At 46.6% G+C, this 288,358-nt stretch overlaps 3 protein-coding genes across 6 annotated transcripts in view; all 3 read left to right on the top strand.

Annotated features, from left to right (window-relative positions):
* The window catches only part of COL22A1 (collagen type XXII alpha 1 chain), a 276,007-nt gene extending 259,402 nt beyond the window's left edge, over positions 1 to 16,605 (top strand). The window contains exons 54-65 of the mRNA XM_083144895.1: positions 1,610 to 1,654; positions 3,319 to 3,372; positions 4,654 to 4,707; positions 6,799 to 6,852; positions 7,894 to 7,965; positions 8,889 to 8,924; positions 9,574 to 9,618; positions 10,653 to 10,832; positions 12,359 to 12,425; positions 13,018 to 13,200; positions 13,641 to 13,718; positions 14,716 to 16,605. Coding sequence (XP_083001021.1) covers positions 1,610 to 1,654; positions 3,319 to 3,372; positions 4,654 to 4,707; positions 6,799 to 6,852; positions 7,894 to 7,965; positions 8,889 to 8,924; positions 9,574 to 9,618; positions 10,653 to 10,832; positions 12,359 to 12,425; positions 13,018 to 13,200; positions 13,641 to 13,718; positions 14,716 to 14,903 — 1,056 coding nt within the window. The 3' untranslated portion in view covers positions 14,904 to 16,605. The remainder of the gene's footprint in view (positions 1 to 1,609; positions 1,655 to 3,318; positions 3,373 to 4,653; positions 4,708 to 6,798; positions 6,853 to 7,893; positions 7,966 to 8,888; positions 8,925 to 9,573; positions 9,619 to 10,652; positions 10,833 to 12,358; positions 12,426 to 13,017; positions 13,201 to 13,640; positions 13,719 to 14,715) is intronic.
* A 25,181-nt stretch (positions 16,606 to 41,786) lies between these two features.
* LOC146079779 (uncharacterized) lies at positions 41,787 to 42,685 on the top strand. Its single transcript, XM_083186424.1, has one exon. It carries the CDS (start codon positions 41,836 to 41,838, stop codon positions 42,610 to 42,612), a length of 777 nt encoding a protein of 258 aa, XP_083042550.1. The 5' UTR covers positions 41,787 to 41,835; the 3' UTR covers positions 42,613 to 42,685.
* A 60,114-nt stretch (positions 42,686 to 102,799) lies between these two features.
* On the top strand, positions 102,800 to 277,369 carry FAM135B (family with sequence similarity 135 member B). Of its 4 annotated transcripts, XM_083144890.1 has the most exons (23): positions 102,800 to 103,513; positions 162,803 to 162,839; positions 169,864 to 169,900; positions 176,782 to 176,818; positions 206,931 to 207,026; positions 207,667 to 207,746; positions 215,229 to 215,368; positions 216,145 to 216,215; positions 228,513 to 228,686; positions 230,490 to 230,616; positions 232,361 to 232,514; positions 233,185 to 233,234; positions 244,646 to 244,801; positions 247,776 to 247,849; positions 249,619 to 249,773; positions 250,725 to 252,498; positions 253,346 to 253,506; positions 256,215 to 256,306; positions 259,309 to 259,406; positions 261,004 to 261,155; positions 266,917 to 267,027; positions 268,621 to 268,734; positions 271,182 to 277,369. In XM_083144890.1, the coding sequence occupies exons 5-23, from the start codon at positions 206,950 to 206,952 to the stop codon at positions 271,385 to 271,387; spliced, it is 3,966 nt and encodes a 1,321-aa protein (XP_083001016.1). In that variant the 5' UTR covers positions 102,800 to 103,513; positions 162,803 to 162,839; positions 169,864 to 169,900; positions 176,782 to 176,818; positions 206,931 to 206,949; the 3' UTR covers positions 271,388 to 277,369. The 4 variants fall into 4 exon arrangements, with proteins under 4 accessions (XP_083001016.1, XP_083001018.1, XP_083001020.1 ...); XM_083144892.1 differs by lacking the exon at positions 169,864 to 169,900; XM_083144894.1 differs by lacking the exon at positions 176,782 to 176,818.
* The last annotated feature ends 10,989 nt before the right edge of the window (positions 277,370 to 288,358 follow it).

Raw genomic sequence — 288,358 nt, 5'->3', positions numbered from 1 at the left:
GCAAAAAGCGCTGTGGGCCTGTTTGAGTCCTGTTAGCAAGGCTGCAATGTTTGCATATTGAAAAAAACATGCTGTGCTGCAGGTGGGGCAGATGTAACATGTGCAGAAAGAGTTACATTTGGGTGGGGTGTGTTCAAACTGAAATCTAAATCTAAATTGCAGTGTAAAGGCCCCAATACAATACACTATGCGACTTCTCTAAGTCACATCCAGTCTTGTGACCTGCCGGAATCGTCCCCAAATCGGGTGAAATCAGCCCCAAATTGCTTTGTGTATGGGGCCTTATTTACCCAGCACAGAAACAAAATAACTCACCCAAATCTAACTCTCTCTCCACATGTTACATGGTTGGACAAAATCGAATCAAAATCGAACGGTTTTCAGTCGCATTGGATCCTGATGCACACTCCTGTGCAGTCTATATTGAATAGAAAACTAGACTGTGTATAGTTTTTATATAGTACAGATCTGTAGTATATAGTCAAAATTTAATGGGGACACTGTGCTGTGCGATTAATCTCGATCGAATCGGGATTGAATAGAAATGAAATCACACCGTTTGTTCAGGGCTTTACTCTCATGTCATTGATCAGCACTAATTAACACTGCATGCAAATGATGTATGACTTAATCGAATAACAAGTAACGGTGGGACATAGAGAATGGCTGCTTCTTAAGTAGGCAATTTATTTTTGTATTTTAATGAATTAAACACAGTGATGTGTAGATGAAAACAGCATTGGCTCTAAAAATGAAGAAATGAGTTATGAAATCCTCATTTAACGGGCAGAGCCACCGAAATTAGCAACACTGTGTGCACTAGGGATTATAAACCTACTACTCCCAGCCCTCTTAATGGAACTGGCTTCTATAAAAGATTTGATTGGTTGCTTCTTCAATAGAACTCCCATCTCATACCTCCCAACTTTCTCAATTGAAGAATAGGGACACTGCGCCCGAAAAGGGGAGGGGGGGGGGGCGGCATATGCAAACGTGGGTGCAGATTATGCAAATTAGGCCACACCCCCGTTTTAGGCCACTGCACACAGCGTCTATTCTGTCAGATTGGGGGGGACTCCCACCCACCCCCCCCCCCGCAGCGGGACGCGGGCGGGACGTGGGAACGTCCCCAAAAACCGGGACGTTCCCGCGTTTAGCGGGACAGTTGGGAGGTATGCCATCTTAGTAAATTTACCCTGTAGGGTCCATGGTATACAACTTCTAGATAGATCTCGTGATCTTCTTGGGTCTCATCAGCACAAGTTAGAGAATAAAATGTTTAGGGACTTTATAAGGGTGTGGGTCATGGGGTCAAAAGTAGGTCAACGGTGTCTAAGTCAAACCCAAAAGGTCAACACGCGCAAGGTCGACGTGGTGAAAATGTCAACACACAAAGGTGACCAATGACCAGCAAATCGGCCTCACAATTCTGCTTTCTGAGGTGTGTTTGCTGCATGAGGAAGCGGCGGCCATTTTGTGCAACTTTAGGCCAGCTGTGATTTAAATGGCCGCAAGCCACAATGGTTTTGCAGAATACATGTCTGTTATTGGGTTGATGTTGGCTTATGATTCACAGATTATTGCAGAGTTAATATATATTATCTTTCAGGGATTCAAGGGCCACAGAGGGGACGCCGGGCTACCTGGCACCAGAGTAAGTCATAATCATGTCTATTCATGCTCTTTATACATATTTAGATACAAATCCTTGGCCTCCTATTTAAATTGTTTCACTCTTCTCAGGTTTCCTACGTTATTGGAGTCTTTAATGTTGGTGGTTTCCATTCCTAAGATCCCAATTTCTCAGTCTAAATGCCCCCCTTACACTTTAGAAATTTTGGCCGATTTCACGTGTACCCGGGGGATCGGGACGAGAAATTGGGCAAAATGGGATGCCTTTGATGTCTCCTCTGGGTTAGAGGTCGGACCTGCATGCCTCTCCCAGGGGCGGGGTACAGGGGTCGCATGCGATACATCACACATCAAATGACCGCAGGCGCTCCTCCGCCCAGGTAGCTCAGTGGGATTGGCTGGCCATACACTGCTGCAATAGCGAGTGCGGATTTTTGATACTTTGTGCATGTTCAGCACCAGTTCTGTGTGCGGGTGAATAGGCCTAGTGACACAGGGCACAGGACAGCATCAGATTACGAAGCGGTGTCGACGATGGAAAATGGATGCGTATCGCCACCGTGTAGGGGGAGGGAAGAGGCCAGGATCTATGTCATTGAATGGAGATTTCCTGGCCTCTTAAGAGGATCTGTATCGGGTGGCTTGTTGGAAAATCCCCTCTGGGGTGTTTCAGTGATCCGATGCTGTGTCCAAGGATTCAGGTCAGACCATACTGAAAGCGGAAAACGTCTACTTGTCAAAGAAGCAGCAACTCCATCCACATGTGAATTAGGCCCTCAATGCCACTGGGCAACTGTTCTTGAATCAGAGGCACTGAGCGATATAATCATCCCCACCCCCTACCGGAAACCCCCGGGAGCAAATGGGAGTTTCACACTCACTCAGTCGTGCGCTCCAGAGGGGGGCAGGTGAGGGCAGACACAGGGCTGGAGCAGGGGATTCACACAGTGTTTTATAAGCGTCACCATCAAAATGATACGCATATATGCTGCACTATGTACCAATTCAGCTTTGGTTGCTGAACATCGAACATCGCTATTTGGCAACTTTTGCTGTTCTAGGCATGCGTGCAAGCTCATGTCCTCATCTGCGGTCACATTCTTAAAAATGTGACCGCAGTGTAAGTGAAGGCAGGGGGTTGCAATGGGGCATTGGGTGGGCACAGTCTGGACAGCGGATGTGTGTCCGGACTGTTTGCTTGGCTGTTCACTGTGGCTACATGACATCACACACAACCGCTGTGAGCCAAGACGTGGCGGCACATCACCTGTCTGTGCAGCTAGCCTGAGCGGGCAGCGGGTAACTCTAGTTATGCAAGTACATTGCAGTACTGTAAAGCATTTCTGTGACGTGATTGCACATATTTTGTAATCGCATTGTGGTTAGGAACCGGGCATGTTACAGAGGACACAGGTGCGTAAGTTGATCTCAGTCACCCGGAGACAAGTTGGCTTGGGTCAGCATTCACCCGCTGTAAACCACACAGGTCCCGCTTACCATGCAGGCGCCTCTTCAGGGCTCGGAGCCCGGAGCCTTTGGCAGTTACGCTTCACAGAGAGGATAGTTACAGTCTGCTGAATTAGGCCCACTGTGCTACATAGACTGCATTATTTATTTGTACGCTACCATGGTTAAGTAGGACACACTATTTGTTGGGTGGAGTCATTCATGGCCTTTTTTTCCTAGGGAGAGCCGGGTGTACCAGGACCTCCAGGACGGGAAGGCACAGCGGGAAAAGAGGTGAGTGCCGGTACAATCTGTTACAAACACACAATATGTACAGTATAATATTGTGATTGATAGCAAACAACTATTTGACCATCGTCACTGATTATCTAGCCACTAGAGGCCCCATCACCACTTCTGACGTGAGGGGGAGCTGTAGTAGGCTGCCCTCTTTCAATATGTCCAAGATGGTAAATTACATACAGATGAGCACCTCTCAGCCAGCGCTAGGGCTCGCCAGAATGTCCCCGCTGGCGATCGCCGGCAGAGAGGTGCTCCATTTTACAGACGGCGGGGGATGGGAACCCTGCCCGTCTCCGCTTCAGGGAGATGGGTAGGGTTTGGGGAGTGCCAGGAGGCGGTGGGAACCGGCGGACCGCGACGGGGACCGACGGTGAGATCTGTTGGAAGGGGATGCACGAGCGTCTTGTGTGCACGCGTCTGCTTCCGGAGGCTGGCGGTTGGCGACCCCCGCTGAATGGGAAGGGCCCTATCTGTATAATGACCAACAAAGCTGCCAGAGGGACGGGGGGGGGGGGGGGGGGGTGTTGGCTGGGTACAAGGAACACGTGCCTAGACACTTTCCCCTTCCCCTAAAATATCAAAAGGTTTGATGGCGGCTCTGATGATCAGATCTGGAAGCCATAGCCAGCAGAAACATACCCTGACAGTTGGGACACAAGAAGACAGGACAATCCTCACCAAAGGAATTGGGGACAGTTGGACATATATGTAAACTAACTAATTTATCAAACTAAGTCGAATCAGCCTTCACGACATGGGAACGAGCAGTCAGGTATTTGGATAATGCCAGCTAGTTCCTCTTTAGTCCATAGTTGGACACATAGATGCTGTGTAATTAAACATCCCATAATAACTACAGCGGTGAACGTGTTGTGCCTCCGCGGTGTAGATGGTGTATAACGGAAGCTTGCTTCGCTGTATACTGCAATCTCACTGTGAATATTGTGAGTTCATGCAGGAAAGAAATAAATGAACGGAGCGGACTAAATAAAATATCGATAAGTTCCGCGTGAGCTTTTGGTGTAATTAGCTGCTGGAATTATAGATAGATAAGTTAATAAATGAGCTGTGCATATCTCTACCAAGGGCCTGTTTTATGGCTGTGTTATGCTAATGGATGAGATGTGTGTAATTGTGCAGCCTCCAGTTCCCGTGCCTCGCTATAATTAACATGAAGAAATTCTCGTTGTCGCAGTCCCAAGCCGAACAGAAATATATTATTTATGCTGAAGCGTTTGTTTCCGTTGCTGATCTTTCTTTGCATTTTATTAGGGAGATCCCGGACCACCAGGTCATCAGGGGCCCAGAGGGATCAGAGGACCGTCTGTAAGTCTGCTGTCAAACAAAGTTGTGTTAAGATTTGTAATAACATCCGTGCCAGTGACCACAATTGTAATAACTGTAAAGAAAAAAAAAAACACATTTATTACAAATGAATTAGAATCTATATAATAAAACTAACCGCTGCAAAAAAAAAAAAAGTGGGTAAATAGGCTGCCGAGCGCTGCATGTTGGGCCTTGCCTGTCTGTCGTGCAAGTACACCGATAAGCTTTATTTTACACAAAAAGAAATATATCAGGCTTCCCGAATAGCTGGCCAACCCCAACACGGCTTCCTCCCTGCACTGGAGATGCCGTGCGCAACATCTCTTCGGTGATAACCGGCTGCTGAGCAGCGGTGATCTCCATCTGCCCCCAACTGCCTCCAACCCCTGGGACACTGCAGAAGAACAGCGAGGCAGCCTCCAATAAGTAGGAGTGTCTCACTGTAATGGGGGCAGATTGGAGGTATGTGTATGTATGTAGGTAGGTATGTATGCTCTGTTTGTATGTATCTATGCTCTGATTGTTTGTATGTATGTATGTATGCTCTGTTTGTATGTATGTATGCTCTGTTTGTTTGTATGTATGTAGGTATGTATGCTCTATTTGTATGTATCTATGCTCTGATTGTATGTATGTATGCTCTGTTTGTATGTGTGTATGCTCTGTTTGTATGTATCTATGCTCTGTTTGTTTGTATGTAGGTATGTATGCTCTGTTTGTATGTATCTATGCTCTGATTGTATGTATGCTCTGTTTGTATGTATGTATGTATGTTCTGTGTTTTTGTGTATATGATTACTATGTATGTACAGAATGTTGAGCATGTATTGTATGTATGTTGTGTCTGTTCTGAGTATGTATGTATGCATTGTGTGTATGTTTGTATGTATGCATTGTGTGTATGCATGCATTGTGTGTATGTATGTATGCTCAGTTTGTATGTATGCATGTATGTTCTATGTGTTTTTTGTGTTCATGATTACTATGTATGTACAGAATGTTGAGCATGTATTGTATGTATGTTGTGTATGTTCTGAGTACGTATGTATGCATTGTGTGTATGTATGTATGTATGCTCTGTTTGTATGTATTTATGTTCTTGGTGTTTTTTGTGTATATGATTACTATGTATGTACAGTATGTTGAGCATGTATTGTATGTATGTTGTGTCTGTTCTGAGTACGTATGTATGCATTGTGTGTATGCATGTATGTATGCATTGTGTGGGTATGTATGTATGCTCTGTTTGTATGTATGTATGTATGTATGTATGTTCTATGTGTTTTTTGTGTTCATGATTACTATGTATGTACAGAATGTTGAGCATGTATTGTATGTATGTTGTGTCTGTTCTGAGTATGTATGTATGTATCTATGCATTGTGCATGTATGTATCTATGTATGTATGTATGGGAAGAATGATCGGGGGGTGGTGATGCTCTGGGGTCAGGTTTGGGGATGGGGTATGGGGATAGATAATCAGCAAGACTTATATGAGTTTGTAATAAACTGGGCCATCCTAGGAATCCCAACCTCATCCTAACTCTACAATTGTGTCAGCTATCGACATTTACTATATATTAATATTTTGATCATGTCGGCTTTGTTGTGTCGGCATTCTGAATATTGACATGACGGCTGCATTCAGTTCAGGCAGAGTAAACTCCCATGTGTCTGGCTTTATGAGGCTGACATGAGAACTCCAGGTGAGTGTCAGTAATAATCTTGTAGTCCCTGTGAGGGGTGAACGAGGTGACTGGTGAATAATAAAGTGCAACCTGTGTCTTTGCAGCCGGTCTGGAAAATAGGATCTATTAAGTTAATTGCAAAAAACAATTATCTGTAAAGGAGGAATCTTGGCCCAGGTATAAGGCATGCACACGCCAAGCATTTGTCATTCCTACCCTCAGTATCGGCCAGGAAGTCCGGTGGGGACATGACCTTTCCGATGAGTCATCTGTGCTTGATGCAATTGATCCCAAAACAAAGTCTCATCTGTTATGACGCACTGCCCTCTCCACCCGTTGCAGAGGTACGCAGCTGTGACCCTTCCAGTCTGCTAACCGCTGTCTCTGCTGTTTATTTTATTAGGGTAAAAATGGAAACGTCGGCCCCCAGGGGAACACAGGGGCTCCCGGTGTGATGGTAAGTGCAACTTGTAGGCTGTACTTGGATGGTTTTTAAAAAGCAGATCAGTACAGTTGTATTGGAGAATTAGCAAAATATATAATATATAATATTTGATGTAGTGTCAGTATCTCAGCTTATGATCTCTTGTGGTACGTGTCCCCGGGTTCATGCAGGGTTGCTAAGAGGAGGTTTGGGTGGGTACTGATTACGTGGACCTGCCCAGGTTCACCTTGAGGGCATGGAAGCAGCCCACATGCAGGAATTGTAATACCAGTCTTCTAGGCACATGCCACTGCGAAGCACAGTTTTATAACTGGTGGGTGTGGCCACATCTGTGCTCGGCTAATTGGCCTGATGCACTACAGGATGCACTGGGATCGCCTGAAGGTGACCCCTTTCCCATCCTCACTTCGGTGATAGTTACATTAGCATATTCCGTCACTGAGGCTTCCTAGTGACAGTAGACAAAGCTGAAGCTGTAAATAGCTGGGGGCATATTAAGAGAGGATGGGTCAGTGAGGTCATCTCCTCTCCCTGCGATAAAGACTATGGCACTGTGCCACAGACTACTGCATACGCGTGGGTAGCTGCAAGGGATTGGAATTTTGGCTGCACACTACACAGGTCTTTCTCAATTGAAGTAACTTCATAAAGTTCAAAATCTCCTAGCTCTTATGCAGGATCAAATAGCTCAGTGAATAGGGTGTTTGACTGGGATCCAACAGGTTGAGTTTAAGTCCTGGCAGTAAATATAATAGTATAATTGTACATATAAAGCGAGATGGAAAAGAAAGCCTTAAACAAATGCAAAATATATGATAATAAATATTTAAAGATAAGGATATTAGACATCACAAAGGAAAAGACATCACATAAGTAAAAGGTAATATTAGACATTACAAAGGAAAAGACATCACCTAAGGAAAGATAATATTAGACATCACAAAGGAGTACCATACACCTATGGTAAGGCTGTAGATTTGATATCTGTCTATATGCTTTGTACACTGGATATACAATATATATCTTACTGTTTTCCCTTTTTCTGCAATTTAGGGTCCTAAAGGAAGCAAAGGCGAGGCGGGCACTGTAGGAATGCCCGGGTTTCAGGGACATAAAGGACCTCCGGTAAGTAAATGTAGTCCTGTGATTCCATACAATGCAGATTAGTAGTTTGGTTATATTATGTTCTCATGTGTTAATATTGATGTAATGTCCTTTTTCTCTGGCTGCAATGCTCTTCTATGCTCTTCATAGCTCCCAGCACAGGAGCGTACACAGCTTCTCACTGTCAGAAGCCAGCCAGCAGCAGTAACCAGCGCACGCCGTATTGATCGATACCTCTATGTAATCTCTAGCAGAGCATTTTGGATTAATACATGGTTGGACAGATAGTTATTTAGGTGACCGAAGCCTACAAAGCCTGATTGGTGCATTCTTATATGCTACCTTCGGTCGCACTATGGAAGTTTGCAGCAGCGTGCCGCTATGGCAGGTAAAGTTACTTCAACTGGAACTACTGTATAAAATACAATTTAATATATAACAGCAATGAGATGTAGGTTTAATTACTTTGTAGTGTTACAATAGGGAAACAAAAAGGTTGTTGTGTCAGTGCAAACCGGATGTGACAAGTGTCACCGAGCGCAACAGCTGCGACACAGAGCTGAGAATTGCGTGTAACCGGTTTCCCAAATAATAAATATTCAGATACAGGTCACTCCAGGACAGATATCACCCTGTTCACACTGACAGCCCGTGTGTGCGGCGCAACAAATTAACCAACTGATACAATTATATTGTGTCAGTGCGAATCTGCTGTAGATTTTGAATGTGCAAAAAAAGCGCTGGGCGTTCCCATGCAAATTGCCTGTGGCGCGGGTGGGAGGGCAGGGGGCAGGGGACACCACCGGCTGTCAGCTTCCCGCCCACTTCCTCCCGAGGGTGCCTGCATATCTAAGTGACCTGAGAGTCAACCTTGTGATTCAACCAGAACAGCCCTTTAAAGTTTCATAACCCCCATGTGGAATTAATATTTTTGTTTTTTTAAGGGACAACCTGGGGACAGCGGCTCACCTGGGAAAGAGGTAACAAATCATTTTTTTCTTTTTTCTTTCTCTTTTAGCACTTACAGTATTAATTACGTTCTATGCGTTCTAGCTCGCCAGTGTCATCGCCCATCTCGCTCTCAGAAAAAATAAACGAGATAGAAAATGATGCAGATATTTTATGTTTTTGTATATGTAATTAGTGATGAGAGAGCGAGATGTGAGGATTAACTCACAGAGAGATGGCAGTACAAATAGATTCCAAAGTGCGGGATTAGTCTCATGTTTAGATGGTCACATGACGCAGCGTCCCATAATATAAGGTGACTGTAATACAGGTGTAGTTCCGTTATAATAAGTGTTCCGCTTTGCTGTATGTCCTTATATTCCCCAACACATGAGCTGTATGGAATGGTCATAACACATAACCAACTGATCTGTAGTTAGTTAGTTACAATTATTTAGCGTGTACAGGGATCTGTGGGTATTGTAGATAGGGCTAGTTACAGTATGGAGTGATTGGGACATGGTTGGAACCCAATTCCTGCATTATGATCTTGCAGCGTTACTTTTGAACTTTCATTTACTAGTATTTTAGACCTGCCATCTGCCAAGGTGCTCGCTAGGTTTTAGACCATACTTCGCCCTACAAATATAATACATGTTTTCAATTCCGTTTTGTCTATAGGGTGCTTCGGGGAAGCCGGGTGATCAAGGACCTAAAGGCGATCGAGTACGTTATGTTTTCTCCACAATGTCCTGTAAAGCAGTTATTATAGTACTGTACTGTGTGTTCTTATATCGGTTATATACTGTAGGTGCATAAAGTGCTGTACACAAAGGTTCAGCCACATTCTACATCGACACGCTTTTGCAATTAACGAATAGGTAATTCCAGCGCTTAAAGTGTTCCTATAGAGGTGATGGGACTCATTTCACCTCCCCACATCACACACACACACATCAGGTGGAGCCCAGGCCAGTGTGTCAGGGTTTTTGGCACCCCCTGCAAACTAAATTGGTGCCCTACCTCCCATACTTATAAAGAGACAGTAGTCACACAAGGAAGGTGTGTGATTACACAATAATACCTCCAAATCAAATTACACAACACAGTAGCACAATCCTATTCACATTACGCTGCATGTAGTGCCCCTGTTTCATATTACACAACATACAGTATTAATGCCCCTTATTCACATTATATCACTCAGTAGTGCCCCTTATTCACATTATGTCACTCAGTAGTTCCCCTTATTTATGTTACCAAATAGTACTCCTTATACAAGTATGCCACACATTAGTGTCCTTTTTACACAATGCTCACAGTAGTAGTGCCCACAGCAGTAGTACTGCATATATGCATAATGCCCACAACAGTAGTGCCCCATATACTAAATGTCCCATAGTAATAAAGCCCCTTATACACATAATTCCCACAGTAGTGCCCCCTTATACACACAATGCCCACAGTAGTAGTGCCCCTTACACACATAATAATAATATCTGTCTCTGTCACTCCTTCTGCCTTCTCACCTCTCTCTGTCCAGCCCCCTCCACCCCTCACACACACACTTTAACCCCAGGGTAATTCCAGCAATACACAGCTAAATCTCCACCGTTTCCTGGGACGTGGGATCGTCCCCGTTTTCCCCACTTATGAAGGTCACCTATTTGCCTTATTTTATTACAGTCTATATTTTTCTCTGCTGTGATTGTGAAAATGAATGAAGGTTTTCCACTGACGCACTCAATGGTTATTGACAGGGTGATCCCGGTAACAAGGGAGACAAGGGCATGCAGGGGGAGAAAGGCCAACCCGGAAAACCTGGAACCCCAGGACACAAGGGCCACACCGGCTTAATGGGCCCCGCTGGACCTCCTGGAGAGCAGGGAGAATTAGGACATCCAGGATCACCCGGAGCTCCAGGACTGACCGGCCCAAGGGTAATAACATGTTTAAGTCCTCTCACATGACAGATTGTGTACATGTGTATATATATATTGCGTATATTTATAGATCATTGGCAGTACAGACGGTCACCTTTCCCCATGCGGGAAGCTGTGCTGGCAGGTTACAGTGACATTCGGTGACATCGTGCAGCAGGAAATGTCAAACAGTTTAATGGCAATGTAATAAAAGTCACAGTTTGGAGTGTAATTGACTTTAATGGGTATTTTACAGGCAGACAAATGGAAGCCACAATGATGGAACATCTTCCCTTTTCCTGTTAGATATATTTACGTACCATCCCCACGCTGTGCAGTCGGTGTCTAGTATTTGCCTTACCTGATATCTGGTTGTGGTGTTACACAATATACTGTATCACATAAGTATAGCGTGCGTACACACTGTGGAAGTTACTATACTGTATATCCATTTTCAGCTAAGCCATGTCACTTCTGGTCTCTCACTGTAACATATACTATGATGTCATTGCAATTAATGCCTAAACTCGTTAGTCCTCTCATCGGAATGGTACGTCATCGGGGACGAATCCGTGCAGCCAAATGCCTAATCCATGTGTGATTTCATTTTCTGATTTGACGATATTTGACACCACAAATTACAGTTACGAGCTAATTGGTTGGTTGTTTAACGCTCTCCATTGTATCACACTCCTAGGCTTAGTAAATCTTCCACCTAGCCCCCAAAGGGGCTGCAGTAGGGGTTTGTGAACATGGATAGCAGTCAGCAGTGACTGCAAATCACTATGGCAAGAGTGGAGAGAGATCTGTCCTAGATAATTAGCCCCACCCATCTTCATTCTTGGTGCCCACCTGACAGCTGGAGCCTGGTGACCAGTACCTCCAATGTCTCTGGGAGTTATGCCACTGGTCATTTTGGAAAGCATCAGTGACTATTAATAGTCTATTACTGGAACACTGATTATTTGCTATGTGCGCTGACCGTATTATAGCTAAACCCCCTACTTAGATTCCAGTACCTGCTCTAGCATGGTATGGTTGCAGTGGCATAAATATAGAGGGTTCAGGGGATGCAACTTCTGTGGGGCCTTGCGAATTGGGGGGCCCTAAGGCAATCCCTTGCACCCTCTTGATTTTTGTTTTTAAATATTGCTGTGTGGGCACTGCAGTGGCTGCAATGGGCAGCAGAGATGGGCCCAGATACAAGAGGGGGGATCCTGGGCCAGTGTAAGGCTTCTTGTCACCCTAGACATAACTTCAATCTACCATCTTAGATGTTCTACAACAACCACCTGCATTAAGAACAACAAGGATGCCTTCCTCATAGACAGACTTAGCCCCCCCCCCCCCCCCCCCCCTAATCCCGGCACCCTAGCCTGCCGCCTATTGGTGGAGCCGAGCCTGGAGCAGATCTGGTCAGCTAGGCTGTTAGGCGGCACCACCCCATCGGCCCTCCTGGCATCTCCCATCCTACGACTAACATGTACAACGTGAACTAATGACACCAGGATATAAATGTAAAGTCTTCTACTTCTTGTTTGCAGGGAGAAGCTCCATCCATTGAGACTCTGCGGAGACTAATTCAAGAAGAGCTGGGGAAGCAGCTTGATTGTAAGACAATACGTCTAAGGATATTTAGATGATTTGATAAATAATGTTAGTAACTTTTCAGCAGCCTCCTGGTCATACACCATTGTACTGTATGAATTGGTTTCGACAGATACTAGCCTGGGCCCTCGCACACCTAGTTCCCCAGTCACTATGACAGCAGCTGGCACGTAGCCCGGACTGTGGTTTATCTTGTTGACTCAATATCGAGGTGTTCGGCCAATGACTTACTATTTCACGTTGAAGGCCAGCCTATGAAGCTGTTTTTCGAGCCATGGGCAGGAGAATAAAAATGTCTGTATATCATTGGATGAATACATTGAGTGAGAGAGTGATTGACAGGAAGAGGCCACTTGGGGGGGGGGGGGGGATAATGGGCATGTTCGGGGTGGGTCTAGCTGTCTTCGTCTGTGAACTCGTAGGCATAAAATATGGCGCTGGTATCGCAACTCGCGTGGACATGGTGGCCCTGAGGGAGTCAATCTTCCTCGCAACTGTGAAAACCTTATGTCGACCTTTTTACTGTCGACTTAATGCTTGTGTCAACCTTCCAACCCTGTCAACCCTTTCATTTTGTCTTATCTCCCCCCCCCAGCCAAATTATCCTACCTCATATCTCAGATGCAGCCTGCACACATCAAGTCCGAACAGGGCCGGCCAGGTCCACCCGGTAACCCAGGGAAAGATGGAACTGACGGAAGACCAGGTCCGGCAGGGGAACCAGGACTGCCTGGACGGTCGGGACCGGAAGGACCTATAGGACCCATTGGGCCAAAAGGTCAGTATATTCACTTTGTATAAACTGCTATACTATATACTGTGCAGTTCCTGATTACAATGGGACTAAGGCGGTCATTCTGATTGACCGGCAAAGCTGCGTCATCTAAACGCCGCCCGCACACAATGGATGTTTTGCCTAAATGACCAAAACATCCGTTGAATGACCCCCTATATGTTCAGATAGATTTGCTGGGCATTGGTTACATTCACACACACTGCTTTATTCATTATAATTCTACAAATCCACATTTTAAACATATATACAGTATTAGTGTTCTATTATTTTGATAATATAATTTATTGAATAAAAGTATTTGTAGCTTATTGGGTATTTGTTGTGTTCTCGTCCCTTCTTGTCGCCAGACCTAAACACATACATTATACAGTAAGAGTATTTGGTAACTGTTTTGTTGCTCTGCAATGTGATGTATTTTACAGGCGAGAGGGGATCCAAAGGAGACCGAGGGGAACGTGGAGTTGGCATGAGAGGTGAAATTGGCCCGCCAGGAATTCCAGGTACTTAATAAAGCTCAGGGTCCTTTAGTCCTTGCGTACAGTATGTTATTCATGTTTATGTAATAAAAATACATTGGCGGATTCAGGGGAGAGGGATCTGGGAGATTTTTTTTTTTTACATGAGAGTGCACTCAGAGTGCATGTGTGCAAGCCTTGGAAGAGGGAGGTAGAGGGGTTTCTTTGTGAGTTGCTACTGTACATACTGTAGTCTATTACAGCCTATATACGCTTCTTTATCCCCCTCCATCTTGCTCTTTGCCCAGACCAGCTCTATCAGAACCCCCATATAGTGTGTTAGATTTATGTGCACTGTGAGCATTTAACAGTACACCGTGGCGGAACTATCATTGGTGCAGTGCCCCTGAGGACTAAGTGGCCCACTGCTTCCCCTGCCACCCTCTTTCTATCACCCAGAAATGCACTTGACGCTAGTTAACGGGGGGGGGGGGGGGGTTACGTTTCCCTAATGCATTACTGGCACACCTAGCGTGCGCTAGTGACAGCCCACTGAGTTACTCTCGGCCGGGCTGTCCCCTGCAATCCCCCCCCAGTGATTAACAGCTGGGTGATGTATTAACAGCTGCCCAGACGTTAAATCGCCCAGGCAGCTTTTGCCAGCTCAGGGCTAGCGTTTTCCTATCCCCACAATGCTGCTGGCTCCGGGCTGCGCTGGAGATCTTGCGATAAAAGCGAGATCTGGCACATGCCCATTAGAGCCGGCAAAGGGGGAATCATGAGTGCGCATGCGCAGGGATGCCGGGGCCACCAATAAGGAGAGCCGTTAACGCTGGGCATAACGGCTCTCCTTATCGGCTGGGGGAACTATAATACATTCGGCCGCTATGGGTCCCCGCTTCTTCACGTTATGCAGAAGAAGTGGGGCCCATTTTTCTTAAAACGTGATGGGCAGATTGATACAATATTTTAAGTGTACATTGAGTCTTTTATTAAAATTAATAATTTACCATTATAACCAGAAATATATGTTTGTGTCTAGGTGTTCCTGGAGAACCCGGCTATGCTAAAGATGGAGTGCCAGGCTCGGCTGGTTCTCCAGGAGAACCAGGTTTACCAGGACTTACTGGACCCCAAGGACCTCCTGGTGTTAATGGACAATGTGACCCTACACAATGTGCCTACTTTGCGAGTCTAGGTTCCAGGCCCGGTAGCGTCAAAGGAAATTAAAGAACATCTGAGACCCAGGAGGACTCATTGCTGAAACTTGAATTTATTGCTGGTTTTAAAACCTTCCAAAATGAAGGGTACCGACATGCGTTATCCACCCTGTGGAGTTTCCGGCTTGGGGCGGGAGCGATTCAGTTTCAATACATTTCTCATCTGTTTTCTTTTTAATAGATGAAATTGATGATTACTGCCGATCGGTCAAGGCTTTTTGTGTTCCTCATTTACGTGTGTGTCATCATTGTCTTTTTGTTTTTTAGTTTTGTTTTTTCTCTCTAAAGAAGGAATTGTAATTTGAAAGAGCAGAACATTGTACAGAGAAATACAGTATAAAAGCAGACTGTCCCATGGAGATCATATAATCTCTACATTAGCCATGGTCATATGCTCTACTGGCAGTAGACTAGTCTAGGACAACGTTTCTCAACCTTCTCCACAAGTACTCCTAACCATAGGTCCACGTTTGGCCAAGCAGACCTGGCCTTGGGTCAGAAGATATACAGAGCCTTTACTTCTTGTTACCACTTTTTTCCCCCTTCAGTTCTTGTCAATGGTTTGAAGTCATCTCTATGTAACCAACCTATTACTCAATTAATTTATTATATAGAAAGAGTGGTTCAAGGTCTTGGGAAGAGAGGCCCAGAAACATAAAGGCCCAACAGTTTTTCGGAGTGTAGTAGTGTAATTAAGAGCAAAAATTGGATTAATTTTCTGTAAAAATGCCTTGTTAAGAGGGATAAAAAACGGTGGTTTTGATTGGTTTACTTGCATCTGGGGATGTCGGTGGTATTTGACTAGGCTTAGGGACCCAAGTGGTTCTCCAACAGCTATAAAACCACTAGTTCCGTATTCCCTGTCAGCCTTGGGAGAGCCACAGTTTGCCTACCTGTAATATCAATATATTGTACTTTTATGTCCTTAATAGTCAAACTCCTCAAAAACTGTTCTAAAAGGAGTAGTCATTACAAGTATGGTCATAGCACAATTCATTATAGGTCATTATATCATCATACAATAATTATTTGTGTACCAGAAGAGTATTTCAAGGCAGTAACGTAGGAATGAGATACTGGACGCTGGTATACCTTTCATTTTGGCATGAATGACCCAATATCAGTTCTGTTACTGTAGATAAGGGGTGGCCAACCCTGTCCTCAAGATCTACCAACAGTTAATTTATATCCGGCAACCTGTGGATCTATAGGAGGAATGAATGCAGCTGATTTGAAAATCTGACAGTTAGTAATGACCACAGCTGTGCACCAGCTAGGTGATCTGGGAAATGTGACAGTTAGTAATGACTACAGCTGTGCACCAGCTAGGGAGTCTGGGAAATGTGACAGTTAGTAATGCCTACACCTGCGCACCAGCTAGGTGGTCTGGAAAAGGTGGACTTTTGGTAGATCTTGACGACCGGTTTGGCCTCCCCTGCTGTAGATAATACATTGCGGCAGTTTATAAAGAATGAGTTGTGGAGAAGATAATTTATTTGTGGATCTAATACTTTTTGTTGGATGGACGATTCTTCATCCGGAATTATGGTGCTCCTAGGATTTTGCACAGTAGAACCCACTCGTTTTACTAGCAACCCCCACACTCTCCTCAGCATATTGTATGGGGCTTATTGCTGTCCTGAACATCCTGTGACTGCCTTGATGTATCCATTGTGTATTGTATCGACATAAAATACATTTGTGTTAAAATTTGCATTTATATTGATTTTCTTTTCAATGCAATTAGCTTATGCCATGTTTGGTTGGAAATAATTAGCGATAGGACATGAATGAAGATGCAGTGGGAAACAAGGAGAAACCAGCTGTGGGTTCCATATCATTAATAAGTCACTGCAGGACTGTGGCCCAACCGTGCACCTCTCTAGTAGCATCCCTTGCAGATTCCATGGGAATATGTAGAGCAGAGGGACGTTACGCTCTGGATTTGGTTAAGTGATATCTTCAGATCTGTCTGGTTGGAACAAAAACTTGGTTATGGAGGAGAGCAAATGACAGTTGACCATTTGCTTGGAAATGCTGGAAAACTGACAAACTGTCACTCATCCATAACCATGTTTTTGTTCCAACCAGCCAGATCTGAAGATAAATCTTATCAGTGTATGGGCACCTTTAACCCGAGTCAGCTGGTTTGGTGGTGCTTGGATATTCCTTTTAAAAGCCATGACTGATCGGGCTTGGGGTTCTTTCAATCGTCCTTTCCCTGTTACCATAGAGGCACTTTTTAAACACTTGGGTCAGATAAAAGCTCTCTACACTTAATCGCTGTTGCTCGCTGGATGGTTTATTCATTACTGTACATTTATTTTTTTATTGCTTAAATTCATTCTTCTTTTTTAAAAACGTTTCCACTTTCGATGCCAACTTCTGAAAGGTTTTCTTGCATAAAACGATGTGTAGAGTCTTCTTTCAGCTCGGTGCCCGTCTCATGTAAAGCAGCCTTTTAGCTCTAGTAATATAATACTCTTTAAAAATAATTAACTCCGCTTTTACAAAACCATTATTTTCTTCTTCCAAAAATTGCACCAATCACTTTACTTCACGTATTTCACCAACCGCTTCCCAATTTAGTATCCTATCAGCAAGTAGGAAGCCACTGGTGAGATCAATCAAGCTTTGACTAAAGGTGCGTACACATGGTTAGATGTGGAATTTGATTGGCCTTCGTTTCGATTTCGATTAGATTTCTACTATATAGATTTGCCTGGCAATACTTTTTTTCGATTTCCACTAAACGTTAACAAGTATCGGAATCAAATCTGCATCAAATGCTGCTAAAACGATAAGATGTGCATTCAATTTCGTTTCGATTTCGATCCGATTTTGCTTCCAATCGAATAGAAAAATAGTGCATATCTCACCGTGTGTGCCCTCTATTAAAGTTCTTCAAGTTTGGTTGACTGGAAATCGGTCAAACAAATCAGATAGTTACATTGGGATAAATATGGGGACTCCCAAGATTGAGGACAATGCAGTTATCCCTTAAAGCACAGGTTGTCAAACTCGGTCCTCATGACCCCACACAGTGCATGTTTTGCAGGTCTCCTCACAGAATCACAAGTGAAATAATTAGCTCCACCTCTTACGGCGCCAAGGTTGGGATGTGAGCTGACCATCTTGGCCAGAAATGCCCTCTTCTGCCATTCGTACCCCAGTTCCGAAGAGTCCTCTGGTCAATCACCCTCTTCTCTGATCACTTGTATCAAAAAGATTTAATCATCTCTATTTTTTTAGAAATGAAATATAAAAAAAATGTCTTGCAAATGTGAATATTTCAGTTGTGGTGCTGGAATATGAGTTTAGATTTCCATATTTGTGTATAAATGCAATATAAAAAGAGTTCCCTAATAAATACCTACGATATATATCTGTTAAGTTATTTGGAATTGAAGTTGTTATGTAAATACAGTACAAAGTATTATTGAACTTCATTTTTATTTTGTATGAGTGAAGGCTGACGTGAATAAAGAGTTAATATTTGAACTTTCATTCCTCGTTTCAATATTCGCTACATTCATTATTTTGGGATTTTAAGGATTTGCTCATCGTTTGAGCACATCGTTCTGAATTCTGTCGTTTTCTGTAGGATTCTGCTGGACAACGCACCGAAACCATTGATATACAGTACATTGCAAAAAACACACACAAAAAGTCCTGCATTTGGTACGTGTTTGGGTTTTACTAGTGATGCCCCAAAATTAAACATTGTGGGGAGAGGTCTCCAGGCCTTGAGTTCAGTTTATTGATATGTACACATAACTCGCGACTGTCCCAATTACATTGCCTTTGGCGTGTAAGGTCCCAATGGAAAGGTAAGCAGAGGTGGGAGGTATGTGTACATATATCCAGTACAATAAATAACTGTTGTGTCAGCCAATGGCAGTCATGCTGCAGAAAGAACCATCTCCGTAACAGTGGGTCTGATTCAGTTCATATGTGATCCTTAGCAATGCAAATGGATGAGGGGGTGTTATTCATACTACCCGCTGCCTGTCTGCATACCAGCTGCCTTCATACGACCTCCTGCCTGCATACCACCTCCTGCCTGCACACCGCCACCTGACTGCACACCGCCTCCTGCCTGCACACCACCTCCCTGCCTGCACACCACCTCCCTGCCTGCACACCACCTCCCTGCCTGCACACCACCTCCTGCCTGCACACCACCTTCTAACTGCACACCACCTCCCTGCCTGCACACCACCTCCTGCCTGCACACCACCTCCTGCCTGCACACCGCCTCCTGCCTACACACCACCCCTGCCTGCATTTCACCTGACTGCGTGCCAGTTCCTGCCTGCCTTCCACCTTCTTGCTGACCCCTGCCTGCTTCCCACCCCCTGCCTGCACACCACTCCCTGCATTCTGACCACCTGTTTCCTACATATCACCCCCTTCCTTTATACCACCCTCTGCCTGCACACCCAGGGCCGGTGCCACCACTAGGCAGCTTTAGGCATTTGCCTAGGGTGCCGGCCACTGGAGGGTGGAAGTTAGGCGCAGGTCCCCCCCGCCTGGATGAAGGTGAGCGGCAACTCTCGCCCTCCCTCCCTGCCTGTCCTCTCACCACCACCGACTCCTCCCCCGTGAAGCAACTCGGCGGCCGTCGCATCACCCCCCCACCTACCCCTGCAGTGACTCATCGGGCCCATCACCCGGCACCAAGCCCCCCACCCCCTGAAATGACGTGGCGGCCGCATCACCTCTGTGCACACCACCCCCTGCCTGCATACCACCTACTTACTTACAGTATCTTATATAGCGCAGCATATTCCGTTGCACTTTACAAATGGAGACAACAGTGATTAAACAAACTGGGTAGATACAAACCCACATGGAGGACATCCTGCCTGCATACCACCCCCTTCCTTTATACCACCCCCTGCATGCACACCACACACTGCCTGCACACCACCTCCTGTCTGCATTTGTGATCACATTAATCTGTGATGCATTCATACAGTAGAGAAACATCATGGTCCTCTGCAACTGCAGCCCTAGTAAATTTGGCCTTTTTCAAGCTGCCTGTCACAGGGTGACTTACGAGGCCAAGCAAACTGCCACTCGAGGAAAATGGGGGAGACGCGACCCATTTCTGGAAACACTGGCTGTGCCCACCCCCGAATGTCTCTGCCTGTCAATCAGGCAGAGGTGATTGCGATTGCAGGACCCAGCCTTACATGCGCAGTTTGCAGTTCTTCTGCGATCCTTACTGAAAAAGGGAAGAGAGCGCTACCAGCTTGCAAGTCTCAGAGGAGACATTAAAGACACACAGTAACATTATGAAAAAATATAAATCTGTGATATCCTCCTGAATATCTGATATCGGTGAATAAAATCCCCAAGCCAGACAGATGGTTCCTAGTCGCTTATTCCTCGTTAGCGTGTCCAGATCATATACAGGAACACGTTATTGAACCGGCTGCAGATACAGTAAGATAACGGATACTGTGTGATGCCCAGAGCCAGGATGGAAGCACCTGTACAGACGTCATGTTCTTAGGATTGCAGGGATATTACTCACAGGCTTCTGCATAATAGCCCTGCAGTGATAAAGCTTCATTTCCTGGGAGAACGCTTGTCGCTGAATTACAGGTGTCCTTCTGGTTACACTATAACTCTCCAATGAGGCAGCTCGGAAATCCTGTTACCGCCATTCCCAAATTGTTAAATTTATATTCCCATGTCCGGCTCGTGTTGTGCCAGAGGACAGGAATCTGCTTACATTCATCGGAAACTAAATATACATGGAAATATGCATATAGTATACAGTATTTAATATTCTACACAACAATGATACAATGAAACAACAACGGTCTGATTCAGAAGTGCGCGCAATGTCGATTAATCATATTTTCCGCCACTGCGCATGTGCCACAGCCTCGCTGCGTCTGTACTGTGGTTGATGTGTGATATTCTCAGATATATTCACAACATGAGCGAAATGCAAACAGGATTTGGGGGAGGTAATGGGGGCGTGGCTATGGAAACGCAGGCGTGTTGGGACGTGATAAAATACAGTAGGGATGGCCATCTTTTGCCATCGATGATTTCCATCGATGGCAATAGTGCAACTGGTCATCGATAGTAGTAAACCATGCAATGGATGACCACCGATGATAGGTATCCATTTTCTTTGACTGATTGGCCTGTGGGCTAATCAAAACATGAGGAATGGGCTTCACGGGTGTCGGGGGCGGAAGAATAAAGGGGAAAAAAGGGGGGGGTGGGGACTATTAGTTTATGCTTGACATGGATGGAAGGAAAACATCTTGTTCTCCTCTGACTGATGATGACTAGAAGAGATTCAAGAGTACATACAGTGCGCGCTTCGCAATGAGGTACGAGGCTCTGCATATAGATAAATATTAGCATCTGTTTCTACAGCTCACATGCACAAAGCCGCCACATTAGCCCCAGGGCGTAAGAGTACTCATAGTACAAATCATGACAGTTGCCAACAGTGCGGAGGGACAGCGGGGATTGCAGTTCATCTGAGAATTAGAGCAGTTTTCTAAGCAGAGAACGTAAAGGCTGTGTCCGTGACATGTGGTTCTATAGTCAGAGGGAATGAGGATTTACAGTACTGTGACTTTAGCATATGGCCCTTTGTCAGACATCTCCCGGGAGTGCAGAACGTGTTCCTGAGTGCAGGGGTGCAAAACCAAGTGGTTATGGAATAATGAGGCAGATGTATTGAGCAGGCTTTCCTACCCTCCTGGAATGGGCGGGAGGCTCCCGAAAATCAGGTCCGCCTCCTGGCCCCCCGGGAAGGTGGGCAATTCTCCCGCTTGCTGGCCAGAGCCCCCATACCCCCCTCCCCCATACCTTCTGGTTCAGTTACTGCAAATCGCGGGTCCGTTCAGAGGGGCGGGGCTTAAAGGACGCAGTAGCGGCATTTTGCGTCATTCAAGCCCCACACGGTTTTCACAGGGTTTTATGGCATGGGGGGCGGGGCCAAGTGATGTCAGCTCTGTCCCTGCTCCCCCCTGACGTGTTGCATCTCAGGGCTTCTCCCGGAGAGGTGAAAATCAAAGTAGGCAGGTACAGTATGGTATTAAGCCACCTTTGCCCATGTCCACCCAAGTCCCCCTCCCCCCACCACCACCACTGTGCAATCACCATGCCAACAGTGCAGGTCAGCGAGGGTGCCCGCACAAATGTCCTGCACATGCACATAGCTACTTATGCGCATTCGCAGGCCAAAAACATTGGTCCCCTGTGCGAAAGTGCGAGGGACCGATCAAACCAGAATGAGGGACTTTATCTCTTGGAAAAGGGGAAACTAATTATTCTGCGGAAAACACAGCATCCAGGGACAGTCCAAGTGGTTATTGTTCTAACACAGCTTCCAGGGGAAGCCCAAGTGGTTATCACTAAAACACAGCTTCCAGGGGAAGACCAAGTGGTTATAGTTCTAACACAGCTTCCAGGAGCAGCCCAAGTGGCTATTACTAAAACACAGCTTCCAGGGGAAGACCAAGTGAATATCCCTAAAGTACAGCCTCCAAGGACAGCCCAAGTGGTTATCACTACTACACAGCTTCCAAGGACAGCACAAGTGATTATCACTACTACACAGCTTCCAAGGACAGCACAAGTGGTTATCACTAACCACAGCCTCTAGGGACAGTCCAAGTGGTTATCTCTACAACACAGCATCCAGGGACAGTCCAAGTGGTTATTGTTCTAACACAGCTTCCAGGGGAAGCCCAAGTGGTTATCACTAAAGTACAGCCTCCAAGGACAGCCCAAGTGGTTATCACTACTACACAGCTTCCAAGGACAGTCCAAGTGGTTATCACTACTACACAGCTTCCAAGGACAGCACAAGTGGTTATCACTACTACACAGCTTCCAAGGACAGTCCAAGTGGTTATCACTACTACACAGCTTCCAAGGACAGCCCAAGTGATGATCACTAACCACAGCCTCTAGGGACAATCTAAGTGGTTATTGTTCTAGCACAGCTTCCAGGGACAGCCCAAATGGTTATCACTGAGACTCAGCTTCCAGGGACAGCCCAAGTGGTTATCAATAAAGAACAGTCTGCTTCTGACTGCAGGCAGCATTAATAGAGTACCATGGCGCATGCACAAACACTTTCCCTATGACACAATGGAGAGAATAATGCAATCCACACACAGTATACAGGCAGACACACACACATACTCACTCACACACACACACACACACGGAACCAGTAACAGACACTGACAGTAGAGACAGAATCCTTACAGACTTTTTTATATTTAAGAGATTAATAGGTATTTCATGTAGGGAGTGAAATAATTCTTACAGCTTTTTATGGCCATCAGCAATAACTGTCAACATTATTAATTACCGTCATACTGATAGTCATACTGCTAGCTCCAATAAAATGCTCACTCCCCCCCCCCCCCCCCCCTCCATTGAGAATTGTAGGCCTAATTCAGATCCGATTGCAAATTTATTTATTTATTATTTATTTACAGTGTCTTATGTAGCGCAGCAGATTCCGTTACAGTGTCTTATATAGCGCAGCAGATTCCGTTACAGTGTCTTATATAGCGCAGCAGATTCCGTTACAGTTTCTTATATAGCGCAGCAGATTCCGTTACAGTGTCTTATATAGCGCAGCAGATTCCGTTACAGTGTCTTATATAGTACAGCAGATTCCGTTAGTGTCTTATATAGCGCAGCAGATTCCGTTACAGTGTCTTATATAGCGCAGCAGATTCCGTTACAGTTTCTTATATAGCGCAGCAGATTCCGTTACAGTGTCTTATATAGCGCAGCAGATTCCGTTATAGCGTCTTATATAGCGCAGCAGATTCCGTTACAGTGTCTTATACAGCGCAGCAGATTCCGTTACAGTGTCTTATATAGCGCAGCAGATTCCGTTACAGTGTCTTATATAGCGCAGCAGATTCCGTTACAGTGTCTTATATAGCGCAGCAGATTCCGTTACAGTGTCTTATATAGCGCAGCAGATTCCGTTACAGTGTCTTATATAGCGCAGCAGATTCCGTTACAGTGTATTATATAGCGCAGCAGATTCCGTTACAGTGTCTTATATAGCGCAGCAGATTCCGTTACAGTGTCTTATACAGCGCAGCAGATTCCGTTAGTGTCTTATATAGCGCAGCAGATTCCGTTACAGTGTCTTATATAGCGCAGCAGATTCCGTTACAGTGTCTTATATAGCGCAGCAGATTCCGTTACAGTGTCTTATATAGCGCAGCAGATTCCGTTACAGTGTCTTATATAGCGCAGCAGATTCCGTTACAGTGTCTTATATAGCGCAGCAGATTCCGTTACAGTGTCTTATATAGCGCAGCAGATTCCGTTACAGTGTCTTATATAGCGCAGCAGATTCCGTTACAGTGTCTTATATAGCGCAGCAGATTCCGTTACAGCGTCTTATATAGTGCAGCAGATTCCGTTAGTGTCTTATATAGCGCAGCAGATTCCGTTACAGTGTCTTATATACCGCAGCAGATTCCGTTACAGTGTCTTATATAGCGCAGCAGATTCCGTTATAGCGTCTTATATAGCGCAGCAGATTCCGTTACAGTGTCTTATATAGTGCAGCAGATTCCTTATAGCGTCTTATATAGCGCAGCAGATTCCGTTATAGCGTCTTATATAGCGCAGCAGATTCCGTTACAGTGTCTTATATAGCGCAGCAGATTCCGTTACAGTGTCTTATATAGCGCAGCAGATTCCGTTACAGTGTCTTATATAGTGCAGCAGATTCTGTTACAGTTTCTTATATAGCGCAGCAGATTCCTTTACAGTGTCTTATATAGCGCAGCAGATTCCGTTACAGCATCTTATATAGCGCAGCAGATTCCTTTACAGTGTCTTATATAGCGCAGCAGATTCCGTTACAGCGTCTTATATAGCGCAGCAGATTCCGTTACAGCGTCTTATATAGCGCAGCAGATTCCGTTACAGTGTATTATATAGTGCAGCAGATTCCTTTACAGTGTCTTATATAGCGCAGCAGATTCCGTTACAGCGTCTTATATAGCGCAGCAGATTCTGTTACAGTGTCTTATATAGCGCAGCAGATTCCGTTACAGTGTCTTATATAGCGCAGCAGATTCCGGTACAGTGTCTTATATAGCGCAGCAGATTCCGTTACAGCGTCTTATATAGCGCAGCAGATTCCGTTACAGCGTCTTATATAGCGCAGCAGATTCCGTTACAGTGTCTTATATAGCGCAGCAGATTCCGGTACAGTGTCTTATATAGCGCAGCAGATTCCGGTACAGTGTCTTATATAGCGCAGCAGATTCCGTTACAGTGTCTTATATAGCGCAGCAGATTCCGTTACAGTGTCTTATATAGCGCAGCAGATTCCGTTACAGTGTCTTATATAGCGCAGCAGATTCCGTTACAGTGTCTTATATAGCGCAGCAGATTCCGTTACAGTGTCTTATATAGGGCAGCAGATTCCGTTACATCGTCTTATATAGCGCAGCAGATTCCGTTACAGCGTCTTATATAACGCAGCAGATTCCGTCACAGTGTCTTATATAGCGCAGCAGATTCCGTTACAGTGTCTTATATAGCGCAGCAGATTCCGTTACAGCGTCTTATATAGCGCAGCAGATTCCGTTACAGCGTCTTATATAGCGCAGCAGATTCCGTTACAGTGTCTTATATAGCGCAGCAGATTCCGTTACAGTGTCTTATATAGCGCAGCAGATTCCGTTACAGTGTCTTATATAGCGCAGCAGATTCCGTTACAGCGTCTTATATAGCGCAGCAGATTCCGTTACAGCGTCTTATATAGCGCAGCAGATTCCGTTACAGCGTCTTATATAGCGCAGCAGATTCCGTTACAGTGTCTTATATAGCGCAGCAGATTCCGTTACAGTGTCTTATATAGCGCAGCAGATTCCGTTACAGCGTCTTATATAGCGCAGCAGATTCCGTTACAGCGTCTTATATAGCGCAGCAGATTCCGTTACAGCGTCTTATATAACGCAGCAGATTCCGTCACAGCGTCTTATATAGCGCAGCAGATTCCGTTACAGTGTCTTATATAGCGCAGCAGATTCCGTTACAGCGTCTTATATAGCGCAGCAGATTCCGTTACAGCGTCTTATATAGCGCAGCAGATTCCGTTACAGTGTCTTATATAGCGCAGCAGATTCCGTTACATCGTCTTATATAGCGCAGCAGATTCCGTTACAGCGTCTTATATAACGCAGCAGATTCCGTCACAGTGTCTTATATAGCGCAGCAGATTCCGTTACAATGTCTTATATAGCGCAGCAGATTCCGTTACAGTGTCTTATATAGCGCAGCAGATTCCGTTACAGTGTCTTATATAGCGCAGCAGATTCCGTCACAGTGTCTTATATAGCGCAGCAGATTCCGTTACAATGTCTTATATAGCGCAGCAGATTCCGTTACAGTGTCTTATATAGCGCAGCAGATTCCGTTACAGTGTCTTATATAGCGCAGCAGATTCCGTTACAGTGTCTTATATAGTGCAGCAGATTCCTTTACAGTGTTCCAGCGATGTGGGCTGAGCGGTCTGTCGCGGCCAGTGTTATCATAGAGAGAGAACTCTGGTGATGACTAGATTTGTACCGCATGCAGTATAAATCTAGTAAGGCGATGGCGAAGCGCGGGACCGAGGAAACCATATAATGATTTTTCATCTGTGTAGCCACATGCGAGGGGATCTGTTATCTTACACATCCCCCTCGTAGTGCGGGGATTCAGGGTGGGCGTGTGTTTTGCGGGATGCGGTTTACAGGGTTGAATAGGGCAGGGTTGAATAGGGCCCATAGTGCGTTGCATGCATAAGAAAAGACTCTTTGAAACTGTCAATTTTCAGCTTATCTACATGCCGGAAAAGAAGAAAGAAAATCCCTCTCATATACTGTGCCAGGCAGATTTTAAATTGATTTTAACAGTATTTATTTAGCAATGCCCTGCTCATGGGTGACTTGTAAACGCTGTGTGTAAAAGATCACTATTAATATGCAGCCCCGGCGCTGTTTAAGGCGGCTGTTGCCGTTAATTAAGTAGGATTAATAAAATATTAATATCCAGCCTGTGGCGCGGCATGCTTAATGGCGATGTTTGTGCCTTTGATCAAGTCGCCCATTTTTAATAATGAAAATTGTTGCCTCAGCGGGCGCATGTATTATTGAGGGAGAGACAACACAAAAGGGCTCGTCTGTGATTAAGGCTGAACCGGAGATGGAATATTGATCGTCTTAGAAGGGTTTTGGTCTAAGGAGCGGAAAGATTTGTTTCTTTGGTTGTACTTTTTGTTTTGGCAAATAAGGGAGTATTACATTAACTGCGGGCACTTTAAATGGATCAGCTGTAACATCAGTAATACGGATTGTTATAGAATTCCCAGGGTTCCCTGGAGCTGAAGCATATCACCCCTAGCACTACAGTACGGGAGATACAATTAGTATTGTGCACTAACATCTGCCACAGGGGAGATAATTAGACTAGGTTATGATTAAATTATATTGTAGCATCCTAGGTATTTCACCTGTAGGTGACTTTCAATTACACAGTTCTACAGAAGAATGTCATTTTCCATAGAAAAGACACTGTACGTGGAGGCATCTATGATAGCAGGTGGTGTGTTTCCCTCAAACCTATGAGTGCCAATATCTCTGTGTGAGATGTTCAAAATAACCGCTAAAAAAACAGCGTCGCTCACATTTGTTATATAAATTAAAAAATGTTGTGTAAAAAAAAAAAAAAAAAAAGATTATGGGTGACATTTAATAGGATGAGATTTTTAGTAATGTTTTGAAATCGCACAGGGGGGAAATGTAATAGGATGAGAGATTTAGAAAGTGAGAGATGTGGTAAGAAATCTCCAGGTTTTTTTTAAAGCGGCAATCATTTACACTGCAAAACCAGGTTGATTTTGCGGTTTAAATGATTGCCGCTTTAAAAAAAAAATAAAAAAAAAATGGAGATTTCTTACCAAATCTCTCACTTTCTGAATCTGTCATCCTATAAAATTTCACCCCGTATGGCATGTTTTCAAATCGCAATTTTTTTTGCTGAAATCAACAATTTAATGGAATGCGAATTTTGGCATGAAAAATGTGATGTGATGAAAACGTCAACATGGCCGCGGTAACCATGGCAACCGAGAAACGCTACACGGAAACCAATAGGAAGATAGAAGCCCTCCAGCATCATCGGCGATATGTTACTTCCGGCGGAAACAAGATGGCCGCGGACCGGAAGTTGTATAATAACATGCCGCCCGGGAACCAGCATAAATTAACTATACTCATAAGACTGAATGGGGCTGGTTATACTCTTTACATGCCCCCCTAAATTACACACACCTGAGGAAAGTTATTAATTAAGGAAAGGGTATTTGAACCCTGTAGCTCTGTCAGTCAGCAACACCTTGAAAAAGATCTGACCTGCAGATCGAAAGGCGTTGGTCCTGACTGACCTACTAAGAAGTAAGGGACCTCATCACTGGGACAGAGGACTGCCGACCATTATAGAAAACGGGTCCTCGTTTATTTTTTGGTCTTTTTCCACCTTCTAGCCGGACTCTGAAAACCCCAAAGATGAGTACCCCACTTCATTTGCACATGATGTTTTAACAAATTATATTAAAGTCCACTATTTTATCCTAGCTGAAGTCTGTGAACCGTTTATATTCACGATCGGGACAAAGCATACTGAGGATATTTTGATATGCCAGCATTACTCCAGCACCTGTGAGTAATAAGAAAGGGGAGTACCCCCGAACCCATAATACATTATATTCACATTATTGTTTAAAAGAGTGGAAGTTATAAGGAGACACTCCTAAGCTTACATTGATACTGGAACCAACTGGTCAGTATTACACAAAGTGCGTGTATCATCTTTCTTCTGCATGTACGGCTCCCAAAGAAAATTACTAAGAAATTCAAAAAAGAAACATGCTGAATAGGGGAGTATTACCCATTTGTTTTTAGCGCTCACCACTGAGAGTTACAGTTACACTCTTTCACACTTTCACCTAAGGGGCTTTGTGTTACCCTTCATACTGTCACTTTTACTGTGAGCCGCTTCATAGCGCAATCCTCATCTCTTTATCTGATTTTTAATCTTGGTGATTGTGAATCTTGTCGAAGGCGTTAGCTCAAGGTGTTTGCACATGTGCAGATCCCGAACATTGGGGAAGGGGACGAATTTGGACCTGAACGAACGGGTCTGAATGGGCCTCTAAGTGCTGCATCACACTCCAGCATCTAGTCTCGCATATCAGGCTATGTTCTAAGGCCCTTATTCTGGTTCACGCGCAAAGGCAAATTCCTTCTCAAATGGACAACACCATGTGCACTGCAGGTGGGGCAGATGTAACTTGTGCAGGGAGAATTAGATTTGGGTGAGTTATTTTGTTTCCGTGCAGGGTAAATACTGGCTGCTTTATTTTTACACTGCAATATAGATCTCACTTTGAAGTGAAACCCCACCCAGGGGCGGATTGGCCAGTATATCTACCGGGAACTTTCCCGGGAGGCCGACACTAGTGAGGCCGCTGCCGACGCCGCTGAAAGTTGCGCATGCACAGTTGCGCACACGCAGTTGCGCACACACTGACATCTACTACAGTGTGACAGGGGCTGAGGGGCTGCTCAGCCGCTAAGCGGCACGCAGCGTCCCTGGAGGTGGGTGTCTGCTGTCACAGCTAGTGACCCCACCTCCTCCCGCCCGCTGTATCTGAGACTCTGAGCCTCTCCTAATGCTGCTGCCGGGACTGCACCCACGTCATATTCTAGTGACAGCCCCGGCGCAAGAAACAGCGGAGAGGAAGGAAGAGATGGTGGTGTGATGCTGCCTGGCAGGCACATCCTCCATGTGATCTGCTAGTGCCTGCAGCTCTCCACACAGAAACCGCGGCCTCTTCCACGGGACCTGCCGCCTCTCCCTGCCTCTACATGACCTGCCACCTCAGCCTCCACCAATGGACACACACGCCACCTCAGTCTCTATGCTACCTGCTGTTGCCCCCCTGAGCAGGTACACTATTTGCCTTATATTGAAAGTGAAGAGGGAGGGGGAGGGGGGGGGGCAGGGGGCGTTTGCTGTACAGTGAGGGGGGGGGGGGGGGGGGAGACATACAATTTTCAACCCTCTCCTTTCCCCCACTCTTCCCTCTCTTTCTCTCCCTCTCTGATCCATCTTCACCCCTCCTCTTTTTCTCACTTTGCTCTCTCCTCTCTCTCTCTCTCTCTCTCTCTCTCTCTCTCTCTCTCTCTCCTCTCCTTGTCTCTCTCTTCTCCTTGTCTCTCTCTCTCTCCTCTCCTTGTCTCTCTCTCCTCTCCTTGTCTCTCTCTGCGCTCACCTTGCCTCTATGCGCTCTCCTTGTCGCTCTCTGTGCTCTCTCTTCACTCTCTCTCTGCGCTCTCCTCGTCTCTCTATCTCTGCGCTCTTCTCGTCTCTCTATCTCTGCGCTCTCCTCATCTCTCTCTCTCTGCACTCTCCTTGTCTCTCTCTCTGCGCTCTCCTTGTCTCTCTCTCTCTCTGCACTCTCCTTGTCTTTCTCTCTCTCTGCGCTCTCAGTGTCTCTCCTTCTCTCTCTTTCTGCACTCTCCTTGTCTCTCTCTCTGCGCTGTCCTTTTCTCTGTCTCTCTGCGCTCTCCTTGTCTCTCTCTGCGCTCTCCTTGTCTCTCTCTGTGCCTCCTTGTCTCTCTCTCTGTGCGCTCTCCTTGTCTCTCTCTGTGCTCTCCTTGTCTCTTTCTCTCTCTCTGCGCTCTCCTTCTCTCTCTCTGCGCTCTCCTTCTCTCTCTCTCTCTGCGGTCTCCTTGTCTCTCTCTCCCTCTCTGCGGTCTCCTTGTCTCTCTTTCTGTGCATTCTTTGCCTCTCTCTCTGCGCTCTCCTTGCCTCTCTCTCTCTGCGCTATCCTTGTCTCTCTCTCTCTCTGCGCTCTCCTCTCCTTGTCTCTCTCTCCTCTCCTTGTCTCTCTCTCTCCTCTCCTCGTCTCTCTCTGCGCTCACCTTGCCTCTCTGCGCTCTCCTTGTCTCTCTCTCTCTCTGCACTCTCCTTGTCTCTCTATCTCTTTCTCTGCGCTCTCCTTGTCTCTCTCTCTCTGCACTCTCCTTGTCTCTCTCTCTGCACTCTCCTTGTCTCTCTCTCTGGGCTCTCCTTGCCTCTCTCTCTCTGCGCTATCCTTGTCTCTCTCTCTCTCTGCGCTCTCCTCTCCTTGTCTCTCTCTCCTCTCCTTGTCTCTCCTCTCCTCGTCTCTCTCTGCGCTCACCTTGCCTCTCTGCGCTCTCCTTGTCTCTCTCTCTGCGCTCTCCTTGTCTCTCTATCTCTTTCTCTGCGCTCTCCTTGTCTCTCTCTCTCTGCACTCTCCTTGTCTCTCTCTCTGCGCTCTCCTTGTCTCTCTCTCTGCGCTCTCCTTGTCTCTCTATCTCTTTCTCTGCGCTCTCCTTGTCTCTCTATCTCTGCGCTCTCCTCGTCTCTCTATCTCTTTCTCTGCGCTCTCCTTGTCTCTCTCTCTCTGCACTCTCCTTGTCTCTCTCTGCGCTCTCCTTGTCTCTCTCTGCGCTCTCCTTGTCTCTCTCTCTGCGCTCTCCTTATCTTTCTCTCTCTCTCTGCGCTCTCCTTGTCTCTCTCTCTGCTCTCTCCTTGTCACTCTCTGCGCTCTCCTTGTCTCTCTCTGCGCTCTCCTTGTCTCTCTCTCTGCGCTCTCCTTGTCTTTCTCTCTGCGCTCTCGTTGCCTCTCTCTGCGCTCCCCTTGCCTCTCTCTCTGCGCTCTTCTTGTCTCTCTCTCTCTCTCTGTGCTCTCCTTGTCTCTCTCTTTCTGCGTTCTCCTTGTCTCTCTCTCTCTGCACTCTCCTTGTCTCTCTCTCTGCACTCTCCTTGTCTCTCTCTCTGGGCTCTCCTTGCCTCTCTCTCTCTGCGCTATCCTTGTCTCTCTCTCTCTCTGCGCTCTCCTCTCCTTGTCTCTCTCTCCTCTCCTTGTCTCTCCTCTCCTCGTCTCTCTCTGCGCTCACCTTGCCTCTCTGCGCTCTCCTTGTCTCTCTCTCTGCGCTCTCCTTGTCTCTCTATCTCTTTCTCTGCGCTCTCCTTGTCTCTCTCTCTCTGCACTCTCCTTGTCTCTCTCTCTGCGCTCTCCTTGTCTCTCTCTCTGCGCTCTCCTTGTCTCTCTATCTCTTTCTCTGCGCTCTCCTTGTCTCTCTATCTCTGCGCTCTCCTCGTCTCTCTATCTCTTTCTCTGCGCTCTCCTTGTCTCTCTCTCTCTGCACTCTCCTTGTCTCTCTCTGCGCTCTCCTTGTCTCTCTCTGCGCTCTCCTTGTCTCTCTCTCTGCGCTCTCCTTATCTTTCTCTCTCTCACTGCGCTCTCCTTGTCTCTCTCTCTGCTCTCTCCTTGTCACTCTCTGCGCTCTCCTTGTCTCTCTCTGCGCTCTCCTTGTCTCTCTCTCTGCGCTCTCCTTGTCTTTCTCTCTGCGCTCTCGTTGCCTCTCTCTGCGCTCCCCTTGCCTCTCTCTCTGCGCTCTTCTTGTCTCTCTCTCTCTCTCTGTGCTCTCCTTGTCTCTCTCTTTCTGCGTTCTCCTTGCCTCTCTCTCTCTGTGCTCTCCTTGCCTCTCTCTCTGCGCTCTCCTTGTCTCTCTCTCTGCGCTCTCCTTGTCTCTCTCTCTCTGCGCTCTCCTTGTCTCTCTATCTCTTTCTCTGCGCTCTCCTTGTCTCTCTATCTCTGCGCTCTCCTCGTCTCTCTATCTCTTTCTCTGCGCTCTCCTTGTCTCTCTCTCTCTGCACTCTCCTTGTCTCTCTCTGCGCTCTCCTTGTCTCTCTCTGCGCTCTCCTTGTCTCTCTCTCTGCGCTCTCCTTATCTTTCTCTCTCTCTCTGCGCTCTCCTTGTCTCTCTCTCTGCTCTCTCCTTGTCACTCTCTGCGCTCTCCTTGTCTCTCTCTGCGCTCTCCTTGTCTCTCTCTCTGCGCTCTCCTTGTCTTTCTCTCTGCGCTCTCGTTGCCTCTCTCTGCGCTCCCCTTGCCTCTCTCTCTGCGCTCTTCTTGTCTCTCTCTCTCTCTCTGTGCTCTCCTTGTCTCTCTCTTTCTGCGTTCTCCTTGTCTCTCTCTCTCTGCACTCTCCTTGTCTCTCTCTCTGCACTCTCCTTGTCTCTCTCTCTGGGCTCTCCTTGCCTCTCTCTCTCTGCGCTATCCTTGTCTCTCTCTCTCTCTGCGCTCTCCTCTCCTTGTCTCTCTCTCCTCTCCTTGTCTCTCCTCTCCTCGTCTCTCTCTGCGCTCACCTTGCCTCTCTGCGCTCTCCTTGTCTCTCTCTCTGCGCTCTCCTTGTCTCTCTATCTCTTTCTCTGCGCTCTCCTTGTCTCTCTCTCTCTGCACTCTCCTTGTCTCTCTCTCTGCGCTCTCCTTGTCTCTCTCTCTGCGCTCTCCTTGTCTCTCTATCTCTTTCTCTGCGCTCTCCTTGTCTCTCTATCTCTGCGCTCTCCTCGTCTCTCTATCTCTTTCTCTGCGCTCTCCTTGTCTCTCTCTCTCTGCACTCTCCTTGTCTCTCTCTGCGCTCTCCTTGTCTCTCTCTGCGCTCTCCTTGTCTCTCTCTCTGCGCTCTCCTTATCTTTCTCTCTCTCTCTGCGCTCTCCTTGTCTCTCTCTCTGCTCTCTCCTTGTCACTCTCTGCGCTCTCCTTGTCTCTCTCTGCGCTCTCCTTGTCTCTCTCTCTGCGCTCTCCTTGTCTTTCTCTCTGCGCTCTCGTTGCCTCTCTCTGCGCTCCCCTTGCCTCTCTCTCTGCGCTCTTCTTGTCTCTCTCTCTCTCTCTCTGTGCTCTCCTTGTCTCTCTCTTTCTGCGTTCTCCTTGCCTCTCTCTCTCTGTGCTCTCCTTGCCTCTCTCTCTGCGCTCTCCTTGTCTCTCTCTCTGCGCTCTCCTTGTCTCTCTCTCTCTGCGCTCTCCTTGTCTCTCTCTCTCTGCGCTCTCCTTGTCTCTCTCTCTGCGGTCTCCTTGTCTCTCTCTCTGTGCATTCTTTGCCTCTCTCTCTGCGCTCTCCTTGCCTCTCTCTCTCTCTCTGCACTATCCTTATCTCTTTCTCTCTCTGCGCTCTCCTTGCCTCTCTCTCTCTCTGTGCTCTCCTTGTCTCTCTCTCTCTGTGCTCTCATTGTCTCTCTCTCTCTGCGCTCTCCTTGTCTCTCTCTCTCTGTGCTCTCCTTGTCTCTCTCTCTCTGCGGTCTCCTTGTCTCTCTCTCTGCGGTCTCCTTTTCTCTCTCTCTCTCTGCGGTCTCCTTGTCTCTCTCTCTGCGGTCTCCTTGTCTCTCTCTCTCTGCAGTCTCCTTGTCTCTCTCTCTCTCTCTTTCTCTCTGCGGTCTCCTTGTCTCTCTCTCTGTGCTCTCCTTGCCTCTCTCTCTGCGCTCCCCTTGCCTCTCTCTCTCTCTGTGCTCTCCATGTCTCGCTCTCTCTCTGCGCTCTCCTTCTCTCTCTCTCTCTACGCTCTCCTTGCCTCTCTCTCTCTCTGTGCTCTCCTTGTCTCTCTCTCTCTGCGCTCTCCTTGTCTCTCTCTCTCTCTGTGCATTCTTTGCCTCTCTCTCTGCACTCTCCTTGCCTCTCTCTCTCTCTGCACTATCCTTATCTCTTTCTCTCTCTGCGCTCTCCTTGCCTCTCTCTCTCTCTGTGCTCTCCTTGTCTCTCTCTCTGTGCTCTCATTGTCTCTCTCTCTCTCTCTGCGCTCTCCTTGTCTCTCTCTCTGTGCTCTCCTTGTCTCTCTCTCTGTGCTCTCCTTGTCTCTCTCTCTCTGCGGTCTCCTTGTCTCTCTCTCTCTCTGCGGTCTCCTTTTCTCTCTCTCTCTCTGCAGTCTCCTTGTCTCTCTCTCTGCGGTCTCCTTGTCTCTCTCTCTCTGCAGTCTCCTTGTCTCTCTCTCTCTGCGGTCTCCTTGTCTCTCTCTCTCTGCGCTCTCCTTGCCTCTCTCTCTGCACTCCCCTTGCCTCTCTCTCTCTCTGTGCTCTCCTTGTCTCTCTCTCTCTCTGCGCTCTCCTTCTCTCTCTCTCTCTGCGGTCTCCTTGTCTCTCTCTCTTTGTGCTCTCCTTGCCTCTCTCTCTGCGCGCTCTCCTTGCCTCTCTCTCTGCACTCTCCCTGTCTCTCTCTCTTCGCTCTCCTTGTCTCTCTCTCTGCGGTCTTCTTCTCTCTCTCTCTCTCTGCGGTCTCCTTGTCTCTCTCTCTCTCTTTGCGGTCTCCTTGTCTCTCTCTCTGTGCATTCTTTGCCTCTCTCTCTGCGCTCTCCTTGTCTCTCTCTCGCTGCGCTCTCCCTGTCTTTCTCTCTCCATCTTTCGCTCTGCTCTTCATCTCTCTATCCTTTTTCTCTCTCCCTTTCTCTCTTCCTTCCCATTTCTCTCAGCTCTTGTTACCCCCCATGTTTTTTTCTGCCTGTTTCTCCCATTTGAGACCAGCTACCCTCTGCCTCTCACACTGCCTCTTCCTTTCACCTATTGTCCACCCTCTGCCTAGCCACATCACCCTCTACCCCACCCATCCACCCACTCTCGGACACCCTTTGCCTCTCCCTATTACCCATGTTTTCTTTTTGTCATGTCCCTCTTCCTGTTACCCTCTCTTTGTCCTCCACAGCTTGTCAGTCACCCCATGCTTGTCATTCTCTGTCTCTACATCACCCACTGCCTCTTCCTATCATTCTGTATTCCTCAGTCATCCACAAGCCTGTGAGGCCACGCCCTTTGTCATGAACCCACACAACCTTTCTGAGAGTGTGTGCACACCTGGCACCACTATCCACCCCTTCCCCTAACTTGGTGCCCCCCCACCCCCCTGTCATTTTTTTTATGGATCTGCCCCTATCTGTTACTACTGTATGTGAGCTGCCTCCTCCTGCCTGCTGTTCTCTGGGACTCGGTCACTCGGAGAACAGCGGGTGGGTGGAGGCGGGGCCGCATATAGCAGCGTAATTTGCAATACAGTGTGTGAATTTGTAATGGACGCTACAGTGTGTGGCATAATGTATAATGGACATTACGGTGTGTAGCATAATATGTCAAAGGCATTATGGTGTGCTGCATAATATGGAATGGGCACTACGGTGTGTGGTATAATGTTTAATTTGCATTACGGTGTGTAACAATGTGTAATGGGCATAATATGTGTGCAGCATAATATGTCATGGGCAATATGGTGTGCAGTATAATATGGAATGGGCACTACGGTGTGCGGTATAATGTGTAATGGGCATTACAGTGTGTGAATGTGTAATGGCCACTACAGTGTGTAATGAGCTTTACATTTGAAGTAAACAAAGCAAAAAGCCACAATGTGGGTTTTTTGTGTGTGTTTGTGGGGTCTAAACCATATTTTTGAACCTGGGCCTACAACTCGCTTGTTCCGCCTCTGCAGGGGGCAGTGCAGTGGGCAGCGCCTCTGCGCGCAGCGTGGGTGGCCGCTGATCGTCGACGGCCGGGGACTCATTTTTATTTTATATAAGATACATGGCCTTGAGAGGAGATGGGACAGTAGCCGCTCGGAGAGAGGCCGTATCCAGTAGCAGGCAGGGCACTGTTCGCCGGGGAGTGCACTGATAGGAGGCGGTGCAGCGGACACTGGAGTGACAGACTCACTCTGAGTCTGTGATTGTATGTGTGTCGGGATGTCACCGCGCACATTACAAGAGGTACAAACTGTGCTGGTGCAGGGTGGGAGGAGGAGAACGGGAGAAGCCTGTGTTGTGCAACAGTTGGAGTCCTCAGTCGTGGCTCCTGCTGTCCTGCTTCGAGACCGCTCACAGCAGCAGAAGACTACTCTCAGCAGTCCAGTGGCTGTGGCATCAACTAACTGTAAGTAACAGCACTGCCAGCAGCCCAGCATCACTGAATAGGCAAAATTATTGTCTCTCTGCCAGGGCTGCATGTATGTTTTAAAAAAAAGTCTGCAGTGAGTTGCTTTGTGGGCTAGCATTAAAATCATAGGTAACCCTAACAACGGTTCTTGTACGGCACTAGCCATAGTGCCGTAGTGTAGTCGTTAGTTTGGGGGCCCGGCACCAGCAAGCCTGGCAGACCATCGTTGCATGGGTATACTATGTAATGGGTGTGTGACGTGTAATAGGCGTTATGTGTGGATTTTCGGCGCACACCTCCGGCGCGCACTATCCATGTTGTGCCTATTTTGTGAAAATTTGTAAAGCCCTGACATGATGTGTAATGGGCATTACAGTGTGTGGCATTAGCTTTGCCTGTCAACAATGTATCTAAGTATAGTGATGTAATAACCCCGCCTACTGAAATGTTGGCTCCACCCTTTATTGATTTGTTGCCGCCCACATGAGGCCACTTTCAGAAATTTTCCAGGGCCACTTTTTGTCCCCAATCCGCCCCTGACCCCACCCAAATCTAATTCTCTCTGCACAATCTGTTACATCTGCCCCACCTGCAGTGCACATGGTTTTGTCCATTTGAGAAAGAATTTGCCTTTGCGAGTGAACCAGAATAAGGGCCTAAGGCTCAGATCTCTACTGTAGTTGTTCTTGCATCATGTACTTGAGGTCTTGAATTATATTGCTTGTTCTAACATTACCCAATATTTGCTTGTGCTTCTTTCCACCTCCTTCACACTCCATTCCTATCACACAACCAAGTCTGTGCCATGTACAAATATGGAACACGGCCAAACCTCCACAAAATGCAGTTTTGGCTGCATTTTAACTTCACTACATATAACCCTGGGCCATTTACCTGTTACACCAATACCATATTGATAAATTGCTGTGATAATAAATCATCCTTATAGCCGCAGTAAGGTGTGTATTGATAAATAGCCCCCAATCAGTGCAAGGCTGGGGGGTTAAATATCCTGCTCACAGACTCAGAAACTGCCTTAAACAACTTGATCCACCTTCTGAATGGTCTAGAACAGTGGTAGCTAGGGTTACCACCTTTTTGTTGAGAGATTCCCGGACATTGGCCCGCCCCTTGACACACCCACTGACCCATCCCAGCCCCACCCCCAGACCCGCCCCCAGACCCGCCTTATGTTGATTTTTTTTTAAACCTTTGCTTCCATTTCATTCTTGATTTTGCATACCATAATTCCAGTTACATGTTATATCACATACATTAATGGCCATTACAAGTTATGCCACACATCGTGATGCTAATTCCGTGTTATGCCATATACCGCAATGGCCATTACACATTATGCCAGGACTCAACAGAATTTTTGCACAGGATGGACAACATGGACAGTGCGCGCCGAAGGCGCGCGTCAAATTTTTGACATAATCCCGACACACCGCAAACCCATTATATAGTATACCACATGCCATAATGGCCATTACAAGTTATGCCACACATCGTGATGCCAATCACGATGTATTATTCCATGTACTGCAATGACCATTACACATTATGCCAGGACTCAACCAAATTTTTGCACAGGATGGAAAACATGGACAGTGCGCGCCAAAGGCGCGCAGCAAAATTTTTGTCATAATGCTGACACACCGCACACCCATTATATAGTATACCACATGCCATAATGGCCATTACATTTTATGCCACACACCGTAATGCCCATTGCACGTTTTAATGAACTTTGTAATTCCGATTACTCATAAGCCCACACATGATGCCCATGACATACTATATAACACACCGTAATGCCCATTACATACTATATAACACACCGTAATGCCCATTACATACTATATAACACTGCAATGCCCATTACATACTATATAACACACCGTAATGCCCATGATATACTATATAACACCGCAATGCCCATTACATACTATATAACACTGCAATGCCCATTACATACTATATAACACTACGCAATGCCCTTGACATACTATATAGCACCGCAATGCCCATGACATACTATATAACACCGCAATGCCCATTACATACTATATAACACTGCAATGCCCATTACATACTATATAACACTACGCAATGCCCTTGACATACTATATAGCACCGCAATGCCCATGTCATACTATATAGCACCGCAATGCCCATGTCATACTATATAACACTAAGCAATGCCCATGTCATACTATATAACACTAAGCAATGCCCATGACATACTGTATAACACACCATACACATTTGACACATATGCTCAATGCCAGGGGCTTCATGCCGATGCCAAGGTGGACTGAATTTGCTCGTTGCCGAGGGGGATAGATCTGTGCCTCTGTGCTCGTTGCCGAGGGGGATAGATCTGTGCCTCTGCTCGTTGCTGAGGGGGATAGATCTGTGCCAGTATGCTCGTTGCCGAGGGGGATTGATCTGTGCCAGTGTGCTCGTTGCCGAGGGGGATTGATCTGTGCCTCTGTGCTCGTTGCCGAGGGGGATTGATCTGTGCCTCTGTGCTCGTTGCCGAGGGGGATTGATCTGTGCCAGTGTGCTCGTTGCCGAGGGGGATTGATCTGTGCCAGTGTGCTCGTTGCCGAGGGGGATTGATCTGTGCCAGTGTGCTCGTTGCCGAGGGGGATTGATCTGTGCCTCTGTGCTCGTTGCCGAGGGGGATTGATCTGTGCCAGTGTGCTCGTTGCCGAGGGGGATTGATCTGTGCCAGTGTGCTCGTTGCCGAGGGGGATTGATCTGTGCCAGTGTGCTCGTTGCCAAGGGGGATAGAAACCCCCTCCCCCGCCTGCGGGAGGCAGACAGGCTTGTCAGTGTGCCTGTGCCTGCCTGTCCCCTCACGTCTCCCCCGCTGTATTCGCGGGAGAGACGTGCTGCTGTGCTGTATGATTTTAACATTTCTAACTCCCGCTGCTGGACCGCTAGCCAATGGCCGTTCGCGGTCCAGCAGCCAATCAACTGGTGGCTGCTGGACCGCGAGCGGCCATTGGCTAGCGGTCCAGCAGCATATGCAGCACCGCAGCAGCACGTCTCTCCCGCATACACAGCGGGGGAGAGTCGAGACGTGAGGGGACGGGAGCAGGGCAGCGGGGGAGCGGGGAGACGAGGGGGCGGCGGCGGGCGGGTTATTCCCGGACTATGTATAGTCCGGGAAAGCCACCCGCCCGGACTCCGGACGCCGGTCTTAATTACCGGACTGTCCGGAGTAATCCCGGACGGGTGGTAACCCTAGTGGTAGCCAACCCTAGCCCTCGAGAGCTACCAACAGTTCACATTTTCCAGATAACCTAGCTGCTGCACAGCTGCACTCATTAATTACTGACACATTTTAAAAGAGCCACAGATGGAACTAATTAGCTCACTTGTGATTCTGTGAGGAGACCTGCAAAACATGCACTGTTGGTAGCTCTCGAGGACTAGGGTTTGCTACCCCAGGTCTAGAAGATGCTCATCACTGTACAAGCTTGTTTCCTGGCTCCTGCTTTGTATCCTGACTGTAGCTACATCATTTCCAGTCATCCAGTATTTCCAGTTCCATTGCTGCATTCCCATCTCCGGTCCAGTCATCTCGTGATTCCTCCGGTCCTAACTTCTCCCATGCTCACACTCCACCGAGTGTCAGTCGTACTACTTACCAGATTACATTCCACTCTGACACCAGTCAGAATAATATTCTGCTCATCATCTCTGAACTTCTCTTTTCTACAGTACTTCCATAGGAAAGACGCAGTGTCCGGTGACCCATGTGGAGGGCCGTGACCTGCTTGCTGGACGCCTCAAAGTCCAAACTTCCTTGCGGGGGTCCCTGGTGAAGACCACCAGCGAGTTTAGACTCTGCGGGGGAAATTTACTAAAGGAAATTTGTAAAAAAATAGGTGTATTTGTATCCAGAAATACACTAATTTTTGACATTTACTATCCCAAAAATACGGCAATTCGTATTCGTATTGATGTGCTATCAATACGAATACGAATTGCCGTATTTTCAGGATAGTAAATGTCAAAGTGTATTTCTGGATACAAATACACCTATTTTTTACAAATTTCCTTTAGTAAATTTCCCCCTTCGCCTCTGTTTCGGGTGTTCGCCAACTACCGGATATCTGCTGTAGTATGGTTCCAGTTCATGGTTAGTCAATGGTGTTATAGTATTCTACAGTTTTCCAGCTCCAGGTTACTCTCCCGATACAGTATTTCTGCATTCCTGAACCACTCCATTTCAGTACAGCCAGCCTGGTGAATTTACCTGTTCAAGTCTCCTCTCTTTTCAGTCCACACCAATGGCTATTCTAAGTTATCCCATTGTTCCCAGTTTCTGTTTAGCCAAGTAGGTGTATTTAAGTTCCTGTGTTTCTGTGCCATTCATACTGTCCAGTCCTGCCACTCCGTCCCATCAGCTCCAGTTACCTTGTTCATCCAGCACCTGCCACCAGACCACCAAGTCCAGATTTCCTAATACCCATGTACAGATGGGTGTACATACAACCTTCCCCCAATTTAGCTATATGGCCAAATTCGCTATGCAATTCAATCTGCAATACAGCCACGACTTGTGATTTTACTTAAGATATGCTACTTTATACAAATTCTTTTGCGGACCAAAGAGTTGGGAATCCATCCAATCGCTACTCATGGTGCAGTAACTTAACGTGCATGAGGATACATCTGTAGTTGTTCCGTCAAATATACTGTATACTTTGCTCCGGGAACTACCAGTATCAGTACTGTGTGTAAATACTGCTACATGTTTACAATGACTTTTATGATTAATCGTTCAGCTGATTGTCAATGAGATTTTTGTCTTACACAACAGTGAGATCTTTGAGTAAACAGACCTAACTTACCTCTTGTTTATTTTTCTGTGTGGCTTTGTATATCTGTAAATCAGCTTTCCTTAGAACTGGGATGGGCAGCGAAATTAGTACTTGATCTCTTAGCAACGATCACCCATAAAAAGACGAACGTTCCAAATAGGTCACCGAGCCATTGTCAACAAAGCACTTCATGATTTAAAGGGGTGTTTTTCTTTTTACTAGTGTTTTGGACTTGGTCGTTGGCCTGTCACTCTCAACCAGTTTAGGAAAGAAGCAGATTACGGCCATAAGACGCAGCAATGGCTGCCACACTACCGGCTCTGATCTTCAGCTTCAAGCCAGGTTGGAAGACCCTTTATGAAAACAGCTTGAGTGGGAAAGCTCAAAGGAAAGTGAAGGTAGAGGGGAGAGGACTCTTACAGCCTCCCTTGGAGGTTTTCACATCGGACGGGCTGCAGATACTCAAGATGAGCCCAGAGAGGGAGAGTTGTCTTTCATATCACATGAACATTGTCCCAAAAGAGATCGGACACTTGAATCATTTGACAGTCCTCTACATGGACACCAATGGCCTGGAAGAAATCCCACCGGAGATTGGGACCTTGAGTCGCCTCCGACGACTTACCCTCAGTAATAATTTCCTGAGCTTCTTGCCTGCCAAACTCGCTGACCTCCAGAACCTACAGAGCTTACACCTTGCGAATAACCGCTTCACGTTCTTTCCGGACGTCATCTGCCAGCTGGTCAATCTGACTTTTGTAGACATCATCGACAATCAAGTCGAGGCCATCCCACCCAGCATTAAGCGTTTGCAAAATTTGCAGACGTTCTTATTGGCCCTGAATTGCATTGAGCAGCTGCCAGAGGAGTTCTGTTCCTTGACCAAGTTGTCTTGCCTGTGGCTGGGGAACAACAAGTTGAGAGAGCTTCCGGTGAATTTTGGAAACCTGTCTATGCTGGACTGGGAATACAACCACTGCTCTTACAATTTGGAGGGCAATCCTCTCTGTCGCCCTCCGATAGATGTTTGCAGAAGGGGACCAGAGGAAATCAAAGAATATTTTGCATCATATTAATGATACGGTGAATAAAGGGGTCCACCGTCCAATGCCCTGCACAGAGAAAACTCCCAAGAAAATACAAATGTGTTCTGAATGGTTCCACCGTGTTATACGTTTACCTGGGAAATAATACAACTTTGACTTTATGGCCTTGTATTAACGGACATGGGATCAAGAATTTGATGCAATTTAGCAAAGACGAATAGATGTTCTCTGTTAAGTCCCAAACACTAATGTAAGTGAACGGATCTATACACGAGGACATGTAACAGGGTGCGTGATGCTGTCCCATCTCTCACATTCTTTTAAAATGACAATTATTTCCAAGGCATGACAATCACGACCACTTCGTTTTATCATAACAATTACTTTTATTTCACGAGTCATGCCATCATTTTCCTATCGCATCCTAGTAAATTATAGACAGAATCTGATTAAGAAGCTTTATTAATGCGGCTTTCACATTGTAAAGTTCGCTGCCATCATCCGGGGGGGGGGGGGGGGGGCGGCACATTAGGGGGGCATGAGGCAGCATTACAGTAACGTTGCTGTCTCTTCCATAGAAGTGTACTGGACCTTGGTTGATCGACCTGGGTTACCCGTTCACAAGTATAAACCTACTCCATCTATCTACTTATCTATCTATCTATCTATCTATCTAATCAGAGGCAGAACTCTGGGAGGCAATGGAGTCATCTGCCGCCGGGCTCCTGCTCTCAAGGGGGCACCTCACCACCACTTCCAGTTTAAATCCATTAATTGAAAGCCATCAAAATTGCTTCTGTGGCTGAGTTCTGAAATATATATGTGTTCTCCCTCTCTTTCTGTATATACATACAGTATATAATATATATTTCATAACAGACTATATATATTTTGAATAACTGTGTGTGTGTGTGTGTGTGTGTGTGGGGGGGGGGGCACCAATATTCATCTTGCCTCTGGGCAACTGGGACAAACTTACGCCACTGTTGGACATGTGTGAGAATATATATCTGTGCTGGTTGGATACAGTGCTCCAGGGTTATACTGCCTCCTCCTGATTTATGACCCAACCATTCTTATACATAAGGTATTTCTCAGCACTGTACATGGAAATATATTGATCACAATGTACGTGACCCACTTAATGACTCCAGTGCTGCTGCAGTGCTACTGTACTGGAGGCTGCGGCTGCTGCAATGAAGGTGTACTCTAATTACTGTATGTATATTAGTAGCAAATGATGACAACCAAACTTGGGACTCGATAATATAGTGATACTACAGATAATATGGGGCGAGACTTTGCTGCATGTTTTATAAACCTTTGTTATACTTTACTGCTGCTGTAGTAACTTTGTAATGTGAATTAATAGGATTAAAATTTACTAGTTAAAAGTCCGTCAAAATGACGGCTTCTGCAATGTACTTTCACTTTGAGCTGTGACAGTTTTTTGTTTCACTTTGAGATGTGGGCTAGTGGTCACTGGGGGTAATTCACCTCATAGAGGTGAGGAGTAGTTAGCGAGAGAGAGAGAGAGAGAGAGAGAGATGTCTTGTTGTGATGTGATGTTGAAGAGCTGCTTGTGATAATACTTCCCCATATATAAGGGGGTGAAAATATTTTAAATACAGTGTAAAAAAAAAAAAAAAAAACAGGGTGATTTTACTTTTCTACAGACCAAAATGTTCCCCCTGTTCCATCAGCAGATTACACGTTATATTTTGCTGGTGATTTTATGCATTGTCAGATATGTTAAACATTCCAATGGAAACTGTTAAAGTTTGAAATGTGTTATTTTGTGGATTTGAGCCGCACCAAAACCCGGTGCAGACTACCAAGAAGATCCGGATTCGGAATTCAGTGTGAAATACAAATGTCGTGGTTTGCATTGCAAGAATTACATGGTTTTAGCTGCTTTTACCATGACTATTGTGTTTTTTTTTATCAGTTCTTTTTAACCGTACCAAAAACTGAACCCGTACCAAGGGTATGGATCATAGAATAGATAGACATTAGATAGGTCTACAAGCATTAGGTCGACACAACTGAAGGTTGACATGGGTTAGACCGACAGGGTCATTAGGTCCACACAAGCATTAGGTCGACATGGAGAAGGTCGACAGTCAAATGTCGACATGGTGTTTTTTACTGTTGTTTACTCAAATGCCGACACAATTGACATGGACACTAAAAAGTGTACTGCGTCCCCTCACTTGGCTCGCTACACTCGGCACATTATTTTATTCTCCCACCACACATAGTGCATGGTAGGGCATGAAATACCACGTGTCGGCACACGTTGGCTCCAAAAAGGTGAAACACCTCATGTCGACTTTTTGACTGTCGACTTTCCCCTTGTTGACCTAATGCTTGTGTTGACCTAATGTCCCTGTCGAGCTAATTCATGTTGACTTGCAGTGGTCGACCTAGTGACCGTATCCCGTACCAAAACACTTTTTTTTTTTAAATACACAAAATGATGAATTCGGGCCAGAAATGAAACACGACAGTCTGCGCCAGTGGTAGATTCAACCTCTACCCCCAGCAAAATCTGCCACCTGCAAGGACTGCCTTTCTGCCATTGGAAGCTGTATTTGCTAATTACAGCCAGAAAAACAGTCCCATGGGGCATGTGTTTTCTCCTTCTGGGACTGCCAGTCTTGGCTGCCATTGTAAAGACAGCACTTTCCATGTAAAGCCACTCCCCTGCTATACCACCAACCCTATCTGGCTTCCACAGGCTGCTGCTGATGCAGTCCATAGTAGCTAATGTAGGCTGTTTCCTAGCAGTGTCAGGGATAAGCCCCAGCGTAAAGACCTATGCAGTACATGCTGCTGGTGGCCTTAAACCCCACTTACCGATTATGTCAATCATCAGGAAGGCCAAGACGCAGCATGCAGACGCCCGGCCAGAGAGGTAAGCAGTCTCCACTGGTTTTCCAACATCTTTTTATGTTGAACATTTGCGCCCTTGGCGTGGAGAAACTTATAAGATAATGGTCGTAATGGGGGTAGAGGACGAAACATTGATGCAGAAATACAGTATGTGATTTTCTGTAATTGACACAATGTCCACAATTAGATTTTGCTGTATACATAAAACTATATATAGCGATGGGACAGGAGCGAGATGACGCGATTATAGCTCCATGCCCCATACAATCCGTTTGACTGTCTTCCCCCCACCCTTGGAGCCTCCCGGGGACCCCTGTTAAGAAATCCTCCAGCACAATGCTAATCAATAACCCATTCAGCTGTTGCAGAGAAACCACTGACATTTACACTGCTCTGAGTCTTGTATTAGTCTGCAAATCTGTATACACGGCTTGTCCTAAAAATCACACAATGCATGCTGGTACTTGCAGTTCTACTTTTCCCGATGGCGTTCCCCTGCTACCTCCCCCGGCCCTCCCTCCCTGCAACGAACGGCTCAGCGAGTGTGTTACTCGCCGAAACCGTTCGCTGCCGAGAGTTTGCACATGCGCAGAAATGCACAAAACCCGGCCATCGGGCTGGGGCCAAATTTGTATCGCAACGGTCGATCTTGAATTGGGCCCTTTATCTCTCTCCAAGATGTGATACAGTATGCCTCAATCTCTTATAACATGGCACTGGTCATCACTGGCTCCCATTATTATGTCATGTGGTTTAGCTTCATGATGCCAGGTAAGCAGGTGCGCGGGCACCCCCGTGTGCCAGTTTCGTTGCCCAGGACTGTATTGTTCTGCATTACCCGTACAGTTTATCTCTTACAAACAGGATGACAATCATCTGAGACGCGGGACCGCTGTGATATTTTTGCGTCCGATATATTGCTCATCGCTCTGCTGTGGGGTATTGTGATTAAATGTCAGGGACGCTTTGGGGAATTCTCAGATCTCTGCCACCAAGAAAACAATTGTCTAATGTGTGAGGTCCGCACATGGAAGCCACACGGAGAGCTCATTCATCCTCATGCTCAGGCTGGGCCACACGTATCCCAATGTACCGTATGCCAAACTGTCCGGCGCTATTAATTCATTACATTTTATGTGACGGTAATGAAAGAGAAGCTTGCTTTAATTTTGCTGTTATTACAGTACGTGGTATTGAAAAATTAAAAGTACAACCAATCTGAATGCATTAGTAATATACTAGTTCAAAGTCAAAATATCGGCTTCTGCAATGTACTTTCATTTTGAGCTGTGACCGTTTTTACATTCACTTTGAGCTGTGACAGTTTTTAGCCCATAAACTCTCTACTCCACCCCCAGTCCATATCTGCTCCTACCTCCAATCTCTGTCTTCACAGCTCCCTCTCTCCATATCCACTAAGTTTGAAACAGACTTCTGAGTGACCTGGAAAACATGACCTGTGTGGGGTCCTGAGGACCAAGTTTGAGAACCACTGTTCTGCACAAACAAACATGCTCTTTTAGTCACTTTTTTTGAATGGGGTTCCTGGCCCCATCTCCAGCAGACTCCTGCTTTATCCTCCAGACCTGCATTGCTACCAAGGCCTATTACAATACAATACACAATACCATACAGTAGAGGATTAGCAGAGGATTACGTCTGACATATCGGGCTCACTTAATCTTATTAAAGGGCTAGATGAGGGTGTCTCTCTCTGTATACTTGGAATTGTGGCTCCCTGTGGATGGGGTGGGGCTAAGTGAGGACAAACATATTCATCTAGTCCCAACCCCTCTGCACGAAAACCATGAATCTCGATGGCGCTGGGCCTAGTGATGTGACAGCCCATCCCTGTCGTGGGTTGGGATTATTTGGTCTACGGCATGATGGTCGACAGTCATTAGTTCGACACCATAAGGTCGACATGGGAAACTGTTGACATGGGTCTAGGTCGACATTGGAAAATGTCGACATGGAAAAAGGTCAAAAGGTCGTTAGTTCGACAGGTCATTAGTTCGACAATGTCTAGGTCGACACTAAAAAGGTTGACATGGGGTTTTCACTGTTTTTTTACCTGACTGTCAACACAGTCAACATGGACACAGTTTAAAGTGCACCGCATCCCCTCGCATCGCTCGCTGCACTCACGATGCATCGGGCACACTATTTTATTCTCCCACCACGCCCTAGTGGATGGTAGGGCATGAAATACCGCCTGCCGGCACATGTCGGCTCAAAAAACAGTGAAAAACTCCATGTCAAAAACAGTGAAAAACTCCATGTCAACCTTTTGACTGTCGACCTAGACACTGTTGAACTAATGACCTGTCGAACTAACGACCTGTCGACCTATAACCATGTCGACCTTTTCCTAAGTCGACCTATACCCATGTCAACCTTTTCCCATGTCAACCTAATGGTGTCAACCTAATGATTGTCTACCATCATGCAGTAGACCAAATGACCGCACCCCCCTGTCGTGTCCAACTGCTACTCCTCTCCTAGTTTCTCCCAGTCGAAGACCTAAAAATAGGTAAGAATGCCTTAGAATGTGCAAGGGAACCCAAAACTTGCTCCCAGTGCTTGTTCTGTGATGTCATGATGATGTCATCTGCCCTGTGGGAGTGGGGAGTAGGCACAGGTGGAATATGCACACCTAAATTCAGTAATAATAATAATCATAGTCCCTATATTCCCAGTATACCAGCTACACAACAGCGTTACCTGGGGGCAATGAGAGGGTATTGTGTATTTATATATACAACACGCTCTTCATCTTCTGACAGCAGCGAGTTCTCAGTACAATGTTCTGAATAGAAAGCAAAGGGATTACAGCAATCTGTACCCAGCAGATATTCCAAGCACTTGCCTGGCACTTCGCCATGTGGTCAATAAACAATGCAGCCATTGTAATACATAAGCTTAGTGAAATGATTTGGTGTATTATCGTTTCCATACACACAAAGCCGGAGCGCAGTCATGAATGGATTTATTTTTGGAAACTTTTATGCACTTATTTAAATCAAGAATCTGGGAGTTTTTTTATTCTAGAGAGTTTCCTACTGTATAATATGATTTAGGGGTTTAGAAAATACTCTGTATGGAGGATTTATATAGCGTAGCCGTAAAAAAGGGCTTGAGTAACACGTAAATCAGAAACCATTACGTTAGCTTCCAGTGCAACCCACACAGATTCAATCTGAGATGCCCTAAATTGCCTATACAGGGTTCTCCCCCCCCCCCCCAATAAGTATACAGGGGAAGTCCTAGGAGGGCATCCATGCCCCTTCCTCTATGGGTCAGCAACTTGTTGGAGCAGGATCTTGGATGAACTTGGGCACTTGGTCTGTTTCTAGAACAACACCAAGATTATCCCTCCTGCCAATCAAAGTGGGTGGTCCTGACACACCCATCACCTCTCGTTTAAAATGGTACCCTAGTCTTTGAATGCCACCTTTAAAGGTTGGCAGAGTCTCTGTAAGTGCTAGCCATACCCAAAGTAGTGTCTATATCGTTATCTGGGTAATAGTGATGCACTATTTGCGATTGAGTCTTGATGTTCTACTTCCAGTCATGGAAGATATTCAGTCCAGGTGTCAATCCCCTTCCGGTTGATACAAAAAGTTCCTCATCAACAAGTCTGGCAGGAACCACAATCCCGCACCAGTTCTGTGTCCAACTCTTTCTTTTTTTCCCCTTGCAACATCATATAAGGTACCACCACAATACCAACAATGGATTACAGGTACATTTGACCATTCAGACGCTGCAAGCTCCAACATCTGAAAGGAGCCTGACATTCCTTAAAGTTGTCACTGACTCCGTTCTTGCCCTGTCTTGGTGTCTACATTCCTTGTTATTCAAGAGTATACTTGTCTGTCTGCCAAAGACTTGAAGGCCAACAGGCAATGATGAATGTTTTCAAGGGATGGTGACTGCTAAACCTCAAGACCATAATCAGTCTCCGATGCCTGATGTAGAGTCTGTCCCCTGGTAGAGACTCTGACCGGCATTTTGTACAGCCCGCTTGTCTGCCGGTTCCCCATTTGGCTCTGTTGGTAGAGGCCCACCTTGAGAATTTGCTAGGGACCTCCAAGCATCTATTTATCCCACTGGCTTGGGGTCTAAGCATAGTTACTTATATGAGTTAATGTTTACAGGCGTCGATACAGTGAACAGCTGAGGACAGGTGAACTGTTTGGCCTCCATGATTGCACCGTTCTACATGGATCCCATGACCGAAGCTTAACGCACCGTTCAGTGGGTGCCGGCTGATCCAGAATTTCAACCGGTGACCTCTTAAGTGTGGAATAAGCACCCACAAGCTGTAGATTCCACAGTAGTCTCAGCAAAATAATTCTATCTGGCAAATCACTGGTGTTTTATTTTTTTCTTTCTTCTTTTCCATCTCATGTTCTATTGATCTCATTCCCTTGCATCTTTTCTTTGGCTCTCTCATGAGAGCTTATTTCTTACGTCGTCATGACAAATTTTAACCTTTTCCTCGCCCCTCTCTTTGTTTCAAAAGCATTATTCTCAGTGCTCCAGTCCTAAGGAAACATGAACAGAAGTACAGTAGGAGTTTGTGCAAAGTTGAAGCACAATCCAAGAATCTCTGGCTGAGGGTAATAAGTGGGTCCGGAAAAGGGCTTACTCCTCATTCTCCTTTAAGAAGTGTAGGATACCGGTTTAATTGAGTTATCAGATTTTGATTGAGAGGTGTGTTTACCAATTAAGGCAAAGGTTATAGTGCGTCTGATTATTTGTAATCAGTTTTTTTATGGGCAATTCCCACTCTTTATCTTCCGATAACCCCCCCTTTCCTCCCTATCTGTTTGACCATTGTTTCTTTCGTGTGCATGGCAGCGGTAGAATGGCTGCATGTTCTTTTTTGATTGGTTAAATTAGTTTAGTGGGCGTCTTCCGGTATGGTTTTTGTCCAATCTCCCTACTGGAAATTTGGTACTTGTGTAGTTTCACGGCGCCACCGCGCGCACAGTGAAACTTTGAAACTTGTCAGTCTGCCAGACTCTGTGTTTACTGTGCGCGTGCCGCTCTAGCTGTTCTCAGCACAGCCCGTGGCTGCTTTCCTTATGTAAGCTACGTTATCAGCATAGCGCTGGGCAGCCGCAGCGCACGCTGCCCAGCGCTGACAGGTCACTGTGGTCCTTGTAGTTCCACAGTAAAATAGGCAGTCCTGCGCACCGCTGACAACCCGGCAATTTAGATGCTAAAGCGTCTAAATCCAGACTCCCTGCAAACCGCTAAGATGGGGGCATCTAAATCTAGACGGTAAAGCGTCTAAATTTAGTAGGGTCTAGGGGTACACTATTAAACCTGTTCACAATGACACTAGTCGACGTAACGGCTGTCGACCTTGTTAATTCCACTATCCACGCCAACCCGAAGCGTGGCGAGCGCAGCAAGCACGCGAGGGGCAGCGGTACGCGTCCTACGACCTTTTCATACCCCCACTATCCACGTCGGCGTGGAGTTGATTCCATAAAGTGTGGCGAGCGCAGCGAGCCACCGAGCCCGAAGCGTGGCGAGCGGACGCGGATACCTTCACAGGTATCCACGTCCCCTCTCGGGCTTCACAGGTATCTGCGTCCCCTCACGCTTTAGCGTCTAAATTGCCGGGTTGTCAGCGGTGCGCAGGACTGCCTATTTCACTGTGGAACTACAAGTACCACAGTGACCTGTCAGCGCTGGGCAGCGTGCGCTGCTGCGCTGATAACGTAGCTTACATAAGGAAAGCCGCCACGCGCTGCGCTGAGAACAGCTAGAGTGGCATACGCACAGTAAACACAGAGTTTCAAAGTTTCACTGTGTGCGTGGTGGCGCCGTGAAACTACACAAGTACCGGAAATTTAATACCAGCCCAACCGATGGTGTTGGATAACTACGGAGAGTTGAACACCAATGTTTGTACAGTATTGTTGTGTATGTTAACCGTTCTTGGTCTGTCACAAATTAATTGATTTGGTTTTCAAATAAATCTGACTTTGAATTTGAAACTCCATTTCCTATGTCTGTGTCTTTTTTTCTAGTTACACACGGTTGTGTTAAAGGGGGTATGTCCAATGCTAGGGGTGTGGTATAGCACGTAGACAGTTGAAAGGTCAACACCAAAAGGTCACCAGTCAAAAGGTCATGTCAACTTTTTCATGTGTTGACATTTAGCATGCGAGGAGATGTGTACGCTACCACATTCCCTTGCTTACAGCCACACAGCCAAAAAATCATTTGATGGTCACTCACCAGGGTCTCTGGAGGTTTTATGGGGTTTGGCCATGCGCATGGAATCTGCTGAATGGAGTGCTGGGTCTGGTGAGGACCAGGGCTGGTGCTCAGAGCCGGATTCATCAGGGGGGGGGGGGGGGGCACAGGGGGTAAGTTCCCCGGGCTCTCTTCTTTCAGAGGCCCTCATTCTTTAAATAAGTGCAGATCATGACTCTACATCCCTTTCCACAGGCGCTCTCTAACTCTGCCCTCAGCATCCCTGGTGGTGAGGGGTGGGTATCCACTTCTGTATTAGCTGAGGGTGGCAGGAACCCTTAATCAGGTTCTGGCCACCGTCTTGGAGAAGACTGATGCTAGAGGTAGTGCGAAATGTTTATTGTAATGAATGAGCTGCCTCTTTCGACCATAAATTTATACAAAAATGATTCTCAAAGACCATTTTAAAATATATTAGGTCTATATAACACTATTATATAAACTGCTCAATTCATTTGTGCCCAAAATGTATATAAAGATTCCGTGTCAATGACTCTCCCCGCTGGTACGATATGCCTTTATGACCGCTACTTCCGGGTACAATGATATGCGTTCCACGGCCAGCCAACTACTCAATGACCACCACTTCCGTGTACAGTGATACGCATATGCGTTCCACGGCCAGCCAACTACCCAATGACCACCACTTCGTGTACAGTGATACGCGTATGCGTTCCACGGCCAGCCAACTACCTAATGACCACTACTTCCGTGTACAGTGATACGCATATGCGTGTCACGGAGCATTATGGTCTGCTAATCCAACGCGGCTAGTCATTGACATACTAATTCCGGAAGCGGAATTACGTATTGATGTGGGACGCGCACAGTATGCGTTCCACCAACCGGATACTGGGACACGGCATGCGTTCCAGCCGCCTTTTACTATGAGATTTGAACTTGCTTATACTCTCCTGTCTTCTAAGGTATTTAATTTGTATTAATATCTCTAATTTAGGTCTGCCTCCTATCCATTAGCTAAATACAGTTTAATTTTACCCCCTTTTTAATAAACGTTCTAGGATCAATTGGATAATTGTTTTAATTATGTAAATGTACACTTCCTGTATGTGGGTTTATTAAACCCAACCCTCTTACCAAGTGCCATACCTTTGATAAAGTCGTAAGGCTACGACGAAACATGTTAGGCAGCACTTGCTATCTCTGACTTGGACCCCGAAGGACCTCTGACTACTGCTGTTCTCCACTCCTTGCCTGCCCTTGGACCCCCATATTGCCCCCAAACTCTGGATTGCCTACCCCCATATTTTGGGACTTTCACCAACTCCACTGTGGACTCCTATTTCCGCACACATCGTGAGGACCTTTCCTGAACCCAGGAATCCGATCATCCTCCAGCGTGATATAAACCACTGTGGATTACAATTTTCGCAATATTGTGAGGACCCCACATCAATTTGGGAATAAGATCATCGTCCAGCGACACCATTTGCATTCCAGGACGGCACATTGCTTCTACCATCGCCATAGGGCACATATCCATTGGATCAAGGAGTCCACCATCCATTTGGGATAACACCAGCAGTATTCCAGAGACATAAGTATAAACCTTCTTTGTCCTAACCTTATACATACACCTATATATTGTCATTGTTGTCTTTTATATTTATAATCATTTCAATCCTTCGTTTTTAATACTTTAATAAATATATTGTAATATCCAATTGATCCGTTTCATAGCGCTCCATCTTTTCTTTCTGTACATCACCTCCATTATAGAGGGTTGACACCCCTCGAGTCGGAGCAGCTCGGCACAACACCCCACAAGGCGCCTGTTCCTACTCTGAGTACCCCATCTCGAGTACACCACTTTTTTCTGATGCTAGAGGTCCTACTGGCAACGAGCATGTATCGCCTGTCAACAAGCAATAAACCCCAGGCAATAAGCCCCCTGGCAATGAGGAGGATACCCCTGACATAAAACTACTGGCAATGAGATTGTAACCTGTGGCAATGAGCATGAAACCCCCAGCAATGAGATTGTAACCTGTGGCAATGAGCATGAAACCCCTGGCAATGAACATGTAACCCCTGGCAATGAGCATGAAACCCCTGGCAACGAGATAGTAACCCCTGGTAATGACCATGAATCCACTGGCAATGAGCATGTAGCCCCTGGCAACAAGCATGTGACCTCTATCAATGAGCAAGAACCCCTGGCAACAAGAAGGTACATTTTTTTAATTAATGTATGGGGGGGGGGGGAAAAGTCAAGAAGTCATAGTCATGTTGACCTTTTGTTTGTGTTGTCCTTTTGACCATGTCATGATGTTAAGCTCTTGACTTTTGCCCTATACATTGTCTACAAGCCACCCGGATACCTGTCACTGCATCACGAGCACAGATTTCCTTATAACTTTTGTTGCTAATAATTTAATATTTTCGTTATCGTTACAATTTAGCCCGAAAAAAAAAAGGTGGTCAACCCTAAATTAGAGATGCTGGTTTTGATTCTAATTCGTCGTCGGGTTTTGGTTTTTGATTTGTATTTTTTTTCCCAAAAACGTATTAAAAAAAAAAAAAGCTGAAATCACAGAATTTGGGCCGTTCCACAGAATATTGTTTTCACCAATTTACCCCTCCCCTAGTGCCTAACTGTAACCCCCCATTCAGTGCCTAGCCCTAACCCACCCCCTAATCCTAACACTGAACCACAGAATAGTACAGTAGCACAACTTCCCCTCCCTGTGCACCTATGGAAGTATTTACTCTTCAGTGTAGATCTGTCTCCTTTATTCATGGCCCAAGTACTGTAGTCTGCTTATTCCACTTTTAATTACACTCATAGCTTTGAGCGTTGTTCCCGCGTGCACAGTCCCTGACTGTAAATCACCAAGTGTATTGCTGGCGATAACATCCAGCACCGGCCTGTAAATGTTTATGGTATGTATAAACTAGGGCCCCTGAATCAATGGAAGTCAAAGCAAATGAAAGTAGAGATATTAGTATATGCCGGTAAGTTCTATTTATTAAGAAGAGTTAAATGTGAGCACATGAAAATGTCTGAGCACAGATAGGCACCCAGCATGGGTACTGGAAGGATATGTTATCACAAAGCCTAACGCCAGGCCTCATTATACCTGCAATCTGTGTCAGGGATGGGAAACATATTTTGCAGCAAATGAAGTAATACAACTCTCCTAAAACATCACTGCAACGTAGAAGGCGAATGTACAAATCAGTGTCAGTGGTTTAGTGTGCGCCACATGTACCCAATAGTGCCAGTCATTCGTGTCTAGTACAGAACACAGAGTCGGGGGCAGCTGCAGACTGAGCACAGACTTTATGAGCTGTGTCTATGGATGCTCCCTAGTCACCCTCTTACACCCACTGCCTCCCCCTTCCATCCTCATCACCCACTACAATCCCCTGTCAAAGGATGCCTCACACGCCATCCACCTGTCACCCTGTCTTTCCCATCCCATACTGCCATCCTTGTCACCCACTGAATCTCGCAAGTCCCCCTCTGCCTCTCATTGTTATCCTCTCCATCTTCATGTAGCCACCGCCTCAACCACTCTCCGCCTGCCACCTCCTGCATCTACCTTCCACAACTGTCAAGCTCTGCCAGTCTAAAAACCCACTGTTTTCCCATGTCCATTTCTGTTCCCCATCATCCTATGCCTCCATCTGGATCTCCCTAGTCACCCACTGCCTCTGCTTAGTCACCCTCTGCTTTTCGTATGTCATCCTTTGCTTACCTCTGCCATCACCCCCATCACTTGCTACCACCACTCCCATCCTCTGCCACTCCCATCACTTACTGCCTCTATTAACCATCTGCCACCCCCTTTCTCTCTGCTTCCCCAGTCACCCTTTGCCTCTACTCTGTCACCCCTGCCTCCCACTGTGAATGCCTGCTTCACAATGTCACATTCTGCCTCCCACTGTCACCATCTGCCTCTCCCAAGTCACCCTCTACCTCTCTCTACATTTCTCTACAGGCCACTGCCTCAGCCTCTCTCAAACTGCCCCCCCCCTCAGCCTCTCCCTGCCACCCACTGGTTCTACCTGTCATTCACCGATTGTCCAGTCTCCCACTGCATCCTCCCGCTATCCTCTGCCTCCTCCTATCATCCACTGCCTCCCTACCATCCCCAAAGCTGTCACAACAGGGCAGAACCTCCAAAAAAGGCACTTGTCTCTGCAATTGTGTAAGAAATGATACGATTACATCACTTCACTACTAGTTTGTGCCTCCACAATGCTGCCGCGCTGACCACACATGTGTGGCGGCCATTCTGCGGTAACTCGCTGGGGTCCTGTAATCAAAATAGTTTGAAAACCCTTGGTCTAATTGATTTGTCAGGAATATGAAACAGTCTCATAACTTTCTGCGTACTTCCCTCTACTGAATGTCTCTGTGCACAGAGGTGTAACTAGATGTCAGTAGGCCCCATAGCAAAAGTTTGTAAGCCCCCCCCCCCCCCCCATTCAACAACTGATGGTGATAAATGGATGTAAAACATATTGCTTAGGCAGTTAAGATGGGCCACCCTCAGCTCTGGGCCCCATAGCAGCTGCACCCCTTGCACCTATGGTAGCTACACATTTGTCACATCAACAGTCGCTCTGTTTGAATCAGCCCCTTATATTTCCATTTCTTATCTGCTTCAGATCCAAATTTTCTCCTTTTTCCAATTATTAATTATTAATAAGTGAACCCTAATAGATGTCAGGTCACCAGCGCAGATCATGTCTGCCTTGCAGTGAGATATCGATTGATGGGGAAGGCGTAATTGCTCTCCAGCTGAGCTATTGGATGAATTGCTTCTGCTTCTAGTTAAGAAACATCGTTACGCTTTCCTTGTTTTATTCCTTGGTCAATATCTAATTAACCATCTCAGAATACAAATATGCCGGCTTCTGGTTTTTATTGTAATGCCCCGGAGCTCTATTTACTAAAGGAAGACATTGCCAATAAGGGGAATAGACTTCTACGTAAATTCCATTGCTATGGCGACTCGCTAATCACTGTCATTGTTGACCCTCTGAATGTATTCCCTAGCTGGTGCACAGGTGTAGTCATTACTTACTGTCACATTGTCAAACTGTTACGATCCAGGGAGTACCTTATGGAACTGAATGCTGCCCAGGGTGGACTGTGTCGCTATCCTCTGACCTAGCTCTATTGGCCCTCACTGACAGGTGGTCGTGGACTGCGGGATGCTAGGCTTTGCCTGTAGCCACCACGTTTGAAAGGGCGAGTTATGCCTGCCCTAGCTCCGGTGCAGCCAGGTGTTAGGATGGGAAAAGCCCACAACGACCGCCAGGGATAGGTCCAAGAGGACAATCTGACTAAACTAATACCCCAGTAATACAGGGACCTAACAGAAGCACAATCCCTTACTGTAACACAAGTACGGGAGAGGGTAAATACACAGGTATAAAGAAATTACGGTTTAAAAAATACAGCAACTTTGTCGCGACCAAAAACCAGACGCCCTCGTCGCAAAAGATAATGGAAATACTGTGACCACGTCACAACCCAAAAACCAAGCGACCGCGTTGCAAATGGTCTGTAAATACTGCGACCGCGTCGCAACCAAAACTAAGCGACCTCGTCGCAAAAGATAGAGTTGTGCTAAGCACAACTTAAGGGGTAATTCCCCACACAAACCAAAAGGAGGATTAATGCCCAACCTCCACTAGGGCCACAGACATGCAAGTGAGATCACCTATCTACAGCTTTAGGCTACTCACGACACCAGACAGGAGAAGGCAGGTGGTAGTCCTAAGGGGTTCAGATGAGAAGCAAGTCCATGTAGAAAGGAAGCCGCATGCACGTCACTCCAGCAATCCTACTGAGGCACATGATAACTATCACCGGCGTGTGACATCCTGTCCAGCCCCCTTAAGAGGAGGATCTGGACCAATGACAGGGCAGCCAGCCGACCAGCCCCTGATAATAATGAGCCGGCACCTGGCTGGACGTGAAAATGACAGCGTCCTGGCTGCTGAGTAACAGCCAGGACTAATAGCCGCACTGCCTAGTGTCCCCTGTTGCTAGGCCGCTGGCCGGCAGTTCTGTCAAGCACCAGAAGGAGAATGCCGGAGAGGTTGCCTAGCAATCCCCAGCATCCGGCGCATACTTCACCCTACAGACACCGCCGGAGACCGCCTGCTGCTGTCCTCCCGATGGGAAGCCCGCACAGGTACTGGACGCCGGGGATCCCGTGTGGTCACCGGACTTGCACCAGTCCGTGCACCCACAGGTCCCCGAGTCCTAACACAAACATGTTGCATTCATTCCTACTATAGATCCACAAGTTGCATGACACACATGAACTGTTTGTAGATCTCAAGCACAGGTTTGGCCGCCCCTGCTTCAACCCATAACCTGAAGATATTATGGCCTGTGTGTGAGAATGATGATATTCTGCCTTTGGGCTAAATTCAATGGCCGAATGTCAAGCACTGGAGGGATTACATGTGCTACGGTCACAATGTACACAAGCCAAAGTGCTGCTGCGAGTCTGTTCACAATAAGGACTGACAGGAAGTGACCATTTTGAAAGGGGGCGTGTATCTGCCATGAGCTGCCAGCTCATATGTATCTGTACGTTCAAAAACATGGCGTCTGTGTCACTACTGCTATACTGCCGGAATGAGTTAGCGATGGCGCCGGTGGGCGTTCATGGGCGGCAGCTCATTGCTAACATCGTAGTATCTCCATAGCGTAGAGGACAGTCACAATTGCATTTGAAAACAAACATGAATTAGGCCCTTTGTACGCAGAGACTGTGCTAAAGTATGAAAAAAAGAAGAAGGAGGCTTCTGTATTAGAAAGATTCCACTTTCAGGTTTTTGTGATCAGCTGCTGTGCCGAAAGGAGCAGCAGCGGATCATTTGTCAGAACATCGGTCATCTGAGTAAGATTGCTCACTGTGTGCCTTATTCTAGTTCACTCTTTCTGACAAAATCCTTCTTAGATGGACAAAACCATGTGCACTGCAGGGGGGCAGATGTAAAATGTGCAGAGAGAGTTAGATTTGGGTGAGTTATTTTGTTTCTGTGCAGGGTAAATACTGACTGCTTTATTTTTACACTGCAATATAGATCTCACTTTGAATTAAAACCCCCACCCAAATCTAATTCTCTCTGCCCAAGTAACATCTGCCCCGCCTGCAGTGCACATGGTTTTGTCCATCTAAGAAGGATTTTGTAAGAAAGAGTGAACTAGAATAAGGCCCTGTGTTAGGAGACAGAGACCTAGGTCTCTGTACTAGTACATATCAGTGCTGACAACCCCCCTTTTTGTAAAACACGCCCCATCACCGCCCTACATATCTGCAGACTGTCAATCACCTGCCATCTACTGCGTCACTGCATATGTTGACGTAGATTCCGATCTGCACAAGCGCAGTTCAACAAATATCGGAGATGTACAGTACAATACCTAAACCATAAGGCTTGTGTAGCTCTCTTATACACTGTACAATATACACCAAATATCAATTGTGGTTAAAAACAAATGTTTCCCCGTTGTTCAGTCCTGCTGTAATCTTTAATTTGCTGACAGTACAGGCGTTAGTAAACTGGAAAATGTATTAATTCATCAAATCTGAGGCAAAAAGACTATTGTGCATTTATCAGAACATCTGAAACAACCATTCCCCCTCACATGACTGCAGTAAGCAGAGACTTGGCTAGGGTTGGGAAGAATCGCTTGTACTGTATTTCTGTAGCAAATGTCTCCAGTGGAATACATATGAATGGGGATATGGCAGTTTTGTCCATTGGAGAGTGATTGTGCCTTTCCGAGTGAATCAGAATAAACCCCATAATGTCCACAGTTGTGCTGCTTATACACATCTGTCCATGTCCCTCAGCAGCTCCATGCCCTGTGTCCCCCCAGCAGCTTCCCCACCTCTGAGTCGTTCCAGCGCCCTCTCACCCTGTCTTCTGCAAGCACAGAGCCAGCTTCTCTTAGTGGCGGTAATGGCATGACATCCCATATGCTGTGCCAGAAGAAGAAGCCGCTTGGAATTACTGTTCTGGGTTGTGTTAGGGGTGGAACTCAGTTCCCCCTACCATTAGAGGGTGGTGGAACTCAGGTACCCCTACCATAAGAGGTGGTGGAACTCAGTTCCACCCCCTTCCCCCTCACTTTAACCCCTGCTCAGAACGCTCAGCAGGGCCGCTTCATGTTCAGGCCCCATTACAGTGGGATAGGATTTTTTTCTTATCTAGATTAACCCCTCCCTTACCTGCACTTGTGATGGGCTAATAAATTGATTTAAGAAACTACCACCCTGTGTATCACATGTAGAATGAATGGTACTTGTTTCCTAGCACGGCGACCATCGCATCGCATACCATAAGGCATACGATGGTATGCGATGCGATACGATGTTACGCGATGGCAGCCGATGTTATACAATTTTAAATTGTATACCATCGCATTGTATGCTATATACAATGGTATACGGTTTAAAATTGTATAAGCACCCTAATGGGTGTTTTCGATGTTAAATGGGCCCCGTATAAGAAAATTAATTGTATAAGTACCGTAATGGGTGCTTACAATGTTAAAAGCACCCCCACTATCAACGCCAACCTGAAGCGTGGTGAGCGCAGCGATCCCGCGAGGGGCGGCTGTATGCGACCTCTGACCTTTTCATGCCCCCACTATCCATGTCGGCGTGGAGTTGATTTTATATAGTGTGGCAAGCGGACGCGGAATACATGTAAAGTAATACGTGTCCCCTCGCGGGGCTCGCTACGCTCGCCACACTATATAAAATCAGCTCCACACCGACGTGGATATTGGGGGTATTAAAAGGTCGAAGGACGTGTACCGCTGCGCTCGCCACGCTTCGTGTTGTTAGTGGGGGTGGCGTGGGGGCGCATTTAACATTGTAAGCACCCATTAGGGTGCTTATACAATTAAAAATCGTATAGGGGGCGTGGCTTCATCGGGCATGGAGTAGCAGCACCTGACTGAGCTCTCCGTCCCCACTATCCTAAATCCATATCCTGACTGCACCTAGATGCACCCCTGACTCACCAAAAACCCTGCGTGAATACCCACTGACCCGAGGGAGAGAAGTGCCGTGGGTGACCTGTCACGCTCCGTGTAGATACGCCGTGTGCCGCTGGGGAGCTCGCCTGCAAAGCCGCCGGCGCCATATTGGTTACCCTGAGTGGAGAAGCGCTGACCGCGCACGGAGGACAGGACACGGCTGCTGTAGTCCCCCGGAGCCCAGCGGGAGCGAGGAGGCCGAGACCGGATCCCCCCTAAAGCTCCGGTGAAGCACCTGACTCGCCCCAGCCTTCCCCGGGGCGCGAGGAGTCCCGTGACGCGGGTCGCGGGCGCCATCTTGGCTTCTACCCGCCCGGAGCTGCTGCAGCGGTCGGAGGTGAGTGGGCATAGCAGGGACGGGCGTGCAGGCTGGCGGTGAGCTGGCAGTGAGCTAGAGACACCACCGGAGCTCCCGCAGCCGGCCGCTCAGGTCCCCCCCCCGCCGCCTGGACAGAGAACGCCGCGCAGGGAGACCTGCACACTGCGGGCATCCCTCTCCCACCCTGCCTAACCAGCGGCACCGAGGGATTCCTCTCCCGCTGCCCCAAGAGACTCATCAATTGCTGGAGCCACCACATAGAAGCAGCCCTGAGACAGGCGCAGAATCGGTAAGTCCACACTCTACCCACTATCACCCCAGGAGAAACTCTCCTAACTGCCCTGCCTGAACTGCAGTGTTGGCTTTTTGTCCAAGCCCTACTAGAGGATACAGGGCGGGCTGTGCAGACCCTTAGGTCACCAAAGAGGGCTCATCCTGAGACTGATAAAGTAGTTGATGCCATAGTACACACAGTTCCAGACCCCGAGCTGCCAGAGCTTGCGTACCCCCACAGGCTGCCAGAGGAGACACTACACTCTGTAAGCCCTGCGGATTGTAGGAGGCACAGCCCGATATACCAGTGCTGCCCCCTTACCCCAAAGTGACACACCTGCAGTCAAACCTCAGACTCAAATGCCTCCTCGTCACAGGAGGCCCCCCCTGTTGATACACATACTGATGATGCCCTACAGAGGGTCCTTGAGGCGGTTGTGGCGTGTGAGACCAGGCTAACGGAGAGGATTGGGCATGAACAATCTGACCTATCCATTATACACCAGGATCTGCAGAAAGTCAGGGAAAGGGTTGGTGAAGTGGAAACGCGAACCTCCACCCTTGAAGACAAATTTGACCCTCTCAGCAACAAAGTACAGAACATGGCTACCCAGTTGTCGGCAGTCCAGGATAAAATTCTCGACATGGAAGGGCGTTTGAGACGCTGCAACATACGCATCGTGGGGCTGCCTGAAAAAGAGGAGGGGCAAAACCCTGAAAAATTCCTTGAAAAACTACTGCTGGATACATATGGAGCCAAGTCCTTCTCCCCGTTCCTTGCTGTTGAACGAGCCCACCGCGTGCCCACCAGACCCCTGCCATCTGGCGCTTCACCACGCACGTTCATTGCCAAACTCCTCAACTACAGGGATAGAGACACCATCCTTCGGCTGAATCGCACCCAGGGCCCACTGTTATGGAACGGCACTAGACTCTCCGTGTTTCCTGATTTCGCCGTGGAAGTCCAAAAGCACCGGGCAGAATTCCTCCCGGTGAAAAGAAGACTACGCGAACTAAACATCACATATGCTATGCTGTTTCCCTCCCGCCTTAAAGTCATCGTAGATGGGGACACTAAATTCTTCTCGACTCCTAGGGAGGCGGCTCGCTGGCTGGACACTGCTAGGCCTGCACGTAGACCAATGGCCGCGGAACCGTAATGTATAATGTGATATATGCTGACAAATAATTGCATATGTATGCCTTTATCCCTTTCCCCTTTCTCTTATGCACTCTCATGCTCCTAACTTCCCCATACAGGATGCAAGTACTATCTATATTAACGCATGCAAGACATGCCTGTGCACTGTTGCCTAGGTATATACGTGTCTTCTGCCTATGCAGCACACTTAACTCGCCTGATTTAATCCGGGTGCAATATAAGATGGGCTGGGTCACACGCCTGGGGACACGCGTGTAAAATTATATATGACATTGGGTGTGGGGAGCGTGCGGGTATGACCTTGGGACGATGATTGTGCCTGCGGGGTGGACACATACCGTCATGCTGCTGACTCGACATGGATTCCCCCTGCTCGGCCCTCCTGTATGAGAGGAGCTGGCCCGGGTGGATCACCAGTGTGTGACCCTAGAACATACTCACAACACCCGGGGCGCTAAAAATATAATAAAAAATAAAAATAATAAAACCCACACTTAATACCCGACTGGCACACTGGATATAATAAGGGTCTACCCTAATAACCATACTACACAACAGACCCTTGATGGGTGCAAGACAAGGGACGGATGGCTTGGTTTGGTGCACATACACAGGAGCCATTCAATCTTTTGCCTCACATAGTCATTAACCACTAGGGTTAATTTCTCTTTCAGGTTTCTTTGTTCTTTATTTTTTTTTTTCTTCTCTCTTTGTGTGTTTTTTCCGGTTATAGGGAAGAGGTGTACTTAGTTAAGAAAGTATACAGGGAGGGGGGTATGGGTTTTTCTAAATGTTTAGTTTTAGTTTTATGGCTTACTACAGCCAAATGTTTTGTTTCTGTTGAAAATGATGTACATGTATGCTACCTGCTCTATCGATACTGTTATACTGCCTCGCTTGCACTCTTGTGGTCCTATGCACATGCCCCACCACACAATAGATGACGACCTCAAACAACATCAAACTCATCACCTGGAACGTTAGGGGCCTCAATGATAGGATTAAACGAGCACTAGTGTTACGACAGCTCAAAACATATGATCCCAATGTAATATGTCTACAGAAGACACACCTGGAAGGGGCTAAGGTCCTGGCCCTCAAAAAACCATGGGTGGGGTGGGCCTACCACTCCACTTACACCTCTGCATCAAGGGGAGTGTCCATACTTATACGCAGGTCCGTCCCGATTCAGGTAGAACAGGTGCAGATTGACCCATTGGGTAGATACGTTTTCCTGAAATGTAGAATATACTCCTTCTCGATACTGCTGATGGCGGTATATATCCCACCCCCCTACTCACATGACGTGCTAAAGAAGGCCGCGGAGTTGATGGCAGTCTACCCCGACACACCCACTATTATTCAGGGAGATTTTAATAATGTCATGGACTACACACTAGATAGACGCACGACCACTGGGGACACCCATAGACGGGGTAACGGACAATTCCGGGCGATGGTGGAGGGCATGGGCGCGTGTGATGCTTGGCGTCATAAACACCCGGATACACGGCAGTTCTCATGCTTTTCAGCGACCCACACCGCCTTCTCCAGGTTAGACATGGCCCTGCTTACACCGGACCTGCTACCCAGAATCAGACTAATACACTACGAGACCAGGGGCATTTCGGACCACTCCCCCTTGTCGCTCACGCTGGACGTGGGAGGCTTGAGGGGACAGATTCACTGGAAGCTCAATCCTTTCTGGCGCACCAGACTGGGTGAAGGGCGGGACCTAGAAAATTCCTGGCAGGAGTTCTTTGAGACTAACAGGGGATCGGCACCGCCTTCTGTAGTGTGGGATGCATTTAAATCCTTTTTAAGGGGCACCATTATACAATCCATTTCCACCCTTAAAAAATGATACAAACAACAGGAAAAGACTCTAGAGGCCTCCTGCCGTTCACTCGAGCTTGCCTATTTGGAGGATGGTCTTGAAGCGTCCAGAGAGGCTTGGCTTGGGGCCCAAAAAGAGTGGACTACTTGCCTTAAAGATAAGACCTGCACTAGACTCCTCTTTAATAAAAATAACCAATACCTCACGGGGGACAGGCCTGGCAGCTTCATGGCAAGGTTGGCCAGGGCTGATAGCCTCACCAACACTATATCCGAACTGATAGACAATAGCGGAACTAAATATGATAACACGCCAGACATAGCACAACAATTCCAGATATACTATGATCAACTCTACGGCACCAAATTACATCACACGGATAGAGAAATTGAGGAATACTTAACCCACATACCCATGCCCACATTGTCAACTGAGGCGAGAAACACCCTTGATTCTCCCCTTAGGGTGGATGAAATAGAGGCAGCAATCAGGTCATTCCCGAGTAATAAAGCCCCGGGTTTAGATGGCATTCCCCTGGAGCTATATAAAAAATACATTACCTTTTATGCGCCCAGATTGCTCGAAACCTTTAACGTGATATTTGAGTCTGGCTCTCTTCCATGCTCCATGTCGGAAGCACTCATTATTGTGTTACTGAAGCCTGATAAAGACCCGCGCAGAGTAGAATCATATAGACCCATATCCCTCCTCACCACAGATATCAAAATACTGGCGAAAGTCCTGGCCATGAGACTCAACTCGGTCATTACCCAGCTTGTGCATAGCGACCAAACTGGGTTCATGCCGGGCAAATCCACCCTTATAAACCTTCGCAGATTATTCACCCTTCTGCAACTTCCCCGCGGGGACGCCCCGACATCCATTGTGGTATCCTTAGATGCTGCAAAAGAGTTTGACTCGGTGGAGTGGGCGTTCCTGTGGGGAACTATGTCCAAATTTGGCATCGGTCTGGGGTTCATCAGATGGGTACTGCTACTATACTCCTCACCAAGCGCCAGGGTTTCGGCCAACGGGTATATATCCCCCTCATTCCCGTTATTTAGAGGCACCAGACAGGGCTGCCCCCTTTCTCCCGCCCTGTTCGCCCTGGCGGTGGAGCCCATAGTTCTGGACATCGTCGACACATTCGGTAAATACTCTGGTTTACTGATAAACTGGGACAAATCGTGCATCATGCCCCATAGTGGCACATGCCCGCTGGATACGCCCATCCCCCTTCCACTTAAATGAGTAGATAAATTCAAATATTTGGGGATTTGGATATCCAATAAACCCGCCGACTACATAGCACATAACATCCAGCCCCAGATAGAATATCTACAGTCCAGGGTAGCAGTGTGGGGGAAACTGCCCCTAACGGTGACAGGCAGAATTGGTCTCATCAAAATGGTCGCGCAGCCTAAAGTCCTATATGCCCTACAGCACTCCCCAATCTACATTCCTCAATATGTCTTCAAGAAAATAGATGGAATTCTGTCCTCCATTATATGGTCCTCAAAGAGGGTTAGGATTAGCCTTAACACACTAACCCGCACAAAAGACATGGGGGGCATGGCGAACTTCCGCTTTTACTACCTGGCGGCGCAGCTTTCCCACATACACTCCTGGGTGGGGGAGGGGGTGGGGGGCCCTGCCTGCGCAGATGGTCTCCACCCTGGCTCCGGGACTTAAACCCCTGCAATTGCTTCTCTCGGGCAATGCTGCACTTGTCAAATTGCCACTGGCTAAACAGGCCATTCAGGTTTGGAAAAGAGCAAATGATATCATGTGAGCTACAGGGTGGGACCCGGACACTCCACTAGATGGCACATTAGGACTTAAAGAGTTGAACGGGAAACAACTTAGGAAAGTTTGGGGACGATACGAAATAAACTCCATAGGACAACTGTACACTGACGGTGTATTTAACTCCTTCCAACAACTACAAGCCGCCAACGCAATACCCAACACATACTTCTTCCGGTACTTACAGCTACGACACGCATGCGGTGCCCAATTCCCCCAGGGCCAACCCAACATACAAGTATCCCCTATTAAGTCCCTACTGCAATCCTTGAGAGACTCAAGGTTAATATAAAATATATACTCCTCAATACTCACCTTACATCACAACAATGCACTTCCCGGTCCTAGGGCTCACTGGGAGGAGGACCTGGGCCCACTGGCCTCTGAGACATGGGAGCTGGCCTTGGCTAGCCCACGCGTAGCAACCTCCTGTGCACGTTACCAACAAATCCAACTGTATATTCTACACAGGGTCTACCTCACCCCGACCCGTCTACTCAGGATGGGGGGGGAGGGCTGATTCCAGAATGTCCTAAGTGTGCCCACCCGGAGGCCAATTATTGGCATTTAATCTGGACATGTCCTGTGATACAGACCTTTTGGCAGAAGGTAATTCACACTATAACAGCCACTGGAATACCTCTGGACACACTCACACCTGTGACATGCCTACTGGCCGCTGTTGGTGAGGACACACTTGATAGAGACGCCATGGGCTACATAAACATCCTGTGTACCCTGGCCAAAGTGTGCATAGCCCGGGCGTGGCTGGCACCTAGTGGGCCGATATACGAGGCGTGGGTGACACTCACCAATGAAACTGTGTGTCATGAGCGATTTGTATACATGTCTAGACACTCAGAACCCAAATATCTGAGAATATGGGATAGGTGGTTATCCTCCCCACATTATGTCAGATCATAGCTGGATCATGGCCTACTAAATTTCCTACTAGCCGGGCAGTGGATGGGAGCTAATAGACACAACAGCATAGAGAGATGAAACCGAGCAATTAAATACACTTGGTGCGCAGACACAGATATCACCCAAAGAAGCGCCCGCATGTTTCTTAAATTGTGATGGGGCAAAGAGAAACTTATACGAAAGACTTTAAAATCTGACCACAAGCTAGATGCAACACTTTTTTATTTTGAAGGTAGCTACAGCCATATCTTGTTAAAATTACATGTTGTTTATTGAATAAAATTTATATAGCAATTGATATAACAGTTGTAACAGATAAAGTTTTAGCAGGAATGTTGACTGCTTATCAGAGGTGAGACTGCAGAGACTTGGCACTGTTCATGCATATACTCGCTCTATTCCCCTGTCCTCTTTGTTGCCTCTGTCAATGATTTGTTGTTTTCTTTTTTGTCTTTTGCTTTGATATGTATGTAAAAGAAAACAAAATGTCAATAAAAAGTATTGAATAAAAAAAAAAAAAAAAATCGTATAGGGGCTTATCAGGGGTGCATCTATCGGACCGCAGCTCCCGCATCCGCGGGGGGGGGCGCTGTGCATGTGGGGGCGCCGGGGGCTGCGGTGCTATAGTTAAAACCCCCCTCAATCCCCCGCAGACTTACCTATCGCGCTGGTCCCGGAGGCTCCGTTCTTCTGCTGAGGACCACCACAAAATGGCCGCCCCCATATAGCACACAGTTCTCTGAAACTGTCTGCTGTATGGGGTCGGCCATTTTCTGGTGGTCCTCAGCAGAAGAACGGAGCCGCCGGGACCAGCGCGATAGGTAAGGCTGTGGCGGATTGAGGGGGGGTTTGCATGGGCGGCGGGGTAGGGGTGCTCGGCGGGGCGGCGGGGTAGGGGTGCTCAGCGGGGCGGCGACGGGGGGGGGCGCCCCCCTAACGGCGGGGGAGCGCCCAAAACATAGCTACGCCACTGAGGCTTATACAATTTAAAATCGCATCGCATGCGGGCATACGGCATGCGATGCGATGCCATACAACTTAATATCATGGGCGCCGTGCTAGGAAACAAGTACCGAATGAATAAAGAAAACTCTGTTGATGACAAAAGAGTAAAGAAGAAAAGTAAAAAAAAATAGTAATAGGGGGAGAAAGGGGAGGAGAAAAATAGAAACAAAGCAATAAACGGGAGAGGAGGAAGAGAAAAACAGGAGGTGAGAGAGAAAGAGAGAGACAGAGACAGAGAGACAAGGACAGAATCTTATTTGCATATGTACTGTATGACCTGAGACACCTCTATGGACAGTGGCAGGAGGGGAGTTTGACTGGGTCGGTACACCTGTCAAACCGTAATGCTGGTGTCCTAAGGCGAGCTCATGGAGAACGCCACGCTTTGGGGTGTCTCAGATCTGCGAGCACCCTGTGCCGGATGCGGGCGTGTGGCTGTCATCCGCTGACGTCAGCTGCCCCCCCCCCCCACACACACACACACACACCCGCATCACTGTCCCATTTAAATGGGAAAGGCCATGAAACACTGGACATTCCCATGGGCTGTTCCCCCCGCCACCGCCCCACACTGCCAGGTGCGATTGGGACGGGGAACATGTAGTTTGCCGTGCCCTCTCGCACCCAGCACCTGCGCAGAAATGCGAATGCGCAGGGGAACGATTAAATTAGAATAACCCCCTTTAGTAACAGGAAAGGGCACAATTAGAATGTAGCCCAGGGTACATTGTAAGAATTTGCACAACCTATAGTGCGACAGATTGGGATGGAAGTTTTGGAAGGCTGCAGTCACGGCCGTACAAGGAGCGTCTATCAGCCCTGGCAGTACAAGGAGAAGCGTCTTTGCCTTTGCTGCAGCTGATACCGTGATGTCATCATTTTCTCCCACTGCTTTATAGAACTTGCAAATTGTTCTGCAGCGGGTGATTAATGGGCGGTCATTTGTGCCTGATGTTCCCTCTGGCTCGCCATCAGCCAACACTTTGTAATTAAATTGAAGAGATTTCCAGAAACTGCAGAAGAATTTACAGTGTTCTCCTCGCGCAGTCCCATTCCATAGTACACTATCAGCACAGACTGTGCGCTCTAATGTAGGACATAACTTAAATCAGTGCTGATGTGCTTAGCATTGTCTACAGTATATTAAAGACATTGCTCATGTTGGTCTAAATCTAACCCCTGCTTGGCATTGATCATGCCACTAATGCACTCAGTTATGGGTATAATAAGGGCATTGCTTATTTATGTGTTTCATATAGATGTGAGATCTTCAAGGCCAATAAATTGCAGAATTTATCAAAGCTTTAACCAGCTTGTGCCATGCTGTCACTTTGTCACCGAGAGCTGCTTGTAGCAGACACAAACAAGTCAGCTTTATATTTCAGAAGAGTTTTCAGCTCGGCTACTTGTGGTAGAGATTAAAGGGAACCAGGAAAAGATAATATATACAGCAAGGACAAGAAAAAGGCGGCACTCCAAGGATTTTCAATTCAAGTATGTGTATTCAAAATGACACCAACGTTTCGGAGCGTGATGTGCTCCTTTGTCAAGGCAGGTAAAACAGTGAATTCATTCACTGTTTTACCTGCCTTGACAAAGGAGCACATCACGCTCCGAAACGTTGGTGTCATTTTGAATACACATACTTGAATTGAAAATCCTTGGAGTGCCGCCTTTTTCTTGTCCTTGCTGTACACCTGTTTGGAAGGCACAGAGGTCTCCATTACCGGAGGGGAGAGTGCCGGACCGTCTACGCTTATATATATATATACTGTATGGGTCATTTGTAAATAACATCCTCGTACATAGCTGTCAGCTGCTTCTAATGACTGTGGGCAGTCGCAAGGATACAATGTTTGGATATGGAGAAGTTCCTCTTCCCCAGTATTAATTATTAACATATTCTAAATTCTTATTATTTTTATTTAAATTAAATTAAAGGTTCTTCTCTATATTTATCCCGGGAGATTCATATGGAGGAGGGTGGTACTCTCGGGGCTGGTGCAAGGCACTAGAGCGCCCCAGGCAGGGAGGGCGCCCTGGCTCTCACCCGCTCCACCGGGGTGGGTGGGGTGATGCAGCCGCCGCCTCATCGCTCCAGGGGGGTGGTGGTGGTGGTAATGCAGCGGCCCGGCTCTCACCCGCTGCGTCGCTCCACGTGGGCGGGGAATTCACTCCATGGGGGGATGGTGACTTGTGCCGGGTGATGCTGCGCGGCCATTGCTGCACAGCGGGGATGGGGGGGGGGGGAGTTACTGCTCACCTCCATGGGTTTGGGTTGATGCTGCCGCAGCTGCGTAGTTCCACGGGGGGGGGGTTTGCCTCTCACCTCCATCCAGGGGACGACGACTCCTGCTCCTGACTTCTGCCCTCCAGTGGCAAATGCCTGTGCTGTAGTGCCAGTTACATATCATGTCCCCAATAGTGCCAGTTACATATCATGTCCCCAATAGTGCCAGTTATGGCCCTCCTACCTCTATGTTGGTTTGTTTATACCCAGTTTGCTTTATCACTGTTGTTTCCAATTGTTAAGCGCAATGGAATATGCTGCGCTATATAAGAAACTAAATAAATAAATGAATCATCAAAAAAAAAAAAAAAATAAGGATCAAATAGGGTCTGAGGTAACATATTTAAAAAGGTGCAGACTAGATGGGCCAAGTGGTTCTTTTCTGCCATCAAATTCTATTTTTCGATGTTTCTATGTCATCAGTAGTGCCAGTTACATATCATGTCCCCAGTAGTGCCAGTTACATATCATGTCCCCAGTAGTGCCAGTTACATATCATGTCCCCAGTAGTGCCAGTTACATACCCTGTCCCCAGTAGTGCCAGTTGCATATCATGTCCCCAGTAGTGCCAGTTACATATCATGCCCCCAATCGTGCCAGTTACATATCATGTCCCCAGTAGTGCCAGTTACATATCATGTCCCCAGTAGTGCCAGTTACATATCATGTCCCCAGTAGTGCCAGTTTCATATGATGCCCCCAGTAGTGCCAGTTACATATCATGCCCCCAGTAGTGCCAGTTACATATCATGCCCCAGTAGTGCCAGTTACATATCATGCCCCCAGTAGTGACAGTTACATTTAGTATCATGTCCCCAGTAGTGCCAGTTACAGATCATGTCCACAGTTGTGCCAGTTACATATCATGCCCCAGTAGTGCCAGTTACATATCATGCCCCCATTAGTGACAGTTACATATCATGCCCTAGTAGTGCCAGTTACATATCATGCCCCAGTAGTGCCAGTTACATATCATGCCCCCAGTAGTGACAGTTACATATCATGCCCTAGTAGTGACAGTTACATATCATGTCCCCAGTAGTGCCAGTTACATATCATGCCCCCAGTAGTGACAGTTACATATCATGCCCTAGTAGTGACAGTTACATATCATGTCCCCAGTAGTGCTGTTACATATCATGTCCTCAGTAGTGCTGTTACATATCATGTCCCCAGTAGTGCCAGTTACAGATCATGTCCACAGTTGTGCCAGTTACATATCATGCCCCAGTGGTGCCAGTTACATATCATGCCCCCAGTAGTGACAGTTACATATCATGCCCCAGTAGTGACAGTTACATATCATGCCCCCAGTAGTGAGTTACATACAGTATCATGTCCCCAGTAGTGCCAGTTACAGATCATGTCCACAGTTGTGCCAGTTACATATCATGTCCCCAGTAGCGCCAGTTACAGATCATGTCCACAGTTGTGCCAGTTACATATCATGCACCAGTAGTGCCAGTTACAGATGTCTCCAGTAGTGACAGTTACATATCATGCCCCCAGTAGTGACAGTTACATACAGTATCATGTCCCCAATAGTGCCAGTTACAGATCATGTCCACAGTTGTGCCAGTTACATATCATGTCCCCAGTAGTGCCAGCTACAGATCATGTCCACAGTTGTGCCAGTTACATATCATGTCCCCAGTAGTGACAGTTACATATCATGCCCCCAGTAGTGACAGTTACATACAGTATCATGTCCCCAGTAGTGCCAGTTACAGATCATGTCCCCAGTAGCGCCAGTTACAGATCATGCACCAGTAGTGCCAGTTACAGATGTCTCCAGTAGTGCCAGTTACATATCATGCCCCCAGTAGTGAGTTACATATCATGCACCCAGTAGTGACAGTTACATATGTCTCCAGTAGTGCCAGTTACATATCATACCCCCAGTAGTGACAGTTACATATCATGCCATGCCCCAGTAGAGACAGTTACATATCATGCACCCAGTAGTGACAGTTACAGATGCCCCCAGTAGTGACAGTTACATATCATACCCCCAGTAGTGACAGTTACATATCATGCCATGCCCCAGTAGTGGCAGTTACATATCATGTCCCCAGTAATGACAGTTAGATACAGTTTCATGTCCCCAGTAGTGACAGTTACAGATCATGTCCACAGTTGTGACAGTTACATATCATGTCCCCAGTAGTGCCAGTTACATATCATGCCCCCAGTACTGCTTTTAGCAACAAAAACTATGGTTTTCAGAATAATTTGGGTAACAGATATCCGGATAATAGATACTCAACCTGTATAAATTGTTGCTCATATGGTGGTGGTTATTACCCTTATGGAGGTGGTTCGTACACATACTGAACCATAAGTCATTTTATGGCAAGCTTTTCAGATGTAGCAGTACATGTCCTCGCCTATAGGTGTCACTGTCACAATCTCCCTGATATGCTTTATTAAAAGAAGGCAAGTATGCTCTAAAACTGTTTTTTTAACCAAAGCCCCCCGCGCGCTCAGTAAGACGGGAGCTGCTGTTATGTTTTATGCTCAGGAGATCATAACATTCATACAGCGGAGCAGGAACAATTTATTATCAGACACCAGAAGACACAATCGCCGCATTCCGATAAATAATCCAAAGACTCTGTTCTCATGGAAAACAAATCTATGCAGAATTGATCATTTCATTCAGTAGGTGTCCTGCTTAATACAGTGCACAAATCAATGGGGGCTTTACACAGCGTGAATAGTTATATACAGATGGGGCAGGTCCCATCTTTGCAGGGGATGGCGATGGCGACACCAGCCGCCATCCCCCGCAAGCGCCATCTCTATAGCGAGAATGGGACGCGCGCACGTCCCCTTCCGACGGTGCTTCCAGCGCATAACCCGGGTGACCGCCAGCTTGTCGGCGGTCACCCGGGGTCCCCGCAACCCCCCCCCCCCCTTACCCTGTCCTTCTCCCTGAAGCGGAGACAGACAGGGTTCCCGTCGCCCTGCCGACGGAGATTGAGACGCGCGTGCACGTGAGACGCACGCGCGTCTCAGTCAGATGGTGAGGCAGGCTGCTGGCCGATCCCCAGCGGTAACGTTCTGGCGATTCGCCAGCAAAGAAGAGGCCTGGCCCATCTGTATAACAGAGAGTGTATATGCGAGGTGCCGGCCTAATTCTACGAAACTGGGCGGGGCTCATCTATTGGCACATCCCACCCAGCCCTGGCAGCCAGCTCGCTACCTTTCACTAACGCACAGTGGTGTAAGTTTGTTCCAGTTGCCCAGAGGCAAGATAAATATTGGTGCACCTCCTTCCCCCCCCCCCCCCACACCACATAAATATATGTATGCATGTGTGTATGTAAGGTGTCTGCTTCTACTGGAACAGGTCATGGGTTCTAATATCGGGTGCGACACTTGGCAAAAATGATGTTTAGAATAAATAGAGTGTGACGTCTATGCTCCTGCTAGGAGGGGGAGTCAGCCACAGATGCAATATCGCTGCCTTTCAATTAACTGATTCGCAGGGGAGGAGAGGTGCCCCCTTGGCAGCAGGGGCCCAGTGGCAAATCCTCCCGGATGGAGGTGAAACAAATACATTGCTTAGCATCATACCCAGGATTCAAACCTTTCACCTGTCTCACTGGAGTCAGACATCTTACTGATAGAGCTATTTGCTCCTGCACTGTAAGCCTGCAGATAATTAATAGAGATGTGCGCCGGGCACTTTTTCGGGTTTTGGATCTGGATCTCCCTTTGTGTTTTGGATCTGGATTGCTTTTGGCAAAACCGGGTTTTGGTTCTGGATTTTTTTTTTTTAATGCTAAAAATGGCTAAAATAACAGAATTTGGGCCTGTTTTTGAGTATTATTGACCTCAACTACATTAGTTTCCACTCATTTCTTATAATTTCTAGTCAATTCTAGTCACACTGGACACTGCCCCTGGACACAGGCCGTCACACTGGACACTGGATAAAGCCTGTCACCCTGGACACAGTCCCTGGACAATGGACACAGCCCCTGGACACTGGCCACAGCCCCTGGGCAATGGACACAGCCCCTGTACACTGGACACAGCCCCTGTACAATGGACACAGACCCTGACACACTGGACACAGCCCCTTGTATTATGGACACTGCAGCCCCTGTACACTGCAGCATAGTGTACAGTCAGCAGCAATGCAGCCCCTGCGTGTGATCACTGCAGCACCTAGTTTACAACAAAATACAAAATCAGTCACTAAATAAATCACAGCACAGGGCCCAGGGCACGGAGCACAGATCCCAACCACCCTCTTCCCTCTCCTATAATGGAGTGAAGATGGCGGGGGGCACGTGCGTCTTATATAGAATCCAGATCCCGCGAGAATCTGACAGTGCGATGATGACGTTTTGCCTCATTTTCGGTCCGGAATTCAGGCGGGAACTCCCGAGCCGACTCGGCTCCTGACCCGGATCACCATATTCTGATCTGTCGGATCCCGGAGATCCAGACCCGCTCATCTCTAATAATTAATTGTTATTTCAAAACCTTTACCATTAGGCAGAGCTAATAGTGGTGTAGTGTCCTATGCTGGAGCTAACAGCTCAATATGTGAGGCATCTGCTTCTAGTGGAACGGGTCATGGATTCTAATTCAGGGTGTGACACTTAAAAATTATGTTTAAAATAAAGAGGCAGCCACAGAAGCGATATTGAAGTCTTTCAAATAAATAATTCAAACTCAGGGGAGGAGAGGTGCCCCATTACGAGCAGGAGTCCGGCAGCAGATTACTCCATTGCCTTCTAGAGTTACAGCCCTCTGCCTATAGTAGCTCAGCAATCACCACAGGATATGAGAGATTGGTTCCCTGGGCGAGCGTTAGCAGCCCTGAAAATTGGCATTTTATACACTGGATACTGTATGGAATGCAGTATTAATATTTAACAGTGCACATGGTCTATATATAGTATATGCTGTTTCAAACATTTAAATAAGTGGTCAGGAAAAAGTTAAACATATAATAAATAAATACAATAAACTTAACAAAACAAGTACTGCACTTTTTAAGCTCACAATCTCCCACTTCATGGTAAGGCTCCTGTCTCTTCCTCCTGGCAGCTGCTCTCTGGTTCAGTGCGATGTTTGAGGGCTCAGACCAACACATACAATAACTGTGGTATAAGAAGCTGGTACACTGGGCATGTGCAGCAGCTCTGCTCTGTCCCTTACACTGCATGATGTGGTGCCAGCACTATTGATCATATTACATACCAGTGCTGTTGTTGTCATAATTTAAGGCACTTACCATGATGAGGGGGGTTTTCGGGCAACCAGAAACCAGCCTACTTTTTGCTTTGTGTTCCGTATTTTTTTTAGATGCTTATTTCTTCTTTAAGCCAAGCTGCAGATTCCGCCCTCCCCAGGATTTTGTTGCCTGACGTATTTGTCACTGTAACTTTGTACTGAAGATGAAATGTTTGTCGCCCGACTTTACCTGTTACGTTTCCGATGATAATCCTTCCTGTCTTCATATCTTGTACCGTAGTAAGTAGGACAAATGACTGCAGGATACAAGACTAGGGGAACGATATACCCACCCCAAACCAGGAGCTGACACTGGGATAATGACACCGTTTAGATCTCTGTTCTTATCCCAGCGTCATCTGCGCAGGCACCGGGGAAGTTATGCAAAATCCTAGGTAACAGATAATATTCAGTAAGGCGCTATACAAGGGAAAGGAAATATTAAGAGAACAAAAAAAAAAGTAAAAGTGTGTGTTTTAACCCTTTCAGTGCCAAGGTTGCTGTAAGAGATGTGCAAAATATCCACTAAATATGCCAGGGCCGTAGTTGAGGAATATCAATCTCTTTAGTTATTGCCGGCAAATGACCCGAAGTCACCTGCGCTGGTATTTTCAGCGGATATTTAGCATTTTTTTTTTTTTTTTTTATTTCTAATAAAGGAAAGTGCATTGAAGCTACTGTAGCAAACTGTGCATTCATTCTGCTTAACATCAGGTATACTCAGGGCTATTTTTGTGCAGGCTCCAGCAGGAACTGTGGCCCTTATTCTCGTTCACTCTTTCTGACAAAATATTTCTTAGATGGACAAAACCATGTGCACTGCAGGTGAGGCAGGTGTTACTTGTGCAGAGACCATTAGATTTGGGTGGGGTTTTACACCTGCCTCACCTGCAGTGCACATTGTTTTGTCCATCTAAGAAATATTTTGTCAGAAAGAGTGAACTAGAATAAGGGCCACAGTTCCTGCTGGAGCCTGCACAAAAATAGCCCTGGGTATACTGTATTATGAAGGTGTGAGCTGCCTGTCATTATGAATTCTGCCATACTTGCCTACACACTTGGAACAGCCTGGAAAATCCCATCATTGTAGCCCCACCCTCCATGTAAAATCCTGGCCATCTAGGCAAGGTTGAAGGGGGTGGGGCTGCGATGATGAGATTGACCATCTACACCCCTGCAACACCCACCTTGTATGGTGCCACGCCCCCTTCTGTACCGATTTGGCTGCCCCCTTTTGGGGGGCATTCTAGCTACCCTCCCAAAGAGGGTAGCTAGAACTTCGGTAAATCACACACAGCCATAGCAGCCATGTACCACCTTCTACCTTCCTCTAAACCTGCATCCACACAATGTAATGTTGCTGATTGGTGGGTGGCTGGAGTTATCCACCAATCAGAGTGCAGCATTCTCTACCCAGCCAGCAGAGTTAATCAGAAGCCCAATGAAGATGCAGGTGGCAGACATCGCCATAGGGTTCCACTTACTGTACATACACAGACATATAACATGTAATCAGCCCCATCTGGGCCCACCCTAGTTACACACATTCCGCCACGACTGAGATCTGCACAGCTATGAATGGCGCATAGTTGGTCGGAAGTGCACATTCTGGGGGAAATTTCTTAAAATGGGAGTTCTGTTTCAGATGAGATGTTGCTATGGGCAACCAGTCTTTTATCTTGTAGAAATAAATAAGAAGTAGGTTCTGATTGGTTGCCCATAGAATATTTTCACCTCTGTCTGCAGAGCGGGTTTTCGCACCCTTTAAATGTTTCATGGAAGCACAATCTCCTTACATTTTGTTGTTGCAGATTATCAGCATATTTCCAGTCCCACCTAAGTAGCACGACTATGGTACCATATAGTGATCATTCTCATATTCTATTTCACATTTCATTTAATTGCAATGACCAACTGAGAACAATTCACATTGTGGTTACGCATTTTTTATTTGAAACTTTTTTTGGTACCTGTGTAATATCTGGGCGCCCGATTCTTTCATTGTATTGCGTTGCATCACATTGCATCGCATTGCATGCACTATAGTGGCATACAATTCATGCAGTGCAATTTTTCATTGTAAAGACCAGATTTTTAATTGTATAGTCACCCATGGGTGATTTCATACCCCCACTATCCAACTGCGCATGGAGTTGATTTTATATAGCATGGCGAGCGCAGCGAGCCCCGCTAGGGGACGCAGAATACATGTAAAGTAATCCGCGTCCCCTAGCGGGGCTCGCTGTGCTCGCCATGCTTCGGGCTCGGTGGCTCGCCACACTATATAAAGTCGACTCCATGTGTAGTTGGATAGTGAGGGTATGAAATCACCCATGGGTGACTATACAATTAAAAATCGGGGGTGAGATTTAATAGGATGAGAGATTCAGAAAGTGAGAGATTTGGTGAGAAATCTCCAGTTTTTTTAAAGCGCCAATCATTTACACTGCAAAATCAAACTGGTTTAGCAGTGTAAATGATTGCCGCTTAAAAAAACCTGGAGATTTCTCACCAAATCTCTCACTTTCTGAATCTCTCATCCCATTAAATCTCACCCCAGGTCTTTACAATGAAAAATCGCATTGCATTGCATTGCATACCTTAAGTAGTGGCATGCAATGAAAAAATCGGGAGCCCAGATAATACACAAGTACCTTTTTTTTTGCAATTTATTCCCTGTTTATCACATTAATAAATCCCCAACTGCAGACGCAGTGCAGCAAAGTGATAAGGATGCAGAACGTTTGATACTGTTATGTACTGCTGCTGCTGAGAAACTATTTTATAACTCACTGCCTGCTGCTCTGCTCCCCGTGCTAATTCCCCCTTCTCTGCACTCCAACCTGCTGTGCTTCCCCACTGCTGTGCTCCCCCTGCTCTGCCATCCCCCTGCTCTGCCATCCCCTTGCTCTGCCATCCCCACTACTCTGCTCCCCCTGCTCTGCCACCCCCCCCCTTCCCCCCTCTACTCCCCTGCTGTGGCTCTGCTGTCAGAGAGATCATTACAGTTATTTTCAGGAAAATGAATCCTTTTACATTATATAAGTTTCTTTGCTGTGAAGCTCTGGATGTATTTTCCAGTCCGCTAGCACAGTACGTTGTGCCAGCCAGCAGGCAGCAGTCATTAGACCCTTTGTAGCAGTACTAGATCTCATCTCAGCTCTGATGGGGGTCATGATCTCTAGCGGATGACATCCTGATGCAGCTGTCATCACCGCCAGTCCTTATGTCATCTCACTGCCGGGGGGTGTCAGTGGGGAGTGATACATATCAGTACGGGCTGCCAGGAGGAAAAAGACTGTAACAATACATGAAGTTTGACCAGTTTGAAGGTGTTGAACCATCCTGTGACCCAAATAGCAGAGCTTTTGCACGTACGGGGTCAATATCTACAAAGATACTGTCACAAGGAATCACATACACTGGATCAAGATGAAGTCTTGGTCTTTATTTTTGTATCGGGTCACAGCATACCAGGTACATAATATAGGCATTTACGGTACTTATGTATTTTCTGGGCGCCAATTTTTTCATTGCATGCCACTACTTAAGGCATGCGATGCGATTTTTCATTGTAAAGACCCGATTTTTAATTGTATAGTCACCCATGGGTGATTTCATACCCCCACTATCCAACTACGCATGGAGTTGATTTTATATAGTGTGGCGAGCGCAGCGAGCCACCGAGCCCGAAGCGTGGCGAGCGCAGTGTTCCCCGTGAGGCGCGCAGAATACATGTAAAGTAATCCGCGTCCCCTCGCCACGCTTCGGGCTCGGTGGCTCGCTCCGCTCGCCACACTATATAAAATCAACTCCATTCGTAGTTGGATAGGGGGGGTATGAAATCGGGTCTTTACAATAAAAATCGGGTGCCCAGATATTACATAAGTACCCATTTACTTAATGGTGATTATTATTTTAATCGCTGTTAACCTGCCCAGCACTAAATAAAAGACATATGACAGTGATATAAATGATTAATTCCATGCTATCCTATCTGCATATTAAATGTTTAATCACTAATAACTGTAGTAGATATTCATTGGATAATGGCGTAACAATGGTGGTCAGCGAGGAGCCGTTAGCCCATCACAGCACTGAGGAGGCTCCGTAGAGTGGCCGGTATAAGATATATACAGAGCAGCCTGTCTATAGTGCAGATAGCGCTCACCCCTGATCACAACGAGCCTGCAGGAGATTGTTGCAGGCAGATGATAGGAGATGATCTGTCAGAACACACGTTCCCCGCTGCTGGGGATTATTATAAAAGACAGCGTGATAGCAAACGCTTAAAGGGAGTTAAAGTGGGGATTAAATGATGCAGAGAAGGAGATATAGGAGATGGGGAGAACAGCAAGTAGCATTATAAAAGAAAGACAAAGGGCCTTATTCAGACCTGCTCGCTAGGCTGCATATATATTCGGTGCCTTGCGAGCAGGTAATTGCCACCCTGCGGAATGAACGACCCTCCCCGATGCACAAATTCCCTTGCTACGACGCAAGCAGATGTGTACGCTTACACATCTGCTCGCATGCGCCTGCGTAGAGGATTCAATGGTTACTCACCATCAAAGGATTTCTCCTCTGTTCATAGCCGAAAGTAAGCCAGGACTGAGCTGAACGGTCTTTTGCGAATTGGGGGTGAGTGCTGATGCCATGTGATGTCAGCCGCCCGCCCATCATTTCTGTGGGCACGCCCACCATTTTTGCCATAAAGTGACCACCCCCATCAGACAGGTTATGTTTGCTTCCCTTCTCTCTCTCCCCCTTTCTATCCATGACACTCTCTCTCTATTGCTTCTCTCTCTCTATTAGTTCCTGCCACGGTTTCTCTCTCTCTTTTTCTCTCTGACACTGGCAGGTATTCAATGCTGTGGGCGAGCGGCGACAGCGAGCAGAGCTTCCTGCTCGCTGTCACCACTCACCCTGTCAGTATTCAACGCAGCCCCCTCATACGGAATTGGCGTATGTGGCTGCAGAAGCGAGACTCGCGGCTAAATACAGTGAGTTTTCTGCATTAGCCGCGGGTCTCGCTATTTTGGGGAATTCTCGCCGTCCTGTGACGGCGAGGATTTCCCCAGAATGTTGAATAGGGTAAACGGCCGGCGCGGGGGTTAAACAGCGAGGATCGCTGGTTTTCTGCAATCCTCACTGTTTAACCCCCTCGCCGGCCGCATTGAATACCTGCCACTGTCTCTCTCTCTGACAAACTCACTCTGTCCCTGAAACTCTCTCTCTCTCTTGTTCTTTCTCTCCCTGACAGCCTCTATCTCCTTGTTTGTCTCTCCCTGACATTTTATTACTTTCTCTTGCTCTCCTCTCTTTCTCTATTCCTCCATTTCTGATACTCTCTCGCTCCTGCTATCTCCCATCCACTCTCTCCCCTTCACCCTGTACTCTTTCTTTCTCCCTGACACCCACTCTCCCCTCCCCTTTCTCTTTCCTTCCTCTCTTTTAAACTTTAAGCTGTGCCTTTTATGAAATATGTACATAAGCTTTGCAAACAAATGTCTTGACATATGTAATGTTTCTTCCATAGGGCAACATAAATCTGCAATTCTGCATGCACTAATAAGTGTCTCAGCTTCAATTTCTGACTTCAGGTTTACTTACCCTTGATGCAACTGCTGGCATATGGAAGTAGTAGCAACTATATTTTCCCCCTTTCTTATTGCGCAGAGTAGACTTGCTTTCTGCAAAGATCAATTTGTAGTTTTTTCTTCTTAAGGATACTGATGGCAATTAAGTTAGTTCCAAGGTATGGTACAAATAAAACTTCTTTAAAATCTGTGACTAATTGCCTGACTTTAGATGATGTTAGGACTTTGTACCCAATTCATGAGACTGTTATGGTTTCACATTCACTCATTGAGTTGAACCATGTTTCATTGCAACTAAAATGTTTCATGGCCCCCAAGTCCATATACCAGCAATCTGTGGCTGCTTGCTATGTTAAAGCTGACTCAATTATGTTATGCTTTTTCAGCATACCACTTTGGTCTTTTAGTCTGCAATTTAAAGCCTTGTTCCCTACTTCTATCAAATAAAGCATTTGTACTTTGGCCTTTCCTGGAATTGTACCATCTTACAATATCAGTAGTTAATACAGTGGTAATTGATTTCAAAGTCACTACCAGAAAAAGGAAATCTTGGGTCATGGTTTGCAGCATATCCATAGCAATCTTTGTAATCTACAGTACCTTGACTCAATTCATGTCCTTACTCTACATTCGCTTAGTTTAGTCCCTTCTCTCAGAAGTATCATCAATAAGACTAGAACACAAAATGATAATAGACAATTCATAAATGTTAGTTATGGTTAAGCCACCAGGCTTACACATACAAAAAAGTATCATACAAAAAAGCACATACAAAAAAGTACCTAAATTGAGAGCCAACTCATCTGGAGTCACCCCTAGATACTCTAAATAACACAAGAACCACCATGACCTCCAGTCCCATTTAGGGATGCCAATCTGGGGTCATTTTTTCAATCCCTAATAAGAAACTGACCGTTGTGCACAATAACTTACTGTACATGGTCGGTCGGTGCGGTGGGTAGTTCGGCTGGGGAGCGGGGAAGGCGGTGCAGCCAGATGCAGTCAAATCCTAAAATCCGGGGGTTTACAATCCCAGATTTGAGATCCAGGCGATTTCGGGGCCAAATCCCGCAGGTCCCGGGATTCTTCCCCCTAGTCCCATCTATGCCTCACATAATCAGCTACCCATTTCATATTGTTGACAAACTTAAAACCAAAACCCGCTGATGATTTAGAACTAAAACCAAACGCACAGGGGTCTGAGCACGTCACTAATCAGTCTAAATTCACAACTATACCCAAATGATTGTACCATAATTACATTTTCTCTTATTCAACATCTCAATAGAATGTCAAAAAGCATCAGTAATGAATTTATTCATAAGCGGAGGATTTGTTTGGCATATTGATAAATTGTTTACAGCAATCTCAATTTCATCTCTTTTGGGGATTGGGAACACCAGTGTTTTATTCGTGGGAGCAGTCCTGCAAGGATTTCTATTCAATATCCATTAATGTACTCCCCTTGCCTGGGCAGTGGGCCAATATAATAGTAAATGACAAGCGTAGTGCCGGCTGGCAGTGCCAGAGACGAGGACATGAAAGAAGACAGCCAGCTCCCTGTATACGAAGGAAACAGCAACAACTCTCTGGAAAAAATACAAATGCTTCCGAAAGAAACAGCAGAGCACCGACCCCAGCCTATACTAGAAGCCCCACCATCCGGCACATCATCAATCACCCGTCACCCAGCCTATGCTACAAGCACCACAAACCGGCACATCACCAATCACCCATCACACCCTGAGGAGGAACTGCTACAATCAAATTGAGCAGCTCCAACTGTCCAAATATCGCCACGCTCATCTATCCTGTTGTCTTGTCCCACCATACTGGCACCCTTGTCAGGGCCAGATTAAGCCTTCGGGGGGCCCGGGTCACTTTAGACAAGGGGGCGCCCCCCAACTTGTCATTACTGGCCACAAACTGCACGAGAGTTAAGGCAGTATAGACTTGGCCAATGGGTAACTGCATGGGGGGGGGGGGGGTAATGTAATCACATGAAAAGCTTGTATTTGTCCCTCTGTACCTTACTCTGCAGGAGACCTCAAAGGCTCAACACTGCCTCTGATTAAAAACCCTCCCATGATGAGGCTGTTGCTGCTGCTGTCCTCCATGGGCCTGAGAAGCATGTGATGAGTTCTACCAATCAGAGCTAAGCACAATTCTCTCAGCCTCTGGCCTGGTTTGCTAAGTCTCATGGGACTTCGTCAACTCCCAGTAATGCACTGCACACTTGTTAAGTCAGTGTGCCTTGGCTCCCAATGCTCAGCACCATTAATCATTGTCACATTGGCAGATAGATGACACTGCAGCACTACCCCACTCCCATGCACAAAACTTTTAACTAAAAATATTTTTTTTTCCAAATACATGCTGACCACAGGGGGGCCCTAGATAGAGGGGGGGGGGGAGGGGTACTAAGCCCCCTTAACATGGCCCTGACCCTTGATCTACCATGAGAAATTTCCAGTTATGGCACACTGAGGCGTACTATGGCGAAAAAAGGAAAAAAAGGGGGTTTGAGTGGTGCGCTATCACTAAGCAGCCGGCACTGGGTTGTCAAGCCCAAAAAATCGTAGAAGGAAAAAGGGGGGAGTGTGCCGGCGCTGTCTGCTTCAATAAAGTATACTCAACGGTTTTGAAAAGGTATAAATTTTATTTTACCATAATAATCTAAACATATTTTATATAAAACACAACTATGTATGCATACATTAATAATACAAATTGGGAATGATAAAACAAGAGATTCACTTGGAGCTATGGATTAGCCTTGCTGTAGGTTTTGGGTGTATAGCAATAATGCACAACGAAAAGTCTAGGACTCCATAATAAGAATTAATGTTACCATCCTTGTAAGTGTTTGTCTGGATATGGGAATGATCCAGGAAGGGTGACTTCAGAATGTCCTTGCCTTGATGAAAAAGGCTCCCTATTTGGCGATGTCCTCTTGTTTTTGCTGGAATTAGGGATATGGCGTCTATCCCAGATGGAAGTCCAGTTTAGAATGAGGCTCTTAACGTCGTCGGGAGTAGGACTGGTCACTTGTAGAATAGATGGAGGGTCCAGATGTAGGGATTAAACAGGCTCAACGCGTTTCCCCGGCTGTATCAGTGGCCGGCTTCCTCAGGAGCAAGTGTACTATGGCGAAAGCATGCAAACGCATGTAATTACACTGCTTCGCAGCTGGGTGGCCATTGCTCCAATAATGAAAACTAGGGTACAGTGCTGCGGGTGGATATGTGAAGCACAATCGCCATTTATCTGCAGCCTTTACTTCCACTTTACCTGTGTACAGTATACAGAGCCTACTGTATCTCCATAAAGGTAGGCTCCCTTGTGGCCGATATTCTCAGCCACCACTGTGTTGTACAGTAATGCTACATAGAAGCTCATTCAGTCCCAGGGACTCGGTAGGGAAATGTATGACGAGTTTAGCTCTGTAAGAGTGGGCTAAGTTCAGCATACATTTCTCTACGAGTCCCTGGTGCTGAATAAGCGTCTACCTAATATAATTACTGTAGAAAATGGTGGAAGGCCAAGAATGATTGACTATGTAGCAGACTGTATTTACAAAATGGTAAGGTAGATCTTGGACTACGTGAATGACTGTACTCTAATTCATTGGAGATCTCATGCATTACACTCCCCGGCAATGCCATACACCACCCTAGCCAGGTTGCCACAACCCTTCTCCACACCGTGATGCACCTAGTCTGTCAGGCCAACTGCCATAGGTAGGACAGATGAGTTTGGCTACATCTGTAAATCACCATAAGGATGACAGTGGTGGGATTGTGAGAGTTTATTAGGCTGAGATGAGTGGAGTACAATAATCAAGTGATGACAAGGGTGTTGATGAGGCTTTTAATGGCTTTTACAGTGAAAAAAGACTTACAGTATGTGGGGTACACACCAGGATGATTTGGCCCAAAAGGAGCCATTTTAGAAACAATCTCGACCGATCGTGTGTAAATTGGCTATATTTTTGCCATTTCACTGCCGTTCTGATGCAATCCCAATCCGATGTGTGGCCCCGCGGGTCATAAGGTCTTTTCTCAGATCCTATCTGCAGCAGGTAGGATCTGAGAAACGACCATTGAAGTGGGTGCGGGTCGGGATCGGATCATGATCACATCAGATGCAGTTCCTGAGCGGGTCGTAGGCTCCGCCAGATCGTGAGTGGGTCGTATGAACCTCTAACGACCCGTTCACGAGCTGCATCGTGCTGGTGTGTACCCAGCATCAGATCCAAGGCCAATCTAAAATCAAATGTTTTTCCGGCAATCCCGTTAGTGTTGGCCCGCATTGGATGGCATCCCTCCTCCTCCTGTCCTCCTCCTCCAGTGGTCACTCTGAAAGTTGGGCGTGACATCATCTCAACCAACGTCATCAGTGAGGACCACCGAGAGAGGAACCACCGCTGCGACAGACAAGACAGAAAACAGAAGTTTTCTGTCTCGGCACGCCGTTCACCGAGAATGGGACGTGCATGCGAGTAAGGTGCTTGCCAGCCCTATTCACGGCAAAAGGACAACCACAAGCCCAGCATGTGGGGTAATAAAGGGCCCGCTGGGTCTTGTAGTTCTACAGCAATGGAAATATATAAAAAAAAAAACAGACACATAAGAAAATTAAAGTTTGATTACATGCTACAATCACACACACAATACGTACTTCTTGGGTCCACCACCAGTCAGTCCTCTTCTCCAGTAATATCCATTTGTATCCGTTGAAGGTAATTATACTCACATGCCCTCCGGTGAGGAACGCTTTGTTCCTCCGGCTACACATACCCCTGGCTGCACAGCTGAAATTGTTTGTTTGCAATCTCGGCTTCTCCCACATACTAGGGGTTAGGCCTGCCCACCAGCCAATCAGGAGTGGGCATTGGCTGGTGGGTGGTCCTAACCCCTGCTTGCTGGGACATGTAGTTCCACAACAATGTAAAATAGTTATGAATATTTTTACACATTAATCAGCCCAGTGCCCACCATCCAGGGGTACCGGGGACAGCTCCGGGCTTCAAACCGGGAAGGGGTAATTCTGTAGGGGGGAATCCTTTATTGGGGGGGTCCCACTCCTTCGGGGTGCCTGCCATGCAGACCAGCCACGGGGATGAATGCTCTGGCCGGGGGAACTTGCGTAAAAAGTTTCCCCTATTAGTGGCATTACCCTGTTGGCTGTTTGGGCCCAGTGCTGGTTACCAAAATCCGGGCCACCCCTAGTCATTTTGTCCCCTGTATTTTGGGAACCATGACCAGCCCTTGAGCCTGGTGTTCGAAAACCTTGGGATCCACTATGTTTTTGTTCCCTGAATCTCTAAAACCAGGAATGATTCTTTGAGCCTGGGGCTGGTTATGCTCAAGAGGGGACCCCACGACTTTCATTCTTTCATTCACCATGTGCATTATTTTGTACATTTTCATGACTAAAATTTGCACTTTATTGCATCACATCGCATTTTTCATGCTTCAATTCGCATTCCTTTACATTGTCAATTTCTAAAAAAAATTAGCAATTTGAAAACATGTGGGGGGGGGGGGGGGGACGACGGACTTTAATAGGATGAGAATATCTGAAAGTGAGAGATTTGGTAAGAAATCTCCAGTTTTTATAAAGCGGCAATCATTTACACTGCAAAACCAGTTTGATTTTGAAGTGTGGATTTAATGGTTGAAATCCGCACCATTTCTAAGCCGGTCTATATATATGGTGGAGTTTTAAGAGTGAAACATAAGGGCGCTACAATTTGGACAAATACAGGACAAACAATAAATAAAGCATATGAGTGAGCACATGTGGATAAAAATAGGTAGGATAACTTAGATGTTTACACTCCTTTTGGAGGATGGCGCCCCCTTTTAAATACACTCTCCCTGCCTTACCCTATCAGCCTGAGGCAGTGGTATTCCTCAGCCAGACTTGGCTGTCCGCTTGCTGGTTCTTCTGGTGGCTGTGGCAGTGGAGGCTTGCGGGCCGCGGCTTAATAAGGTCACTGCTGGGTCCGTGCCGGGTTGTTGTAGCAGGAGAGAGGGCGAAGGAAGAACTGAAGGAATAGAGACAGCATTCTTAACACAATTCACCAGTAATTCAAAAATCATTGAAGACGTCATATTCAAACACTGATATATCCTCAGACTGGATGAACATTTTACCACCAAACCAAGAATAATGAACAAGAAAGTAAGACACTTAAAACAACAGCTAACTAGCTGTTAGTTAGTCACACTTACAATAACGAATACACCAAAAGAATATCTTCAGCAGGCTTCTATAATGGCTTAAACTACAAAATGCGCAAAAACAACAGTTAAACAACCAAAGGAATTACCACCTTTAAATGAAATGTAACAAAAAAGGAGTACAAAATAAAAGAACATGTAACATGCGAAACTGAAGCAGTTATTTATCTACTCGAATGTCCCTCTGGCATCCAATATGTTGGACAGACAAAAAGATAAGCAAAAATCTGATTCGCCGAGCACATATACAATATCAGAAGAGAAGTGTAGTGTGAGAACTGACCCAGAGGGACAGAGCTGGGGGGGGGGGGGGGGGGGGTTTCCTGCAGCTGCTTTGTGGACGGGATAGTTGGCCCCTTAGAAGAGAATACAAAAAGGACAAATAAAGCAGTGCACAGATTTAAAACATGATACATGTTAAAAGTTGGACACATGAAACATATATAAGATCATAAATAAAACAATTGAGGGGCACCCCAAATGTTTTTCAATGGTACTGGAGAGTCTGTTCCTATTGTACCCCTGGGAATAAATGGCATATGCAGATATATTTACCACCCTTAATAGGGTATGAGAGTCCTCCACCAAGCCTCCGTACGGTCGGCCCAAGTTGGCACAAATTAACGATATCCGCAGGGTATGATGGTAAAAAGGATCCATGGATGTATTGGTAAAAGGACTTGTGCAGGGCAGTATTTGCTAAAGAGAATAGTGATGGTATAAAGTTCTCTTGTTAAGATGGATAAATCAACCCCCCGCAGCAGTGCACCCCCCCACCCACAGAGCAGCGGGTCTGCCCGCAAACCCCCCCCCCCCCGCAGCAGTGGGTATGCCCGCCCTCGGGCTCCAGGTCTACATGCAACCCCCCCCCCCGCTGGATGAGCGGGTCTGCCCGCACCCCCCCTCGCTGGAGCAGCAAGTATGCCCCCCCCTCAAGCAGCCGGTCTGTCTGCACCTCTCCTCCACCCCCAGAGCAGCGGGTCTGCCCACATTCCCCCCTCACTAGAGCGGACAGTCTGCCGACACCGCTGAACCAGTGGGGGGGGGTGTGTGCGGGCATGCCCGCTGCTCCCGGGAGTTGCAAGCAGACGCTCCAGCGGGGGGGGGGGGGGGGGGGGGGGGTTTGTGTGTGTGCAGGCGTAGCCCCTTACGACGGTGTGAAGAGCGCACGTTGATGAATCACCTAGTCTTATATATGTTTCATGTGTACTACCTTTTAACATGTATCATGTTTTATTAAATCCTTGATAAAGAACATCCAATATCAGAAGAGAACTGAAAACTCATAGTGTATCAAATCACTTTTTTGAAACCGCAATCCAAAAGGCCTTAAATGCCTTATAATACGAATGGTAGAACAAAACTGGAGAGGAGGAGACCTAATTAAAGAATTTAAAAAATCAGAAACAAAATGGATATTTGAACTGAAATCTCTGGAACCATCAGGTCTAAACACAGATATAGAAATAAATGCATATTAATAGACATAAACATATATATTTTATTTATTAATATTCTACACCCCTTCGTTTTTTTTACATATACTTTATATTTCCCAATACTGCTCAGATTTCCCAATCCCCCCTTTTCTTTTTAATTTGTATATGTATAATGAGTGACACCTTTATTTTAAGAAACAGAAAAAAATGAAAGAGACGCTATGCACAGCATTGAACTTGGAAAAACATGTGCTTGCCGCCTTTTTTCCTCGAACCCGGAAGTGATGTCAAATTATTCCTTTTTGTAAAGTATAAATAAAGTTTCAATTTTAAAGCCAGATATCCTTGAAAAAGTGCCCCAGTGTTCACACTTCAAGCTGCTCTCCCTACTGCAACAACGACCCAGCACGGACCTCAGGGGTCATCAAGCTGCGACCCGCCGGCACTCACTGCCACAGCCGCCAGAAGAACCAGCAAGCGGAGTGTATTTGAAAGGGGACTCCATCCTCCAAAAGGAGTGTAAACATCTAAGTTACAGTAACCTACATATTTTTTTCCACATGTGCTTACTTATTATGTTTTATTTATTGTTTGTCCTGTTTTTGTCCATATTTATAGTGCTCTGAGTTTGAAGTATAAATGAATGCCGCTTTAAAAAACTGGAGATTTCTTACCAAATCTCTCACTTGAACTATGAATTTTTCATCCTATTAAATTTCACCCCCAATATGGTGCGATTTCAGAACCTTACTAAAAATATCGCATCCTATTAAATGTCACCCATTGTTTGAATTTTTACATCTCCCCCAAGAACGTGTTTGTTATGTGATTTGCCTCACTCACCTGTATACTGTATCTATATTTTTTACTTTCCCAGGCACTCAGTAATATGCGTTTTTCTTAGTAAGAAAATTAAATGCGTTCTCCTTTCTGTTCTGTGGTTTTGCTGCGAAGCTGCAAATGGGGCGAATTCGGTGGGGATTAGGGCTGCACAGAGAGGCAGTTTATCATTCTGTCAGCGGTCTTGTATACTTCATATTAGATAAATGTTATAAATTGCCGCTGCACTGTCTGGCAGTATGAGAAGAGAGCGCTGTGATGTTGGGGAGAATAAATAGATCGCTTTATAGATCACATGTGAGCTGGAAAAAAATAATTTAGGAAATTCATTTTTTTTTTTTAAAAGACGGAAAACCGAAGGTTAGGTTTAGGCTGAGGGGGGTGTCAGGGTTAGGCTGTGGGGTGTATGTGTTATGGTAAGGCTGTGGGGGGTGTTAGGTTTAGGCTGTGGTGTGTGTGCTAGGCTGTGGGGGGTGTTAGGGTTAGGCTGTGGGGTGTGTATGTGTTAGGTTTAGGCTGAGGGGGGTGTCAGGGTTAGGCTGTGGGGTGTATGTGTTATGGTAAGGCTGTGGGGGGGTGTTAGGTTTAGGCTGTGGTGTGTGTGCTAGGCTGTGGGGGGTGTTAGGTTTAGGCTGTGGTGTGTGTGCTAGGCTGTGGGGGGTGTTAGGGTTAGGCTGTGGGGTGTGTATGTGTAAGGTTGTGGGCGGGGTGTTAGGGTTAGGCTGTGTGCGGTTGTTAGGGTTAGGCAGTGGGGGGTGTTAAGGTTAGGCTGTGTGGGGAGTTAGGGTTAGGCTGTAGAGTGTGTTAGGGTTATGCTGTGTGGGGTTGTTAGGGTTAGGCTGTGGGAGAGGTGTTAGGGTTAGGCTGTGGGGGAGTTTTAGGGATAGGCTGTGGGGGGTGTTAGGCTGCGGGGTGTATTTGTGTTAGGGTTAGGCTGTGGGGGGTGTTAGGGTTAGGCTGTGTGGGGAGTTAGGGTTAGGCTGTGGGGGGGTTAGACTGTGGGGGGTGTATGTGTTAAGGTAAGGTTGTGGGATGTGTGTGAGGGTTAGGCTGTGGGGTGTATGTGTTATGGTAAGGCTGTGGGGGGTGTTAGGTTTAGGCTGTGGTGTGTGTGGTAGGCTGTGGGGGTGATAGGTTTAGGCTGTGGTGTGTGTGTGTGTGTTACGCTTTGGGGGTGTTAGGGCTAACCTGTGGGGGTGTTAGGGTTAGGCTGTGGGGTGTGTTTGTGTAAGGTTGTGGGAGGGGTGTTAGAGTTAGGCTGTGTGCGGTTGTTAGGGTTAGGCAGTGGGGGGTGTTAGGGTTAGGCTGTGTGGGGAGTTAGGGTTAGGTTGTAGGGTGTGTTAGGGTTATGCTGTGTGGGGTTGTTAGGGTTAGGCAGTGGGGGGTGTTAGGGTTAGGCTGTGTGGGGAGTTAGGGATAGGCTGTAGGGTGTGTTAGAGTTATGCTATGGGGAGGTGTATGTGTTAGGGTAAGGTTGTGGGATGGGTGTGAGGGTTAGGCAGTGGGGGTGTGTGTGTTAGGGTTATGTTGTGGGGTGTGTATGTGTTAGGCTGTGGGAGAGGTGTTAGGGTTAGGCTGTGGGGGAGTTTTAGGGATAGGCTGTGGGGGGTGTTAGGCTGCGGGGTGTGTTTGTGTTAGGGTTAGGCTGCGGGGGGTGTTAGGGTTAGGCTGTGTGGGGAGTTAGGGTTAGGCTGTAGGGTGTGTTAGGGTTATGCTGTGTGGGGGTGTTAGGGTTAGGCTGTGGGGGTGTTAGGGTTAGGCTGTGGGGGGTGTTAGGGTTAGGCTGTGGGGGGTGTATGTGTTAGGGTAAGGTTGTGGGATGGGTGTGAGGGTTAGGCAGTGGGGGTGTGTGTGTTAGGGTTAGGCTGTGGGGTGTGTATGTGTTAGAGTTAGGCTGTGGGAGAGGTGTTAGGGTTAGGCTGTGGGAGAGTTTTAGGGATAGACTGTGGGTGGTGTTAGGCTGTGGGGTGTGTATGTGTTAGGGTTAGGCTGTGGGGGTGTTAGGGTTAGGCTGTGGTGCATAGGTGTGCGCACATTGAGTCTTATGGGTGCACAGGCACCCCCTAATGCTGCGCCCACCCTTATGAACACCTCCTTACCAGCAATACCTTTTACAAAAGACTTTTGCTTTTTAGACCTGTATTCCATTGAAAGAATTAATTATGTGTGTTTTGCATTGTTACTTGTACCAGACCATTGTCATATCACTATATATCATCCATATATGTTTTTTTACTTTATTTGCATGTATTATTATACTGAGAGCCGTTTTATAGTGTAGCGAGTAACAATAGATGATGGTAGACACGCCTGATTGGCGCTGTTAGACACACCCAATGGGCGGTGTTATACATGCCCAATATGTGGTGCTAGGCACACCCCTTTGATGGTGCACCCCCTAATAAAATGTGCTGCGCACACCTATGCTGTGGGGTGTGTATGTTAGGGTTAAATTGCAGAGAGACAGGGTTAGGGTTCAGCTGTGGGGGGGGGGGGGAGTTAGTGTTAGGCACATAGGACCAGATGTATCAAGCTTCAAAAGTGATAAAATGGAGAGTGATAAACAGCCAGCCAATCAGCTCCTGTCTGACATTTTTCAAACACAGCCTGTGACATGGCAGGTAGGAGCTGATTGGCTGGCTGTTTATCACTCTCTATTTTATCACTTTTGAAGCTTGATACATCTTGCCCTTAGGGCTACATTTACTAAAGTTTCTAAAAATATAAAGAGTTGATGTTGCCCATAGCAATCAATCAGATTGTGTCTATTATTTTATAAGATACAAAAGAGAAATGATCACCAGAATCAGATTGGTTGCTATGGGCAACATCATCTTTATTCATTTTTACAAGCTTTAGTGCAGCGATGGCTGCTGCTCCCTGCATGCGATAAATGGTACATTGCGTATTGGGAGGATGTTAGCACAGCACACGGGCATCTGAGGATGCGGGTGGTTAGAAATTGTCCTCTGTCGCTTGTTACATGCTCGATATACATCCCTTGTGGGCTGGTGAATATACAGCTGCATGCAGATTCTCTGCAGACTATTCTTCTATACAGTTGAGGATTATCTCTCTACCTTCTTATTTATTGTGTTTGTACTTTACAGAATAGCAACTTGCAAATGTACAGTAGAGGGAACAGGTTCCTCCACAAACAAATATTTCATCAATGTCAGGTTAGAATTGGTTTTGTGGCAGAGGAAGATAAAGTTATGGGGCCTTATCAGAAATGTTTGATAAAAAGAAATACATAATACATAAGTTACTGTGAGATTGCCGGTTCTTAAATATAGTAACTGTGGTAAATGCTGTAATTTACTAACAGCAAAGTTTGCATTAACTCAATTAGAGATGAGAAAGACAGCTCCAAGACATGTGGACAGTGGCATGACTATTAATTTTGCTCCCCATTGCCAAAAAAAGTATCAGTTGTAATACTTCTAATACATTATGCCACACACTGTAATGCCACTTACACATTATGCCACACACCATAATGCCACTTTCACATTGTGCCACACACCGTAATGCCACTTACACATTATGCCACACACCATAATGCCACTTACACATTGTGCCACACACCGTAATGCCACTTACACATTATGCCACACACCACAATGCTACTTACACATTACACCACACACCATAATGCTACTTACACTATACACCACACACCGTAATGCCACTTACACATTAAACCACACACCATAGAAGCAAAAGTTCAGATAGCTTGGGGTGGTATAATTACCTTGTTCAGTAGATCAAGTCCATCTGGATTATTCTGTGTTAGTAGGCAAGTCATGCTCGTGGGGCTGGACAACAGACGGTGGGGTTCACATCTACAAGGATTGGTGGTGGTCCAGAGCAGTGAGACTGACAGGCAGCGGATCAGTGGCTGTGGCCCCCGGCAGTAAGTGGCATGGAACAGTGCGGTCAGCTCGGTAGACAGAGGAAGGTGGTGGCCCTCCCACGTCAGACGGCCAGGCAGAAGCCGCGGCCCCAGTGGCAAGACGCGGCAGGCCCCGATCTGCAATGGAGGACACACTGCTGCAGCCTGCCCAGAGGATGCAGGAGAGAAGTGCGGCTTGCCATGGAGAAAGGTGATGAAATACCGGCCATGGCCCCCAGCAACCCCGCACCACCCTCAAACGCAGCAGATATACTATACAGGTTAGTGGCAGCTCCTGTTTTCTGCGCCATCAGTGTCCATCCCTGCTGATACGCCACCATTTTGCTGGTTCATCAATAGTTAAAAGTGCTTCTCAGACTAGCACTACCTGCTGTTTGTTTGTATCAGTTTACCTGTTAGTTTTTCCCCTGTGTCATTTTTGGGGTTCAGCTTGTTTTATCCTGTTTTGTGGGTCCCTTCTCTGGTGTTCCTTACCTTGCACAGTTTCCAACAGCAGCCTTGTCCATCTTAAGACCAGATGGCATCTCAGTAACTGGTGGACATAATTCACTGGGGAAAGCAGCTGTTATTGGTGAAGGTTTAGACAGCAGGAGGCTAGAAAACCACTGTACAAGTGTGACAGCACCACCTAGTACCATCTGGTGATAAATCAGAACAAAATCATGAACTACACCAAAGGCATATCTACTATTTACATGTTTCAGCCAATCAGCGTGCGCCCTGTGTTTTCAAAGTCAGAAGCGCTTCCCATGCCGCCGCACGGCGGATAGCGCATTGTTTCCAGGTCACTGCAGGGACCCCCGCAATGTCATACTCAGCGCCGCAGGGACCTCCAGGCTCTCCCTGACCGTAGGTACCCCTGCGCCGCACGGACCCCCCTGCTCACTCCCTGCTGCACACACAAGGAGGGGGGAGCTGGGGGAGTAACAATAGCACCCGCAGACCCCTGGCGCCTCCCACAATGGCTGCTGCGCTATAGTTACACCACTGCTTTAGGGGGTTTATCTACTGAGCCTTGGAGAAAGATAGGGTTAAAAAAAGGGGGGTCACGAGGATGACTACAAGAGAACATACACAAGGTTTTCTTGTAGCCATGCCCCAAAAAACCTCATGTATGTTCTCTTGTAGTCATCCTCGTGACCCCCTCTTTTTTCAGTTCTAACACTGAACATCTTTTTGGGAGCACCACCAACCAAATACCGCTAGAAATCTTAGCAGAAACGGTACGGATGTTGGTTATTTTCATCCATTAAACTTTAAAAACAATCCCTCACCTATGTTTGCCTGTGCCAACCTTCTCCTTTATTGTAGAAAGATAGGGTTCACAGAGATCAACCAACCAGCTCCTAACCGTGATTTTTCACTCAGCCTGTAACATGGCAGTTAGGAGCTGATTCGCTGGTACTTTATCTCCATCCACTGTCTCACTCCAAGGCTTCCTAAAAAAAACCTCACTCTTTTATCAACCTATAACTTTAGTTTAATTTTTCCAAAGAAAAAAAAAGCAGAGTATACCTATCTAGGATGGCAAAACACTCCCTGGAGTATCGATAATGGGCTGCGCAGTGCACATGGGCTTCGGGGTCCAGAGGGGCCTACACCACACATCCTGCACACATATAATTATATTTATCCCTCCTCAGTCCTACGATTGGTGCTGTAGACATAAATAACCCGAAAAATGTTGTGGGGGTCATTTTCCCAGACCTGATCGCACAGCCGCGATCAGTTAAGCCGCTGTCCTGCTCCAGTTAAATCCCGGTCTTCCGAATGAATGTCCTTGCCGTGTTAATGGATGTGTACAGGTGCGCATTTGTTCGCACCCATGTGAATATGTCCAAAATCCTTCGTAACAGGCTCACCATTGAATCATTTTGACATAGAACACAAATTATTGCAGGCTCAGGCTTATTTGGCACTGCGATAAAAATATGGCTCATCCAGGCTGAAGTTGACATCACAAACCCTTCTCTAAGCCAGCAGGGCACGCCTGTGTTTTCCCCCGACACATAATTTTTTCCGGCACGTTTTTATCGTCATTCCCAAAGATCATTTGGTTTCCTCCCCTACATTCTCACTCCCTGTTAATCATCTTGTTAATGGCCAACGAACAGAACAGGTTGCAGGAGTTCATCACGGGACGGCCTCACACATTCGTACTATGAACTGTACGCATGTGCAGTGCACTGATAATCGCCCGCTGAATCATGTCTTATATCTCCCAGGAACAAGGTGCAGGTGCTATGTTCTATATTATCAGCAACAATATTGGAGAATTGGACCGATACGTCAGTATAGACTGAGTTAGAGTAGAGTGCGATTCCAGTGTTCTTGCAGTTGAGCGAGTTTCCGTTTCTGCGCATGAACAAAAACTTCTGCCATTGAGAAGCACAGCATCAGAAATGTCTTGAAAAAGTGCTGTCCAGCATGCAGGTGGTGGCTAAAAAAATGCATGGACACGATGGGTGAAATTTAATAGGATGAGAGATTCAGAAAGTGAGAGATTTGGTAAGAAATCTTGTGCATCTATCCAAAATCTCTCCCAAAACTGCTTAGTCAAAATTGTCCATTAGTCAAAATCTTTCAGTGTGTACACCCCTTAAATGATTTAGATTTCTAAAAAACCTTTAGATTTCTTACCAAATTTCTCACTTTATGAATCTCTCATCCTATTACAATTCACCCGATCTGTCTTACGGGCGTGATATGGTAGTGTCGTGGTCTTGACAATGAAGTGGTTGCTTACACAGATGCACAATCACTGACGTAGGATGGAAAATCTGCATCTACCGTAACACAGGTGCAAGGTTCAATACCACAAAGGAGGCATGCAAAGATGCAACAGGCGATATTACATATTACAGCATCCAGAAACATTTTAAGTGGATGTCTCAGTCCTTGTACATTAATGCATGGATGTACTCCAGGGAGGGGCTCTGTTGCAGCATTGGCATAAAAGTCACAGACGTGTGATCTACAAAAAGATACAGCCACAGACCCCTCTGTGTCTAGATCAGTGCCTACCTATATGTGCTCCCTAAAAAAACAAACCTGTTTCCTGATCAGCACTGATTGTGTCATTAACCTTTTGAGTGGCAACATCTCTGTGAGCAATGTGCAAAATATCCGCAAAGAATCCCAGCGTCGCTCACATTTGTTATATAAATTCAAATAAAAAAGGTGTTAAAAAAAAAAAAAATATATATATATATATATATATTATATAAGTTAAATATTACAGGTCATTATGATGAATAAAAATGTTTGTTTTGGGGAAATATTCACACCTATTTTGACAAATTCACTTGGCACTCAAAGGGTTAAGAGACATTACAAAAAATGCCATCAATCCATCATCGCTTCATATGGTGTCAATTGTCCTATGCGTCTCCGTGTGTGGTCATCTTCCAGCCTCGCGGACAAGCCCCAGTGAGATCTGTCTGCTTGGTGCTTATGCTGGATACCAGCCGAGGCCAAGAGGTCAGATCATGCCGCATGTGGCCAGCTTCGGCTCTGCAGGAGACAGCAGGAGCACGTCTGTGGAGCGACGCAGGTCCTGTCAATCTAAACATCCCCAATCTGGTCACGTCTTCAAACTGCATGTTTTCGTCTGAGACAGTTTCGTCCTAGTTTGCTAATGCTAGCGATGTCTTTCCCAGTGCACCTCGGAAATTGGCCATTGTAGGCCAGTATATGAATTATAAATGTATACAGTGTATAGAGTTTATTTGCTACATAGAGCGGGTTTTATAGACTTCAACGTCTGAAATTGTTCTAAAGAGGCTAAAGCATCCTCATTTTTAACAAGAGTTCTGCCAATCCGGCCAGAAAACTGGGTTAGAGAATAATGCCTTATTTATTATCAGTTATTTATATATCACACTCATATTTCCATTCCCATAAGCCCTTAAATCAGCGGCGTTTGCAATCTAGGGGCGGCTAGTTAGACATGTTCGCTGCTGTGCGAATTCTGAAGGCGACAGATTTTCGAACTACTTTGCATCCCTACAGATCGTAGCGAGCAGGCGCGAGGCCAACCAGGAACAAGAGCCAGCGATTACTCTATTCGCAACCCCTCGCAACTTCACTGACTGTTTGTGGGTAATAAACGGACGTTTTCTGGGAACGTCATGGAATACCCCGGTGTTTTTAAGAGAGGGTTTGTGACGTCAGCTCCAGCCTTGATCAGCATTGCCTATGTTGCCGAAGGGTCAGAGTTACGTGCATTTGCACAGAATGGGGAAATCTTTCAATGGTGAGTGAGCTGCGAATGGATTTGCAACTGGCTGCCAATCGGTGAGGTTCTCACAAGTCATTCGTAGACTTGCACTGGGCGGGATTTCGCACTGTCGGGGCAGCAGACCTCTGCAACTTCACGCAGAAGCGATCCGGTCTGAACAACCACATATATTCCCTACATAGTGGACACACATACACATAGGGCCTTATTCTAGTTCACTCTTTCTGACAAAATCCTTCGTACATGGACAAAACCATGTGCGCTGCAGGGGGGCAGATGTAACTTGTGCAGAGAGAATTAGATTTGTGTGAGTAATTTTGTTTCTGTGCAGGGTAAATACTGACTGCTTTGTTTTTACACTGCAATATAGATATCAGTTTGAAGTAAAGTTAACACAAATGCTGAATGTCATTTTCCAGTTATATATCAGTGACGCACAAAATTTTTAATTTCCTTCCAAAGTTGCACAGCCAAAATCTTTTGCCGCACACAGCCTTCGTAAAATTAGAGGGAACATTGCCCGACACAGATTTTTTTCCGGCACGTTTTTATCATCATTCCCAAAGATCATTTGTTTTTTTCCCCTACACTCCCACTCCCTGACAATCATCTTGTAAATGGCCAGCGAACAGAACAGGTTGCAGGAGTTCATCACGGGATGGCCTCACGCCTTCGTACTATGAACTGTACTCATGTGCAGTGCACTGATAATCGCCCGCTGAATCATGTCTTATATCTCCCCAGGAACAAGGTGCAGGTGCTATGTTCTATATTATCAGCAACAATATTGGAGAATTGGATCGATACGTCAGTATAGACTGCGTTAGAGTAGAGTGCGATTCCAGTGTTCTTGCAGTTGAGCGAGTTTCCGCTTCTGCGTATGAACAAAAATTCCTAAAAACATGCAAAGGCTCTTCTGCCATTGAGAAATGTCTCGAAAAAGTGCTGGCCAGCATGAACTGGTGGCTAAAAAGATGCATGGATATGATGGGTGAAATGTAATAGGATGAGAGATTCAGAAAGTGAGAGATTTGGTAAGAAATCTACAGTTTTTTGGTACTTGTTTCCTAGCACGGCCACACCGATTTCCATCGAGGTGGTCGTGTCGGAAAAATCGCGTCGATCGCATCGCATGCGATTTGGTCGCATGCGATGCAACCGACCCGATTTTTAAATTGAATCAAATGTGAATAGGGTCCCTGGGACCCGATTTTACATTGGATTCAATGTAAAATATTCCCTAGACCCCCAATTTTACAGCTTAAACCCACCCCACGATTGACGTGAACCCGAAGCGTGGCGAGCGCAGCGAGCCCGCGAGGGGCGGCGGTGCGCGTCCTCCGACCTTTTCATTCCCCTACTATCCACGTCGGCGTGGAGTTGAGAATATATAGTGTGGCGAGCGCAGCGAGCCCAAAGCGTGGCGAGCGTAGCGAGCCCCGCGAGGGGACGCGTATAACTTCACAGGTATACGCGTCCCCTCGCGGGGCTCGCCACGCTTCAGGCTCGGTGGCTCGCCACACTATATATTCTCAACTCCACGCCGACGTGGATAGTAGGGGAATGAAAAGGTCGGAGGACGCGCACCCCCGCCCCTCGCGGGCTCGCCACGAGTAATTTTGTTTCTGTGCACGGTAAATACTGACTGCTTTGTTTTTACACTGCAATATAGATATCAGTTTGAAGTAAAACCCCACCCAAATATAATTCTCTTTGCAGAAGTTACATCTGCCCCACCTGCAGTGCACATGGTTTTGTCCATCTAAGAAAGATTTTGTCAGAAAGAGTGAACTAGAATAAGGCCCTGAGTGTTTAATTTTCTGTCAGAAGCCGATTCACCTACCAGTCTCATTACAGAGCGCATAAGTATTAAGAGAAAACACAAACTACACAGAGATAATGCATTGGTCAGGAGAACAGCTCATTGCGGGCAGCACGGATGGTGTAATGGTTAGCATTACTGCCTCACAGCACTGAGGTCATGGGTTCTATCCCCACCATGTGTTATATATACGGGGCAGTATCATCTTTCATCAAGTTTCATCTTTGCTCCTTTGGTCATGGCTAGCCATGGCTAGTCATGACTGTTCTATTGTTCTCAGCTGCAATACAATACGTATTGCAGCTAAGAACAATAGAATAGCCATGGCTAGCCATGGCAAAAGGAGCAAAGATGAAACTTGCTCCTACTGTATATACGGGGCAGTACGGATGGTGTAATGGTTACATTACTGCCTCACAGCACTGAGATCATGGGTTCTATCCCCACCATGTGTTATATATACACGGGGAAGTATGGATGGTGTAATGGTTACATTACTGCTTCACAGCACTGAGATCATGGGTTCTATCCCCACAATGTGTTATATATACGGGGCAGTACGGATGGTGTAATGGTTACATTACTGCCTCACAGCACTGAGGTGATGGGTTCTATCCCCACCATGTGTTATATATACGGGGCAGTACGGATGGTGTAATGGTTAGCATTACTGCCTCACAGCGCTGAGGTCATGGGTTCTATCCCCACCATGTGTTATATATACGGGGCAGTACGGATGGTGTAATGGTTACATTACTGCCTCACAGCACTGAGGTCATGGGTTCTATCCCCACCATGTGTTATATATACGGGGCAGTACGGACGGTGTAGTGGTTACATTACTACCTCACAGCACTGAGGTGATGGGTTCTATCCCCACCATGTGTTATATATACGGGGCAGTACGGATGGTGTAATGGTTAGCATTACTGCCTCACAGTGCTGAGGTCATGGGTTCTATCCCCACCATGTGTTATATATACAGGGCAGCACGGATGGTGTAATGGTTAGCATTACTGTCTCACAGCACTGAGGTCATGGGTTCGATTCCCACCATGGCCATAACTGTGCAGAGTTTGTATATTCTCCCCGTACTTGTGTGGGTTTCCTCTGGGTACTCCGGTTTCCTCCCACAATCCAAAAATATACTGGTAAGTTAATTGACTCCCAACAAATTAACCCTAGAAGGTCTGTGTACGCGTGTACATGTGGTAGGGAATATAGATTGTAAGCTCCACCTGGGCAGGGACTGATGTGAATGTTCAACTATTCTCTGTACAGCTCTGCGGAATATGTGTGCGCTATATAAATAACTGGTAATAGATAAATTACCACTGGCACAACCACTGGGCTGTGCCAGTACTGACGGCCAGCACTACACCGACCATGCTCACTAAGAATTACTGAGTCCTGCTTTATAAATGGACCATATGAAATCTAAATATATTTTGTCTGGTGCCTGTAACTTTCATTTTTTTTTACCATTCTTAGGCCTTCATTCTGGTTCACTTGCAAAGGCAAATTCCTTCTCAAATGGACAAAACCATATGCACTGCTGGGGGGGGGGGGGCAGATGTAACTTGTGCAGAGAGAAGTAGATTTGGGTGGGGGTTTGTACTTCAAAGTGAGATCTATATTGCAGTGTAAAAATAAAGCAGCCACCCAAATCTAATTCTCTCTGCACATGTTACATCTGCCCCATCTGCAGTGCACATAGTTTTGTCCATTTGAAAAGGAATTTGCCTTTGCAAGTGAACCAGAGTAGGGGCCTTAATTTCCTTCTGATGACCAACACAAAGAAAGGTATGTTAAGGTATGTACTCACGCTTCAATTTGCTTTAGATCCGAAGTCCGATTTGATTTTCCATTAGATTTGGCATTAGATCTGTACTTTTGCATTAGATATCGATTTCAATTTCGAATTCGATTTACATTCATGGTACATTGTACACATTCGATTTACTGGATCAAATTCGATATTTCCTTGCCTGCACAGTCTATTTTTCTTTTCAATATACAGAAAACGGGAGCGTGTATCGAATCGAACGCAGATCGCAAGCATCTTATAAACCATTAGATTTCCATTTGATTTTGCTTCTATAAGCAAAATCGAAGCGTGTGTACACCCCCCTTTTTTATTTAATTTTTTTGCATTTTTTCGGTGTCATTTTATACAGTATGTGTCACCACATGTGACATCACTTAGTGAACCACGTCCCATTCTCATGGATCCGATATGATTTCCCGGCGGTCGGGATCCCGGCGGTCGGAATCCCGACACTGGAATCCCGACCGCCGAAATCCCGACAAGGGGGGGACATGGATCGCCCCCCCTTGCGGGCTCGCCACGCAGCGGGCCCGGTGCCTCGCTACGCTCGGCACGCTATTTTATTCTCCCTCTATGGGTGTCGTGGACACCCACGGAGGGAGAAAGTTTCGGGATTTCGGCGGTCGGGATTCCAGTGTCGGGATTCCGACCGCCGGGATCCCGACCGCCGGGAAATTAACCGCATCCCATTCTCATTCGTGGTGGACGTGGATGGTAAAGTGTGGTGGCTTGTATAACTTAACATTATTTAAAAACCGCTGAGAGTTCCACTGGTAATGCAGGCAGGTTGATATCCGCGTGGGGCGGTCGGTTGACATCACATGACATAGGCCCTTTGTACCTGTCAACCATCCGGATAGCTTTTATGCAGAGAATGCAAATGAGATGTTAATAAGTGCAACTTTATAATACATGCTGACATGGCAATGTAAAGGTTAACGTTTTTCCCTGAAATAGTGTATATATATATATATATATATAATCAATCATAAAATGATAGGCTAATTGCAATATTTGTGGAACTGCTCCATATGGACTGAGTCCCTCCTACAATGTCTCTCTCTCTCTCTTCCTTGTTTTCTATTATCCCTGTGACTAATCAAACAGACCCTGACAACAATAGATTATCTCTTCTCCTGCTTGGGAGCCCGGTGCTGGGGAAAGGCTCAGTACAGAACGCTGGCCAAGAACCAGTCCAGTGACGTCAGCAGCTCCCATTAATTACACAGAGAGCAAACACAATGCTAGATATTACCGCACACTGACCTACACTACAGCCCTGCTCCAGTCACACAGTACAGCCACATCTGGGTGCAATGCAGGCTGCTCCCTCCCTCTGCTGCCTGGGAATGGAAGGGTTAATAGTGTTGGCCGGCGATGAGCGACAATCCCCCCTGCAGATTGTGTAATGAGGGTGCTGTGCAGACACTCCAGCCTTGTAGCATGCAATTTTCCACAGGGCTTATTGCCAGAGTGCGGGACTCAGAAGGGGGCTCTGTGGCACAGTGCGGGGCTCCCTAATAGCCCAGCCTGGTGGTCTCAACACAGTGCAGATGTATTGCCAGCTCTGCATGGCTAGGTCCGACCAAGCAGCTGTTGCACAGATCTCCGAGTTCAATATCCATAGCAACAGAGGAATCAGCCTCATCCTTCCTCATCTCTCTCTCTCCCTCCTGGAGCAGCAACACAGGCAGCATCACTAACAGTGGAGCAGCATCCTGTCCTATGGTCCCAGGCTGCTGTGTGAGGTGCTAAGCTGCTGTCCAAGGTGCTAGGCTCCTGTCCAAGGTGATAGGCTGCTGTCCAAGGTGATAGGCTGCTGTCGAACAGTGTTTGCTGCTGTCCAAGGCGCCAGCTGCTGTCCAAGGTGCTGGAACTTCATAGAGAGGCACTGCACCAGTAGGGCCAGGTAAGACCACCACAAACTAATCTCTTATTTCCTCACCTCACACTGCCTGTGTCATCCCAGTCTCTGCGATCATATACCGTAACCTTTATATTGTACACATTTATAACCTTGTGACAGTCTTAAGTTGCTGATTTTTGCAAGCATTGCCCTTTCTTGCATAATTTGATATCCATATTTTATTGAGATTTTTTTTTTTATATTTGATCTTTTTTGTTGCAGTAATAAATGCATGACTATGGCAGCATATGGTAGTCTGTTTGGCATAATAACACCTAATGTGCAACCGTTAGTAACCTTATAATCCCCCAGGTAAAAAGTGACTTGTGCTATTTGCTGGTCAATTGGTTGGCTGTTTGTCTATTTGGCAACTGTTAATGTTATTGTTATATTGTGTGTGGGTGGTATTTTAGGTGCCTTTTATTTATTTTAGTTGTTTTTGTCATGGCAAATATTCCGATATAGACGCATAATTGTATTGTATTGTTGTATATGTAGGCTAAATACATTTAAAGCTGAGATTAAAATATCATTAAGATGTAAATATATAACAATTGATATATATATATATATATGTGTAGGTGTATGTATGTATGTATGTATGTACAGTATGTATGTGTGTGTAAATATATATATATATATATATATATATATACACATACACTCACATAAATTATTACTCTAGATTTGCATATATTTAACATATATCTTATATTTGTAATGTTGATACATCTATGACTTTAGTGACATGTATTGTTGAATACATTCATAAGTAATTCCAGCAAATTACGTAGCCATGGCATTCATTAATGTAACGAATAACCATCCTTGTGTTTCATTAATAAAGGTTGTTGTAGTCGCTTACCTACAGGACATTTATTTCACAATACACAGTACGGTACTTGTTCTGTCCTTAGCTCCGGTAGGAGACCCATGTACATTGGCCTGAGAATGACGCAGGGTACATACCGGTGCTGTAAACATATTCTCTAGCTGTTTATTTAATCGTCTGATGTTTTATTACAGCATCCCACTTAACCGATTAAAACCTGTAATGACTTCAAGTCTGTTTTATGCTCGGTAATAATTTGCTTGATCCAATTTGCCATATAGCCAAGCAACCATAAACGTGCCGCTTAGCAGCGCTGGTGGGCACAGTGTAGGTGTTGATGCCAGCTGGGTATACTGTACGTCCTGTGCTACAGTCTCAATAATCGCGGGCTGACTAGCATGTGTATTTTTAGTCAGGCTCAGAAGGATTCATTGTATAATGAAGGCATTTGGTAGATGGAGATCTGCAGTTAGAGGAGAGCAGTGCAGCAGTCTCCTGGAACATATGAAATAATAATTTGGGTTATTAATCTAATTGACAGTACTTCCCTTGGATTAATGGAGTTGGTGGAACTCGAGGGTGTGTGGGTGGTAAACAGCAGAGGAACGCTGTACTAGTCTGTGACTAAACTATACCAGTCTATGTATCGTTTAGTTCAGGTGATGGATAAATAGATATAACTAACTCAAGGTCCCAAGAAGTGGAACCAAGAACCCCCCAAAGGCACAGTACAACTTCCCCTCTGTATGGCTAGCACAGTTCTCAGCTAAACGTTTTCTCTAGCTGCAGAGGACAACAGGGCCTTACACGTCTTGGCGGGTGGCATTAGTAGTAATCAGTCTGGATCCCTACCATTACATTTATTCCATTCATCTGTCAGTGTGACCAATGACCCAAATCTCAAATCCACCTGAACAAATTAAATCACAATTTCATTAAGTAACCTCATTTGACAATTGCACACACAAACAGGTACAGGTTGAGTATCCTGTATCCGTGCATCTCTTATCCGAATGATTCCAAAAACCACGGTTTTTGGAATCATTTGAATTTTTTTTTTTTAACCCCCCTAACCCTCTTTTCATACTTACCAAGTCCCAGGGCGTCCACAGCAGGCGAGTGTGCGCGCGCGCCGGCGACGTCACCGGTGCGCGCGCACACTCGCGCAATGCATTCCTGGGACCGCTGGAGACCCGGAGAAGATGCCGGAGGCCTGCTGTGGACGCCCAGGGACTGCGTGGACGCCGAGGGACCACCGGGCACCATCAGGGGACAGGTAAGTATGGCTAAAACTATTTATTCCAAAAACCGGAAAATTCCCCTATCCGGAATGCTCGTGGTCCCGAGCATTTTGGATAGGGGATACTCAACCTGCATTTGGTGGCTTGTATAACTGGGATGCAGTTACAATCCCGGCGGTCGGGATCCCGGCGTTCAGAATCCCGACACCGGAATCCAGACCGCCGAAATGCCGACACTTTCTCCCTCCGTGGGTGTTCACGGAGGGTGCGAGCCCGCAAGGGGGGGCGATCCACGTTCCCCCCTTGTCGGCATTTCGGCTGTCGGGATTCCGGCGTCAGGATTCTGAACGCCGGGATCCCGACCGCCGGGATTCAATACTGAATCCGTATAACTTAACATTATTTAAAATACTGTAGTTATTTGGTACTCAAGAGTATTATCCCGTCCAATGGGAAGGTTATGTGGAGAGAGGGGGATAAAGGTTAGTATTGTACGGCTGGTAAGGGTATGGCTGTAATAGATGTAATATGGCCGGCGGTCAGGACATGTTGGGGTGTAGTGTCCTATGTCTGTATAGGGTGTAATAGATGTATTATGGCCAGCGGTCAGGACATGTTGGGGTGTAGTGTCCTATGTCTGTATAGGGTGTAATAGATGTATTATGGCCAGCGGTCAGGACATGTTGGGGTGTAGTGTCCTATGTCTGTATAGGGTGTAATAGATGTATTATGGCCAGCAGTCAGGACATGTTGGGGTGTAGTGTCCTATGTCTGTATAGGGTGTAATATATGTATTATGGCCGGCGGTCAGGACATGTTGGGGGTGTAGTGTCCTATGTCTATATAGGGTGTAATAGATGTATTATGGCCGGCGGTCAGGACATGTTGGGGTGTAGTGTCCTATGTCTGTATAGGGTGTAATAGATGTATTATGGCCAGTGGTCAGGATATGTTGGGGTGTAGTGTCCTATGTCTGTATAGGGTGTAATAGATGTATTATGGCCGGCAGTCAGGACATGTTGGGATGTAGTGTCCTATGTCTGTATAGGGTGTAATAGATGTATTACGGCCGGCGGTCAGGACATGTTGGTGTGTAGTGTCCTATGTCTGTATAGGGTGTAATAGATGTATTATGGCCAGCGGTCAGTACATCCTGGGAGGGTAGTGTCCTATGTCTGTATAGGGTGTAATAAATGTATTATGGCCAGTGGTCAGGACATGTTGGGGGTGTAGTGTCCTATATCTGTATAGGGTGTAATAGATGTATTATGGCCAGTGGACAGGTCATGTTGGTGGTGTAGTGTCCTATATCTGTATAGGGTGTAATAGATGTATTATAGCCAGCGGTCAGGTCATGTTGGGGTGTAGTGTCCTATGTCTGTATAGGGTGTAATAGATGTATTATGGTCAGTGGTCAGGACATGTTGGGGTGTAGTGTCCTATGTCTGTATACGGTGTAATAGATGTATTATGGTCAGGACATGTTGTGGTGTAGTCCCCTATGGCTGTATAGGGTGTAATAGATGTATTATGGCCAGTGGTCAGGACATGTTGGGGTGTAGTGTCCTATGTCTGAATAGGGTGTAATAGACGTATTATGGTCAGCGGTCAGGACATGTTGGGGTGTAGTGTCCTATGTCTGTATAGGGTGTAATAGATGTATTATGGCCAGCGGTCAGGACATGTTGGGGTGTAGTGTCCTATGTCTGTATAGGGTGTAATAGATGTATTATGGCCGGCGGTCAGGACATGTTGGGGTGTAGTGTCCTATGTCTGTATAGGGTGTAATAGATGTATTATGGCCGGCGGTCAGTACATGTCGGGGTGTAGTGTCCTCTGTTTGTATAGGGTGTAATAGATGTATTATGGCCGGCGGTCAGTACATGTCGGGGTGTAGTGTCCTGTGTCTGTATAGGGTGTAATAGATGTATTATGGCCGGTGGTCAGGATATGTTGGGGTGTAGTGTCCTGTGTCTGTATAGGGTGTAATAGATGTATTATGGCCAGTGGTCAGGACATGTTGGGGTGTAGTGACCTATGTCTGTATAGGGTGTAATAGATGTATTATGGCCGACGGTCAGGACATGTTGGGGTGTAGTGACCTATGTCTGTATAGGGTGTAATAGATGTATTATGGCCGGCGGTCAGGACATGTTGGGGTGTAGTGACCTATGTCTGTATAGGGTGTAATAGATGTATTATGGTCAGCGGTCAGGACATGTTGGGGTGTAGTGACCTATGTCTGTATAGGGTGTAATAGATGTATTATGGTCAGCGGTCAGGACATGTTGGGGTGTAGTGTCCTATGTCTGTATAGGGTGTAATAGATGTATTATGGCCGGCAGTCAGGACATGTTGGGGGTGTAGTGTCCTATCTCTGTATAGGGTGTAATAGATGTATTATGGCCAGCGGTCAGGACATGTTGGGGTGTAGTGACCTATGTCTGTATAGGGTGTAATAGATGTATTATGGTCAGCGGTCAGGACATGTTGGGGTGTAGTGTCCTATGTCTGTATAGGGTGTAATAGATGTATTATAGTCAGTGGTCAGGACATGTTGGGGGTGTAGTGTCCTGTGTCTGTATAGGGTGTAATAGATGTATTATGGCCAGCGGTCAGGACATGTTGGGGTGTAGTGACCTATGTCTGTATAGGGTGTAACAGATGTATTATGGCCAGCGGTCAGGACATGTTGGGGTGTAGTGACCTATGTCTGTATAGGGTGTAACAGATGTATTATGGTCGGTGGTCAGGACATGTTGGGGGTGTAGTGTCCTATGTCTGTATAAGGTGTAATAGATGTATTATGGCCAGCGGTCAGGACATGTTGGGGTGTAGTGTCCTATGTCTGTATAGGGTGTAATAGATGTATTATGGCCAGTGGTCCGGACATGTTGGGGGTGTAGTGTCCTATCTCTGTATAGGGTGCAATAGATGTGTTATGGTCAGCGGTCAGGACATGTTGGGGTGTAGTGACCTATGTCTGTATAGGGTGTAATAGATGTATTATGGTCAGCGGTCAGGACATGTTGGGGTGTAGTGTCCTATGTCTCTATAGGGTGTAATAGAGGTATTATAGTCAGCGGTCAGGACATGTTGGGGTGTAGTGTCCTATGTCTCTATAGGGTGTAATAGATGTATTATGGCCGGCGGTCAGGACATGTTGGGGTGTAGTGTCCTACGTCTGTATAGGGTGTAATAGATGTATTATGGCCGGCGGTCAGGACATGTTGGGGTGTAGTGTCCTACGTCTGTATAGGGTGTAATAGATGTATTATGGCCAGTGGTCAGTACATCCTGGGAGGGTAGTGTCCTATGTCTGTTTAGGGTGTAATAAATGTATTATGGCCAGTGGTCAGGACATGTTGGGGGTGTAGTGTCCGATATCTGTATAGAGTGTAATAGATGTATTATGGCCAGTGTAAAGGTCATGTTGGTGGTGTAGTGTCCTATATCTGTATAGGGTGTAATAGATGTATTATAGCCAGCGGTCAGGTCATGTTGGGGTGTAGTGTCCTATGTCTGTATAGGGTGTAATAGATGTATTATGGTCAGTGGTCAGGACATGTTGGGGTGTAGTGTCCTATGTCTGTATAGGGTGTAATAGATGTATTATGGTCAGGACATGTTGTGGTGTAGTCCCCTATGGCTGTATAGGGTGTAATAGATGTATTATGGCCAGTGGTCAGGACATGTTGGGGTGTAGTGTCCTATGTCTGTATAGGGTGTAATAGATGTATTATGGTCAGTGGTCAGGACATGTTGGGGGTGTAGTGTCCTATGTCTGTATAGGGTGTAATAGATGTATTATGGCCAGCGGTCAGGACATGTTGGGGTGTAGTGTCCTATGTCTGTATAGGGTGTAATAGATGTATTATGGCCAGTGGTCCGGACATGTTGGGGGTGTAGTGTCCTATCTCTGTATAGGGTGTAATAGATGTGTTATGGTCAGCGGTCAGGACATGTTGGGGTGTAGTGACCTATGTCTGTATAGGGTGTAATAGATGTATTATGGTCAGCGGTCAGGACATGTTGGGGTGTAGTGTCCTATGTCTCTATAGGGTGTAATAGATGTATTATAGTCAGCGGTCAGGACATGTTGGGGTGTAGTGTCCTATGTCTCTATAGGGTGTAATAGATGTATTATGGCCGGCGGTCAGGACATGTTGGGGTGTAGTGTCCTACGTCTGTATAGGGTGTAATAGATGTATTATGGCCGGCGGTCAGGACATGTTGGGGTGTAGTGTCCTATGTCTGTATAGGGTGTAATAGATGTATTATGGCCAGTGGTCAGTACATCCTGGGAGTGTAGTGTCCTATGTCTGTTTAGGGTGTAATAAATGTATTATGGCCAGTGGTCAGGACATGTTGGGGGTGTAGTGTCCTATATCTGTATAGAGTGTAATAGATGTATTATGGCCAGTGTAAAGGTCATGTTGGTGGTGTAGTGTCCTATATCTGTATAGGGTGTAATAGATGTATTATAGCCAGCGGTCAGGTCATGTTGGGGTGTAGTGTCCTATGTCTGTATAGGGTGTAATAGATGTATTATGGTCAGTGGTCAGGACATGTTGGGGTGTAGTGTCCTATGTCTGTATAGGGTGTAATAGATGTATTATGGTCAGGACATGTTGTGGTGTAGTCCCCTATGGCTGTATAGGGTGTAATAGATGTATTATGGCCAGTGGTCAGGACATGTTGGGGTGTAGTGTCCTATGTCTGTATAGGGTGTAATAGATGTATTATGGTCAGTGGTCAGGACATGTTGGGGGTGTAGTGTCCTATGTCTGTATAGGGTGTAATAGATGTATTATGGCCGGCGGTCAGGACATGTTGGGGGTGTAGTGTCCTATGTCTGTATAGGGTGTAATAGATGTATTATGGTCAGTGGTCAGGACATGTTGGGGGTGTAGTGTCCTATGTCTGTATAGGGTGTAATAGATGTATTATGGCCGGCGGTCAGGACATGTTGGGGGTGTAGTGTCCTATGTCTGTATAGGGTGTAATAGATGTATTATGGCCGGCGGTCAGGACATGTTGGGGGTGTAGTGTCCTATGTCTGTATAGGGTGTAATAGATGTATTATGGCCAGCGGTCAGGACATGTTGGGGTGTAGTGTCCTCTGTCTGTATAGGGTGTAATAGATGTATTATGGCCAGCGGTCAGGACATGTTGTGGTGTATTCCCCTATGGCTGTATAGGGTGTAATAGATGTATGGTGGCAAGGACATGTTGGGGTGTAGTGTCCTATGTCTGTATAGGGTGTAATAGGTGTATTATGGTCAGCGGTCAGGACATGTTGGGGTGTAGTGTCCTATGTCTGTATAGGGTGTAATAGATGTATTATGGTCAGTGGTCAGGATATGTTGGGGTGTAGTGTCCTATGTCTGTATAGGGTGTAATAGATGTATTATGGTCAGTGGTCAGGACATGTTGGGGGTGTAGTGTCCTATGTCTGTATAGGGTGTAATAGATGTATTATGGTCAGTGGTCAGGACATGTTGGGGTGTAGTGTCCTATGTCTGTATAGGGTGTAATAGATGTATTATGGGCAGCGGTCAGGACATGTTGGGGTGTAGTGTCCTATGTCTGTATAGGGTGTAATAGATGTATTATGGTCAGCGGTCAGGACATGTTGGGGGTGTAGTGTCCTATGTCTGTATAGGGTGTAATAGATGTATTATGGACAGTGGTCAGGACATGTTGGGGTGTAGTGTCCTATGTCTGTATAGGGTGTAATAGATGTATTATGGGCAGCGGTCAGGACATGTTGGGGTGTAGTGTCCTATGTCTGTATAGGGTGTAATAGATGTATTATGGTCAGTGGTCAGGACATGTTGGGGGTGTAGTGTCCTATGTCTGTATAGGGTGTAATAGATGTATTATGGTCAGTGGTCAGGACATGTTGGGGTGTAGTGTCCTGTGTCTGTATAGTGTATAGTAGATGTATTATGGCCGGCGGTCAGGACATGTTGGGGTGTAGTGTCCTATGTCTGTATAGGGTGTATTAGATGTATTATGGCCAGTGGTCAGGACATGTTGGGGGTGTAGTGTCCTATGTCTGTATAGGGTGTAATAGATGTATTATGGTCAGTGGTCAGGACATGTTGGGGGTGTAGTGTCCTATGTCTGTATAGGGTGTAATAGATGTATTATGGCCAGTGGTCAGGACATGTTGGAGTGTAGTGTCCTATGTCTGTATAGGGTGTAATAGATGTATTATGGCTAGTGGTCAGAACATGTTGGGCTGTAGTGTCCTGTGTCTGTATAGGGTGTAATAAATGTATTATGGTCAGTGGTCAGGACATGTTGGGCTGTAGTGTCCTATGTCTGTATAGGGTGTAATAGATGTATTATGGCCAGTGGTCAGGACATGTTGGGGGTGTAGTGTCCTATGTCTGTATAGGGTGTAATAGATGTATTATGGCCAGTGGTCAGGACATGTTGGGGGTGTAGTGTCCTGTGTCTGTATAGGGAGTAATAGATGTATTATGGCCAGCGGTCAGGACATGTTGGAGTGTAGTGTCCTATGTCTGTATAGGGTGATATAGATGTATTATGGCCAGCGTTCAGGACATGTTGGGGTGTAGTGTCCTATGTCTGTATAGGGTGTAATAGATGTATTATGGGCAGCGGTCAGGACATGTTGGAGTGTAGTGTCCTATGTCTGTATAGGGTGTAATAGATGTATTATGGCCAGTGGTCAGGACATGTTGGGGGTGTAGTGTCCTATGTCTGTATAGGGTGTAATAGATGTATTATGGCCAGTGGTCAGGACATGTTGGGGGTGTAGTGTCCTGTGTCTGTATAGGGAGTAATAGATGTATTATGGCCAGCGGTCAGGACATGTTGGAGTGTAGTGTCCTATGTCTGTATAGGGTGTAATAGATGTATTATGGCTAGTGGTCAGAACATGTTGGGCTGTAGTGTCCTGTGTCTGTATAGGGTGTAATAGATGTATTATGGCCGGCGGTCAGGACATGTTGGGGGTGTAGTGTCCTATGTCTGTATAGGGTGTAATAGATGTATTATGGTCAGTGGTCAGGACATGTTGGGGGTGTAGTGTCCTATGTCTGTATAGGGTGTAATAGATGTATTATGGCCGGCGGTCAGGACATGTTGGGGGTGTAGTGTCCTATGTCTGTATAGGGTGTAATAGATGTATTATGGCCGGCGGTCAGGACATGTTGGGGGTGTAGTGTCCTATGTCTGTATAGGGTGTAATAGATGTATTATGGCCAGCGGTCAGGACATGTTGTGGTGTATTCCCCTATGGCTGTATAGGGTGTAATAGATGTATGGTGGCCAGGACATGTTGGGGTGTAGTGTCCTATGTCTGTATAGGGTGTAATAGGTGTATTATGGTCAGCGGTCAGGACATGTTGGGGTGTAGTGTCCTATGTCTGTATAGGGTGTAATAGATGTATTATGGTCAGTGGTCAGGACATGTTGGGGGTGTAGTGTCCTATGTCTGTATAGGGTGTAATAGATGTATTATGGTCAGTGGTCAGGACATGTTGGGGTGTAGTGTCCTATGTCTGTATAGGGTGTAATAGATGTATTATGGGCAGCGGTCAGGACATGTTGGGGTGTAGTGTCCTATGTCTGTATAGGGTGTAATAGATGTATTATGGTCAGCGGTCAGGACATGTTGGGGGTGTAGTGTCCTATGTCTGTATAGGGTGTAATAGATGTATTATGGTCAGTGGTCAGGACATGTTGGGGTGTAGTGTCCTATGTCTGTATAGGGTGTAATAGATGTATTATGGGCAGCGGTCAGGACATGTTGGGGTGTAGTGTCCTATGTCTGTATAGGGTGTAATAGATGTATTATGGTCAGTGGTCAGGACATGTTGGGGGTGTAGTGTCCTATGTCTGTATAGGGTGTAATAGATGTATTATGGTCAGTGGTCAGGACATGTTGGGGTGTAGTGTCCTGTGTCTGTATAGTGTATAGTAGATGTATTATGGCCGGCGGTCAGGACATGTTGGGGTGTAGTGTCCTATGTCTGTATAGGGTGTATTAGATGTATTATGGCCAGTGGTCAGGACATGTTGGGGGTGTAGTGTCCTATGTCTGTATAGGGTGTAATAGATGTATTATGGTCAGTGGTCAGGACATGTTGGGGGTGTAGTGTCCTATGTCTGTATAGGGTGTAATAGATGTATTATGGCCAGTGGTCAGGACATGTTGGAGTGTAGTGTCCTATGTCTGTATAGGGTGTAATAGATGTATTATGGCTAGTGGTCAGAACATGTTGGGCTGTAGTGTCCTGTGTCTGTATAGGGTGTAATAGATGTATTATGGCCAGTGGTCAGGACATGTTGGGGGTGTAGTGTCCTATGTCTGTATAGGGTGTAATAGATGTATTATGGCCAGTGGTCAGGACATGTTGGGGGTGTAGTGTCCTGTGTCTGTATAGGGAGTAATAGATGTATTATGGCCAGCGGTCAGGACATGTTGGAGTGTAGTGTCCTATGTCTGTATAGGGTGATATAGATGTATTATGGCTAGTGGTCAGAACATGTTGGGCTGTAGTGTCCTGTGTCTGTATAGGGTGTAATAAATGTATTATGGTCAGTGGTCAGGACATGTTGGGCTGTAGTGTCCTATGTCTGTATAGGGTGTAATAGATGTATTATGGCCAGTGGTCAGGACATGTTGGGGGTGTAGTGTCCTATGTCTGTATAGGGTGTAATAGATGTATTATGGCCAGTGGTCAGGACATGTTGGGGGTGTAGTGTCCTGTGTCTGTATAGGGAGTAATAGATGTATTATGGCCAGCGGTCAGGACATGTTGGAGTGTAGTGTCCTATGTCTGTATAGGGTGATATAGATGTATTATGGCCAGCGTTCAGGACATGTTGGGGTGTAGTGTCCTATGTCTGTATAGGGTGTAATAGATGTATTATGGGCAGCGGTCAGGACATGTTGGAGTGTAGTGTCCTATGTCTGTATAGGGTGTAATAGATGTATTATGGCCAGTGGTCAGGACATGTTGGGGGTGTAGTGTCCTATGTCTGTATAGGGTGTAATAGATGTATTATGGCCAGTGGTCAGGACATGTTGGGGGTGTAGTGTCCTGTGTCTGTATAGGGAGTAATAGATGTATTATGGCCAGCGGTCAGGACATGTTGGAGTGTAGTGTCCTATGTCTGTATAGGGTGTAATAGATGTATTATGGCTAGTGGTCAGAACATGTTGGGCTGTAGTGTCCTGTTCTGTATAGGGTGTAATAAATGTATTATGGTCAGTGGTCAGGACATGTTGGGCTGTAGTGTCCTATGTCTGTATAGGGTGTAATAGATGTATTATGGCCAGTGGTCAGGACATGTTGGGGGTGTAGTGTCCTATGTCTGTATAGGGTGTAATAGATGTATTATGGCCAGTGGTCAGGACATGTTGGGGGTGTAGTGTCCTGTGTCTGTATAGGGAGTAATAGATGTATTATGGCCAGCGGTCAGGACATGTTGGAGTGTAGTGTCCTATGTCTGTATAGGGTGATATAGATGTATTATGGCCAGCGTTCAGGACATGTTGGGGTGTAGTGTCCTATGTCTGTATAGGGTGTAATAGATGTATTATGGGCAGCGGTCAGGACATGTTGGAGTGTAGTGTCCTATGTCTGTATAGGGTGTAATAGATGTATTATGGCCAGCGGTCAGGACATGTTGGGGTGTAGTGTCCTATGTCTGTATAGGGTGTAATAGATGTATTATGGCCGGCGGTCAGGACATGTTGGGGTGTAGTGTCCTATGTCTGTATAGGGTGTAATAGATGTATTATGGCCCGGGGTCAGGTCATATTGGGGGTGTAGTGTCCTATCTCTGTATAGGGTGTAATAGATGTATTATGGGCAGCGGTCAGGACATGTTGGGGTGTAGTGTCCTATGTCTGTATAGGGTGTAATAGATGTATTATGGTCAGGACATGTTGTGGTGTAGTCCCCTATGTCTGTATAGGGTGTAATAGATGTATTATGGTCAGTGGTCAGTACATGTTGGGGGTGTAGTGTCCTATGTCTATATAGGGTGTAATAGATGTATTATGGCCAGTGGTCAGGACATGTTGAGGTGTAGTGTCCTATGTCTGTATAGGGTGTAATAGATGTATTATGGCCGGCGGTCAGGACATGTTGGGGGTGTAGTGTCCTATGTCTGTATAGGGTGTAATAGATGTATTATGGCCAGTGGTCAGGACATGTTGGAGTATAGTGTCCTATGTCTGTATAGGGTGTAATAGATGTATTATGGCCAGTGGTCAGGACATGTTGGGGTGTAGTGTCCTGTGTCTGTATAGGGTGTAATAGATGTATTATGGCCAGTGGTCAGGACATGTTGGAGTGTAGTGTCCTATGTCTGTATAGGGTGTAATAGATGTATTATGGCCAGTGGTCAGGACATGTTGGGGTGTAGTGTCCTATGTCTGTATAGGGTGTAGTGTCCTATGTCTGTATAGGGTGTAATAGATGTATTATGGCCAGCGGTCAGGACATGTTGGAGTGTAGTGTCCTATGTCTGTATAGGGTGTAATAGATGTATTATGGCCAGTGGTCAGGACATGTTGGAGTGTAGTGTCCTGTGTCTGTATAGGGTGTAATAGATGTATTATGGCCAGCGGTCAGGACATGTTGGGGTGTAGTGTCCTGTGTCTGTATAGGGTGTAATAGATGTATTATGGCCAGCGGTCAGGACATGTTGGGGTGTAGTGACCTATGTCTGTATAGGGTGTAATAGATGTATTATGGCCAGTGGTCAGGACATGTTGGGGTGTAGTGTCCTGTGTCTGTATAGGGTGTAATAGATGTATTATGGCCAGTGGTCAGGACATGTTGGGGTGTAGTGTCCTATGTCTGTATAGGGTGTAATAGATGCATTATGGCCAGTGGTCAGGAGATGTTGGAGGTGTAGTGTCCTGTCTGTATAGGGTGTAATAGATGTATTATGGTCAGCGGTCAGGACATGTTGGGGTGTAGTGTCCTATGTCTGTATAGGGTGTAATAGATGCATTATGGCCAGTGGTCAGGACATGTTGGAGGTGTAGTGTCCTGTCTGTATAGGGTGTAATAGATGTATTATGGCCAGTGGTCAGGACATGTTGGGGGTGTAGTGTCCTATGTCTGTATAGGGTGTAATAGATGTATTATGGCCAGTGGTCAGGACATGTTGGGGTGTAGTGTCCTATGTCTGTATAGGGTGTAATAGATGTATTATGGTCAGTACATGTTGGGGGTGTAGTGTCCTATGTCTGTACTATAGGGTGTAATATATGTATTATGGCCAGTGGTCAGTACATCCTGGGAGGGTAGTGTCCTATGTCTGTATAGGGTGTAATAGATGTATTATGGCCAGTGGTCAGGACATGTTGGAGTGTAGTGTCCTGTGTCTGTATAGGGTGTAATAGATGTATTATGGCCAGTGGTCAGGACATGTTGGGGTGTAGTGTCCTGTGTCTGTATAAGGTGTAATAGATGTATTATGGCCAGTGGTCAGGACATGTTGGGGTGTAGTGTCCTGTGTCTGTATAGGGTGTAATAGATGTATTATGGCCAGTGGTCAGTACATGCTGGGAGTGTAGTGTCCTATGTCTGTATGGAATGGGATCATTCGTCAGACTGCATTTAGGTCTACAGTCATTAGGTCGACCCCACTAGGTCGACTGGCAGGAAGGTCGACCTGACTTAACCCCTTCCTGACAGAGCCAGTTTTTGCGTTCCTGACAGAGCCCTTTTTTTCAAATCTGACATGTCTCACTTAAGTGGGGATAACTTTTTTTTGCTTTTACTTATCCCAGTGATTTTGAGATTGTTTTTTCGTGACACATTGTACTTCAAATTAGTGGTAAATTTGGGTCGATACAGTCTGTGTTTTTTTGTGAAAAATACCAAAATGTCGTAAAAAAATGGAAAATTTAGCAATTTGCAAAATGTTAAATTTTCTGCTTGTGAGACAAATAATCATACCACTCAAAATAGTTAATAACTAACATAGACCATATGTCTACTTTATGTTTCCATCATTATTTCAACTTCCTTTTAATTTTTTTGGACACTAGGAGGCTTACAATATGAATAGCAAATTCTCAAATTTTCAAGAAAATTTCAAACACTGATTTTTTTAGGGACCAGTTCAGTTCTGATGTGACTTTGAGGGACTTGTATGTGAGACACCCCCATAAATGATACCATTTCAAAAACTGCACCCCTCACAGTATTCAAAACAGCATTTTGGAAGTTTGTTAACCCTTTAGGTGTTTCACAGGAATTAAAACAAAGTGTAGGTGAAATTTCAAAATTTCATTTTTTTTGCAGATTTGCAATTTTAATACATTTTTCTAAGGAACACAGTACATTTTACTAGAGAAATGTGACTAAAAATTGATTCCCCCAATTCTTTTGTTTTCATAAATATCCTATATGTGGCCCTAGTGTGCACGTTGACCAAACCACAGGCTTCATAATAGAAGGAGCACCTACTTGATTTTGGAGCCTCCTTTTTATGAGATTATTTTTTAGGCACCATGTAGGTTTCTAGGCACCATAAGATGCTAAAATTTAGGAACCCCCCCACAAGTGACCCCATTTTGCAAACTAAACCCCTCAGGGAATTCATCTAGGGGTATAGTGTACATTTCAAACCCCCAGGGGTTTCACCAATTTTGATACAAGTGGGCAGTGAAAATGAAAAATTACATTTTTTTACACAAAAATGCAGTTCTGGCTCAAAATTTTTCATTTTCAGAAGGTATGAAGGAGAAAAAGCACCCCAAAATCTGTGCCCCAATTTCTCCCGAGTACGGCAATGCCTCACATGTGACCAAAAAATACCAGTTGGGTGCAGGGCAGGACTCAGAAGGGAAGGAGTGATTTTTGGATTTTGCAGCACAGATTTTGGTGAAATGAATGGTGGGTGCTATGTTGCACCAATACAGTGGAACCCCCCCACAAGTCACCCCATTTTGCAAAGTACACCCCTCAGGGAATTCATCTAGGGGTATAGTGTACATTTCAAACCCCCAGGGGTTTCACCAATTTTGATACAAGTGGGCAGTGAAAATGAAAAATTACATTTTTTTACACAAAAATGCAGTTCTGGCTCAAAATTTTTCATTTTCAGAAGGTATGAAGGAGAAAAAGCACCCCAAAATATGTGCCCCAATTTCTCCCGAGTACGGCAATGCCTCACATGTGACCAAAAAATACCAGTTGGGTGCATGGCAGGACTCAGAAGGGAAGGAGTGATTTTTGGATTTTGCAGCTCAGATTCTGGTGGAATTTTGGTGGGTGCTATGTCGCATTAGCAAGACCCCCCAAGCACCAATACAGTGGAACCCCCCCACAAGTGACCCCATTTTGCAAACTACACCCCTCAGGGAATTCATCTAGGGGTATAGTGTACATTTCAAACCCCCAGGGGTTTCACCAATTTTGATACAACTGGGCAGTGAAAATGAAAAATTACATTTTTTTACACAAAAATGCAGTTCTGGCTCAAAAATTTTCATTTTCAGAAGGTATGAAGGAGAAAAAGCACCCCAAAATCTGTGCCCCAATTTCTCCCGAGTACGGCAATGCCTCACATGTGACCAAAAAATACCAGTTGGGTGCATGGCAGGACTCAGAAGGGAAGGAGTGATTTTTGGATTTTGCAGCACAGATTTTGGTGGAATGAATGGTGGGTGCTATGTTGCACCAATACAGTGGAACCCCCCCACAAGTCACCCCATTTTGCAAAGTACACCCCTCAGGGAATTCATCTAGGGGTATAGTGTACATTTCAAACCCCCAGGGGTTTCACCAATTTTGATACAAGTGGGCAGTGAAAATGAAAAATTTAATTTTTTTACACAAAAATGCAGTTCTGGCTCAAAATTTTTCATTTTCAGAAGGAATGAAGGAGACAAAGCACCCCAAAATCTGTGCCCCAATTTCTCCCGAGTACGGCAATGCCTCACATGTGACCAAAAAATACCAGTTGGGTGCATGGCAGGACTCAGAAGGGAAGGAGTGATTTTTGGATTTTGCGGCTCAGATTCTGGTGGAATGAATGGTGGGTGCTATGTGGCATTAGCAAGACCCCCGAAGCACGGTGAAATTATGAACCTAATAATCCATAGATGTGTGGTATATTTTAAAACACTCCTTTATACATAGGCCGGGTTTGTCGGGGCAAGTGTCACACTGGAAAATAGTTTGCTTTCTTATTCCCTTTTTATAGCAAACTTTGCACCTTTTTTGTGTCCTGCCCTTTTTTCCAGTGGAGGGGATTTCATCAGGAAAATGCTGCCCTGGTACAATACGGGGGCCAGTACTAGAAGTACTGGGGCCCTCTGCCTGCTGGTTCCCAAATATTAGGCCCTTTATGACTTCCTCTTGAAAGTGCATAAATGTCCCCCTCTGGCCGGTAGAACGGAATAGCACGTAAGCGTTATACAGTGCCATCTGGATGATATACACGGCCAGCTTCTTGTACCAGATTTTTGTTTTCCGCAGGGCACTGTACGGCTTCAGTACCTGATCTGAAAGATCCACTCCGCCCATGTACCTATTGTAATCCAGGATACAATTAGGTTTTGAGGTGTGGGTACTGGTACCTCGTACAGGGACGGAGGTGGTACTGTCTCCGTGAATTGTTGTCAGTATAAGGACATCCCTCTTGTCCTTATATTTGACCAACAACATATTTTCGGTGCATATTCCCCTGCTTTCACCCCTTCTCATTACTTGGGCAATGTGCGTTTTTGGGAGGCCTCTTTGGTTCTTGCGCACAGTACCGCAAGCTGCTGTACCTCTTGAACCAAGGGCCTTAAACAGGGGGATGCTAGTGTAAAAGTTATCCACATAGAGGTGATAACCTTTATCCAGGAAGGGGTGCACTAAATCCCAGACAATTTTTCCACTAACACCTACGAGGGAGGGGGGGCATTCTGGCGGTTCAATTCTTGAATCCTTCCCTTCATATACCCTAAACCTGTGAGTGTACCCTGAGGTGCTTTCACACAGCTTATACATTTTTATGCCATACCTTGCCCTCTTACTGGGAAGGTACTGGCGGAATTTAACCCTTCCTTTAAAATGTATAAGGGACTCGTCTATGCAAATGAATTTATCTGGGATGTACATGTCTTCAAATTTGGCACTGAAATGATCAATGACCGGCCTGACTTTGAATAGCCGGTCAAAGGTGGGATCATCTCTGGGTGGGCACTGTGCATTATCGTTGTAATGCAAAAATTTAAGGATCGTCTCAAATCGAGCCCGGGGCATGGCCATACGGTAAAATGGGGTGCTGTACAGAACATCTGTACTCCAATATTGCCTAATTTCTGGCTTTTTTACTATGCCCATATGAAACACCAGACCCCAAAACGTCATCATCTCTACTGCATCTACAGGGGTCCACCTAGCAAATGATGACGTGGGGTTTTGAGCAATAAACTGCTGGGCATATAAATTAGTTTGGTCCACCATTAAATTTATAAAATCATCAGAGAAAAATAATTTGAAAAAGTCAATTTCTCTGAGACCTGTGGAATCAAATTGGATTCCTGGCATGGCCAAAAACTCAGGAACCTGGGGCTCAAAATTGTCTGGTGGTGGGGTCCATACGAGATCAATTATTGGGGGGGGGGTCTCAGCTGCTCTACGGGGGCGTCTTTGAGGGGGTCCCTCATCACCAGAGGAGGAAGAGGAGCTTAAGGCGAATCCTTCAAATTCCCCGCTTGCATCACTGGCTGTGTCAGAGTCAGAAGCAAGCATGGCATATGCCTCCTCCGCTGAATACATTCTTCTGGATGACTGGGATGACATTTGGGATGACATTTGGGATGCCATTTTTATTTTTGTGTTACTGGTAGTGAAATGTTTCAACACGTATATAGTGTAGGGGGGGGGTCAAACTTTATTTCAACCCGGGGGGTATGTAGTGTGTAGTGTGTATGTAGTGCAGAAAAAAAAAAATACTTTATACAAAAAAAAAAAATTGAAGGGGTTAAAAAAAAAAAAATTGAAGGGGTTAAAAAAAAAAAAAGAATTGAAGGGGTTAAAAAAAAATTGAAGGGGTTAAAAAAAAAAATTGAAGGGGTTAAAAAAAAAAATTGAAGGGGTTAAAAAAAAAAAAAAAAAGGTCCTGCGCCAAAAATTGAGCACAGATGTTGGTCAGTAACGTCCGTCACTGAACAGCGCTCAAAGGCAACAGGAATTTGATCAAAAAAAAAAAAAAATAGATCAACCCTGTGCCGAAAAAGATGATCAGTGATGTACGTCACTGATCAGCGCACAGCGGCCAAAGGACACCCACAAAATCACAGTGTGTGTAAAAAAAAAATTAAAAAAAGACACTGATTACCAGTGAGGGGCAGCAGGTGCACAACCTTTGGTGCAACTGACAGTGCAACTGGCAGGTATATATATAAAAAAAAAACCTCTGCACCCCCAAAAAGTTGCTGATCACCTCAGATATAGTGATCAGCACAAAAGGCGGGGGCAGCAGACACAAAATTTAGCACTCTCTATCACTCTCTGTCACTATCTCTCTCTATCTCTCACTATCTAACACTCTATGACACTGCAGCAGCAGCAGTGACAGGTATATATATATATATAAAAAAAACCTGCGCCCCCAAAAAGTTGCTGATCAGTTAATTTATACTGATCAGCACAAAAGGGGGGGCAGCAGTCAGTTATATAAAAAATATATAGCACAATCTGTCACTATCTCTATCTCTCTCTCTCTATCTCTCTCTATCTCTCTATCTATAACTATCACACTGCAGCAGCACAAAATATAGCACTCTCTGTCACTAGGCCTCTCTATCTCTCTCTCTCTATCTCTCTCTATATCTCTCTATCTGTCTCTATCTCTCTCTATCTCTCTCTCTCTCTCTCTATGTCTCTATCTATAACTATATCACACTGCAGCAGCACAAAATATAGCACTCTCTGACACTATCTCTCTCTATCTCTCTCTATCTAACGCTATTACACTGCAGCAGCACAAGTTCACAACACAGGAAGTCAAAAGTAACAGGATCCAGGAAGCATCCAGCACACTACAAGCAGTGATGAAGCAGTGATCAGGCAAGGTATTTGCAAGGATCAGGTAAGTATTTGGCAAGGTTCAGGTCAGTATACTGCGGCAGCTAGGCACGGTGACCGCACTGCACGCAATTCCAGACCGGAATGGCGTCTGCAGTGCAGTCACCGTTAGTTTAAATCCCCCTCCTTGGCTGTAATTGGTCCGTCGGTCCGACGAACCAATCACGGCCTTTGGGGGCGGGCGGGGTGAGGTGGGGTGACACCAGTGTCACCCTTACACCCCGCGGTGATTGGTGCTGTACTTTACAGCACCAATCACCTCCGATCGCGTGTCACCGGCGAACGTTATTCGCCGGTGACACAGAAAACGCTGTCATTGGCTGTTCACACTGAACAGCCAATCACAGCGATCGCCGACGGGGGGGGCGGCATCGCAGCCCCCCCTGGGCATGCACGGACATGTCTGCTGTCAGGGACAGCAGACATGTTGAAACTGTCACCGCGTCTATAGACGCGGTGACAGTTACAAGCCATGACGTACATTTACGCCATGTGTCGGGAAGTACTTCCCGACCATGACGTAAATGTACGTCAATTGTCGGGAAGGGGTTAAGGTCGACATGGGCCAAGGTCGACATGACTTAAGGTCGAATTTGCATAAAGGTCGACATGAGGAAGGTTGACTGGTCATAAGGTCGACATGGGTTTTTCACTGTTTTTTGATCCGAATGTCGACACAGTCGACATGGACACAGTTGGCAATGAGAATCGGACCCTCGCATCGCTCGCTTCGCTCGCGATGCTTCGGGCACGGTGCCTCGCTGCGCTCGGCACACTATTTTATTCTCCCACCACGCCCTAGTGGATGGTAGGGCATGAAATACCGCCTGTCGGCACATGTCGGCTCAAAAAACAGTGAAAAACCCATGTCGACCTTATGACCAGTCGACCTTCCTCATGTCGACCTTTATGCAAATTCGACCTTAAGTCATGTCGACCTTGGCCCATGTCGACCTTAAGTCAGGTCGACCTTCCTGCCAGTCGACCTAGTGGGGTCGACCTAATGACTGTAGACCTAAATGCAGTCTGACGAATGACCGCATCCCGTCTGTATAGGGTGTAATAGATGTATTATGGTCAGTGGTCAGGACATGTTGGGGTGTAGTGTCCTGTGTCTGTATAGGGTGTAATAGATGTAATATGGCCGGCGGTCAGGACATGTTGGGGTGTAGTGTCCTATGTCTGTATAGGGTGTAATTGATGTATTATGGCCAGTGGTCAGTACATGCTGGGAGTGTAGTGTCCTATGTCTGTTTACAGCATGAAAGATTCAGACCGTGAACCCTTTTATCCTGAAGCCACATCAGAATACACATGAACTTTGCACTGCCTCTGAATACAAATGTGTCCTCATTTGGCGTATGATACCAGTCATGACTGAGATACTTAGAAAAGTGTAGTGTACAATCGTTTTGCTTTTTTTTTGCATCTTATTTGCATTGCGGCCTCAGTGAAACACCACTTACAGTACATACCTCCCAACTCAGGAATCGGGACCTGCTGCGCCTTTGGCCCAGTCGGGCTGAATAGGGGAACGTCACTAATGGGCAGGTGGGTGTGGCTTCGTGTAGAGGGGACATGGCGTAGCACAACATCCCCCATTCTTGCCATTTTAGGGGGCGTGCCCAGCACTTCACTAGCAGCGGGAAAGCCTCCTCCCTGCCCGTCCTTCCTCCTCCCTTTAACCGCTGCTCTACAGAGCTACGTTGATCTCTGGCTTCACCCAACTCCACCCCCTGCCAACGGGACATTGCCAGCTGTGGGAGGGACAGACTTTAAACAGCGGGACTATCTCGCTGTAATCTGTACAGTTGTGAGGTATGCACAGTATATTAGAGGCGCCGGGCTGCAATTTTAGCCATACAAATTTGCAGCTGAAGTACGACGATAATGCGTGTGTGAGAAAGCCATGGCATCCCGTCTATATAGATTCAGGCCCTTATTCAGATCTGATCGCAGTACAAATTTGGGTGTGTTGAAACTGAAATTCCAGGGTAAGAATAATGCAGCCAGTATTTACCGGTTGTGGTATGGGGTTCCGACATCGGGATCCCAATTGCCCGGACTCAGACAGCATGGCAAACGCAACAAAGCCCCTTGCGGGCTCGCTGTGCTCGCCACGCTGTGGGCATGGTGGCTTGCATAGGGTGCCACCTATTCTATTCTCCCTCTATGGGGGTCGTGGACTCCTACGAGGGAAAATAGCGGGTGGTCGTTGGGCACCCGGCTGTCGGCGTTTTGACTGAGGGGATCCCGACTGTCGGGACAGCGTCTGGCACCCGTATTTACCCTGCACAGTAACAAAATAACTAACACAAATCGAACTCTCTGCACATGTTACATCTGCCCCAACTGCAGTGCACATGGTTTTGCCCATTTTGAGAACATATTTGTACTGCGATCAGATCTGAATAAGGGCCTCAGTCGCATACAGATGTGCTGACATTTGTCCTAACTTCAAAAAATTTACTTTTTCATAATTTAACATTCACATGGAATCAGATTGGGACCGGTAAAGTGTGCCAGGCACAGCGAGGAACCATGCATGATACTCTGTGAGGGAACGCTAGGGAAGCGCAGGATTGCAATGGAGGGGGGATTCTGGGGGGTCCATACATATGACTATATATATTTATATATGTACTGTATATACAGTGTATATATATATATATATATATATATATATATATATATATATATATATATATATATATATATATATATATAGTGGCAGGAACAGCATACTTCTACATGAAGGTAAGGTGGAAAGTTCATAGAGCCCACAGCAATGAAAATGGGCGCAATGGGTCGCAAACATGGCTTTGCCACAAAGCTACGCCCCCTTTAGTCCACACCTATTTTTTAGGAGCGCATACAGCAGTTTGCGTGCAGGAGTCCCGAAGTTAGGAGGTGTGCATACATACACAGACTGTAGAAACAAACATACACAGCATACATCAGGGTTGGCGACTTTTAAATGCTCCTCTCCGGGCTTCTCCCGGAGAGGAGACTTTCCTTACCCGATCGGGGGGCGGGGCTTGACTGTGACGTCATTAAGTCCCGCCCCCATTACGAGAAATAGGCGCAATGACTGATCTCCATGGAGGGGGCGGGGCTAAAATGACACGATTGTGCCATTTAGCTCCGCCCCCTCCTCTGAGACCCGCGGATTGCGGCATGTATATGCTGCGATTCGGGGGGCTCAGGGGGGTCACCCAGATTCTGGGAGGGTTGCCCACCCTTCCGGGGGGCCGGGAGGGGGACCCGATTTTCGGGAGACTCCCGGGAATTCCGGGAGGGTCGGCAACCCCATACATACACATAGCATGTACACACTGCAGTCACAAACACACATAGAACACATACACACAGCATGTACACACACACACACACTGTAGCAAAGATACACACAGCATGTACATACAGACACACACATAGCATAGATTCACACAACATATATTCACAGACACACACATACAGATGTAGCTGGCCTCGCCTAGTCGAGTGCTGGCGTTCAGATCGGCAACTGCCCGCCTGAGATGCTCACGTGTCCCCTTCCGACGGAGCACATCTCTGCCCTCCGTCACCTTCATACCGCTCCCCTGCACCCCCTAACCCTGCCCATCTCCCTGAAGCGGAGATGGGCAGGGATTCCATCCCCCGTCGCCGAAAAACTGGGACGCTCGTGCGTGTGAGAAGCTCTCCGCCAGCGAACACCAGCGGGGGCATTCTGGCGTTCCCCGATGCTGAATGAGAAGTGCTCCATCTGTACACAGCATGTATACACAGACACACACAGTATAACACACACACACACACCAGCCACATTAGAATAGTGTACCTGCTCATCTGTCCCAGCCTCTGCCTCCCCCCGGCCAGCTCTCCCCCACAGCACAGTCACATGGAGCATTGCCTGAGGAGCTGCACCCTGCCTCTGCAGCTAGCTCCCCCTAGTGTCAGTCAGCCCAGCGGCACCCTTTCTCCCTGTACTAGGAGGCAGCTGAAGGCAGACACACACAGCCTGCCAGAGGCTGTTTTCAAAATCGGACAGCTAGTCCAATAGATCTGCATACAGGTCAGGTGGGTTCAAGGTACTACAGTACAGTTACAGTATATGTGCATAAATATAGCTACCTGTACTTATAGGGAAACTCAGAATACTTTATATTTGAACTTTGTTTGCTCAAAATGAAAAATAATAAATATCGTTTTTTATTTCTGTCTCTGGACAAAGGGGGCTAATTCAGGACCTGCTTGCTGGGCTGTGCGTGTTTGGAGCACAGCGAGCACCTGTGAAACACAGGGGGTCCACCCCCAGCACGCTCCCTACCTGCCAATCAGGCTGCAAGCGCCTTGCCTAGGATAAAGTTGCGCATGCGCAGTGGCCAGACCATTGGCTAGTGTCTGAGTCGGCCACTTTTCTAGGTGATGGAGTTGGCATGCACACATTCAGCCATGAGCGGTCCTTGGTGGAGCCTGCTGACTCCTTTCCTCCCTTGCTCATCCTATTCCAAACATACACTATGACTGAACAGAAGGGCATGCCAGTGGCAAACGCAGGATTTTTTAGAGGGAGGTTTCCAGATGTAATCAAAAATCTCCCACACTGAAGCGCATTAAGTATGGGGGGTCTGGGGGAGCGGTAACAGCCCTGAAAATTGGTCTTTTTATACACTGGATACTGTATGAAATACAGTAATAATATTACTGTTTAACAGTACAGATGGTCTATAGCAGTGGTGGCCAACCCGTGGCTCTTGAGCCTCATGCGGCTCTCCCCCTTGTAAAGTGTGGCTCCTGCTCCCACTGCTGCCTGCCGCCCACCGTCCGTCCCAGTACCCCCTACTGCCGGTTCCCTAAATCCCTTCTCCTTCTGAGGGGTGGAGAGTGCGCATTACGCATCTCTCCTACCCCTTACTGTGCATCTTTGTGACTGGGCCGTCCACCAATTAGAGCTCGCGGGCCAGCAGCCAATCAGGAGCCGGCCAGCGAGCTTTGATTGGTGGACGGCCCACTCACAGGGAAGTGAGGGGGAAGGAGACGCGTGGTGTCCTATGCTGTGCTCTCCTACCCTCAGTGACATGACAGGACTGCAGGGGGACGCCAGACTGTCCTCTCCCCGCCCAGCAGCAGCAACAACGGTGAGTGCTGCTGCTGGGAAATTTGCACTGTGGGGGCATAGCAGTCTGTGGCACTGTGGGGGCATAGCAGTCTGTGGCACTGTGGGGGCATAGCAGTTTGTGGCACTGTGGGGGCAAAGCAGTTTGTGGCACTGTGGGGGCATAGCAGTTTGTGGCACTGTGGGGGCATAGCAGTTTGTGGCACTGTGGGGGCATACCAGCTTTTTGGCCCTGTGGGGGCATACCAGCTTTCTGGCACCGTAGGGGCATACCTGGCACCGTGTGGGGGGCATATATGTATCTGGCACTATTGGGGGCATATGTTTATATGGCACTGCACTATTGGAGGCTTATTTGTATTACACCCACCCAAGGGGTCAAAATAGGACTACGCCCCTTTTTTGGCGCTTCCGCCTTCGGCGCGCGCATGATGTCGGCTCTTTAGCTTGACTACCGATATTTTTCGGCTCTTTACCTCTGACCGGTTGGCCACCCCTGGTCTATAGTATAGGCTGTTTCAAACATTTAAATAAGATAATGGTCAGGAAATGAACATATAATAATATATAAATACACAAACATACTAGAATCAGTGCTGCACTTTCTAAGCTCACAATCTCCCACTTCATAGTAAGGCTCCTGTCTCTTCCTCCTGCCAGCTACTCTCTGGCTGGTCCACTGCGATGTGCGAGGGCAGTAAATATGGTATAAGAAGCTGGTACACTGGGCATGTGCAGCAGCTCTGTCCTGTCCTGTACACTGCATGATGTGATGGCATAATTGAAGGCACTTGCCAAGAGGAGGGGGGTTTCCAGGCAACCAGACCCCCCCCCCCCCCCCTGTTGATAATGGGGAGGCTGAAATATCATCCTCACACACGTGTGGAAATATTCCTAGCTCAGCTGTCAGGAAGAACAGTGCTGGTTTCTTTCTCTTTATAACAAACATAAATGTACTTTATCAAACCTTCTAAAGAGGACAAGTGGCAAGATCACCAATAGCAACCAACCAGATTTTAGCTATTATCGTTAAGTACAGCCTATAAAGTGAAAGCAAAAGTCTTATTGGTTGCTTTGGAAAACATTCCTCAGTGGCGTCTCGCTAAAGCTCCCGGAGAGCTGCAGGGCGGCTCACGTGTATGGGGAGACAGCTGTCTCCATATCCTCCAGGGCTGAGGTGAAAGCTCTACCATACGCTGATGATCCATCCTTAAAAGCTCCTTGATAAAGGTCTAATGGTACTTGTGGAGTATCACGGCTCCCATCGTATGGCATCGTATGCCATATGTAGTGGCATACGATGGCATACGATGCGATGTTTTACCGATTTTTGAGCATTTTTGCTCAAAAATCGTATGCCATCGCATGGCATCGTATGCCATATGTAGTGGCATACGATGTCATACGATGCGATACGATGTTTTACCGATTTTTGAGCAAAAATGGTCAAAAATCGGTAAAACATCGGATAACATCGTATGCCATATGTAGTGGCATACGATGTCATACGATGCGATACGATGTTTTACCGATTTTTGAGCAAAAATGGTGAAAAATCGGTAAAACATCGCATGGCATTGTATGCCATCGATGCGATACGATGTTTTACCGATTTTTGAGCCATTTTAGCTCAAAAATCGTATGCGATCGCATCGGATACCATACGATGGCATCCGATGCGATGCGATGGCACCCGATTTTGCACTGAAATGCATCAGAATGCATTGAAATGTGTATTAAAGTAGTGAAATGCCCCAAAATGCCATTTTTCATAGTGCACCACCCCCACTATCAACGTCAACCCGAAGCGTGGCGAGCGCAGCGAGCCCGCGAGGGGCGGCGGTACGCGTCCTACGACCTTTTCATACCCCCACTATCCACGTCGGCGTGGAGTTGAGAATAGAATAGTGTGGCGAGCGCAGCGAGCCACCGAGCCCGAAGCGTGGCGAGCGCACGCGGATATCTGTAAAGCCCGCGAGGAGACGCGTATAGCTGTGAAGGTATCCGCGTCCGCTCGCCACGCTTCGGGCTCGGTGGCTCGCTGCGCTCGCCACACTATTCTATTCTCAACTCCAATGCCGACGTGGATAGTGGGGGTATGAAAAGGACGTAGGACGCGTACCGCCGCCCCTCGCGGGCTCGCTGCGCTCGCCACGCTTCGGGTTGACGTTGATAGTGGGGGTGGTGCACTATGAAAAATGGCATTTGGGGGCATTTCACTACTTTAATACACATTTTAATGCATTCTGATGCATTTCAGTACAAAATTGGGTGCCATCACATCGCATCCGATGCAATCACATACGATTTTTGAGCTAAAATGGCTCAAAAATCGGTAAAACATCGTATCGCATCGATGGCATACGATGCCATGCGATGTTTTACCGATTTTTCACCATTTTTGCTCAAAAATCGGTAAAACATCGTATCGCATCATATGACATCGTATGCCACTACATATGGCATACGATGTTATCCGATGTTTTACCGATTTTTCACCATTTTTGCTCAAAAATCGGTAAAACATCGTATCGCATCGTATGACATCGTATGCCACTACATATGGCATACGATGTTATCCGATGTTTTACCGATTTTTGACCATTTTTGCTCAAAAATCGGTAAAACATCGTATCGCATCGTATGACATCGTATGCCACTACATATGGCATACGATGTTATGCGATGGCATACGATTTTTTAGCTAAAATAGTCAAAAATCGGTAAAACATCGCATCGCATCGTATGCCATCGTATGCCACATGCGATGCGATGCGATTTTTAGCATACGATCTGCATACGATGCAGGTCGTGGGAGCCGTGATACTCCACAAGTACCGGTCTAATTGTGGACCGAAACGTCGGGGCAGGATGAAAATTGCTGTATTGGAATAAAAACAAACAATTGTGATTTTACACAAAACCATTGATTTCTTCAATTATTGCAGTAAGGAGAATGTCCATAAATCCCTGCAGCACTTGGAGGGATTATTGGGATATATATATATATATATATATATATATATATATATATATATATATATATATATATAAAATATATGCACCATGCTCCGTAAGGTGACAGTGGGCACATTGTATTTATGAATCATGAGTTTTTTAAATACACTTTGTGGTATACAAAAAACATCTCTTATTTCTGTCATCTACAAACAGATTCTCAGAATGACAGAATGATACCAGTTATTTTCAGAACAATAATACGGCTAATTTTGATGAATTTATATGATACAGAACGTTCTGTTTTATTAGCTTAATTGGGCAGATATAAGGCAGACGGGATATAATACTGTATGTAGAAGATGAATAAAAGCAGATTTGTCATCCTACCAAGTCGTAGTGTTTGGGTAATACACATTGTATTAAATGATTGATAAATACATATCCACAAAATATTTTCTTTGGACTTTAAAATGACATTACATTGACTTTAAAAGGCTGAACACTGAAGCCTCACAGTTCAGGTTTCATTTTCCGGTCCATTGGGTTTTGCAGGCTCACACAGCCTGAAGCTGAAGCTAAATTCAGCCACGTTCATACTTGTTCGAACAAGTTTACGCACATGACCAAAGTCAATTCCCCACCATTGATTCGGCTAGGACATGTAACCGCTAAGTCTAACACATTTTAGCAGTTTAAAAATATGTTACTGTCAGGCCTTCACCTACAGTTCTGGCAGCCTTGGTCCTTGTTGATCCCCGCTGAAAAAACAGGAGTGTGGTTTTGAGTCTCCCCCCTCTTCCCCATGCCAGGGTTCCCATATGTTTGCACGGCTTAACTGGAAACTCTCACCTGAGGTCATGTGTCTACCAAATTCAAGCAGACCAGTGTTAGGAAACACCCAAGACATCATTATATAAGGGTATATAGAGTCATAATACCAAGGTCAACTTACTCACCAGTACTTAGGATGCCGCCTGGACTTATACTTACAACAGTAGGGGCTGATACAATTTTTGGTGATCACTGGATAACAGCAGGAGCAGATTAAGTTGTTACAAGGCACTGAGGGCAAAACCTGCATATTCTGCAGGAAAGCCACAAGTGGTAATAATGGCAAAGCAGAATAGATATATAGTATGCTCTATACTAATTCCCACAGACAGAAGCTGGAAACAGACATGGTTTGGCTGAGGTACCTGCAATAGAAAAAGGGAAAAAATGGGCTTCTTGCATTCCTCCCATAATAACAAAGTTGTTGCAGCGGTGCCACCGCACATACTGCAACAGCATCCCAGCTGCTAAGCAACAGTTGGGACCATGATTCATTGCAGCGCCTTTTGCCGAGCCACCAGAAGCCCTCTCAGGTAAGCCAGGACAGCATCTAAGTTGCCAGGGAACAACCGAGACCCGCTGCCAGCTTGTAACACCAAGACTATTTTAATCCATTGTGGCAGTACCACTAATACCACTTTCACATTGCAATGCTGGCGTGGACCCGGGTCCGGCACTTTCAGCCATTATACAGAGGGTGACCCGGGTTTGACCCTTTTTATAACCAAAGTCGAATTGCCGGGTTGGTTGACCTGGGTTATAAGCTTTGGTAATTTCACACCGCACCTCCGAGGTATATTTTTATAATGTGTATTTTTTTAAATCCTCTTTTAATGCAAAGTCAGATTGTTCTGTCTTCCAAGTCATTTCTGTGTGTTCCGCACCATGTAGCATATGGACTTAGGTGTCTGAGGACCCATCTGCTGGGGTACAAATCTTTATAGATAATAAGTAAGCATTAGATAAAGGCTGTAGCCCCCTCACCACCGCTAACACCCAACGTTCTAACATCTATTTACATGCTCATTAATTGCTGGCAGATTCCCATCCACAGAGCAGTGCAGACTTGTCTATTGCTGTAGTTGCTAAAGCAGAAGTGTTAATTGCTTGAATATATATATATATATATATATATATATATATACTGTATATGCATGAAAACCAGTTTGCTTTGGAAAACATTCCTCAGTGGCGTCTCGCTAAAGGCCCCCATACACGTGAGCCGCCCGGCAGCTCCCCGGCAGGCGGCAGCATCACAGAGGGGAGAGGGTGAAGGATGGAGGCTGGATCAGCCAGACCACCTCCCCCTTCATTAAGCAAATCATCGCCATTGACGGGGGAGGGGGCACGGGACGTCACAGCAGACACTGCCTGTACGGATGAAAGGGAACTAACCTGCCCGTTCAGCACTACGTAAATAGAAGTAAAGGGTGCAGGGGATTGCCTGCTGGGTCCTCGGGCCCCACCCAAGGGCCCAGGCCCCATAGCAGCTGCACCCCCTGCACCCTCCATAGTTACGCCACTGGCTGCTGGGATGTCCACGACTCCCACAGACGTCCCAGTGGATCAGTGAGCGCAGCACTGTACCGCTGATTGTACCATGCCCTGATATTTTATAGCAGCGTGACTGGGTGCAGGGGGAGCTGTGGGCCCTACAGACATCTAGGGCCCCATAGCAACCACATCCCCTACTCCCTTGATAGTTATGCCACTGTGTGTGTGTATGTCAAAGTATTTTAAAGTTCCAAAAATAAAAATGTGAAAAACATGTCGACCATTTCATGTGTTGACATTTACCATGTCAACTTTTTGCGTGTGTATTATTGTCCATGCCTACCTCGTACACATTGACCACTAGTGATTGGCCTATTGCCTCTCATCCAAAGGGGCCGATTTACAGGCAATTTACGGGAGGAATTTGGCCCCATCCCCTACGGTCGAGAGTGACCGGCATTGTTGCGCTTCATAGTGTTAGGAATGGTGGCGGGCAGGGGGTGGAGCAAGGGCATGCCCAGCGTTTTATGGGTGTGGACATACATATGCTGAGCATTTCCCTGCAGACACCGGCGTGTCACATGGCGTCAGCTCCCGCCCTAAATTGTCTAGACTGACTATTATTAGCCAATGGGTGAAAAATCATTCAAGCAATCATCCAATGATTTGTCACCAGTGCAGCCGCGTGCGAGGGGATGTGTTACACATCTTCCCACATGTTAGAGAGGGGATTTGCGCAGTGGGGGGAGCGTGCGTTCGGCCTGAAGTGAAAGTGTGGAGGTGGCATCTCAGAAGTCCCAAAGCCTCCAGCTGTATAACGTACAAGGATGTCTTCCTCATAGGCATCCTTAATATTGTGATACTGTAGATAGACTGGTGGTGCCCCCTCAAATCCTGGCACCGTAGGCAGCTGCCTTATGGTAGAGCCGGCCTAGAGGAGCCCATGAGGATTCCTACAGCAAGAACGTTAGCAACCTTTCATTATATACCATGCATTGCGTTCAGTTTGTCAGACAGTGTAATGGTTAGCATCACCGCCTCACAGCACTTATTTGGTATATCCGGTTCAATTACGACCATGGCCATAACTGTGCGGAATTTGTATATTATCCATGAGTTTGGGGGGTGTCCTCTGTGTACTCCGGCTTCCTCCCACTTTCCAAAAATATACCGGTAGTCTAATTGGCTCCCAGCAAAAATAACCCTAGAATGTCTGTGTGTGCGTGTACATGAGGTAGGGAATGATGTGACTGTAATAATTTTCTCTGTACAGCACTGCGGAATATGTGTGCGCTATATAATAACTGGTAATAATAATCTCTGTACAGCGCTGTGGAATATGTGTGTGCTATATAATAACTGGTAATAATAGTCTCTGTACAGCGATGCGGAATATGTGTGCTCTATATAATAACTGGTAATAATAGTCTCTGTACAGCGCTGCGGAATATGTGTGCGCTATATAATAACTGGTAATAATAGTCTCTGTACAGCGCTGCGGAATATGTGTGCACTATATAATAACTGGTAATAATAGTCTCTGTACAGCGCTGCGGAATATGTGTGCGCTATATAAATAACTGGTAATTATAGTCTCTGTACAGCGCTGCGGAATATGTGTGCGCTATATAAATAACTGGTAATAATATTCTCTGTGCAGCGCTGCGGTATATGTGTGCGCTATATAAATAACTGGTAATAATATTCTCTGTACAGCGCTGCGGAATATGTGTGCGCTATATAAATAACTGGTAATTATAGTCTCTGTACAGCGCTGCGGAATATGTGTGCACTATATAATAACTGGTAATAATAATCTCTGTACAGTGCTGTGGAATATGTGTGCGCTATATAATAACTGGTAATAATATTCTCTGTACAGCGCTGCGGAATATGTGTGCGCTATATAATAACTGGTAATATTCTCTGTACAGCGCTGCGGAATATATGTGCGCTATATAATAACTGGTAATATTCTCTGTACAGCGCTGTGGAATATGTGTGCGCTATATAATAACTGGTAATAATAATCTCTGTACAGCGCTGTGGAATATGTGTGCGCTATATAATAACTGGTAATAATAGTCTCTGTACAGCGATGCAGAATATGTGTGCGTTATATAAATAACTGGTAATAATATTCTCTGTACAGCACTGCGGAATATGTGTGCGCTATATAATAACTGGTAATAATAGTCTCTGTACAGCGATGCGGAATATGTGTGCGCTATATAATAACTGGTAATAATATTCTCTGTACAGCGCTGCGGAATATGTGTGCGCTATATAATAACTGGTAATAATATTCTCTGTACAGTGCTGTGGAATATGTGTGCGCTATATAATAACTGGTAATAATATTCTCTGTACAGTGCTGTGGAATATGTGTGCGCTATATAATAACTGGTAATAATAGTCTCTGTACAGCGCTGCGGAATATGTGTGCGCTATATAATAACTGGTAATAATATTCTCTGTACAGCGCTGTGGAATATGTGTGCGCTATATAATAACTGGTAATAGTCTCTGTACAGCGCTGTGGAATATGTGTGCGCTATATAATAACTGGTAATAATAGTCTCTGTACAGCGCTGCGGAATATGTGTGCGCTATATAATAACTGGTAATAATATTCTCTGTACAGCGCTGTGGAATATGTGTGCACTATATAAATAACTGGTAATAATATTCTCTGTACAGTGCTGCGGAATATGTGTGCACTATATAAATAACTGGTAATAATAGTCTCTGTACAGCGATGCGGAATATGTGTGCGCTATATAAATAACTGGTAATAATATTCTCTGTACAGCGCTGTGGAATATGTGTGCACTATATAAATAACTGGTAATAATATTCTCTGTACAGCGCTGCGGAATATGTGTGCGCTATATAAAAACTGGTGATAATAGTCTCTGTACAGCACTGCGGAATATGTGTGCGCTATATAAATAACTGGTAATAATAGTCTCTGTACAGCGCTGTGGAATATGTGTGCACTATATAAATAACTGGTAATAATATTCTCTGTACAGCGCTGCGGAATATGTGTGCGCTATATAAAAACTGGTGATAATAGTCTCTGTACAGCACTGCGGAATATGTGTGCGCTATATAAATAACTGGTAATAATAGTCTCTGTACAGCGCTGCGGAATATGTGTGCGTTATATAAATAACTGGTAATAATAGTCTCTGTACAGTGCTGCGGAATATGTGTGCGCTATATAATAACTGGTAATAATAGTCTCTGTACAGTGCTGCGGAATATGTGTGCGCTATATAATAACTGGTAATAATAGTCTCTGTACAGTGCTGCGGAATATGTGTGCGCTATATAATAACTGGTAATAGTCTCTGTACAGTGCTGCGGAATATGTGTGCGCTATATAATAACTGGTAATAATATTCTCTGTACAGCGCTGCGGAATATGTGTGCACTATATAAATAACTGGTTATAATAGTCTCTGTACAGCGCTGCGGAATATGTGCGCTATATAATAACTGGTAATAATATTCTCTGTACAGCTCTGCGGAATATGTGTGCGCTATATAATAACTGGTAATAATAGTCTCTGTACAGCTCTGCGGAATATGTGTGCGCTATATAATAACTGGTAATAATAGTCTCTGTACAGCGCTGCAGAATATGTGTGCGCTATATAATAACTGGTAATAATAGTCTCTGTACAGTGCTGCGGAATATGTGTGCGCTATATAATAACTGGTAATAATAGTCTCTGTACAGTGCTGCGGAATATGTGTGCGCTATATAATAACTGGTAATAATAGTCTCTGTACAGTGCTGCGGAATATGTGTGCGCTATATAATAACTGGTAATAGTCTCTGTACAGTGCTGCGGAATATGTGTGCGCTATATAATAACTGGTAATAATATTCTCTGTACAGCGCTGCGGAATATGTGTGCACTATATAAATAACTGGTTATAATAGTCTCTGTACAGCGCTGCGGAATATGTGCGCTATATAATAACTGGTAATAATATTCTCTGTACAGCTCTGCGGAATATGTGTGCGCTATATAATAACTGGTAATAATAGTCTCTGTACAGCGCTGTGGAATATGTGTGCTCTATATAATAACTGGTAATAATAGTCTCTGTACAGCGCTGTGGAATATGTGTGCGCTATATAATAACTGGTAATAATAGTCTCTGTACAGCGCTGCAGAATATGTGTGCGCTATATAATAACTGGTAATAATAGTCTCTGTACAGTGCTGCGGAATATGTGTGCGCTATATAAATAACTGGTAATAATAGTCTCTGTACAGCTCTGCGGAATATGTGTGCGCTATATAAATAACTGGTACTAAATAAATAATAAATTGTCAGACATATATCGAGTCTGGTCTCTGTATCCCCTACACCTTCATATAGGGGTAATGCTGAACACGAATTCTCCATCATTCCCTCCCTCGCTCCGCCATGTAACATCTGTCCCCATAACAATGCTGCAATGATCTATTGGCTTGGCGTGAAGGTAATTCTCCGTTCCCATATTCTTCCTGACACAGAAGCTTTTACAACCTGTCCGTTAATTTTCTAAACATATATATTGATCCAATATCACCGCGATAACCGTCTCAGGGCTAAAACTCATTTTCTTCTCTCTGTTTATTGAGGCAATAAAAAAAATCAGTTATTGCTACAGTGTAACAAAGAGAATTCCTTAGGGATGGCCTGCTGTCCTGTTCTGTCCAGCAGTGGGTATGTGTGAGCTGGCTTTGCAGGCCAGGCATACGGTAAAGCCGAGGTTTCAGATTCAAAATCCACTTCGAGTTTTTAAAAGGGGCCTATTAATAGATTTGAGATAATTAACTTACGGTATTGCATGTTGTTAATTAAGATTATCACTTGCATTGATCACCGGTCCCTATGAAAATTAAAACGTGAAAACTGATAGCGTAAGTGAAAGTTTACATTGCATTAATTATCACATAAAGGGGTGATTCAGGTTGGTTTACAAAGCTCATTTGGTTTGCAAATGGACAAAACCATGTGCACTGCAGGTGGGGCAGATGTAACATGTGCAGAGAGAGTTAGATTTGGGTGAGTTATTTTGTGCAGGGTAAATGCTGGCTGATTTATTTTTACACTGGAATATATATATATATTTATATCAGTTTGAAGTACAAACCTCACCCAAATCTAACTGTCTCTGCACATGTTACATCTGCCGCACCTGCAGTACACATGGTTTTGTCCATTAGCAAACCAAGGGCCCTATTCATTGTTAATTTTGCAAACCAAACTGAATCACCGCCAAATTATTTCCCAAAATTCCAATGTTGCTGTATATAGCAATAATCATCTGTATTCTAGAAAACTGCAGCTCCTAGGCCCTTATTCTGGTACATCTGAGCAATCGATTCACCTTGCACTGCTTGTATAAAGGTATAATATGTTAATGTCTTTTATTGTACCCCTGAGGAAAGTACACACAATAAAGATGGGGACATTTTGGATAAAACAAGGAATCGGAATTTGTGTATCTGTGCTGTTTGTTATCTATCGTATCTATACGTCCCTCACTAGCTTTGTCTGACGCTCGCTCTGTCTGTCTGTCGCTCACTCTGTCTGTTGCTTGCTCTGTCTGTTGCTTGCTCTGTCTGTTGCTCGCTCTATCTGTTGCTCGCTCTGTCTGTCCCTCACTCTGTCTGTTCTTCGCTCTGTCCGTCACTCTGTCTGTTCCTCGCTCTGTCTGTCCCTCGCTCTGTCTGTCACTTTGTTCCTCGCTCTGTCTGTTGCTCACTCTGTCTGTCACTCTGTCTGTTCCTCGCTCTGTCTGTACCTTGCTCTGTCTGTCACTCTGTCTGTCGCTCGCTCTGTCTGTCGCTCACTCTGTCTATCCCTCACTCTGTCTGTTCTTTGCTCTGTCTGTTCTTCGCTCTGTCTGTCCCTCGCTCTGTCTGTCACTTTGTCTGTTCCTCGCTCTGTCTGTTGCTCGCTCTGTCTGTCCCTCACTCTGTCTGTTCCTTGCTCTGTCTGTACCTTGCTCTGTCTGTCACTCTGTCTGTTGCTCGCTCTGTCTGTTGCTCGCTCTGTCTGTCACTCTGTCTGTTGCTCGCTCTGTCTGTTGCTCGCTCTGTCTGTCACTCTGTCTGTTGCTCGCTCTGTCTGTGGCTCGCTCTGTCTGTTACTCTGTCTGTTGCTCACTCTGTCTGTGGCTCGCTCTGTCTGTCACTCTGTCTGTTGCTCGCTCTGTCTGTGGCTCGCTCTGTCTGTGACTCGCTTTGTCTGTCGCTCACTCTGTCTGTCCCTCACTCTGTCTGTCCCTCACTCTGTCTGTTCCTCACTCTGTCTGTTCCTCACTCTGGGCCTTATTTTGGTTCATTCTTTCTGACAAAATTCTTCTTAGATGGGCAAAACCATGTGCACTGCAGGTGGGGCAGATGTAAAATGTGCAGAGAGAATTAGATTTGGGTGGGGTTTTACTTCAAAGTGAGATCTATATTGCAGTGTAAAAATAAAGCAGTCAGTATTTTCCCTGCACAGAAACAAAATTACACACCCAAATCTAATTATCTCTGCACATGTTACATCTGCCCCCCCTGCAGTGCACATGGTTTTGTCCATCTAAGAAGGATTTTGTCAGAAAGAATGAACCAAAATAAGGCCCTCTGTCTGTTCCTCACTCTGTCTGTCTGTCGCTTGCTCTGTCTGTCGCTTGCTCTGTCTGTTCCTCGCTCTGTCTGTCACTCTGTCTGTCTGTTGCTCACTCTGTCCGTCCCTCACTCTGTCCGTCCCTCACTCTGTCTGTCCCTCACTCTGTCTGTCCCTCACTCTGTCTGTCCCTCACTCTGTCTGTCCCTCACTCTGTCTGTCCCTCACTCTGTCTGTCCCTCACGCTGTCTGTTGCTCGCTCTGTCTGTCGCTCACTCTGTCTGTTCCTCGCTCTGTCTGTCACTCTGTCTGTCTGTTGCTCACTCTGTCTGTCCCTCACTCAGTCTGTCCCTCACTCAGTCTTTCCCTCACTCTGTCTGTTGCTCGCTTTGTCTGTTGCTCGCTCTGGCTGTTGCTCACTGCACATGGTTTTGTCCATCTAAGAAGGAATTTGCCAGAAGGAGTGAACCAAAATAACCCCCTCTGTCTGACTGTCCCTCGCTCTGCCTGTCCCTTGCTCTTTCTGTCCCTCGCTCACTCTGTCTTTCCCTTGCTCTGTCTGTAGCTCTGTCTATCCCTCACTCTTTCTGTCTGTTGCTCGATCTGCCTGTCTGTCACTGTCTGTCACTTGTTCTGTCTATCCCTCGCTCTGCCTGTCGCTTGCTTTGTCTGTTGTTGCTCGTTCTGTCTGTCCCTTGCTCTGTCTGTCTGTCCCTTGCTCTGTCTGTCCCTCGCTCAGGGGCGGGCTGGGCCAGGGGGGCAGGGTGCCATGTTACCACCAGGCCGCTTTTTTGCTGATTGTTGTGGGCCACCTTATACAACAAAAGGGCCCTGGTGGTCCAGTGGCTGCTGACTATGCAGCTATGTGTGCTCTGCACTGCAGCCATTTGTCCGTGTGTGCCCGCCCCGGCTGTGGCGCTGGCTTAGTGAGAGACGATGGCTGGCGGCTCAGACTCCGGCTCCTGTCACTGGTTGCTCAGTTGACGACTACTCTAGTTGGGCCTGGCATTGAGCATGATGCAGACCCTGACAAAGAGCATGCAACCCCTGGCATTGAGTCTGAAACCCGTAGCAAGGAGAATGAAACCCGTAGCAACGAGCATGTAGGTAAGCGGCATTACGTGGCATAATATGTAATAGGCATTACGTGGCATAATATGTAATAGGCATTACGTGGCATAATATGTAATAGGCATTACGGCGTGCGGTATAATATGTAATGGGTGTGTGACATGTAATAGGCATTACGGTGTAAATTATTGGCGCATGCCTACAGCGTGCACTGTCCATACATAAAAATAATTTGTTGAGCCCTGGCATAACGTGTAATGGGCATCACAGTGTGTTGTTACACGTAATGGGCATCGTGGTTTTAGATAAAATGGGCATCGTGGTTTTGCATATAATGGGCATGTATGTGGTGCAACATACAATGAGCATTACAGTATGTAAAATCAAGAATAGAATTGAAGCAAAGGTTTAAAAATCCATGATAAGGTGGGTCAAGGGGCGAGGCTGGGGGCGGCTTTCCTGTTTTGAACCGGGCACTGTGGATACCTCATGGCACTATATAAATAAAGTATAATAATAAGGATGTACTGTTACTTATGGGCCGGTGCTGTGGATTTGCCTCCCTGGCTAAAAGTTGCCAGCCAGCCCCTGCCCTCGCTCACTCTGTCTGTCCCTCGCTCTGTCTGTCCCTCGCTCTTTCTGTCTGTCACTCAATCTGTCGCTCGCTCTGTTTGTTGCTCGCTCTGTCCTCACTCTGGGCCTTATTCTGGTTCACTCTTAGAGGCAAATTCCATCTCAAATGGACAAAACCATGTGCACTGCAGGTGGGGCAGATGTAACATGTGCAGAGAGAATTAGATTTGGGTTGGATTTTTCTACCTGTACCTCGCTCTGTATGTCGCTCACTCTGTATTTCTGTCTGTCCCTCACTCTGTATGTCGCTCGCTCTGTCTGTCTGTCGCTCGCTCTGTCTGTCATTTGCTCTGTCTGTCTGTCGCTCTGTTGTTCGCTTGCTCTGTTATTCGCTTTGTCTGTCTGTCACTGTCTGTTCCTCTCTCTTTGTGTCTGACACTCACTCTGTCTGTCCCTCTCTCTGTCTGTTGCTCGCTCTGTCTGTCATTTGCTCTGTCTGTCTGTCTCTCACTCTGTCTCTCATTTGCTCTGTCTTTCTGTCTCTCACTCTGTCTGTCATTTGCTCTGTCTGTCTGTCCCTCGCTCTGTATGTCGCTCGCTCTGTCTGTATGTTGCTCGCTCTGTCTGTATGTCACTCACTCTGTCTTTCTGTCTGTCCCTAGCTCTGTATGTCGCTCCCTCTGTCTGTATTTTGTTCGCTCTTTCTGTCTGTCCCTCGCTCTGTCCCTCTCTCTTTGTGTCTGACACTCACTCTGTCTGTCCCTCTCTCTGTCTGTTGCTCGCTCTGTCTGTCATTTGCTCTGTCTGTCTGTCTCTCACTCTGTCTCTCATTTGCTCTGTCTTTCTGTCTCTCACTCTGTCTGTCATTTGCTCTGTCTGTCTGTCCCTCGCTCTGTATGTCGCTCGCTCTGTCTGTATGTTGCTCGCTCTGTCTGTATGTCACTCACTCTGTCTTTCTGTCTGTCCCTAGCTCTGTATGTCGCTCCCTCTGTCTGTATTTTGTTCGCTCTTTCTGTCTGTCCCTCGCTCTGTCTGTCATTTGCTCTGTCTGTATGTCGCTTGCTCTGTCTGTATGTTGCTCGCTCTGTCTGTATGTTGCTCGCTCTGTCTGTATGTTGCTCGTTCTGTCTGTATGTCACTCACTCTGTCTTTCTGTCTGTCCCTAGCTCTGTATGTCGCTCGCTCTGTCTGTATGTTGCTTGCTCTGTCTGTATGTCACTCACTCTGTCTTTCTGTCTGTCCCTAGCTCTGTATGTCGCTCGCTCTGTCTGTATGTTGCTCGCTCTGTCTGTATGTTGCTCGCTCTGTCTGTATGTCACTCACTCTGTCTTTCTGTCTGTCCCTAGCTCTGTATGTCGCTCGCTCTGTCTGTATGTTGCTCGCTCTGTCTGTATGTTGCTCGCTCTGTATGTCACTCGCTCTGTCTGTATGTTGCTCGCTCTGTCTGTATGTCACTCACTCTGTCTTTCTGTCTGTCCCTAGCTCTGTATGTCGCTCGCTCTGTCTGTATGTTGCTCGCTCTGTCTGTATGTTGCTCGCTCTGTCTGTATGTCACTCGCTCTGTCTGTATGTTGCTCGCTCTGTCTTTATGTCACTCACTCTGTCTTTCTGTCTGTCCCTCGCTCTGTATGTCGCTCCCTCTGTCTGTATTTCGTTCGCTCTTTCTGTCTGTCTCTCGCTCTGTCTGTCATTTGCTCTGTCTGTATGTCACTCACTCTGTCTGTATGTTGCTCGCTCTGTCTGTATGTCACTCGCTCTGTCTGTATGTTGCTCGCTCTGTCTTTATGTCACTCACTCTGTCTTTCTGTCTGTCCCTAGCTCTGTATGTCGCTCCCTCTGTCTGTATTTTGTTCGCTCTTTCTGTCTGTCCCTCGCTCTGTCTGTCATTTGCTCTGTCTGTATGTCGCTCGCTCTGTCTGTATGTTGCTCGCTCTGTCTGTATGTCACTCACTCTGTCTTTCTGTCTGTCCCTAGCTCTGTATGTCGCTCGCTCTGTCTGTATGTTGCTCGCTCTGTCTGTATGTCACTCACTCTGTCTTTCTGTCTGTCCCTAGCTCTGTATGTCGCTCGCTCTGTCTGTATGTTGCTCGCTCTGTCTGTATGTTGCTCGCTCTGTCTGTATGTCGCTCACTCTGTCTTTCTGTCTGTCCCTAGCTCTGTATGTCGCTCGCTCTGTCTGTATGTTGCTCGCTCTGTCTGTATGTTGCTCGCTCTGTATGTCACTCGATCTGTCTGTATGTTGCTCGCTCTGTCTGTATGTCACTCACTCTGTCTTTCTGTCTGTCCCTAGCTCTGTATGTCGCTCGCTCTGTCTGTATGTTGCTCGCTCTGTCTGTATGTTGCTCGCTCTGTCTGTATGTCACTCGCTCTGTCTGTATGTTGCTCGCTCTGTCTGTATGCCACTCACTCTGTCTTTCTGTCTGTCCCTAGCTCTGTATGTCGCTCGCTCTGTCTGTATGTTGCTCGCTCTGTCTGTATGTTGCTCGCTCTGTCTGTATGTTGCTCGCTCTGTCTGTATGTCACTCGCTCTGTCTGTATGTTGCTCGCTCTGTCTGTATGTCACTCGCTCTGTCTATATGTTGTTCGCTCTTTCTGTCTGTCCCTCGCTCTGTCTGTATGTTGCTCGCTCTGTCTGTATGTTGCTCGCTCTGTCTGTATGTCACTCACTCTGTCTTTCTGTCTGTCCCTAGCTCTGTATGTCGCTCCCTCTGTCTGTATTTCGTTCGCTCTTTCTGTCTGTCCCTCACTCTGTCTGTCACTTACTCTGTATGTTGCTCGCTCTGTCTGTATGTTGCTCGCTCTGTCTGTATGTCACTCGCTCTGTCTGTATGTTGCTCGCTCTGTCTGTATGCCACTCACTCTGTCTTTCTGTCTGTCCCTAGCTCTGTATGTCGCTCGCTCTGTCTGTATGTTGCTCGCTCTGTCTGTATGTTGCTCGCTCTGTCTGTATGTTGCTCGCTCTGTCTGTATGTCACTCGCTCTGTCTGTATGTTGCTCGCTCTGTCTGTATGTCACTCGCTCTGTCTGTATGTTGTTCGCTCTTTCTGTCTGTCCCTCGCTCTGTCTGTATGTTGCTCGCTCTGTCTGTATGTTGCTCGCTCTGTCTGTATGTCACTCACTCTGTCTTTCTGTCTGTCCCTAGCTCTGTATGTCGCTCCCTCTGTCTGTATTTCGTTCGCTCTTTCTGTCTGTCCCTCACTCTGTCTGTCACTTACTCTGTATGTTGCTCGCTCTGTCTGTATGTCACTCACTCTGTCTTTCTGTCTGTCCCTCGCTCTGTCTCTCTTTTTATCTTTTCATAAATGTCTGCTTTCATCCACTAAGTCATGAGTCCTCAAACTGCAGCCCTCCAGATGTTGTGAAACTACAAATCCCAGCATGCCTTGCCACAGTTTTAACACTCCCTTATAGCAAAACTGTGCATGGCATGCTGGGATATGTAGTTTCACAACATCTGGAGGGCCGCAGTTTGAGGACCCATCCACTAAGTACATACAGTAAATGTGACTCTAGTACATCGGACCCAGAGAGGTAAATTTACAAAGACGAGCGTTCTATTGAAGATGGGATGTTGCTATGGGCAACCAGTCAGATTATTTCTATTCATTTCTAGAAAGTGCTAAATAAATAAGTAGAATCTAATTGGTTGCTATGGGCAACATACCAGTATCAACAGAACGCCCATCTATAAATTTACCAGAGAGCGAGAGATGGAGAGAGGTAAGTTTACTAAGATGGGAGTTATATTGAAGATGGGATGTTGCCCACAGCAACCAGTAAGATTCTACTTCTTATTAATTGAACTCCTTTCAGAACATAATAGATGTACTGTACAATCTGATTGGTTGCTGAGAGGTTGTCTTCTACCATTTCTCCATGATACTATATATTTGTTGGAGATTATTGTGAATGCTGCATTATTAGCAGTGGAATAGTACTGTAGGTTGCCGGCATGTTATCAGTACAGTGATATACATCTCATTCTTATCGCTGTGGAGTGTGCTCCTGGGGGGTCCCGCCACCTCCGCAGGCGTGCAATCTGTATTTATCACTGTAACCTCCCATGTATCGCGTCCTGCTCCCTGTTGTGGTGCACAGCCGGCTGTTGTATGTCCTTTCTCTGCATATGTCTTTCTTGTGCTTAATACATACAGTATGACCTTGTTCTCTGCCTTGGAGCCGCCGTCTCCTCTTCTCCAGCTCTCATCATTATTCATTTTATATAGAGGTTTTTGAAACACTTTTTAACCTTTTCTTCTAATTAATAATAATGATTTAAATTTGCATAACTGAGAGGAGTATTAGAGCGGATATCATTCTCAGCGACAGCACATTTAGGGCAAAAAAAGTGAAAAAAATGGAGAGTGATAAACAAAGACCAATCAGCTCCTAAATGTATTTTTTTTTTAAATTCAGCCAGACAGGAGCTGATTGGCTGGCTGTTTCTCGCTCTCCATTTTATCACTTTTTAAAGCTTGATATATCTTGCCCTTTACAGGGCAGAGGATCAGGGGGGCAGAACCCCTCTGTGTAATATAGCATTAGCAGTCTAATGCAACGATGCCTGATAAATACCACGTCCGTGGCAATATCACATCCAACCTAGGGGATCGCACAGCAGGAGGAAATCAGGACTCAGTAATGGCAAAATAGTTCAATACAGATGGTGGTAAATGATCCTCGCAGCATAGTGATGTGAGCACAGGGGGCCTGATGAAGATGTGACAGGAGTGGCTATCTCTCCTGTTTACATGTGTACAGCAGCGCTCGGCTATCTCTCCTGCTTACATGTGTACAGCAGCGCTCGGCTATCTCTCCTGCTTACATGTATACAGCAGCGATCGGCTATCTCTCCTGCTTACATGTATACAGCAGCGCTCGGCTATCTCTCCTGCTTACATGGGTACAGAAGTGATCTGCTATCTCTCCTGCTTATATGGATACAGCAGCGATCAACTATCTCTCCTGCTTACATGGGTACAGCAGCACCTGGCTATATCTACTGCTTACATGGGTACAGCAGCACCTGGCTATCTCCTGTTTACATGTATACAGCAGCGCTCGGCTATCTCTCCTGCTTACATGGATACAGCAGCGATCGGCTATCTCTACTGCTTACATGGATACAGCAGCACCTGGCTATCTCTCCTGCTTACATAGATACAGAAGTGATCTGCTATCTCTCCTGCTTACATGGATACAGCAGCGATCAACTATCTCTCCTGCTTACATGGGTACAGCAGCACCTGGCTATCTCTCCTGTTTACATGTATACAGCAGCGCTCGGCTATCTCTCCTGCTTACATGGATACAGCAGCGATTGGCTATCTCTCCTGCTTACATGGATACAACAGAGATTGGCTATCTCTCCTGTTTACATGTATACAGCAGCGCTCGGCTATCTCTCCTGCTTACAAGGATACTGTAGTGATAAGCTATCTCTCCTGCTTACATGGATACAGCAGCGATCGGCTATCTCTCCTGCTTATATGGATACAGCAGCGATCAGCTATCTCTTCTGCTTACATGGATACAGCAGCGAAGTCAGCTTCAACCCGCCTGTATTTGCATGGGGATGTCCAGCGTTTTTCTGGGTGCATCCACTGTTTTTGCGGGCACCCCCAGGAAACACTAGGCATCCACATGTCCCAGCTCCCTGCCCCCCCTCTGTGCAAACACCTCAGCGACTGTATTAGTCCAGAAGGTGTTCGCACAGCGGTCCTACAAAACACACCCCAGGGAATACAGTGGAATGTGGAACGGGATAAGGAATGACCGTCAGATCCTTGTGCAGTAGCATTGCCTTGCCAGTGAGAACATTTCCCAATGGCATTTATATAATCCCATGGAATCCAGATCAGGGTTGCCTACTTTCTGATTGCCCTCACCAGAAGAGGGCAGTCAGCTACGTGAGGCAGGGGGACAGGGCCGCCGGCATGATGAAAATGATGAAAAAGGGGCAGGATGGGGGGCGGAGCTATGAGGGAAGGGAAGGGCGGTCGCAGATAACTGGCGGCAATGCGGGGGACTTTTTGGGAGCCTTCCAGCCATTCCGGCTTTTCAGGGTTTTCTCTAGTCAGAAATTGTTCTAGAAGTCCCATATAGGGACAACTGTGACAGCAACTTATGACTTTACAAGGTGGCAGGTGTCCAACAGTTTCTTGTCTGCCAACAAGGACTTTGTCTGCAATACTCTTAATAACATATTGTACCAAATCCTGGAATACATTTTGATCTTTTTGAAAAAAAAATATTGATTTTTACGGTTGATTTTCAGCAACTGGACTAATTTTTCTGCTAAATAAACATAATGTATACATTTAATGGATGCGGCACCAATAATACATGAGTTTATGCTTATGTTCACAAGTTGTGGTACATTACTACTATTGAAAAAAGCATTTCAGTGCGGTGTTAGCGTGGACATGCACTGCTCCGCACTATGGACTTCTCCAGGCTGACCCAGCCCTCAAAAATAACCAGCATTGCAGCTGAGAAGATCTACTGTGTTTCGCCAATAATAAGCCCTACCCCGAAAATAAGCCCTACCCTTGCCTTTGGAAACTAGTCCAAAATAAGCCCTACCCGGGAAAATAAGCCCTATCAAAGTTCCCATTACCCGATTCCGTTCACTAAATTCAATGCCCCCAGCTCCACCCCCGCTATCCCCCTCACCGCCGCCCTGCTTAAAGGATGCTGTACAGTACTGTATCAGCCCTTGTACCCAGGGATGCATTGCGTATGACATCACAGCGCACATCCACGCGGCTTCTGTACACGGCGGGGGCGGAGTAAATCAGCAGCGGCGCCGGCGGGTAGCCCTATTATCGAACTACAGCGCGTTCTCACTGTGCGCAGTCCACATGCGCGAGCCGCCTGCGCAAATGAAGCCAGCGATGGATTGTCATCTTCATTGACAGGCAGACAGCATTTGTGCGCATCACACCTGCATATTTTGGGAGGCGGCGTACGAACGTCGGGATGAGTCGACGCTGACGTCATCAATGGTCCCAATCTCCCCACGTCTAGACTTACTCGGCATCTGCGAACAGGTGGGAAATCCATTCGAGGGTGAATGTTTGCGACCGGATTCCCCGCTGTTCGCACAGCTGTGAACACATTCGCAGACATACACAGGAGCCGAGATCCACACTGAAGATTCCCAACAGGCAGCCATCAGGTCTGAATCCAGCCCACTGTGTGCTCGATTGCAATTGCATTGTAAAAGTAACCATATAGTTATAAATCTCATTGTTATTTGTCCAGGATCAAATAGCTCAATGAGTAGGGTATTTAATTGGAACGCAGCAAGTTATGGGTTTGAATCCTGGATATGGCAGTATACTGAAATGTATTCTTTTGAAAGGGTATTGTGACTAAATAACACAAAGAACTCTGACATTACAGTAAGTGCATGAATGTGGGAAAGGAGGAGTTGTGTCCACGTCCACTTTCTTACAGTGTTATAGAAATGTGATATTATACTCCACGATTGTTTAAGTCAAAACAAGTCCGCTCTACCGGCGAAGGGGCCTTACCTCCATGTATTTTTTATAATTATCATATTCTGTGTATCACATTGACAATGCTGAATCAGTCTCTCTCTCTCTCTCTCTCGCTCTCTCTCTCTCTCTCTCTCATTTCCTAAACTCACATTTTCTTTATTTTACTTTTAATTCAAATCTATGCAAATGTGATCTGTGTGCATTCTCCTAGTCTGGCATGCATCAAAATTGTAAGTGTATGTCAGGTAATTGCCACAAATTATATGCATTGTATGTGACAAGTTCTCACTGTGAAATATCCATATATATATACTGTAAGTGTCACTCATTTTGCATGTGACTATAGCCAGCTGGCAGACATGGAACAGGCACGCTGTGCGGCTGTTCCGCAATTAGACCAGGTGCGCATTGTCGCGCCAGTCCCGCAGGTGAACGCTTCGCACTGAAGAACTGAACCCAGCAGGATTTTTGAATAACTCGTTATGTGAACAAAGGGGTTAACTGACTTTTTTTCCCCCTAGCTGCCATTAAAATTATAATACAGCCAATTAAAAGTTTTAAAGGTATCTATGATTGTCCGTTACTCAGCGCGGAAGCAACGCCACGGGATTAATGGCTTAAGTGCATGCGATTAACATTTTCTGTTTGAGTTAAAAGTTCCAAACTTTTAGTACAAGGGAGTTAGGATACACGGAATAAACGACTCCTGACACATACTGTATAAAGGCCGTACACGCTGGGCGAATTTCAGCCGAAAGCAGGGCCGTTTTACAGTTTGAGCTGGTGTCAGTTCGAAAGCCGCCCAGGTATTACCAGCAGATAAGCGATGGGGTGGACGGCATATTATGTATTAGAAGTACAAAGCCATGTCCCGTTCTGCCGTGGGGGGGGGCATGGCCAGAGCTCTGATAACTACTGGCCATGCCCCCTCTCCATTCTCTCTCAGTGAACAGATGCTGTTGGCATGGATTCGGTATGAAATCCCTACGGTCAAAATCCCGAATGGGTCATAATACCGACAAGGACAAAATCCCGACAAGGACAAAATCCCGACATTTAATATCCCGATATGGTCAAAATACTGACATATAGAATGTGCAGGTGAAACAGTCAACATGACTTTGGGTCGACAGGTCGCGAGGTTGACATGGGTTTTTTCACTGTCTTTTTACCCGAATGTCGACACAGTCGACATGGACACAGTTGGAGGTGTAAAAAAAAAAGTAAAAAAAACCATGTCGACCTCGCGACGTGTCGACCCAAAGTCATGTTGACAGTTTCACCTGTACATTCTATATGTCGGTATTTTGACCTTGTCAGGATTTAAAATGTCGGGATTTTGTCCTTGTCGGTATTATGACCCATTCGGGATTTTGAGCCTGTCGGGAATTTGACCGTCGGGATTTTGACTGCATCCCGTTGGCATGGATGCACACAGTGTCTATTCCCTTGTCTATTCCCTCAACTGTCCCCCCGCTCACCGAGGTGGGACTGTCCCAAAAAAACAGGATCGTTCCGCGAAAATAGGGACAGTTGGAAAGTATGCTCTGATTAGGAACGGAAAAGTGGTTAAATAATTGAGCATTCATGATATTAAAAAAAAAACCTCAACAATGCATGTTGACCTTTTCATGTCAATCTTTTGCCTGTGTCGACATTGTGCAACAGGTCGACACCACAACCTACTGTATTTGCTGTCCACCTAGACAATATCGAGAGACCTGAGGGCAAATCTTATTGTACTTTTGACTCTTGGCCTGATTTGCCCTCCTGGCACATTTATCACGATGACAGATTTGTCTCTGTTTCTGAATTAATAATATAATGATTTTGTTTTTTTACCCTTTTGTACCCTGATTATATTTGTTTCAGAAACATCTTCATTGTACAGTACAGTATGTAACACACGGGTTTCTCACATGAACACGCTCAATGTAGGTTGCCAGGCAACCAAACAGTCAAGATGATATTTATTTAGTAATTAACAACAGCGGCAGAGGAAGCCGGAATCTACTGTAATTGTCCAGCCGTCTGGACAATGACAAGTTGCGGAGTAAAATGGTTTAGCCTTTTAATATCATTTATTTATATGGCGCCACAAGGGTTCCACAGCGCCTAACAATACTTACATGAGCAAAAAAACAAAACAATCACCTGTTGCAGCCCTGCGATCATGTCTGAACAAGCCTCTAAGTGCCTTGTACTATAAGTTAGCTCTCGCCCCACCTGAGTGAAGGGCCGCCTCTGTGCACTGCTGCAAATGACTGCAATTGACAGAGCAGATTAGGAAGGAGAAAGTGATCCCTGCTGTCACAACTTTTTGCAACCCCCTGGTCTCCCTGCTGCCCCTCTCCTCCACTCCCCCTCTCCTCTGCTCCCCTCCAACCACTCCCTTTATTATCCACTCCTCCTCCTTTGCACCCTCCTCCTCCTCCCCCTCCCTCTCTCCTCCGCTCAGGCTCCTCCTTCTGCTCCACCCCCTCCTCTCCTCTGCTCATCCTCCTACTCTTTCTTACTTCCTGTCTCTCCCCCTTCCTCTCTCTGACACTCCATCTCTCTTTACTTTTCTCACCCCCTTTCTCTCCCTGAAACCCCATCTCTCTACTTCTCTCTTCCCTTTCTCTCCCTGACACCCTGTGCAAAATGTAATGGGTGGCGTTTTTTTTTTTTGCATTTTTTTCCGCAAAATATGCCGTTTTCAGGCATTTCCCGAAAATCGCATATTTTATAGGGTGCAATTCGCAGCAAAAAGTGCGATTTTTTTGTCACAATTCGCATCCAGATGTTTTCCTATTGGAGAAAATTAGACCAGGTTCTGGCTGGCGAATTTGACAGAACCATGCACAGATCATAAACTCTCCATCAGGTATCCCCAGGTCCACACTTTACAATTCACCATAAACCTTAACTTAACCTTAACAACTAAACTTATCTAATAAAAAAGACACGGACACAAAGTGCTGGCGTTTCAAAATGAATGTCAAATTTATTTTGACAATTAACTATAACTATAAATGGTGGCGGCACCAAAGAACGATCACTATAGGAAAGTGGGGGTTAGAGATGACTACACATACACACCATTGCTGGTGATCACTCTCCCTGGTCATCCACCCAGGCTGGTGGTGGCCATCCCCCGGACAGGAGCATGACCCATGACCATTGATGTCAAGGGAGAGCGCACCCCACTATCTACACACACACAGAGATCTTACAAGGATGACCGTTCTTTACCGCTGCCGAAGAGAGAAAAATAGGGAAGGGTGGGTGGGGCTTTTCCGGACAGACGAAGCTTCACATCTAGGATGTGACTTTTCTTACACTGTCTAATCCCTCCCACTGCTCTGATAGGCCTTGTGCCCATCCTGATTAGAATATCACATGACCTTCCAAGTGTAACCTGGAGAAACCATCAGCGGTTTATGCTCTCTCAGTGCCTATTCAGCATTCGTGATTCTTTGTGATCTGTGCATTGTTCTGTCCAAAAAAAGGGTTAAAAATAAAAAATGGAAAAAAAAAATGCGTGGGGTCCCCCCTCCTGAGCATAACCAGCCCCGACGTGGGGGTTTTCCTGGACCATCATTGGCTGGTGGGCGGGGCTAAGTCCCGGTCTGGGGGCGGAGCCCCAGATGTAAACAGAACACTGAAGACGTCTGTGAGCATGTTTTCTCTCCACAGGTACCCCAGTGGATTCTACTGGACAAGGGGACCGATCCTTCATGGCAACATAGGTGAGTATGGATGTATGGGCTCCATATGTAATAAAGTTGTACTGTACGTGTGTGTGTGTATTTATTTAACTATTTGTGCTACTGTGGGACTACAAGTCCCAGCGGGCCCTTTATTGCCCCACATGCTGGGACTTGTGGTTCTCCAAGTCCCTGCATGTGGTGCAGGCTTGCTGGGACTCATAGTTCCACAGCAGTATACAATAGTTTTTCTAAATTTTTTACACAATCATCAGCTCGATGCCCACCGCCCAGGGGCATCGAGGACAGCCCCGGGCTTCAGCATGGGCAGGTAAGTTCTGGAGGGGGGGGGAAACCCCTTCTTTGGGGGTGGGGGTCCCCACTACCCCAGGACCCCTGCCCATGCTGACCGGTCAGGGGGTGAATGCTTTGGACGGGGGGACTTGTATAAAAAGTCTCCCCCCCGGCTGTGGCATTACCCTGCTGGCTGGTTGGGCCCGGTGCTGGTTCTTGAAATACGGGGGACCCCTAGTCATTTTGTCCCCCGTATTTTGGGAACCAGGACCGGCCCTTGAGCCTGGTGCTGGTTTTATAAAATCCACGGAACCCAGACTTGGTTGTTTCAGTGATTGTATGAAACCAGGACCGGCTCTTTTAGCCCGGGGCTGGTTATGCTCAGGAGGGGGACCCCACGCCGTTTTTTTCCCGTTTTATTTTTTTTTTACTCAAAATCGCATGTTTTAAAATGTGCACATTTTCATGAGTAAAAATCTCCCGAAATCGCACCATATCACACTTTTTTGCCGCTAATTCACATCTCATTACATATGCAAATTCGTGGCAAAAATTGCGGTTTTTTAATGTGCGATTTGGTGCGATTTTTTTCTTACGAAAATAAACGTACCCTATTACATTTAGCCCCCCATCTCTTTACTTCTCCCTCCCCCTTTTTCTCCCTGACACCCCATCTCTCTCTACTTCTCTCTCCCCTTTCTCTCCCTGAAACCCTATCTCTCTCTCCCCCTTTCTCTCCCTGACACCCCATTTCTCTCTACTTCTCTCTCCCCCTTTCTCTCCCTGACACCCCATCTCTCTCTACTTCTCACTCCCCCTTCCTCTCCCTGACACCCCATCTCTCTCTACTTCTTTCTCCCCCTTTCTCTCCCTGACACCCCATCTGTCTCTACTTCTCTCTCCCCTTCCTCTCCCTGACAACCCATCTCTCTCTACTTCTCTCTCCCCCTTCCTCTCCCTGACACCCCATCTCTCTCTACTTCTCTCTATTATATTCTCCCAACATGCCATAGTATATTTTAGGGTATGAATACCACTTGTCGACACAAGTCGGCTAAAAACAAAACTGAAAAACCCATGTCAACCTTTTAACTGTCGACCTTCCCATTGTCGACCTAATGCTTGTGTCGACCTTCCGACCCTCTCTCTCTCCCTTTCTCTCCCTGACACCCTCTCTCTCTCTCTACTTCTCTCTCCCCCTTTCTCTCCCTGACACCCCATTTCTCCCTACTTCTCTCTCCCCCTTTCTCTCCCTGACACCCCATCTCTCTCTACTTCTCCCTCCCCCTTCCTCTCTCTGACACCCCATCTCTCTCTACTTCTCTCTATTATATTCTCCCAACATGCCATAGTGGATTTTAGGGTATGAATACCACTTGTCGACACAAGTCGGCTAAAACAAAACTGAAAAACTCATGTCAACCTTTTAACTGTCGACCTACCCATTGTCGACCTAATGCTTGTGTCGACCTTCCGACCCTGTCAACCCTAGCCATGTCAGCCTATTTCAGGTGTCGGCCTAAGTCCTGTCAACCTTTAGTAGTCGACCTAATGTATGTGTACCTCCATAGGGTCAACCGAGTGACCTTATCCGGTACAAATGTGAGTAACTCCGACCCTTCCCCATCTCTGGCGGGTTGAGGTCAGTGACGACATCACAGACACTCCCATAAAATGCCTGGTCTGCGTTTTTTTCTGACAAACCCATAAAATGGACCGTTACCACCCCCAAATGCCGGCTTCCTGTCAGATGAGGTATTCTCACTATTCCTGTCCCTAGTTCGGTGCATGCATGAACACCATGATCAGATCCCCCTCCCGGTACCCCGGAAGGGTGGGCAAACACCCCCCCCCCCCCTCAGCAGCATTTTTTTCCCATGATTCACGGCTTTTTGGGGTAGGGGTGGTGCTAAAGATGCAGATTGCATCATTTAGCCCCGCCCCTCCCCGAGTGCTGGCCTTTAAAAGTAGCCAACCCTTGTGCAATACCCAGGATGCAGGAGGACCTCGTTAGTGGACTACACTTCTGTACTATGATGTCACGTAGTAATGACGAGGACTAAGCAGCCGCAGAAACCTGCGCAGCTCCCATTCTGCTGGTAAATAACTGGAGGGGAAATTACCCCAAAACGCGTACAAGGGGCACAGAACCCTCCTGCCCCCATAAAATCATTTTACATACATACGCATCTGTGCGGTTAGGGGAAAAATGATTCGCTTTATAATGATTCGCTTAATAATCACCATCAAATGATTTTTCCTCAGGACACTGGACTTTGCTTCCGCCGTGTAGCCCAGGACTTACTCTGTGGCTGTGTGTAATACCGGCACTTTCCGGCAGCCGCTGATGTCATCCACCCTCCCCCAGCAGGCTTAACCACCCCTGCGTTCCTACTGACACACCAGCATTTCTTTTGGCTTGCCTCCTGTTTTTCTTGGCACGCCTAAATAATGTAACTTTTTTTTTTGTTGGCCAAAGCCAAAACCAGCCAGGCCTTGTGCACGCGCATTGCTCCAATAATTCTCCGGCGACCGAATTTGGACCTGAGCGAACAGGTCTGAATTAGACCCTTTATCTCTGGCTAAGCTTTGATGAATACCCCCCTAAGTGACACTAAAAATGAAGTTCCAGATGGAGCCATGATGGCTGCCGCTGTTAGCAAGGATTTACTCTAGCCATTTCCCCGATTCTCACTGCCTCGGTATCCAGCCATTTGTAGTTAGAAAACAGAGATGTGAATTTCCCTCGGAATCATATATTTTTACCAAGTTAATGTTTAGAAGCAAAGACAATTTTGTGTCATATACACAAATTTCTGCATGGGGGTGTGGCCGATCTGAAAGATGAGCTGTGCTGGGGGAGTGGTGACATGGACGTGTAATCGTGACTCCACCCCCCACTGTACAGTGCTGTAAAACCAGTATTGTTAAGCGGAGGGTTGGGCTATGATTAAGCAGAATCGCATCATCGGATTCCACTTGGTCCACCTACTTGTGCGCGTACGTGAGCATTGTGTCCCTTCTGGAATGGGTCATGTTGGGAGGTATGCAATCATATATTAAGAGGGATGTCCAGATAGCCCCTTCCCCTGGTCCCCTGTCTTAAGTGCCTGCCCCCCCCCCCCCCCCCAAATCTACCCCCCCCCCCTTCCCCGGGAAGGTGGGAAAGTCTCCCGCATGTACCTCCCTCCCGAACTCCTGTACCTCCCTCCATGCGGAAACGAATGCCAGAATTCGCGGCTCTCTGGGATGGGAAAGGAAGGCATTTACCAAAGTAGACAATTATGCCTTAATCCAGCACAGGGTACGAGGGGATGTGGGAGACTTGCACATATCTCCCAGGGGCCATGGAGGGCCACTTGATTTTGGGAACCTTCTGGTCATTCCAGGCCAGTATAACATATATACAGTAACTTCCTGATGAATGACACATGTACAGGAGATAAGCTAAGTTCAGGCAGATATTATGAATTATTGGCAAAATAAACATAGAAACTGAACTTCATGCTCCGAGACAGTTGTCATAGGGGATAGCGTCACTGCCTCACAGCCCGAGGTCTGGAGTTTGAATCCAGCCAATGCAGAGTATTTAGGTCACCCCTGTGTTTGCGCGGCTCTCCGTGTCCAGTCTCCTCCCACAATCCAAAAACTTACCTGTCTGTTAATTGGGTTCTGCTAAAAAAAAAAATGGATTCCTAGCATATGTGTGTGCGTGTGATAGGGAATCGATTGTAAGCTCTTCTGGGGCAGGAGCTGATGTGAAAGCGGTGCGGAACATGTGGGCACTATATAAATTAGTAGAAATCCTATATAATGAAATGCTCCTCAACTCTACAGGGGGGTATCAAGTGTTTTGCACACAGATGGCCACTAGAGGGTGCTCGACTCTAGCACTGACAGAAAAGTTATGTTGTTTTTCTCTGTCTCAGCGGCAGCTACCTGATCACAGAGCTACAGTATGGGCTAAATCACCCAGCATTTTTGAGTACTGAATAACCCCCTAAATCAGCCAGATTTTGCAAACTTTTTATTTCTTGGAAAAATAAAACTAGACATGATTATACATATTTTTGTATGACTCATTTAAACATTCCGCCGCCTGTAATTACTGCATGTCTTCTGCGCCAGATACTCTGTTCCTTTTTAATTGCATCTTGGGTTATTTTTGTTAAAACGCAGAAATGTGTAGAAGGAACAGCCTGCTCTGTCTCACAGGACGGAGATGATCAGCCGAAATCTGTAAGGTGTCTTCTGAGCTGAGATCTCAGAATTCCGGAGTGACAGTGTTGGAAAACATGCTAGAAAACCTTTTATACATTCACCATTATTACATGCGGTGTTTTAGGAAGAAGCGCTAATGTACTGACATGTGCCGTAATAAGGGAACCCACCTACACCTTGGCAACATGAAACTAAGTAGATTATTAAGTGAAGGATCATATGAGACAGACTTGTTTACTTTTAAAAACTAGAACTAGAGAGATTACAGTAGAATGCGCCGTGTGTCGTTCTATACCCAAAGGACATGTATAGCATAGTTACCTCCCCTCCTGCATTCTGCAGGAGACTCCCTGACATAGCAGCAATCTCCCTCTCTCCCTCATTAGTCTAGCAATCTCCCTCATGTCACCTACCCCATACCTCCCAACAGTCCCGATTTTATCGGGACAGTCCCGATTGTCAGGGCCTGTCCCGCTGTCCCACCCGCGGGCGGCAGTGTCCCGCGGTGTGGGGGGGCTGTTGGGAGTCCCCCCTGTCAGCTGCTAAGCAGCGGGGAATAAACGCTGTGCGCATGCGCACAGCGTCTATTCCCGCAGCCAGGGGGCTGGGGGCATGGCTAGAGGCTCACAGAGCCTCTGGGTCATGCCCCCATAGCGGCAAAATGGGGGCATGACCTCCGGCGCGCAGCAGCAGCGTCCCGCCTGCTGAACGACCAAAGTTTGGAGGTATGCCTACCCCACATTACACTGTTACATCATAGTTACCTCCCCTCCTGCATTCTGCATGAGAGTCCCTGATGTAGCAGCAATCTCCCTCTCTCCCTCATTAGTCTAGCAATCTCCCCCTTTTCACCTAGTCCACATTACACTGTTACATCATAGTTACCTCCCCTCCTGCATTCTGCATGAGAGTCCCTGACATAGCAGCAATCTCCCTCTCTCCCTCATTAGTCTAGCAATCTCCCCCTTTTCACCTAGTCCACATTACACTGTTACATCATAGTTACCTCCCCTCCTGCATTCTGCAGGAGACTCCCTGATATAGCAGCAATCTCTCTCATTAGTCTCATTAGTCTAGCAATCTCTCTCATGTCACCTAACACACATTACACTGTTACATCATAGTTACCTCCCCTCCTGCATTCTGCAGGAGACTCCCTGAAAAAAAACCCAGCAATCTCCCTCTCTCCCTCATTAGTCTAGCAATCTCTCTCATTTCACCTAGCCCACATTACACTGTTACATCATAGTTACCTCCCCTCCAGCATTCTGCAGGAGACTCCCTGACATAGCAGCTATCTCCCTCTCTCCCTCGTTAGTCTAGCAATCTCCCTCATGTCACCTAGCCCACATTACACTGTTACATCAAAGTTACCTCCCCTTCTGTATTCTGCAGGAGACTCCCTGACATAGCAGCTATCTCCCTCTCTCCCTCGTTAGTCTAGCAATCTCCCTCATGTCACCTAGCCCACATTACACTGTTACATCAAAGTTACCTCCCCTCCTGCATTCTGCAGGAGACTCCCTGATAAAACAGCAATCTCCCTCTCTCCCTCATTAGTCTAGCAATCTCCCTCATTTCACCTAGCACACATTACACTGTTACAGTTTTGGGGAAAAAAAGGAATGAGAGACAGCTACATTTGGATGTGTCATTTTATAAGATTCCTCTCAGATGTAGCAGTACACACCCACACTTCTAGGTGCCACGTTCACAATCTCTTATCACAATCTCTTCATATATGGAACTAGACACGCCCTGTGGGTGGAGCACGACATGTCCCCTCAGCGGGGTGCTGTACAAAATTATTTTACCAACTATAATCTCCCTGAAACTAGTTTTCATAAGTAGGCAAGTATGGTGTCTAGTTACACATATGAGCATGTCAATGCATAAATGCTTGTTAGGAGATATTTCTATATAACATTATAGATGTTTTGCAAGTATTTCTACTAAAGTTGCTGCCTGCAATATGGGGTTTCTTGTTTGCAACTAGATATTCGCTGTGATATTTCTTTTCTTCTCAGTCAGCACAGTATACATGATTAATGTGATGCCTATGCAATAAATTCCAAATGCAATTTGACCTCATGTGAATTTATCCCTAAGCATATGAGTATATTTTAGGTGTATTAAGTGTTATTGTGAACACTGACTGTCTGCATTTTGTAAGCACTTCCTATATTCCATGCCTCCTAACTATAAAATCTCGGTGACCAGGATGCATGCATGGCTGAAAAGGGGGTGTGGCTTCCTTAGAAGGGGACGTGGCCTTGTGGGGAATGTATGCCAGGGCCGCAAGCCATGCCCCCCATTTCCCATCACTATTGGGGCATGCCCGGCACTTTGTAAGCTGTTGGCCATGTCCCCAGTCCACTCTCCCCTAAGCTCCACTCTCTGTTGGGAGGTATGAGGATGTGACTTCAGGTGAGGGCGGACCTTTTGTTATTTCATATCTGATCTAGTTTGGTGAAGGTTTATTTCTTTTATTGCAGCTGCATTGGACCGTTGTGGGCCTGCATTGCTCACCACAGGTTACTATTAGTAGACAAGGACCCAGTGCATGATGGGAAAGGTCCTCCCAGCAAAGGGGATCTAGCTGCTACCATACCTAGGGGTGTGCTCTGTAGGATATGGGTGGCTGCTGCTGGACTTGTTAATTATGTTTTATTTACATTGACTTTTGCTTTTATTCGAAACCCAGCATCTGCGCTGTCTCCTTTCAACGCCCCTTCCTTCTTTAATACTTACAACATTAAGGGACTTAACTTAAAAGCTGTTTGTGGTTTAGTCACACTGTCCATTATGACATTTCAAGATGCTGAAATACGTGAGATTCGATCCCATCACCTTTGGCATTGCAGTCAGACACTCTAATCATGATGTAACAGACATGGGGTTGGGTGGAGTCCTGTGTCCATGATCCTTGGTGGTGGGATTGACAGTGATCTTTCTACAGTCTATTTTCTGGTCCAAAATATGTATGCGCATCTCTTATCTATTTATTGATTGCAGATTTGGTACTTGCAAGTTATCCGGGCTGCCGATTTTTTAATCGCGCCCGAAAAATTGCGGGCATCGTGTCGGTCGCGGACATTATAAGGGGCCGCGATGCCCGCGATTTCCCATAGACAGTAATGTTAAAAGACGCGATGGACCCGATTTCCCATAGACAGTAATGTTAAAAGACGCGATGGACCCGATTTCCCATAGACAGCAAAGTTAAAATTATTACAGTAATGTTAAATGATGTGCAAAATAAAATGACAATGTGAAATGGGTCAATATGGCCATTTCACATTGGATATGTTTTAAAAAAAAATGTTTCATGGCCCAGTTAACGCCACCCCGCTATTGACGCCAACCCGAAGTGTGGCAAGCGCAGCGGTACGCATCCTCCAACCTTTTATACCCCCACTATCCACGTCGGCGTGGAGTTGAGAATAGAAAGTGTGGCGAGCGCAGCGAGCCACCGAGCCCGAAGCGTGGCGAGCGGACGTGGACACGTGGAAGCGTGGCGAGCGGACGCGGACACCTCGCGGACGCTCGCCACGCTTCGGGCTCGGTGGCTCGCTGCGCTCGCCACACTTTCTATTCTCAACTCCACGCCGACGTGGATAGTAGGGGTATGAAAAGGTCGGAGGACGCGTACCGCCGCCCCTCGCGGGCTCGCTGCGCTCGCCACGCTTCGGGTTGGCGTCAATAGCGGGGTGGCGTTAACGGTGGTGGGGGGCCATGAAACATTTTTTTTTAAAACATATCCAATGTGAAATGGCCATATTGCCCCATTTCACATTGTCATTTTATTTTGCACATCATTTAACATCACTGTAATAATTTTAACATTGCTGTCTATGGGAAATTGGGTCCATCGCGTCTTTTAACATTAATGTCTATGGGAAATCGCGGGCATCGCGTCGGTCGCGTCGCGGCCCCTTATAACGGCCGCGACCGACGCAATGCCCGCGATTTTGGGGTAAATCGCAGGCATCGCGTCGGTCGGGTGTCCTTAAGTTAACTAAACTTAAGGACAAAATCGGCAGCCCGGATAATTCACATGTACCGCAGATTTTTAATGCTACTTGAAATATAATACAGCAGCAGGTGTAAAAGGTTTCGGTTTCCCGAAAATGTAATTGTAGTTTAATCATTATATAACATTAAAAAAAAAACCTGTCAATTCCCCATAGCTATCAAACTTGTTATAATTACCAATCATTTGTATTTCAAATGTTAGACCTATCCTTACTGTATTTAAATGAGCAATCAAATGCTCAGAGGTCTGCGTAATTGTCTAATTAGGACGGGGAATGTTGGAGGAGGAAGCACACGGAGATTTACATGCAGAATTAGTCCAATTAACATCTTTCTGCAGCAAATGTTGTGTCATGGAATTAAGGCGAGACACGTAATGCCCCCATAATATTGATGTGTAATGTAGGTTGTAAATGGATGTTGATAAAATGCTTCAATTAAAAATGACTGATTCTGTCATCACACAAAGGATAATTAGAAGTGTCCTTTGGTTTTCCTTACCTATGTACCATGAAGTCACCCAATGGGAGAGGTGAGATCTACAGTACTGTATAAAGATTTAACTTTGTCCTTATTGTGTAACGGTTACTAATAGCCATGTGCAATACAAATGCTTTTAATTACAGAAGAATCATAACAGGCAGCAATAGCTTCCAATTAGGTCAGCACTGTTTTGTCAGCGAATTATTTTTCTGTAAAATAAACAAAAAAGCCTAAATTCAATGCAGAGGATCATAGACAAATAGGAAAATTCACTAAGATCGTCCGTTTTGCAGATCTGCAATTCAAATGGTAACGGATGGGGTCGGGGAAATTTTCGACCCAGGAATTTGTTAAATTTACAAAGCTGCAGAGTTCTCAGGATTCATATTTTCCTATGGTGAAGTGATAAGTCTTTGGCTGCCGAGTTTACCACCAAGTACCAGCATGTGGGGCATTAATCTCTTCAGTGGCACGCCCGAGAATTTTCCTGGTTTTGCTCCAGTGCGCAGACTGGCAAACCCATCAAATTCTTGGGTGCCACTGCGTGCGCTCCCTCCCGCCGGGCAGTGCCGCTGAGCACTGAGATCAGCACCATGCTCAGCTTCGGGGGCTGCCCAGCTCCTGCTGCCCGGCCCTGCCTCCTTCCCCCCTGCTGTGTTGTAGCGTGACCTTGTAATGGCACGCCGCACACAGCCAGGTTGCTGGGGGCAGGGCCGGGCAGCGGCTGATAGACTGTTAAGTGGCGCTGCCTGGACACAGGGTTACAGTGGTGGGTTTTTTTTTAGGGACCGCTCCCCAGAAAAAACTCACCCAGTGTGGAGCGCTCCCTAAAAATAACCCCACCACTGAAGTGGATAAGGGCCTCACTAGAACTTGTCCTTTTTACTGTAGACCTAATGAACCAAGCCCGTTCACTGCAATGGGGCCTAATTGAACTGAATGGCACTGTACTATGAACATAGGCATTGTAATGTGGCACAGTGTAAATAGGGGGCACTGTTATGGGGCATAACATGTACTAACAGCCGTACAATGTGGCATCATGTTAAACTTGGGTCCTGATATGGTGTTACTTCATCTTTGTAACCCTCAGTAATGGGTAACTATATCCTATTAGCGAAGTGCCTCCACCTAAACTTGTTTATAGTGTAGCTTAGGAAATCACTGTTAATTTATTTTGGCAATCAGACTGACCACCCTACCTCTCTCTTCTTTTACAGCTTTAAAGGACCAAGACTCCACGGATGCAGTGTAAAAGTAAGTATGCTAACAAGGTTTAATCATCTAAATTCATATACGCATATTATATAGTTCATATACACAACATCATATATTCTAGACACATTAGTAGCATTTCAAGGATTCTGGTAACATTAGTTTCATATACAATCACCTTCTTACACTCTAATTATCTAATTATACCCTAACTATTCACCTTCCTATTCCAGGCTAAAGCCCTCTTCCCTTCCTAGTCATTATAACTATAATACCCAATTCCCCGTAATAGAGCCTTATTCATGTAAGCTAATATCTTATTCTCTATACCTTATATCTGGCCAGATATATAGTACTCTGGTATAGATATATATTTCTGATACACAGTTCTAAGTGTGAGCTCATATGTTGGCGCGCGTTGGGGCCCGTGTCCAGTATCTATAGTTAGCGATTACTCTGATCCTGTTAAATTGTCAAAGTAGATAGCGTGGTTAGTCCCAGAGTGATCGCCTCTACAGTAGGTAGTGTATAGGAGTCTATCCGTGTGGGCGTATAATGTAGTAGAAGGTAAAAGTAGGTGCTACATTAGCTCTCACCGGTTAGTTGTCCGGTCTCTCTATCCAGGCTGTGAGGGGTTAACGGTTAGCTATCCAGCAGGGTTTCTCAGTGCTGCCCCGTGATTGGGTACACCCCTGTCCGCCCGTCGGCTTTGTTATAACAGTCACAGTCGCAGAGCAGCGTCGCTGAGTTACCTTCCTCCGGCGGCTTAGGCTCAGGAACTGCACTCTAGCTTCCAGCTTACAGATGCGCTGTCGGGTCTTTATCTGGCTGGCACGCGGGAGGTGGCGGCGAAGCTGGACTCCGCTTCCCCCTCGATGGAGGGTAAGCTTACCAGCCTCAGGTCTAAGCGGCTCCCAGTCCCTCGCCTACAGGGAAGTTCCGCTAGAGACCTGGCTGCTATCGCCGCTGCCGCTGCTGCAGGTCACTCTCTTCGTGCTGCCGCTGCATTGCCACTTGTCACTCTCGCTATCACCGCTGCTGCAGGTCACTTTCTTCGTGCTGCCGCTGCGTTGCCACTTGTCACTCTCGCTATCACCGCTGCTGCAGGTCACTTTCTTCGTGCCGCCGCTGCGTTGCCACTGTCCCCGCTACTCTGCTGCCGCTGCTCCAATACCGGTGAGGTGTGCCGATGAACTAGTCCTTCTCCGCTGTGTCTCTCCCTTCTTATACCCGCTGCCTCCGTCCAGTATCTCCCCATGCGACCCCTTAACGGCCAGCATCAGCCAGTATCAGCATCCCTGACTCGTGCATTATACACTATGCAACTAGCTCCAACGTCTATCTCACCATAAACAGGTTACATATTACATTACATGTACAACACATCTTTATCTTTATGTAACAATGAGCAGAGGGTTACATTACATTCTTGAATATAAGGTTACATTCTTAATGAGCATAAGGTTACATTCTTGAACACAAGGTTACATTCTCTTCCCCTGGTGATTAGGAGAGCTTGCTTCCAAATCACCATCTTCATTTATTTATTCTATGCAGATAGGAAATAAGGCCAGGCATAAATGGCCAAAGGATATATTACAGCGGGTATCACACTAGGTTCCCCCAATTTATCATATGTTAGGATTGAAGGTGGCATGCGCACCCTCTGTGGTCTCATATTCATGGTGACATTATCAGGACTACCTTGTTCCTGACCCATATCGTCTCTAAATCGTTGTTCTCCGACCACATCGCTGCCACCCTCTCCCAAATCTTCATACTCCGAGGTATCCTCCCAGGACTTGTTGACATTATTGTCAATACTAGAACTAACTTCGTCTTTATAATAATGTCCAGGACAACATTCATCAAACATTTCCTCCTCTCTTTCCCCATCAACAGCATGAGTTGAGTTATTATAGTCAGTTAGATGCCTGTCTTGCTTTTCCTGGGTATTCTTCCCCAGGTGAAGCCCTTCCATTCTAACTTCTTTACCAATAGGTAACAGGTGCTGTCTATGGTAAGTTAACATTTTTTCTCCCCCCTCCTCAGGTTTTATCTTATATACTGGCAGATCATATAACTTTTCGACTATTATAAACGGATCTTCCCTCCACCTATTGGAGATTTTCACACCTCTGGGGGTCCCAAACTTCCTCAGCAACACTCTGTCCCCAGGGCTGAGCTCCTGTTCCCTTACTTTACTATCATACATCCTCTTATTCTTTAATCCCAATTTCCTTGCAGTTTCTGAGGCTAATTGGTACGCCTCCTGCAATTCTTCCCTTAATCTCCCTATATACTTGCTGTGTGGCACTACTGAGCTATTCCTACTTTCTGGTTTTACGTTCAGGCTAACATCTATAGGGAGCTTAGCTTCCCTCCCAAACATGAGAAAGTATGGGGAATACCTGGTCGATTCATTCTTAGTGCAATTGTAAGCATGTACTAATCGCTCTACATGTCTCTTCCAATGTTTCTTATCTAGCGGGTTAAGTGTCCCCAGCATGTTCAACAAAGTCCTATTAAACCGTTCTGGTTGTGGGTCCCCTTGAGGGTGATATGGGGTAGTCTTGGATTTCACAATCCCACACAATAAACAGATTTCTCTAATCAGTCGGCTTTCAAATTCCCTACCTCGGTCTGAATGTAGTCTATTGGGTAGGCCGTAATGGACAAAAAACTTATTCCATAAAGTATTGGCTACGGTCATCGCTTTTTGATTAGGGGTCACATACGCCTGAGCGTAACGAGTAAAATGGTCAGTCACCACTAATATGTGACATTTCTTCCCATCCCCTACATCTAGTGTCAAGAAATCCATACACACAATATCCATGGGTCCACTACTTTTGAAAGACACCATGGGGGCATGTTGGGTAGCCACTGTTTTCCTTACTACACAACTTCCACAGTTGCGGCAATAATCTTCTACATCCCTTCTCATTCCTGGCCAGTAAAATCTTTGGGACACCAGTCCTACAGTCTTTTCAACACCCAGATGTCCATGATCGTCATGTAAAGTCTGCAGTGCTATGGGTCTAAATCTTTCTGGTAAGACCAATTGGTAGCTAATTTCTCCCTTGGTCCTCTCTATCTTTCTATAAAGTACCCCGTTCCTTATCTCTAGCCACTTCTCTTGTCTCTTCAAGAGTTTGGCCTTTTCCGAGAGTGATAGCGAGGTTGTTCTTCTAGGTGAGCGTTTTTTTTCTAATATCAGATAATATACGTCTCTAATGTTATGGTCAGCCAGTTGCGCCCTCTTCATCTGCACTGGCCGAATCATGGGCAACCCCTCCATCTCTAACCGTCCCAACCAACAATAGGACAGGGGTAAAGCCTTTGGGGTGGCACCTAGGGAGCCTATAGCACCAGTACCACTCAAGTACTCACTCATGAGGAGTATATCTTTTTGATTTTGTATTTGCCGACACATCCCTTTTATATCCCCCATTGGGATCTCCACCCAGTCTTCATCTTCACTTGTCGGCTCTAGGCGCCCTGGTATTCTAGACAGCGCATCGGCGTCAATATTACTCACTCCCGGTCTGTATTTAATAGAAAAGTTATACAGTGCTAAGGCTGCTAGCCATCTATGTCCGGTCGCGTCTAACTTTGCAGTGGTGAGGATATATGTTAGGGGGTTGTTGTCAGTGTGAATTTCAAATTGCACCCCATATAAATACTCATGGAACTTCTCTACCACACACCATTTTAAAGCTAGAAATTCCAATTTGTGGGTAGGGTAATTTTTTTCACTGCCGGTTAACCCCCTACTGGCGAAAGAAACAGGTATATTCTTTTTACTGGTTGGGCAAGCCTGGTATAATACTCCCCCTATTCCTTCTTGAGAAGCATCAACATGAAGTATATATGGGTCATTAGGGTTCGCATACGCGAGCACAGGGGTGTGGGTGAGTTCTTCTTTCAGCTGAACAAAGGATACCTCGCACTGCGGGGTCCACCTTTCCCCAAATAACTCCTCAGGCCTATACAACCTCTGTTCTTTATTGTTACTGTTCCGATTAGGGTTCTTTTTTTTGTTAGGAGGTGGATATCCCTTAGTTAATTCAGTAAGGGGCTTAGCTATTTGCGAATAATTTGGGACGAATCGTCGATAGTATCCGCAAAACCCCAGAAAAGACCTCAGTTCTTTGAGCTTAGTGGGTCTTGGCCAGGCTCTAACAGCCTCCACCTTTTCCGGATCGGTGGCTATCCCTTCCCGACTCACCACATGACCTAGGTATTTTACCGATGCTTGACACAGAATACACTTATCTATTGATAATTTCAGGCCCCCCTCAATAAGCCGGTCTATCACTTTCAAAAGACGGGCATTGTGCTCTGTCAAGGTTTTCCCAAAAACAATAATGTCATCAAGATACACTAGTACCTCCCGATAGTTCATGTCGCCTATAGCTTTCTCCATCGTCCTTTGGAACGTGGCTGGTGCCCCTTTAATCCCCTGAGGCATCTTCAAAAATTCGAAAAAACCCAGAGGACATATAAACGCCGTTTTTTCTTGATCCTCCTTCCTCATAGGGATCTGATAAAACCCATTCCTTAAATCTAAAACAGAAAACCAACCACTCCCTTGTAAACAGTCTAAGGCTTCATCAATCCGAGGCACAGTGTATTGGTCAGGTACGGTGCGAGAATTTAAGGTTCTATAATCTACGCACATCCTTATCTTCCCCGTCTTTTTCCTGGCTACCACTATGGGAGAGGCGTACGGACTTCTGGACTCAACAATCATTTGATTTTCCAATAACCCTTTAAGGTGTAACCTAACGTCTTCGAAATCGGCGGGGGCTATTCTGCGAGAGCGTTCCCTAAATGGACTATCGTTGGTGAGATTTATTTGATGCTCCACCCCTACGGCTACCCCCAGGTCCCACTCCCCTTTGGAGAAACCAGACTCCTTTTCTTTTAGTGCTTCTATGAGTTCTCTCTTTTCTTCCCCAGTAATGTCACTTCCGGTGAAGCACGACTCAAATTGGCTTTGGTCTACTCCCCCTACAGCCACATTGAGTGACCTACCACATTCATGACTATCGTCCCTATAAATCTGTGTCTGAGTCTCATTACCCTCCTCCGCTAAACACCACTTAGACAATTCCCTATACAATCTGGTATTGGTACCTATAATAATAGGCAGTTCGTTGGCATCTCTTCCCATCTCGGGACATATAAGGGCGACAACAGGGACTGTTAAACCACTCTCTCCGTCTCCTCCCAGCCTTATCTCCACCTCCACATATCCTAAGTATGGGTATTTTTCTACACTTAGTCCCCATATAACTAATCCATTTAAGGGTCTTATAGGAACCTCGGGTATGTACTTCTGGTACCATGGTTCAAATATAATGGATACCTGAGATCCACTATCCAACAGCACCATACATCTCACTCCATTTATTTCTGCGGTTACCGATGGTATGGGTCCTAAAAGTCCTTCCGGGATCGAACCATTTCCATTCCACCAAATTTTCCCCATTACCTCTACTTCATTCCTGGGGGGAACTGAGAGGGGCTCACAGTTCTCCCCTACTCGTTTCCCTGATCAGATTCAGGGTTGGCCTGGCCACCATTATCGTAGTCTGTGGGAGTTGGGAGATTATTCCTGTTCCTGTTAAACTGACCATTGATACACTCAAACGCCCGATGCCCTAGTCTGCCACATTCGAAACATCTCCTATTCGCACCTCTATAACCTCTCCCCATGCCTCGGACGGTTAATTCAGAGTCCCGTTTCGCATTATTATTTTGTACAGTTAATACTTGTTCTATCTTTTTGTTTTGTTCTTCTATCAACTTCAATATTTTATCCTCAAAAGCATCTTTCTTAATGATAGGCTTTACCACTTTTACCTTCTTTACCGTCCTATCTCTCATTTCTATCAATACTTCTTCCTGTTTAATTTCTTTGAGCAATTCGTTGAACGTGGGTGGAGTATCTCTCAATACTGAACACCTTAATTTCTGTGCTACAAAGTCAGTTGTCTGAGCCCCTCGAAGCAGTTGTCTTATTCTGCTCTTATCTACGTCTCCTCTCTCTATCCCACTCTTTTCAACTATCTTATACAACAGCTTATCTAACCGTATTACATAAGTACTGAGTTTTTCCCCCACTTCCTGAAAAGTATGTTGGAACCTAGCCAGTAATTCCCCCACGTCTTCTAGTGTTCCATATGCGTAGTCTAGAGCCTCTAAATATGTTTCAAGTGTGGCTTGTGGGTTGCTTCTCCTAGCGGCTTGTACCACCCCCATCGCTGGTCCCCTTAGACTTTCGACTATTCTCTGCCGTTTAATTTTATCAGGGCACTGCCATTCCTCTGCTTGCTGTACTGCAGCCTCCTTCCAAGCCTCGTACGTTTCTTCCCCAATAGGAACGGGGCTTATACCAGAGAATAACCTCAGTCTCCTATAACTCCCCTCATAGTGCCATCTCTCCAACTGGGAAACTACTCTATCTATGATGGTCTCGAACTGAGCTCCCTTTGTACTAGCTTCAGCATCTTCAGCTGCATCACCGTCTCTATCTCCCTTATCATTACTGTCTTCTGTAAATATAGGGAAACTTGCCGTCTCTCCGTCATTTATCGGCCATATGACATGCCATCGTCTCCCTGTCTCCTCATCAGCTACCACCATGGACGGGAGCAAACAGCTATCAAGGTCTTTTTCATTCTCAATGAGGAAAGCGACCACCTTCCCCATGTCTCCTCTCCACCTATCTATAATCTTAGGTCGCACTATCCCATACAACTTGTCAATGCACGCGATGACATCTCGATCTGAGAATTCTGTGAAGTTTCCCCCTACAGCTAAACACCTCTTCACGCTCCTCCCCTTCCTGATGCACCATTCATATATATCCCTTTCTGATAAAATACCCCTATGCTCCATCTCAGCAGTGCCTCCACTTGTAACCCTCAGTAATGGGTAACTATATCCTATTAGCGAAGTGCCTCCACCTAAACTTGTTTATAGTGTAGCTTAGGAAATCACTGTTAATTTATTTTGGCAATCAGACTGACCACCCTACCTCTCTCTTCTTTTACAGCTTTAAAGGACCAAGACTCCACGGATGCAGTGTAAAAGTAAGTATGCTAACAAGGTTTAATCATCTAAATTCATATACGCATATTATATAGTTCATATACACAACATCATATATTCTAGACACATTAGTAGCATTTCAAGGATTCTGGTAACATTAGTTTCATATACAATCACCTTCTTACACTCTAATTATCTAATTATACCCTAACTATTCACCTTCCTATTCCAGGCTAAAGCCCTCTTCCCTTCCTAGTCATTATAACTATAATACCCAATTCCCCGTAATAGAGCCTTATTCATGTAAGCTAATATCTTATTCTCTATACCTTATATCTGGCCAGATATATAGTACTCTGGTATATATATATATTTCTGATACACAGTTCTAAGTGTGAGCTCATATGTTGGCGCGCGTTGGGGCCCGTGTCCAGTATCTATAGTTAGCGATTACTCTGATCCTGTTAAATTGTCAAAGTAGATAGCGTGGTTAGTCCCAGAGTGATCGCCTCTACAGTAGGTAGTGTATAGGAGTCTATCCGTGTGGGCGTATAATGTAGTAGAAGGTAAAAGTAGGTGCTACATTAGCTCTCACCGGTTAGTTGTCCGGTCTCTCTATCCAGGCTGTGAGGGGTTAACGGTTAGCTATCCAGCAGGGTTTCTCAGTGCTGCCCCGTGATTGGGTACACCCCTGTCCGCCCGTCGGCTTTGTTATAACAGTCACAGTCGCAGAGCAGCGTCGCTGAGTTACCTTCCTCCGGCGGCTTAGGCTCAGGAACTGCACTCTAGCTTCCAGCTTACAGATGCGCTGTCGGGTCTTTATCTGGCTGGCACGCGGGAGGTGGCGGCGAAGCTGGACTCCGCTTCCCCCTCGATGGAGGGTAAGCTTACCAGCCTCAGGTCTAAGCGGCTCCCAGTCCCTCGCCTACAGGGAAGTTCCGCTAGAGACCTGGCTGCTATCGCCGCTGCCGCTGCTGCAGGTCACTCTCTTCGTGCTGCCGCTGCATTGCCACTTGTCACTCTCGCTATCACCGCTGCTGCAGGTCACTTTCTTCGTGCTGCCGCTGCGTTGCCACTTGTCACTCTCGCTATCACCGCTGCTGCAGGTCACTTTCTTCGTGCCGCCGCTGCGTTGCCACTGTCCCCGCTACTCTGCTGCCGCTGCTCCAATACCGGTGAGGTGTGCCGATGAACTAGTCCTTCTCCGCTGTGTCTCTCCCTTCTTATACCCGCTGCCTCCGTCCAGTATCTCCCCATGCGACCCCTTAACGGCCAGCATCAGCCAGTATCAGCATCCCTGACTCGTGCATTATACACTATGCAACTAGCTCCAACGTCTATCTCACCATAAACAGGTTACATATTACATTACATGTACAACACATCTTTATCTTTATGTAACAATGAGCAGAGGGTTACATTACATTCTTGAATATAAGGTTACATTCTTAATGAGCATAAGGTTACATTCTTGAACACAAGGTTACATTCTCTTCCCCTGGTGATTAGGAGAGCTTGCTTCCAAATCACCATCTTCATTTATTTATTCTATGCAGATAGGAAATAAGGCCAGGCATAAATGGCCAAAGGATATATTACAGCGGGTATCACACTAGGTTCCCCCAATTTATCATATGTTAGGATTGAAGGTGGCATGCGCACCCTCTGTGGTCTCATATTCATGGTGACATTATCAGGACTACCTTGTTCCTGACCCATATCGTCTCTAAATCGTTGTTCTCCGACCACATCGCTGCCACCCTCTCCCAAATCTTCATACTCCGAGGTATCCTCCCAGGACTTGTTGACATTATTGTCAATACTAGAACTAACTTCGTCTTTATAATAATGTCCAGGACAACATTCATCAAACATTTCCTCCTCTCTTTCCCCATCAACAGCATGAGTTGAGTTATTATAGTCAGTTAGATGCCTGTCTTGCTTTTCCTGGGTATTCTTCCCCAGGTGAAGCCCTTCCATTCTAACTTCTTTACCAATAGGTAACAGGTGCTGTCTATGGTAAGTTAACATTTTTTCTCCCCCCTCCTCAGGTTTTATCTTATATACTGGCAGATCATATAACTTTTCGACTATTATAAACGGATCTTCCCTCCACCTATTGGAGATTTTCACACCTCTGGGGGTCCCAAACTTCCTCAGCAACACTCTGTCCCCAGGGCTGAGCTCCTGTTCCCTTACTTTACTATCATACATCCTCTTATTCTTTAATCCCAATTTCCTTGCAGTTTCTGAGGCTAATTGGTACGCCTCCTGCAATTCTTCCCTTAATCTCCCTATATACTTGCTGTGTGGCACTACTGAGCTATTCCTACTTTCTGGTTTTACGTTCAGGCTAACATCTATAGGGAGCTTAGCTTCCCTCCCAAACATGAGAAAGTATGGGGAATACCTGGTCGATTCATTCTTAGTGCAATTGTAAGCATGTACTAATCGCTCTACATGTCTCTTCCAATGTTTCTTATCTAGCGGGTTAAGTGTCCCCAGCATGTTCAACAAAGTCCTATTAAACCGTTCTGGTTGTGGGTCCCCTTGAGGGTGATATGGGGTAGTCTTGGATTTCACAATCCCACACAATAAACAGATTTCTCTAATCAGTCGGCTTTCAAATTCCCTACCTCGGTCTGAATGTAGTCTATTGGGTAGGCCGTAATGGACAAAAAACTTATTCCATAAAGTATTGGCTACGGTCATCGCTTTTTGATTAGGGGTCACATACGCCTGAGCGTAACGAGTAAAATGGTCAGTCACCACTAATATGTGACATTTCTTCCCATCCCCTACATCTAGTGTCAAGAAATCCATACACACAATATCCATGGGTCCACTACTTTTGAAAGACACCATGGGGGCATGTTGGGTAGCCACTGTTTTCCTTACTACACAACTTCCACAGTTGCGGCAATAATCTTCTACATCCCTTCTCATTCCTGGCCAGTAAAATCTTTGGGACACCAGTCCTACAGTCTTTTCAACACCCAGATGTCCATGATCGTCATGTAAAGTCTGCAGTGCTATGGGTCTAAATCTTTCTGGTAAGACCAATTGGTAGCTAATTTCTCCCTTGGTCCTCTCTATCTTTCTATAAAGTACCCCGTTCCTTATCTCTAGCCACTTCTCTTGTCTCTTCAAGAGTTTGGCCTTTTCCGAGAGTGATAGCGAGGTTGTTCTTCTAGGTGAGCGTTTTTTTTCTAATATCAGATAATATACGTCTCTAATGTTATGGTCAGCCAGTTGCGCCCTCTTCATCTGCACTGGCCGAATCATGGGCAACCCCTCCATCTCTAACCGTCCCAACCAACAATAGGACAGGGGTAAAGCCTTTGGGGTGGCACCTAGGGAGCCTATAGCACCAGTACCACTCAAGTACTCACTCATGAGGAGTATATCTTTTTGATTTTGTATTTGCCGACACATCCCTTTTATATCCCCCATTGGGATCTCCACCCAGTCTTCATCTTCACTTGTCGGCTCTAGGCGCCCTGGTATTCTAGACAGCGCATCGGCGTCAATATTACTCACTCCCGGTCTGTATTTAATAGAAAAGTTATACAGTGCTAAGGCTGCTAGCCATCTATGTCCGGTCGCGTCTAACTTTGCAGTGGTGAGGATATATGTTAGGGGGTTGTTGTCAGTGTGAATTTCAAATTGCACCCCATATAAATACTCATGGAACTTCTCTACCACACACCATTTTAAAGCTAGAAATTCCAATTTGTGGGTAGGGTAATTTTTTTCACTGCCGGTTAACCCCCTACTGGCGAAAGAAACAGGTATATTCTTTTTACTGGTTGGGCAAGCCTGGTATAATACTCCCCCTATTCCTTCTTGAGAAGCATCAACATGAAGTATATATGGGTCATTAGGGTTCGCATACGCGAGCACAGGGGTGTGGGTGAGTTCTTCTTTCAGCTGAACAAAGGATACCTCGCACTGCGGGGTCCACCTTTCCCCAAATAACTCCTCAGGCCTATACAACCTCTGTTCTTTATTGTTACTGTTCCGATTAGGGTTCTTTTTTTTGTTAGGAGGTGGATATCCCTTAGTTAATTCAGTAAGGGGCTTAGCTATTTGCGAATAATTTGGGACGAATCGTCGATAGTATCCGCAAAACCCCAGAAAAGACCTCAGTTCTTTGAGCTTAGTGGGTCTTGGCCAGGCTCTAACAGCCTCCACCTTTTCCGGATCGGTGGCTATCCCTTCCCGACTCACCACATGACCTAGGTATTTTACCGATGCTTGACACAGAATACACTTATCTATTGATAATTTCAGGCCCCCCTCAATAAGCCGGTCTATCACTTTCAAAAGACGGGCATTGTGCTCTGTCAAGGTTTTCCCAAAAACAATAATGTCATCAAGATACACTAGTACCTCCCGATAGTTCATGTCGCCTATAGCTTTCTCCATCGTCCTTTGGAACGTGGCTGGTGCCCCTTTAATCCCCTGAGGCATCTTCAAAAATTCGAAAAAACCCAGAGGACATATAAACGCCGTTTTTTCTTGATCCTCCTTCCTCATAGGGATCTGATAAAACCCATTCCTTAAATCTAAAACAGAAAACCAACCACTCCCTTGTAAACAGTCTAAGGCTTCATCAATCCGAGGCACAGTGTATTGGTCAGGTACGGTGCGAGAATTTAAGGTTCTATAATCTACGCACATCCTTATCTTCCCCGTCTTTTTCCTGGCTACCACTATGGGAGAGGCGTACGGACTTCTGGACTCAACAATCATTTGATTTTCCAATAACCCTTTAAGGTGTAACCTAACGTCTTCGAAATCGGCGGGGGCTATTCTGCGAGAGCGTTCCCTAAATGGACTATCGTTGGTGAGATTTATTTGATGCTCCACCCCTACGGCTACCCCCAGGTCCCACTCCCCTTTGGAGAAACCAGACTCCTTTTCTTTTAGTGCTTCTATGAGTTCTCTCTTTTCTTCCCCAGTAATGTCACTTCCGGTGAAGCACGACTCAAATTGGCTTTGGTCTACTCCCCCTACAGCCACATTGAGTGACCTACCACATTCATGACTATCGTCCCTATAAATCTGTGTCTGAGTCTCATTACCCTCCTCCGCTAAACACCACTTAGACAATTCCCTATACAATCTGGTATTGGTACCTATAATAATAGGCAGTTCGTTGGCATCTCTTCCCATCTCGGGACATATAAGGGCGACAACAGGGACTGTTAAACCACTCTCTCCGTCTCCTCCCAGCCTTATCTCCACCTCCACATATCCTAAGTATGGGTATTTTTCTACACTTAGTCCCCATATAACTAATCCATTTAAGGGTCTTATAGGAACCTCGGGTATGTACTTCTGGTACCATGGTTCAAATATAATGGATACCTGAGATCCACTATCCAACAGCACCATACATCTCACTCCATTTATTTCTGCGGTTACCGATGGTATGGGTCCTAAAAGTCCTTCCGGGATCGAACCATTTCCATTCCACCAAATTTTCCCCATTACCTCTACTTCATTCCTGGGGGGAACTGAGAGGGGCTCACAGTTCTCCCCTACTCGTTTCCCTGATCAGATTCAGGGTTGGCCTGGCCACCATTATCGTAGTCTGTGGGAGTTGGGAGATTATTCCTGTTCCTGTTAAACTGACCATTGATACACTCAAACGCCCGATGCCCTAGTCTGCCACATTCGAAACATCTCCTATTCGCACCTCTATAACCTCTCCCCATGCCTCGGACGGTTAATTCAGAGTCCCGTTTCGCATTATTATTTTGTACAGTTAATACTTGTTCTATCTTTTTGTTTTGTTCTTCTATCAACTTCAATATTTTATCCTCAAAAGCATCTTTCTCAATGATAGGCTTTACCACTTTTACCTTCTTTACCGTCCTATCTCTCATTTCTATCAATACTTCTTCCTGTTTAATTTCTTTGAGCAATTCGTTGAACGTGGGTGGAGTATCTCTCAATACTGAACACCTTAATTTCCCCCACTTCCTGAAAAGTATGTTGGAACCTAGCCAGTAATTCCCCCACGTCTTCTAGTGTTCCATATGCGTAGTCTAGAGCCTCTAAATATGTTTCAAGTGTGGCTTGTGGGTTGCTTCTCCTAGCGGCTTGTACCACCCCCATCGCTGGTCCCCTTAGACTTTCGACTATTCTCTGCCGTTTAATTTTATCAGGGCACTGCCATTCCTCTGCTTGCTGTACTGCAGCCTCCTTCCAAGCCTCGTACGTTTCTTCCCCAATAGGAACGGGGCTTATACCAGAGAATAACCTCAGTCTCCTATAACTCCCCTCATAGTGCCATCTCTCCAACTGGGAAACTACTCTATCTATGATGGTCTCGAACTGAGCTCCCTTTGTACTAGCTTCAGCATCTTCAGCTGCATCACCGTCTCTATCTCCCTTATCATTACTGTCTTCTGTAAATATAGGGAAACTTGCCGTCTCTCCGTCATTTATCGGCCATATGACATGCCATCGTCTCCCTGTCTCCTCATCAGCTACCACCATGGACGGGAGCAAACAGCTATCAAGGTCTTTTTCATTCTCAATGAGGAAAGCGACCACCTTCCCCATGTCTCCTCTCCACCTATCTATAATCTTAGGTCGCACTATCCCATACAACTTGTCAATGCACGCGATGACATCTCGATCTGAGAATTCTGTGAAGTTTCCCCCTACAGCTAAACACCTCTTCACGCTCCTCCCCTTCCTGATGCACCATTCATATATATCCCTTTCCGATAAAATACCCCTATGCTCCATCTCAGCAGTGCCTCCACTTGTAACCCTCAGTAATGGGTAACTATATCCTATTAGCGAAGTGCCTCCACCTAAACTTGTTTATAGTGTAGCTTAGGAAATCACTGTTAATTTATTTTGGCAATCAGACTGACCACCCTACCTCTCTCTTCTTTTACAGCTTTAAAGGACCAAGACTCCACGGATGCAGTGTAAAAGTAAGTATGCTAACAAGGTTTAATCATCTAAATTCATATACGCATATTATATAGTTCATATACACAACATCATATATTCTAGACACATTAGTAGCATTTCAAGGATTCTGGTAACATTAGTTTCATATACAATCACCTTCTTACACTCTAATTATCTAATTATACCCTAACTATTCACCTTCCTATTCCAGGCTAAAGCCCTCTTCCCTTCCTAGTCATTATAACTATAATACCCAATTCCCCGTAATAGAGCCTTATTCATGTAAGCTAATATCTTATTCTCTATACCTTATATCTGGCCAGATATATAGTACTCTGGTATATATATATATTTCTGATACACAGTTCTAAGTGTGAGCTCATTTGTTGGCGCGCGTTGGGGCCCGTGTCCAGTATCTATAGTTAGCGATTACTCTGATCCTGTTAAATTGTCAAAGTAGATAGCGTGGTTAGTCCCAGAGTGATCGCCTCTACAGTAGGTAGTGTATAGGAGTCTATCCGTGTGGGCGTATAATGTAGTAGAAGGTAAAAGTAGGTGCTACATTAGCTCTCACCGGTTAGTTGTCCGGTCTCTCTATCCAGGCTGTGAGGGGTTAACGGTTAGCTATCCAGCAGGGTTTCTCAGTGCTGCCCCGTGATTGGGTACACCCCTGTCCGCCCGTCGGCTTTGTTATAACAGTCACAGTCGCAGAGCAGCGTCGCTGAGTTACCTTCCTCCGGCGGCTTAGGCTCAGGAACTGCACTCTAGCTTCCAGCTTACAGATGCGCTGTCGGGTCTTTATCTGGCTGGCACGCGGGAGGTGGCGGCGAAGCTGGACTCCGCTTCCCCCTCGATGGAGGGTAAGCTTACCAGCCTCAGGTCTAAGCGGCTCCCAGTCCCTCGCCTACAGGGAAGTTCCGCTAGAGACCTGGCTGCTATCGCCGCTGCCGCTGCTGCAGGTCACTCTCTTCGTGCTGCCGCTGCATTGCCACTTGTCACTCTCGCTATCACCGCTGCTGCAGGTCACTTTCTTCGTGCTGCCGCTGCATTGCCACTTGTCACTCTCGCTATCACCGCTGCTGCAGGTCACTTTCTTCGTGCCGCCGCTGCGTTGCCACTGTCCCCGCTACTCTGCTGCCGCTGCTCCAATACCGGTGAGGTGTGCCGATGAACTAGTCCTTCTCCGCTGTGTCTCTCCCTTCCTATACCCGCTGCCTCCGTCCAGTATCTCCCCATGCGACCCCTTAACGGCCAGCATCAGCCAGTATCAGCATCCCTGACTCGTGCATTATACACTATGCAACTAGCTCCAACGTCTATCTCACCATAAACAGGTTACATATTACATTACATGTACAACACATCTTTATCTTTATGTAACAATGAGCAGAGGGTTACATTACATTCTTGAATATAAGGTTACATTCTTTTTTTTTTTTCCAAAATGTTTTTATTAGGAGTCAGCACATTAAACATGGTACATAGGAAGCAGAATACTTTGAGACATCAAATATCTGAACAATGATGGTTGTAATAGCTCAACAGTATATAGTACATGTGAAATGATATTAAACGATATTAAAGTTGTGTTGTCTCTATGAGTTTTCCTAGTTATTCCTATGACAGAGAGGTAATACATGGGCAGAGTGTCATGTCAGCCTAATGATTGCTGATATATATTCTACACAACAAACTTCTGTAGAAGAGTACACTGGTTGCCCAAAAGTGCCAAGAATTTTTTTTTTATAGTATAGCATGAAATAAACATTTTTGTATTTATTTTGAACTATAACTCGAATAGTTAACAGAACTAAACAAAATAAAAAGAGAAAGAAATAATATGTCACCTTCAATCTATGTCCGGAAGCCATCGATCCATCCACAAAGATTCCATCCAGTATAGGTCAGATAAGATATAGGGGGTGGTATAGTAGTTGTTTAAGGGGGAATAGGGTCGTTATTAGCTAGTAATTGGTAAGAATACCATGTAGTGTGTTGGAAACAGCTACGTATTGCTATTTTAGTTTGGGGGGGTAGAGTTTGTATGAATTTTTCCCAGCAACGGAAGAGGGAGGGCGTAAGTTTTTCTTTGTGTATAGTTGTCTCAAGCCAGTCCATGGTGAATAGAAATAAAAGTCTCGCCGTGGCCATATCAACAGTGGGTGCAGCAGTGTGAATCCACTGCTGCAGTATAGCCTTTCTACCCACTGCAGACAGGAGCACCACAAGCTTCTTAGTATATTTAGGGATTTGGGGCTGGTCCGCTAAACATCCAAAGATTGCCCAAGATATGGTGCATTGGAAGGAAATATTTAGTGTCGTTGTGCTATAGGAGCAGAGGTCTTTCCAGAATTTCTGGATATGTTGGCATCCCCAGAAGCAATGCATAATATCAGCATTTTCTGTAAAGCATTTGGGGCATTTAGAGTCTGTTGAGATACCCATGATATGTCGTTTTTTAGGCGACAAGTATGCTCTATGGAGCATCTTATATGCCATCTCTTGATATGTACTTGCCGGGATTAGTTTTAGATTGAGTTGAAAAGCTTTCATGATTGCCTCTGGGGAGTGTGAAGGAATTTGGGTTGACCATTTGACTATCTCTGGGATTTCTGTTTCTGGGTCGAGTTCTGTGCGAATACGGGAGTAAATAATAGAAGTAGAATATAGTGTGGTACGGTGTAGGGAGTCAAGGGGATTTGTGAAATCTTGAGTATGTAGTTTAGGTAGTATAGAGCGAAGGTAATGAGATGCTTGGAAGTATGCGAATCTATGCCTAGGTTGTAGATCATACTTCTGTGAGGCCTCTGCAAATTTAAGTGGAGTATTGGAGCTATCCAATAGATTTCGCAAAACTACAATTCCTGCGCGTTTCCATTCTGTAAAAGGGGATTGAGCCAATCCCCGTTGGAAGTCTAAATTGCCTAGCAAGGGTAGGAATAAGGAATAGTGCTGTTGGAGTTTTAAAGATTTTCGAATCGCCTGCCAAGCCCGCACAGTCGAAAGTATGAGTACATTATCTTGCGTTAGAGTTTCCAAGAGGGAAGATTTAGCATGTAAGAGATATAGCAAGGTGTAAGGAGGGCATAATTGTGAATCTAATGTTACATCTGTGTAAATACTGGATGTTCTAATCCAATCCAAAGCATAGCGCGCGAGACAAGCTAGGTTATATTGTTTAATATCTGGTAGATTAACGCCTCCTCTAGAAGGCGTTTGTGTCATTTTTTTGTAGCTAATTCTCGGGCGTTTCCTATGCCAGATAAAGCGTGAAATAGCAGTTCTTAGAGATGCCAGGTCTGGTTTGGTTATTAAAAGGGGGGTCATTTGTAAGACATATAACAGTTTGGGAAAACTTGCCATTTTGACCAAGTTACAGCGGCCCAGCAAATTGAGTGGTAGGTCCTGCCAGAGAGTGAGTTCCGTTTGTATTTTATGTAAAACTGGAGTGATGTTGTGAGAGTATAGGTCACGAGGGCGCGAGGTGAGGTCTATACCAAGAAAGGTAATTTTATTTGTAGCCCATTTGAAAGGGAGAGAGGTATTTATGTGTGTTTTCACTTTGTCAAATATGGCCAAGGCTTCTGATTTATCAAAGTTAATTGTAAATCCGGCAAAAGAGGAAAAACTATTAATAGTAGATATTAGTGTGGGAATATCACGGCTTGGGTTGGATAGAAAGACCAGCAGATCATCCGCAAAAGCTATGACTCTCAGTTCTCTGTTGCCCACCAAAATGCCAGCATAGTTCTGCATCTGGGTGATCACTCTAAGAAAGGGTTCCAGTGCCAGATTAAAAAGTAGCGGAGAGAGGGGGCATCCTTGTCTCGTACCTCTTTCCAGCTGGAAAGGGGACGAGAGCATATTATTAACCAGTATTTGTGCAGTAGGGGTATTGTATAAGGTTGAAATGAGTCTACAGAATGCGTTTCCAAAGCCTTGGTATTGCAGCACTCTGGTCAGATGAGGCCAGGCTACCTTATCAAACGCTTTTTCTGCGTCTAAATTGACAATAATATTGTCCTCTTCACGGTGGGAGTATGTATGTGAGATTGCCGCAATAGCTGCTCGTACCCCTTGCACTGACTGTCTGCCTTTGATAAAGCCCAGCTGTGCGGGTGAAATTAGGCGTGTCAGGCATTGTTGCAATCTATTAGCCATAAGTTTGGTCAGGATCTTGAGGTCTTGATTTAGGAGCGAGATGGGACGGTAGGAGTTTGTTAGTGAGGGGTCTTTGCCGGGTTTTGCAATTACAATGATTTTAGCTTCGTTAAATCTAATAGGTGTTGTCCCCGTTGAGAGGATGTGGTTATATAAATTGGTCAAGGTGGGTACTAATTCTGTACTAAGCATTTTGTAGAACTCTGGGCCGTACCCATCAGGGCCGGGACTTTTGCCATTAGGGAGCGATTTGATGGTAGTTGTGAGTTCCATCTCCGTTATTGGGCTATCTAAAAGGTCTTTTTCTTCTTGGGTTAGCGTTGGCAAATTAGCTTTTTGTAAGAAAGAAGAGCCTTCCAACTCGTTATCAGCATCAGCGGTATATAAATTCTTATAATAATGCATAAATTCTTCGCATATTTCTGTAGGATTAGTAATAATTTTGTTGGAGTTGTTGATGGCATTGACCCAAGTTTTAGACTGTTGTCCTTTGGCGAGATTCGCCAATAATTTGCCTGATTTGTTTCCCCAGCGATGAAATTTGTTTTTTTGGTAATTATATTGCGTTTGGGCCTGTTCTGTGAGAAAGGTGTCATAAAGTTTTTTTGCTGTGATATAAGCTTCTCTATGAGAGGGATCGTCATGCAACTTGTAATTTCTATAAGCCTCTGTGAGTGAGGAACTTAGTACATTTAATTGTTTTGAAAATTTCTTACGTTTAGAGTTTACATAGGATATTATGTGTCCCCTAAGGACAGCTTTGGAGGCTCCCCAGAACAACGAGGGGTCTGTTTCATGGGCTGAATTGTCGGATGTATATTCACACCAAGCATGACGCAAGTGTAGAAGAAAATCTTCCGACTGTGCGAGATATGCAGGGAATCTCCAGCTTTTTGAAAAAGATTGGGGTATGGTAAGTTGAAGTGCTGTCAAAATAGGTGCATGGTCGGAAATAACAATATCTTTGATAGAGGTATGAGTGGTCTTTGGGAGGAGGTGTTGAGCCAAAAGTATGTAATCTATTCGTGAGTGAGAGGAATGTGAGTGTGAGAAAAAAGTATATTCCCTGTGGAGGGGATGGTGTATCCTCCAGGGATCCGCTAAGTTAAGCTGTGAGCAAAAGGCCAGAAGAAGGGTGTCATTCATGCTGGGGGCATGTGGGCTTACCTTGGATCTGTCTATGGATGGATCGATGGCCCCGTTAAGATCTCCTCCCAAAATCAGATTTGGGTTTCCCCAGGAGAGGATTTTCTGTAAAAGTACTGCATAGAACGTTTTGTTAGAGATGTTTGGAGCATATACATTAACTAACAGGTAATCCACGTCATCAATAGATATTTCTACCAATATATATCTGCCGTCTGGGTCTATAAGTTTTCTCTTACAACTATAACGCATATTTTTGTTAAATAATATAGCAACGCCTCTGGTTTTGTTAATATAGGGGGCAGAGATACATTCTCCTATCCAAGGAGCCTTAAGAGTATTTCTGGGGTCGTCGGTCCAGTGAGTTTCCTGGAGGAATACAATGTGTGGTTTTAATCGGTTAAGGTGAGAGAGCACCTTTTTCCGTTTTACAGGGGTGTTAAGGCCCTCTACATTCCATGATACAAAGTTATACGCCAGGATTGGGGTGTTCCCTATAGGATTCTGATAAGGATGGGTACAGTTTACATTATCAACCTATACCTGTGGGTGGCAGTATAGAGCGGGTGAGGTTTAAGTAAAGTTGGGGTTTCCCTCCATCCCAGCGAGTGGAGAGAAAGCATCCCAGGACAGGTCTAGGCTTCGGATCTAAACAAGTATATAAAACATTAGCAAATACGTGCATAGAAGGTGAGGAAATTGAGAAAAGAAAAGAGAACATAACAAAAGGTAACTTGCATATGACTTGTATAGTATGCAAGAGCATCTATACATCTATACATTGTGGCCCGCGATGTGGGGATAAGATACGTCTCACATTAGCTGGCTTGATATTTTCAAGTGTCAGGGCGAGAGAAGTGAGCTTTTGCTGCGGCTGGGTCTTCAAAGAAAATCGGCTTTCCATCTTCAAGGACTCGTAGTCGGGCAGGATACAGCAGTGAGAATTTTATCTTGTCTTCGAACAACTGCTTACAGACAGGGGCAAATTCTCTTCGCTTGGTAGCAACCTGGTTGGAGAAGTCCTGGAATATGAGTAGTCTCTCTCCCTTGTATGTCAAGCTGGCGGTTCTTCGATAGTGGTCTAGGAGTGCTGTTTTGTCGGCATAATTAAGGATTCTCATAATGACAGGTCTTGGGCGCCCTGAGGGGTTTTTGCGCTCGGGGCCAATACGATGCGCTCGTTCAATAGCCAGGGGGGTGCCATTTCGGGTCATGGCTAGTTGCTCGGGAATCCAATTAGAAAGGAGATCTAGTAGTTCGTGGCCTTTTACCGCTTCTGGGATGCCAATTATCCGTAAGTTGTTTCTACGGCTGCGGTTTTCAAGATCGTCGATTTTGTCGGCTAGGGTTACAATATCGGAGTGTTGTGATTCTATTGTTTGCTGTGCGGTGTGTAGTTCGTCTTCCAGGCTAGAGACTCTCTGTTCTAGCTCGTCAATACGGCCAGAGTGTTGGTTGAGTTGCGTAAGTGTAGATTCAATTGCGTTTTTAATGCCTGCCAGTTTTTCATCAAGTAAGGGGCCTAGTACAGCAGCAATATCTGTAGGTTTCATTTTTGAGGGACGAGCAGGTGCCGTAGATTTGCATCTGCGTCTCGACCCAGAGCGTGTTGAGGATTCACCTGAATCTGAGGATTGTTCTCTCTGAATCTCTTCTCTTGTATTCGAGCTAGCAGGAGTCATGGAAGGGGAGACTAGAAACTTTTTCATAAAGGGCAGCAAGTATGTGAAGTCACCAGGTAGAAGATGCAGGCCGCAGCTTGTGCAGAAGTGTTAGTGGGCCACAACAGTGAGTTACATCATTAAGTACATTTTAGCAACACGTAGTGTGAGCTTCCATCAAGTAAAGTAGCAGGAGACAGTTCCCCCGCGTATTCAGGTATTGAGTATTTAATGTCTGAGGAGATTGCCTCCTGATGACTGGTGCAATATATGGTGTTTAGCAGGAGTGAGGCAGGCCGTGTGCCGCAAGTGGCGGGCAGCGTGTTTGAGGTAAGTTTGCCTCTTTTCTGTTGTGACAGGGGTAGGTCCCCGTTAGAGGGGATGCTTGAGGAGGCCTTTTAGGAGGCCTATTTGGCCTGGTCGTGCTGCAGCAGGTGTGGTGCCTTTGTTGTGGGCAGACTTGGGGTGTTTGGGCATAAAGGCCTGTGCTGTGGCCTGCTGTGTTCTCCTCTACTTCAAGGAGGGCTTGCAGCGTGGCTTTAGGCAGCTAGCAGGGAGGGGGGCAGCGTGTGAGGGTGCGTCTGGTCAGTGGGTGCTTATAGCTCACCTCAAAAGGGGGGAGTCCAGGTTTCTTAAGGGGGAGTGCCTCCTGCAAGATGGCGTCCAGCCAGCAGGGATCTGTTGCAGCTCTGGCTTTCAGGCCTCCTCCTGTGTTCAGCGGGAGTTACCGGGTAGGTGTGGGGCGAGGCTGGGTGGTCTTCAGCCGGTGTGCGCTGGGATGTTCTCTCCCCGGCCGCTTCTTCCGCGCCGCGTTCCCGGAGATGCGAGTGCCTCCTCCAAGATGGCGTCCTCCCGGCAAGGCCTCGCCGCAGCTCGGGCTTTGGAGTCACCCTCTGCGTCTAGCGGGAGCCGCCGGGTTGGTGTGGGGCGAGGCTGGGTGGTTCTCGGCTGATGTACGCCGCCTGGGGTGGTCCTTCTCGCCGTCTCCTCTCCGGCGTCTCGTCGCTTGTCTGTGTCCGGCCGGAAATCTAGTCCGCGGCTTTGGTGCCCGATGTAGGCCGCAACCTGCAGAGGTCACTAAATAACCTCCCGGCTCCGCAGCCTACTTTCGGGGTGTCTGGCCAGTGGGGACAGGGTGTTTCTGTTTCGGGGGGCCTCCGGATGCCGGTGTTAGGGCTTATAACAGGGGTCTGCAGCAGGAGCTCTGCTAAGATGCGTCCTGCTGCCTCTCCGCTCAGGCCACGCCCCCCACAGACCAAGGTTACATTCTTAATGAGCATAAGGTTACATTCTTGAACACAAGGTTACATTCTCATTGTATACTGTACATTCGCCTGCACTGTCGCTGGGGCACAAGATACAGTAAGTCTCCTAACAGGTGGATCTGCATGTTTGTATTTAAATGAGCTGTTACTGAACTTTGTCAATGAGAGAACACCTTTCTGTCCCCATTCTACCTCTCTGGTCCTACAGAATGTGTGAGCCGGCCTGCACTGATGCCATGAGTGTATCTATGATGAATGTATCTCATGAATCTGAGTTCACAGGAATCCACACAGCATCCCTACATTATACATTATCTCTGCATTCCCTTTGTGCAGAAATCACTGGGAAATGGTACAGCCGCCATTGTTTCCAACCCTGTTGACCTTAGCCATATCGACCTATTTCACCTTCAGTGGTCGACCCAAAGCAATGTCGACCTAATATGGGTCGACGCAATGACCTATAACCACTCAGGTGGGCGGCATTGCCATTTACCTGATCACTGGGCCCCAAAGATTCAAAGCCCAGGTCTGAATCAGGCCCATAGTCTGCAGAGCAGGGAGGAAGGAGAGGTCCTCTCCCCCACTCTGCATCCTATTGGCTGCTGCAGAGGACTTAAAGGGGGGATGGGGCTACACAGGGACTGTTTTTGGGGAGGGGTGCAGTAACACAGGGACCCGGCAGGGGCGGAGATAATGGGGCTAGTGCGCAGCAGCACGAGTAAGAAGGAGAGGAGGGGCTTCTGCATTACAGGGCCCACCCAGCCAATGACACTGCACTCTGTTTCATAGTTACCTCCCCTCCTGCATTCTGCAGGAGACTCCCTGAAATAGCAGCAATCTCCCTCTCTCCCTCATTAGTCTAGCAATTTCCCTCATTTCACCTAGCCCACATTACACTGTTACATTTTTGAGGAAAAAAGGAATGAGAGATAGATACAGTTACATTGAATCATCTGCACCATTTTCCAACACTATACCAAGTATAGTAGCTCTTACTGGATGCTTTGGGGCTCATCTACATTTGGATATAAGTCATTTTAAAAGATTCCTCTCTGATGTAGCAGTACACACCCACGCTTCTAGGTGCCACGTTCAGAATCTCTTTTGGGTGGAGCATGACACGCCCCCTCAATGGGGTGCTGTGCAAAATTCTACTACCAACTATAATCTCTCTGAAACTAATTTTCACAAGTAGGCAAGTATGCTCTGTTTGTAAGGTAACCTATGCCCAGGGCCGGTGCTAGGGTGTCTGGCGCTCTCCTGCAAACCATACATTTTGCACCTTTCACATTGCCATTGCAACAAGCTGCAGCCCGATTGTGGGAGTGTATGCAACATGGGATTCTATGGAGGATCTTGGGTGCATATACATGTATGCATACACCATCTCAGTGCTGTGTCCGCAAAATGTTGCAGCCACTAAAGGTGCTAGATCGCATCGCATTGCACGGCATGCATGCAATGTGTGTGCGATGCGATCCGAAAGCAGTACAAAAAGTATGTGCAGCACTAGTGACTGAGGGGGAAAGGAGGGGAGAGAGGGAGGAGATGGAAGAAGAGGGGAGGAGATAGAGGGGGCGGAGTGTTGAGGACTGGCATTGGCACTGGCACAGCACACTGAGAAGAGGGAAGGAAGGGGAGGCGGCGCTGCTGCCTGTACGCCATTTGATTGACAGCTGACAGGCGCAGGGAGCAGTGGGTAGGGGGCCAATCCGGACATGACATGTCATCCAGGCATTCACAGCCAGTGCTACATGCCTCAGCGCAAGTGTCCGTGAGGAAGAGGGGGCAGGTCGCAGGAGGAGGACAGTGTGTGCGCGGTGCAGGGAGCTGCTCAGCTTCTCCGTACTGCCGCCTGCTGTCAGACAGGCGCTGCAGGCGGCGTGCAGGAGGCAGTGACAGTATGGGCTGAGGCAGCTTTAGCAGAGCAGGGAGGAAGACAGCGCCTTTTCAGCATGGCGCCTCCCTGCTTTGCAGGAGCTGCTGAGTGGGTAGCGCCGGCCCTGCCTATGTCGACACAGACACCAAAAAAACTTTTTCCATGTCCACCTTTTGCCTCTGTCGACCTTTTGACCATGTCAATGTAATCCTTGTCATACCTTTTGTAGTATTTGCAGCATTATTAAATCACTGGCTGCATAATCCTACTGTAGCTGCTCATTTAACCAGATGACCAACCTCGCTCTGTAGCATTGTTCCAGCATAATGTGAATTAAGTAGGCACGGCCCTCTAATTTCATGCGAAGAGATTTATCGTCGCTGCCTTGCGTCCTTGCAGCGCTTACCCTTGTCTGAATTAGACTCTTAACATGCACCACCCCAAATTTCATTTACCACCTTAATTGCTTCTGTAATTGGTTTTCAAAGGATCAGTGGAGTCCGGCCTAGCGGTAATTTCATTAGACGGCAGCCGCCAAACTGGGGATACGGGAATGTCGCTGTCACACAATTCATATTCAGCGTAAGCAAGACAAAGGTTGTGTACAGAGTGTGCTCCCTGCCTAACGCTTGTCTGAGGCTGCTGAACAAAGCTGGGATATCATGTATATACAGTATATATATATATATATATATATATATATATATATATATATATATACATATCATGTAGTGGAGAAGTGGACCAGTGGAGGTAGAATTTTCCAAGTACATTCTATAAAATGTTAAGTGGCAGTTGATTAGTTGCTACGGGCAACCTCTTCCCTGGTGCACAACGCCATGCTGTTCATTAGTTGATGCGCATACCTTGTGTTTTCTTCAATGTCGCTGAGCCTATAACCAAGGCCTTGGTGGAGTTGATTTACACATAGTAAAGTTTCTACAAATGAAATGAAACATAGTTCCCTACCGTCCGTTCCGCATCCTGCGGGATACTCCTGATTCCCAGCTAAGTCTCCCTCTGCCCCGCACAGCTCAATCTAAACCCTAGATGCGCTGTGGGAGTGTAGTGTGGAGAACAGACCAGTGGCATGACTGACCGCATGCAGGAAAGCGGGAACATGCGTGACCCATTGCCACCCTCTTATTAGCCCGATCTCTGTACCCAGGGACATGTGGGTTAAAGTAGACATGACCTCCCCAGCAGGCAAAGGGTTCTCTTTACCTTCTATCTAAGTAAGACATCCATAAGCAGGGCTGCCTTCAGAAATGGTGGGGCCCTATGATTGGCAAACTAGGCAGGGCCCTTTCTTCCTTCTCAGTATGCCCGGTGAGACCTCCGATGGTTGCGTCACCTCTATACTGCTTCAAGGGAAATCACTCAGAACTTTGTTTATGATCAATTATATTTGATAGACTCCAGTCCTGGGCCCCCTTTCAGTCTGGGCCCGGGACTGGACAAATGGTAGTCCTCCCAGATGGTAGCCCTGATCTTAAGTGCCTCATGTACCTAAGGAATTACGGTACTTATGTAATATCTGGGCTCCCGTTTTTCTTATGAGACCGCGTCCCCTCGCCACGCTTCGGGCACGGTGGCTCGCTGCGCTCGCCACACTATATAAAATCAACTCCATGCGTAGTTAGATAGTAGGGGTATGAAAAAATAGGGTGCATTTAACATGGGAGCCCAGATAATACATAAGTACCGGAATTACTCTTCTTATGTGGACCCGATTGTTGTTTTACAGCTATGCTGCAAAACCCGGTAGTTATATACCCACTCACCCACGGACAGTGGCGTCGAGATGGAGGGGGGTGTACTCTTTAGCTGCGCCTGGGTCCCATTCCCCCTCCCCCTTTGCAGAGAGTCGGGCAGTGGGGAGAGACAGGCTGCTGATGCAGCACAGCCCCTCTCTCCAGCTCAGCACATGCTGCTCAGCTTGGGAGAGAGGAAGCTGCAGCCTGTCCTCTCTCTCCCTCTCATTCCCCCCCCCCCCCCCCCCCCCCCCCCCATTTTCCCCCCACTTTACAGAGGCTGCTGCTGTTTTCCGATTCAGAACTAGTTCCTATAAATGAAATACTCTTCCTCAATATGCTGATTGTAATCATTCAATTTGAATCATTTGGCGGTGGCATTATTCCTTAGCTGTAACTGGCATCTGTACCCGGGGAGGCGTACGCTGCGCCTATTCAGCACCTGTATTTTATTCCATCTCATACTTTTTCTATATAAATGTAATGGGAATGGAAGCTGAATCTAGCACTCTCCTCTGTCAATTTAATTATTCTGCCTGTAAAGCCAAGAAAACCTTTAAATGGACATTACAGCCAAGTCAGCGTTCTCGGAGGCTGCGCCTGTGCTTATTCGCTGGAAGGAACATTTGCATTACTCTGTAATATGTGCTGACGGTGCGGGTCCCAGCGATGTGTCTGGAAGAAATCAGTGGATTTTATTTTTTGAATTTGAAGACATTACAGCCCAAATCTGTGAAGCAAATGCACCTTGTGACATCACACACACCTCATTTTAAGGATCTACAAAACTGGCATCGTCGGCCTTTGTGATGGGAACATTTAAGTGGGCTGCATAAGAGGTCTGCTAAGAATAGGACCATTAGTGTGCCTGGTATTGGACCGTGAGTGGAACAAAATTTGGTGGGGCTGCGGGCGAGTGTACGCAGCTTAGCGAGAAGGGCTGAATGAGGCCCAAAGATTCCTTATTGCAGCTAAATGTTATAATAAGGAATCTTTATTTTTCTGTGCTCGCTGCAAATGATAATGAATAGAGCTTTGAGGGTTTTTTTATTTTTAAATTAAAGTTTAAAGAGAGATACAATTTGATAAACCCATGCTTTAAGGTTTCATTATAATAATAAGTGCCGGAACTTATTTCCTAGCACGGCGCCCATCGCATAAGATTGTATGCCTTAATTAAGGCATACAATCTATACAATTGAAAAGATTTTTAATTGTATGTACAATATCGCATCTTATGGATCTCATGGATCTTATGCATCATAAGATGCATAAGATCCATAAGATAAAAGATCCATCAACACCAACCTGAAGCGCGGCGAACGCAGCGAGCCCGCGAGGGGCGGTGGCACGCGTCCTCCGACCTTTTCATACCCCCACTATCCACGTCGGCGTGGAGTTGATTTTATATAGTGTGGCGAGCGTATCGAGCCCCGCGAGGGGACGCGTAATACCTGTGAAGTAATGCGCGTGCGCTCGCCACGCTTCGGGCTTGGTGGCTCGCTGCGCTCGCCACACTTTATAAGATCAACTCCACACCGACGTGGATATGATATGGGGGTATGAAAAGGATGGAGGACGTGTACCGCTGCCCCTCGCGTACCGCTGCCCCTCGCGTACCGCTGGCCCTCGCGGGCTCGCTGCGCTCGCTACGCTTCGGGTTGGTGTTGATCGATCTTTTATCATATGGATCTTATGCATCTTAAGGTGCCCACACACGCACCGATCCCGGCGGTGCGATGCTGTACGATGGAGCGCGCGCTCCCGCGGCACCTCATCGTACAGTACAAAAAGTATGTGCTGCACATACTTTTTGTACTAGCTTTTTCTAGCATAGCATCGCATCGCATGCGCATCGTATGCACAAGGCATACGATGCTATGTGTGCTAGTTAAGCCCACAACGCACGCCGGGATCGATGCGTCTGTGGGCACCTTTATGGAAGCATAAGATCCATGAGATAAATAAGATGAGATCCATAAGATGCGATATTGTACATACAATTAAAAATCTTTTCAATTGTATAGATTGTATATCTCGTCCATGCACAAACACATAAGATGCATGCAATCTAGATCGTGGGCGCCGTGCTAGAAAATAAGTACCTAATTGCCTTTCCTTTGCTCTCCTTTATTTAAGACACAACTGCAGAGCAGTAGATGACTATATAAACACTTTGATCTGTTACAGATGGGGCAGGCCTCTTCCTTGCTGGCGACTGACTGACTGAGACGCGCGTGTGTCTCACGCGCACACGCTTCTCAATTTCCGTCGGCGGGGCGACGGGAACTCTGTCCGTCTTCACCTCAGGGAGATGGACAGGGTTAGGGGGGGGGATGCGGGCAGGCGGCGGTGACCCAGGGGAGCGGCTGGAAGCACCGTCGGAAGGGGACGCGCGCGCCTCTCGTGCGCGCGTGTCCCCTTCTCGCTATGCAGATGGTGCTTTATTATAATTATTCCACATAATATATATGCAGAGGAGTCTCTACCCCTTCTAACACCTGATGCGTGTGGATTCCATGCGCGTGCAACTTTAGCCAGGGCTGCGTCAGGTCGGCCAGGCCCGATAAAGTGGAGGAGGCGTGGCCACCGGGTGTGGGTTGGGCCCTCATGAAAAAAAGAAACAAGAGGGAGAGAGAGGACTGCAGCTGTGTCTCTCCCCAGCTCAGCACACCGCACTGAGCAGCGTGTGCTGAGCTGGCGAGGTAGTCTGTGCTGCGGCGGCAGCCTGCCACCTCCTTCCCCATTGCTCGGCTCCCCTGGAAGTGGGACCGTGGCCCCTTCAGCATACCCATAAAAAGTACCTGCTCCCTTCCCAACTCTCGATGCCACTGACTTCAGCATGCACCTCCAAGATTGTGGGCGTTGCCTCTTGTGGCTGTGACCAGAGCCGGGTGCTGCACATAATGTTACAGGACCGCACCACTGAGCAGGGGACAGCATTTTGATGACACCATACCTCCCAACTTTGGCTGTTCTGCAGGCGGGACGCTGCTGCTGCGCGCTGGAGGCGCGGCGAAATTATCGGGGCGTGGCCTATACGTGCGGCTCCCCCGCGAGGCCACGCCCCCATTTTGACGCTATGGGGGCATGACCCAGAGGCTCTGTGAGCCTCTAGCCATGCCCCCAGCCCCCTGGCTACGGGAAGAGACGCTGTGCGCATGCGCACAGCGTTTATTCCCCGCTGCTTAGCAGCTGACAGGGGGGACTCCCAACAGCCCCCCCCACACCGCAGGACACTGCCGCCCGCGGGTGGGACAACGGGACAGGCACTGACAATCGGGACTGTCCCGATAAAGGCCCTTATTCTGATCGGTGCGGCCGGAGCCGATTATGCGGCCAGGACCGTGCGTGCGAAACCCCGCCTTCCATACGGCTCGCCAACTCCGTCCGTATGCGGTAAGAAGCTGGCCGAACGGACCGCACGTGTATTTTACACGGAATACGCCTCCTCCATCTAAGGGAACCTCCCCCATCATTCGATGGTCGCAGACCATCGAATGCAGGACCGAGTGCTCCACCAGCTCCCGCAACCTCAGACCACACTGACATTTTTCCGTGCATAAGCAGGGATCTGGGCGGGCAGCTGACATCCGGCGATGTCATATGTCCGCCCCCTACACGTGCGTCACGACTGCATTACCATACGTACGCCCAGCGTTTGCATGGGAACTCCCATGAAACGCAGGGCGTATGCATATGGTAATGAGCCCAAATAGCCCTTCACGCCCCTCTCCACCCCCTGTTCGGAGTGTTCACATATCATGCGGGATTCGGCCGTACGCCCCGCTCGCACATGCGCAGAGACGCCTCTGCACATGCGCAGACACAAAACATCGGCGGCCCGAACGCATGCGGATATATCCGCACCGATCAGAATAAGGGCCAAAATCGGGACTGTTGGGAGGTAGGTGCAGCCCTCTCCCCCCTTGTGATGCCACTGATATATGGGGTCTACTATTGGAGTCTATATAATTGGTTAGAGGAAGTCCCTGCTATAGCACACGGCATAATACTGTAATAAGTCATTGTCACATGGTCCGTCCTATGGAATTTATACTGTGTTAATTAAAATGCTAATAAATGTAAAGTTTCCCTTCTGCTCCGTTTTTCTCCCCAGGGACACGAGCCCCGAATAATATTAAAATAAATGTATGTTTAATTTTTACGTTTCCATTCTGTGCGCAATACTAATGCGGAGGCGAATATAGAGAACAGAAATAACCCTCCCATAAATTATACAGTCCGTGTAACAGGCGTGTAGCCCCGATGGCTGATGGGACACCACTTGGTTTTCACCCGGCTTTACTCTAATTAATGTATTAAAGTATTTTTAGGTGATTTATTTGTTTATACTCTACATGTATTATCCCCCCCCCCCCCGTGTAGGGAACGCGTATAACCCTGACCTGTCCATTAGTAGGGATTAATACTACGGTGCATATTTATTAAAGTAACTTTGCAGGATTTTTGCTAAATTTCTACATCCCCAGGATATACAGAGTGAAGGGGGTTTCCCATGAGATATAAGAAGTCTCCTGAATGCCCAACAGAATGCAAGTGTCTCCCCCTCCCCCCCCCCCCTACTGATTCTCCCCTCGGTAACATGCGACCAAATGATTTTTCCGGCATTCGCAAATACTGAAAACTGACTTTTAACTGTGTGGCTGGACAAAGATGGGGCGGGGCGGGGCCGGCTGATGACCTGTGACGTCGCCCGCCCACCACCGGCGCCAGCCATTTGCCTGTGTTTTCATGGGGACACCCATAACTCGCTGAGCGTTCCCATTGGTAAGCCCCGTTCCCGCCACACTCCTCCCCCGCCCCAATGCTTACATACCACTCAGCGACTATGCACGTCACCAAAGCCATTCACAAAGGGGGCTGCACATGTGCATAATAGACCACACGCTGTCGCAGTCTTCCAAACATCGTAATATGGCCGAATTTGCCCCATTCTGAATGAACCAGAATTAGGCCCCTAGTCACATGATTCATCATGGATGAAGTCTTAGTGGCCCATCTATTGCACAAGTGATGAGAACTGGACAGTGTGTGATGGGTCTTAATGATTGATGTGCCATACCTCTTCACCTGTGCCTCTCACCTGGACGCAGAGCATGGATATACTGGGGGGAGATCATGCCAAACAAATCTCATTGACTTTTTGACACCGTGACTAAAATTATACCTCAAGGGGGACTGTAGATGGGGCGTATCCAGAGGCGTAACTACTTTTTTTGCGCCCCCCGCCGGACATTTTGTGCGGGACCCCCCCGAAATATTAACCCCCACCCTACCCGTCCCCATTGCCGTCGGCGCTTCTGCCTCTAACCAGACACGCAGATCTGTGTCGGGTGACGGGCGGTCCCCGGCTCCGGCTGCAGTGCTAATATAATAACAGACACTCGGAAAATGGCTGCCCCCATACAGCATTATGGGGGCAGCCATTTTCCGAGTGTCTCTTATTATATTAGCACTGCAGCCGGAGCCGGGGACCGCCCGTCACCCGACACAGATCTGCGTGTCGGGTTAGAGGCAGCGGCGCCGGCGGCAATGGGGTAAGGAGGGGGAGGGCAGGAGTCGGGAGCCGGGACCAGGTGGTAACTATAGTCCCGCAGACCCCCCCAGGCGCCCACACCTGCCTAGCGCCTCCCCGCCACCGCGGGGGCTGCGGGACTATAGTTACGCCACTGGGCGTATCTAGACTCCGGTAACGCATTTGACACAGTCCCACATCGCAGACAGCAAAAAAAGTAAATCAAAAGCTTGGGATTGGATACTATGGGGTTTATTTACTAAGATAGCAGTTCTGATTGGTTGTCCATAGCAACAGCCCATCTCCAATAGATCTCCTATCTTAGTATATTTACCTCTAAGATGGTTGTATGGATAAGATCTTGGATGCAGGATAGGAAACAGAGAGTTGTAGTAAACGGAGAGTATTCTGTGGAGGGAAGTGTTTCCGGTGAAGTCCCCCAGGGATCTCTACTTGTTCCTTAATAATTTTGTTGGAAATGGTATTGAAATGGAAGTACAGTATACCTTTTGCATGTGACAGAAACATTAGCAACAGGTTTTTATAAAAAATGTAAAATAATAAATTAACTGCTTTAGGTCCAGAAGAAAACGTGACACCGTGTCACTGTACAGATCCCTGAGAGTCATGTGACCTTTTAGGATATTCACCTGGATCCCACACACTTTATTTATTGTGTATCAATGTGGTAAATAGATGGTGGACCAGTTCATTTCTTATGCTATCTGGATGGAAAAAATCAATAGGGTCCAAATGTTGGGTATTAGGGCGGGTATTATCTACACGAGAAGCTTCAATTGTTCCACCCACCAATGGCCACCCATGATTTACAATTAAGTAGGCTGTGGTCCACTAAGAGACCAGGGTGGGTCTATATGGGAGTGTAGGGGGGCGGAGCTACGCTCAGTGTCCTCGCTCTTTGTAAAGAAAACAAAGAACATATTTTGTTGTTGTTTGTGCATCATCAACGGTGCAAACCACCTGGGTCTCTTCTATCCTTGGCCTACATATATAACAATTATCAATACCGATATTTATATGACCAAAGAACAATAAGTGAAAAGCGTAGGTTACGTACTTTTTCCGTAACTTGCCGTAACTTCCGTACCCTTTATTCCTAGCTACATGCGAACAAAACGTAGCGCAGCGTAGCGTACCTTTACCGTGTATTGTACACGGATGAATCAATGCAGTAATAGGAGATCCCTTCGCAGTACTCTGTCTCTAATCTGCAAATACCCTTTAAGTACAATGTCCGTAATACACCTTATCGCTAGATGCGTATAATAGACGAGACCACGGTATAACAAGTGAGGAGATAGACTCTCCGTAAATAGTGTATTAAGTCCCTAGCGGCCAAAAGGGGATTACAGAAAGAAGAAAATACAGGGTAACACGTGATACAATTATCTAACAATAATAATACAATTCAAACACTACTAGGGAAAGAAAACAGGCACAGGATACAATCAGCCAACAATACAATATAAGAAAGTACAGGGAATGCAACCGCTTACCGTCTCAAATATGCGCAGCGCAGTCCGGTCGGAGCTCGCTATATTCAGATTGAACTATAGCCCGGTCAATGGTGAGGGATAGAAGCAGTGCCGAAGTGACCGAGGCAGCCCAGGGTTAGCTATCTTATAGGGTCAGAAGGGGGAGGTCAAAGGCCATTCCTATTGGTCAGGGTTCGAATGTCCAGTCCTCAGTGATTGGGGCAAAGTATTACACCTGGTTTGGATAGGTGCAGGGGGAGTGAACTTTGGAGTCCTTTGTGTGTTGGCATTGTCGTCGGGGGTCGTAAATAGCAACAATAACCAGTTATATCTAGATTCTTTTGTCACACACAGTTTAACAGAAATAGTCCTTGAAATATAGATTTTATCAGTAATTATCGGACCATGTGAGTTGCGAAGTTTTCGCAATGACCGGAGAACTGCGCATGAGAAACGGAACGTAACGGTACCAAACATTATACAGACAGAAGTATGTAATGCTGATTAAACTATGTGTAGTGCTCTAAACCTTTAATTAACTATATTTTATTTTGTGTAAGTATGGTATTATGAATTTATGTGTAATAGTATGGCTGCGCTTCTGGTCCACTTTGTCACACAGACTCGGGTATGTATACTTTATTTGCGCAACTCTGCGAACCAAAATGACGGCCATACTATCCTTAAATGGCGTGTGTGTAACTCGACTTTAACACATTTGTCATAGACCATTAATGATTTTAAATCAATGATGGTCGAAGGCCATCCCTAGGCTAGGGTAAGTATTAGGGTTAAAAATAACAAAAAATATGTTGACCCTTTCTGTGTCAACCACGTAATCCTTTCAACCTTTTGATCCTGTTGTCCTTCTAATGTCAACCTACTGATCTACTTTATGTACTGTCAATCTTTTAAACTACACCAATGTCTTATGTATTATTATTATATAGTATATTTTATACTATGGATTGAGCCTGAAGAGTTGCAGAGATAAATCTACGTAACAGGAATCCCACCAACTACAATGTGCTGTTGATTTGATATCACACATGAAGACCATTATTTATAACCTTCTGCTATGGAAAACATACTGACATAGTTATACCCCTTTCACACTGCAGCTCTAAACCGGTATATTGCCGATGTTTTAGCCTTTTAAACCGGTTAGAGCTGCAGTGTGAAAGCGCCAGTCTGCATTTACCGGTTACAAATAACCGGTATTTGCAAAAGGGTAAAAAGCAGAGTCCTACACGGTTCAGAACCATTTTTTATGCAGTGTGAACGGCTCTGAACCGGTATTATATAGGACTCAGGCAGCAGATAGCACTGATCTGGTTATCAGCGCAGTGAATATTTAGTGATCAGGAGCCGCTCATTACATAGGCTCATTGATATGCACATATGTAATGAGCGGGATCCGCTCCCTCCTAATGACCCGTGCATGCCCGCTGCCTACCTCGTTGCCAGGTACCAGGGGAGGGAGGGGGTGTTACTAGGTGCTGGCTGTGTATGTGTGGGTGGGGGGAGGGGGGGGGCTGCGCTGCTGTCTGCTATACTCTGCAGACAGCAGCCGTGGCAGCGGAGGAGGTGAATGGATGCCTGTGTGCGGCATCCATTCACCTTCCGGACGACATCTGGGGGGTGCACGGGGCCGGGGGTAGCTCAGCAGCTTACCTTGGTGCTGGGCTGCCCCCAGTATGGCAATCGGTGTATCCGTCGTGGATCACGCGGTCCCGGCGCTTGGAGATGATGTCATCTCCAAGTGCCGCCTCCGTCTACACTGCGGGTGGGCACCGCAGTGTAAATGGAGTAAATCCCGGATCCGACCTGGCTTGATTTAAAATGCAATATAAAACATGAATAAAACAAAGACACCTACAAAAGTTGCTAACTATCCTGGAGAGTCCGTTCCTATGGTAACCCGGTGTAATAAAGGGAATATGAATGGAGAACTAGTTACCACCCTTGATTGGGTATGTGCAACGTCCGCTTGTAACCGTGTGGTGGGCCCAAGCTGGTATGAATAACCGTAGGTCCACCAGAGATCAGATGGAAGGAGGCATTTGCCTTTATCCAGCCATTGGGCCTGATTCAGACCTGATTGCAGAGCTGCAAATTAGCACTACAGCTGATCATCAATACACTGCGCATATACGGGTGGCAGTACGCATGCGCAAGGCCGTTTGGTGATTAAATCATGCTACTATTTCTATTTGCACGCCATGCGCAAGGTGATTGATAGAAAGTAAGTATCTGGCGGTTAAAACCATCCGTTTAGTGGGAGTGCTAAGAAAAACAAAGGCGCGCCAGAAAAAAAAACGGTGAGTGACCAGGGAAGCGCTAGGCGTGCCTGAACGTTTTAGGGGAGGGTTTGTGACGACAGCAACAGGCCAGATATACCTGTATTCTTCGCAGCGCCGGTTAACGTCTCTGGCTACGCAGTACCCGCAACATCTTTTTTTTTTTAAAGGGAGGGGTGGACCCGAATTTCAACTTGCTTCCGAGGACTGGGATGAACCTACCCCTCTGGGTTACACCCCTTACACCAGGCATGTCCAAACTATGGCCCTCCAGCTGTTGTGAAACTACAAATCCCATCATGCCTTGCCACAGTTTTGCAATTAGGGAATGCTAAAACTATGGCAAGGCATGCTGGGATGTATAGTTTCACAACAGCTGGAGGGCCACAGTTTGGACATGCGTGCCTTACACGCTGTACAGTGATTCGGAAAATTTTGTCAACGGTCCAAATCATTCAACCAAAATCCTTCTGTACTCAAGCAGTTTATGAAACACTAAATAGCATTTTTATAATTTGTCACCAGCGCTCGTCTCTCCTTTACGGTTGCCTATAATTTAAGTATAACGAATATTTTTTTTTAAATGAGATTCTAAATAAAACCTCCCAATCTGCTGGAGCGGATTGCCGGGAAACAACTGGATAATGTGATTGAGCATTAGTCTAGGAGATGGAGCGACGGGAATTAGGTACGGCCCGCCGTAGGTGTTGTGACTCACTTGTTTTGTTCTGCAAGAACATTGCCTCTATGTTTGCGCTGTGTAATGAATGCACAAGCAGGATGGAGGGGCGGCGGATGTCTCTCTGTGCTAGATGCATTACCGTCATTTATAAACATAATCTACAGTATGTAGCAGCCACACCATCCCCCGTACAGCACAACCTTATTGGATACGCATTATAGTGAGTCCCGGAGTCCAGGATTGAAACGTTTGATCTGTTAATACTTTATAGTAAATGTGGAAGTTGTTTATCGATTGAAAAACAAAACACACGTCGGTACTTATATGTTAGTTGGGCGCCCCTTACGTAGTTTGCGTAGTGGTGTATTGAGAATACCAATACACCACTATGTTAGCTACGTAAATTACGTAATTTACGCAAATTACGTAATTTACGCAAATTACGTAATTTACGTAACTGGAGCTCAGGTAATACAAGAGACGTGGATACGCATGCGCTCGCAAAGCTTTGGGCTTGGTGGCTCGCTGCGCTCGCCACACTTTCTAAAATTAACTCCACGCCCACGTGGACACTGGGGGTATGACGTGGATAGTGGAGATATGATTGTGTAAATTTGTGTTGTTTGTGTGTGTATGTGTGTAGTGTGAATGATACTTACCATCCACAATGTCCCCGCCGCCTCCGGCACTCGGCCCCCCGCAGTACCGTCATCCATGACAGTTGTCATACAGGCATGTAGCGTGGTGCTGCTGGGGGAGCTGGGAAACCATGTGATGCTCCCCCAGCAGTGACTACGCTAAATCTCCACCATTGCTGCACCGCCGCCTAGATGTTTCACCCCCGCCTGGCCGCCACTGAATCCCCGCCGCCCGTCCTTCAACACGGACGATGTAAGTAAACCCCCCCTGTCTGCCCGGCCACACCCGCCCGCCGCAGAATCCCTGCCCAATATTAGCCGGCAGCCCGGCAATGTACCCACACATGTATATATTTAAAAGGCTAACTACTCCTCACCTCTAAGGGGAAGTTCTGCGAGTGACCACTAGAGGCCACTCGACAGAAAGTGAAAGCAAAATGATCTGTTTAATACTTGCTGGATATGGAGAGAGGGAGCCAGGGGCGGACTGGGACCATAAATTGGCCCTGGCATTTTGAGCACACAGGCCCACCTGCAGCAAATGGGACCCTTGTGCGGCCTCATTGAAAGGAGGCGTGGCATCACATAAAGGAGGCATTGCGCATTATGGAACACACTGTGATGCCCATTACTGAATGCGACCGGAGTTCCATTGCTTATGCATATGCACTTCAGTGTGCGCATGAGCAAAAGTCACTGAATACCAATTTTTGCCAATCTGCATCTATTCCTGAATAAGGCCCAATAGACTTATTATAAGGATGTGGCAGCACACTGCAGTATCGGGCTCAATGGCCGCTACTGTAGAAGGTTCTAAGAACTTTCTGCACAAAATCGGCCCACTGGGCCATCGGCCCTTCTGGCATTTGCCAGAAATGCCAGATAGCCAGTCCGGCCCTGGAAAGAGCTGTGAAGACATCGATTGGAGGTAGGAGCAGATAGGGACTAATGGGGGTATTAAATCTGGCTGAATCTTTCGCCAGATAAAAAGTCTGCACTTTCACGCATTTTTAGGGCAAATTCGACTCACCCTATTCAGTCCGCTTGCTGATTTTTCAACCACGTAAGTCGTCAAAATTTCCGTTAATTCACACGTTTTGATGACTTTGCGGCCGTTTTTGGTCATGCCGATTCGCCCACCGCAAAAAAAAAAGTGAAATGGCACTATGAAAATATACTCAAAGATAGGCGAAAACACCCGTGATTGAATACTGATAGGCAAATATTTGCTGGTTTTTTCCCTTGGCAAAATTTTTTAGCCGACATTGAATTCCCCCTAGACCGGGCTTTTGACGGGCTTTTGACGGGCTTTTGACATAGTATAGATTAAATAAACCAAAACTTACACTATACAGTATAACTATACTACAGGTCGGATTAGCCCATAGACCAGGCCTGGCCAACCTGTGGCTCTCCAGCTGTTGTGGAACTACAAGTCCCAGCATGCTTTGCCACAGTTTTACTATTAAAGAGCACTAAAACTGTGGCACGACATGCTGTGACTTGTAGTTTCACAACAGCTGGAGAGCCACAAGTTGCCTACGCCTGTCATAGACAATGTATAGGTAGACCGTCAACGAGGCTCCAGAGGGGGTCCACACAGGACCCAGTGCTCCAGGCTGCAGCCTTAATCAGCTCATTGGTTAATCAGGCCCTGGCCGAAAAGGGGTAGTTGGGGAGTTACGGTCCACAGTACGCATGCGCGAGGCTGTCCTGTAGTCAACGCCTGCAACTAGTTTTGTTCGCTGGCCTTTCACAAGATGATTGACAGGGAGTGGGCGTGTGTGAGTGGAAACCGCTGGGAGTGTCGGGAAAAATGCAGGTGTGCCAACCTGGCTTAGGGGAGAGTGTGTGACGTCAGCTTCAGCTTGGATGAACCTGTTTTTTATTGAAGCACCGAGTAAGTCCTGGGCTACGCAGAGCCTGCTAGGACTAGTGCTCTGTGTAAAAATCATTAGCTGGTGAGCCTGTTACAAAGGATTTCAGACGTACTGTACTCTATTCGCACGGGTGCGAACAGATGTAGAATATGAAAGCCAGTCTACCTACAGATGTTGCTACGTTGTCTGGCGGCGTTGTGTTTCCCTAATGCCGTCGGTGACTATATGACAGTCTACGAAATAATTTTGGAAAACCAGTTTCACCCCTGTAGGTTCCTAAAATGCATCATTCCTGAGCAAGGTAAACGTTGGTCCTTTCGATTCTGCCGCAATGTTCTTCTGTGTGTCGGCAATTGTGTTCACAATAAGGGAAATGGAATAAGCAAATAGCTGTGCTTTAGACGTGAGATCACCGCTGTGCAAAGTAACCTGCGACAACGTATGATTTGCTCAAATAGCCTCAGATTGCAGGATGTACCATTTAATCACTGTGTTATGGGACAGTGGGTGGCGGGCCACTGCTCGGGTCTCTGGTGTTCCCGGCTATGGCAGCAGTGGCCCAGTGGTGAATGCTGGGAACTGGAACACAGGAGGCTTTAGGTAGGGAGAGTTCATAGAAGTACTGGCACTGCGGGCAGCGGCGTAACTATAGCACCGCAGCCCCTGCCACCGTGGGGGGGGGGGGGGGGGCGCTGTGCATGTGGGGGCGCCGGGGGCTGCGGTGCTATAGTTAAACCCCCCTAATCCCCCGCAGACTTACCTATCTCGTTGGTCCCGGCTGCTCCGTTCTTCTGCTGAGGACCACCAAAAAATGGCCACCCCCATATAGCACATTGTTCTATGAAACTGTCTGCTGTATGGGGGCGGCCATTTTGTGGTGGTCCTCAGCAGAAGAACGGAGCCGCCGGGACTAGCGCGATAGGTAAGGCTGTGGGGGATTGGGGGGGGGGGGGGTTGCATGGGCGGCGGGGTAGGGGTTCTTGGCGGGGCGGCGGCGGGGGGGGGGCGCCCAAAACGTAGCTACGCCACTGACTGTGGGCATAGCAAGGTGGGGGAGTTGAGGAGACTCTGGTCAGAGGTGCAGAGTCTAACACCACCGACAGTTTTTCAGTGGCGAGGTCGCGGTCCTCAGACCTGAGTTCCCCACAGCTAACTGACCTGTCACGGGAGATGGATGGTGACTACTGGCAGTGAGCTTGGAGCTTGGAACTGAGGAACTTGGAACTTGGTCTGCACTGGCCTGGAAGGCCAGAGTGATAGCAGTGGCTTGAAAGTGTTGACAGCCTGAAGACGACACGGTACTGTAGACAGCCTGGGAGCTGGAGGGTAGTCGACAGCCTTGGAGTCGAAAGGATCTTGATGACCTGGGAGTCGACAGGAGCTTGTTGACGACCTAGGAGTTGACATGGGAGTTGACAGGAAACTGGGGAGTTGACGCCTGTGTTGACTTGGGAGTCAAAAGGTGGTATGGCCCTTTAAGGGCAACAGCAAACTCTGCTGGAAGATGCTGGAGTGCTCTATGCTCTTGGGAGCTTGAGATGGAAAACAGCGAGGAAGGTAACCTGGTAGGTGAGGAGAGTCAGGGAGCTTTAATTTCAGCAACAGAGACAGCAGCAGTTTGCACAGCGACTCTGGACAGGATCCTGGAGCCTTGGAACGGCTGAGGACTGGATACACACAGGAATCAAGACAGGGGTAATGGGCCAGAGGCCTCAGCTATATCCCCCAGCAGTTCTATGATTGGCTGCAAGCTGCATCAGCAATTAAGTCCAGGAAGTAGCTGGGCACACCTTTGGTCACATGAGTCAGTGCACAGGTCAGAGCAACAAGGTCACAGGGAAATCATTAGACAGAGCCATGTGATTGCAGGTGTCATGGCGGCGCCCATGTGGCTTGGGCCCGGCCCGGGACCAGCGTGGAACGCTGGCAATAGTTCAGGGCAATGCAACTCAGATACTGCTATGGAGATTAGGACTTCTGAATCAGGCCCTTTGTTTGTGAGGAATGAGATGTCGCTGATGAGGACTGAGATTCCAATTAGTCTTCCCTCCCTAGGTTAATCAACGCCAATCACTAGTGGTTCAGTGGATCCGCCTGTGGGATGTTCTGCCTTACTGTGTCTGCCCTTACAGACAGTTTAATACAGGACCAATATAAATATGTTCTTAAACAAAATGAATAAATCTAGGTACTTGTGAGTTATCCGGACGCCCGATTTCAAAATCGGGTCGGATCGGGCACATCGCATCGCATCGCATGCGACCATCGGATGCGATGCGATGCGATGCGATGACCCGATTTTTCCATAGGAATCAATGTTAAAATGGACTGAGTCCATTTTAACATGGAATTCAATGGGAAAAAGGGGTCCTTTTCATACCCCTACTATCCAAGTGGGCATGGAGTTGGATATAAACCTGTGGCGAGCGTAGCGAGCCACCGAGCCCGAAGCGTGGCGAGCGTAGCGAGCCCCGCGAGGGGACACGGAATACCGTCCCCTCGCGGGGCTCGCTTCGCTCGCCACGCTTCGGGCTCGGTGGCTCGCTACGCTCGCCACAGGTTTATATCCAACTCCATGCCCACTTGGATAGTAGGGGTATGAAAAGGACCCCTTTTTCCATAGGAATCATTTTAACATTGATTCCTATGGAAAAATCGGGTCATCGCATCCGATGGTCGCATGCGATGCGATGCGATGCGATATCGCATCGCATCGTATCTGATTGTATGCCTTAACTTAAGGCATACAATCAAAAAATCGGGCGTCCAGATAACTCACAAGTACCTAAATCTAGATACATTACAGAGAGTACAGATGTAGCCGGCCACATCTTTGCAGGGGATGGCGATTCTATCCGGCTACTGCCAGGGGCGCACAAGATGCTCATGCACCCCGTGGCAACGGAGCTTGGCGGGGGAAACCGCTGCCTCCCCCGCCGTCGCCACCGGTCCCCCTCACCGCCCCTGACTTGTATATATTTATTTTGTTGTTGTTGTTTTGATTGTTATCTATAAGGGAAAAAGCTGCATTAAGGGATAAAAAGTATTTTTGTGTTCTACATGACAGCCAAAACGTCGGAACAGACTGCGACAACAGAAAAGTAAAAAAGAATAAACATACCTTCTAAAGGCTTCATTCCACCAGGCCAAAACTAGTAATTTGGCACCCCTCCCACCAAAATATTAAAGTTAATTATACCGCACAGTATTGCAACCTTATACACATTACACCACACTTTAGTACCCCTTATTAACATTATGCCACAGAGAAGTGCCCCTTGTTCACACTACACCAAACAGTAGAACGGTACTACCCCTTACACAAATTGGGGGAAATTGACTAAGATGTGTATTCAACTTCACATGTGATGTTGCTATGGGCAACCAATCAGTCTGTCTTCTAGCGGGTGCTAAATAAATAAGTAGATTGGTTTGTTGTCCATAGCAACATGACCTGTAAAGTAGAATACACATCTTATTAAATTCCCCCCATTATGCCACACAATAGAGCACCTTATTCACAATATGCAACACAGCAGTATTGCCCTTTACAACACATGATGCCACACAGTAGGAAGAATTTGATAGATATTCAATTGACAATTTAGGATACATTTACTAGATGGGAGTTCTATTAATGATGGGAGGTTGCCCTTAGCAACCAGATTCTACTTCTTGCTTATTTAGCACCTTCTAGAAGTAAAAGATGTGATTGGTTGCCAAGGGCAACACCCTATCTTCAACAGAACTCCCATCTTATATAAAATTTACCTCTTTGTATTGATTTACTTACTAGGAAGTTTATAAAGATTAAAAAAAAAAAAAGTTATGATGCCAATAGCAACCAATTAGATTCTGTCTTTTATTTCTCTACTGCACCCTAAGAAATGATAGATGGAATCTGATTGGTTGCTATGGGCAACATCACCACTTTAAATTTTTAGTAAACTGTAGTCAATTTTCCCCAGTGCAGTTTACCCCATTGCTTTGTAGGGCCTGATTCAGGTGGGTGAATTCATTTGCAGCTTATCGGGACCGTAAACTCCGCCCGACGCCCAGCCAAACGCCGGGCCGTTGGGCCTTAGGGTGGTCATTCGCATCAAATGATTTCTAGCCACAAGCGATCCTGAATTGCCCCTTAAGAAGTTGTTTGCATGTTTGGTGTAATCCGTATTCTCCGCACACCATCTTTCCTCGGTGATTACTTCATATCGCCAAATGCAAACAAACATTTCACGCGGCGCAGCCGGAGATCAGCCGTCATTTAATTCTCATTCTGCTTATTCACAGCAGAAAAATGTATTTGCAGTTGAAATCTTAATAGGTCCTAATTGCTAAAACAGTGATACTCGGAATTCGTCTGACAGTCTTGCAATGAATTATCTATCCCCCATTGTCACTTTAAAGACTGGAACAAGGAGGGGGGTTTAAATCCCTTTGTTCATTTGTAAGTAAGGGCATTTCCTAAATTATAGATCCCGGTTACTTGGCTCGAAGGAAGCGTTTAACAAATAAGTATCAGTAATCCAAAACACTGCCACTGTCCTTTGTGTATGGCATTTAGCGGAAGTATTGTGGCAGAAGTCGCAAAAAATATGGCAAGTGTAGTACAGATGTGAGTGCAGAAACCTCCGTCAGTCCAGCGCAAAGCACGACTCGTTATTGGTGCCCCTCCCCCATATAGCTTATTCAGTGAGGTGTCTGTCTTCAGTAGGACAGGTCATGGGTTCTAATACAGGGTGTGGCACGCTTGCAAAAATAATGTTATGAGGGTGAGTCAGCCACAGAATCGATATCAACTGTTTTCAATTAACTGATTAAAAGTTGCAGGAGAGGTGCCCCCTTGGGAGCAGGAGCCCGGCGGCAGATGACCATGTAAGGCGCCTAATGAATTATGCTGCTTGGCCTATACCTTTACTTAACTCTTATGCCTAGAAATAACTCACACAAACACCTTATACTATAAATAATGACACGGAAAACCACTGCGTCAGTTTGAACAGGTCATGAATATTTATTGTAATGGTATGATACCTATTTGTCTAAGGGATGGCAAAGAAAGCACTTGAGACCAGCACCAGTCCAGGGTGTTACTCATGGTAGCGACTGAAACGCCCCAATACGACAACACCCCTTATTGTGGGGTACAGCCCGTGATGTGACAGACTTACCACTCTTTCTATGGCCTGGCGAGAACTTACAGGAAGTGTCCAACGTCCCACCGCTGAGTCGGGACTCGCCCACTGTCCTAGCAAAGGGGGGCAATACCGCACAGCAACCACCTGACACACCACCTGACTGCTGGTCGAGAGCGCCTTCTCGCCCATTTATAATTAAAGCTATAGAAGCCAATTTGGTGATTGCCCGGAGGCCAGGTAGTGGCAAAGATGGAAAGGGATAGGAGGGTGGGGATCCAGACTCAAAGAGGAAGTACTTCCTCCCAGCATCACCTAATATACCCCTCTCTAAGCTGACGCCCCTATGCTACCTGATTGGCAGATCTACCTGCCACTCAACCTGAGATTTCCCCTGGGCACTTTGTACTTTCTTCAATAGCTTTATTTAACAACCATCAAATTCACAGGCTCTTAAATTCACTCGAGCCTATGCAGCCCTCGTTCTATCGACTCCCAGAGTTACGACTCTGTCCCCTGTGATAATGATGATGTATCTGAACGGTTTATGATTAATGGAAATAGCGTATATGTCTGTGTTCTCTCCTGTGTAGGTGATGACCTGAAAATATCATGTCTGAAGTACAAGGGACAGTAGAGTTTTTGGTGGAACTACATAAATTCCATAATGTGGACTTATTCCAGAGAGGGTGAGTAACTGCGGGCGTTAAGGGCAGCATCCTCAGAGTATATCATTTATCATATTGTGCTGTGTCTTATACTAGAATATAAAATGGTTTATATTGGAACAAGCATAAAGCAGGTAAAAAGCATTTTGAGTTCCATTCTGCTTAAATAAGATTATTTATTTTTGGTGGAGTAATATTTTCAGAAGTGTCTACTGCGTATCCTTATTTTGTGGGATGGCTCTGTAGAAGAATGCGCACTTGCCTTTGAAACCAGAATGAACAGGAAACTCCAAAAAATCGTGGACCCCCCCCCCCACCCCCACCAGGGGCGGATTGGGACTTCAGTCCGGCCTGGGAAAAATCCAATCCAGCCCGGTGGTGTTTGTAATGCGGGGGGGGGGCTCCCCTGCTGCTTTATGCTGAGTCCGGGTGCCGGGGGCGGAGCTTCTGCAGCCAGGCGGAGGGGGAGTGGGTGCTGGGAGCCTGCTGCCGCCGCACTTGAAGGCCCACGGGAGGTGCTGTGGGCTGTCGCGCATGCGCAGTAGCCCTCCCACGGCCATTTTGGATTTGGGCAAAGTGCCAAGGCAGCCCGTTTTGAATAAGTATATATATCCCTGTTACGAGCAATAGAACATATGTGTCCCCTTTGTTCTCTCCCCAGGTATTACCATGTAAGAGCGACATTAAAGATATCATCGAGGACACCTCACAAGGTGACTGTCTCCCTCGTTGGGCAGAAAGGTAATGAGATAACATAGCATGGCACATTACTGTATGCAAGACACACAACCGGAGCCGGACGCAGTGTTCTATGTCTCCAGCCTGCAGCCAGGCAGGGAATAGCTGTCAGGATGCTGAATGGTGGATAGCTGGAGCTATCTACCAATCCCCGTGCAGTGTTCTATGTCTCCAGCCTGCAGCCAGACAGCGAATGGCTGTCAGGATGCTGAATAGCTGGAGCTATCTACCAATCATCACAGTGCAGTGTTCTCTATCTACCATCAGTGAATGGCTGTCAGGATGCTGAATGGTGGATAGCTGGAGCTATCTACCAATCACAGTGCAGTGTTCTCTATCTGCCTTCCAGCCTGCAGCCAGACAGTGAATGGCTGTCAGGATGCTGAATTGTGGATGGCTGGGGCTATCTACCAATCACAGTGCAGTATTCTCTATTAATTCCTATATTTTTTTTATGAATGTATGGAGTAATCTTAGCCTGCTTTTACATTTCACTGGTAACCTGGAGAGAACCAGGAACAAAGTAATGTAGATAGAATTCAATGTGAATCCAGTTAGGCCACATCCTGTAATGTCACTATGAGTCCTGGCAGATGAATGATCTGAGATTCCTTGTGGACATACTGTAGCGAGACAGAAATGTAATTACTATTCAGCAATGTGACACGCGGGTTATACGGTTCCACCTCAGTACTGTACATAGGAAGCAGGAATTTATATAGCTGGAAATGAGATAGAAACGGTATCAGTTATAACAGTCTATATGGAGAAATAGGAGTAACACATGCACAAGTGAGTGTTGAGTGTACGCACTAGTGAGTATTGGACGTACGTCCTAGTGAGTAGTGAGTGTATGCACTAGTGAGTATTGAGTGTATGCACTAGTGAGTATTGAGTGTATACACTAGTGAGTATTGGCTGTGTACACTAGTGATTATTGAGTGTATGCACTAGTGAGTATTTAGTGTATGCACTAGTGAGTATTGAGTGTATGCACTAGTGAGTATTTAGTGTATGCACTAGTGAGTATTGGCTGTGTACACTAGTGATTATTGAGTGTATGCACTAGTGAGTATTTAGTGTATGCACTAGTGAGTATTGAGTGTATGCACTAGTGAGTATTGGCTGTGTACACTAGTGAGTATTGGCTGTGAGCACTAGTGAGTATTGAGTGTATGCACTAGTGAGCATTGGCTGTGTACACTAGTGAGTATTGAGTGTATGCACTAGTGAGTATTTGCTGTACGCACTAGTGAGTATTTAGTGTATACACTAGTGAGTATTGAGTGTATGCACTAGTGAGTATTGGCTGTGATCACTAGTGAGTATTGAGTGTATGCACTAGTGAGTATTGGCTGTGTACACTAGTGAGTATTAGCTGTGTACACTAATGAGTATTGGCTGTGAGCACTAGTGAGTGTTGAGTGTACGCACTAGTGAGTATTGGCTGTGAGCACTAGTGAGTATTGAGTGTATGTACTAGTGAGTATTGAGTGAATGTACTAGTGAGTATTGAGTGTATGTACTAGTGAGTATTGGCTGTGTATACTAGTGAGTATTGGCTGTGTACAGCAGAATATTGGCTTCCCTCTATCCAATTGTCTCTACTGGGTCCAAAGAGCAGCTGGAAGCTTTCGACCATTCACTACATACAGTAGCTGTAACGTTAAACTCCAACTGATGGCAGGTACCAAGACATGGAGAGGTAGAGTCCTGCAGTTCCCCCTAACAACCAATCAATGCATCTCATTTCATAGACAAGCTTAATAAATGACAGTAAGAATCAGGTTGCTTTGGGCTGTGGGCATTTTATCTCTCTCCAAGGCCTAATACATTCTGTACCCCCCACATGCTATATCTCTGATACATACTGTACCCCCCACATGCTATCTCTCTGATACATACTGTACCCCCCACATGCTATCTCTCTGATACATTCTGTACCCCCCACATGCTATCTCTCTGATACATACTGTACCCCCCACATGCTATCTCACTGATACATTCTGTACCCCCCACATGCTGTCTCTCTGATACATACTGTACCCCCCTCATGCCATCTCTCTGATATATACTGTACCCCCCACATGCTATCTCTCTGATACATACAGTGCCCCCCACATGCTATCTCTCTGATACATTCTGTACCCCCCACATGCTATCTCTCTGATACATACTGTACCCCCCACATGCTATCTCACTGATACATTCTGTACCCCCCACATGTTGTCTCTCTGATACATACTGTACCCCCCACATGCTATCTCACTGATACATTCTGTACCCCCCACATGCTGTCTCTCTGATACATACTGTACCCCCCTCATGCCATCTCTCTGATATATACTGTACCCCCCACATGCTATCTCTCTGATACATACAGTACCCCCGCATGCTATCTCTCTGATACATACTGTACCCCCCACATGCTATCTCTCTGATACATACTGTACCCCCACATGCTATCTCTCTGATACATTCTGTACCCCCCACATGCTATCTCTCTGATACATACTGTACCCCCCACATGCTATCTCTCTGGTACATTCTGTACCCCCCACATGCTATCTCTCTGATACATACTGTACCCCCCACATGCTATCTCTCTGATACATACTGTACCCCCCCGCATGCTATCTCTCTGATACATACTGTACCCCCACATGCTATCTCTCTGATACATACTGTACCCCCTGCATGCAATCTCTCTGATACATACTGTACCCCCCACATGCTATCTCTCTGATACATACTGTACCCCCCACATGCTATCTCTCTGATACATACTGTACCCCCCGCATGCAATCTCTCTGAAACATACTGTACCCCCCACATGCTATCTCTCTGATACATACTGTACCCCCTGCATGCTATCTCTCTGATACATTTTTTGGGGGTAGAAATCGGTGAATATCACCAACTTCTGTTTATAGGAGGCGCAACTACACCCAGAACAATAAACACAATTTTTGTATAATCAAAATATAATATATTTAGGTACTCTTTACCTAGAAGGGCGCCAGCGATTGAAATCGCGGGCGTCGGGGGTAAAAATCGCGGTCATCGCGGGCATCGCGGGTAAATCGGGATGCCCGCGATGACCGCGATGACCGCGATGACCGCGATTTTCCCATAGGGAACAATGTTAAAAAGGCTGATTGACCGCGATTTTACTGTTAAATGCCTCAATGGACCCGATTTGGCCATAGGAATCAATGTTAAATGGGCCACAGAGCCCAAATAGGCACAATTAACCCTTCAATGTCCCCCTCAATTTTGAACACCACCCCACGATCCACGCCAACCCGAAGCGTGGCGAGCGCTGCGAGCCCGCGAGGGGCGGCGGTACGCGTCCTCTGACCTTTTCATGCCCTACTATCCACTAGGGCGTGGAGTGAGAATAGAATAGTGTGGCGAGCGCAGCGAGCCACCGAGCCCGAAGCGTGGCGAGCGCAGCGAGCCCCGCGAGGGGACGCGGATACCTTCACAGGTAGACGCGTCCCCTTGCGGGCTTCACAGGTGTCGGCGTCGCCACGGACACCTGTGAAGCCCGCGAGGGGACGCGTATAACTGTGAAGGTATCCGCGTCCCCTCGCGGGGCTCGCTGCGCTCGCCACGCTTCGGGCTCGGTGGCTCGCTGCGCTCGCCACACTATTATATTCTCACTCCACGCCCTAGTGGATAGTAGGGCATGAAAAGGTCGGAGGACGCGTACCGCCGCCCCTCGCGGGCTCGCTGCGCTCGCCACGCTTCGGGTTGGCGTGGATCGTGGGGTGGCGTAAAAAATTTGGGGGGACATTTAAGGGTTAATGGGCTCTGTGGCCCATTTAACATTGATTCCTATGGCCAAATCGGGTCCATTGAGCCATTTAACAGTAAAATCGGGTCCATCGCGCCTTTTAACATTGATTCCTATGGTAAATCGGGAGCATCGCGTCGCGGGCATCGCGGGTACATTTATGGCCGGACGCGACCGACACGATTTCCATGTTTAACATGGGTTTCAATGGGAAATCGCGGGCATCGCGTCGGTCGCGTCGCGGCCAGACATAAATGTACCCGCGATGCCCGCGACGGGCGCCCTTCTAGGTAAAGAGTACCCTATTTTATTATGTTAGAAGTGCACTTCGATAAATTGTTTTTTTATGATATATACGGAAAATAAATATATTATATTTTGATTATACAAAAATTGTGTTTATTGTTCTGGGTGTAGTTGCGCCTCCTATAAACAGAAGTTGGTTATATTCACCGATTTCTACCCCCAAAAAGTTTTCCACCAGAGGATCACAAAAACCTCTGAATATAGGGGGCAGCAACTTAAACCCAGATTAGAGAAAGGTCCTCCTGTCTAGAACGTATAAAAACATTAAAAATATCAGCGCTCCTGTGTGACATATTGTCACAAACCCCCCCCAGATCTGCTCTCTGATACATACTGTACCCCCCCACATGCTATCTCTCTGATACATACTGTACCCTCACATGCTAAACATCTGCACACAATAGGACTTTCCTGACATGCAGATAACAGTGCATCCAATGTATACTGTAGGCCTGTCTGCTGGGAAACCACCCCACCAAGGGGAACCTGTAACTATGACTACAAATGCCATAGATAATGGCCGTGCACAGGCGTGGTGACGATTGCAGAACTTTTGTGAAGGTGACCTTGTCCTTTGCAATTTCATTATTTTATTCTATTAGCCCAATGTAAATGGCTCACGGCTTAAGAGAACAGGAGCAGACGCTTCTCTTATACAGCGGCCCCCAATGCCCTTTCCCATTACCAGTAGTTAAGTAAAGGCCGCACTTTCCAGAACTGCAATACATCTATGGCGTTTCTGGAGAGGATCCAGGAGCTGAAGGACGATTATCTACGTGTGAGCATGAGATTCAATCAGCTTATGCTTCACTTGAGCAATCAGAGAAACAAATACAAAAATCCTTCTCTGCTTTTGCCGGCTCTGAAATTAAATGAACAGCAAATTGACTCTGTGTTGGGCAGTAGAAGATTCAATAACTCCACATTTATTTGGTACTTATTTAGCTAAATCTCTGCAGCGTGGAGCTGACTATCAACACTGTATGCTGTATCTCATCGCTCAGCAGTCTGCTCCGTCCTCATAGACATCGCTGTGGCTGACAAGATCGTGTTTTAAAATGATAGGTTTACTTCACACCAGTGGGATATAGCTGGCTGAAGAGGTCATCAAAAGATATGACATAACACTCAACGGTGCACTGTGCAAGCTCCGCCCAAACCCATGATGTCATACAAGGGTGTGGGGCAGACAAGAGTATAAAGATGGCTGTACATTACTGTGATGTACTGAAACAGTGTATGGTTATCCGATCCCCCGCGGTCCGATCGCATGAGACAGAATGCAGTCCTTTCACATGTCCGACTCAGGTCTGATGTGCACTGGACTGCGCATCGGACCCGATAAGACATCAAATGCATCTGATTTCTCAGGCCGATCTGTCGGGAACCATTGAAATCAGCACAAATCGTTGTAGAGTATGGCGGCCTTAAGGTTTTACCATCGATGGTCACATTGATATTATAATTGGAGATTAACCTTGGTTGGTATGCAACAATAGGTAGTGCAGCTGTTGATGGTTTCTCCATCCATTGGTCATGCCTGCTTTATTACTCAAGAGACTACAAGCCAATCAGAGATGTGGGTGGGGCTTTATGAATCAAAGGTTGCAGTGCTAGGATCTATGCCGCCACAGGAAACAAAAGACTTTGGGGCACCCTGTACCATTGATGGCAAATCCAATTATCAATGGTGGATAAAAATGCAATGGTTTTTAACCATCGATGATCTATGGACAACCCTTGTGTGGAGAGCTACAGTACCCAGACGTTTGGGTGCACACACCACAGTGGGCATGCCTAGAGTGTAAGTTTTACCCTGCACTTTCAGGCCAGCCTTCTACACAAAGTACTGCCATTCTGTACATTACACCAAGCTCTTCTAGAACACGTTTCTAATCCCTGGATGAAGCAATATCTGCATTTAAATCATTTTCTTGACCTTGAAAACTGTTAAAAGATTCCATGTCTTAAGTCAATTATTAAAGATTAGGCAAACTGAACTGCGAGACATTTTGTAGGATTTAAATTCTAAACGGCATTGAGTCGGAGATACCCTGGAGTCATGTGTATATGCTTTTAATTAAGTATCAGAGAGTTGGTTCATTAAACCTTAAAGTCAGTCTGTTTAATATCAGACAGGAGAGGTCTATCTGAATGACTGCGCTCAACTCTTATCTATCTACAGTATGCACAGGGCTGAGCTGACATCAGAAATTGTGGGGCCCATTGTGTTGGTTCCTGGTTGGCTGCTGGTTCATGATCTCCGTTTGGATGGTTAATCCCCCCAACTACTCCAGCCTGGTCTTTGGGTCTGGTATCCTGGATCTGCACTCCATTAAGCCTCTATGATGCTGTGGCTCAGGAGTGACATGTGTGTGTGTCATTGTGATGTCACCACAAAGCTGAGTTACTCCCTCACTTTCCTAGTGGAGCCTTGATCCATCAATATGCTACCGTAGATTCTATGGGGTATAAAATGTACCACTCTCCTTGGCATTCCCTGTACAGCAGGGTATGTTACAAACATTAGTGTGGCCGACCTTGGGGTAGCTGCAGTATACTTGGACTATGGCGGTTATTTTGGTTGATTCAAAAGGCTGCGAATTCACAGCCTTGCTAGTCAACCAAAACCCTCCTTGCAAACGGTGGTCTGGCCGCCACCCATTCGCAATGGCTATTGGCTCGCTGGGCCTGCGAATGAATGTTACACAGGGCCTGCGATATTCTAGTCAGACAAAATCCTTCTTAGATGGACAAAACCATGTGCACTGCAGGTGGGGCAGATGTTACTTGTGCAGAGAGAGTTAGATTTGGGTGGGGTTTTACTTCAAAGTGAGATCTATATTGCAGTGTAAAAATAAAGCAGCCAGTATTTACCCTGCACAGAAACAAAATAACTCACCCAAATCTAATTCTCTCTGCACATGTTACATCTGCACCCCTGCAGTGCGCATGGTTTTGTCCATCTAAGAAGGATTTTGTCAGAAAGAGTGAACTAGAATAAGGCCCACAGTAACATCCATTTGCAGCCTAGTGGGAACTTCCCATGTCATTCGATGGTCGGTGACCATCGAATGATGGGGAAGCCACACGCATATAAAAGTGACTCTCAAGTAACCTAAATATGTGTGGATGCTTAGGAGTGGATGCTCGGGAGCACCCTACGCATTCACATGCACTGAAACGCACATTCGGCAAACATTGAGCTTGCATGCAAATTCGCATGTGAGCGTACCGACCTGAATAAGGCCCACTATGCAGGTCTTGTTGGAAAGCACAAAAATATATTTATTTAGTAAAAGTCCAAGAGGGCAAAGAAATCCGTTATTGTTGTGTGAAGCTGAAAGACCACTTTCATGCTCTCTGTTTATTCCTTCCAGATGACGCCGAAGAATATTCTCCATGCTTGTACGATAATGTGGTGTACAGCCGGATATTCCAGATACTGTATAGGAACGAAGATATTGATATCAATGATGTCATGCTGTTCAAGGCGCACCTATTTCTGGACGGAGAAAGGGTTTGTACTTGCCGTTCCTTCTTTACAGGCTGAGGGCCAGATTCAGTTAGCCTCAGAGCGGTGTTGGGGGATATTCAATTGCAGCCTGAAGCCTTCAGCCATAAGCCGGGTGGGGGCACTGGACATGGATTCCTGTCCAGTGGCCTATCTATAATGGTGCAGTGTGTGCGGTGATCACAGCCCCTCAGGACCAGCCCACATGCTGTGCACCCATTTTCTCAGTACTCCCCTTTACAGAGTCCATGAGGCGTAATGAACATTTTCTTTGTGTTTTGTACATGTGCAGGAATCTGGAAAATTAGCACGGTGGCCATTTTGTTGCCAATGCCCCTTAAAAATACCAACTCTAAAAAAAAATGTCGGCCATTTTCCCTGGGTTCTGTGCATGAGCAGCAGACCAGCACAGTGCTAGAGTCTGCTTGCCCCCGTCACTCCTGATTGGATTACAAGCCCCTGCTTTGGGCGTAAAAGTTATGGGGCTACGGGTTTTACATTTTCTCAAGCAGTAGGTATCAACATGAGCCTACAGTAATTGAATCTGGCCCTATAAAATGTTATAAATGTGCACAACTACTGTGTCATCTGTTTGTCACACCAAAAATAATTTTTTGCTCATTTCCATTTTTCCTTATTATAAATGTAAAGATGCTAATTGGTTATACTTTGCATAGTAAACAACTGAGAATGTAATTTTTGCCGATGTGTTTTCATTCTGTGGTAAACAACAACAAATTAATGTGGATTTAATCTACGAGATCTTCTGTCGTTCCTTCTAGGTAGAAGACGCTCTGAGTGAGGTAGATTTCCAACTGAAGTTAGATCTGCACTTCACAGATATTGAGCAACAGTAAGTATTGGGACTGGTACTTATGGGGGTTATTCAGATCTGCTTCTTCCAGGACCTGCTCGGCCTGTATACCTTCCAAGTTTCGCATATTACGGGGCCTGTTGCCAATAGGGGTGGAGCTATTGGGTGGGCGTAGCCTTGGTCAGAGGGAGCATGGTTTAGCTTTGTGATCCGCATTGATATCACTTTGGGGGGTGGGCCAACTGATCCCCTAGCAGCTGGACAGTCCCAGCTGACTCCGTGTAATCCCCTCCCCCCTCATGCACATGCACACAGCATCTCTTCAGCAATCATCAGCAGTGATCTCTGGCTCCCACCAACTGCCCCCACCCGTGGGACACCATGACCCGCGGGAGGGATGGTCTCCAATTAATGGGAATGTTGCATTGAAATTCGGGTAGTTGGGAGGTGTCTGTGCAATAGAATCAGGCTGATCAGGACCAAAGCTGACATCACAGACGCTCTCTGAGGCTGGACGATTGTTTTATTATTCTGTTCTGAAAGTTAGGGGACTTAAGACCCCCATCCACGTGTGACATTTGGACACTTTTCATCTGATTATGACCTTTTGGAACAAGGGATCAGACGAAACGTGGCCATTTTGCTTTTCAATTTCCTCTGACTCCAATCCCAGATGCATTCCCATCCCGATTCCCGAGTCGCAGATCGTCATGGCTGCCATGAATGTTTATTGGAACCCGCAGCCATGACTGGGATCGCATGCGGTACATTTTATGCAAAAGAGCTGCATAGATGTATCCTATGGGGTGCAGCCGCCCGGGAGCTGCTGGGTGAGTTGGCGGAGAATCAGAACGAAACCTTGCACTAGTTCATGGGGACCTTTAGATGTCTCCTAATACTTCAGTTGTCCACATCATTGTCTGGAACCATCCTCCTACTGTATGTGCTAGCTTTATAACTGAGCACAGGGCAGTGCTACTGGACTTATATATGGCTGCACAGGGCAGCGCTTCTAGACTGATAAACAGTAGCACAGGGCAGCGCTACTGGACTGATATATGGTTGCACAGGGCAGCGCTAATGGACTTAGATATGGCTGCACAGGGCAGCGCTACTAGACTGATATACAGTAGCACAGGGCAGCGCTTCTAGACTGATAAACAGTAGCACAGGGCAGCGCTACTGGACTGATATATGGTTGCACAGGGCAGCGCTACTGGACTGATATATGGTTTCACAGGGCAGCGCTACTGGACTGATATATCGTAGCACAGGGCAGCGCTTCTAGACTGATAAACAGTAGCACAGGGCAGCGCTACTGGACTGATATATAGTAGCACAGGGCAGCGCTAATGGACTTATATATGGCTGCACAGGGCAGCGCTACTAGACTGATATACAGTAGCACAGGGCAGCGCTACTAGACTGATATATAGTAGCACAGGGCAGCGCTTCTAGACTGATAAACAGTAGCACAGGGCAGCGCTACTGGACTGATATATAGTAGCACAGGGCAGCGCTACTGGACTGATATATAGTAGCACAGGGCAGCGCTACTGGACTGATATATAGTGATGTGGTGCGCCTTCTTACCTTGCGTCTTCTGGGCACTTAGGTTCGTCGAGTCTCTCGTTCTCCGGGCGGGCAAGAGGTGGCTCTTCAATGAAAGGGACACTTGTTGCTGGGTTAACTCAGGTTTATTGCAGGAATGAGGGCCAACATTACCCACTGACCCGTCCTGCTTCTTCCTCCTCACACGCGCCGACGCTGCTGCTCACGCTTCCTCCTCTCTCCCAGCAGTCAGTTCTTCTCCCGCGCTCCAGCCTCTCCGCCTACTTCTCTCTCCGCCCCTCACACGATGGGCGCCAAACTCTGCGGCCAGGGTTAACCCCTAATGTCCCGGGCGTTAACCCCTGCGCTGCAGGGAAGTCTTGGGGGCACCACATTCACCCCTGCTTTTTCGGATGCGTGTCCCCGCGCATCATAATACAACAATTATCTGTCCTTGTTCTTAAATAACATTCACAACGGTAACAATAACAGTGTTTTTCGGACTACAGTATATACACACAGTAGGTTGCAGAAAAAGATCTAATCCTGGTATCGCCGGGGAAGTGTACCCCGAGTGCTCCTTTCAGAGCGTCTTAGCTCAGGCTCGGGGACCACTTCCACAGCTGCACAGGGTACAGGTACTTCAACTGGCTGTCTATAGCGGGCTGACGGTGGCGCAACTGGCCAGCCGACCGTCATTAGCAGCTCAAGCGGGTCAGTGGGCAACGGAGGCATGAAGGTTTCTTCGCCGTCGGGCTCTTCGTCCCAGTCATCCGTTGCGGTAATTTCTGACCCCGGTTCCGGTCTTGGTCGGAGCTTGATCTGGTTTCTATGGACCCAGTGTGGATGGGTGCCATCCAGTCGCGAAATCTGGTACACGGCTATCGTCGACCGGGGTTCGGTTATGACCACATAGGGGTCCGACTCCCACTTGGGATCCAGCTTACTTCTTTGGGTCTGTTTCTATTCCCTGGGTTCGCCCCGAGGTCCGGCCCTCGACCTCGGGGTGTTGGAGTTTAAATGTTCATCCCGTCCGCAATACCTTTCTGTATGCCCGGCCTCTTGGCATCGGCGGCATATCGGGCGCCCTTGGCTGTCGAACTGATCGGAGGGTCGCCGTCCGTACTCTCGGGGTGGTTCCCACCTATTCCGAGACGGTCTTTGCCTTTCTGTTCTCCATCTTGGCTCCGACTGGTTCGGTGCCGGCGAGTTCGCCATTCGGCGCATTTCCCTCTGCATCTCTGCCATTCCTACGGCTAACCCCTCCATCTGTTTCTGGAGTGTCTGCATCGCGTCCTTATCGGGCTGTTGGCCACCCTGTACCGCCAAGTCGTGTGGTTGTTTCGCCTTTTCTGTACCGCTGGCGGCGGCTCCTGTTGATTTCGCCCCTTCCCTGAAGCCAATCAGTTCCGGGTATTCCTCCTCCCTTGGGGTTGCCGACAATGGCGAGGGCAGCCGTCTTAAAGTCGCGGAAGGTCTTGCCCGGCATTTGTGACTTCAGCAATCGCAGTTGAACTCTAACGTTTTCTTGGGATGCTGCTTCGACGAATTGGATCGTTAGGGCGTCGTCCGCATTCCGCACTTCCTGCGGGTCCACTGCCATGATGGCCTTTAGTGTTTCCTGCAGACTCAGGGCATAGTCCCGTAGAGACTCATTTGGCCGCTGCTTGCGAGCATACAACTTCATCTTGAGCTCAGGGATGGTTGTGGTTTCAAATGTGGTGAAGATTTTCTTCAGCATGTCCGGGGCACTTTTTCTTTCTGCCAACGGCCATGAAGCCACTTCTCTGCGTGCCGACCCCGTTAGTTGTCCCATGAGGATTTCCACTTTCTGCTGCTCACTAGGCCGGTACATCCGATATGTATATTCGAGGTTGTGCTTGAAGTCTGCGAACGAGGTTTTTGGCAGCTGATTATCATCTCCGCTGTAGGTCGGGAGCCACGGGGCCCCGAAATAGTATGGCAGGGTTATGGCCGCAGGCGGTGTTGTGTCTTGGGCCTCCTGTTGCTCTTGGTTTTGCGGGTTTGCCTGTTGCACCACGTCTCCGCCCTGTGGTTGCTCCATCTTTCACCGAGTTGCCGCTCTCTTGATGTACCCGGATCCTGTTCTGTGTCGCCAAAAGAGATGTGGTGCGCCTTCTTACCTTGCGTCTTCTGGGCACTTAGGTTCGTCGAGTCTCTCGTTCTCCGGGCGGGCAAGAGGTGGCTCTTCAATGAAAGGGACACTTGTTGCTGGGTTAACTCAGGTTTATTGCAGGAATGAGGGCCAACATTACCCACTGACCCGTCCTGCTTCTTCCTCCTCACACGCGCCGACGCTGCTGCTCACGCTTCCTCCTCTCTCCCAGCAGTCCCTTCTTCTCCCGCGCTCCAGCCTCTCCGCCTTCTTCTCTCTCCGCCCCTCACACGCTGGGCGCCAAACTCTGCGGCCAGGGTTAACCCCTAATGTCCCGGGCGTTAACCCCTGCGCTGCAGGGAAGTCTTGGGGGCACCACAGTAGCACAGGGCAGCGCTACTGGACTGATATATAGTAGCACAGGGCAGCGCTAATGGACTTATATATGGCTGCACAGGGCAGCGCTACTAGACTGATATACAGTAGCACAGGGCAGCGCTACTAGACTGATATATAGTAGCACAGGGCAGCGCTTCTAGACTGATAAACAGTAGCACAGGGCAGCGCTACTGGACTGATATATAGTAGCACAGGGCAGCGCTAATGGACTTATATATGGCTGCACAGGGCAGCGCTACTAGACTGATATACAGTAGCACAGGGCAACGCTACTAGACTGATATATAGTAGCACAGGGCAGCGCTTCTAGACTGATAAACAGTAGCACAGGGCAGCGCTACTGGACTGATATATAGTAGCACAGGGCAGCGCTAATGGACTTATATATGGCTGCACAGGGCAGCGCTACTAGACTGATATACAGTAGCACAGGGCAGCGCTACTAGACTGATATATAGTAGCACAGGGCAGCGCTTCTAGACTGATAAACAGTAGCACAGGGCAGCGCTACTGGACTGATATATAGTAGCACAGGGCAGCGCTAATGGACTTATATATGGCTGCACAGGGCCAGGGTGACGTCCGGCAACTCCTCCCGCTGACAGGTACAGCACAGTATCTTGCCCGGGTGCCCGCGCTGAGGGTGATGAATCACCAACACATACAGTCGAACAAAAACACGTCACTCCGGGACTGGTGAAGTAACACAAAGTTTACTGCGTACTGTCTACGCCGTTTTGGGCTGAGCCCGTCTTCAGGACATGCACAGGGCAGCGCTACTAGATTTATATATGGCTGCACAGGGCAGCGCTAGTGGACTTATATATGGTTGCACAGGGCAGCGCTACTGGTCTAATATACAGTAGCACAGGGCAGTGCTAATGGACTGCTATATAGTAGCTCAGGGCAGCGCTAATGGACTGATATATAGTAGCACAGGGCAGCGCTACTGGACTTATATATGGATGCAAAGGGCAGTGCTACTGGACTTATATATGGCTGCACAGGGCAGTGCTACTGGACTTATATATGGCTGCACAGGGCAGCGCTACTGGACTTATATATGGCTGCACCGGGCAGCGCTACTGGACTTATATATGGCTGCACAGGGCAGCGCTACTGGACTTATATATGGCTGCACAGGGCAGCGCTACTGGACTTATATATGGCTGCACCGGGCAGCGCTACTGGACTTATATATGGCTGCACCAGGCAGCGCTACTGGACTTATATATTGCTGCACCGGGCAGCGCTACTGGACTTGTATATGGCTGCACAGGGCAGCGCTACTGGACTTATATATGGCTGCACCGGGCAGCGCTACTGGACTTATATATGGCTGCACAGGGCAGTGCTACTGGACTTATATATGGCTGCACAGGGCAGTGCTACTGGACTTATATATGGCTGCACAGGGCAGCGCTACTAGACTTATATATGGCCTCACAGGGCAGCGCTACTGGACTGATATACAGTAGCATGGAACAGCACTAATGGCTACACAGTTTTTCATGTTTTTTTTGTGGCTCTATCGACATACTGTAGGTCAACATGGACAACAAATATTATAATCTTACTCTATACCCACTTGGATGGTAAAGTATGATCTAAAGCAAATGTCGACCATGTGACTCCTGATCGCGTTAATGAAGACCTACAGTAACACTGGCGTCTATCTTCTGTAACTGCCGATCTAGACGCTGTAGACTATCTTTAGGCGTCTAGACCAGATGCGAAGCGCAATCGACCATAACATGATGGATCTAGACACGGACGCCATCACTCCGCTGACCATACATCCAACATCATGTTCTCAAATAGACACCAAACTAACAAACGGACATTAACCCTTTGAGTGCCACTGTTGCTGTGAATGATCCAGCGCCGCTCACAGAGACTGTTCTTCAGGGTGCGATATTCACCTAATCTTCAGTTCATTGACTCGGCTGCATTGTAATCATTTCTGCTGAAAGATCAGTTGCTGTGAGCGGCGCTGGTATCTTTAGCCGGTATTTTGAGGATCTTCCACAGCAACGTTGGCACCCGAGGGGTTACATTGAAAATATGGGAGCAAATAATAATGCTGATCGTGTTTTTTTTTTATTGTTATCATACTTCCTAAATGTTGCACCCGCGACCCCCCTGCCAGCACCCGTGACCCCACCTCGGCAGGGGGATCCGCGGGTCAAATTACGCAAATCGCAACATTTTAGCCCCGCCCACCGTGTCCAATGCATTAAAAATGGCATTGCGCATCGGGGGCATGGCTAAAAATGGCGCGATCACTCTGTACACGCCCCCAAACAAATAGCCACTAGTGTGGCTCCTCCCCTTCACCACACCTTTTCACTCCCTGCAGCCCCCCCCTGAGCTGGCTGCCCTCTCCCAGAAAGGGCAGCCAGAAAGTAGGTAAGTGCGTTCTGGGCTGTTTCCTCATTACAGTAATTATATACAGAACTTTTTTGCCATTCTGAATAACTAATAAGTGACGGGGCTGGTTGATGCCTAATTTACCCCCCAAACCCCTCCATTATGCCTTTGTCCAAGGGCTCCAGTTCCCCAAGCTTGGAGCCATGCATCGCTTTGTGAAGAGTAGGGGCCAGCTGTTATTGCAAGGCTTGGTATGGGGGGTCCCAGTGGGTAAATTCCCACCCGACTGCTATTTCAACTTCTATATTGTAAAATGAAAAGCAACTTTAAATAGATTTTGGATTAATTTAGCTTCCCATGAATGTTACATTGGCCATCGTTATCATTGCCATAGATGGTTGCCATCAATGGCAACAGTGCAACTGGCCATCGAGAGTGGCATACTGCGGAATGGATGATCATCCATTTCTTTGACTGATTGGCCTGTGTGCCAATCAAAACATGGGGCGGGGCTTTATACTCTGTATACCGGACCCTTTGGGGGGGGGGGGGACTTTTTGTTTATGCATGCCATCAATAAAGGGAAACCATCTTATTCTACAGTACAGTTCGTTGACCATAAACCATCACTGATTTTGAATCATCGATGGTCGGTGGCCATCCCTAGAAGTCAGCCGTCACAGCTCATGATGACTTTTCAGAGCTGGCGGCTATGACGTCTATCAATGGGGGGAGCAGTTCCAAGGATTGGATTTCTAACCGTGATCCAATCTGTGATGTCTGTTGGGGCCCCCTTTAAGATCAGAGGACCCCCCTTCCTTAATCTGGGGCTGTGGGGTCTTACATTGCACACAGCTTCAAATTGATGTGGCGTCAAGCTGCCAAGTGGCGCTGTATTACCTTCTCCTGGATTATTTAATGCTGCCCAGCAGTTTTATTATACTCGGGTATATACTGTAGGCAGTCATACAATCCTGGATTTAGCACATTGTAAAAAAGTAAAAAATAGAGTTGAGAGGTTTATAAATAATAATGCAGTATTCCCTACAGAATGTGTGCAGCCCACCTTAAAAAACAGAATAAGTGTGTGCGTCAGGGGGTAGGGGAGGGAATGATTACCATTTTAAGAAAGAATGGACATCGAAATGTAATAGGGTGCGATTTTTGGACGAGTTCCAAACTCGCCAGAAATCGCACCTTTAAAAATCGCGTTTTTTGCCGCGAATTCGCATATGTAATGAGATGCGAATTAGCGGCAAAAAATGCGATTTGCCGCGATTTCGGGCGCTTTTCAGTCATGAAAATGTGCGCATTTTCAGTCATGAAAATGTGCGCATTTTCATATATGCGATTTTGGGTAAAAAAATAAAATAAAAAAAAAAACGGCGTGGGGTCCCCCCTCCAGAGCATAACCAGCCCCGGGCTGAAAGAGCCGGTCCTGGTTTCATAAAATCACAGGAACAAACAAGTTGGGGTTCCGTGCATTTTATAAAACCAGCACCAGGCTCAAGGGCCGGTCCTGGTTCCCAAAATACGGGGGACAAAATGACTAGGGGTCCCCCGTATTTCAAGAACCAGCACCGGGCCCAACCAGCCAGCAGGGTAATGCCACAGCCGGGGGGAGACTTTTTATACAAGTCCCCCCGGCCAAAGCATTCAGCCCTCTGACCGGTCAGCATGGGCAGGGGTCCTGGGGGAGTGGGGACCCCCCCAAAGAAGGGGTCCCCCCCCTCCAGAACTTACCAGCCCATGCTGAAGCCCGGGGCTGTCCTCGATGCCCCTGGGCTGTGGGCATCGAGCTGATTAATTGTGTAAAAAAATAGAGAAATTCCTATTGTGTATTGCTGTGGAACTATGAGTCCCAGCAAGCCTGCACCACATGCAGGGACTTGGAGAACCACAAGTCCCAGCATGTGGGGCAATAAAGGGCCCGCTGGGACTAGTAGTCCCACAGTAGTACAAATAGTTAAAAAAGTACACAAACACACTGACAGTACAACTTTAATACACACCAAGCCCATTCATCCATACTCACCTATGTTGCCACGAAGCTTCGGTCCCCTTGTCCAGTAGAATCCAGAGGGGAGGCTGTGGAGAGAAATCATACTCACCACAGACGTCTTCAGCGCTTCTCCGGGTGCCCAGCAGCATTCTTCCCACGATCACCGTCCTCCGGTCTTCTGTTTACATCTGAGGCTCCGCCCCCCGACCGGGACTTAGGCCCGCCCATCAGCCAATCATGACCCGGCATGCCGGTTTTCAAGGACCATGATTGGCTGATGGGCGGGCCTAAGTCCCGGTCGGGGGGCGGAGCCTCAGATGTAAACAGAAGACCGGAGGACGGTGATCGTGGGAAGAATGCTGCTGGGCACCCGGAGAAGCGCTGAAGACGTCTGTGGTGAGTATGATTTCTCTCCACAGCCTCCCCTCTGGATTCTACTGGACAAGGGGACCGAAGCTTCGTGGCAACATAGGTGAGTATGGATGAATGGGCTTGGTGTGTATTAAAGTTGTACTGTCAGTGTGTTTGTGTACTTTTTTAACTATTTGTACTACTGTGGGACTACTAGTCCCAGCGGGCCCTTTATTGCCCCACATGCTGGGACTTGTGGTTCTCCAAGTCCCTGCATGTGGTGCAGGCTTGCTGGGACTCATAGTTCCACAGCAATACACAATAGGAATTTCTCTATTTTTTTACACAATTAATCAGCTCGATGCCCACAGCCCAGGGGCATCGAGGACAGCCCCGGGCTTCAGCATGGGCTGGTAAGTTCTGGAGGGGGGGGACCCCTTCTTTGGGGGGGTCCCCACTCCCCCAGGACCCCTGCCCATGCTGACCGGTCAGAGGGCTGAATGCTTTGGCCGGGGGGACTTGTATAAAAAGTCTCCCCCCGGCTGTGGCATTACCCTGCTGGCTGGTTGGGCCCGGTGCTGGTTCTTGAAATACGGGGGACCCCTAGTCATTTTGTCCCCCGTATTTTGGGAACCAGGACCGGCCCTTGAGCCTGGTGCTGGTTTTATAAAATGCACGGAACCCCAACTTGTTTGTTCCTGTGATTTTATGAAACCAGGACCGGCTCTTTCAGCCCGGGGCTGGTTATGCTCTGGAGGGGGGACCCCACGCCGTTTTTTTTTTTTACTTTAACTTTTAGCCTTTTTTTGGACAGAACCATGCACAGATCTCAATGATCTGTGCATGGTTCTGTAAAAATCGCCAGCAAGAAGCTGGTCTATTTTTTTTGCGTTTTTTGGTAAGGTCCCATATGCGACTTTAGAACTCGCATCCTATTACATATGCGAGTTCTATAGTTTCCTATGGGAAAACATCTGGATGCGATTTTCAGTGTGACTGAAAATCGCATCTTTAAAATGTGCGATTTCGCGGTAAAAAGTGCGCTTTTTACCGCGATTTTTAACCTATTAAATGTGCGATTTTTGGAAAATGTGCGATTTCTGCCGTTTTTGACCAAAAATCGCACATTTCTAAAAAATCGCACCCTATTACATTTCGCCCCAGGAGTGAGTTCGGATGACTCACAGACAATGTCAAAAGGTTGAAACCAGAAAATCGAATTAAAAAGGTCAAAAATGACAAAAAGTTCGTGAAAAGGTCAACAGTCAAGAGATCAACAGTCAAGGTTTGTTTTTTTGTCATTTATCATGCTTTACCATTCACGTGGACTCTGAAAGGGAATGGTAAGGTGTGCAATAGAACTCCCGTCTTAGTAATTTTACCCATAGAAGGAATAATTACTAACAGTTCATTCTGATTTCCAGGTGATTCTCAATCTATTGGAAGTAGTAGAGAATGTCTTGTTATATCTGCGCACTGAGATTGAAGTCTATTTCTGTCCATTTTAAAAGCTGGGTATTGATTAAAGGCTTAAAATGGCAGAAAATACTGAAATACGACTGAGACAGGTCATTGACTGATTTGTGCTTTAACATCAAGTTCTAAAGAGTGTGTAAGAAAACCCCCCAAAATCACTACAATGAAGAGACACATCTGAGACAGATCTATGTCATTTCTAAATCATGTGGAATTGCCTAAAACCACAAAATGATGCCTATAGAGGGGTGTCTGGCTGTGCACATCCTGGTACTGTATATACAGGCACAGCAATTTCAGGAATAAGCATTAAAAAAATTAAGGTGTGTTCTGTGGAGGGTGATTTGTGTTCTATGGTGGGTGATTTGTGTGGAATGGAGGGTGATTTGTGTTCTATGGAGGGTGATTTGTGTTCTATGGTGGGTGATTTGTGTTCTATGGTGGGTGATTTGTGTGGTATGGAGGGTGATTTGTGTTCTGTTGAGGGTGATTTGTGTTCTATGGTGGGTGATTTGTGTTCTATGGTGGGTGATTTGTGTTCTGTGGAGGGTGATTTGTGTTCTATGGTGGGTGATTTGTGTGGTATGGAGGGTGATTTGTGTCGTATGGAGGGTGATTTGTGTTCTATGGAGGGTGATTTGTGTGGTATGGAGGGTGATTTGTGTTCTATGGAGGGTGATTTGTGTTCTATGGAGGGTGATTTGTGTTCTATGGAGGGTGATTTGTATGGTATGGTGGGTGATTGTGTTCTATGGAGGGTGATTTGTGTGGTATGGAGGGTTATTTGTGTGGTATGGAGGGTGATTTGTGTGGTATGGAGGGTGATTTGTATGGTATGGAGGGTGATTTGTGTGGTATGGAGGGTGATTTGTGTTCTATGTAGGGTGTTTTGTGTTCTGTGATGGGTGATTTGCGGATCTATTGAGGGTAATTTGCGGTTCTATTGAGAGTAATTTGCGTTTCTATTGAGGGTAATTTGCATTTCTACTGAGGGTAATTTGTGGTTCTATTGAGGGTAATTTGCGGTACTATTGAGGGTAATTTGTGGTTCTAGTGAAGGTGATTTGCGATTCTATTGAGTGTGAAATTATTGACCCATTAAATTCATAGCACAATTAGAAAACAACTGTTGGTAAATGCTCTATTAACAATGGAAACACTTGTTGTGCGATTTTGGTCAATTTTAAACTAGACCCAAAATGGACTCTTAGTAATAATAGCCCTGATGTCATTACCTAGTACATTATATAAAATGATAGGAAGAATTGTTCTGGGCAACTTCTCCATCTGTCTACATTAGAAGGCTTGGTACTTGTTTCCTATCTGGGCGCCCACTAAGTTAATTGCGCACCATGCTATTCTCCGTAGAGAAATCTGATCGCATCGCATCGTATACATACACGATATTGAACGATGCGATGCGATGCGATCCGATTTCCCATAGGAAACAATGTTAAATGGATCAATTTACCCAAATCAGCATAGGGAAGAATGGTAAATGGGCCAGAAACCCCAAAAAAACCCACAGAGCAGTGGAATGTCCCCCCAAAAGTAGTTGACGCCACCCCGCCATCAACGTGAACCCGAAGCGTGGCGAGCGCAGCGAGCCCGCGAGGGGCGGCGGTACGCGTCCTCCGACCTTTTCATGCCCTACTATCCACTAGGGCGTGGAGTGAGAATAGAATAGTGTGGGTGAATAGAATAGAATAGAATGTTCAGGGGTGTTTTTGGCCCATTTACTATTGTTCCTATGATAATTTGGCTAAATTGAGCCATTTCACATTGTTTCCTATGGGAAATCGAATCGGATCGCATCGCATCGCATCGCATCGTTCAATATCGTGTATGTGTACGATGCGATGCGATCCGATTTCATTACGGTGCCGTACGTAGAAAACCTGGGCGCCCAGATAGGAAACAAGTACCGAAGGCTTTGTACATCTCCCACAAGTGTTTATTTTTAGATCCAGGTAATGTGTATGTTGGGACCTGCCGATGGAATGCGAGGCTCCCTGTAACCTGGAAATATCGACACTACCGATGCACTAACATGTGTAAACATTTCTTTCAGGCTCAAAGACATCTCCGCCGTCCCCTTGATAAGCAGCCGCACTTTAGGTCTTCACTTCCACCCGAGAAGAGGTTTGCACCATCATGTTCCCGTCATGTTCGACTATTTCCACTTGTCGGTGATCTCTGTTACTGTGCATGCTTCACTGATAGCCTTACATCAGCCTCTTACAAGGTAAAGTGTGCAGACACAACATCTGCCTGTCTCTCTGTTGTTGGCATGGGACTGTAACACAAGGGGGAAAGCTATCAGTTGTTCTACAAAGCCATTGTGCAAGTCACTGCTCTTTGTCTGACCTGCTTCTGCATCAACGACCTTACTGTATATCCCTCACTGCATCAAAGGAAGAAATTGGAGTATGTTGCACTTACAGTTTATATCCCAGCATCAGATAATCTCCTGTAATTGCAGCCTCTTTTTTTTTTTACTAAATAAATGGAGCAATTTCTAAAGTGCAAAAGAGAATAGATATACAGTACATGCCAAGGATGGTTAGACAAGCCTAGGCACTTGCCTTGGGCACCAATGATTGATGGGAATTTACAGTAAAGCAATGGATGAGTTATAGGTTTATATCCCACCCTTCAGGCTGCAGTGACAATGGCTTTTCATGTCACAGCTATGCCTTTTATTCCTGCCCGTGACGCCAAAAATGCTTCTACAAATGCATGCTTGCCGATCATTTTGTGATTAACTCTCAATCATGTTGTTTATCTCAAAGATCTAAATTGCAGGAAATTCACATGTTGTTAAAGAGTAAAAAAAAAACCTAACTTTAGAAGGACTCCCTTCTTCTCTTTAACTGTTTACATATTTGTATGAATACACTGATTGGTTGAATGTAATTTATTTCCTAAGTCAGTATTGTTAGGAAGGAGATAAAAGTGCACCTGGAAAGTATGAAATATGTCTGCGGAAAGCACAGGCTAAGTCCTGATCATCATTTACAAGTATACGTTACAATTAAGGAGGTGTATATGTTAACTGATAAAGTACCAGCCAACCAGCACCTAACTACCATTTTTCAAACAGTCTGCCATGTGGCAGTTAGGAGTGGCTGCTACTTTATCATGCTCCAAGGCTTAATACATAAGCCCCTCTTTCTTTTGTTAGAGAAAAAATTGTTAATCATGGACCAACCCATAGATCATACCACGCTCTGCCACATACCTTAAATGATCTTTAAATCATATATTTAATAAATGCTCTGTCTGCCATTTATATTTGTGGCCTCCAAAGTAATTGAGATTTTCTATGCATACCCACCAATCAGAAGATGCAAACTCCCACAGACATCGTTAGTTGCAGGCATCATTAGTTGCATACATGGGCGTTTCACCACACGCGTTTCGCTTACAACACAAACACACACACACACAAAAGTGTGTGTGTGTGTGTGTGTAATGTCTGAAAATGCCATTTGCACTGTGGGGACTCTATTTTGCATGTTGGTAAATTAACTTTAAGTTTGTTACAAAAAAATATGTTGTAAAACAGAGCATTTGGTAAGAGCTAAGCGTCCTCCGTTCTAACAATAGTCCCATAGTTCCATAAAGTCTATTGCTGTTGGGAGATTACCCATCTGCTATGGGATATGGTTGCTAGGTCGACACTATGAGTGTCGACATACATTTGGATGATCACTAAAGGTCCACAGGGGGAAAAACTCATGTCGACATTTTGACTGCCGACCTTCCCATTGTCAATTTAATGCTTGTGTCGACCGTCCGGCTCTGTCGACCTTAGCTATGTCAGCCTACAGTATGTCTTTGTTGACTTAAGCCCTGTAAATCTTTAGTTGTAGACCTAATCTGTGTCGACCATCACAGTGTCGATCCTATGACCCATACCCTCTGATGTATTCTTCTGTGGTCAGATGCTAGTATTAGGTATGTGAAGTATAATAATGTCTTCAGAAATACATTGCCTGCTATAAGCTACTTACCCTCCCACAAACTATCCCCCCTTGTTATCCAGCTTCTCTTATCCAGCCAGAGGCTCCTGGTTAGGAAAAAGTAACGCAGAGCTGCCGACAGAGCCGTCGGTTACATCACTTGAGAATCTGGTGTTTGGGGCAGCTTACTGTAAGCCAACGTCCCCGGAGGTAAGAGGGGGGAGGGGGGGGGAATACTTACATTCGATAAGAGAAGAATTGAGATCTCTATGATCACAACTGTATCAGTATGAGACCGCATTATATCCAACTGAAAAGCCTTAAAGTAAAGATGCCAAATACGATATACTATAGTGGTCTAAGACTAAAGAGGTGCAGAACTAATCAGATACTGTCTATATTCTAATTGGTCCCATTGCAGAGCAAGGTCACTGAGCCAGTCTCTGATTGGCAGGCCATTGCTATCAGTGAGATTTGCACCATGTTAGCATAGGGTGTGGCCCAGCAATCCTAATATTGCACTGTCCTGTTGGTTTATAATGGGGACATAAGGGTGCAGCCAGGGCAGCCGAGAGGGGAGGGGAGCAGGTACTATTTACCCGGCCCAGCTGGCTGGAGGGGCCCGGCAGGGGCCCTGGTCCGACCCCCCCCCCTCCATCTCTCTCTCTCGAGCAGCAGCAGCAGCACACACGTACAGCATGTGCTGTGTTGACAGCAGGCTCAGCATGAGTGTCTCACTGACAGCGTGAAAGCTCATGCTGAGCCTGCTATCAGCACAGCACATGCTGTACGTGTGTGCTGCTGCTGCTGAGGGGGGCAACAATAACACCCCCCCACCGTCCATCCGTCCATGCCTCCCGCAATTAGGCCACACCCCCCAAATTTTACCGGGGCCCGGCATACCTCTCGGCTGCCCTGGGTGCAGCCTCAGACTTTAGCAGCAAGGCTACATTTTTTTGTTGAATTTTTTTTGGAAAACTTACTTCTTTGTTTAATGAAACATGTACACCACCGCCATCTAGTGGTACCACAATATATTGATACTTTCAACTGGATAGAAAGTCATAAACACTAAATGAAGGTCCCGATAGGATTGCACGAAATCGCCCCTTGATCCAATCGGGACCTTCCCAGGGGCAGGATCACGACCTTTTGCATTCAACATATCACATGTGATCTCAGCTAAGCCAGATTGCTATTGCAGCAGCGGCAATTCGCAGGCTCCGGTGCAATGTGCACGCGGGACTGTGCATCACATTATTATTATTTTTATGCAATTGATCTATTGATATATTGCTTATATCGGCACTGGAGCCTATTGTCCAGTGTGTATGGGTTATGTGTTCAATTTGCACCCCGTACCTACAGTATTGACCTATTTTTAGCTTTATGTGCTGTACAGTCTTCAATTGGATGGAGAGGTTAAATATATAAATTTTTACGACGCTCATAAGATTCAACATCCAACCATTGCAGATGCGCCAGAAGCCCTTTTTCAGCCAACTCTCCTGCATACACACCGATGTAATTATTGGGTCGGTCGGCCAATATCGGGTGATTGGTCAGATCATCACATAGGTGTATGCAAAGCTTTAAGCCATAGCACCAGAAACCCCAGCAAATGGGCCTTGTTTATGTGCGCTCAAATTGATGTTTTAGGTTCATATCTACCAGCGTATGAGTTTTCCCTTTTGACCAATGTACTTCTCACTCGGCTATTCAATTCCGGTGAGGACAGATGTGACATTGGGTGGATCCAAAAGAAAATAACAGGGTGGACAGAGGCCGAGAATACCCCCCCCCCCCCATGGATCCGCCACTGGAGGCAATCTGTGCACTGGTCCCTAGGGAGCTCGTTTAGGCTACAATCTGCTTTGCACCCACCCACAAGACAGCTGCCTCTGCTATGTGCACTGTAACTTCGGTCAATAACGTGTGTTTCTTTGTCTTCCAGGGGAACTGCTATGTACTAACAGAGACCTGCATGCAGCACGCACATAAGTGGCACAAGGATTTCTGCCTCCTCTTGCTGTCTGCGTACAGCGGCCTCTTCTCGTACTATGCCAGCCTTTATAAGCAGATTCCGGAATTGTCCCAACTAGAAATAGGTATGTGTGACCTGTGATGGTCATTGATTGTGGGTCTGACACAGGGGGGTACTGGTCATTAGATCTACAGAACAAAGGTCAACAGTCAAAAGATCGACAACTATTTGTCGACGCAAGCAAATTGCCAACATGGAAAATGGCGACATAGGTTTTTCCATGTTTTTGGTGTCTATGTCGACATAGGTCAACATGGACATCGTAAAATTGTACTGCGTCCCCTCGCATGGCTCGATGAGCTCGCCATGATTCGGGCACGGTGCCTCGCTGTCCTCGGCCCACTATCACAATCTTACTTTATGCCCACTTGGATGGTTAAAAAAAAAAATCATGAAAGACTCATGTCAACCTTTTTCCATGTCGACCCTTTTGACCATGTCAACCTAATGCATTTTGACTGTCTATCCATAGTGGTCAACTTTTGGAATGTCGACATTTTGACTGTCGACCTACTGACTGCATGCCATTACAAGTCATAATCGGTAACACTGCACATGTGGAGCCCAAACTACTGTAAATCTAAAGTCCCCCATACACCAGTCCGAATTGGGCTGATTTGACCCGATCTGTGTGGGTCCGTGGGCACTGCTGATATCTACATATATCATGTATTATATCTCTGCAGCTGTGTGTTTGCCGATCAGTAATACCTGGATATTTCTGTTTTCCCTAGAGGAGCTTCAGCCTGAGAAGACGATATCCCAGCTCTGTAACCAGCTGCAGGTAAGTCCCCAGAGATGGCTACATACTGTACACATACACACAGTACTACACATTGGGCCTATCTGTAACTTAATAGAACTCAGGGCTGCCTACTTTTAAATTCTCCTGTCCGGGAGAAGCCCAGAGAAGAGACTGTCAGCAACACTTAGGGGGAGGGGCCTGATGTAAACGTCATCAAACCCCGCCCCCAGTACCGCAAATCCCGCAATTGACTGGTCTTCGAGACGGGGATGGGGCTAAAAGACAAGATTTGCATCTTTAGAAGGTGCACGGTATCCGGGAGGATTGCCCACCTTTCCAGGGGGGCCAGAAGGGGCAACCGATTTCTGGGAACCTCCTAGCCATTCCGGGAGGGTAGGCAACCCTGATATAAATACAGCTACAAGCGCCTTTCCCCATGTTTAACCCCTTATATCACTGTATGCATAAAGACTGAGAGGCCCACTTTTGGCACTTTTTTTATTTTTTGGGGGATGGGGGGGATGGGGCAAATCTTGTATGTTCTATGTTATATGACCACCATAAATACATACGTTCTTGCTCATCGCGCTTCAGGCAAAGTTGCTATTCCCATCAGATGTACACGTGGATAGCAAATTAAGCAAATGTTGGGAAAACATGTGACCACAACCCCCCCCCGCGCCCCCCCCCCTCGTTGCCTTGAAGACCTTTCATGTCTGCCAACCTTTGTACTTTTCCACCTTGAGCATTGTGGTCCTTTCATCTGTCAGCTGTTTGTACCCGTCGAGATAATGCACGTCGACCGTATTGTGCCGACATATTGACCGCTGACCACTATATTGTCTTCTCGTGTCTTTGCTGTAGTGTTTAGTACCACGCTCCTGCTACCCCGAGACCCGGACACTACACAGCCGGCGCAGGTAGCGACGCCCCACTACCCGTACATACGGCAGGGAGGCTGGAGGAGGTAGTTAGCTTGAGATATGGGTCAAAGTGTCGACACTATGAATCTCAACATACATTAGGTCGACCACTATAGGTCAACACATGAAATAGGTTGACATGGATAAGGTCGATGGGGTCAGAAAGGCCAACACAAGCATTAGGTCGACAGCAAAAAGGTCGACATGCTTTTCACGGTTTTGTTTTGTCCCGAATTTCAAAGCAAGTCGACATGGACGCCTTATCAGTGTACCAGTTCCCATCAGTGTACCAGTTCTCCCGTGCTTTAGACATTGAATTTTGAACTGTGCTGCAGCCCCCCCTCTGGATCCGCCACTGCACACGACTACGAGTGAGGCCCAATATTCCCCCCTGGCCGCGGGGACTGAGATGAAAGCCCAGGACAGCTGTTGGGAGATCGGGTCTGACGTACAAACCGGACATTCCCCAGCAGCAAGAGTCATGTGGAAGGAAGGGAATCTGCAGGATAGAGTGTCTGTAATACGTCTACAGAATTTCCTCCGCAGCTGCAGAGCCTGGCTCCGACGTCCTGTACCACAGCTGAGCTCCGTAGCCACGCTCAGCACCGCAATTCATTACCGAGGCTTTCAATTATCCCACTGCAGACTATCATGTAACTAATGGCACAGATAACCTTTTCAGATTAATTAAATGCAAATGCTCTGCGGCATCTTTTTACCCATCATGCACTGTGGTTCACCCATAAAACGAGATGCTCTGTAGTAATCGCGAACCTTAAGGCAGAGATAAATCAATACATTGTACACTAATGGGAAAACACGTTGCAACACAGTTATGAATTATACAGCATACCTGGGGGATGCTGGGAAGTGTGGTGGTGACTGTACATTGGGCCTGATTCAAACCTGATCCCTGTACTGCGAGTATTTGGATCACCACCCCGCTGAATGCACTCCCCCGTCCCTGTGCACTGCCGTGAACCTGTACGCAGCTGGGCACACAGGAAAATAAATCATTCACCGTCTAATACTTTTTCCCCTGCACCCAGCGCTGATGGCTGGGGGGAAGGCCTGCGTTTTCTGGAAGACACCCAGAAAACGCCGGCAGTATGCCCCCAAAGGGTGTCACTCATACTGCGAGCAGCTAGCCTTCGCTGGCTGCCTTCGCTGGATGTTGCACTGCTTACCGTGCACATGCGAATTCGCAGCCCGGCGAGCAGGCGTGAATGAGGCCCATTTTGTCCATTGCCATTTACAAAGAACATCTTGTCACAGCACACAATTCAATGTACTGTACACAAACCATCAAGGACACATGCCAGAGAAATTGGGGCTAAATTATCTTCAGCTAAAATTTATCCAAAATCAGGATCCAACTCGCCTACAGTATTACACCCATATAATGAAAATATAGAAACATAGGGGGTTATACAGACCTGTACGTCTGTTAGTTCGCAGGCCGGTCGATTATTGATACTGTGCATGCGTATGCCTTGTAGTATTCATGTGCGAAGCCATCTTGCTATTTTTTTTTTATCGCTGGCCGTACGTAAGTTGATTGACAGAAAGCCGGCGTATATGTCTGGTAACCACCCGTTTTCTGGAAGTATCATGGAAAATGGGGGCGCGCCCAGAGGTTTGAGGGGAAGTCACATGACATCGCAGCCACAGAGTAAAGATAAGTAAGGTAAGTAGTACAGATCAGGTAAAAAAATCGGATGATATCGGGCCACATCGCGCGTGTTTGACATCCATGTTGACCCAATGAGCGGTCCTGTGCACAACAGGTTGGAGTCGGTGGTCGGACGTGCTAAGATAAATCGTTTGATGGATTTGCAAAGAAATGCCGATCCAGCAAACGTACAAACTCCACACAATTACGGCTACGGTGGGAATCAATCCCATGACCTCAGTGCTGTGAGGCAGTAATGCTAACCATTACAATGCTCCAAAACTACACCCACTTGTCATTAGACCACACCCCTTACAGTGTTTGAGAAGTTATTTTGTGTCAATGTCGACACAACTAAGCACGTGAACCCCAATTAGTGTAGCATCCAGGGGCATAACTAACTATTTTGCTTCCACCTGCCCTGTTTTTTCAGCGCCCCCCATCCCCCCACCCCAGTACACACCTAACCTGCCCCCTCCCTCCCCCCTTCTTACCCGTACTTGCACCCGCGGTCTGCGTCTCGCCCGGCTCTCTGCCGGGACCTGCCTGACCGTCACGGTCCCGGCCGGCTCCTGCTGCTACAATGAAAACTGACTCTTAGAAAATGGCTGCCCCCATACTGCAGACAGAAAACTGTCTGCAGTATGGGGGCAGCCATTTTCTAATTGTCAGTTTTCATTGCAGCAGGAGCCGGCCTGGACCGTGACGGTCAGGCAGGTCCCGGCAGAGAGCCGGGCGAGACGCAGACCGCGGGTAACTATAGCCCCGCAGCCCCCCCGGCGGCGCCCCAAATTTCTCTGCGCCCCCCCCGCCACCGCGGGGGCTGCGGAGCCATAGTTACACCACTGGTAGCATCCCTTGCCATGCTTTGGGTCCAATTGGAGCCCATGTGGATATTACAGTATGAAAAAGTTCAAAAAACATGAAGAATAAAATCATGGTGGCCGTTTGCATTTGTTGTGTTACTGGCAGTGTCCATCCAGTGCATGTTGACCTTTTGTCAATGTCAACTATTGGTGTCGACCTATTGACTATCGATCCCCCTGTGTAGTGGCTGAGAAACCATACACCTATTCAGCGCTGCGATGATCCGGATCCAGCACTGACGACAGAGATCTTCCCTTCTGACGCCGGGGTCCGTCTGCATAATTGTTGCCCCCCGAACGCCAACCACTTGTCAATCCGCCTGCGTTAAAGGGCCATTGCTGGCGTTGATCGCACTGAAGGCTTGCACATGTGGTATTGGGGTTTCTTGCTCATTGCCAGAGGGTTGTATTCTTGTTGGGGTTATATGTTTGTTTCCAGGGGAGGTTTCATGCTCATTGCCAGGAGGTTATATACAGAACTTTTTACCGGGGGGGTTACATGCTCATTGCCAGGAGGTTATATGCAGTACTTGTTGCCAGGGGGAGTTACATACTCATTGCCAGGAGGTTATATACAGAACTTGTTGCCAGGGGGGGTTACATGCTCATTGCCAGGAGGTTATATACAGTATTTGTTGCCAGGGGAGGTTTCAGGCTCATTGCCAGGAGGTTACTGTATATACAGTACTTGTTGCCAGGGGGGATTACATGCTCATTACCAGGAGGTTACTGCTCAGAGCGCACTAGAGCTCTCGGAATTTGCACTTCCAGGTAGCACTGAGCGCCCTGCCTTCATCTGACAGTTGCTAGAGGTCTAGTTGGACCCCTAGTGTCTGTCTCCTAGAAGGTGGCAGCCATTTTTGTGAGGCCCTTTATGTAAGTTCCATGCTGTTTTCCAGAAGCCAAGGCTCCAGCCTGCAGCCTGACCAGCCAATGGGATGATCCGGCCCTGCTCACACTAATATGCAGCATGACTGTAATAAATAGGGACCAATTACGAAGCTGACAGGTGAATTGTACCCATCTATGAGTAAGGCCCAATGTCTGCAGAACCTACCGGAGTCACTGTTATCCCATCATAATAACTTGGCTCTCTGGTAGTTATATCATCTAACGATAATCACTCCAGACACAGCCTCGGTCACGTTCAAGTGATAAAACAGCGCTAAATAAAGCTGTTCCGAGGCGCGTGCAGTAAGTAGAAGGGGATAATCTGGTCTCTGCTGTGTTTGATCGTCACCTTTATTCCGCCTCTGTCTCCAGCTGTCTTCAGATGCTGGAGATCTTACAGAGTTTGTGTGTTTAGATCATCCTGGCCAGGACTGTACTACTTCAATCGCTTCCACACAGCTGGATCCTTTATACGCTGAGTCTCTTATCTCTGATTCAGGCCTCTCAGGTTGTATCTGTGATTCAGGCCTCTCAGGTTAGATCTCTGCTTGTACATACATAATGTATGATGCATTACATTTACAGAGGGAAAGGAATACAAGAGAGAAACTGGCACTGACCCCGCTCAGTTTGTTGCCCTCTCCTGAATGAATGACTTGTCCCAGTTCCACACAGAGGGGGAATTTAACGGCATCGGTCATATTTTTGTAAAAATGCATTTTATAAATAGGGCACAGTTACTACACCCCCCCCCCCCCCCCCCTCGGCGGTAACCAGCCCCGGGCTCAAAGAGAAATTCACAGGTTAAAGTGAGTAGGAGTTCCCATCATGTCACTGCCCCTGTCACATGCATCCCTGTCCTCACTGACACATCACCCATCTCCTGATATACTCTGTGCTGCTGGAGACCCTGCTCCCCCCCCCACTATATAACTCTCAGTCTGTGGCTTCCTGCTGCCTCCATTCCCCTACTCACATCATGTCACTGCCCCTGTCACATGCATCCCTGTCCTCACTGACACATCACTCATCTCCTGATATACTCTGTGCTGCTGGAGACCCTGCTCCTCCCACTATATAACTGTCAGTCTGTGGCTTCCTGCTGCCTCCATTCCTCTCCTCACATCATGTCACTGCCCCTGTCACATGCATCCCTGTCCTCACTGACACATCCCTCATCTCCTGATATACTCTGTGCTGCTGGGGACCCTGCTCCTCCCACTATATAAATCTAAGGCTGTGACTTCCTGCTGCCTCCATTCCCCTCCTCACATCCTGTCACTGCCCCTGTCACATGCAGCCCTTTCCTCAGTGACACATCCCCCATCTCCTGACACATCCCCCTTCTCATTCCCCTCCTCACATCATGTCACTGCCCCTGTCACATGCAGCCCTATCCTCACTGACACGTCCATCGTCTCCTGGTATACTCTGTGCTGCTGGGGACCCTACTCCTCCCACTATTTAACTCTCAGTCTGTGGCTTCCTGCGGCCTCCATTCCCCTCCTCACATCATGTCACTGCCCCTGTCACATGTAGCTCTGTCTTTACTAACATATCCCTCATCTCCTGATATACTCTGTGCTGCTGGGGACCCTGCTCCTCCCACTATATAACTCTCAGTCTATGACTTCCTGCTGTCTCCATTCCCCTCCTCACATCATGTCACTGTCCCTGTCACATGCAGCCCTGTCATCACTGACATATGCCTCATCTCCTGATATACTCGGTGCTGCTGGGGACCTTGCTCCGCCCACTATACAACTCTCAGTCTGGTGCTTCCTGCTACCTCCATTGCCCTCCTCACATCATGCCACTGCCCCTGTCACATGCAGTCCTGTCCTCACTGACACATCACTCATCTCCTGATATACTCTGTGCTGCAGGGGACCCAGCTCCTCCCACTATATAACTCTCAGTCTGTGGCTTCCTGCTGCCTCCATTCCCCTCCTCACATCATGTCACTGCTCCTGTCACATGCAGCCCTGTCCTCACTGACACATCACTCATCTCCTGATATACTCTGTGCTGCTGAGGACCCTGCTCCACCCACTATATAACTCTCAGTCTGTGGCTTCCTGCTGCCTCCATTCCGCTCCTCACATGATGTCACTGCCCCTGTCACATGCAGCCCTGTCCTCGCTGACACATCACTCATCTCCTGATATACTCTGTGCTTCTGGAGACCCTGCTCCTCCCACTATATAAATCTGAAGCTGTGACTTCCTGCTGCCTCCATTCCCCTCCTCACATCCTGTCACTGCCCCTGTCACATGCAGCCCTATCCTCAGTGACACGTCCCTCGTCTCCTGGTATACTCTGTGCTGCTGGGGACCCTGCTCCTCCCACTATTTAACTCTCAGTCTGTGGCTTCCTGCTGCCTCCATTCTCCTCCTCACATCATGTCACTGCCCCTGTCACATGCAGCCCTGTCCTCACTGACACATCCCTCATCTCCTGATATACTCTGTGCTGCTGGGGACCCTGCTCCTCCCACTATATAACTCTCAGTCTGTGGCTTCCTGCTGCCTCCATCCCCCTCCTCACATCATGTCACTGCCCCTGTCACTTGTAGCTCTGTCTTTACTAACATATCCCTCATCTCCTGATATACTCTGTGCTGCTGGGGACCCTGCTCCTCCCACTAAATAACTCTCAGTCTGTGGCTTCCTGCTACCTCCATTCCGCTCCTCACATCATGTCACTGCCCCTGTCACATGCAGCCCTGTCCTCGCTGACACATCACTCATCTCCTGATATACTCTGTGCTGCTGGGGACCCAGCTCCTCCCACTATATAACACTCAGTCTGTGGCTTCTTGCTGCCCCCATTCCCCTCCTCACATCCTGTCTCTGCCCCTGTCACATGCAGCCCTGTCCTCACTAACACATCACTCATCTCCTGATATACTCTGTGCTGCTGGGGACCCTGCTCCTTCCACTATATAACACTTAGTCTGTGGCTTCCTGCTGCCCCCATTCCCCTCCTCACATCATGTCACTGCCCCTGTCACATGCAGCCCTGTCCTCACTGACACATCTCTCATCTCCTTATATACTCTGTGCTGCTGTGGACCCTGCTCCTCCCACTATATAACTCTCAGTCTGTGGCTTCCTGCTGCCTCCATTCCCCTCCTCACATCATGTCACTGCCCCTGTCAAATGCAGCCCTGTCCTCACTGACACATCACTCATCTCCTGATATAATCTGTGCTGCTGGGGACCCTGCTCCTCCCACTATTTAACTATCAGTCTGTGGCTTCCTGCTGCCTCCAATCCCTTCTTCACATTATGTCACTGCCCGTCACATGCAGCCCTGTCCTCGCTGACACATTACCTGAAACACTCTGTGCTGCTGGGGACCCTGCTCCTCCCACTATATAACTCAGTCTGTGGCTCCTGCTGCCTCCATTCCCCTCCTCACATCATGTCATTGCCCCTGTTACATACAGCCCTGTCCTCACTGACACATCACTCATCTCCTGATATACTCTGTGCTGCTGGGAACCTTGCTCCTCCCACTATACAACTATCAGTCTGTGGCTTCCTGCTGCTTCCATTCCCCTCCTCACATCATGCTACTGCCCCTGTCACATGCAGCCCTGTCCTCACTGACACATCCTTCATCTCCTGATATACTCTGTGCTGCTGTACATGTTGCAGAATTGCTTTTGTGTATATCATATATATATATATCTCTTATATATTTGGCTACATCTGTCACTCAAAGTGTGTCTGGAGCTGTAACGCTGGGTGGAGCCTCTGACTCACATGACAGAGAACCAGCCCAGTGAGCCCACAGACAGTGCCAGACTCTCCATGTTACACAGCAAAGACACAGCTACTCACCAGACACACCAGGTGAGCACCCCCCACCTCCATACCTCCCAACATGACCCTCTCCAGGAGGGACAGAATGCTCTGTTTGTGGACTTCCATCTTAATTTATGATTGTCATCACCTGTTTTAAACAGGGTAATTGATAAGAAAGGTGTTTAAGCACAGGTGATGGTAATCCATAAATTAAGAAGAAAGTCCAGAAACAAAGCAATGTGTCCCTCCTGGAGAGGGTCATGTTGGGTATGCACCTACCTCCCTCCCCCCCCCCCCCATTCACAGCATCCCCACGATTAGATGGCACATGCAAAACACTGACATGGCTATGGTCGACAATGAAAAAGGTTCACAAGATTTATTTTTCACTTTTTCAATGTTTTCATATTCATTCTCATGTGTCGACATGGACACCAATAAAGTGTAACACTTATGTCAACATTTACATGTGTTGACCTTTATGTGTTGATTTTTTCTTGTGGCGATTCGCGGCACCCCCCGCGACCCCCCTCCCGCGATTTGCAGCACACCCCCCGCAATTCGCGGCACCCCCGGTGACTCCCGCAATTCGCGGTCCCACCCCGTGACACCCCCCCTCCTGTGATTCACGGCACCCCGTGACCCCCCCTCCCACGATTCGCGCCAACCCCCCGGGCCCCCCCTCCCGCGGTTCACGGTGCCCCCCTTAACCCCCCCGTACCGCGATTCCCCACCCCTAACCCCCCCTCCTGTCATTGCGGCAACCCCCCGCGACCCACCCTCCCGGGATTCACTGCAACCCCCCGCGCCCCCCCATCCCACGATTCGCGGCACCCAAACCTCCCCCCCACTTGCGACCCCCCCTCCCGCAATTCACGGCATCCACCCATGACCCCTCCTCCCGTGATTCGCAGACACCCCTCACCTCCCCCCCCCCACCTCCGCGCGCGATTCACGGCAACTCCAGGATTAAATGGCACATGCAAAACACTGGCACGGCTATGGTCAATTTTTGAAGATATATTTTTCTTTTTTTGAATGTTTTTATATTCATTCTCATGTGTCGACATGGACACCAATGAAGTGCCACACTTATGTCAACATTTACATGTGTTGAACTTTCTGTGTTGATTTTTTCTTGTAGCAATTTTTTTCCAGTGACAACTATGAACTATGTGCACGTCAACCTACACATCATCAACCAATTCTTTGTATAATATATAACACCTGTTCTGTTTTACTGTAGGTGTTTTAAGTCAGACCTTTTACTGCTACTATTACTGTTTACGTAAATGCATTCTGAATAACGGCAACATCCTACCATCCTTCTACAAGAATATATAACCAACTAGGTGATTCATTGTGCCCCCCCTCCCGCAATTCACGGACCCCCCGCGCAGTTCACGCCCCCTCCCACGCTTTGCGGACCCTCTCCCGCGATTCGCCGACACCTGTGCCCCCTCCCTCCCTTGATTCACGGCACCCCCCGCGCCCCTCCCGCAATTCACGGCACCCCTAAGCCCCTCTTTAGTCCCCCGTATACTCACACACCCCAATCACTACCCAGCTTCCTGCTCTCCTGAACCGTAACTTCCACCACTGGGGAGTCGCTGACGCTGTTTTGCCCACATGCCCCTATCATGCCTCATAGCCCAGCCTCCTGCTCTCATGCACCCGAACTCCCACCCAGTAGGAGGAGACACTGACTAAGGGCCACCATCCTGTACTCCTGTGCTGCCACGCTGGACCCTCACCACTGGCAGAAGCTGCACAGTATCTCCCACCCTCCTCTTTAGTCCCCCTTATGCCCACACACCCCTATCACTACCCAGCCTCCTGTTTTCCTGTGTCGTGACCTCCGCCAGTGGGGAGCCGCTGACTCAGAAAAACCCTACTATACTATTACACACACACACACCTAAACAACATGCACACACAGCCCCCCCCACACCCACAAATGTCACTGTACCATCCACACTATCAATGTACATCTTACTCTGTAACCGCTTTTTAATTAAACAAAACAATACACACCCCCTTCCACATCATATGCTCTCTATTTAACACATTTCACCTATAACTCAAGTTGCAATACAGGCATCTTTCATACAATTCTAACCATCTTTCTCACATACAAATGTTCACAAATTAAGGGGGCGCAGCCCCTTACGACGGTGTGAAGAGCGCCCGTAGGGCGCGATGAATCACCTAATTATATATATATATATATATATATATATATATATATATATATATAGTATTTTTTAATAATATTCTTCAAGTTACAAAAATATTCCATTTAAACCTGGTTAGAGGAGACAGCAACTCATCCTGATGTAATAAGAATACGGTACCAGCATTTTATTTCAAGATGTACGTTTATAGAAGTGCAAGAATTAGCAGAGACACTATCTTATTACATTTAATTATCTCTTAATGAATGGTTAATTAATAAGCTAACACAATACCGTCATGTTTAATCGCCAATCTAATTTAGACAATAGGTGAATATTGGCTACATCTCCCCTATGCCTCTTGGCATAATTTCGGTAGTTCCATTGAGAATTGTGACTAGGACTTTGCTTTAAAAAAACAGATGGTTAAGCAGTACCATCTAGTGGCGGTTATGAGGCATTACAGTCTGTCCACACACAGTATCTGTATCCATCATCTAATACTGTAATGCCTGTCTGTTTCACCACAGCCACATGAAGCTTATGTCATTAAGTCTCACACAGCTTATAGGTAGGATGATTGGGGTCCTGTGACACCCAGTCAGTGGGATAGCTCGGTGAGTGTTGTGGTTCAGCTAATACTGACCGATTTACGTCACAGTCTGGGCGTCACAGTCAGGGCGCCAGTATCTAGGGGGGCACCACCTAGACTACCTATCAAAAAAATCAAGGATGTCTTTGATGATCCTTGTTGTACTTAATGCAGGTGGCGGCTGTGGAACTTCTAAGACCTCCCTCCATACTTTCCCTTGAGGCATACTTCCCTACTTTTCAGCCCCTTCTTCCTTGTACTCTGTTGTGGGCGGCAAAGGGGAGGGTTCTGGGGGCCTTCAGGGAAAGCAGGAGTCTTGCCCACCTTCCTGGAGGGCTGGGAGGACCACTCAATTTTTGGGAGCCTCCCTGCCATTCCGGAATGTCGGGCAAGTATGCCTTAAAGGGGTTGGAAAATGGTTATTGGTGGAAGTATGGGGGGGGGGGGGAGTAAGTTAAAGTTTTGCCTAGGGTGCTGAGAATCCTTACACCGCCCTGGTCTCAGTAATTGTCTTTTGCAGGAGCTGAACGACCCGGACAGAATAACCGAGCAGATCAGCAAGGACTTGGCATGGCTGTGTTCTCAGCTCCTGGTATTGTGGACCAAGTTCCTGGAAATAGTGACTCTCCAGCCGCAAGTGACGACCTACCTCATGCAAGAGCACCACACCCTGCGGGTAACTTACTACTGAATAGTATCCCATAGAATATCGGAAGGTAAATGCTGCAGAGGTCTTCTCAGCTGGAGTACTCTCTATGTCAGGGTGGACAAACCGGTCCTTGAGATCTAGCAACAGTTCACTTTTCCCAGGCCACCTAGCTGGTGCACAGGGGTAGTCATTACTAACTGTAACATTTCCCAGACCCCCTAGCTGGTGCACAGGTATAGTCATTACTAACGGTCACATTTCCCAGACCCCCTAGCTGGGGCACAGGTGCAGTCATTACTAACTGTCACATTCCCCAGATCACCTAGCTGGGGCACAGGTGCAGTCATTACTAACTGTCACATTTCCCAGACCACCTAGCTGGTGCACAGGTGTAGTCATTGCTGTCACATTACCCAGACCACCTAGCTGGTGCACAGGTGCAGTCATTACTAACTGTCACATTTCCCAGACCCCCTAGCTGGGGCACAGGTGCAGTCATTACTGTCACATTTCTCAACCCCCCTAGCTAGTGCACAGGTGCAGTCATTACTAGCGGTCACATTTCCCAGACCCCCTAGCTGGGGCACAGGTGCAGTCATTACTAACTGTCACATTTCCCAGACCCCCTAGCTGGGGCACAGATGCAGTCATTACTAACTGTTACATTCCCCAGGCCACCTAGCTGGTGCACAGGTGTAGTCATTACTAGCGGTCACATTTCCCAGTCCACCTAGCTGCTACACAGATGCAGTCATTACTAACTGTTATATTCCCCAGACCACCTAGCTGGTGCACAGGTGCAGTCATTACTAGCGGTCACATTTCCCAGTCCACCTAGCTGCTACACAGATGCAGTCATTACTAACTGTTATATTCCCCAGACCACCTAGCTGGTGCACAGGTGCAGTCATTACTAACTGTCACATTTCCCAGACCCCCTAGCTGGGGCACAGATGCAGTCATTACTAACTGTTACATTCCCCAGTCCACCTAGCTGTTGCACAGGTGTAGTCATTACTAGCTGTCACATCATTTCCCAGTCCACCTAGCTGCTACACAGATGCAATCATTACTAACTGTTATATTCCCCAGACCACCTAGCTGGTGCACAGGTGCAGTCATTACTAGCGGTCACATTTCCCAGTCCACCTAGCTGGTGGGATGAGCAATGAGAAAATGTTCAAGTCTTGTGTCAAGGCTCAGGTCTCTGGTGTTCCCAGCTGTGGCAGCAGTGGCCCAGTGGTGGATGCTGGGAACTGGAACACGAGAGGCTTAAGGTAAGGTCAGTTCATAGGAGTATCACTGGCACTGCGGGCACAGCTAGATGGGGGGAGTTGACGAGACGAGTCTAACACCGCCGACGGTTTTCACCAGGGACCCCCGCAAGGAGGTTTGGATTCTGCTGCGTTCGGTGGCGAGATCGCTGCCCTCTGACCTGAGTAACCCACAGCTACAGTAACTGACCAGTCACAGGAGATGGATAGTGACTAGTGGCAGTGAGCTTGGAACTTTGTTCTGCGCTGGCCTAGGAGGCCGGTGAGTAGTCGACGGCCTGGGAGACGACACGGAGGACTGACAGCCTGGGTGCTGGAAGGAGTGCTTTGTAATTGGCCAAATTTTCCCGGAGGCTTAAATAAATTGGCAAAGTTGGAAGTTTGGTTGAGTCTATCAATTTAATACATAACTTTTATCTCATTTCATAAAAAAAAAAAATGGCATCATGTGTATTGATAACGATGTTCTTTAGTGTGTGTAACATCAGGAGACCAACTAAGTCTCTGATTGAAATCATTCAAATGATTGAAGAAAAAGGCCAAATATTGGGATCCCTTATCACAGAAAATCTACAGAAAGCAGAAGTATAGGAGCAATCTGTAGTTCGAGAATTCTTACGATCTCCTCTGGTGATTTAAAATCATTGATGGTTTATGGCCGATGCTGAATACTTTTACCATCGATGTAGGAGAACCAGATGGTTTCCTTACATCGATGGCAAAGGAGAATTAATTTTTTTTTTTAAGGTGCCGGGACACGAACATAGCTCCACCTTCCAACACCCAGAAGCCCCACCCCCAAGTTCTGATAGACCCATGGGCCAGTCAGTCAAAAATAATGCATAACCATCAATAGCTAAAACTATCGATGGTTATCCATCAAATAGTTTAATACTATTTATGGCTGGTTGCAGTATCGCCATCCATGGCAACCATGGATGACGACTTCACCGATGGCCACCCCTACTTCACAGTGACTGTCAGGGACTTCCTATTGGAAGTCTGACCTGTCAGCCACCAAAGGCAGTCCCATTGAGAGTTGTTCTCTCCCTCTGGGGCTGTCTCTTTGGCTTCAATGGACTTCAATGGATACCCCATTCCCGGTGCCTGTCTTCTTCATTGTACAGTGCCAGGACATCGGCGAGGAGCAGCAGCGGGGGTGGGGGTGGGAGGGTATATACACATCATGCCGTTGATAGGATTAATGGTGACTGGATTTGAATTTGCTCAAAAAACTATTGGTGATTGGAGATAACTTGCTCAGACTCTATTTTATTGACAATACCGTAGAAATTAAGAAAGTTGGTGTATAACTCTGTTATTGTTCCCTGTTCTCTTACAATGATCTATTTCTCAGTATTATTAGTTTAAAACAATGTTCCGTAATAAGGGACCCAAATATTTGGCCTTTTTCTTCAATCAATCGAATGATTGATTTTAATCAGAGACTTTGTTGGTCTCCCGATGTTACACACTAAAGAACATCACACACATCGCCATTTTTTAAATTAAATGAAATATAAGTTACAGTACTGTATGTATTAAATTGATATACTCAACAAAATGTACTATACAGGTGTGCCCCCAAAACCTCAGCTTGCTGTCTTTTGCCCCTTTGTGACTTAATATTCATGTTTCTAATTACTGTATGTCTAGCTTCTGTCACTAGAGCTGACCCCATCGCATCCCAGACCCCACCAATGTCTGTTCTTTTATGTATTTTCCAGGTGCGAAGGTTTTCAGAAGCGTTTTTCTACGCCGAACACGAGAAACCCGCTGCGCTCACTTTTCAGGAAAATCTGTGAGTGCGTTGGAATTTCAGCTACAGTAGCATAACCCAATAGCTCAGTAATAAGAATATGTTACATGTATCCACTACGGTGTTACAGACATTCCACGCAGAAAAACCCTGTGGTTATTTTGGGAACTCATTCACAAAAAGATCTTGAAGACTCTTTACAGTAGACTTGGAATGGGTGGTCCGTCATTCAGACAGTTCCAAATGTGGAGCCTAGTGTGATTACGATGCTGTCAAATAATTGTAGGATTTCACAGCATCATATATAATAAAAGGCTAACACTGATCCTCAATGGGGGGAATTGAAGTGTGCATGTCGGTCGGCCAACAAAGCCCTCTGGTTTATCTGTAATGGCAAAAAAATAGTGCATGGCAACGATTACAAGTTTGAATCGAGAATAATTGCATGACATTTTTGAGATTACTGTAGCTGCGATTAATCACATTTTTAGGCGCATAAGTGCCACTTACCTACAGTCTCATTGCTAGCGGTTCCATGCTCATAGCCAGGGGGGATTACATGCTTGTTGCCAAGGGGGATTGCATGCTCATTGCCATAGGGGGTCCCATACTCGTTTCCAGGGGTTCCATGCTCGTTGCCCAGGGGATTACATGCTTGCGGCCAAGGGGAAATTACATGCTTGTTGCTATAGGGGGTTCCATCGCCAAGGGGATTACATGATTGTTGCCAAGGGAGATTGCATGCTCATTGTCATAGGGGTTCCATGCTTGTTGCCCAGAGGGATTACATGCTTGTTGCCAAGGAAGATTACATGCTCGTTGCCATAGTGGGTTACGTCCTTGTTGCCCAGGGGGTGGTAAATGCTCATTGCCCAGGGGAGGTAAATTTTCATTGCCCTTGGGGAGGTAAATGCTTGTTGCCCAGGGCAAGGTAAATCTATTTATTGAGGGGGTATCATTGATAGACACAATTGTCCCGTCCAAAGATGGCCGCCTCAAAGGAGACAGTCGGTATAGATGCAGGAATACTGGTGGAGCCCATTTTTGGAGGGGTGCAGGGTCTCTGTAATGCTGTCAGGGACTCTGCACCTCCGCGGCAAAGTTGCGCCCCCAGCCTCGTTGTTAAGAAAGTTAATCAGTGTGAAGTTCTGCGGCGTCAACACACCCAGCACTACAACAAACTTAAACAGAATATATTTTTAAGAAGCCTTTATTAAAACATGCAACTTGACCCTGGTTATCTCTGCAAAATGTTTTATGTAAGATGAGAAGTTAATTCTGAAAACCTGTAAAGTTATTATTATGCTTTATTTATATGGTGCCACAAGGGTTCTGCAACGCCTTACAATGTACATAAACAAATGACTTAAACAAGGCAACCATAATTTACAGTGTAATCTAATACAGGACAGGACACTCAAATAAGCAAAAGGCAACAGCAACCTACAGTAGGGTTTGGTGCCACTGTAGGGCATATGAAGAAGGTGATAATATAAGTAAGGGAAGAAGAAGATCTACTATCCCCTAGGTCCTCACCCGATCCATCCCACCCATCTTGGTCTAATGCTAAGCGACTCTGGCATTCTTATGAGTAGGATGCCGACTGTTGGAATTTCGGCATTTACACCTTTAGTGATGTCAGGATTCTGGAGCCATTGTTGTGCCCTCTGGTCATGATGCCGGCACCAGGATATTGTCTTCGGCTTCCACCACCAGGCCAAACCCATCCCTCCCGGAGAGAGTGATATCTGTTATGGGGAAATTTACATACATGAAGTCTGAATAATGTATAATAAAAAATCTCTTTCTAGGATACAAACTAACAGCAACTTGTCAGGAGAGGCCAGGAGCTCCGAATATTTCATGAGCATGCCCCCGTTACCGGTAGAATGTCTGGACATCGATGGAGATTGGAACTCTCTGCCCATTATCTTTGAAGACCGATATGTTGAATGCCCCAGGAAAGGTTGGTGAACAGGTCAACATGTGAAATGGGGGGGGGGCATTTAGAATTCTTCCGCTTCTTTTTCCTCTTTTTCTTTATCATATTCGTCATCACCTTCTTCTTCCTCTTCTACTTTTTTGTTCTCTTATTTTTCATCAGTTTCTATATCATCTTCGTCATCTTCCTCTTCTTCCTTCTTGGTCTTCCTCTTCTTCTTCGTCTTCTAATTTTGTTTTCTCTTATTCTTCCGCTTTTTCTTCATCATGATTTTTGTCTTCTTCTTCCTGTTCATCTTCCTTCTCTTCTTCATCTTGCTCTTCTTCCAGTTTTCCTTCCCCTCCCCATACAGGTCCTGCAGTACCCTACATTTTACATAAATAGACCCGACTTTGGCCCCATCCCCGATGGCTGGGGTTTGCTCATGAATGGCTTCGGCGAGTTTCACACTTGCCGGGCCATTCGCTCCAGCATAGGTGGGAAAGAGGGGAACACCAAGCATTTTATGGGCAAGTCCGCCTCAGTGCCCCCCCCCCCCCCCCCGAATTCGGTGATTTGCGGCTATAATAAATGTTGGTCTAGAGGACTAACTTTTATTAGTGAACGGGTGAAAAATCATCCTTGCAAGCAGCCGCACAGGTCAAAAAAATCATTAGATGTTCGCTCACCATCGAACGATTTTTCACCCGTGCAGCCGCGTGCGCAGGCATGTGCCGGAGTACACATCCCCTTGCATGTTAGAGAGCGGATTTGATTGATGTGTGGGGAGTGGCTTCCCTCAAGGCGGCGGGTGTCATTGACCTACAGACAAGCTAAACAATGAACAAACAATTAGACATATACAGTCATAATAATGGCATAAAGTGAGGGAAGAGGGACCTGCACGTCAGATCTTACACATAGGGGATTATCTATTGAATGCATTATTTTGGTATCTATTACAATTTCCTCTTTGTGTTTCCTAACTCACTGTAGGTGTTACACTATTGGGAACAACTAATATAAAAGAACATGATTCCGAAAATATCTTAAACAGCAGAGAGACGAGTTCCCATTTCATCCAAACAACTACAGTCTACGAAAATGCTTCATTCGAGAAAACCAGCCCATCCATGGACGGCCCAGAAGTTGCCTGCGTTGACCAGAACGCAGTGCAAAGTTTTCAAGAAATCTCTGAAAAAAGAGAAGAGACAGAAAGACATACTGAAGAGCAGGACGATGTATCTGTAGCTGACTTGTCAATGATAAAGAGCGTTCAGACCACTCCTGTGGATAAAGAAGCTCTCATATCTGATGGCCTCACAGATGCCGAAGAAAGGCCATGGACGTTTGACCAGTCCAGCGAAGGTGCTTCGTTTAGCGAGTCTATAACAGATACAGACTGCAACCATCAGTCTGCAGAAGTGCTGTTTGGTGTCAATGATAATTTGCCCTCCGAAAATATTGCAATGCATGATCTTGGTGACCATAAACCCAAACCGAGTCCAGACAACAGGAGACTACATCACGGCATGCCAAAATTGTCCAAAAGCAGCAGCACTGAGCTAATAAGTAAGCCCTTGAAAAATGCTCTTGTAGCAAAGTGTTTTGACAGCGATAAGCTTGAAGAATTCCCCTTGTGCTCTGGTGTGATGAAGAGGTCCTCATCTGTGATTTCGGATTCTGGAATAGAGAGTGAGCCAAGCTCCGTAGCTTGGGGTGATACTCACACCAAAACGTTGGATCTGACGAGCGATGAAGAGCTTCTGCAACAGTTTTCCGGGATGCATGTTATGCACAGAAACTCTTTAGAGGGGGGACAAACAGAGAGTAACACGAGTTTGCCAAGTGGAATACAGGCCTCTCTGACCTCCATCAGCTCTTTGCCCTTCGAAGAAGAGGAAAGAGATGTGGAGCTTTCAAAATTGACTAAATCTGTTTCAGCACCACAAATCAGTAGCCCGGAGGAGTCAGCGGAGGATGTGATTCTGACAACAAAGGCAGTCAACGAGGAAGACCAAGTAGACCTTTTAGCAAAGAGCAACGACACTGGGAGGACTGACATAGACTTGGTATCTGATCATTTTAGTGAATTGTTTTGTCCAAGCAGAAGTACATCTGTTGAGTCTCCAACCATAGATATGGAAGTTCAGCATTTGCTCTCCAGTTCTAACAGTAGTTTGAAGAATGTAGACACCAAAGCTGATCATTTTCCGTGGGGCACTGAGCAATCTATTCAGGGCAATGAATGCGTTTCTGAGTGTTTGAACAAAGTGCCTGTGATTCTTAACCCAGGTCCCTTCTCATTGGGTACAATGGTGGACATAGGCTCTGCTCAAAGTAACACCTCCATCGTGTCTCAAGCCAAAGAGGCTCCAGATGGATTTTCATTTCTGCATGAGATTGAACTTACAGAAGACTCAAGCAAAGATCAGATACCAGATTCCAGTTCTAATCACGAGTTCCGTGATGTGGAACAAAAGAGCATAGCAGGCAGAAGCGGCTGCACTTCCTTATCTGATTCCAACTCAAGTTCACCCACGGTTCTTGCCCTTGATGGAAGAAGAGGAGTAGAAATGGTTAATCTGTCTGTTTCTTGCACGGCCACTTGTTTGCCTTTCTCCTCTATGCAAAAAGACACTCCGGTTCTCCCTGGTTTTTCAGCCAAACAGGCGTTATTCCCAATAACCAGACAACCACTGGGCTCTTTCGGAGTCATCTCCGAGAACTCCTCAGAAGCTGGAGAAGAGATTAATGAGAGAATGCTCAGGTGAGATACAAAATGTTCCCCAGCATTTAGTTGTTGCAAAATTCCTGGTTGCGTATGATGAGAATGTCCATCTGGATTACTGCTTCCTAAGTCATAAATTTGGGTATCCAGAGCGCCAACGACATTATTCTGTAGATAAAGACTTTTTTTTCAAAGATCCCTATAAATTTGAATTCAAATTAATGGCTCTATAAAAACGACCTCCCACAGGGTGGGAAGTATCAAGTGTTGCATCTGCAATGTGGTACATACAGTACCACCACTTACCGCCTGTATATTGTAAGGAACAGCTCCCGGAACCCTCTCAGTAAAAACTGTAGAAAGAAGTCCAAGAGGTAATGCCAGTATATGATAACTTTACCCACCACATCCATTGTATCCCGGAGATTGGTACATATGGGAAATGCAGCCTCATTATCTCTTCAGTACATCCTTCCCATGGTAGGGATGATTACAGCCTTAAGGCCCTATTTAACAACTACTCTTTTTTAATGCTAAAAGGTGCTTAGGCATCTTTCTGGTAAATGAAAGTAGATGCACCGTGGCTTATTGGAGAGCGGAGCCCATACAAAGTGTATCTGCTGTGTATTTAACGAGTGACAGCTGAGATTTACCGCTCATTATGAACCTCCAAACTCTCCAGGTAATGCTAGCATCTATTTGCCCAGCTGTAATTTTCCATTAGGAAGGCGGCAGGATCTGGTCATTACCCACAATGCACTGATACAGCTCCTCCTACTCTCCACCTCCTACTCTGTGGCCAAATCCTCTAACTCTCCACCACCTCCCTCCTGCTCTTTGTATTTACAGATTAGGCCTATGTGTTTCTAATAAATATGTTTTCTAGTTTTTATCAGGCTAAAGAAAAATTCAGAGAACATGTGAAGTTTGACGGCTTCCTGTACAGTGACCTCTCCGAGCTCGCTTCTGATATTCCGTATTTTCCGCCAGAGGAAGACCACCCGGAAGACGGCATTCATCTCGTGGTCTGCGTACATGGTCTAGATGGTGATATATTTAATTTCAGTATTAAAAAAGCTATACAGTTCATCACATTAATATGACATGAGGTCACTTACTAAAGGTCAATAGGCAGAAAGATTTTACGTAATTAGCAATAACATTTTTTCTATCATTAACGTAACTATTGTAATGGCCATCATAAATCACTAAGTGGCAAACTTAGAAACTGAAGAATCTTTTTTAACATTGGGTCAGATTTGTTAAGTTTGGTGAAGTGATAAAGTGGCTGGTAATTTATCACCGGACAATCAGCTCGTAACTGTCATTTTTCAAATACCAGTCTGTAACTTGGAAGTTGGGGGCTGATTGATAAAGTACCAGCCGCTTTATCACTTCACCGCGGTCAATAAATCTGCCCCATTGACTTAGTAAATTGATCTTGGATAAAACCCAGTTTTCAACTTCAGTCACAATTAAAAAAATGGACCAATTCATTTGATTTTTCCTTCCCACAGGAGCCTTAATCACTCAACTGAAATGAATGGGCCGATTGAAATAAATTTGAAATTCAATTTTTCATAACTAATCATATGTGCTGCTTAATGGGCAGTCCCAGAACTCTGGGAAATCTTTAATTCATTTAATTCATTCCTAAACACTTTGGTAATGCTCAATATTGAAAGCTTTCAACTGTAGTCTATAGTTGCATATGGCCATTCACTGTGGGGATTATTCTGATTCACTCGGAAAGGTACATTCTCTCTCTAATGGACAAAACCATGTGCATTGCAGGTGGGGCTGATGTAACATCAGGGTTGCCGACTTTTAAATGCTCCTCTCTGGGAGAAGCCCGGAGAGGAGATTTTCCTTACCCGATCGGGGGCGGGGCTTGACTGTGATGTCATTAAGCCCCGCCCCCATTACGGGAAATAGGAGAAACGACTGATCTCCATGGAGGGGGCAGGGCTAAAATGACTCCTCTGAGACCCGCGGATTGCGGCATTTACATGACGCGATTCGGGGGGCTCAGGGGGGTCCCCCAGATTCTGGCAGATTCGGGGGGCCGGGAGGGGGACCCGATTTTCGGGAGACTCCCGGGGATTCCGGGAGGGTCGGCATCCCTGTGTAACATGTACATAGAGAGTTAGATTTGGGTGTTTTATTGTTTCTGTGCAGGGTAAATTCTGGCTGATTAATTTTTACACTGCAATATAAATATCAGTTTGAAGTACAAACCCCACCCAAATCTAACTCTTTCTGCACCTGTTACATCTGCCCCACCTGCAGTGCACATGGTTTTGTCCATTAGATGGTGATTGTGCCTTTCCGAATGAATCAGAATAACCTCCTGTATCCTAAAACTTGCTATTTGCATGAGTACAAAGCGACCCCAGACTGAGAATTAGCCCCTCTGTTCCAATATTTGTTTAAGAGAACTTTCATAAAGCAAATTGACTTCTCTCAACAAATAAACTCTGCTTCCGAGCAGGTAATTCTGCTTCCGAGCAGGTAACATGAAACTGTCCTTAGAGAATATTTTACTGTTAAATAAAATCCTACGGAGAAATGATTTCTCGCTGACTACAGACTGTTATTATTATGTTACGGCCTCATAACATAAATTAAAAAAAGAAAAAAATAATTTCATCACCCTAAAGTTTTTTTTATTAGTTTTGTCACCTTTCTCGGTTCAATAATAAGTTTTTAATAACAGAGGAACCAAACTTTACTCGGTTTACAAGGTGAGCTCTGGAAATGAGGAATCGGATTGATTAGGATACGTAATTCAGCCATGGGAAATATAATAAGGAGACTTATAATAAGCTGAAGGTTTAACCCTGAACAGTATTAATATTATGTGGTAGATGTATTTCAGAAGGTCCAGGTACTTTCTGTTCTGATGCTGTTCGGGCAGATGCTAAAGTCTCAGCATAGAATACTTCTGACGCATGGCTCGATGCACTCGCCATGCTTCTGGGACAGTGCCTTGCTACTCTCGGCACACTATATTATTCTCCAACCACACCCTAGTGGTTGGTAGGGCATGAAATACCACCTGTCGGCACATGTCGGCTCAAAAAACAGTGAAAAACCCCATGTCAACCTTTTGACTGTAGACCTAACCCATGTCGACCTAACGCATGTGTTGAACTAGAAACCTGTCGACATTGTCCCATGTCAACCTAGACACCTGTCGACCTAACACCGTCAACCTAATGACCATCATGAGGTCTACCCATCAACCGTATCCCGTAGGGGGAGACCCAGAGGATTTTCCTCCATTGATGGTAAAATGCAGTGTGACAGCAGTGTGAAAATGGCCAAAATCCTTTGTTACTCACATTGAATGAACTTTCCACTAGGCGCCAGTCATCGCAGAGTAACCAGAGACGCGGGCCCTTATTCAGCTCCGTTCACAAAAGTGGGTTGTACGTACGGGGTCCGATGTTTCTTCTACGCACATGCACAGCTAGTGAGGGGAAAAAAGTAGCAGGAGTTATTTGCTAGCAAACATCGCGCATGCGTACTACGGGCTGTACGTGTACGCAGCGTATTAATAATTGCCCACTGCGCAATTCACACAGCAGTGATCAGATCTGAATCGGGCCCCATATATGATTTCTGTTTAAAAAACGAAATAAATATTTTAAATATACTGAAACTGCACGTTTACTATTTGTTGCAATTCACCTTCAAAAGATATCCTGGAAAGTTGTCAGACAAAGCTAGCTAATTGCAGAATCCCTTCCCAGGCAACAGCGCAGATCTCCGACTGGTCAAGACCTTTCTAGAGTTGGGATTGCCCGGAGCGAACCTGGACTTCCTGATGTCAGAAAAGAATCAGGTACGTGGAGGCGATAACTATAGAATCTGGAACGGATATTCTGAATCTTAAGTGAATTTGTCAAAATAGGTGTAAAAATTGTCAAGCAGACATTTTTATTCATCATAATGACCTGTAATGTTACCTTATATAGGAAAAATAACCTTGTTTTACACAACATTTGTTATTTGAATTTATATAACAAATGTAAGCGACGCTGGAATTTTTAGTGGGCATTTTGAACATCTCTCAGCGATTTTGGCATTTAAAGGTTTAAGGTTAACATACTGTATATCCTGTTATATATATTAACTAGCATTTTGGACCCATCATTTGCTGTGGCACAGCTTTTGTGCCAGGTGATCCAAGGTATTTTTTACTCTGTTTTTTTCCCACCTTTGTTTCTCTGCACTCCATCTGTCTCTCTCATCTCTGTCCCTCTGTTCAAATAACCCCATGTCTGTCTCACTTTCTCACCTGCTCCGCTTCCCCCATCATCTCTCTGTCTCTCTCTCTTTCTATCTATCTCTCTCTTGCTCCTCTCTCTCTCCTCTCTCTCATCTCTGTCCCCCTCACCAGCTGTCTATCTCTTTCTGATCACTGTCCCTTCTGGGTGTCACTTGCAGGGTAGCAGTGGGGCATGTGTGGTGGGGGCAGGAAGGTTCCTCTCTCCTTCCCATCTCTGTCCCGCCCCACACCCCTGTTGGTCTTTCTCATCTCTGTCCCACCTGTCCCCCCTCTGCTCATCTGTATGTCATCCTCTCTATCACTCTTCCCCTCTCTCATTATAATTCCCACTCCTTCCTGTTTCACTGATCTGTCCCCTGTCTGCCCCATCAGGTGTATGTGGGGATCCACGGGCTGGTTAGTCATGGGTGGGGCCTCATGCACATGTGTGTGTGTCTGTGTGTGTGATGGGGGAGGGGCAGTTCCTGGTGCTTACAAGACTCAAGGAACATGCATTAAGGCATATTTCATAAAAATACACACTGTCTGCTCTATACATAGACACACAGATGTATCCTCACATTACGCCATATGGGGCAAGGAACCTGGTCCAACTGAGATGAGCCGCGTACCATATTTTGGTACTTGTGTATTATCACCCCCGATATTAAGTCGCACGATTTTTCATTGCATCGCATGCCATACACCCGATGCACTGCGATGCGATGTAAGCCCCCTATACGATGTTAAATTGTATAAGCACCCTAATGGGTGCTTACAATATTAAATGCACCCCCTCGTGGTGAGCGCAGCGGTACGCGTCTTCTGACCTTTTCATACCCCCACTATCCACGTCGGCGTGGAGTTGATGTTATATAGTGTGGTGAGCGCAGCGAGCCACCGAGCCCGAAGCGCAGCGAGCCCCGCGAGGGGACGCATATACCTGTGAAGATATGCGCGTCCCCTCGTGGGGCTCGCTGCACTCGCCACGCTTTGGGTTCACGTTCATACTGGGGGTGGCGTGGGGGTGCATTTAACATTGTAAGCATCGCATTGTATGGCATTGTATGCCATATACAATGCCATATAATTTTAACATTGTATGACATTGGGGAACATCGCGGGACATCGCATCGTATACCATCGCATGCCTTATGGTCTGCGATGCGATGGGCGCCGTGATAATGCACAAGTACACATGAGAGTGAAGAGCCACTAACACGGTACACTACACAATGCAACATAACACAGGACACACTGTACTGTACAAGGGCCTGATTCAGAGCTGATAATTGGCCTGCAGCCATGCGAAGAGGGGGGAATTAATTTGCAATTACTCCCCCCCACCATGTGCAGCCATAGAGTACGTCTCGACTTATTCGGCGCGGCCAAGGCCATTGGGAAATCGAGATCGCTGCTGATGCAAGCGACCCTCCCTCCCGACACTTGGGAGCCGCCTGTGTTTCCCGAGGCACTCCCACCCACAAACGCTGCTCACCTGTCAATCAAGTTGCGAACCGCCAGAGAAGACAACCCATCGCTGGCTCGCGCCTGCGTATTACGTTCCATGTGCATGAGTGGTCATTCGATAATCGGCAAGGCTTGAATACGCAGCCCTGTGTTCGGATCTGAATTAGCCTCAAAGTCACAGATTAAAACAAGAATGGAACAGGGCGAGAGGAAAAGCTGCGTTCACTGCATCGCAGCCTCTTTTACACAGATACGGGGCCAGAATGATACACTTCAAAAGTGATAAAGTGGAGAGCGATAAACAACCAGCCAATCAGCTCCTAACTGTCATGTTACCATCTGGGTTTGAAAAATGACAGGTATGAGCTGATTGGCTGGTTGTTTATCTCTCTCCATTTTATCACTTTTGAAGCTTGATACATCTGGCCCTCAGTGACAGATGTACAAATGTCGCACACCATAGTAGTCCTAGGGTAGTGATGCCATTGGCTGGTTACCTATTGATTGTACCATTGATGGATATGGAATAAAGCTATTTGTAAGGGAACCCTGAATGGTTTCACCCATTGATATTCACCCCTACTTTAATGTTTAGTGAATTACTAGCCAATCAGGATCTGGGGGTATGGTTTCACAGGCGTCAGATGGCGGTGCTATGTTCTGTGTCCCAACACCCAGGGAAAAAAAAAAAGATTCAATAGCTCTGTATCATTGATGGTGAGCAATCATCTGGTGGGTCCCCCCCCCCCATCCCCCATCGATGGTACAAGTAGTTACCATCGGCTACAGATACAGGCTGTACCCGCCGCACACCATTAGCTAAACCAGTATAAAATAATATAGAGGGTTGGTATAAATTCTAACATCAAACAAACACTTTTGGAAGTCACAGGGATAAGAACATCAGACAGCAAAATGGGTCAATTTGTACTGACAGGTGGACAGGGGATTGGGGATGAAAAGAGACCGAAATCTAAATGAGGATGTCAGTGTCGAGGCACTTACGTTAAGTATACCTTGCTTTCCTCATTTATTCCGGTGCCTGCGTTTTCGCGTTCATCGCCCGCGCCTCACAATCATCCCTCCGTTCTCGTCTTCTCTTTCAGAACGACACATTTGCAGACTTTGATGCGATGACTGACAAACTGATGGATGAAATAATTCAGCACATTCAGCTCTATAACCTCTCAATTTCAAGAATAAGGTGAGATGGAAATGTCGCAGCGTTTCAAAGAGAGACAGAATTCCGTGAATAACAAGTAGCCGCTATAATGAGCGATGTGGAAAACATTTCCAAGCCGTGTACAGTTTAACTGAACAACGGATTAAACTTTATTATAGCGAGAAGGGGACTCATGAAAGGTACAAAAGAGTACAAAACTGCACAAATTCTTTTTTGTGTGGTTATGTGTGTAAAGTACGTCAGGGGAAATGTTCCGGGAAAAGTTGGGGGTATATGTACTAAAGGTGGATTCTGGTCCATTTTTGATCAATAAAAATAGATTTTAATCGATTTTGGGTTTCCAGGGATAAAATGCTCATTTACTAACAAGTGTTTTTTTTTTTTTATTCATATTTATTTTTAAATGTTAGACGGTGATGAAATTGGAGTTGGCTCCGCTAAAAAATAGAGATACTAAAGGCCCATACACCCTCGGTGACCTTGAGCTCAAAGCAGCTCAATTTTACAGTTTGAGCAGCCTTCAGCTCAAACGCTGCCCAGTGTGTACGGGCCCAGCGATGAGCACTGATGTGCGGTCCTGCATCATTGTTTGCCTCCGCCGCTCATCTGCTGGTATTACCAGCAGATGAGCGATGGGGTGGAAGGCTTTCCATAGCATCCTGCGAAAATCACTTGGACAGCCGAAAAATCGCTCAGTGTGTATGCACCTTCATTTTCTGATTAGCTACGGTTTGGCTATAAATTAACTCATCCCAATCTTTTTTTTTCTTTGTAGAATATTTTTACATATGGTAGCTATTAGGCTGGCCAATCTTGGGATCGCCGAGATTCCGGGATTTGGCCCTAAAAACGCTGTTATTTGAATCCCCAGATTGTACCTTCCAATCCCGGGATTTGCAAATCTAATGCCAGGCAGTGTGCATATCTAATGCCAGGCAGTGCCTGAGCATTAGACATAAGGCAACCTGCGTCGCGCTCCGCAGGTTGCACCATTCCTGCTCCAGACCGCACCTCCGAGTCCCGGCCACAACTTCCTCTCCTCTCTGCAGTTCTGCCACCCGCCCTCTGACTCTGCTGCCACTCGCCAGCTCCCAGAGGCACCCCTGCTGTCTGCCCTGCTCCCGGCCGCCCATGTAAGTAGATAATCGGGGCGAGCCACAGCCGGTGTGGGGGAAAAAAGGCTTTAAATTTTTTTTTTAAAAAATGGAAGCCCACGCTTCGGGCTCGGTGGCTCGCTGCGCTCGCCACACTAATCTATTCTCAACTCCACGCCGACGTGGATAGTGGGGGTATGAAAAGGTCGTAGGACGCGTACCGCCGCCCCTCGCGGGCTCGCTGCGCTCGCCATGCTTCGGGTTCACATTTGTAGTGGGGGGGGTGGCGTGGGGGTGCATTTAACATTGTAAGCACCCATTAGGGTGCTTAACATTGTATAAGCACCCATTAGGGTGCTTATACAATGTTTAATCGCATCGTATGGCATTGTATGCCATGTACAATGGCATACAATTTGAAAATTGTATGCCATCGTACACTAACCAACGAAATCGTGTCGCATCGCATACCATCGATATTGTTAGAAATCCATATATACTATGCCTTTGATTTCTCTCTACAGCTTCATTGGACATTCCTTGGGAAACATCATAATTCGCTCCGTCCTCACTCGTCCACGTTTCCGGTACTATCTCAACAAGCTGCACACGTTTCTCTCTCTATCGGGACCTCACCTGGGAACGTTATATAGTAACAGCACCTTGGTTAGCACAGGTAAGTTAAGAAAGTATAACTAGTCTACAGTCTACTGGCTGAAACATTCCAATAAATGTTTTCTGATGAAATTGGGGACCGTCATTTGTTCAGCACAGTCCAAAATTTAAATTGATTAGCCACACCAACTGCCAGTGAGTCCCAGCCGGTGATGTTTGGCAGCAGTCGGGGTGGCAGTTGGTGTGGTTCATCTATTTGAATTTTGCGATGTGATGTAGCCCACCCCTGGATCCGCCACTGGTTGGCATTTCCCAATGTGGACAACCTGTGCTCCCACATACAGTACACAGTGGGCTGAATTTAGCATGGATCGCTAATCCGAGAAGTTGCATTTGTTTGCGAGTTGCCACCGCCCAGACAGAGGGAGAAAAGGCTGCATGCAAATTTGCAAAAAAAAATTGCAAAACTATCAAAAGATTTTTACGGTCTGTGCAAATGTTGCTAACTCAGAGGATTCCACTAATCTGTGGCTGAGATGGGCTGAACGAGGCCGGCACTGATGTCAGAGACCCACTCTGAAAACGCCTGGGCACACCTGAGTTTTTTCGGTACTTGTGTACTATCACGGCGCCCATCGCATCGCAGACCATAAGGCATGCTATGCGATGCGACGAGATGTCCCCGATGTCATACAATGTTAAAATTGTATAGCATTGTATATGGCATACAATGCCATACAATGCGATGCGATTTTAAATTGTATAAGCACCCTAATGGGGGCTTACAATGTTAAATGCACCCCCACGCCACCCCCACTATGAACTTGAACCTGAAGCGTGGCAAGCGCAGCGAGCCCGCGAGGGGCGGCGGTATGCGTCCTAAGACCTTTTCATACCCCCACTATCCACGTCGGCGTGGAGTATTATTTCATATAGTGTGGCGAGCGCAGCGAGCCACCGAAGCAGAAGCGTGGCGAGCGCAGTGAGCCCCGCGAGGGGATGTGTATTACTTTACATGTATTCCGCGTACGCTCGCCACGCTTCAGGCGCGCTGTGCTAAATCGCATCGCAGTGCATCGGGTGTTATGGTGTGCGACCAAATATTGTGGGCGCCGTGCTAGTACACAAGTACCGTTTTTTCTGACACTCCCAGAAAACGGTAGGTTTCCACCCCCCAAATGCCGGCTTCTTGTCATTCAAGCTCCAGCTGATTTGTGTTTACGATCCATATGCATTTTCTTTCGCTAACCACCCTCGCTCACGTGCTCATTTGCAGTCATACGATAATTGCTTAATTAGCAAATTAGCGACCAATGCTGAATTAGGCCCCGTGTGCAGACCCTTACAACTTCTTACCACAGCTAATCTTGCCTACAAAACATGCCGCAATGCCTTCCCTATTAATGAATAAGTCCCCAAAGGTATTGGGTATAAAGGGGCAGCCGCATATAGTGCCATTACTAGACATTTTTGTTCCCTGTGCCTAGAAAGGGAATTGGTGCACCCCTCCCTCATACTGTACTTACAAATGAACACTGCCCGCCGTAGGTGCACATACAATTTTTAGGGGAGTGGCTTCATGGGGAAGTGGTGTGGCCACATAACAGTACCAATAATACTGTAATGCAACTTACACATTATGCTGTACACCGAAATGCCATAGCACATTATCCCACACACCATAATGCCCATATCACATTATGCCACACACTGTAATGCCCATATCACATTATACCACTACATGTAATGCCCCTAGAACTCCTGCTTAACACATAATGCCCCCAGTAGTGCCTATTATACACTAAATATATATCATGGTAATACCGCAAAATGGTCCAAAGTGGTTCCAAGAGGTGATGAGTAGTCAAGTTCACTCTTCCCTGTGACAGTTGATTACTGCTGCCAGTGGAGGAGGAGGCTTCTCCACCTTCACGCCCTTAAGACTTTCTGGTCTTCATCTGAATGCAGTGTTGGGAGATGTAGTCCTCCTCTACAGCTGTCATTTGCTCACCTCTGGATTAGTGGAAGTCCCCAAATTTAGAAGCTCCGCTGTTCTCTGCGCTGCCACTGACCCAGCTGCACTCTCAACCGGACTACTTTTCAAAGGGCCGCAGAGGAGGAGGGCCCCTAAATGCCTGAGTAGGAGTTACCATCACACTTAAGACTTCCTGGCGGACAAGGTGGAACAAGAAGCCAATGTCAGACTCTCCCAGCCAGCCAGATAAACGGCTTCAAAAAACCTTAAAGGGGGCGGCTAGAACCACTTCTGTGTTTGGACTTTTCCCATCATGCACTGGGTCCACTGGGAATATAAATCTGTGGTGAGCGAAGCGAGCCACCGTACCCAAAGCGTGACGAGCTAAGCAAGCCCGCGAGGGTACAATCCAGATGAAATAAAAGAAAATAACCTACACCTACGTAAATTTCAGGTACCGTATTTATCGGCGTATAACACGCACTTTTTTCCCCCTGAAAACAGGGGGAAAAGATGGCTGCGTGTTATACGCCGATATGCGTGCTATACGGCGGTAAATTGCAGTAAATATACCTGTATTGGTATATAATAGGTGCGCGCCAGTGGTGTCCAGGTGTGCACCACTGGCGCAGCACCTCTACCCCATACCTCCGATCAGGCCCAGTCCCCCTGTCCTCCGGCGATCGTAGCTTCCCCAGACCACCCCGGCGCGCCTGTCACTTTACAGTGACGTCGGCGGCAGGCTCGGGTAATGTCGGCCAGGCTCGGGGGGACTCGGAAGCGCTCAGGCACCCGAGTCCTCCCGAGCCGCGAACATCCCCCAGCCTGCCGCCGACGTCACTGCTAAATGTGACAGGCGGCTAGGAAGGGGGAGAGAGGCAGCAGGGAAGCTCCGGCGTACTAACGCCGGAGCGGAGGCGAGGGGGGGGCGGGCTGCTTCTAACCTAGTCCTGCTTCTAACCGAGTCCTCCCGAGCCGCGAACATCCCCCAGCCTGCCGCCGACGTCACTGCTAAATGTGACAGGCGGCTAGGAAGGGGGAGAGGCAGCAGGGAAGCTCCGGCGTACTAACGCCGGAGCGGAGGCGAGGGGGGGGCGGGCTGCTTCTAACCTTCTGTGGTGGGTTTTGCTGGGGCAGGATAAACCTGCCCTGGTAGGTTTGTCCTGCCCCAGCACAACCCACCACAGAAGGGGTTAAAGCTCCTCCCTGCACAGTGACTCCTTCCTCCCTGGCTACAGCAGCGTCATCAGCCTTCCCAAGCGCTGGCTGTAGCCTGGAGGAGGAGAAGGATAACTGTGCTGCCCTGCAAGTAAAATCCAGTACGTATTTAAATTAATGCTGTATGCTAATAAACAGTGTAATAACACTGTAATAAACCTGGGGGCTGGGGGGGCGGGGGGGGGGGGGGGAAATGATGAGTGAATTTCTCTGGCTTCTGCTTTATCTGTATACATATTTACCGGTATATATTTACGGTATTTATTAACAGCTGTCAGCACCTGATACCGTATATTTATATATAGCACAGCAGATTCCAGTACAGTGTCTTATATAGTGCAGCAGGTTCCGTTACAGTGTCCTATATAGCGCAGCAGGTTCCATTACAGCGTCTTATATAGTGCAGCAGATTCCGTTACAGTGTCCTATATAGTGCAGCAGGTTCCATTACAGCGTCTTATATAGTGCAGCAGATTCCGTTACAGTGTCCTATATAGTGCAGCAGGTTCCATTACAGCGTCTTATATAACGGTAGTGCAGCAGATTCCGCTACAGTGTCCTATATAGTGCAGCATGTTCCATTACAGCGTCTTATATAGTGCATTTAGATTCCGTTACAGTGTCTTATATAGCGCAGCAGACTGCGTTACAGAATGTAAAATTACACCCCCCTGATACTACGGTACCTTACTCTTTTTTTTAATTTAAACTTAGGTAAAAAGTACCGTATACCACTGCAGTGTGACTACTGGTATCCCTAATGGATTTAAAACAAAAGCGTGGAGCATATACAGCTGCTTTCAAGTTGAAGGTTGTGGAATATGCCAAACAACACGGAAATAGGGCTGCAGCAAGGCATTTTGGAGAGCCACCAACTGAATGCACAATACGAGAGTGGCGAAAAATGGAAGAAAAACTCAAGACATTAGGAAAAACAAAATGCAATTTTCGCAGTGGTATTGTTAAATGGCCAAAATTAGAAGAAAAGGTGAAGGAGTTTGTAGTAAATCATAGAAAAGCTGGTATTGCTTTATCAACAAAAATGATCATTATTCATGCAGTGAAAATCAGCAAAGAGTTGCAAATACATGATTTCAAAGGAACAGCATCATGGTGCCAAAGATTCATGAAGAGGCATGAGCTTCGGATGCGAACAAGAACCAGGATTGCCCAGCGTATGCCAGATGATTATGAGGAGAAGATAATAAATTTTCATAAGTTTATTATCAAACAAAGGAAAAGAACAAATTTTGAAGTTGGTCAAATAGGCAACATGGATGAAGTACCACTCACCTTCGATGTTCCTTCAAACAAAACTGTGGAAGCAAGAGGTGCAAAGACAGTAACAATTAAAACATCAGGGCATGAGAAAAATCATTATACCGTGGTCCTTGCTGTCACTGCAGATGGAAACAAGCTGCCACCATTGGTCATTTTTAAAAGGAAAACTTTGCCTAAAGAGAAAATTCCACGTGGCATACAGGTGCATGTTCATCCCAAAGGTTGGATGGATGAAGAAGGCATGAAGGTTTGGATTAGAAATGTGTGGGAGAAGCGCCCAGGTGCTTTGTTAAAGAAGCCATCCTTGTTAGTACTGGACTCATTCAGATCTCATCTTACAGAACCAACAAAGAAAGAATTTCAAAAATGCAAAACAGAAATAGCTGTCATTCCAGGAGGACTAACATCACAATTGCAGCCATTGGATGTTAGCATTAACAAGCCCTTCAAAGCCGTAATGCGTGAAGAATGGAATAAATACATGTGTGATGAAACCCAACATGAAATGACGAATTCTGGCCGAATGAAAAGACCTGGCATTTCAAAAGTTTGTCAGTGGATAAAGACTTCGTGGGACGCAGTTAGAGAAGATATTGTTATCAAATCTTTTAAGAAATGCGGCATAAGTAATGCTTTGGATGGTGAAGAAGATGAGCTGATTTATGAAGATAGTAGCAGTGAAAGCAGCAGTGTTCATTGCGATTTTGAAGATAGCAGTGAAGATGAAGAGTTTCTTGGTTTCCCAGATAGTGATTTCTGAGTAAACTTTTGTAAAAACAAAATATCCAAGTTTCTTTTGTTAAAACAGTTGCTTTTACTGTCCTTTTACATTATTTACCTTATAAGTGGTAATAATACTAATAAAAAAAAAGTTCTGAGTTATTCTTATTTTTTTCCTGGAATTTCCCTCTTAAAATGAAGGTGCGTGTTATACGCCTGTGCGTGTTATACGCCGATAAATACGGTAATATAAAAACACTGTGAGGGCATCTAACAACTTCCGCCCTCACCTAACATTACATCCTGGTCAAAAAACAGAAGTGGATCTAAACACAACCATATCATAAAGTGGATTGCCTGCCTTCCGCACACCCAGCCACCGGCTGTGATAGATGGCTGTATGTCAGCGGCTGCTGGTGCAGGGAAGGCTAGATATTGTCTTTTGGGTAGTTTTGATTTAATTATTGATATCAAGCAGAATCCAGGAATACAGTACTCTCCTCTATTGCAGTAGGAGGATGGGTTTAGTAACAGGGAGGAGGGGTTTGGAGCCGTGTGGGTGGGACTATGTATAGGAGGAATCACCTTATTTGTGCAATTCATTAGTCATCTCATTTCTATCGTCCAGGTCTGTGGCTAATGCAAAAGCTGAAAAAGTCCGGCTCACTGCTGCAGCTGACATTCCGGGATAATGCAGATCTCCGCAAATCTTTCCTGTACCAGCTAAGCCAAAAGCCAGGTACGTGCAGGTGATGTTATATATTATGCTCGTCATTAACAGAACTACAAAGCACAGCACACACTACCTTGGTCTTGACCTGGTGCACCTGGATGTAGATTATAAGACCACCTACATGGCCACCGCAGAGTAGGGAAGGCCATTGACCATCAATGATTTTAAATCATCGATGGTCTATGTCTGATGTCAAATGTGTTTTCCATCAATGACGGAAACCCGATTGGTTGCCCACCATTAATGGAATAGAAGCACCACATAGTTTTTCTTCTTCTTCCTTATGATTGCCAGGTCATGGTGCACAGCTCTGTCCCCCAACAACCCACAAAGCCCCACCAACAGGCAGTGACTGGCCCCCAGAACAATGAGCGAAAGAATAGGGAGGACCACTAGTGGGTGAAACCATTGATGGGCTTCCATAGTATAGTGTGTTACCATCTATGTTACCCTCATGGATTCTCTATCGTTGCAAGCAGGTCAATTACCGATGAGCACTTACATGCTTTGGGAGCTCCTCCTTTTCCTGGTCCTGCTGCCTTGATGTGACATCATTAAACCACATGTTAGTGGATGGGCCGGCACATGGTGGATTAAAGCCTTGCTCCAGAATATATCTGAAGTGGAAACATCATATCAAACTCAAGTTTCCACCTCTTAGATGCGACCAGCTGAACTCTGATAAGCATTGGAGCACTTCCTAATGTCTGGTGGTAGGAGCTGTGGAGTGGACAACCTTTCCACCGTAGTGGTCCAACTATAAATGACAGTTGTCTATAATCATTATTTTATTACGCCACAAATTTAAAACTAAAACAAGGCAGCCATAACTTTAATATAATAATTTCTTCCACCCAGGAACTAGCACAGGCTGATAGGTCAACAGGTCCATGGTCTACACCATACGGTTGACTTGGGGCAGTGCTGACAAGGTGCAGAGGGCTAGAACAGTGGGGATGGGCCCGCCTGTCTTAAATATTTTTGAGGGCTGTATATTGAATAATTTGAGGCTCATACTATTATCCTATGAGATGGAAGGAAAGGCTTTCAAAATTGAAAACTTTTTATTGATGGCGAATCAATATGAGCGCTATGCGAATCAAAGTTTTTGGCTACACATCTACAGAACTTGCCGCTATGTGAATATGTCCAAAGCCGTCGTAACACGTTCACATCTAATGATTTTGACACTGGGTGCAAGTCATCTCAGTTGCCGCATAGCCCTGGACATGCTCAGCGCTGCGATGGAAGAAGGCATATCCGGCCTGGAGCTGACGTCACACACCCTCCCCTATAACGCTCAGGCACGCCTTGCTTTTTCCCGGACACTCCTCTTTTTCTATGCACTCCTACATTTTTCTTAGCACTCCCACTAAACAGCCGGTTTCCATCCCCAAAGACCTACTTCCTGTCAATCACTTAGCAAAGGACATGCGTACAGAAAAAGTTGCAGGATGACCTCCCGTATACGTACTGCAAACCCGAACTCATGCGTAGTGTATCAGGAACCCTCTGTTAAGTCCTCGCATGTCTCATAAAGTATTCAATTTCTTTTATATGAACGGTCCTTTTTTATTATGTTTTTTTTTCTGTACATAGGACTTCAGTATTTTAAAAATATTGTTCTGGTTGCGTCGCCGCAAGACCGCTATGTGCCGTTCCACTCCGCCAGGATTGAGATGTGTAAAAACGCTATCAAGGACAAACATACAGGTAACGGACATTATTATATGAAATGAAAGCTATTGGGGCTAATTCAGGTTGGATCGCATTATGGCCATGGTTTGGGTTCTGCGCGTGTGCTAGGATTGGTCCTGCGGTCACAACGCAGAGCAGCGAACGCCTCTGCCTGATTGACAGTGGGGGAGAATCAGACCCAATGTTATTTAGCGGTTTCTTGTGATGTTCGGACGATGTCTTCCCGGTAACAAGACTCTGTAAAGCTGCCAATTTGGCCGATTACTTTGTGTGATGACAACGCTGTATTTTGCTAGTTACAAGGATACTAATACACTGAGTCCCGTTTACTGCGCAGGGAAGACATACAGCATAAAACCAATGAACCGGCTCTTAAACACTGTTTTGTGCTGATGCCGCAGTAAAATACAGCGGCTGTAACAACACGTAAGCTGCGCTAGGGGCTCATTAGGGCAGATTAACGGCCTGTGCTGCAAGTTGTTACTTAAACAGGGTCGATCGCGCGCCCTGCTCTGATTGGGCAAAACCTTTTGTGAGATCAATAAACTCCAAATAGCACAAAGTATAAATAACAACATATTCTATAACATAATTACAGTTTTGTATCCATTTACATTAACCCTTTGAGTGCCAAGTGAATTTATCAAAATTGGTTTGAAAATTGCCAAGCAAACATTTTTATTCATCATAATGATCTGTAGTGTTACTTTTTATAGGACATATCGGGCGAGATTTAATGAGATTCGAAAATGTGATTTTTTGCGATTTTATTCGCCAAAACGGCTCAAATCTCCCTTTTTCCCAATTCGCATATTTAAAGAGATGCGAAAAACAGCGATTTTGCAGCGAAATCGCACTTTCTGAAAGTGCAATTTTTGGTCACGCCGGATCTCGCATCCAGATGTTTTCCCATTGAAAACTATACAATTCGCATATTTAATGAGATGCAAATTCGGGACAATGTGTCTAAAAATTGCAAAACATTTAGACCAGGTTCTGACTGGCGAATTGGCCAGAACCCTGCACAGATCATTGCGATCTGTGCATGGTCCTGTGTTAAAAAATGTGTTAAAGTATTTTTTGGGGAAAAAAATGGCGTGGGGTCCCCCCTCCTGAGCATAACCAGCCACGGCGTCGGTGCTCATGTTCCGGACGGGGAACCTTATATAAAAAGTGTCCCCCGGCTGTGGCATGACACCGCAGGCTGTTGGAGCCCGGTGCTGGTTTCAAAATACAGGGGGACCCCCAGATTTTTTGTCCCCCGTATTTTTTGGAACCAGGACCGGTCCAAGAGTCCGAGGCTGGTTTCAGAAATACGGGGGACCCCTATGCTTTTTGTCCCCCGTATTTTTGGAACCAGGTCCGGCTCAATGAGCCCGGGGCTGGTTATGCTCAGGAGGGGGGACCTCACAATGTTTTTTTTTGATGGTCATCCATTGCATACTTATACACCATCGATGGCCTGTTGCACTTTTGCCATTGATGGCAACCATCGATGGCAAAGGCAACAATGGCCATCCCTACCGTATCGGTGCACCACATCCCCTCACATGGTTTGCTGCACTCGGCACTCTCTAGGCACGATACCTCGCTGCGCCCGGCACACCATTCTATTCTCACACCACACCTTAGTAGGGCATGAAATACCGCCTGTCGGCACATGTCGGCTAAAAAAAAAGGTGAAAACCATTGTCGTCCTAATGCCTGTGTTGACCCTCCAACCATGTCGACCTTAGGCATGTCAACCTATTTTATGTGTCGACCTAAACCATGTTGACATTCAGTGGTCAACCCAATGCTTGTCCACCTTATATACATTGACCCCATAGACGTTGACCCCATAGTCCACCTTATATACGTTGTCCCCATAGACGTTGACCCCATAGTCCACCTTATATACGCTGACCACATAGACGTTGACCCCATAGTCCACCTTATATACGTTGACCCCATAGATGTCTCATAGATTCCGGGATGTGGGTTAACCAATCACTGGGCAAAAATGTCTCAGGACATATCTGATTAAGGAACGTTAGAAGTAGAGAATGTGGCCATGTCATCTTACATAGTCTGAGCATGTCCTTTAACGGGGATGCAGTTGAAATCCCGGCGGTCAGAATCCCAGCGGTCGGAATCCCGACACCGGAATCCCGACCGCCAAAATCCCGGCACTTTGTCCCTCTGTGGGTGTCCACGACACCCATAGAGGGAGAAAATATTAGTTCGCTGAGCGTAGCAAGGCACCGGGCCCGCTGCGTGGCGAACGCAGTGGCGAACGCAGCGATCCACGCCCCCCCCCCCCTTGTCGGGATTCCGACCGCCGGGATTTCAAACCAATCCCCTTTAACGCTTTTGGAATTGTTAGTAGCGGTAGCTAGGTGAACTGCAAGTCTCAGCCAGTCAGCGATGTCAATTACTGTCCACACACCAATGGCAAACCAATCATGTTTTTATTGTTTCAGGTCCAATCTACACCGAAATGATCACCAACCTCCTCCAGCCGGTGACCGAGTCCAAGGATTGCACGCTAATCCGACACAACGTATTTCACGCTCTGCCGAACACGGCCAATACCCTCATCGGACGCGCGGCTCATATCGCCGTGCTGGATTCAGAGCTCTTTCTGGAGAAGTTTTTTCTCGTCACGGGACTCAATTACTTCAAGTAGCTCCGTGTCCTGACGTTCCGGACTATCCACCATATTCATAAACCAAAAAGTGCGGACCACTGGCGTGTAATGTTGCAGTATCATTGGGGGGGTAGTAACTTGGCCTTTACCTCTCTGTTCCTCTTACTGTGCGTCTTCTGAACAACCGAGTAGCATTGTACAGGACACTGTAAGTCATTCAATCGTTCTATCGCTTAAAGGTCTTCTTTTGTAATTGAACTACTCTCTATTAATGAGAGACATCAGACTCTCCTGATTATCCTGCAACAAATGAGGGCCTTTGGGTGGAATCATCGCCACAACTGGATTGCTGTACCACGTGACCCCTTACTGCCAAGGTAGTTACGCTACGGGCCAAATGCCAATTGGGACAGGATCCAAATACCACCAATCATGCACTGCCATAAAGACTAACTGTACGTACATACACATACACTCTAACAGTGTTTATCTAACCACACGCATTCTGTTCTGTTTATGAATGACTTTATAGGATACGATCCAGCTGCTGTGGAACTCCACATCCCAGCATGCACTGCCACAGGTTGCCTACCTTTACAGTATGTAATGGTTCTTGTCCCCTATTGGTTGCCTATAGGAGAACATTTGTACTGCAGTAGGGGAATTATGCAGTGCCCTTTCGATAGAGTAATTGGGGTGCACTGTATGTGGGGTACCATGAGGCAGCTGGTAATGCAAGGATGTACTGCTGAGTTTTAGTGTCACTACTCCTCGCTGCCTGCAGGGGTCACTAAAGCTACATCATGGAAAAGGTTTAACTGAAACGTGAAAATTTCTATATGATGTACTGTAAGTGCATAAATACTAAAGAGGAACAGAATCCTAGATTCTTACGTATATTAAAACATGCACTTAAAATATACATTATACAAATATACAATGCAAAGTTCCATTTTATTTTAATTTTTTTGCACTTTGACAAGTTTCAATTCCGAAAGAATATTCAACACAGAGGGGCTGATTCTCAGCACAATGCTGCTGCGGCAGCTTCGGTGCCTCTTCGACTCCTGACACTTATACCAGCCCAACGCTAGGTGCAGGTCTCCACCAGAGTTGGGATCTCCAATCAGGATATGGTCGCTAGGTTGACACTATGAAGATAGACACACCTTACATTAACCAGTAAAGGCTGACAGGGCTTAGGTTGATATAGGAACTAGGTTAATGGGGCTAAGGTCAACATGTCATCATGTGTTGACATAAGCCCTGTCGACCTTTAGTGTTGACCTAATGTATTTCAGGTTTCATAGTGTCTACCCTATGACCCATAGAATCAGATACCATCATTGCACTCGACTCATGCGAATCAGGCCCTGGTGTTTTGCTTTCAGCCCATGAGGCAGATGTGTTGTACGGTAATATCACCAGCACGTGTTGGAGAGAGCGGTGGTCAATACATAAGACTTCTCTTGGTGCCGCTGCACCACCTCTAACACACCCGCCAAGCCAAATCGTCCCCAGCATAGGAAAGAGAGATGTACGCGGATTCTCACTCGGGGATTTTGACAAATCTATCCTCTGTGTTATGTTTGTGTCTTTCTGTTCTGGCAAAAATCAAACTCAAAAGTTTTTGGTTGCGATTCGGAAATAGTCTTGGATTTCTTGAACATTGATCAAATCAGATAAAATTATGGAATTTGGGCTTATTTTTGTTCCTACGATATTTTTAACATCAAAAACATTCTTCATCAGTCACCTGATGCCACAAAACACATGTGGGATTTTTTTTTTTAGATTCAGATCCGACCAAAATGGCTCTGATCCGACCCCGGATGGGGTTCCACGCCGGCAGCAGCAGCAGAAATCCCTGTTGAAATGCACATGAGCTGTAGAGGTGTAGTGGTCCACTTCCTGCATTTTTTACATTTGTGATGAGTAACACCCTCTGTATTAAAACTACCCTTTGCAATAGGCACCAGTCATTGACCCTCCATGTTTATGACCCAGGAATCCACCTGTGCATGCTCAGAGTGTGGCAGGCAGCTGTGGGGGAAGCTGGGAGGGATCTGCTCAGATCCCTCCCAGTAAAGATGCATAAATAAGCCCTAAGCTTAGGGCAAGCACCAGCAAGCAATAGCTGCCATTCCCCTCTGCACCGATGTCGGCATGGCCGGGCTTAGTACATATGGAAATGTTTCCGTTAGGACTTTCCACCCTGCATGTTACCCTTTTAATTTGTTTGAGTCATTTTCTCAATGTTTATTCCTAGATGGCTAATTAAAAAAGATTATCATTACTATTGTTACATAAATATTCTGTTCAGGAGGCGAAATTAAAACAAAGACGCTAACATTAAATAGAAATATAGTATATATATATATATATATATATATATATATATATATATATATATATATATATATATATATATATATATATATATATATATATATATATATAGTAATTTTATAGGGTGTAAATAGCTCCGACGATGGGTGTATTCTTACAGTATAATCTGTACGTCACCAGAACCACGTTGGATATTTCAGCAATAACTGGTCATTATGGAATTGGCATAATGAGTCCTACTCTTTGTTCTATAAAACAGCTGCCGTCTATTGTATATAGTGTACAGAGAACCTGTATATGGCCACTTCTGCTATACAGTTGTACAATGTAACAAAACGCCTTTGAATGTTTCAACGATTTTTGAAAAGAGTTTGTGACGCAAATGATACAAATTGTATTTATCCAACAGCGTACGGTATTAGCCGACTGCTGTATTTAATTACTGTCACGAGCGTATCTTTATTTAATAATATGTCACTGCCTTTATGGTGATTTAAATCCCTGTTATTTCTGAACGCCTGATACTGTCATCACCGTGAGATTGCTCAATGTTACCGTGAAGGTAGGAATTTCTATTCCCCATGGCATTAGGGGATACTGTACATTTATTAAAGCTTATAAAAATTCACTTAGTATTTGTTGCCCATAGCAACCAATCAGATTCTCTCTCTGATTTTCTAGGATACAATAGAAAAATTATCTGTTTCATTTTTAGAAGCTTTGGTAAATTTACCCCCTACATTTTCTGGCTTTATAAAAAACAAACAAAAAAAAACAACATTATTACCTCTTAAATTCAGTTTAGTGCCCCCAGTTCTCGTTATGCCACAGAGAACCCCCTTTTCATATTATGCCATGCAAAAAAACATGTTCGCATACAGTATGTCACTTTGACCTATGATGACATAGGGTGGGATGTACCAACCTTGCCCGGTGCTGCCCACCCCTTACCGCACCGTTACTAATGTCATATGTATTAACATATGCGATTAATATCGCAAAGGGCAGCTCTCCCGATAAGATGCCTCTATTAATTTTACTTAATACAATTATCATCTATTAACAGAAAACTAAATGTTTTAAGTTTGCCCCCCCCCCCCCTCAAAAAAAAAAATGCAGTCAAATTTCCCCAAATAGTTTTGGTAAACATTATATTACTTTCCAATAACATCAGACATTTCCGACATATTCCGTAGGTCCTAATGAATTGGGTATCCGGATGTTAGTTTGAAAATGTCTAGGACAACAGTCATTCGGTTGAACGGTCAACAGACACAAGGTTGACATGGTAAAAAAGTTGATACGCACAAGGTCGCCAGTGACAAAATGCAGACACAAGTAAGATGTCAATGGTCGATATGAGTTTTTCACGATTTTTCTTTTTTTTGGACATTTTTCCACGCTTTGCAATGTGGACTACAATTAGGAAGAGTCAGCGCGGTGAGCTAAGTGAGCCCTGCGAGGGTACGCATTACACGGATTGGGGATCAATGTTGACAGATGTCGACATTGAGCCCAAAAAAAGAGAAAAAATCATGTGTCATCCTTTTCTATGTGGAAAAAAAATGTTTGTGTTGACTATTTGTCTTTGTTGACCTGATCCATGTCAACCTGTATCCCAGTTGCGGAACTACCATTGGTGCAGGAGGTGCAGTGCATGAGGGGTCCCTGAGGACTATGGGGCCCACTGCTGCCCCTGTCACCCTCTTCCTGTCACCCACTGTATTTCCCTTTCACACTCTGCCTCCCCCTGCCTCTCCATGTCATACTCTGCCTCTCCCTGTCACTGTCTGCCTTTCCCTGTCACCCTCTGCCTCTCCCTAACATACTCTGCTTCTCCCTGTCACCCTCTTCCTGTTACCCACTGTATTTCCCTTTCACACTCCGCCTCCCCCTGCCTCTCCATGTCATACTCTGCTTCTCCCTGTCGATATCTACCTCCCCCTGTCACCCTCTGCCTCTCCCTGTCACCCTCTGCCTCTCCCTGTATTTTCCCCCTGTCACCCTCTGCCTCTCCATGTCATACTCTGCTTCTTCCTGTCACTGTCTGCCTCCCCTGTCACCCTCTGCCTCTCCATCACCTTCTGCCTCTCCCTGTCACCCTCTGCCTCTGCCTGTCTGCCTCCCCCTGTCACCCTCTGCCTCCCCCTGCCTATCCCTGTTACACTCTGCCTTCTCCTGCTTCTCTCTGTCACCCTTTGCCTCTCACTGTCATACTCTGCCTCCTCCTGTCTCTTTCTGTCACCCTCTGCCTCTCCCTGTCAGACTCTGCCTCCTCCTGCCTCTTCCTGTCACCCTTTGCTTCTCCCTGCCATACTCTGCCTCCCCTGTCAGATTCTGCCTCCTCCTGCCTCTTCCAGTCACCCTCTGCCACTCCCTGTTACCGTCTGCCTCCCTCTGTCACCCTCAGCCTCTCCCTGTCATACTGTGCCTCCTACCGCCTCTCCCTGTCGCCCTGTGCATCTCCATGTCACCCTGTGCCTCCCCCTTTCTCCCCCTTTCAGACTCTGCCTCCTCCTGCCTTTTCCTGTCACCCTCTGCCTCTCCTTTACCGTCTGCCTCCCCCTGTCACTCTCTACCTCTCCCTGTCATTGTCTGCCTCCCCCTGTCACCCTCTGCCTCTCCCTGTCACACTCTGCCTCCCCATTCCTCTCATTGGCACCCCCTGCCTCTCTCTATCGCCCTCTGCCACTCCATGTCAACCATTGCCATGTTGCATAGTGTCTATTTGGGTTGGGGTGAAGGAGGGGGGGTCCAAATTAAATTTTTGCACCTAGACCCACCACCCACAAGTTCCGCCACTGCTTTATCCCATTTCAAACTTGTGCCTGTCAACCATTCAATTTTGATCTACTTATTGTCGGCATTGTGATCCACACCCAATGGATTGTGACATTGCATAATCCCAATTATTGCATCAAGGAAGGTGGTTACTCTGTTGCCCCGGATACCACTAACCATTTTCACCGGGGAACTGGGTCCAACTATAAAAATACCGTCTGCAAATATTTGCACTTGGCAATATCATTGACCGTCTTTTAATTTTGTATTTTTTTTTGCTCTGGAATGGCTACGTATGTGGCTCACAGGAGAGTGATTATATTATCATAACCTCAAGGCATTTAAAGTTAGAAATGTCAGTGAGTAGAGGAGGAATTTCATAATCTATTCTGTTATGGACTATTTCACTCTCAAGGAGAAAATAAGCTTCTAATCGCGGTGCCTGGAGTGTTTGTCGGTGGTAAATGTCAGCAGCGAGGGGGTGCAAACAGTGCCAGCCACGAAACGCCGCCGCTGGCATCCAGTTAGGTCAGTATCAGGCAGCAACACAAAGACAAGGGACCGTACAAATGTGTCCAGCAAAAAAGTCTTGTCATTGAAAGGGCTTCAACATTCACAAAACAAATCTATGTATATTGCTGTGATTTTATGTCATTAAAATGAAATCCTTTATCCCTGACTTACAGAATATAATGAATGTAAGGCTGAGAGCCACTGAGACATCTCCTACCGGCTGGTTCCAAGTAGCCTATAACATGGACAGTACGATAACAGTTATGACATCATAAGCCGGTTCCATTATTTTTCTACATTTGCTCTACAGTGACTGTGGTTGTGGCTTTTGCATTGTGAAAAAAAAGATATATATAAATAAAATTATATTGTTGGTTACTACTCGTGTGATGGTTGGTGTGTTCGTTTGAATTTATTATTAACTGCCCCCGAGGATCAAACCCAAAAAGTCAGACATCAGGATCCCGATTCATCCCCTTTCCTAAGCTACGTTATCAGCGTAGCCCAACGGCTGTCTAGCATAGTCAGCATAGTGACTCCGCAGCAACCCTGTGTAGTGTCCCCATGAGGCAGCTACTCACCGCACTGTTGCCGGCAACTGCAGCTCTGTTCCCGGCGTCCCTGGCAAGCCTAGTGAGCGTCTCACACAGCGCCGGCGCCCGCATGATCCCCTCTCCGGCGGAGAGAGGATCATGCGTGCGCCAGCAGAGAGGCGCTCCATCTGTCTGAGACGCAGGAGCATCTGAGATGCAGAAGCGTCTGATACACTTCTGCGTCTGAGTAACTATTGCGGCAGGGTACAGCAACTCTGCCGACAGGGTTAGGGGTTCGGTAGCGCGTGCGTCTCCTGCACAAAGAAGGGGTGTGGACACAAGTGTGTCTCATGCACAATAAAGGAGGCAAATGCCTCCATTTGAAACCCACACTATCCACGCCAGCCCGAAGTGTGGCGAGCACACGCGTTACACATCCTCCCAACCTTTTCATAACCGAATATCCCTGTCGGCGTGGAGTTGATCTTATAAAGTGTGGCGAGCGCACCGAGCCACCAAGCCCGAAGCGCGGAGAGCGGACGCGGAATACATGTGAAGTAATCTGCTGCGCTCGCCACGCTTCGGGCTCGGTGGCTCGATGCTCTGCCCACACTTTATAAAATCAACTCCACGCCGACGTGGACAGTGGTGGTATGAAAAGGTCGGGAGGATGTGTAAAGCAGGCGGGGCTCGCTGTGGTCTCCACGCTTCGGGCTGGCATGGGTAGTGGGCCTGTTTCAGGAACACATTTACACCTGTCATATCATACATCTGAGACAGTAATGACGACATGTGTTAACTGGTAACTGGATTTTAGTTAATAATACAATGTACTGCTGATTGACTATGCTGGCCGCGGGAACAGTACGCTGGCTCTGACAGGGACGCTGGCTACGTTTTGCGGATGCGGGAACACTAAGCTACACTGATTCTGACAGGGATGCTCGTGGAAACCCTACGCTACTTTTGACTACGCTGGCCGCGGGAACACTACGCTCATTCTGACAGGGACGCTACGCTGACTACGCAACTGCCGCCGTGAAACTACACAAGTACAATAGTTTTTTTTTCCCTGATCAAAGTGCCGGACACATGTAATGCCCCGCCCCCAAGTTCTGATTAGACCATGGGCTACTCAGTCAAATAAAAAGGATGGTCATTGATTCTTAAAACCATCGATGGTCATTCATCACATACTGTAGTATGGTACCATCGATGGTTGTTTGCACTATCACCATGGATGGCAACTATCGAAGATAAAGATGATAGTGTCGATGGCCATCCCTAGTGACCAGGGACTTATAGTATGAGGTCAGTGGTATACAGGGGCATGCCACAAAGCCACACCCCGTCAGCTGTAACCACGCCTCCTTTTCACCAGTATAAATGCCAGCACTCTAACACTGCCCCATTCCATGTTCACATCTTATGTGCACCTCACCTTTTTTTTACGTTCATTCTGCTGACACGTGATGATGCAATCCTGCGTATTCACTACCTCCAATTCCATCCTTCATAGCAAACCCTCAGCTGGTGCTGGAATAAAGATACTGTAGCCTTGGTGTTCCAATCGCTTATTCCTCCTAGAGTGTGTCTCCAGGTGCTATGCCAGAATTGCAGTGACAATAAGATCCAATTGTGTAGTCCCGGATTGCAGGATCCACATACAGGCCTCACTGTCTACTGCGGAGGTACGCCACCTCTCTAATTTGCCTGCTCAGGATCAAGCATCCCCTTACTTCAGATAATCCATCACTGTGAAGGAATGCCCATTCTCCACACCCTGATTGGAGGAAGTACAGTTGAGAGATACTACACTTAACCTGATATCAGGACCAGGGCCTGCAACAGAAATCTTGGGGCCCGGTACATGGACATCTCCGGGCCCCCTTCCAAAAAAAACCCTCTTCACGTGTGTGTGTCTAGATTTTTTTTTCTACAAACTACTTTAGATAGATAGATAGATAGATAGATAGGTAGGTCAGAGTGATGATAGATAGGTCAGAGTGATTGATAGATAGATAGATAGATAGATAGATCAGAGTGATGATAGATAGATAGATAGATCAGAGTGATGATAGATAGATAGATAGATAGATAGATAGATAGATAGATAGATAGATCAGAGTGATGATAGATAGATAGATAGATAGATAGATAGATAGATAGATAGATAGATAGATAGATAGATCAGAGTGATGATAGATAGATAGATAGATAGATAGATAGATAGATAGATAGATAGATAGATAGATCAGAGTGATGATAGATAGATAGATAGATAGATAGATAGATAGATAGATAGATAGATAGATAGATAGATAGATAGATCAGAGTGATGATAGATAGATAGATAGATAGATAGATAGATAGATAGATAGATAGGTCAGAGTGATGATAGATAGATAGATAGATAGATAGATAGATAGATAGATAGATAGATAGATAGATTAGAGTGATGATAGATCGATAGATAGATAGATCAGAGTGATGATAGATAGATATATAGATCAGAGTGATGATGATAGATAGATAGATACTCTCTCCCCTCCCCCAAGGCACTTACCTGATTAATTAAAAAGGTGTAGAAGGCATTAAGCAGCTTCTTCTCCTCACACTTCTCTGTTAAGCCCCGCCCCTTTTTCTGTGCTCTCTATATTTCCTGGAGAAGGAAACCCTGGCTTCTCATTGGTAGGCGGCGGCCATCTTTGTGTAGTCTGTATGGGGGCAGCCATCTTCTTTTAGCTCCTGCTGAATGCTCAGCAGCATACAGGAGCAGAGCCATCCTCTGCCTACCCTGGCTTCCGCAGCTAGATAGAAAATACTAGATGACAGCAGGTGACAGGTAAGTGGTGCGGGGGAGGGGGGGAGAGGAGAGAGGGTGATCGCTCTGTATGTCTGCTGTCTGCTCCGAGCCAGCAGCGGTGCAGACAGCATAATAGAAAAAAAACGGAGTGCATTTTTTTTGTGCCCCTTGACCCCCCCCCCCCCTGTCGCCGGGCCTGATCAGGACATACTACATCTTTTTGGGCCCAAAAAAGAACGGGACACACCTGGAGTTGAGGTGACTTTGAAATCTTTACCTAAATGCGCACAATTTACCGCAGCAAGTTTTTCTCTCTTAAATATATTTTGGTACTCTTTACCTAGAAGGGCGCCCATCGCGACCATCGCGACCATCGGATGCACTAAAAATCGGGTGCGATGCGATGGCCGCGATGGCCGCGATTTCCCATAGGGACCAATGTTAAAAATTAGATTGGACCCGATTTTAGTGTTCAATGCCTCAATGCCCGCGATTTTTACATAGGAAACAATGTTAAATGGGCCACAGAGCCCTAATAGTCACCGTGAACTCTGAAATGGCCCCCACAATTGTTAACGCCACCCCACGATCAACGTCAACCCGAAGCGTGGCGAGCGCAGCGAGCCCGCGAGGGGCGGCGGTACGCGTCCTCCGACCTCTTCATGCCCTACTATCCACGTCGGCGTGGAGTTGAGAATAGAATAGTGTGGCGAGCGCAGCGAGCCACCGAGGCCCGAAGCGTGGCGAGCGCAACGAGCCCCGCGAGGGGACGCGGATACCTTCACAGTTATACGCGTCCCCTCGCGGGCTTCACAGGTGTCCGTGGCGAAAAGCGGACACCTGTGAAGCCCGCGAGGGGACGCGTTTACCTGTGAAGGTATCGACGTCCCCTCGCGGGGCTCACTGCGCTCGCCACGCTTCGGGCCTCGGTGGCTCGCTGCGCTCGCCACACTATTCTATTCTCAACTCCACGCCGACGTGGATAGTAGGGCATGAAAAGGTCGGAGGACGCGTACCGCCGCCCCTCGCGGGCTCGCTGCGCTCGCCACGCTTCGGGTTGACGTTGATCGTGGGGTGGCGTTAACAATTGTGGGGGCCATTTCAGAGTTCACGGTGACTATTAGGGCTCTGTGGCCCATTTAACATTGATTCCTATGGCCAAATCGCGGGCATTGAGGCATTTAACATTAAAATCGCGGTCAATCACCGTTTTTAACATTGATCCCTATGGGAAAATCGCGGTCATCGCGGGCACCCGTTTTTAATGTACCCGCGATTTACCCGCGATGGCCGCGATTTTTTACCCCCGACGCCCGCGATTTCAATCGCGGGCGCCCTTCTAGGTAAAGAGTACCTATATTTTTTTAATCAGTTTTTTTAAGTTATTCAGCTCAGCTTTTTAATAAGTGTTATTGATTAATAAATGCTATTTTATTTAAACTAATTGCACCACCTGAACTTAGGCCCTTATTCAGATCTGATCGCAGTTCAAATTTGTTCTCAAAATGGGCAAAACCATGCTGCACTGCAGGTGGGGAAGATGTAACATGTGCAGAGAGAGCTAAATTTGGGTGGGGTGTGTTGAAACTGAAATCTAAATTGCAGTGTAAAATAATGCAGCCAGTATTTACCCTGCACAGAAACAAAGTAACTCCCCCAAATCTAACTCTCTCTGCACGTGTAACATCTGCCCCACCTTCAGTGCACATGGTTTTGCCCATTTTGAGAACAAATTTGTACTGCGATCAGGTCTGAATAAGGCCCTTAAGGCCCCCATACACTATGCGATTTGGTCCCGATTTCATCCGATTCAGATGGATCGGGCAGTGAAATCGGGCCAAATCGCAGGTATAGACACCGGTCCGACCCAATGCTCGGTCCCGTGCACATCGGGTCAGAGTCGGGAGGTCGGACCGGCTGCACATAATGGTGCCCACACATGCACCGATCCCAGCGGTGCGATGCTATGCGATGGGGTGCGCGCTCCCGCGGCACCTCATCGCACAGTACAAAAAGTATGTGCTGCACATACTTTTTGTACTAGCTTTATATCGCATAGCATCGCATCGCACAAGGCATACGATGCGATGCTATGTGTGCTATTTAAGCCCACAACGCACGCCGGGATCGGTGCGTCTGTGGGCACCTTAAGATTTGCTAAATCTTATGTACAGCCGGGCAGGGGACACAGGCGGCGGATGCTGGCGAGGGAGATGGGCAGGGGGAGCCGGAGCAGGGAGCTGTCAATGCTCCGTCCGGTGGAGGGAGCGGGGGGGGGGGGGGGGGCGGTGGACGCTTCTAGTAGCGCAGAGGCAGCGGACGCTGCAGGGGACACAGGCGGCAGTAATGTAGAGGCAGGCAGGGGGAGCCGGGAACTGTCAGCGCTGGAGAAAAAAAAAGCCCATACAATGAATGGGCAGCCTGTGATTGGCTGAGCGCTCTCTCAGCCAGTCAGCAATTGGCTGAGAGAGCGCTCAGCCAATCACAGGCCGCCCATTCACTGTATGGGCTTTTTTTTTCTCCAGCGCTGACAGCTCCCGGCTCCCCCTGCCTGCCTCTACGTTACTGCCGCCTGTGTCCCCCGCAGCGTCCACTGCCTCTGCGCTACTAGCAGCGCCCCCCAGCCACCTTGCAGCGTCCTCCACCTGCCACCTGGATGTCCCCGGCCCCCCTGCTCCCTCCACCTTGTAGCTCCCCGGGAGTTGCAAATGATACATCGCATGCGATGTATCATTTGCAAAACTTGGCACATTAGTGCCTAATTGTGTGTCCCCCTCCCGGGGAGCTGCAGGGGGAAATCAGGTCCGACTTGTCCTTAGGACAAGTCGGACTAATGTATGGGGGCCTTAAGTGTGTAGTGCAACTACCCTTGTGTATGCCTTGGTGTTCCAATATACACAGCCTTTATAAGTGATCATAGCACCTTATACTGGTTGACCCTCAGCCTTGTGAGTCCACCAAATGTCGCCCGCACCGACGCGTGCCCCCCGTTGCACTCCGCGTTCCCACGCAGGCATGCGGATGGGATGGATGAATGGATACGAACACACAGGGGAGAGATTGGATAAGAATAAGGTCCATAGTGTGGCTCAGAGGGCCGATCATCGATGGTTCTGTGATCACACTGCGTCTTTGTCACTGACTTTATCGAAGCTTCCAGTGGGCGTCTCAGTGCCAATCCTGACAGCATATGTACAGTATCTGTGTACAGGATCTCAGCTGCTAATGCATTAACGTACAGCTGTGAATCAGGCACAAAGTGGGAAATTAGAGGTGGGCCGACAAACGCCAGAAGCTTTATAGATATTAATATTGCAACATACATTCTAGTTGTTATTTTAGGCTGATTTGTGAAGTGCTATCTGCGTATCTCCACATGCTGCAGTTTCCATGGAACCTATGTTCATATATACTGTGCTACCAGACAGATGTTCTAGAACACCCCCTTTTTCTATTTGTATTCAATTAAAGCAATTCAAGTCCAATGGATAACCGGCAATAAAATAAAGGTGATTCTGTCTGTACCAGCCTTCGTCCCATACCCAGTCCATACAGAATCTGTGCCCACTATCTGCCGGTGCCAGTCTCTCACATTGTCTGTGCCATTATTTCCCCTTCCTCTCTGCCTGTGCCAGTCTCTCTCATATTCTATCTGTGTAATTATTTCCCCTTCATCTGCGTGTGCCAGTCTCTCACATTCTGTCTGTGCCAGTCCCTCTCACATTCTGTCTGTGCCAATCTTTTCCCTTCCTCTGTCTTCACCAGTCTCTCTCATATTCTGCCTGTGCCATGTTTTCCCCTTTCTCTGTCTGTGCCAGTCTCTCTCATATTCTGTCTGTGCCATTCTTTCAAATTTTTCTGCCTGTGTCAGTCTCTCTCACATTATGTTTGTGCCATTTTATCCATTACTCTGCCTGTGCCAGTCTCTCTCACATTCTGTCTGTGCCAATCTTTTCCCTTCCTCTGTCTTCACCAGTCTCTCTCATAATTTGTCTGTGCCAGTCCTTCTCCTTCCTCTGCCTGTGCCATACTCACCCCTTCATCTGCCTGTGGCAGTCTATCTCAGATACTGTCTGTGCCATTCTTAGCCCTTATTCTGTCTGTGCCAGTCTCTCTCACATTCTGTCTGTGCCAGTCTTTCCCCTTCCTCTGTCTTCATCACTCTCTCTCACATTCTGTCTGTGCCATTGTTTCCCCTTTCTCTGCCTGTGCCAGTCTCTCTCACATTATGTCTGTGCCATTTTTACCCATTTCTCTGCCTGTGCCAGTCTCTCTCACATTCTGTCTGTCAATCTTTCCCATACTTTGTCTGTGCCAGTCTCTCACATTCTGTCTGTCAATCTTTCCCATACTCTGTCTGTGCCAGTCTCTCACATTCTGTCTGTGCCATTCTTACCCCTTACACTGCCTGTACCAGACTCTCTCACATTCTGTCTGTGCCAGTCTTTCCCCTTACTCTGTCTGTGCCTAACTCAAACCCTCCCCTACCAGCCCAGATACAATGTCATAATATTTCATGTCGACATTTCAGTTAAAGACACTGTGAACTGAACATAACAACATTCTACATGTGCCAATATGTTTAGTGTTGAAATCTATAACTCTTTACATTATAGTGTCGACACTATGGGCCTTATTCGAGTTCACTCTTTCTGACAAAATCCTCCTTAAATGGACAAAACCATGTGCACTGCAGGGGGGCAGATGTAACATGTGCAGATAGAAATAGATTTGGTGATTTTTTGGTGATTCTTTGCAGGGTAAATACTGGTTGCTTTATTTTAACACTGCAATATAGATCTTACTTTGAAGTAAAACCCCACCCAAATCTAATTAGATCTGCACAAGTTACATCTGCCCCCCTGCAGTGCACATAGGGTGACCAACTCATCCCTTTAATCCGGGACACATATTAATTACACAGGTTCTGTGGCTGGCTTTCACCTGGTTTTAAACTGCCACACCTCAAGACTCCATTTCACCTGGTTTTAAACTGCCACAGAACCTGTGTAATTAATATGTGTCCCGGATTAAAGGGATGAGTTGGTCACCCTAAGTGCACATGGTTTTGTCCATCTAAGAATGATTTTGTCTGAAAGAGTGAACTCGAATAAGGCCCTATGAAAGCAGATTTTATGACTACACACCCATCCCACCACCATGGGTGTAACACCCAGAGGCAATGGAGACTCCTTCCTACCGGCTCCAAGCCCTAAAGAGGCACCTGCTGGTTCACAATGGGATCCAAGTGTGACCGCTGCTCTTCCAATGGAGCTCTACTGCACACCCGTTTCTGGTGCAGAGTTATCTATCTCTGTCCCAGGAGCCCTACTAACATCTGCAGTAGGGAACAGGGCGGCTCCAGCCTGGTACCGCTCAGCCTGTGCTGCAACAAGCAACGGTGCCCCTGCATACCACGGCAAGGGGGCGGGGGTTGTTAACAATGTGCGGGAGTGCACATCATTAACGATATGACTCGGTACCATGGGAAGGGATGTCTTCCCATGCATCCGCTAGCAGGAGAAATCATTCGATGGTCAGCGACTATCGAATAATTCTACTGCCTTTGGAAATGAAAATCAGTTGAAACTGACTTTTATTTCCTTCGGTGTCTGCCGAAGACGGGTCTGCAAATGCGCAAATACGCACTTGCACAAGCAAATGCGTCAACATCGGGGACGAATTCGGCCCCGTCCAAGTCATATTGAATCCCCCCCCCCCATAATTTCTTACTTGCTTTCTCATTGCACTGGACTTTCATTCTCGGGATTTGTGCTATACACTAAGTCACGTACGGGGAGTGCTTATATTTGATGGCAGAGTGATGTCAGCCCACCTTGACATATTTAGGATGAAGCATCTCCTGCTCAAATTATTCCCTTTAACATTACCTTATAAAGTCAGCGTTAAGCTTCTCTGAAATGAAATCTGGAAGGGAGCGGCTGAAGTGGCCCTTTATCTGCCGGAGAATAAATGGATAAAATCAGACTCAGAACCGGCCTCTTTTCACAGTTTGAAAATAGAGTTTTAAAAGGCTAAGGCGCCAGAGAAAAGATGGCATTTGTTCTCCAGGATGTTAGCGGCACAGCGGGGAAGATGCTGTTCTATACACTTTTAGACTTCTTAGGGCTGATCAAAGAATGCTTATGTGTTACATAATTTATGAGACAAAGGTAACTTACTGCACTATTTTTAAATGTCTCCGACTTTGATCTGAGCACACAGCGTGCGCCGTAATGACAATCCTGCCTGTTTGTACTGATGTTGGAGAATATTCCTTGCCATTACTTAAAATAATAAATGTATACTTGCTAGACATCCACAACATTCTGATGTTAAGGCTGTAGGACAAGAATGAAGAGCGGTGTAAATATAATTGGCATGGGAAACACAGTACATCCCATTATGAGTAATAGATCGCTCTTATACTATATAATAAAAAAAAAAGCTCATGCTGCTTCAAATGTTGACATTGAACACTTGGCATCTGCAGAATGTTGACATGTTTACAATGTCGACATGTGATATGTCAACAGGCACCGGAGGGCTTGGGTTAGACTGTGGAAGCAACAGGTTAGAGTTAGGCTTACAGGAAGGGAGGGTTAGTGTTAGACACTAGGTGGAGAGTTAGGCTATGGGAGGGGAGTGTTAGACATTAGGTGGAGAGTTAAGCTATGGGAGGGGAGGGTTAGTGTCATACACTAGGTGGAGAGTTAGGCTACGGGAGGGGAGGGATAGTGTTAGACACTAGGTGGAGAGTTAGGCTATGGAAGGGGATGGTTAGTGTTAGCCACTAGGTGGAGAGTTAGGCTTATGGGAGGGGAGGGTTAGTGTTGGACACTAGGTGGAGAATTAGGCTACGGGAGGGGAGGGTTAGTGTTAGTCACTAGGTGGAGAGTTAGGCTATGGGAGGGGAGGGTTAGTGTTAGACACTAGGTGGAGAGTTAGGCTATGGGAAGGGAAGTTAGGGTTTGGGACTAGAGGGAAGGTTAGGCAACTAAAGGTGAAGATAGGGTTTGGCACTAGGTGGAGGGGAAAGTAGTAGTAGTAGTAGTACGTTTATTTATAAGGCGCTACAGATTGTCCGCAGCGCCGTACATAGCAAACAAAAAAACAAATTACAAGGTAACGTACAGGGTGTGTTGATAAAATACAGCATAAATAGGGGTATATCTGGTAGAACTAAAATCAGCATCAGTTCAGAAGTAGGTGTCGAAATTGTCGAGGAGACTGAAGATGAAGTAGAGGAAGGGAAGAAAAGGACAGGAGCACAGGTGAGGTAAAGAGGTAGGGTGAGTACGTGAGGAAGGAGGACCCTACTCATAAGAGTTAACATACTAAAAGGAGATGGACGAACGAAAAACAATAGGATAAGTAGGAACGGATGGGAACGGAGGCAGAATAGGAGGGTCAAAAGAGGTTAGGCGGAGGGATAGGCTAGTCGAAAAAAGTGGGTTTTGAGGGAGCGCTTGAAGGAGGTAAGGGAATCAGAAAGCCTGATGAGTGGCGGGAGGTTGTTCCAGTGCAGGGGAGCAGCGCGAGAGAAGTCTTGGACACGGGAGTGGGAGGAGGTGATTAGGTGATAGGTCAGTCGGCGGTCAGCGACGTAGCGAAGAGGACGGGAGGGAGTGTGGGAAGAGAGGTAAGGAGCGGTGGAGGAGGAGAGAGCCTTGTAGGTGGTGGTGAGGAGTTTCAAGAGAACTCGGAAAGGAAAGGGGAGCCAGTGAAGAGATAGACAAAGGGGGAAGGCGGAGGTAGAGCAGCAGGAGAGGAAGATGAGCCTAGCAGCAGCGTTAAGAATGGATTGCGAGGCGGGTGAGAGGTAGCCCAGAGAGAAGGATGTTGCAGTAGTGAAGGCGGAAGATGACAAGAGAGTGAATGAGAATTTTGGTCGCATCAGTGGAGAGGAATGGTCTGATGCGCTAGATGTTGCGTAGGTGAAAGCGGCAAGACTGAGAGAGCACGAATGTGGGGGGTGAAAGAGAGGGAGAAGTCAATGATGGTCGGTGGAGGTGATCTCGGTTTCAC

This window comes from Crinia signifera, chromosome 5 (assembly GCF_055691185.1).
Source record: "Crinia signifera chromosome 5, ASM5569118v1, whole genome shotgun sequence".
In the NCBI taxonomy this organism is placed as follows: domain Eukaryota; kingdom Metazoa; phylum Chordata; class Amphibia; order Anura; family Myobatrachidae; genus Crinia; species Crinia signifera.
Note: the sequence above shows the minus strand (reverse complement) of the source record. Positions and strands in the feature narration are given on the sequence as shown.

Coding starts and splice junctions, on each gene's coding strand:
- LOC146079779 (XM_083186424.1), top strand. CDS start 41,836: ATGGCTGCCACACTACCGGCTCTGATCTTCAGCTTCAAGCCAGGTTGG.
- FAM135B (XM_083144892.1), top strand. CDS start 206,950: ATGTCTGAAGTACAAGGGACAGTAGAGTTTTTGGTGGAACTACATAAA. Junction 216,216..228,512: donor TTCACAGATATTGAGCAACA/GTAAGTATTGGG, acceptor CATTTCTTTCAG/GCTCAAAGACATCTCCGCCG. Junction 253,507..256,214: donor CTGCGTACATGGTCTAGATG/GTGATATATTTA, acceptor ATCCCTTCCCAG/GCAACAGCGCAGATCTCCGA.